Source organism: Capricornis sumatraensis, chromosome 19 (genome assembly GCF_032405125.1).
Source record: "Capricornis sumatraensis isolate serow.1 chromosome 19, serow.2, whole genome shotgun sequence".
NCBI classification, from domain to species: Eukaryota; Metazoa; Chordata; class Mammalia; order Artiodactyla; family Bovidae; genus Capricornis; species Capricornis sumatraensis.
In genome coordinates, this window is record NC_091087.1 from 63,248,398 (window position 1) to 63,536,124 (window position 287,727).

The 287,727-nt window shown below is 39.7% G+C and overlaps 3 protein-coding genes across 6 annotated transcripts; 1 reads left to right on the forward strand and 2 right to left on the reverse strand.

Annotated features, from left to right (window-relative positions):
* Window positions 1-12,531: 12,531 nt before the first annotated feature.
* On the reverse strand, window positions 12,532-46,523 carry PPP4R3A (protein phosphatase 4 regulatory subunit 3A). 3 transcript variants are annotated; one of them, XM_068991476.1, is made up of 15 exons: window positions 46,382-46,523; window positions 36,154-36,209; window positions 32,991-33,089; window positions 28,877-29,494; window positions 25,679-25,756; window positions 25,471-25,587; window positions 24,933-25,049; window positions 23,125-23,256; window positions 22,921-23,023; window positions 21,327-21,485; window positions 17,357-17,526; window positions 16,360-16,502; window positions 15,523-15,713; window positions 14,878-15,104; window positions 12,532-13,725 (listed from the first exon to the last, which is right to left on the reverse strand). In XM_068991476.1, the coding sequence occupies exons 1-15, from the start codon at window positions 46,521-46,523 to the stop codon at window positions 13,615-13,617; spliced, it is 2,463 nt and encodes an 820-aa protein (XP_068847577.1). In that variant the 3' UTR covers window positions 12,532-13,614. The 3 variants fall into 3 exon arrangements, with proteins under 3 accessions (XP_068847577.1, XP_068847576.1, XP_068847578.1); XM_068991475.1 differs by having other exon boundaries at window positions 24,894-25,049; XM_068991477.1 differs by lacking the exons at window positions 28,877-29,494; window positions 32,991-33,089 and having other exon boundaries at window positions 24,894-25,049.
* A 41,961-nt stretch (window positions 46,524-88,484) lies between these two features.
* LOC138095522 (U3 small nucleolar RNA-associated protein 14 homolog A-like) lies at window positions 88,485-90,797 on the forward strand. 2 transcript variants are annotated; one of them, XM_068991568.1, is made up of 2 exons: window positions 88,485-88,880; window positions 89,025-90,797. In XM_068991568.1, exons 1-2 carry the CDS (start codon window positions 88,485-88,487, stop codon window positions 90,795-90,797), a joined length of 2,169 nt encoding a protein of 722 aa, XP_068847669.1. The 2 variants fall into 2 exon arrangements, with proteins under 2 accessions (XP_068847669.1, XP_068847668.1); XM_068991567.1 differs by having other exon boundaries at window positions 88,485-90,797.
* A 1,582-nt stretch (window positions 90,798-92,379) lies between these two features.
* CATSPERB (cation channel sperm associated auxiliary subunit beta) lies at window positions 92,380-228,560 on the reverse strand. The gene is made up of 26 exons (XM_068990985.1): window positions 228,482-228,560; window positions 225,430-225,518; window positions 222,519-222,659; window positions 212,011-212,071; window positions 197,664-197,759; window positions 178,242-178,391; window positions 168,764-168,859; window positions 168,505-168,623; window positions 167,930-167,962; window positions 161,783-161,849; window positions 161,479-161,525; window positions 159,163-159,315; window positions 154,971-155,123; window positions 152,626-152,770; window positions 135,306-135,460; window positions 132,394-132,548; window positions 123,080-123,270; window positions 120,095-120,427; window positions 114,963-115,102; window positions 109,014-109,211; window positions 108,152-108,262; window positions 103,014-103,124; window positions 101,238-101,373; window positions 98,483-98,583; window positions 97,413-97,487; window positions 92,380-92,568 (listed from the first exon to the last, which is right to left on the reverse strand). Exons 1-26 carry the CDS (start codon window positions 228,558-228,560, stop codon window positions 92,380-92,382), a joined length of 3,324 nt encoding a protein of 1,107 aa, XP_068847086.1.
* Window positions 228,561-287,727: the final 59,167 nt, after the last annotated feature.

Below are 287,727 nucleotides of genomic sequence, written 5' to 3' on the forward strand. Positions count from 1 at the left end.
CAAGAGTCTTTTCCAAAACCACAATTTGAAAGCATCAATCCTTCAGTGCTCAGCCTTCTTTATGGTCCGACTCTCATATCCATACATGACTACTGGAAAAACTGTAACTTTGACTAGAGAGACCTTTGTCAGCAAACTTTTTAATACATTGTCTAGGTTTGTCATAGCTTTTCTTCCAAGGAGTAAGCATCTTTTAATTTCATGCTACAGTCACCATCTGCAGTGATTTTGGAGCCTAAGAAAATAGTCTGTCACTGTTTCCACTGTTTCTCCATTTATTTGCCATGGAGTGATGGGACCGGATGCCATGATCTTCGTTTTTCTTTAATGTTGAGTTTTAAGCCAGCTTTTTCACTCTCCTCTTTCACCTTCATCAAAAGGTTCCTTAGTTCCTCTTTGCTTTCTGCCATAAGAGTGGTATCATCTGCATATCTGAGATTACTGATATTTCTCCCAGCTTGTGCTTCATCCAGCCTTGCATTTCACGTGATGTATTCTGTATAAAAGTTAAGTAAGCAGAGTGACAATACACAGCCTTGATGTACTCCTTTCCCAATTTGGAACCAGTCCATTGTTTCATGTCTGGTTCTAACTGTTGCTTCTTGACCTGCATACAGATTTCTCAGGAGGCAGGTAAGGTGGTCTGGTATTCCCATCTCTTTAAGAATTTTCCACAGTTTGTTGTGATCCACACAGTCAGAGGCTTTAGTATAGTCAAGAAGTAGATGTTTTTCTGGAATTATCTTGCTTTTTATATGATCCAACAGATGTTGGTGATTTAATATCTGGTTCCTCTGGCTTTTCGAAATCCAGCTTGTACATCTGAAAGTTCTCAGTTCATGTACTGTTGAAGCCCAGCTTAGAAAATTTTGAGCATTACTTTGCTAGCATGTGAAATGAGTGCAATTATTTGGGAGTTTGAACTTTCTTTGGCGTTGCCCTTCTTTGGGGTTGGAATGAAAACTGACCTTTTCCAGTCCTGTGGCCACTGCTGAGTTTTCCAAATTTGCTGGGATATTGAGTGCGGCACTTTCACAGCATCATCTTTTAGGATTTGAAATAGCTCAGCTGGAATTCCATCACTTCCACTAGCTTTGTTCATAGTGATGCTTCCTAAGGCCCACGTGACTTCTCTGTCTAAGATGTCTGGCTCTAGGTGAGTGATCACACCATCGTGGTTTTCTGGGTCATGAAGATCTTGTTTGTATAGTTCTTCTCTGTGTTCTTGCCACCTCATTATTATTAATATCTTCTCCTGCAAGAACATCGAAATAGCAACTAGCTACTGAACAACCGTCAACAGGAGAATGTTGGATCCACCAAAAAAAGATACCTCATGTCCACAGGCTGAGGTGAAGCCCCAACAAGATGGTAGGAGGGGCGCAATTGCATTTGAAATCAAATCTCAGACCCGCCAGAGACGCTTGGAGGGCGCAAACAAAACCTTGTGAGCACCCAGGACCGAGGGAAAGGAGCAGTGACCCTGCCTTTGAGTGTCTTCTGTGGAGGCACAGGTTGGCAGTGACCTGCCGCGGGGACAGGGGCTCCAGCTGCAGCTAGACCTGGGAGGCATGGCATGTGGCCCAAGTCCTCTTGGAGGAGGTTTCCATTAGCCCCACCATAGAGCCGCCAGCAGGTGACCCACAAACTGCAGAAAAATTATACCAAAGAAGTTCTCGCACTGTTGCAAGAAGTTCTGGGGCCCACAACAGATTACCTAACCTGGGGATCTGGCAAAGGGACTGAGAACCCCAAAGGAAACAGACTCTTGGAGGGCACAACAAAAACTTGTGCGTATCAGGACCCAGGAGAAAGGAGCAGTGACCTCACAAGAGTCTCCAGCGAAGGCGTGGGTCAGCAGTGGCCTGCTGTGGGGTCAGGGACACTGACTGCAGCCGTCCTGGTGAGCCATGACGTGCTGGCATAAGTCCTTGAGGAGCTGGATCATTACCCCTGCCAGAGTTTGGCCTCAGGCCAAAGTATGAGAGAACACAGCCCCACTCATCAGCAGAAAAATTGGGTTAAAGATTTACTGAGCATGGCCTTGTCCACCAGAGCAAGACCCAGTTTTACCCACAGCCAATTCCTCCCACCAGGAAGCTTCTGCAAGCCTCTTATCCTCATCCATCAGAGGGCAGACAGAATGAAAACCATAATCACAGAAAACTAACCAAACTGATCACATGGGTCACAGGCTTGTCTAACTCAATGGAACCATGAGCCATGCCGTGTAGGGCCACCCAAGACAGAGGGGTCTTGGTGGAGAGTTCTGACCAAAGATGGTCCACTGGAGAAGGGAATGGCAAACCACTTCAGCATTCTTGCCTTGAGAACCCCATGAACAGTATGAAAAGGCAAAAACAATATGTTGGGTTAGGACTCACCCTAAAACCTCATTTTAATTTAGTTATCTTTTGAAAGAGCCAGACAGCTGCAGTCTGAGATACTTGGGCTGAAGACTGTATTTTCCAGGTCTGGGGACCTTGGCTCAGCTAATGACAGTATCCTGGTTGAAAGTCAGTTGCCCATAGAGATATGGTTTTACTCCTCGACTCTTGGATCTCTTTCATTGCTCTGTATTTCCATATATTGGAGAAGGAAATGGCAACCCACTCCAGTATTCTTGCCTGGAGAATCCCAGGGACAGAGGAGCCTAGTGGGCTGCCGCCTATGGGGTCGCAGAGTCGGACACGACTGAAGTGACTTAGCAGCAGCACTCCATATATTAATACCACACTCTCTTGATCATTGTTGCTTTCTAGTAAATTCTGAAATCTCAAAGTGTGTGTCCTCCTGTTTTATTTTTTCTTTTTGAAGATTGCTTTAGCCATTTGGAGCTTCCCTGATGGCTCAAAGGGTAAAGAATCGGCCTGCAATGCAGGAGACAGAGGTTTGATCCCTGGTTCAGAAAGATCCCCTGGTGGAGGAAATGGGAACCCACTCCAGTATTCTTGCCTGGAAAATCCAATGGACAGAGGAGGCTGGTGGGTTCTAGTTCAAAGGGTCACAGAGTCAGACACAACTAAGTGTGCACATTGGGTTGTGGTTAGCCAGTTAGGGTCCCCTGCAACTCCATATACATTTCACAAGCAGCTTTTCAGTTTCTATAAGGAAGTCAGATTGGGGATTCAGATGGGGATTGCATTGACTCTGTAGATCAGTTTGAAGAGTGTTGCAGAATTGACAATATTGCCTTTGAATTCTAAGTGTGAGAGGTTTCCCATTTATTTAGATCTTTCTTTCTATGGTGTTTTTATAGTGTTCAGGTTATGCACTCTGCCTTTCTTTTGTTAAATTTGCTCCTAATTTCACATACTGTGGTGAACGGAGTTGTTTCCTTTTGTACTGTTCATTCAAATGTAGAGAAATAACAGCTGATTTTGTCTGTTGGTTTTGTATCCTGAAACTTTGCTGAACCCATTTATTAGTTCAGTTTTATAGTGGACTCCTTAGTATTTTCTATATGTAATATTGTATCATCTGCAGATAGTTTTGCTTGCTTCTTACCAATCTGGATGCCTTTTATTTTCTCGCCTAATTGCCCTGGCTAGAACCTCAAGTACATGTTGAAGTAACAAAAACAGATATCTGGGTCTTCTTTTTGATCTTAGATGGAAAATATTCTTTCATTATTAAGTGAAAAAATAAGCTATATTTTTCTGTAGATGTCCTTTATCAGGTTAAGGAAGTTTCCTCTCCCCAGAGTGTTGAGGGTTTTTGTCATGAAAGTGGGTTGATTTTTCCCAAATGCTTTTTTTCTGCATCTGTGAAGATGATCATGTAGGTTTTGTGTTTTGTCCTTTCGATGTGGTGTATTACACTGATTTTTCAAATGGTAAACCATCATGCATTCCTTGGGTAAAGTCCCTTTAGTCATGGTGTCGAGTTCTTTTTATTTATTGCTAGATTCATCTCTTAGTATTCTGTTGAGAATTTTTATGACCATATGTGCAAGATACTGTTTTACAGTTTTCTGGTGATATCTTTGTCTGTATTTGGCCTTTATAAATACTGGCCTCATAGAATGAGTTGGGAAGTGACCCCTCCTCTTCTGTTTTTGGGAAGAATTTGTGAAAAATTGGAGAATTCAGTTTTGAAACCATTTGGGCCATATGACTTTTCTTTTATGGGTAGTCTTTTGATCACTAATCCAGTGTCTTCGTGTATTAATATATAGATCTGTTCAAACAGTCTAGTGCTTTTTTATTATTGGTATAATGACCCAGGGCATTATATGAGTTTCAGGTATACGTCAGTTAAGTTGCTCAGTCGTGCTATTGGAATTTTGGTAGGGATTACAATGAGTCTGTAGATTACTTTGGTAGTATGGACATTTTAACAATATTATTTATTCTGGTCCATGAACACGGCCTATCTTTCCATTCATTTGGGTCTTTAATTTCATATGCCAGTGGTGCCAGTTTACTTTACTTTCTGATTTGGATGGCTCTTACTTCTTTTCTTGCTTAACTGTTCTGGCTAGGACTTCCAATACTATATTGAATTAAAATGATTAGAGTGGGCATCCTTGTCTTGTTCCAGGTCTTAGAAGAAAAGCTTTCCGCTTTTACCATTGCGTATGAGGTTAACTGAGCGCTTGTCATATGTGGCCTTTATAATGATGAGGTACATTCCCTCTATATTCATTTTGTTGAGAGTTATCATAAATGGTGGGAGAAGGGGACGACAAAGGATGAGATGGTTGCATGGCATCACCGACTCAATGGACATGAGTTTGAGTAAACTCTGGGAGTTGGTGATAGACAGGGAGGCCTGGTGTGCTGCAGTCCATGGGGTCTCAGAGTTGGACACGACTGAGGGACTAAACTGAACTGATCATAAATGGGCTTCCTAGGTGGCGCTAGTGGTAAAGAACCCACCTGCCAGTGTAGGATACATAAGAGACGTGGGTTCAATCACTGGATCGGAAAGATCCCCTGGAGAAGGGCACGACAATCCACTCCAGTATTCCTGCATGGAGAATCTCATGGACAGTGGGCCCTGATGGGCTACAGTCCATAGGATCGCAAAGAGTCAGACACGACTGAAGCGACTTAGCACACAGCAGCCCAAGTTATAAATGGATGTTGAATTTTGTTAAATCCTTTTTCATCTGTTGAGATACTCTCATGATTTTTATCCTTCATTAATGTGACTTAACACATTTATTTACAGATGTTGAACCATTTGCACCTTAGGAATAAATCCCATTTGACTATGGATGTGATCCTTGTAATGCATTGTTGGATTTGGTTTGCTAATATTTTGTTGAGGGTTTTTGCATCTATGTTTATCAAGGATATGATCTATAATTTTCTTTTTCTGTGTGTGTGGTATCCATCTCCGGTTTTGATATCAGGATAATGCTAGCCTCATAAAATGAATTAGAAATGTTTCCTCTTCTTCTAAACTTTGAACCAGTTTAAGAAAGAATGGTATTAATTTTTTAAAATGTTTGGTAGAATTCATTAGTGAACCCATCTGGGTTCACAAAAGTCCTGGACTTTTGCTGGGAAGTTTTTGATTACCAATTCAACCTACTTGCTAATAATTGGTCTGTTTAAATTTTTGTCTGATCTTCCAGAGTTTATGTCTTGCTATGATTTTGTCCATTATTCAGTCAGTTCAGTCGCTCAGTCATGTCTGACGCTTTGAGACCCCATGGACTGCAGCACGCCAGGCTTCCCTGTCCATCACCAACTCCTGGAGCTTGCTCAAACTCAGGTCCATCGAGTCAGTGATGCCATCCAACCATCTCATCCTCTGTCGTCCCCTTCTCCTCCTGCCCTCAATCTTTCCCAGCGTTAGAGTCTTATCAAATGAGACAGTTCTTTGCATCAGGTGACCAAAGTATTGGAGTTTCAGCTTCAGCATCAGTCCTTCCAGTGAACATTCAGGACTGATTTCCTTTAGGATGGACTGGTTGGATCTCCTTGCAGTCCAAGGGACTCTCAAGAGTCTTCTCCAACACCACAGTTCAAAGGCATCAATTCTGCAGCATTCAGCTTTCTTCACAGTCCAACTCTTACATCCATACATGACCACTGGAAAAACCATAGCCTTGACTAGACGGACCTTTGTTGGCAAAGTAATGTCTCTGCTTTTTAGTATGCTGTCTAGGTTGGTCATAGCTTTTCTTCCAAGGAGCAAGCATCTTTTAATTTCATGGCTGCAGTCACCATATGAAGTGATTTTGGAGCCCAAGAAAATAAAATCTGTCACTGTTTCCCCATCTATTTGCCATGATGTGATGGGACCGGATGCCATGATCTTCGTTTTCTGAATGTTGAGCTTTAAGCCAACTTTTTCACTCTCCTCTTTCACTTTCATCAAGAGGCTCTTTAGTTCTTCTTCACTTTCTGCCCTAAGTGTGGTATCATCTGCATAGCTGAGGTTATTGATATTTCTCCCAGCAATCTTGTTTCCAGCTTGTTCTTTATCCACCCCAGCATTTCTCATGATGTACTCTGCATAGAAGTTAAATAAGCTGGGTGACAATATAAAGCCTCTATGTACTACTCCTTTCCTGATTTGGAACCAGGCTGTTGTTCCATGTCGTTTTAACTGTTGCTTCTTGACCTGCATACAGATTTCTCAAGAGGCAGGTCAGGTGGTCTGGTATTCCAATCTCTTTAAGAATTTTCCAGTTTGTTGTGATCCACACAGTCAAAGGCTTTGGCATAGTCAATAAAGCAGATGTTTTTGTAGAACTCTGTTGCTTTTTTGATGATCCAATGGATGTTGGTAATTATTCCTTTATAATCCTTTTCATTCCTATAACAATGTCCCGACCAAATATCTTACATTTCTGATTTTTGTAATGTGAATCCTCTATCAAGCGTGTGTGTGTTTTTTCCTCCACTGTAATCAAGTTTGCCTCTTCCAGTAGTGGAACTGCTTGGTTTCACAGCTGTTCTGCATTGGTAGAACCTCCTAGGTTGTTCAGCTGAGGGAGCAGAGAAAAGTGGGCATGGGAGCGACCCCAGGCCCAAATGTCAGACTCTCACTTTTTAATGTAAAGATTCCTGAATGAACTCTTCTCAATTTGTTATATGCCTTTGGCTAATTTCCAGAGTGCTGAAATAGTTGGTTTTGACAATTTTTAAATTGTCAGTTTTTAAATACTTTAAAATTTTTAGATATTCAGTTTTTAAATTAGTTTTCATGGGGGAGATTTGCCAAGTTCATCATGTTGCCAGTGCTGAATGTATAATTTTCCCCAATATTTTGGGTATTGACAAGCCCTGCCACTGTATAGACTGAATTGACTCATGAAAATGGATAGTTTTAAGTTTTAAAGACAAAAATCATCATAGCCATTTCCCTCCATTTTGGACTATATTAATATATTACATAGCTACCATCTAGTGAATATTGGGATAATTGCTTTATCTACACACACACACACACACACATTCTACAGTCCTCACACTTGTAATGTTACTCACATCACAGACGGGGAAACCAAGCCTTGAGGAACTTGTCTAAGGTACTCAGTAGCAGAGAAAGAATTCACGCAGGCCATTCTGACTGTGCTGTTGCCATTATACCTGTTTCTGCAGTTGTTCACCACTTCCTCCAAGGAAATGTGTTCTTGGTATCAATTTCATTCAGTCAGTTCAGTCACTCAGTTGTGTCTTGACTCCTTGCGACCGCATGGGCCAGCACGCCGGGCTTTCCTGTCCATCACCAATTCCCGGAGCTTGCTCAAACTCATGTCCATCGAGTTGGTGATGTCATCCAGCTATCTCATCCTCTGTCGTCCCCTTCTCCTCCTGCCTTCAAACGTTCCCTGCATCATGGTCTTTTCTAGTGAGTCAGTTCTTCACATCAGGTGGCCAGAGTATTGGAGCTTCAGCTTCAGCATCAGTCCTTCCAATGAGTATTCAGGACTGATTTCCTTTAGGATGGACTGGTTGGATCTCCTTGCAGTCCAAGGGACTCTCAAGAGTCTTCTCCAACACCACAGTTCAAAAGCATCAATTCTTCGGCACTCAGCTTTCTTTATAGTCCAACTCTTGCATCCATACATGACCACTGGAAAAACCATAGCCTTGACTAGATGGACCTTTGTTGGCAAAGTAATGTCTCTGCTTTTTAGTATGCTGTCTAGGTTTGTCATAGCTTTTCTTCCAAGGAGCAAGCGTCTTTTAATTTCATGTCTGCAATCACCATCTGCAGTGATTTTGGAGCCCCCCAAAATAAAGTCTGTTACTGTTTCCCCTTTTATTTGCCATGAAGTGATGGGACCGGATGCCATGATGTTCACTTTTTGAATGTTGAGTTTTAAGCCAACTTTTTCACTTTCATCAGGAGGTTCTTTAGTTCCTCTTCACTTTCTGCCCTAAGGGTGGTGTCATCTGCATATCTGAGGTTATTGATATTTCTCCTGGCGATCTTGATTCCAGCTTGTGCTGCATCCAGCCTGGCATTTCGTATGATGTACTCTGCATGTAAGTTAAAGAAACAGAGTTACAGTATACAGCGCTGATGCACTCCTTTCCTGATTTGGAACCAGTCTGTTGTTTCGTGTCTGGTTCTGTTGCTTTTTGACCTGCAGACAGATTTCTCAGGAGGCAAGTCAGGTGGTCTGGTATTCCCATTTCTTTAAGAATTTTCCACAGTTTGTTGTGATCCACACAGTCAAAGGCTTTGGCATAGTCAGTGAAGCCGATGTTTTTCTGGAATTATCTTGCTTTTTCTATAATCCAGTGGATGTTATGTCCAGCGCCAATTTGCTCTCTGGTTCTTCTGTCTTTTCTAAATCCAGCTTGTACATCTCGAAGTTCTCAGTTCGTGTACTGTTTAAACCTTGGAGAATTTTGAGCATTACTTTGCTAGCGTGTGAGATGAGTGCAATTGTGTGGTATTTTGAACATTCTAGTCAACTTGATTAATCAACATGTGTGGAGCACATATTGTTTTTTGAGTCTCATTCAACCTTGTTTGTTCTGTCCCCAGCCTCCCCCAGCGCATTCTAGTCTTCCAATGTAGGTCCATAAAGAACTTCAATTGGGAGGGCTTAGGATGAAAGGTTTTCACTAATAATTCAAATCACATTCAGACCCTTTTTGAAAGCTGCCTGAGTATTCTAAAAGCCACTTTTTCTTCTGGGCTCTTGGTTTTGATGGGGCACCTACTTCCCACAATATGAGCCGAAAAAGAACCATCTAGAAGGTTCATTATTTCCTCTTCTTCCAAAATAGTATTTTATAGAATGCTGTACTACAATTTGAATGATCATTCTTCAGGCTCATCAGAAACGTTATTCTTTCAGAAATGAAATACATCCGTTTTATCATCCTTGTAAAGGGCTCATTGAGTCGACACAGAAAATCTATTTACCCGACCAATCTACCTACATATCTGATCATATAAATCTGGTCTTCCTTCTGGGAACTCACACCCAAGAAATAGACCAAGATACAAACGTTTAAGTGCATTAGATAAATAAACAAGCAGACCAATAGATATGAAATCTACAGCCTTTGGCTAAGTCTAGCTGTAAAAGGCAGGGGTCTGTATGTACATCTAAAGAACTATGACCAACACATCAGGAAGAGAATTTGAGGTGCTCAGGATGAACAGACCTGAAGTACAATTTTAATAGTTGTTAAAATGACTCAAGATAGGCTAATTGCATGAACCTAAAATACTCCCTTTGTCACTAATCTAAGGCTTACAGGCATAAAGGACAGGATGAAGGTCTTGAGTCCTCTCCTTTATATCCTCAAAGAGAATTTTATGGTCAATAATGAGTCAAACTTGACTGTGTAGGGGTGTCTGCTAAGACTTTCCCAGTCTGTATATTGTATGTACATTACTCAGTCTTTCCTTCATTTGTCCAGTAAACTATTTGGAGATTCATCTGTAGGCTCTGTATCATGTTAGACACTAAGTTGAAAAAGATACAGTTCTTCCTTCAAGGTCAGAGTCCCTAAGTGTCAGGGGAACAGTTCAAAACGATGAATGAGTTCATCAGCAGGCAAGGCAAGAGCATTCAGAGGCACATGACACGCACACACTGCCATATTTAAAATACATAATCAGTAATCACTGAGGACCCAGTGTACAGCACATGGAACTCTTGCTAAATGTTACCTGGCAGCCTGGTTGGAAGGTGGTTTGAGGAAATACATGTATGGCTGAGCTCCTTCACTGTTCACCTCAAACTATCACAACATTGTTAATCAGCTATACCCCAATACAAAATAAAAAGTTCAAAAGGAAAAAAAAAAAAGAGGCACATGACAGGCAGTCTTTTAGGGCACAGAACAAATGGATAGGGATATAAAAGTAACGTGGCTTGATGGAAATTGGGAAGATGAGTCCCTAATGAATCGCAGCAGTGGTCAAGTAGGGAGCTGTCAAACAGCAGAAAGGTCAGTAATGTTACAGCACATGACGTTAGAGCAGCCAAGAGTAAGGTGTCAAGAAGACAATGGATAGTAGGCAATGCTGCCTAGGTGTCAAGTAATATAAACTGGATAGGGTCCACTGACTTTGTGATAGGATGTGACCTACACCACGGTGGGAACATAAAGAAATTAAGCCCATTTAGCATCATGTTGAAGGAATCACTACGCCATTAACGATCTTAACCTATGAGAGCAAAAAGGTCAAGGAAAGTTGTCTCCAACAAGAGTTATTTTAAGGACCAAGACATCTGACTCCAGCAGTTAGGACATTTGTCTATTTGAAGAGAGTCTCTAGTTTCCTTTCAAAAGAGCCAAGATAAATCATTAAGGCCAAAGGAAAAAATCAAACTAATCTAGCATTGAGTACCCCAGTATACTGATGACTGCCACATTTCCTCATGTGTCAATGTTCCATATAATGGTAGACAATACTCCATCCCATAGACGTTTTTATAATCCTCTTGCTCGAAATTTTACGGCAGTTAATAAAACCTCGTATATAAGAATTTTGAAGGTCTTAAATTTTCCCCCAGAGGAATTTTTGATATGGTAAAAACTAGAGGTTGGTAACTTAAGTTCTCCTCTTAAAAGAAATCTTCCAGTGTAAACTCCTTGCTATTCTAATCTGGCAAGCTTTGCAAAGGCCAATGCTTAAATTAAGAATTAAAAGAGAGACACATTCCTCCCTGCTCCATGCCTCCCCTTCATTCCCAAAACTGACTTGCACATTGATTGGCCTTCCAAAGAAAATGACATGCAGAATCTGAGTACAATCAGGCAGAGAAAACCCATCAGGCTTCATTCTATCAAAAAAATGCTGAGTAACATTTCTTGACAAGATGGATGTCAAGGTGTTTTCTCTAACAACTATAGGATTTTTTTTTTTTTTTTTCCAGAAATTGCTAGGTAATCACTGAGAGGTGAAATGTGTTTTTCCTTTTATAAAATGAGGAAAAGAACCAACAGGTATCATTAAAATATGTGAATACTTACATTATACTGACATTGGTTATCAAGATAGTATTTACACTCAAAAGCATGGATTTTTGAGTCAGATGTAACTGTGTCAATTCAAGTGTTTTTCTAGTAATTTATTGCTAATAGTCTTCCTCCATGAAACTTTTTTCTCCTATTATAGCAACTTGTATAAAGTTTCTGCTTTAGTAACCAACCTGTGCATCACTGAAAGGGCATCCCTCAAATGCTGAAGGTCAATAGCTAATACCTATTTTTTTTGTTGTTTTTTTAATATATTGGACCACAATTCATGAAAATAAGGGGTGGTTCTTCCCATTACCCAAGAACTCCCAGAATACCTATACAAGTGTTGCATGAGTCAGTTAGAAAGGTCAGTTTAAACTGTATGTTTACGGAACAGACATTTCATATGGACTTTCTAGGTAATAAAGGAAGACATAATATAATTAAGTTAGATCCTATTAAGTTTTTGTTCTCTTTATTTACAACATAAATTAAAATTATTAATTGCCAGAACTTGTGACCCAGAAGTATCTCTATACTGTAGTGAAATACACTTAACTCTTATAGTTAATAATGTACCCAGTTTCATTAAAAAAAAAAAATTAGTCAACAGTAAGACTCTCTCATGACTGTAGCAAGTTGCTGATTTCTGGTTTTCTATTCGCCTGTTCCATGGAGCCTTGTTTTTGGTACCGCAATGTACTGAGTGCTGGCAAAGGAGCTAAGGTAGAAGCACGCAGTGCTCGCTAGATTATCCAGTTAAAGTATGCGATACTTAAAATAGTATCCTTTTCCTAGATATGAATTTTTATTCACATTTGCAAATACATTCTTCCTAAGTTCTAAAATCTTCACTTTAAAAAAGTGAAGGTATGTGGAACTGAGATATTTATGTTTCCTTAAAATTTTAGCACACCTAAGACAATAAAAAGAACCTATTTAAAAAATACTGTTAATAAAGTGGTATCTGATGGTCCTCTGGCCAGGTATTTATTTAGGAACCATCAATTACAACTCCAACTGGTATTCCAAAGGGAGCGGTTAAAAAAAAGAGAAAGAAAAATACAACTAATACAATTTCTCTTACTCTTCACTTTTATTATTCAAAAGTCAGTATGTTATTCTTAAATCATTCATCCTCAATTTTGATTTAATGTACCATCATTTTTTCCCAAGATATGAAATTTCAGAATCTCTTTGGAATACTAATTTCACGTTTCTAGGTTTAACAAAACTGTTGAAATTTTAAATTCCATTCTGTTTCCCTGAATTCTCAAGACAATTGCTGATGTAAATTTTAATATAAAATATTTAGTCACAAAATAGTATTGCTTTTTGTATGCACATAGTTGTAAGATTACTTTGCTTTTGTCAATAAAAACTATACCATCTTTCATAAAACTCTAAACAAATTAAGAAATGTAGAACAAAAATTACACATGGTAAAACAGGTACCAGCACAACGTTAGGTTATATTACATCAAAAAAAATTTTAATGGTCCCAAATATATATACTCAACAACTAAGCATACACTCAGAGAAGAAAAAAAAAAATCAAAAACAAAATGAAACAAAAAAATTATGACACAAATGACCACATCTAGAATTCCACTCAATCTTTAATCAAGTAGGGACAAATCCCCACTTAAAAAAAAATCTGCAGTTTGAAGGGCAAAGGGAACAGATAAAAAAGAGGAAACTTTATATTCGCCCCTCCCCCAAAGAAGTTTTCCAAACCTGTTGTAACTTGACTAAAATGTTCAGAATGTATGATTTTAAAGGCAGGTCTCTTTATACAAAGAAACTGCTGGCATTCTTAACTGGTGAAGAATTACGGCAGAAAAGCCTATTCTTCTGAGTCTCAAACATGGTCCGAGAAAGCATATTCTGATTGTAGCAACTGACCAGTCAAACCAGAGTTCCACTTACAAAACCCCCTGCCCTGTTGGCTTTTTGTTTCCATTTCCTTCCCTGAGAAAAGGGCAATGTGTGGTCCAAGCTGGAGAGCTCAAAGGTGTAAGTCTTTCCCCTAAATGTGTAATATCCCCTCCTCTTGCTCCACTGAATTGGCACTTGATGAGCAGAAGTCAAGTGTGCGAGCTGATCGGTGTGTCAGTCATTCACAAGAAACCACTGCTTTGTTGGAGATGTTGTTGTGGGGAGGGGTAGAGAACCAGTTTTCTCGACAGGTGCTGATCATAGGCAGTCGCCACTATTATGACTCAAACTTTGCTTTCTTTGACAATGGCAGAGTGTCTTCCTTGTCGTCATCCTCATCATCATCTTCATCATCGTCAGGATAATCTACCAGACCCACGAGGCCTCCCTGTTCAGAAATAAGGATTATTTCAAGAAAAGACTACATTTTTTAATACTCGTGTTTTAAGTCTGAGCAAAGGACACCCTCCCACCCCAATATACAAATTGGTTATTTCTGGGAGGTGAGACTATATGGAGTTGAAATTTATTACATATTTCCCAAGTTTTCCATGATAAATTTTTAGCAGTTGACGGAACTTCCCTTGTGGCTCAGATGGTAAAGAAATCTGCCTGCAATACAGGAGACCTAGGTGGGATCCCTAGGTTGGAAAGATCCCCTGGAGAGGGGAATGGCAACCCACTCCAGTGTTCTTGCCTGGAGAATCCCATGGACAGTGGAACCTGGCAGGCTATATAGTCCATGGGTTACAAAGAGTCAGACACGACTGATAAACTTAACACTTTCACATGATCCTTGGAAATCACTTGGGAGATAAATACTAAGTACTGAATTTAAAATTCAAAATTTAAGTTTTAAGACTTAATGCATTAAAATTTTTTAACACAGTCTCAACAGTATCAAAATTAAAACCACAGAAAATAAACAGACCACTAGAAATAAGGGCAGACAGGCTCTCAGAGGCTAGGAAAGTGATTCTGCCCTGTTCCTTCCTCATTTCATCCAGGCCCTGCTCCTTCACCAGAAACCACCATGGCTCACATCAGACCTGATGTAGATCAATGAATTCCAAATGCCACTGTGTTACTTAGTCCAGGGAAACATAAGGTGGCCAAAAAAATTTTTTTTTATTCAGAGATTATGTTTGTCCCATATTTTAGTGGTAAAATTCTGATCCTTCCTAAATGAAATGTGATAGTAGACAGTTAATTCTTTTTTATAAACCTTGCGTCCAGATATTTTAATTATCTTCTCCGCATGAAGTCTTTACCTGGGTATTAATTGGGAAAATTGAAAATAAACTTTAAAATTTCTGTAAATGTTTTGATATATGCAAGTATGAGCCTAAGGTTCTAAAATGCAAACAGCCAAAATAAGAATATATTCAAACTTCTATAGGGGTCGTAAAAACTTTCAGAAATCTCTCAGCTGCTGGTGGGAGAATTATTCTCTATCACAAATGTTAAAATCAGTTCCAAAAGACAGTAACTGAAAGGAGTCCTAGTCATGACAACTAGTGTTGAGAGAGCTGGAACATACCTTGGTAGTAATAGCTGCCGTCTGAGATGTACTTTTAGGGATGGATCCAGGAGAGCCTGGAGACCCTGGGGATCCAGGTGAGCCTGGAGAACCAGGCAGATTTGTTGCAGGTGACTGGCTGGAGAGGGTAGTCTTTGTTCCACTAGAGAGGGAAAGCTTGAAACTTGGGCTCTGCCGACCAGAAAGATTCGTTTTCAGAAGCACCTCCTTTTCCTCACTTTCTTTTACTAAAAATGAGAATATTGTCAATAGTTGTCACCCGTACTCATCTTTTAAAATACCTCCAAGTGAGGTGGCACTAAAACACAGTAATTAACTAGCTTACTCCTTCGCAAGAGCAACACTGAAGTTCAGTTTATGAACAAAGCTTAGAAACAAAGCTTAGCAAAATACTAAGCATCCTTATCCAGGAAAGGAAGGAGAAACCTTCACTGTTCTACCCTTCCTGAAATATCTTATGTAAGTCAGATGAAGGAAATTTAGTCTATACCTTCACAACAGAGCTATTTAATCCACAGTCTATAAAAGCAAGAGTCTTTTAAAATCTGCTGTGACACAAAGTAGATACTAATCACTGTCAAGAAAAAAAGGATAAACCTAGAGTGAGAAAGCCTTCATTTTTCTCTGCCCATCTTTTCAACATACATTTCTTCCTCTCCATGAATTTACTTATTGGATCCATAATGTCGTCATCGTTCTTAGTTTTGTCAGATGGAGACACTACAGCTTCTCCATCCTCCATGTCATCCTCATCTGTGTTGAACCACATCTCCTCTTCATCTTCTAGAGTTCTAGCATCTCTTCGATATCGATGATTCCTCAAAATGGAACGCATACTGTGAGCAAAGAGAAGAAAACAAAATGAACAGACTCATAAATGACTTTTTTAGTCTTCAGATATTGTCCCAAATTACAGTCCTAATGGATTAATGGAATATTATAGATTCACAGACATACAGGCCGTGGGAAAAAAAAAAAAAAGAACAGATTTTACCCAGCACAGTAACAAAACACTACACTCTACCATATCTAGTGTTAATTAGTGGAATCAAAACCCCTATTATCAAAATTGTACTGTTACAGATCAGTTATTACACTAAGTCTTAATTTATGGATTTAAAAATATCTCACAAGTATGTGAATTCAGGTAGTTTGGAAAAAGATACACAACTTCATTAAAATAATTTGTAACATTAAAGAAAAACTAATAATCTGATTTCACTTTGGACACAAAAAATAGCCTTACTGTCATATCAGTGTTTTGCTTTGCTTTTTCTCTTTTGCACTAACTGGATATAAATGCCTGAGATAGGTCTATAGGTCATATTGCTATCCACCTAACATTACCAGGAAAACATTTACATTGATCATTAGAGAAAAATACAACTTCCATTTATTTCCCCCTCCCTTGCCAAGCTAAATAATAAACAAAAAAGAGCTGCCACCATAAACCTGAATAGGTTCAAATATGTGGTAATCTACCTGTCAAGTTTGGGATTATCTTGCCTTTCTCTTTGTTGTTCAAATCTCAGTTTCAATCCTTTAAATGTTTGTACATAATCTACATCTTCCAGTGCTTTCCAGTAATTTTCAACTACATGAGCAGTTAATGATTTTATATCTTCCTAAAAAAAGAATTATAATACAAAATGATAGGGAAAATGTTATTTTAGCAAAATATGAGGCTTAACTGCAGTGAACTCATAAACTCTCCCAGAATAGTAATTTCATAAAATTGTTATCCAATCTTAGGGACAAATGAAAATGGGCATAACATACTGGCTACTTCCATATCCCCCAACTTTTGGTGCACCTCAGAATTATCCATGGCTCTTTCCAAAGTAAATGCCCAGGTTCCATTCTAGATGATTCTCATTCAGTTAAGTCTGGGCTGAGCAAATATATTTTAAAATCACACTACAAAACAGTGCTAGAGATGGATGGCGGTGATGACTGCAAAACAATGTGAATGCACTTAACGCCACTGAACTGCACCCTTTCAAAATGGTTAAAAGGGCCAATTCTGTTATGTATATTTTACCATAATGTTTTAAAAAAGCATGCCACAGATAATTGAGACACACACCAGTGTCTGAGAACTGCAAACATATCATAAAAGAATCAAGTTTTTGCTCTTAAGAAACATGGAGGAACGTCGAGAAAAAGCCAGAAAACCTCAAAGTTAAAAAAATAAAAACATATCCAAATACTATGTCAACTATAATTTCACTTTCTTAAAATGACCAATATGACATTATTATATCAGTTTTCAAACTATTCTACAAAGGATTCACAGCTGCTGAGAGATTATTTCATTTTTTTCTTAGTCGGAATTGAATCTCTCATAAGCTTTTGGTAACATTGGTTTCCTTTCAGAAATTCTCTCCAAATATACTCTCAAAAAAGCCAAAATACCAATAATGCTTATTAGATTTTCTCAAACAAAATAAAAATTCTAACTAAAAAGCATAGAACCTACCACTCTAATAAATTCAAACATTTCTATTATAGCAGAGTTCATCAGATTGTAGCGGGATCCATTGTTGAGAAATGCTTTGACTACTGGTTCAAATAAAAAACTTTTCATTATGTAGCGGTTGTAAAACTCATCTTTTAATCCAATGATCTTTCTCTTAAAACGAAGAGCACCTGAAACACAGAGGTATTGTTGTTCAAATCACATACCGTATTTTAGAATTACAAAAAAACCCAAAACTATTTAATAAACATAGTTCTTCGTGCAGTAATAAGTTACTGCTTCCAGAAGTATGAACCTAAAAGATTACAAAAGGGTTATCAGAAAAATGTATTCTAAAAGTAGTGTATGTCATCATAGAACGCAAGTCTCAGCCAGAAAAATTCTGGAATTAAGTTACTAATTACACCAAGATGTATTTTATATCTGAAGAAATAAGACTGGGCTAATAAATGAATCAACCTATCATACTACTGCAGATGAGAAAATTCCAAATGTAACCTTTTGTATATACCTTCAGAACAACAGAAGAAATATTAGGGCAATCCACTCTATAATTTGATCTTATTTTTGGACACTCTTATTATTTTTTATCAGGGTTAATGGGTTTACATTGGTTTGTATTTCGATGTGTTTGCAGAAATGCCATAAACCCACAGAAATCTGCAGGACCCCAAATTTGCCTTCCCATAGATTAGGAATCAATTTAGAGGATGCTTTTAAAATGTGGTCCTCTATGCTTGCTGCAGCGAGTATGCTTTTTTTCCCTAGTTTTCCTTTTTACAATTAATTAGGCTTTAACTTACAGATTAAAAGGTATATTTACATCTTGAAGTATGGGGAGTTACTTAAGTCACCATTCATCAAGATCCAAATATACTCAGACAGCTAGACTTCAACAAAGCCCTCTTCACCTAAACGTAATTATCAGTAAGTTAATGCCCCAGTTATTGTAAACAGTTCAAAAAAGCATACTCACTTCATGCAGTCACATCGTCTTCGGTTGGCAAGATTAAATATTGTGTTTGTATTTTGGTTTCTTTGGAGATCATGGAAGTGGCTCGTTAAATTGCCAATTTGTTATTAATCAAGTCCTTCATGAGCAGGTAGCCAGGCAACCATGCTGACACGGTTTCTGGGTAGGAAGGCAGAGGAGTAAAGCAGCTCAATTTTTCTTTAGTTGGCAGAAAAGAGGTCCACAAGTGAATGCCCAATTAGGTACAGTTGAGTATAAACTGCCTTAACAGTCCAGCTTATTTAAGAGTGTCTCTTACTAAAGAGACACACTGGGCAGGGAGTTCAAAATAGTTTAAAAGTATTTTTAAACTACTGAATATTTTCAAATACAAAAGCATGGTGAAATAAAACATTTTAAACAATAAGCATCATCTTTCTTTGTGATAATAAGTCAAAGCCTAACAATGAGTTTTGAGAGCCTTTATTATTTTTTTTTCTTTAAATGTTGCCTGACAGAGGAACTTAGGCAGTTCCATTTGTCAGAATAAAAATCAGAACTCATGCTAATAGGCCAAATTTTAAGCTTTTAGTAAATAAGGCAAGTGCTATTATCTTAAAAATTGTTACTCCAACTTTGCAGGCTTTTTGGAGACTTGTGTCCTACCATCACACACACTAGCCAAACCCCGTGGTCTGCATGCATTTCCTGGGTAAGTGAAAAGAACTCCCTTTCTAGAATTCACTAAGATAGAGTATGCAGATGGCGCCACTGCCATCTCAACAGCAGTTTTGTTCAGAAACTGCTAAGGTGGATAGAATGTGATTCTAATGGGCTTTTTTGTTTTGCTCCTCATTGCCCTTATGTATTTATATTAAGAATTGTGTTATTTCCACCCATACCTCTCCCCAAAAAGAAACTTGTATGAAAAATATCCAAACACTATTCTTGTTCTTGAATAAAAACTTACTTTCAAAAATTTACCAGTGAGTTCTATGAAGTCAAGCTGCTCAAAGGAGAGTAGAGAAAGCTTTTGGGATAAGTCAAATTAGCACAACTGTAGGATTTTCAATGTAAAAGTGGCACTCTGCTTCCACTCACATCTCTAACCTTCATTAGCATGCCAGGGATCTCTTAACGCTGTTAATCATCTCTGAAATAATAAATCTTACCTTATAAGTTTGAAACTTTTTGCCTCACATGTAACTAATGATACTGACTAAATCATCTACCACGTAATTTTTCTTTACTTCATTCTGCATATAGATTTTCATATTAAGAGTAAGGTTTAATCAATGATAGCCTAACTTAGTTTGGAAAATATTAATAAAACAAAACTTAGATTTTTGCAAGCATAAACATCTGTTCGTCGGAATTATGTATTCAACCAGGAATGTCACCCTCTCTCATGATCAAGACACAACTTATTTTACTCATTTTTGCAAGATTTCCCTCATCTGCCTCATTCAGGTAGAATAAGTCATTTTAACTATACATCCAAAGACACCCTGACAGAATGCGGCTGTTGCTTTGGTTTTAACTCCTCCTAATGAACTCTGAGCCACTTGACAGCTGAGTCTAAGTCTTAATCATCTTTATCCCAATATCAGGTATGTACCATACTCCCTCAAATCTAAGATGCCATTGATTACAGAAAACCTTTTCTACTATTAAGAAAACAAAACAAAAAAACTACCAATCGTAACATGTCATTAATTTTAAGACTCAACTTGATATGAGTATCAATACATATCTTAGAATCAATAAAATGTGGTAATAGGTGTTAAATTTACTGAAACAAAACTAATCAATTTATTCATTTATTCAGTTTTTCCATTCTGTCCCATCTGCTCAAACTCCCTTTCCCACACTCAAATAAGACCTTCCAGACGTGAAAGAAAAATTTCAAGAGGCGTTTGTTACTAACTCCCTCTCAACTTGCTTTGGGACTCTCCCTCTTCCTGTCGTAGGTCTGTAAGGAAACTGGGCCTGAGTCTGAAAGCCCTTCTTTATACACACCGCGTGTGTTCTCAGTGCACACTGCAGCATGCACACCAGATAATTCAGCTCTAACAACTGTCACCCCGATAGGCTTCCTTCTAAGAAAAATTCATTAAGCTTTCTATTTTTAATACTGTTTTAAAGATAAAATGTTCACATGGTAAGTTAACATTAGGAATATCCTTATAACATGTTTTTAAATTTAAGGATATTTTCAAAATTTATAATTCAGAAACATGTTTCACTTCAGTAAACTAGGGTCTTATGAATACAGTTAAAGTCAATTTTTGAAAAACATATAACTAAAACAGCCTTGTTAGAAGAACTTGTTGCTCTGAGAGTTGACAAACCTTTCTCATAAAGGTCTACAGAATACATATTCTAGGCTTTGTGGGCACAAATGGTCTCTGTAGCTTTTTTTTTATTATTTCAACAATGCTTTAAAAACATAAAACTATTTTTCAGCTTCAAGTTGTGCAAAAACAGACCACGGACTGGATTTGGCCACAGCTGTGGTTTGTTACCCCTGCTCTAAAATACCTGAGGTAACACAATGGGGGAAAACATTTGTGGAATTAATGAATGGACCATCTGTAGACATTTGTGCTAGGCAGTCTGTAACTTAGGAAAAAAACACATTTTGGAAACTTAGTACTATTAGCTATGTTTTCCAAATTATGAATATATTCTTCATGACAGTGTGAGATTCTAGTCTCACAAGTGTCTAATTTGTGACTATCATGCCATATATACTAAGTAAAAAATAAATAAGGTAATAAAATGATTTAAGGTGTCATTTTAATAATGTAATACTTTAAAATACATCTTTATTGTATACTGAGAAAGAAGAATTAGGAAAATCACTGCTCAAAATGTGGCAAAAGTACATTGTCAGTATAGTTTAGTATTAGAACCTAGGTTTCCTGAAATCAGTGATCTTTTCTTCTCAGGCAGCAAGACTGAAAGATAACACAATAATACAGAGACAATAAGTAATCCAGCAGAAGCAACACTTACACAATGCCAAGAAAGCATGCTTCGAGGCCATAAGAACCAGCACTCTCCGGAGGATGTCCTTGTTAATAATGTAGTTCTTTATGTGGTAGGTATGGTGCTCCACACAAAATGTTAACAATTCCAATACCAATGCCAACAACTGGGCAGTCTGAAAATCATCTGAACAAAATACAATTATACTTAATGGCTTATATTCATTTTCCCTCCAAATTTCAATCAAATAAAATCCTTTCTATTAACCCAAATATGTTCAAATTAAGGAAAAGGAAACTAACATTTACTGAATGCCTACCATGTGCTAAGAACTGTGCTTCCCATTTTTCACATCTAATTTAAACAACTCTGAAGAATTAAGTGTCATAAGACCCAGGTGTGAAATGTTAAGGCAACTGAGACACAAATTTATTAGATCTGCTTTATTCCGAAGTGTGAGAATGCTCTACCATGTCTTACCATGTCCCTCAGCGGATGCAGGTATCACAGGAGGTCCTACCAGACATCACCCAGCTTTAATGAACTGCTCTCTCTGCTCCTCTGTGTGCTTGATTTGTGCCTCCTTTCACTCCATATTACTGAGTTCACACTGCATTATAATCTAATCACTGGTTTATCTTCCTCACCAGGCAGCAAGCCACCAAAAGTATTTCACACATTTTTTTAAAATTTCCTTCACATAACCCCTAAAGATTAGCACAGTGCCTTTCCCACAGAGGGCTAACAATAAATGTTTGATGAACTAAACATGTAGGTTTGGAAGGAAGCCTCAAGATTTACCTACTATATATTGTGTTCCTAAGACTTACTTCCAGAGTCATAAAAAAGGGTAAATTAACATGTTTTAAAGTGGTATTATGAATTATCAATATAACATATTTAACTTATATGACAAAATTACTTATTGTCAAAGCTTCAATAAGGAATTTCTCAATGCAGACCCTAAAACTACTGTTATTTTCTAAATCTCACACACAGACACACACAAGCTAAAGGAATAAAATGGAGAAATAAATAATCCTAACTTGGAATAATCCTCAATGCCAAAAAAAAAAGTTTAATACTGAGGACAAGCTTTGCTCTAGCTACACATGTGAAGTACAAATAACTTAAAATCAATCCTCTAATAATTACTTTCATTTGTTTCATATATGTAAATACAAACTAAACACAAATATTGCTTTAACAAAAAAATTGTTTTAAAACTGAGAGCAACAAATTATCTCTGGTATTTCCTTTCAGAGTTCTACCACCTCTGATTATAACACTTAAAAAAAAAGAAATTTAGCTTGACATTACCTCTTTTGAAAATGTATTAGTAGACCTCCTGGTGGCTCAGATGGTAAACAATCTGCCTGCAGTGCAGCAGACCTGGGTTTGTTCCCTGGGTTGGGAAGATCCCCTGGAGAGGGGAATGGCTACCCCACTCCAGTATTCTTGCCTGGAGAATTCCATGAACAGAGGAACCTGGCAGGCTATATACAGTCCATGGGGTCGCAAAGAGTTGGAAACGAATGAGCGACTAATACACATTAACACCAACTTTTTGGGTTTCAGAATTCAAAACGAAGAACTTAACTACCGACCTATATTATCTTACCTTTGCTAGGTTTGTCTTCAGTTGTATTTGCCAGTAAGGGAGCAGTAAGGACATGCATACAGTGCTTGTAGAAGAAACCCAGAAATTCAGTCTTTTCTGTTTTCTAAGGAATCAAAAACACTTTCATGAACTTTAACTGCACTGGTTCCTACCAGCAATAAAAATTATACTAGCATGAAAAAGAGAAAAATGCCCGTAGCTTACATTGGCAGTAGCCAACATGTTTTCTGGATCAACTAATGTTCGAAGCAGGCCCATAAGCTGGACTGCTCCTCCAAGTTCAGGGTCTGTATCACAAATCATATGTTCTATGATGAGGTTGATGAGCAAAATATCCTGTTGAGAAAAATGCACATAATAAGGATCACTGATTATAGGAGAGAATGGAAAGAGCACATACTATGACACATGCTACTGTATCACGCCTGGATCTTGTTAACTGCAAGCCAAACACTAGACTAGAATAGGATAGTGAGCAGGTTCCCTAAGTATGGTATAGGCACATTACACAAACAGTACCAAAATGAAAGAAAGTTCCTTTTTCTATTATCTTTTAAATCCCCTTGATTAAAAGAATGTTTAGCTAGAATTTGTAATATTGTTCTTTCACTGCTATAGATTCCTTCTATTTATGGCAAATAGTAACTATCTATTCTCCATTTATGGAAATGATGTAAAGTTTCCATTTAAAACAAATTTAAGGAAAAAATAGCTGATACCTAAATGTCTAAAACTGGAGGAAATAAGATTGTGTTATTTAGAGGGCACACAGGAGAACAAATACAGATATTCCAAATGATGTAGAAAATTGACTGTTAGTTTTCCTGATCCTCTACTATGATTGGTTTTTGTGGCTCAGAGAGTAAATAAAAACCGAGGGATTCAGTGAGGAAATCTCTGCTCATGCCTATATATGCAGTAGCAGGACAGACAAGGAGAAAATGCAGACAGTCTATGAAAATGATGATCAAGACTGGGAATCAAGAAGATTACAGCACATGAATAAAGCACATTGATGTGTGTTCAACTAGTGGCTTACAGGGCTAACAACAATAGTCCTTAAAAAAAAAAAAAAAACCTGTATGTTTATTTAGGTTTTCAAGATAGGACTATTTTATAAAAGCAAAATATAATATTCAACAGTTCAATCTGGCACTTCCTGCACCTACCCTGACATTATAATTTTCTTTTAAAATTATTAAATATACAAGTTTCTAGGCATTCCACTTCATTCTGACATCACAACACATTAAGATCTTTTTAAAAAGTAAAAAGTATTTTCTATTTTGTAAAAATACAACAGGGTATAATTCTGCATACATATTTCTTCTAAGAGGTATCTTTTTTACCTCATCCCTTAAGAAGGAATTCAGGGCAGGATATTATTTTTAAGTAACAAAGTACTTTCCAGATTTTATAGGGGAAGGAGGAAATAAAAACTCAGGATCATTGGTTTAATTATCTGAAAACGGAGCACACACACTTAGTGCTTCCAGATACGCCATGTACCACAGACTCTGGAAGCACCTTTCACATCACCAGGATACACTCTCACTGACTCTGAAACTGACGGGTGTTACAGGGGATGGAGGTGGGATGTGTGTGCATTCCTTCTCATTCTTGTTGATTTTGAGACTCTCTCCCTAACAAAGCCAATGTTTTCCTATTCATAGTTTAACAAAGAGAAGAACAATTTATTGACTAAATGATTTAGACAACACAATACAGCAGGTTTATTTCAGAATTAAGAAACTTCATCTCAAAAACTTTTAAAGAAATTTAAGTTGAGCATTATCAAATAACTGCTGTAAGACAATTTATAGACTGAGACAGGAGTCAATTTAGGTGAAGAATAAGTCATGATATTATAGCTATACTTCTCTCAAACATTAATTATTTAAATCTTTAAGATGAATAATAAATATAGTTATAGCTCCCCATGTATACTTACTGTTAGCGCAAATAATATTTACCTTGTTGGTTATTTTTTGCTCTGTTAACTTCTTACTTACATCATCATTCTGTTGTGCCTCCTGCATGACAAACTCTCGTACCATGGATGGATTATATTCAACCAAGTATGAGAATATATCAGTAGCAGCACTTCGCACCTGTGTATCATCCATGCCCTGCAGATAAAAAAACCACTTATTTCTCCTATACTAATAAAAAGATGGAACTTGCACCTATATAAATCCAAAATCTAATAATAAAAAAAAGGGAGGTCAAGGAAATTCTGCCATATGTAAAGTTCTTGTTCTGTGGGTAGTTATACTTTCTATTCCTGTTTCTTTTTCTACTTTAACATTTCAATGAATAGGCTGCAAAGTTAACAAATTATTAAAAATATGGAAAATTCCCGTGAGTGTCCTTTTAGTACTGTGTTACAGGCTATCTAATACTAGGACTTTATAGCTTTTTAACTTTATGTAATACACAACTTATATTAAATATTGGCTATAATCAAATAGTTGCATGTTACATAAAAAATACAGTATTTTGTGGATTAAAACTAGAATGGTAATTAAGTATAAGGAGAAATAAACTTACAAGGATGACTTCTAAAGCTGGTAATATACCCATGTTTGACAAAGTCTTGAAAAAAGCATCTCTGTTTTGAGGTTGTAGCGTTTGGGAGAATGCACAAAATTCTTTTAAAAAGTTAACCTGAAATTAAGGAAAAGGGTGAGCAATCATAAAGGTGTGCGGTCCAGCTTCACGCCCTCTGCAATGTCAAATCTCTTATCAAATCTCTTACCAACTCCTGTCTTTTCTCCTCATCTGTTGCTTCATCTGTTAGTTGTGCAAATAAATCTGTCAGAAATTTTTCATCTTCCTGTGAAATCAAAGGATAAATTTAATCATGCTAATAGTAAGAATATACTTTTAAGATACTATTATAGAAGATATAAATTGTAATAACTAGAAAAGGGGAGATGGTATTGACAATGCTGTTTTTTAAAAGAAAAGAAAAAACTATTAAAGGATAAATTGGGCATTTATAAGGATATCCTTTGTATTTCGGCAAGGCTCTATTTCCTAAGGGCCACGTTATATTTTTCTAAGGGCCACGTTATAAATATTTTATGCTTTGCATTCTCTACCACAGCTACTCAATTGTTACCATAGGAAGCGGCCATAGGCAATGTCAGTGAATGAGTATGTCTGTGTTTAGATAGAACTTTATTTACAAAAACAAACATGGTTTATACACGCATCGTTTTCATAGGGTTTCATAACCTTACTTAACCTTAGAAGTTACGGTTCTATAACCTCTCAAATGAAGATAAAACTTCCTTCACATTTTAAAAACAGAAATGATTCAATTACTTAAAAAGCTAAATTCAGAACTTTTAAAGAAACATTATTTAAAGATTTGCACATACACAATAATTTAACACATAATCAAATTATTCTGAAAATGAGTCAAATGATACTCTTATAGGATACTAATCTGAGCATGTAAAAGTTAAAAAGTACAGAACTTGGAAACAACATATGTTGTCTTATTTTTACCTCTTTATAATTGAGACACGATTAAGAAATTTACCCAAAGCTCAATCACAGTTAGCAGGGAGGTGGGTAGAGCCTTCCTGACTGCCTGTTCAATTTTTTATGCCACTATTTTTAGTTAAAATTTTGTTTTAATTCCATACTACCACATCAAGTAGAAGCAAATTCAATAATACACGCCCTACAGTTAGGCCTATGAGTTATCTCCCATTAGTTTATAAACCCCATATTCACTACTGTAAGTGCCCAAGAAACATTTGTGATACTAAATTAGTTATTCCCACCTTTACTTCTACAATACATACGCCGTATCTCAAATGGCATCCAATATCAAGATCCAACTCAGATATAATATATCCCAAATAAAAATCTAATGATTAAAAAACAATCTCTGCACTGCTGCAAAGTATAGAGAATTAAGCATGCTCCACAGTATTACACAGAATATAACCAGTCAATGGTAAGGCTTATGACCATGTAAAAGATGGGTAAGAACCTGCTTTAATTACTCGTTGTCAAAAAATTTGTAAAACTCTTTCTTCACAGCAGCACTTTGGATATAAATGCTCAGCAACAAGAGAACAGAAGGACCACAGCGCTGGCAGCCAGCATTTTACAGAGCATACTGTAAGGAAACAAAACTTAACTTGAAATTATTCATATTTAATGAGTAAAACTGGCATTTTACCGGTCTGAAGCCCAAGAAAAACAAGTGACAGATCCCTGTGAAACAAAACAAACGAGAACCATGTGGAGCTAAATAGAAGGACCAACAGCACTCAGGACTATCCAAGGAAACCAGGAATCGAAACTACACCAGAACAAAGGATCTGTTAGGTAGCTGGCAAGAACTAGTTCCTTAGCAAAGAACAAATGAACATTAGTACCAGAACCCTCCTCCTTCCATTATCAATCACAATACACTATGTAGAGGAATACTGTTGTAGTTACCAAATTGTATTGCCTGTATCATTTTCTTAAATGAATGAAAAATAGGTCAAATTAGTCAACATGAACTGGACTTATCACTAGCTTCAGAAAAGCAGTTTTGGTAAAATTGACCTTTTTATTTGAATTCATGGGTGTGTGTGTGTGTACGTTGTATTATATATATGTGTGTGTATATATATGTGTGTGTATATTATATATATACGTGTGTGTGTGTGTGTGTATATATATATATATATAGTGACAAAACCGGGTCACTGAAAATATAGTCTTTCTAAAAATAGACAAAAATTATATTTACAGTTTTATTCATAACATATGCTACCAAGCAGCTCTTGCTGACATTTATTTGCTTCATTTTTTAATATAACAAATCCAGGTTCCAAATAATTATTTTATTTATAGATCTGGGGTAAGGTCTTATAGCTTTCAAATCACATCACATATATGTTACTATTACAATATTCTGGGTAGGAACAAAGCACACAGCAGGTATGCAACTCACAAATCTTGGCACTATGAAGACATATTTCAGTTGGACTAGACTAATTCATGCACCATGGGATAATTTACTGAGAGATTCTCTGACTTTGGGGCTGCTACAAATGCAGATTACCAGCCAGCTCAGAGATCTGGATTGTGTGTTTTGTGCAGAATCCAGGATGCATCCTAGGTAATTCTGATGCAAGCACCCTAACACACCACACCCGAGAGACTGGGCATACTATAAAAAGAAAATCTGGAGTTTACGTTTAATAGGCGATTAACAGATATTTAAAATAATACTCAAGAGTCTTGTATCATGTTCAGTGCTTTACAAGCATGCATCTTATTTAATCTTCAGATGACCTTATAGGGTAGATACTAATATCACCAACCTTAAGATTAGGAAGCTGAAACTTTTAAGAGATTAAGAAAGTTGCCCAAGTCACACAGCTATTAAGTAACAGGCAGAGCTGAAACTCAAATACAAGTCTAACCTCCCCACACTCTCATTCATTACAAAAGCATGTCTTTTGGAAGGGAGAGACACAGCTGTAACTTGCCAACCTCTGCTATATTCTCTTGACCCTAAAGCTAGACCTTTAGTAAATAATTACCCCAGAGTTCTCCAAATTTTATAGAATTTGTATTCTATATTTAATGACATATTTTTTGGCTTCTATTTTTTCTTTCTTGTTCCAATCTATTCCGTTTTATGCCTAATTGATAGTTTAATATCCCTAAAATTCTACATTCAATTGTTTCATTCAGATCCTTTCTCTATAATTTCTTTGAGCTAGATTTTTTAAAAAACCACCTTTATCATCCCTAATCCAAACACAACCTTCTGTGTTCTGCAGTATTATATATTATAATCTCTTGCAATATCACCAAAGTAAATACCTTTAGACAAAAAATAAAATTCAACTCATGTGCCTAAAGGAACAGAAATTTTTGCTGAAGGCAATGGGCATTTTTTTAAGCAGAAAAAAAAAAAAATGATCTAACTCACCTGTAACATACCAACAATTTCTACCTTATTGAAAAAAATAAAGGAGTGAAGTGTTGACAACATATTTTCTTCGAAGACTGAAGGGGTAGGTAAAACCATATCTTGTATATACTGAACTCTGTATGTCTGATGAATTTTTTGTTTCAACTCAGGATCTGATATGGGAATCACTTCTTTAAACTTGGCTGTTTTTGTTAGAAATTCCCTATGTTTTCGTGGTTGTGATAAAGCAGGATCATATTCCAAGCATCCAATGACGTCCATGATACATTCCTCAGAGAACATAACTTCAAAAAGAGCAGTTCGATTCAAGAGGAAGATGCCTTTGATAATTTCATACAAGTGGTGCAGTCCTTCAATATTTTCCAAATCCTCACACACATGAAAAAGCTCTAAGAGCTTTTTAATATAACCCTCATTTTCCAGTGCTAGTGCAAGTTTTTCACGACGCAGGGGAGAAGGTAAGGATGACGCCACAAGTTCTGCAATTTCCTCGAGACGACTTAATTCGCAAGACGGCAATTCTAAACCTGGTGACGACATGTCATCAAAACGCTCCTCTTCAGACTCATCCACAAGGTCCTGAGTGATGTCCACTGACGGGTCCTTTCCTTGAACCTGTTAAACAATATTTGTAACAGCTGAAGAAGTATAATCAAAGCAAATCTAAATGATATTCCTAGATATAAGAAACGTATAACAAAACTATAATGATTTCCAAGATTAGAACTTTCTTCAAACTTGACACAAATGCCTGCTTTTCTAAGCACATTATTCTATAAATAATACACTTTTAATTTTAAAGAAGTTCAAAGTTCAGAAATGTAATGAGCTTCCTCATAAATACAAGGTTTATCAGCAATGGAAACATTCTAACACCTGCTGAAGTATCGGTGACTGTGACTTAAGAGTGCCCTGCAGACCCATAATAAAGAGGCCTGATGGTAAAACACCCATTCATCAACAGACCAGGGCAAACCCCAGAAACATTCCTAGCATTATGCTATGGTACATCCATTAAACTCTTCAAAGTTTAAGTAAAATTCAAACAAATGCTGTGACCATAGAAAATGTGTATCACTGTAAGCAATAAGAAAAATATTTAATATCAGTTAATTTAGAAACCAAGGGAAAAGAGCATGTACAAACTGGCTTTGGACCAAAGTGGGTCACTGATTTGGTATAAATGCTGGTTGGCAGCCCAAAAATATGATTAAGAAAAACTGAGCTGGAAACAAGTGCACTCACATAAAAATAAAACCACACAAAAAGTAACTGCAACCTATATGTAGTAGAGCTATGCCCTAAGAATACCTGCTTAAAGTTAAGTAACCAAACCATGAAATTTTTCTTTCTACACATCCAGACCTTTACCTTTCATGATCCCCTAGAAGCTCTGAAGTTTGTCATAAATCCCAACCTTATGTCAGTGTAGGGGACTCTAATTATAAAAAGTTAACTTATAAGTCTTCACAATTAAATATAATTTAAAGTAAAAGAAACTTTTTACAAAAGGTCAGCGATATATTTCGCAATGAAATGAGTTTTGCTCTCTTGGCCCTATAATCTGACACTGGCATTAAACCAGCTCAAAAGGCCGAACTGAAAGGCAAAGGGATGGAAAAAATAGGCCTCATATGAAATGACCAACAAACTTAAACTGCTTAGAATGGTTAAGAGATGTTGATGGATATCAGAAGGGAAGAAGACCTGAACTAAGTCTTGAAATACGCTGCAAGGTGACACCATCTTGACCTTAATCCACTGGGCAGAAACACTAAAAGGAGGCCAGGCACATTCACAGCTTGTACCTGGCATGGTCTCAAGTTGGCTCTGGATTTTTGAAATTACATAAGATCTCACCACAGCTTTAGACTCCTAATATTCAAGCTATGGCTTTACCTATAGAAACATGGTAGGCGTCTGATTACAAAATCAAATGAAAAGGGATGAGAGCCTGTAACTGTACTGAAAATGATATCTTCTTGAGTGAACTCGCAAATATGAAGACTGAACAGGTAATCCAAAAAGGCCTGTGTTTAGGAATCTGATCTGCTTAGGGAAACAAGGTGAAACTCTTAAATATTTGACAAGTATGTTTCAGTCTTGCTTTCAGAACAGAAGCAATTTGAGAATGAAAATTTTAAAAGGAAACGAGGCAAAGCTAGAACAAAGAGCTTTCCTGGAGAAGGTAAATCTCAGAAGTCAATCTGGATATAAAGAAAACGAGAATGTGAAGACCGTAAAAGATGTGCAGTCAAGGTCATTAGTCATTGAGAAATGACATGTTGAACATGAACCGTGTAACTATATCAGAAAAGAACAACAAAGTAGGCACGATTCCCAGGAATGTTACTATAGAGAAAAGTATACAAGTACTACTAGTGTCCCAAGAGAAAATGAAGAATTTATGGTGTTACAGACTAAGGAAAAGTACAATAAAGGTCTGAGAATTTTAAAGACGACCCAGGCCTGACAGTAACAGACTGAATCCAGGTCTGAGTTAAATACTAGCCTAATGAAAGACTGTGTGCAGGGTGGGGCTGTTCATCTCAGGAAAGTGAAGAGGAAACAAGATTTGTGTGAATAACAGATACTTTCAGCACCACCCTGAGCTCATTAACTTCATCTCTTTCTACGGGAGAACTCCAAATGACAAAATCTAGAGGAATATGCCGTAGAAACAACTGTATGGGGCAGAAAGCAAAGAAAACATGAAGGCGGCATAAATACATCTATGTTAGTTTTTCACCTGTTAAGAGAAGGAAAGGGACAACTAAACAGGTTAATTTATGAAACACAACTGAGTAGAACAGTATAGCGGAAATAAACTCTGCAAGATAAGGAAAACCTGTGTCTCAAGAACACAGGCTTCTACAGTCTATTAAGGCAGTGGCTCTCAAATGTCATGGTTCTCCAGAGTCACCTGAAGCAGGCACTGACAGACAACTGCCAAGCCTGTTAATAAAAATGTACTGGGAAGAGAACCATGTCCATTTGTCATCTATGACTACTTTCTCAGTACAACAGCAGAACTGAGGAGCTAAACAGTAGCTAAACAGCACAGTTCACAAAGCCTAAAATATTTACTACCTTGCCCTTTAAACAGAGAAAATCTGACCCAGAAGGCTTATTAAAACTGCTACCTACCTAAAACAGAATTACTGGTACCTATTCATAGAGTTTTTACTTCAGCAGATCTGGGATGGAGGTCTCATAATTTGCATTTCTATCAGATCCCAGGTCATGCTCATTCTGCTGGTTTAAGGATCACACCTTGAGAACCAATGAATTAAAGAATCTGCTGAAAGTTATTTCTTCTCCAGATAAAATAAACATGAGGATAGAGAAAGTATCCTTAGAATATAATGGTCTATGAGTCTTTAAGAAGAGAAAACAGCTTGAGCCACTAAAGTGCATTATCAATGACCATTCACAAAAGATTGTGGAGATGTTACCACTAGACTGAGGTACTAGAACCACTAAGGAATTCTGGAATCAGCCGAGAACAAAAATGATGAAACTGAAGAGATAGTCAAGAGTGCCAAGAAATTACTGAACAAAGAGTAAGATGATCAGACTTCCATTTTAAAAAAGATACTCTAGCTGTGTAGATCTGGGATGAATGCAATAAACCAAGCAAGAAATGATGGGAGCTTAGTAAACCAACAGCAGTGAAAATGAAGATAAATGAATGCACTGAAGACTTAAGAGTTTAACGACTGAATGGACAGAGAGGATGAAGGAAGGATAAACATGTTTCTGACTTCAGCAACTGAATGGCATTTACTGAGACGAGAGAGAGAGGAGAATGAACAAATCTCAGTGAGTTTATGCTCAGTTTTAGACTACTGAATTTGAGATGCTAGTAGCACTCATGGAGGACAGCTCTGAAAGGCAGGTGAATATAAAACTCTGGAGTTCAGCAAAGTCTGGACTGGGTACACTGGTGTCAATAAATTGTGCTTTTCTATACATCAAGTTTTTCATAGACAGCACTAATCTATATGCAATGTATCTCTATGCATTTTAAAGTATAAGGCATTAGCTTAAAGCACAGCAAAAAACAAAATGCTTAAAATGAAAGCATGTTGATTTTCTACTTCTAAATTACCTGACATATCTTCTCCCAAATTTCATCACATCCAGCTTTTTCTTGAAAGCTGAGGGCCAAGTCATAATTTTCTGCTTCAGACCATACAATCAAAGTGTCCTTAAGAGAAAAAAAGAAGTCTGAATGATTAACATATATTATCACAAACTACTTTAAAGTAAAAGGCAAATGAACAAAACAATAGGGAAATGAGAACAGTACTCATTTTTACTTTTTGCAACATTGATATCAGTCATTTTCAATGTTCTTTTACACTTCACTTTATCCAATCTATAAAATGAAAACAATGTTCTCCTTAAGGAAAAGTTGAACCCATATGTGAAAGGCACTACAACTGAGCACACAATCCAAATGTATCAAAAGATATAAACTAAAATCACATCAGTTTGCTTGCACATTCAGTCACATTTTATGCTCTAGTCAAAACGCCCAAAGAGAAAGTCTGAGTATTTTAATAACAAGGCTATGTTAGGAGGATGGGATTAATAAAATAAACATAGCTCCTCCTCCTAACTGTCAGTATCCAGTGTTCTTTACCTGGGGCACTTGAGGCCCGGAACATCCTTGACATGATCAGTTAAATTTGTAATATGTGAGCATTTATCTGGACAGAGGTTTTTTTTTTTTTAACTTTTACCAACATTCAAGAAGCAAGATGCTCCTGCTGCTGCTGCTAAGTCGCTTCAGTTGTGTCTGACTCTGTGCGACCCCATAGACGGCAGCCCACCAGGCTCCCCCGTCCCTGGGATTCTCCAGGCAAGAACACTGGAGTGGGCTGCCATTTCCTTCTCCAATGCATGAAAGTGAAAAGTGAAAGAGACATTGCTCAGTTGTGTCTGACCCTAGGACCCCTTTCTTTTTCATACTGACTTTATGACAGTAAGTTTAATGAACAGTTTTTACTAAAGATGTCACCTCAGCAGGACTACAATCCCAATGGCAAGCCCACTCGGCATCTGCTGCAGTACAGGATGCATTCTACAGTACGCATGGTATAATACTGATGCGGTTTAAGGTATCTTTTCAAGCTTGCGTTAGTCGCTTAGTTGTGTCTGACTCTGCAGTCCTACAGACTGTAGCCCACCAGGCTCCTGTGTCCATGGAATTTTCCAAGCATGAATGCTGGAGTGGGTTGCCATTCCCTTCTCCAGGGAATCTTCCCAACCCAGGGATCGAACCTGGGTCTCCTACATTGCAGGTGGATTCTTTACCATATGAGCCAACAGGGAAGCCCTTTCAAACTTACTGACTATATAAAGAAAAATAATTCAAAGTGATTAATAAGTAACTGAAAAAAGCCATGCCAAGGTGAGCTGGGCATCTGGTTGGAATGATTAAGATTCCCGTAGTGAAGAGGAAACCCAACTGTATTTTAAGGTATCTTAGAGGATCTATTATTTCTTATCCTTTTTACTACCTTGGCAAGGGCACTTTATTGTACACAAACAGATCCCATGTTCAAAAATCTGTCTGCTAAACTTCATATAAATTCTATTCAATCATTTAACTATCAATCATGAGACCAATAATCTCTTACTAAATTAAAGTGATGCCAGCCAGAAGTAGATAAATGAGCCTCTAACTGGGTTGTGCAGCATCACTACAGGATAAATCCACAAGTCTTACTCAGAATTTTTAAAAAAAAGAACTCAAAGAGCCCTTTTTATTCTACCTTCAAGAACTTCTAGCGATCCCAGGCAAGCAGTCTGTTCCACAGTGACTGAGTAGCTATTCAAACTCAAAATAATTTACATTAACAGTGTAAGATCAACATGGAAGAAATTACTCAGTTGGGTGGCCTCCCTGAACCTCAGTTTGTCTTTAAATAAATGAGACAATACATACTGTTTTGAAAATTGGTAATAACATAAGATTCACTGGAAGAAGTCTAAAACCACTACCACATTAGGAATGAGTTTAATACAACTAGAAGCAACTGTTCTGCTACAGTGTATATTATGAATCACCTGGAGGAGTAATCAGGGCACAGCTAGAAATATGCCCTTAATGATCCATTTAACAAATTTTTAAGTTTGAAAATTTTTAGGCTGCTCCTCTGTTTTCCTTGAAGAGCCTAATTTTCACCAAATCATCTTGCTTATCATCCAACAACCTATAGGTTAAAACATATAGATTTGTTCATTCATCCTCAAAACAGATTCAGTCTTTTCTTTTTCTAAGGATGTGCTTTTACTCTTCAGCTGACTGAAACCTCAAAATGTGAATTTAAGTATCGAACATCGAAATCAAATACTCTAGCCTCCAGCCATTCCCATAGAACTTGAAAGTTTTCTTAAGAACAACAAATACAATAGTGTTAATAGACCATTAAACCATCAAGAAAATATTTCATATTGTACCAATGCTTGCTGGACAAATAAAACACCATTAAATAAACTTAGGAATAAATATCAAATTTCCTGTGTATTATCTGTGTGACCTCAAGCAAGTCACAACCTTTAGGCATCATCTAATGTGTAAAGTAAAACTAACTTCCCTCTAATAGTATTTTAATGGTCAATGAAAAGCACTTTATATAATTCATTTATAAATATATATATAAATGTGTTGGTAATATTTTTAAAGTTATTTTATATCTGTACCTTCAGAGCAATGAGAAGACTGATAATAATTTCAGTGGCTTTGTAGAGAACTCAGTATTATCTATCTGTATATTCTGAATACATACCAATTTTGGTGATAGTGCTTGTAGGCATTGAGAGATTTACTTTCAGATATCTCTTGCATCAGAAGGGTACAAGACAGTTTACTCAAACTGAAAGTTCTTAAAAAACTGTTACATCATTATAAGGTCCTACTCAGGCTATGTAAGAAATCAGATTCATATTTATACCAAGTCGCTGTATAGAGATACGAATGTTCCTCCTGCACTACTAGCATTCACAACAGCAAAGAAAGGAGCTGATTATTCTACCAGTGGTCACTTTTTAAATTCTCTTTAGGAGAGAAAACTGAGTTATTTTAGATGTAACTTGTGAGAAATAAGGCTCAAATATCTGGAACTGTATTTTGGAATTAGATAGGCAAAACATGTAAACTGCTCCAATTTTTCATGGTAAGGAATCAGATGGTAAATTTTCATTTAATCATCAAACTGAGACGATAATATTCAAGATACAGCACAACATCTTCAAAATTTTACCTGTTGTTTCTGGTATGCAGTATTTGGATTTATTTTGGATTCTAAAAGTAGAGAACCTAGGAAAGAGGGGGGAAAAACACATTCCATTATGTAACTGCAAAGCAGCAACACTGTATTATTCCCTTACATACACACATTTCCTTTTTGAAGGTCTGATGCGCATACAACTTCATACAGGAAATATTACTTTAAAAAAAATACGACTTTAAATGTAATAGCCTATAACCCAAGAAATGCTCACTTCAACATGTTTACTTTTAACAGGACAGACACAATCAACTAAAGAATGAGTACTGGATGCTAATAGAGATCTAACAAACTCCTGAGCAGCAAAGGTAGTGAAATAGCACAATGTGAAGCCAGATGATCTGGGATTAAACCTCTGATATACACCAATAATGAGAGAAATGCAAATAAAACATGCAAATTAGCATTATAAATAAAATCTGGCTAAAATAAGAATTTACTGATAAAAGTCTGAAAACATCAGGGATGATTCATTGACCAAGTACATCCCCAAATTGTGATTCACCTTCAGAAAATCTTATATTTTTGTTTAATACAGGAATCACCAAACTTCTCCATCTTCAAACTATCAACTTACTTCTCAGAACAAGCAAATTTGCACATATCTGTTTTTCCCCTGGCAGTATCACAGTATCATAAGACTCAGGGTATTAGACCAAGTGTTCAGTTATATAAATATATACACACATACACACTTTATCAAGTTCCTTTCCATCATGATTTAATCATAGGGTGAATATAGTTCCCTCTGCTATACCGTAGGACCTTGCTGTTCACTCATTTTATATGTAATAGCATCTGCTAACCCCCGACTCCTAGCCCATCCCTCCTCTCCCTCCCCTCTCTTGGCAACCGCAAGTCTGTTCTATTAATCTGCTTCATAGAAAAGTTCATTTGTATCATATTTCAGATTCCACATATAAGTGATATCATATGCTGCTTGTCTTTCTGTTGGAGTTACCGTCATTTACTATGATAATCTCTTCAATCCGTGTTGCTGCAAACGGCATTATCTCACCTTTTTTTAAAAATGGCTGAGTAGTATTTCCATTGTATATACGACCACATCTTTATCCATTTACCCTTCTACGAACAAGTTGTTTCCATGTCTTGGCTATTGTAGATAGTGCTGCAATGAACACTAGGGTGCATATCCTTTCCAATTATAGTTTTCTCCAGTTACATGCCCAGGAGTGGGACTGCAGGATCATATGGCAACTCCATTTTTACCTTTTTTTGGGAAGAACCTCCATATTGTCTTCAGTAGCCGCTGCACCAATTTGCATTCCCACCAACCGTGGAGGGGGTTCCCTTTTCTCCACACCCTCCCCAGCATTTACTGTTTGTAGATTTTTGATGATGGCCATCCTGCTTGGTGTAAGGTGGTGTAGCTTACCGGTGTGTTTGCATCTCTCTAATTAGCAATGTGAGCATCTTTTCTTGTGACTGTTGGCCATCTGTACGTCTTCACAAAGAAAATTTAAGACTAGATTTCTACCTCTCTGCCTGGAGAGGTATAAACTGTGTTTAAGCTGGAATCAACCAAATCCAGTTTAAAGACAAGTTCTGGCCCAAAATACTTAAGAAGCATTTTCTCTGCAGCTGTCTCTCATCCAAGGCTTTCATCTTCTATTACATTTAACAATTGTTTTATCCATTCTAAATAGTGGCCAGACACTTGAGAAACAGGTGCGCTAACATTTACAAATTGAACTACCTCTGCTTTAAATTCATTTACTAATTTTGATACTGTCCTGTGTTAGTAATTTACTGACCCTTCACTGCCATGTACTCATAATGATGCTAAATGGTACTGAATATATACAGTAAAATATCAGCATTTGCCAAGTTAAGGTGACTTAATTTGCAAACACCCAATTTAAAAATGTGCAATGGTTCTGAATAGATACTTCTCCAAAGAAGATGGCAGTAACAAAAGATGCTCAACATCATTATTCCTTAGATAAATGCAAATCAAAAGCAAGAAAAGAACCATTTCACATCACTTAGGAAGCCTACAATCAAAGACAGATAATGACAAGAGCTGGCAACCGTGTGGAGAAATTGGAACCTCAAACATTTTTCTTGTGGGTATATAAAAAGGCATCTACTGAAGTTTGGCAGTTCCTCAAAATGTTAAGAGTTACCAGCAATTCCACTCCTAGGTATATACAGGAGAAATGAAAACACGCCCACACAAGTACGTGTACATACATTCATAGAAGCATTATTCATAATAGCAAAAAACCGGAAACAATCCGACGGTCCAAATACTGATGACTGGATAAAGTGAAATACTATTCAGCTATACAAAGGTATCAGGTTCTGACCCATGCTATAACAGATGAACCTTGAAAACATAAGTGAAAGAAGCCAGTCACAAAGGACCACATATTTTAGGGCTTTGTTTATATGAATTGTCCAGAATAAGCAAATTTAGTGGATCTGCAGATTAGTGGCTGCTTAGGACTGGGAGGAAGGGGGAACAAATGGGTGCTAATGGGTACATGATTTCTTTTAGAGGACAAAATGTTCTCTCACTGTGGTGATAGTTGCATAACCCTGTGACTATACCAGAACATACTGAATTATACATCTAAAATGAGTCAATTAGCTGGCATGTGAATTGTGTTACCAAAAAACCCCCTAAAGTGTAAATATTCATAGGATGGAATTCCATATAGCATTGTTAATGAACCAAATATATGTAAATGCAATAATGTATATGAATCTTACAAACATGAATGAAAGAAGCCCCAGACAAATGTATATCCCATAAGTCCATTTACATAAAGTTTAAAAAGTGCCAAATATTAATCTATGGTGTTAGAAGTTAGGTTTATTGCGGGGAGGTGGGAGAGATGGTGACTGGAGAGAGACATGAATCAGGCTTCCAGAGTGCTGGTCATGAAGTTTTTTGTTTTTTTAAGAGAAGGGGTAAAACAACACATGGCATGGGGGCTGCACTTCAAGTTGTGATTTCAAGAAACACATACCTGATTTGGCAGCTGCTAAAATACAGCACCAGCATTGGTAAAACTGTTATTTTTTAAGAACCAGTTTCCATCCCCAGCCTCTTTTCATTTGTTTCAAAACTCTCAGTAATGTTACAACATTAGGAGGACTAGAAAGGAAAAGCCAATTACAAATTATCTGCAGTTTGAAGTGTTCCCTTCCAAAGAGCTGGCTAAAGCAAGGATAAGCACATACCAGAAGCTTCAGGTGTTAGTAAGTTTTTCTTTCTTCTGGGGCATTCAAGATTCAGGGGAAGTATCTCTCCTAAAACCCATTTCAGCCATACCTCATGGTTTCAGTCTAAGATACAACTTTATGTAGTCCAGCTCTGGTCCCCAAGTACCATGTTCCCTAAGATGTCAGTAGGTTGTAGAGGCTGGACCATGGAAAGCAACCTTTTAATTGGGAGGCTAAGCAAGATAAAATGGAAAGACATCATGCTGACGTATGGCAGGAACCAACACAATATTGTAAAGCAATTATCCTTCAATTTAAAATAAATAAAAATAAATTAAAAAAGAACTCAGACATATTTCTAGTTTTATTCCTAGCCCATCTATTAGGTTCCCCACCCCCATCTCTCAGTTCCTATTGGATCAAGTTACAAGCACTTATCCAATCAACCGAAAAAGAACCAGTTGAGTGTCAACAGGTACTTACAAAAATCTTTCCCTCAACAAGTTTGCTACCAGTTGCTACAACACATGGCATGGAGGCTGCACTTCAAGTTGTGATTTCAAGAAACACATACCTGACTTGGCAGCTGCTAAAACAAAGCACCCAGCATTGGTAAAACCATTATTTTCTAAGAACCAGTTTCCATCCCCAGCCTCTTTTCATTTGTTTCAAAACTCTCAGTAATGTTACAGCGTTAGGAGGACTAGAAAGGAAAAAACAATTACAAATTATCTGCAAAAACAATTACAAATTATCTGCAGTTTGAAGTGTTCCCTCCCATAGTGCTGGCTAAAACAAGGATAAGCACATACCAGAAGCTTCAGGTGTTAGTAGTTAGTAAGTTAGTGAGAACAGTAGTTCCATCCTAATAATAAATGAGTGTGGAAGGGGATGCAGAGTTCAACTGTAGGTGAGAGGTATTTATCATGGTAGCAGAAATAATAAGGGGAGAAAGAAGAGAATAATCCTTAACAGGAGATCTTAAGCAAGATCAAGGGAGTTAAAGGAGACATGTGCTTTTGATAATGGATAGATTCAGCATATATATCTTAATAACTGAATCACATACGCAAAACAGCTCCTCACCCCAATTTGGGAAACATATTCATCCTCTCCAATGAAACAGATGCCTTCCTTTATCCTCCAAGGGAAATTTCATTCTCACCACCCCACTACGATACCATCTCCCCACACATCTGAGAAACCTTACATAGTTGAGAAAGACACTCTTACACAGACAAGAGAAAGACAAGCCTAGAGAGCAAACCCCAATATCAAGACTTGAAAAAGGCCTTCCCACTTGAATGACTCAGAAGGAAATAGGGAAATGCAAAAATAAGAGAGATGGATGAAGCTAAGGGGAATGCATCAATTAAAGCTGTCATTGTAGAATCTATCCAGCAAAATTAACTACCCTCAGGTGAACTAAAGAATACTCCTGCACAGCAAATGCTTGCCAGTCCATCCCAAAGTCCTGATGCACCCGCAAGTCAATATTTCTGCATATATATACTTCAAAAAATAAAAGAGGGTCCTTAACTCTCATTTATTATTATCAAAACTGAGTATCAGCACAACCCTTTTGGAGGGTCATTTATCTTTATCTATGAAGCTTTTAAACACATATTACTCTTTAGTCCAACAATCCTTCTAGGAAATTATCCTACACCCTGATACAAGTGCCAAGCGTATGAATAAAGATGTCATTAGCAGTGTTTGTAAAGGTTAAAGAAAACTAGAAACAATGTCTGTGCCAGCTATACTCAGAATGTGGGGCTCTCAAAAGGCCTAGAATATCAAAACTATTTTCATAATATTACTAAGAGATTAGTTGCCTTTTTCATTCTTATTCTCTCAGTGTGTCTGTACTGATACTGCAACACACTGAATGCAGAAGTAGAAAAGAACCCTTAAAAAAAATTAAGCTGGACATTAAAGGGATATGTAAAAATGTAAAAGAAAAGACTTTTGAAGTCAGCTTTAACGCGGTAAATACTGATATTTTTTGTTTAAACATAAATAAAGCTTTTAGAGGTCCTCAGTTTTAATACATTAAAGGTATCCTAAGGGAAAAAATTTGAGAAATGCTACTGTGTCAATAATGCTATACTTTGTGAATACTATGCTGATTTTAGATGAGATGAAACTGTATGAAAAAGTGAAAGTGTTAGTCAATTTGTATATCCTGACACAAACAGATGTCCCAAATATACTGATAAAAAGGAGATCTATACACTCAGGAAATAGGAAGGGGAAATGCCCACTCATAACATAACAAAGACAATCACGGGTAAAGCTGTCATGGACTGACAGCAAGAAAAAGTGACCATAAAACAGTACAACTATGAGTATAAATAATTAAGTCATTAAAAAATGTTCCCTCTCTACTCCACATCCTGGGTCTCCTACAAAATAAAATCTGAGAACTTCTCTAGTATTCTGTTGCAAACTCCCAACACAACCCTATCAAAACGAAACACACACCTTCAGGGATAGGGGAGAGCAGTTAGCACACGCGAAAGAACTGAAATGAGAGAACGCAAAACTGGTGCCTGCAGTATGGACCCAGCTTGGGACAGTTTGTTTAAGCCCCAGTTCTAGAAACATACTCACACAACATGTCCGTGCTCGGTCGCCAGGCTTCTCTGTCCATGGACTTTTCCCTACAGGAATACTGCAGCAGGTTGCAATTTCCTACTCCAGGGGACTGGCCCCACCCAGGGACTGAACCTGCATCTCCTATGTATCCTGCATTACAGACAGGATTCTTTAACCACTGGGGAATAATTCATGCAAATCTTTTAAAACAGAAAGATTTTATATTAAAAAAAAAAATCTAGGTTTTTGGCTGGGTACAGGAAAAAAAGACCCCAAAACTATTCAATCAAAGAACCAATGCACCAAGACTTAAAGTTAGAAAAATAATACCTCTCAGGGTTGCTTTTGAATATTAACTGAATATATAGTGCCTGAACCAGAACCTAACACATAACCAGCACTCAATACTCTTTTTAATAGCATGATCAGAATATCATTTCCCTGGCATCACTTTATTTCTGAATAGTAGAAAAATTAGTATTGATAACAATGATCTAGAAACACATTATGAACAAAAGACTAAGCATCACAGGCTCATTGTACTGTTTAAGAAAAACATTCTAGTATACAATATTTAGGAAGACTTTCAAATCTTCTGTTATACAGTTCAATTTAGCTGGAAAATTCACTTGTTCAAAAGGTATCAAAGGGAAGACCAAAAATCTCACCTGGATAGGAGATTAGTGTAATGCTTTAAACTTATAGTAGATCTGTGTTTCAGGTCCCTCCCACTCAATTTTGTGGACTACAAAGGCACTTAAAAACTAAAATGAAAGCTCAAGGAAAAAAAACTCAGTAGTGTTACATTAAGAGGTCTCACACCTCTGTCAGCCTTCCACACTCTCCACCCCAGTTATATATACACAACATAGCTGATGCCCTGAACTCAAAAGTTATCACATGCAACAGATGATAACTAAAGGCTTGATTATCCTAAGCCTATTAATTTTCCACAATGCAGGACTACCTACACAAGAGAAAAAGAAAGTGCATTTAAATCACGTTTTCAAAGTGAAATAGTTCTCCCACTGGATTCTTCGTGGTAGCTAAATTTTGAAATCCTTACTGTTACAAGACCATATACTACCTTACTGATTTATAAGAATAACATAGAAAATGCTGATTCTATCTCTGCTCATTTCTCACCACAGCAGCCAAAACAAAACAGACTTTCCTACCCAAAGTGTTGACCTCTTCTCCTATTTATAGGAGAAGAGGCAGGTCTATCTGTAACCAAGTTCTATCAAGGTAGAAGCATAGGATTCCAATTTTCACCATTTCAGTGCTACCCTGAACAAAACATTTCCTTATGTCTCATTTCTTCAGGCCTCAAGTAACAGTGAAAATTAAATCTTTGTAACTCTGAATAAATAAATCAGAACTTAAACTATTAATATAAATTATTAAATGATTAATTAAATATTAATAAAAGTTATCGATTTTATTAATATTAATTACAATTATTTAAATATTAATTTAAACTATTGGATGTAAAAAAACATAAAACTTAAAGTAAAAAACATAAGAACACTATTCTTGATGATTGGCAAGTAATCCAGAACAAAGAGTACTGATGTGATTTTATGTTGAAAGACATCCTGCAGTATGTGAAGAAATTCCCATTTCTTTATCAATTCTAAAATTGGTAGGAGATGGTAAAAATCATAATGGCAAAAAAGAATGATTTGAACATAAAATGAGAGAGTAAGCAACAAGCTAATAGGTACAGCATAAACTGGAAGAAAATACACTAATCTTTACTGAAGATGAAAACTTACAAGTACATGGTTATGATAAAACCTGAGAAATTAGGTAATCTATCTTTGTTTTTAAAAAAGGATACATTCCAACAACCTATTTTGCTAGTAGGAACCTATTAAATAAGGATGCAAATCAGAAAATGGGCTCAGTAGCTAGTGGGATATCTCTCCTCCAAGGGAAAGTGAGCTACAGATCGTCAAGCCAACTCAGCTTCACAAGGGAAGGGCACATTTGCCCAGAACGACATGGACTGACAGAAGACACAAGTACTTCCATTCAAAAACTGCCTTAATTTTCAGGTAAGTCTATAAGCTCCTCTAACAAGATAAATGACTCATATGGAAAACCAGAAATAACTTTCCATAAAAAGAAAATTCTGAATTATCCCGTATGGCAAATGAGGGAAGCCCACAATAATGGATAACCTAAGCTAGCAGCCAATGCAAAAATTCCCACATGTGGCTTGAAGACAAACTACAGCTTGAAATATCGTTAGGCTAAAAATTTGTCTTCATTTCCTTTGATAAAACTTGGGTCTAAGTATAAAGCAGCAAATGCAAGTAAACAATAATATGGGTGTTTCAAACACACTGTAAACAGTTAACGATGTTAATTAAATAGTTGATAATACGAGTTTCAAGTCATAGTCTAGAAATCTCATTCAATCTGATACCTCTCCCCGACCTCAGTTTGAACACTGATCTTCCTTGCTTTTCAATTAACCTAGCTATGTGATCTTTGGTTCTTTAGCTTCTCTAGGCCTCGGTTTCCCAATCTGTATACATGGCTAAAAATAGTACCTACATCAGAAAACACCAGAAGATACATGTGGCACAGAGCAGACACTCAGTAAAATTTGACTATTATTCCTATTTGGAGTTTTCCTGTTAGAAAAAAGAATGATCAAAAAGTTATTTATAAAAGATTCACAAATATCTTGGGATTTTGTAAGCCTACTCTTGGATTTAGTTTTCCTAATAACTTATAAATTGAACAAGGGCACAAAGATTCTTATATTATTGTGTTAAGAGTATGATTCCCTGATAATATGACAATAGGACTTAATGCTTTAAAGTACTTTAAACAAAGGACTCTGTATGAGTACAATTAAACACAGGATGTGAAGCCACCTCTTATTTTAAATTATTATGAGATTTCAAAGAATTCATCTCGAATCTACACATGCTTTCATCTTAAGTTAACCAAACCTATAAAGCCTATACTTTCCAACTCATCACATAAAAAGTTTTCCAAACAAGCAAAAACACAGAACTTAGAATAGTTGGTTATTATGTGATAGTCATACACCAAAGTAAACTAACACTCCACATTCAAACTTGTATTTTAAGAGGCAAGTAACATAGGCCTCAGAAATATATACCCAATGAATTCAAAACCCTTTAAACGCCTCCAAGAAAAAAGTTTTTCTCCGCTTTTAGTTTGGAGGAGCCTTATAAAGAAACCTGTGGGCAATATACTCCAAGTTACCATTTTTCTTTCAATTCAAATTGAAAAGCAATGTCCCTGCAGTCAATTATAGAATGGTGAGCCTTATCTGTTCCAGGGAACTAGAGTTCTGGCTAGGAAGTCCAATTAAAATTCCTTAAAATGAGTTTGTAGTAATTCATTTACAGAACTACAATCATAAACTAAGATAGTTAGCTACCATAAAACTATGGAATATTGTTACAAAACAGGTTTTCAAATTGAGAGGAAAAATTCTGAAAAAAGCTTTACCCCATGTGAACTTTTTCTTTAAGGGAAATTCACGGTATGACACCGGGGGAAGTGGCAATCCCTGAAAAGTTAAGTCTTTAAAAATGTGAAAAGCTTATCTTCAAACAACTTGGTCTTTGAACCTTGAGGGCTGTTTCAAAATCTGTGAAGCTTACGCACCACTGGGGCAGAATCGAAAGGTTCTAGAGAGACTTGCCAACTTCTCCCCACCTGTTAACTAAACCAAACTCAAAAAGCTCCGATAATATGACTCCACACTTGCGGAACGTTTACACAGTGAAACTACACACAAAAATCTTCATTTCTAATGAAAAAGACAACTAGCACTGGGGAACACCCATCTATCTTCTTACGCAAAGAAATATTTTCTCTGCCTAGTGCAGAGTTGCCAGATCCATGAACCAGCGCTCCCAACCTGCAACAGGATCGGAAAGATGCAGGAGTAACGTGTTTGGGCGGGGGGCGGGGGGAGTACAACACAATATTCCTGTTCCAAAGAGCGAAACTGATAAGAACTCTCTTAGCTCCGAGAAAAGTTTCATGCCTGCTCTACAGATGGATGAACTAAGGCAGGAAATCGGTTTAATCAGTACCTTTCTCAAGGTCACTCTGGTGCACAGGAACGGCCCGCTCCGGGCTCCCGCGCCCACGTCCCCGATCTCGCCACACTCCCAGGCGGCTCCGCTCAAACGCGCCCGGTCCGCTCGCGCCCGCAAGTGCGCCCGGGAGCTCAGAGACCTAAACACTCTCCAGGCAGTTCCGGGAGGGCAGTGGTGCCGGGGCCCGCTCTGCTCCGAGAAGGCGGCAGCTGCAGCCCCAGCCGCCCCCTTCGTCCTCCCAGGGAGCGGCCCAGGGGTTCCAAAGAACCGGGGAGGTGGCCCAGGGACGCCGGGGAGACGAGGGATTCACTCACCGTCACTCTCGGCCCTGACAAGCAGAGACATGCCCTTCAGGCGCTCCACGTAGCCGGACGACACATGTCCGGTGCCCCGGTCGTCCCACTGCCGGTCCTCGTTGAGGGTGTAAACCTTCACCCGACGCCGGGTGTCGGTCATCTTGCCGCCTGGGGGCCTGGCCCCGCCGGAGTCGCCCAGGAAGGGGGTCCGGAGAAGGCGGGAGCACGCCCGCGAGCCGAGGGCCCCTCGGCCTCACTGCCGCTGCTGGCCGCCCCGGAGCCGCGATGCCGCACGCATGGCCCGCCGCGGGGCCGAGTTCTGGTCCCCGCCTTTCCTAGCCTCTGGCTCCTCGGCGCTATTGTCCAGGCCCGGGGAGCCCTGCCGCCCCAATCGGGGCGCGCAGCGCTTCGCAGCTTCCCGCCCTGCCGCGCTAGGAACTCGAGGCGCCGGTCACTGCCCTGCTCCCGCCTCCGCCATGATCTCAGCCAAGCCGCTTCCCGCGCCGCCGCCGCCTCCTCAAGCCGCCGCCGCCATGTTTTCCTTCCTTATACCTGGCCCTGCCACCGCAGCCGGAGGTTGTGCTCCGCTCGTCTGCTTCAAATGTCCGAAGCTGACGGGCGCCAGGCACCGCTGCAACTGCTACCACTGCGCGGAAGACTCCAAGAGCTCCCAAGCACACGAGCGCTTCTGGCTACTGGGAGTCCCTATCCCTCCGCCGCCGCCGCCGCCTCTTCCGTCTTCCTCACCGAGCCAAAGCCGCCGCCATCTTGGTTCGCCCCTCAATAGTGGCGCGCGGGGCCACCCAGGCAGCGGCTGCAGGGGCGGCCCGTTGGCCCCACCATTTAAAGAGACAGGAACGAAGCTGTGAGTCTCGCAGCGGCGGAGGCCTCGGATGGAGGTGGGAGGCGGGCCCCGGGTTGCCGAGGTGGCGGGAGCGCAGGGAGCGGAGGAGGCGGAACGCTGGTCGCGCCGGTGACGAGCCGGGTCTCCCTCGCGCTCCCCGCACGCACCGTCGTGCGAGCGCAGGGCGGGTGTGCGTCCGTCGCGCCCTGTGTTCGTCATCAGCCGCTCGGGATTCGAAAGGGCGTGGAGGCCGCCTCTGGCCGCTGCGCGTTGCCAGGCTTTTTGCCCGCGAGGCGCTCTGGGTCTGGGGTTCTGGAGCCCGCAGCTGTCTTCACCGGTGGCTCGCGGTCCAGACGCCGATCCCGGCGGGCATCAGGCGGCTTAGGCCTGGGGTCCTCCCGCGCCCGCCCGCCTCCGCGAGTATCCTGTCCGAGCCGCCTTTGGGGCTGGACTGGGCACCCGGCGCGCAGAGGTCGGTGGCGCCGGAGCCTTCTGGCCTCGGGCCCTTTTCCTTTGGGAAGAAATAGAAAAGTTCTTAGGCCGGGAGGTCAGCCGCCGGTCCTGGGCATTGCTGTGGGGCAAACACTGCTGTGCGAATCTGGGGCCCTGGGGCAGTTTTCTACTTCTGGTTGTGGGACCAAGCTTGAAATCACAGGTCTAGACCCTCCACTTAAAATAGCTGCTACCTCTGTTCCTCTGTCCTTTGTCAGAATTGTTTTCTAACTCTTCATGTTGCGAAAAGAACTTAACGGTTTTACAGAGACAAATGGGGTACTGTATAATCATACTGAGTAATTTTCAACGTTCAGTGTTGAATCTGTTAATCTTCACGGAAGAATGACGTTCTCATTCCTATGATACAAACAATAGCCACCATTTTACAGGGCTTTTTACTGTTTGCCGGGCCGTCTAGGTCATTGCTGGCCGCTGGGGGGAAAATGTGAGTTTCATATGTAGCTTTACGGTAGCCACTTCTTTAAAAGTATGAAGCAACTGCTGAAGCATGTGTTTTTAATGTGTTAAGAAAAAAATACCTGCCATGCCAGTTCTGCAAGATTCCAAGCATTAGCCACTGCAGTGTACCCAAGACAGTGCACCCTGAGGGGAATTCAGGATGGGGAAAAACGGCAAGTATTGTGTGCTTTGGATTCACTGGCCCCAAGAGAAATAAGATATACATATCTATGGAAAATTTTCTATGACCACCAGATTCTAACATCTTCCCCAAAGTAGAAAAAAGCACTAAAATCATTAACCCAAGATGTCTGTTATTTGTGATTTACAGTAATCTTTTTATGCTTCACTAGGAATGTTTTTCCTAGCAAAAAGTTTGTATATATTCCTGGCTCCTCCCTTATTACTTTGGAGCAGTATCTTAGCGCTAAGAGCCTGTTGAAAGGGCTATATATCAGTAAGGTCTCTGAATAGAACTTAACTCACAACTTTTACACGGTGTCTTTTTCAGTTGACAGTTGAATGCAAAATATTAAGTATAAAATTAATGAGATTTTTGAATGATTATTTTCATGCTAAGTTCAAAATATGATATGTGCTATACCTTGAGTGTCGATTTCTATATGGATGCTGAATTTTCACTGGAAATATATGATGTGGGTTTCAGTACAGTTGCTCATGCACTGGAGAAGGAAATGGCAACCCGCTCCAGTATTCTTGCCTAGAGAATCCCAGGGATGGGGGAGCCTGGATGGACTGCCGTCTGTGGGTTTGCACAGAGTCGGACATGACTGAAGTGACTTAGAAGCAGCAGCAGCTCAGCTGTGTCCAACTCTTTGAGGCCTCCTCCGTGTGGGTTTAGGTTTCACTAAATTTAACAGCTGAAAAAGTAGATTCACAAACTAAAGTTACCTCAAATATACTTTTTTTCCCAAAAATAAATCAAGTATCATTTTTTTAATTTAAAAATTAAAATTCAGTTCAGTCGTGTCGGACTCTGTGACCCCCATTGACTGCAGCATGCCAGGCCTCCCTGTCCATCACCAACTCCTGCAGCTTGCTAAAACTCATGTCCATTGAGTCAGTGATGCCATCCAACCATCTCATCCTCTGTTGTCCCCTTCTCCCGCCCTCAATCTTTCCCAGCATCAGAGTCTTTTCCAGTGAATCAGTTATTCGCATCAGGTGGCCAAAGTATTGGAGTTTCAGCTTGAGCATCAGTCCTTCCAATGAATATTCAGGACTGATTTCCTTTAGGATTAACTGGTTGGATCTCCTTGCTGTCCAAGGGATACTCAAGAATCTTCTCCAATACCAAAGTTCAAATTAATTAAAATTAAGTAGGATTTAAAATTTAGTTCCTCAGTCCCATTAGCCAAGTCTGCAGGGCTTAGTTCTGAAAGCAAGCAGGACCCTGTGGGGCTTCTGGGCACAGAAGACTTTCTGTGTTCTCTGTGCCTTGTTTTCAGGGAATAGATTCCAACCTCCATCACCTTCCCTGAGTCATAAAGGGCACATTGAAACGGTTCCTCAGAGAAGGGAAGGGGTACGGAGACGGAGAGGGGAGGGGGGAAAGCCCAGAAAGCATTAGTGCAGCCCTGGGGCAGGGTTGCCTCAGGCATACACAAAATTTCTTTAAGCTCCTTCTGTAACTAAGTTCAGTTCAATCGCTCAGTCCTGTACGACTCTTTGCGACCCCATGGACTGCAGCAGGCCAGGCCTCCCTGTCCATCACCAACTTCCAGAGTTTACCCAGACTCAGGTCCATTGAGTCTGTGATGCCATCCAACCATCTCATCCTCTGTTGTCCCCTTCTCCTGCCCTCAAACTTTCCCAGCATCAGGGTCTTTTCAAATGAGTCAACTCTTCGAATCAGGCGGCCAAAGTATGGAGTTTCAGCTTCAACATCAACCATTCCAATGAACATTCAGGACTGATTTTCTTTAGGATGGACTGGTTTGATCTTGCAGTCCAAGGGACTCTCAAGCGTCTTCTCCAACACCACAGTTCAAAAGCATCAATTCTTCAGCGCTCAGCTTTATTTATAGTACAGCTCTCACACCCATACATGACTACTGGAAAAACAGCCTTGGTAGATGGACCTTTGTTGACAAAGTAATGTCTCTGCTTTTTAATATGCAGTCTAGGTTGGTCATAACTTTTCTTCTGAGGAGTAAGTGTCTTTTAATTTCATGGCTGCAATCACCATCTGCAGTGATTTTGGAGCCCCAAAAAATAAAGTCCGCCACTGTTTCTCCATCTATTTGCCATGAAGTGATGGGACTGGATGCCATGGTCTTCGTTTTCTGGATGTTGAGTTTTAAGCCAACTTTTTCACTCTCCTTCTTCACCTTCATCAAGAGGCTTTTTAGTTGTTCACTTTCTGCCATAAGGGTGGTATCATCTACATATCTGAGGTTATTGATATTTCTCCCGGCAATCTTGATTCCAGCTTGTGCTTCTTCCAGCCCAGTGTTTCTCATGATGTACCCTGCATAGAAGTTAAATAAGCAGGGTGACAATAGACAGCCTTGATGTACTCCTTTTCCTATTTGGAACCAGTCCGTTGTTCCATGTCCAGTTCTAACTGTTGCTTCTTGACCTGCATACAGATTTCTCAAGAGGCAGGTCAGGTGGTCTGGTATTCCCATCTCTTTCAAATTTTCCACCATTTATTGTGATCCACACAGTCAAAGGCTTTGGCATAGTCAGTAAAGTAGAAATAGATGTTTTTCTGGAACTCTCTTGCTTTTTCGATGATCCAGTGGATGTTGGCAATTTGATCTCTGGTTCCTCTGCTTTTTCTAAAACCAGCTTGAACATCTGTAAGTTCACAATTCACGTATTGCTAAAGCCTGGCTTGGAGAATTTTGAGCATTACTTTACTAGCATGTGAGACGAGTGCAATTGTGTGGTAGTTTGAGCATTGCCTTTCTTAGGAATTGGAATGAAAACTGACCTTTTCGAGTCCTGTGGCCACTGCTAGGTTTTCCAAATTTGCTGGCATATTGAGTGCAGCACTCTGACAGCATCATCTTTTAGGATTTGAAATAGCTCAACTGGAATGCCATCACCTCCACTAGCTTTGTTCGTAGTGATGCTTTCTAAGGCCCACTTGACTTCACATTCCAGGATGTCTGGCTCTAGGTGAGTGATCACACCATCATGGTTATCTGGGTCGTGAAGATCTTTTTTGTACAGTTCTTCTGTGTATTCTTGCCACCTCTTCTTAATATCTTCTGTTTCTGTTAGGTTCATACCATTTCTGTCTTTTACTGGGCCCATCTTTGCATGAAATGTTCCCTTGGTATCTCTAATATTCTTGAAGAGATCTCTAGTCTTTCCCATTCTGTTGTTTTCCTCTATTTCTTTGCATTGATCGCTGAGGAAGGCTTTCTTATCCCTCCTTGCTATTCTTTGGAACTCTGCATTCAGATGGGAATATTTTTCCTTTTCTTCTTTGCTTTTCACTTCTCTTCTTATCACAGCTATTTGTAAGCCCTCCTCAGACAGCCATTTTGCTTTTTTGCATTTCTTTTTCTTGAGGATGGTCTTGCTCCTTGTCTCCTGTACAGTGTCATGAACCTCTGTCCATAGTTCATCAGGCACTCTGTCTATCAGATCTAGTCCCTTAAATCTATTTCTGACTTCTACTGTATATTGTTAGGGATTTGAGTTCACTGTGTATCATTAGGGATTTGACCATACCTAAATGGTCTAGTGGTTTTCCCTACTTTCTTCAATTTAAGTCTGAATTTAGCAACAAGGAATTCATGGTCTGAGCCACAGTCAGCTCCTGGTCTTGTTTTTGCTGACTATAGAGCTTCTCCATCTTTGGCTGCAAAGAATATAATCACGCTGATTTTGGTGTTGACCATCTGGTGATGTCCATGTATAGAATCTTCTCTTGTGTTTTCGGAAGAGGATGTTTGCTATGACCACTGCATTCTCTTGGCAGAACTCTATTAGTCTTTGCCCTGCTTCATTCCGTATTCCAAGGCCAAATTTGCTTGTTACTCCAGGTGTTTCTTGACTTCCTACTTTTGCATTCCAGTCCCCTATAATGAAAAGGACATCTTTTTCGGGTATTAATTCTAGAAGGTCCTGTAGATCTTCTTCGTATAACCATTCAGCTTCTTCGGCATTACTGGTTGGGTCATAGACTTGGATTACCGTGATACTGAATGGTGACGTCCATGTTTAGAGTCTTCTCTTGTGTTGTTGGAAGAGGGTGTTTGCTATGACCAGTGCATTTTCTTGGCAAAACACTATTAGTCTTTGCCCTGCTTCATTCCTCATTCCAAGGCCAAATTTGCCTGGTACTCTAGGTGTTTCTTGACTTCCTACTTTTGCATTCCAGTCCCCTAGAATGAAAAGGATATCTTTTTTGGGTGTTAGTTCTAAAAGGTCTTGTAGGTCTTCATAAAACCGTTCAACTTCAGCTTCTTCAGCGTTACTGGTTGAGGCATAGACTTGGATAACTGTGATATTGAATGGTTTGCCTTGGAGACGAACAGAGATCATTCTGTCGTTTTTGAGATTGCATCCAAGTACTGCATTTCAGACTCTTCTGTTGACCATGATGGCTACTCCATTTCTTCTGAGGGATTCCTGCCCGCAGTAGTAGATATAATGGTCATCTGAGTTAAATTCACCCACTCCAGTCCATTTTAGTTCACTGATTCCTAGAATGTCGACGTTCACTCTTGCCATCTCCTGTGTGACCACTTCCAATTTGCCTTGATTCATGGACCTGACATTCCAGGTTCCTATGCAATATTGCTCTTTACAGCATCGGATCTTGCTTCTATCACCGGTCACATCCACAACTGGGTATTGTTTTTGCTTTGGCTCCATCCCTTCATTCTTTCTGGAGTTACTTCTCCACTGACCTCCAGTAGCATATTGGGCACCTACTGACCTGGGGAGTTCCTCTTTCAGTATCCTATCATTTTGCCTTTTCATGCTGTTCATGGGGTTCTCAAGGCAAGAATACTGAAGTGGTTTGCCATTCCCTTCTCAGGGAATGGGGTCCCAGTGGACCACATTCTGTCAATACACCCAACAAAAGGAAGATGTTGGATTCTTCACTGCAGAGACCACCTGAGGCCAGATTAAAGGAGACCCTGCACACACCCTACCCTTATCAGCAACCCCACACTTGAACCATAAAACCTGGCTTAAAACTCACCATTCAAAAGAGTGAGATCATTGCATCTGGTCCCATCACTTCACAGTGAATAGATGGGGAAAAAGTGGAAGCGGTGACAGATTTTCTTATGCTCCAAAATCACTGTGGATGGTGACTACAGCCATGACATTAAAAGATACTTGCTCCTTGGAAGAAAAGCTATGACAAACCTAGACAGTGTATTAAAAAGTAGAGACATCATTTTGCCAATGAAGGTCCATACAGTCAATGCTATGGTTTTTCTGACTCACTGGACATGACTTTGAGCAAGCTCTGGGAGATGGCGAAGGGTAAGGAAGCCTGGCGTGCTGTAGTCCATGGAGTCACAAGGAGTTGGATGCAACTGAACAACAATGGTTTTTCCAGTAACCATGTATGGATATGAGAGTTGGACCATAATGAAGCTGAGTGCTGAAGAATGAATGCTTTCTAACTGTGGTGTTGGAGAAGACTCTTGAGAGTCCCTTTGGAGTGCAAGGAGATCAAACCAGTCAGTCCTGAAGGAAATCAGTTCCTGAATATTCATTGGAAGGAGTGATGCTGAAGTGAACTCCAGTACTTTGGCCACCTGATTCGAAGAGCCAACTCATTAGAAAGACCCTGATGCTGGGGAAGATTGAGGGCAGGAAGAGAAGAGGGTGACAGAGGATGAGATGATTGGATGGCATCAATGGACATGATTTTGAGCAAGCTCCAGGAGATGATGAAGGACAGGGAAGCCTGGTGTGCTGCAGTCCATGGGGTCTCAAAGAGTCAGACACGACTGAGCGACTGAACAAAAATCTGTTAACTTTTTACCCTTTAATTTTTCTGCCAGCTCAGACCTTCCATCTGGGATCATTTTCTTTTTGCCTGAAAGATACCTTTTTGTAGTTTCCTGTAGTGAGACTGTGCACTTGGCGAAACTCTCTTAGTTTTTGTCTGAAAATTATTTTTTTCCTCATCTCTGACAGATATTTTTGGTTGCTATAGAATTCTAGGTTGGTGGTTATTTTCTTTTAAATATATTAAAGATGTTTTCAATTGTCTTCTTCCTTTTGTTGTTCTGAAGAAATCAGATTATTTCTAATTGCTACTAATATTTGCCTTTTTTGAGGATGATACATTTTATTTTCCCTGCCTGCTTTTTAATTCTTTATATTTAGGTTTTCTTTAGTTTCACTATTTATTTCACTTTTTACTTGTATTGCTTGGAATGTGTTGAGCTTCTGGAGTCAGAACTGCTGTTTTTCATCATATGCTTGACATTATCCATCATTTCTTCTAATATTGCCCTCTGCCCTCTTATCCTCTCCTTGGGGTACTCCATCTGATTGTATTTTAGATTTTTGTATTGCTTCATCTCCATCTAAGTCTACCATATCTTCTGTATTCTCCATCATTTCTCTTTCTAGTCTGACATTGCTTTCTTACTGGATTTCTTTGTTGTAACTACCTATAATCCAATTATCTAACCCTTTTTTTTTCTAGCAATATTGTCACTCTTGTTCTTCATTTACTTAAACTTAGTTTGCACAGCTGTTTCATAGCATGTATCTGATAAATCCAGTGCCTAACGACTTTGTGGGTCGGTTTTGGTTTGTTATTTCTGCTTACTTTTGCTGATAGAGTCCCTTTTTTTTTTTTTGAGGGAGGGATCCTGTTATTCTTCAGCTGCGGTTTGAACATTGTACTTGGAAAACTATTTGTAGAAATGGCCTGAGGCCAAGAATTGAGGTGCTTTACTTTTTCTGAAGAAAAGCTATGCTCCTTGGAAGGAAAGCTATGACTGACCTAGACTGCATATTAAAAAGCAGAGACATTATTTTCCCAACAAATGTCCATCTAGACAAAGCTACGGTTTTTTCAGTAGTTATGTATGGATGTGAGACTTGGACCACAAAGAAAGCTGAACGCCAAAGAATTGATGCTTTTGAACTGTGGTGTTGGAGAAGACTCTCGAGAGTCCCTTGGACTGCAAGGAGATCAAACCAGTTCATCCTAAAGGAAATCAAGCTCCAATACTTTGGCCACCTGATGTGAAGAACTGACTCATTGGCAAAGACCCTGATGCTGGGAAGGATTGAAGGCAGCAGAAGAAGGGGACAGCAGAGGATGATATAGATGGTTGGATGGCATCACTGACTCATGGACATAAGTTTGAGCAAGCTCTGGGAGTTGGTGATGGTCACGGAAGCCTGGCATGCTGCAGTCCACGGGGTTGCGAAGGGTTGGACACGACTGAGCAACTGAACTGAACTCTCTTCAGAGAAGAGTTGCATTTGCCTCTGCCAGGTTTTGGGGTTCCTGCTAATTCCGAGTCACTTTAAAGCAAGTTGAACTTTGTCAACACAGGTGATTTGAAAACTGGCCACATTTCCATGGGGGCTGTTCCACTTCTTGGTCATCCTGTCCTGTTTGTGCTTTGTGTTTAGTTGTTCAGTCGAGTGTGACTCTTTGTGACACCCCCCCGCCCCCCGCCGCCCATGAACTGTAGCCCACCAGGCTCCTCTGTCAATGGGGATTCTCCAGGCAAGAATACTGGAGTGGATTGCCGTGCCCTTCTCCAGGGGATCTTCCCAGCCCAGGAATCGAACCGGGGTCTCCTGAATTGCAGGCAGATTCTTTACCAGCTGCTTCCAGGGTTCAGTTCAGTTCAGTTCAGTCGCTCAGTCGTGTCCAACTCTTTGCGACCCCATGAATCGCAGCACGCCAGGCCTCCCTGTCCATCACCAACTCCCAGAGTTCACCTAAACTCATGGGCATCGAGTTGGTGATGCCATCCAGCCATCCCATCCTCGGTCGTCCCCTTCTCCTCCTGCCCCCAATCCCTCCCAGCATCAGGGTCTTTTCCAATGAGTCAACTCTTTGCATGAGGTGGCCAAAGTATTGGACTTTTCAGCTTTAGCATCAGTCCTTCCAGTGAACACCCAGGGCTGATCTCCCTTAGAATGGACTGGTTGGATCTCCTTGCAGTCCAAGGGACTCTCAAGAGTCTTCTCCAACACCACAGTTCCAAAGCATCAATTTTTTGGCGCTCAGCTTTCTTCACAGTCCAGCTCTCACATCCATACATGACCACTGGAAAAACCATAGCCTTGACTAGGTGGACTTTTGTTGGCAAAGTAATGTCTCTACTTTTTAATATGCTGTCTAGGTTGGTCATATATTTCCTTCCAAGGAGTAAGCCTCTTTTAATTTTATGGCTGCAGTCACCATCTGCAGTGATTTTGGAGCCCCCCAAAATAAAGTCTGACACTGTTTCCACTGTTTCTCCATCTGTTTCCCATGAAGTGATGGGACCAGATGCCATGATCTTCGTTTTCTGAATGTTGAGCTTTCAGCCAACTTTTTCACTTTTCTCAAGAGGATTTTTAGTTCCTCTTCACTTTCTGCCATAAGGGTGGTGTCATCTGCATATCTGAGGTTATTGATATTTCTCCCAACAATCTTGATTCCAGCTTGTGCTTCTTCCAGCCCAGTGTTTCTCATGATGTACTCTGCATAGAAGTTAAATCCCTGTCCTATTAGAGTCCCTGCTACTGTCCTAGGCTTTGGTTCTGTCCTTGTTTCTGGATAACTTTTTTGTTTCCTTTTGGAGCTTACAATTTCTTACTGTATTATAATTTTTAATGCTATTAAGATTTTTTAAAAATGTGTTAGCCACTACTTTTATGTCATTTTTCAGCATGTAAACTAGCCTTCAATGACAGGATAATAAATGGTATCTCCTTTTATCAGTTATATAAAGTTCTTAATAGCTACAAAGTTCTACATAGTTGAACAATGTGATCTGAAGAAAAAAATACACAATTAAAACCTCATTTGTCAGGCTTCCCTGATGGTCCAGTGGTTAAGAATCTGCCTGCCAATGCAGGGGCTGTGGGTTCAATCCCTGCATGGTCTAGAATCCATGCTCCGCAATAATAGAGTAGCCCCCGCTTGCTGAAACAAGAGAAAACCCGCATAGAGCAATGAAAGCTTAGTGCAGCCAAAACAAAACACAAACGGAAACTTCTTTTGCCAAGATCAGGAAGCGTTGTCATTTCTCATTACAGACGAAAACCTCTGTGATTCCAAAATATGATAATCCTCTCTTGGGTGCTTGTTTGAGTTTCTACTATAGAGCAAATATATATAAGCATCAATGGAAGATGAAGAAATTTAAAAACAGCTGAAGTTCTAGAAACACACCAGAAAGTAGAGTAACTAAGGTACTATATTAGTTTCCTAGAGTTCCCTAACAAATTACCATCAATTGTGTGGCTTCAGTTCAGTTCAGTTCCGTTCAGTTCAGTCGTGTCCGACTCTTTGCGACCCCATGAATCGCAGCACGCCAGGCCTCCCTGTGCATCACCATCTCCCGAGTTCACTCAGACTCGCGTCCATCGAGTCTGTGATGCCATCCAGCCATCTCATCCTCTGTCATCCCCTTCTCTTCCTGCCCCCAGTTCCTCCCAGCATCAGAGTCTTTTCCAATGAGTCAACTCTTTGCATGAGGTGGCCAAAGTACTGGAGCTTCAGCTTTAGCATCATTCCCTCCAAGGAAATCCCAGGGCTGATCTCCTTCAGAATGGACTGGTTGGATCTCCTTGCAGTCCAAGGGACTCTCAAGAGTCTTCTCCAACACCACAGTTCAAAAGCATCAATTCTTCGGCGCTCATCTTTCTTCAGAGTCCAACTCTCACATCCATACATGACCACAGGAAAAACCATAGCTCTGACTAGACGGACCTTAGTCGGCAAAGTAGTATCTCTGCTTTTGAATATACTATCTAGGTTGGTCATTACTTTTCTTCCAAGGAGTAAGCATCTTTTAATTTCATGGCTGCAGTCACCATCTGCAGTGATTTTGGAGCCCAAAAATATGAAGTCTGACACTGTTTCTACTGTTTCCCCATCTATTTCCCATGAAGTGATGGGACTGGATGCCATGGTCTTCGTTTTCTGAATGTTGAGCTTTAAGCCAACGTTTTCGCTCTCCTCTTTCACTTTTTTCAAGAGGCTTTTTAGTTCCTCTTCACTTTCTGCCATAAGGGTGGTGTCATCTGCATATCTGAGGTTATTGATATTTCTCCCGGCCATCTTGATTCCAGCTTGTGCTTCTTCCAGTCCAGCGTTTCTCATGATGTACTCTGCATAGAAGTTAAATAAGCAGGGTGACAATATACAGCCTTGACGCACTCTTTTTCCTATTTGGAACCAGTCTGTTGTTCCATGTCCAGTTCTAACTGTTGCTTCCTGACCTGCATACAGATTTCTCAAGAGGCAGGTCAGGTGATCTGGTATTCCCATCTGTTTCAGAATTTTCCACAGTTTATTGTGATCCACACAGTCAAAGGATTTGGCATAGTCAATAAAGCAGAAATAGATGTTTTTCTGGAACTCTCTCGCTTTTGCCATGATCCAGCGGATGTTGGCAATTTGATTTCTGGTTCCTCTGCCTTTTCTAAAACCAGCTTGAACATCAGGAAGTTCATGGTTCACATATTGCTGAAGCTTGGTTTGAAGAATTTTGAGCCTTACTTTACTAGCATGTGAGATGAGTGCAATTGTGCAGTAGTTTGAGCATTCTTTGGCATTGCCTTTCTTTGGAATTGGAATGAAAACTGACCTGTTTGAGTCCTGTGGCCACTGCTGAGTTTTCCCAATTTGCTGGCATATTGAGTGCAGCACTTTCACAGCATCATGTTTCAGGATTTGAAACAGCTCAACTGGAATTCCATCACCTCCACTAGCTTTGTTCGTAGTGATGCTTTCTAAGGCCTACTTGACTTCACATTCCAAGATGTCTGGCTCTAGATTAGTGATCACACCATCATGATTATCTGGGTCGTGAAGATCTTTTTTGTACAGTTCTTCCGTGTATTCTTGCCTCTTCTTAATATCTTCTGCTTCTGTTAGGTCCAGACCATTTCTGTCCTTTATTTGCATGAAATGTTCCCTTGGTATCTCTAATTTTCTTGAATAGATTTCTAGTCTTTCCCATTCTGTTCTTTTCCTCTATTTGCATTGATCGCTGAGGAAGGCTTTCTTATCTCTTGCTATTCTTTGGTACTCTGCATTCAGATGCTTATATCTTTCCTTTTCTCCTTTGCTTTTCGCCTCTCTTCTTTACACAGCTATTTGTAAGGCCTCCCCAGACAGCCATTTTGCTTTTTTGCATTTCTTTTCCATGGGGATGGTCTTGATCCCTGTCTCCTGTACAATGTCACGAACCTCATTCCGTAATTCATCAGGCATTCTGTCTATCAGATCTAGTCCCTTAAATCTATTTCTCACTTCCACTGTATAATCATAAGGGATTTGATTTAGGTCATACCTGAATGGTCTAGCGGTTTTCCCTACTTTCTTCAATTTAAGTCTGAATTTGGTAATAAGGAGTTCATGATCTGAGCCACACCCAGCTCCTGGTCTTGTTTTTGTTGACTGTATAGAGCTTCTCCATCTTTGGCTGCAAAGAATATAATCAATCTGATTTCGGTGTTGGCCATCTGGTGACGTCCATGTGTAGAGGCTTAGAACAACTGAAAGCCACCTCTTACCCTGGAGGCCAGAGTGTGGAACCAACATGTCAACAAGACGGTGCTCCCTCCAGAGGCTCTAAGAGAGAGAATCTGTCCCTCGCTTTTCTAGCTCCTGGTGGCCGCAGGTGTCCCGGCTTGTGTCCTCATGCTCATGTTCATACTCATGTGTCTTCCCTCTCTCCTGAGTCTCCTCTTCCGTGTCTCTAGCACACCTCCCCCTGCCCTTCTGTTATAAGGACACTTGGGATTGCATTTAGGGCTCAGTCACATAATGTAGGATAATCTCTCCATCCTAAAATCCTTAACTTAATCACATTTGCAAAGCAGTCCCACCCACCCCCAAATACAATGAATACAATAATTCTATAGGAGTCATATTATTAACAGCATATTATATTACATAGTGCTAAGTATATTGTTAATTTTTTAAAAAAGCCATAGTTTGTTGCTGCTTGTAAACATGATGTACAAATGTCAAATCTTTATTTTAAAAGTTAAAAGTTTGTATTATCCAACCGTATAGTTTAGCAACAGATTTACGTGTTAACAGAAGAAGGATCCAATATGACAATTTTGCTATCTACCAAGTGTTTAATGTGCAGATTTTACTCATGCTACATGAAAAGCTAGAAACCTCACACATATCCTATAAAATTGGAGGAAAATATCTTAGGATTATAAGCATGGAACAATACTTGGATATTCTTTACTTGATCTTCTGTCTTTTTAATAGCGATTGACAGCTAATGAAACATGCGGCTAAAAGACCCATGAGATAATTTGTATGATGTGATCACGGCTGCTCTAGGTCAAATCGGAGGCTCCAGGTAGGTCGTTCTTTCTACCTTCTTTCATTTTTCCACCTTCCATCAGTTTCTCTTGGTTAAATCGTGACAGTCACATCTTCCTCTCACATCCAGTCATCTAAAAAAGAGTGATTACATGTGCATACATACAAAAATAACTAAAGCTGCACGGATATTGGGCATATTAACTCTGACATGTTAGCAATGATAGCTCAAGGGAGAACTGGCTGTACACTCAGAATACATTGAGGACCCCCCCTGCATGAGATATTGCAAGCATCCATCCTCAGAACTCTTTATGTATGCAGTTAGTCAAGATGGATACCTACTGAAATTCCAATTTTCTAGTCAGTTCAGAAAGACTTCAGTCCTTGAGTGTGTGTGTGTGTGTGTGTGTGTGTGTGTGTGTGTGCATGCCCGCGCGCCCGCGGTTACTCACTCAGCCATGTGCGACATGACAGTGTCATGTGCGACACTTAGGCACAAAAGTGTTTCCCTCTACTGTTTTCTGTTGCATTTCTCTTGTGAGCCACAAGGGGGAGTAATCACTTCTCTCTATCCTGACCTGAGAGGTTCAATGCCCTCTGCTGGAATTAGGGAGTCAGTTCAGTTGAGTCGCTCAGTCGTGTCCGACTCTTTGTGACCTCATGGGCTGCATGCAGCACGCCAGGCTTCGCAGTCCATCACCAATTCCCAGAGCATACTCAAACTCATGTCCATCGAGTCGGTGATGCCATACAACCATCTCATCCTCTGTCGTCCCCTTCTCCTCTGCCTTCAGTCTTTTCCAGCATCAGGGCCTTTTCCAATGAGTCAGTTCTTTGTATCTGGTGGCCAAAGTACTGGAGTTTCAGCTTCAGCATCAGTCCTTCCAATGAATATTCAGGACTGATTTCATTTAGGATGGACTGGTTGTATCTTGTTGCTGTCCAAGGGACTCACAAGAGTCTTCTCCAACACCACAGTTCAAAATCATCAATTCTTTGGCACTCAGCCTTCTTTATGGTTGAATGCTCACATCCATACATGACTACTGGAAAAACCATAGCTTTGACTGGATGGACCTTTGTTGAGAAAGTAATGTCTCTGTATTTCAATATGCTGTCTAGGTTGGTCATAACTTCTCTTCCAAGGAGCAAGCGTCTTTTAATTTCATAGCTGCAGTCGCCATCTGCAGTGATTTTGGAACCCAAGAAAACAAAGTCTGTCAGTGTTTCCATTGTTTTCCCGTCTATTTGCCATGAAGTGATGGGACCAGATGCCATGATTGTAGTTTTCTGAATGTTGAGTTTTAAGCCAACTTTTTCACTTTCCTCTTTCACTTTCATCAAGAGGCTCTTTAGTCCTTCTTCGCTCTCTGTCCTAAGTGTGGTGTCATCTGAAAATTCATAATGGCCTTCACTTCTTGAGTTTTAAAACACTAAATAATATAACAAGCACTAAGTAAATGTTGGCTCGTTTGATAAACTGCATGTGTGAATGCTTGGCTGAGAGCTGCATTTTCAAAAGATTTTAAAAGACAAATGAACAGAGATTTCATCGTGTTGGACTGCTAGTATCACTTAACTTTCTAGTAATCAACATGCTTTTGATCTCTGCATACTTAGCCTCTTAGGTCCCGTGAAACTGAAAGTCCAGTCTGACTCTTTGCAACCCCATGGACTAATCAGTCCATGCAATTCTCCAGGCCAGAACACTGGAGTGGGTAGCCTTTACCTTCTCCAGCGGATCTTCCTGACCCAGGAATCGAACCGGGGTCTCCTGCATTGCCGGCAGATTCTTTACCAACTGAGTTATCAGGGAAGCCCCTTAGGTCCCTTAGCAGGAGGAACTTTTTGTCTTCTGATTTGAGGTTGCAAACTGCTAATCTGAGGATCAAATCCAGGTGATTGGCCTATTACCTTTGGCTGCATAGTTTAAAAGTTGGGAAATTTTACATAAAAATCTTGATTTGTGATTCCCTTGAGGGACTGGGAAATGTAACCACATTGCTTACATTCCCACAGGACAACAAAGTGTTGGTGATGCATGGTAGAAATTAGCTTTGAAGAGGACCTGCAAGCTCCAGTTGGCTACAGGTTTCTCTTTTCTTGCTTCCTTATTGATTCCTGGCTCCTGTGAGCCCATTAAGTTTCTGACTATTCTTAGGAGATCAGTAAATTCCTTGCTGCTTAGGAGACAGTTGGCTATGTTGTAGATGAGTCAGCAGAACAGTTTTTGAGAGTTTGTGTGTGTGTTTTTAGTGTAGCTGCAAACAAAGTTAAGTACCAGATATTCAACAGACTTGAAAAGAAAAACATTTCCCAGGTTATGTGATTTGTATCCCTTTTGAAGTTCCTTAACTCTTTCATGAGTTGATTTATCTCTCAATATATCTGATTTTTCTTTTGCTAAAGACATTAGAAAATTTAACTGAAACTAAGACTTAAACCAAATTAATAAAAAAACATTACCAGGGCTATTTTTTCTTTCTAAAGTGATTAATAATAGTTACTCTAAAACATTGAATGGTGAACCAAGGAAGCATGTTTCCTGATGGCATTTACTAGAAGCTATTATTTCCAATGTGTAGATGTAAGTATTATCTCAATAATTTTTTATTTCCATTTTAAGCACATTCAGATTTCCAACTAACACCTGAATAAATGTTACAAACAACACATTGGCAACTGCTGTGGAACCAAGAACTATTTACATTAACCTGGTAAGATAATGAAAAACTGTGTTTTAAAAAAGTCAAAGTTATGCTCAAAATCCTAGAGCAGAGACCATAAACTAGTAGCCCTACTCCTATATCTGTCTCACACATTGTTTTCAAAAATTTTGAATTACTGAAGTTGCCAACTTGGAAAATCACGGTGCTGTAGTGCAGCTTCCACAAGGGGGCGCTGCCAGAACACTTGACCAGGTCAAGTAACATGCCTGGCCCATAGGCATTAAGAGTTTGTGACCTGTGCTCCACAGTTATTCTTTTTCAGTTCAGATGTATTACAAGGAGACTCATTTTCACCATTTATTCCTAGTTTTAGAAAGTATTGATGGAAACACACACAGACACAAGAAGTAGCTGTTGGAAATGATAAGGCCAAAATGTGACATCACTGTGTGAGTATTAAATCCAAATAAATTAGCAAACTATCAGAATTAGAGGATTTAATAAAATGACTGTGAATAGATAAATGTAGCTGTTAATAATGCTCTAGTATTTCAGCATGGAAAATAAGATAATTTCTCCCTCACCTCATCTTTTTAAAAATATGTACTAAATACAGCAAGTCTTGTTATATGTGGTAGTTAAGTTCTATAAAGTTGCCAGACTCTGTGTTAGTGAATACTGAACTATTACTTCTAGGGGAAATACAGGGATGGTTTCCTGTGAGCTTCTGGTCCCAACTGACTAATACATGACCTTGTGTTTTGTTATGTTTCTGTTTAAAGACACTTTACTTAACATAGTGTTAGTCACTAGAATTTTTCACACTTGGAGAATCCCTCTGTTCCTCTCTAGTGATAGAGAAAATCACCACATTGCTAAGTACTTCCACCTCCACAAAAACAACCGTCCTTACCATCCTTAATCCTCAAAAATAGAATGGGCCAGAAGTACAAGTTAGTCAAATGCTGAGGAACTCAACCTGACTCGACTCCTAAGTCTTGTTGTTAGCCCTGAGGATCCTGTAATCCTCACTTTCCCCTCAACAATGATTCTCCCTTTGAGAAGTAATCACTGGCAGGCCCATGAAGATCCCTTACTCTTAGACCATAGGAGGTTCAGATCTGATCCAATTTGGTTTTCTTAAATATTGCCAAGGTCTTATCCGATACACTCATACTTATTACTGATAGTTCAAATGCATTCAGTACTTTCCCCTGAGATATCCTACCTCAGCCCTTACATGATCTTTATGTTGAAGACCTGGTCTTCTGGGGGAAAAAAAAAAATCCATCAAAAGACCAATCCTGAAGCCAAATGGAAGGAACCTTACTTGTTGTTTAGTCACTAAGTCGTGTTTGACTCTTTGCAGCCCCATGGACTGTAGCCCACCAGGCTCCTCTGTCCATGGAATTTTCCAGGCAAGAATACTGGAGTGGGTTGCTATTTCCTACTCCAGGGGATCTTCCCGACCCAGGGATCGAACCCGAGTCTCTTGTGCTGTGCTGTGCTAAGTCGTTTCAGTCACGTCCGACTCTTTGCGACAATATGGACTGTAGCCCTCCAGGCTCCTCTGTCCCATGGGATTCTCCAGGCCAGAATACTGGAGTGGGTTGCCATTTCCTTCTCCATAGGGTCTTCCTGACCCAGGGATCGAACCCTCATCTCCTGCACTGGCGAACACATTCTTTACCGCTGAGCCACCTGGGAAGCCAAGGAAACTTACACTGTCTTTCTAACCACTGGTATTGCAGCGGAACCATTAGGAATACATCTTTTATGTCTCAATACTTAAAAAACAAAAGTCTTATTTTGAAGTTGGGAAAAGTCACCCAAGCAGCAGACCCTAAGCTGAGGCTCCTTGAGACCTCCCAGAAGCAGATGATGAGGTGAGACAAACTGCTTTCTCATGAGTTTTGGAAAAAGCAGATGGCACCACAATGGGGTCAACTTCCACCCACGATATTGGAGCACAATTGCCTAGGATTCCTTTCTCCAGTGTCCTTCATGTTCCTCCTTTTATCTTCATCATTTTTTAATTTTTGTTTTTCTTTAGTTTTAGAACTTCCTGAGTCATGTCTTTCCTATTCCTTTCCATTTCTGCCCTCCTTCTCTATTCCTCATTTATCCACAGTTGTGTACTTTTTTTCACATTTGCCCCATCCCCCAACTTCTCTGACCTCTACATCATAAGCAAGAACATGTGAGATGCTAACCAAGAAATTCACTGCATTGCCTCCACAATGCAGTCACAATCCTGACCCCTTCCTCGAAGGATCTCCACATTCATTTCCTGGAATCCACTAGACTGGTTCTCACTGGCCTTGGGTCTTGGTTTTACTCCTTTTTACAGCCTCTGATAAACAATTTTCTGCTTTCTTTTGTAAGTATTCTTCTAATTAAGCACCTTTTCTCCAGAATCCTTTCTCAGCTTTAGACCACCATCAGAGCTCAACAGATGATTAAGCCCATGCTCCAAGGGGGGGAGCCAACAAGAAATTGCTGACTCCATGGACAATTTTACTGAGCCTTGACCAAAACCTGCAGGAATTAATGAGATTGTTCTAAGACTGATGATGTTTGTATTCACCAAGAGGAGGCACTGATTAAGGCCAAATACAAACCTTCCCTCTTTGTCTGAACCTGCAGATGAGGCCAGATACTGACCCTCTAACACTCCTTCTCTGTCTCACAACTGATTTGCTAAGATTACAGTTTTTTGTCCCCAGAAACTAGCTAACCACAGAAAAAGACATTTCCTGTTCACATAATTGACGTGACTTCTTGCTGGAAAAAAAACAAAACTATAAATCACCACCTCTGCAGCTTGTTTACTCCTCCCTATAAAAGTCTAAGGCAGAATCACCCAGGGGAGACATTCTGACCATTGGATGTTAGATGCTGTCGCTATTGCCTGAAGACAACCTGTCTCCTTACTTGACTGACTGACCTTTGATATTTGTTGTTCAGTCACTCAGTCTTGTCCGACTCTTTGCGACCCCAAAACTGCAGGCTTCCCTCTCCTTCATCATCTTCCAGAGCTCGTGTCCATGAGTCAGTGATGTCATTCAAACATCTTATCCTCTGTTATCCCCTTCTCTTTCTGCCTTCAATTTTTCCCAGCATCAGGATCTTTTCCAGTGAATCAGTTCTTTGCATCAGGTAGCCAAAGTTTTGGAGCTTCAGTTTCAGCGTCAGTCTTTCCAGTGAATATTCAGGGTTGATTTCCTTTAGGACTGACTACTTTGATCTCCTTGCAGTCCAAGGGACTCACTAGTACTGTATTGTCTGATCACTTTTAGTGTGATCTAAAAGTGACCAGACAGTGGAGTATTAGTGAAAAATCAAATGGACCAAGAAACAGAAATCAATCTATGTTATAAGGGAATTCCATGTAAGATAAATAAGGTACCACCATGGAAAGGCAAAAAAAATTTTCTTAATTGATGCTACTGGCCAAATTGCCTGGAATATTCCGTGGACAGAGGAACCTATTGGGCTCCAGTCCATGGGGTCACAGAGTTGAAGATGACTGAGCAACTAACACTTTGATTTTCATGGAGAAAAGTAAAGTTAAATCCTTACCTTATTCAAATAAAAAGATGGGTATCAGACTGAAATCCTAAATTCAAAAATTAAATTTATAAATCTAATTGAAGAAAATGTAGAAGAATATCTGAGTGAACTAGAAGTGGAAAGAAATTTCGTAACCAAGACTCACATAATGAAGAAATGTGAGTGCATCAAACTTAAATTTATAAGCAGTGTACCCATTTGGCAAAATTAACAGAGACATGACAGACCAGGAGATGTTTGAAAATCTATAACTGACTAGGGATTACACCAAGGACAATTGATTTTAGATAATGATTTGCAGATCATTATTGAGTGATAAATTCAATTTAGTTGCAAGCAGAACTTTAGAAAATGAAGCAAAATAGAATAAAAAGTATCAGCGTTCATAACAAGCATCACAAAAATATACTCATCAGCATTTTGTCTACATCATGCAAATAAAAATGTAAAATATAAAATGCATATATATACAATATTGTATATATACATTGTTGGGAATATATATACTAATAATTAGTCATATTTAATTGTATAGGAAAAAAACAATTATTTTACAAAATTAAAGTAATCAAGATCCAAAAGTTTTGTTACTTCATAATATATATACTATTTCTAAACTCCAAAATGAAAAAAAAAAAGAGCACTAATACCTGAAAGGTATCTTACTATATTAGAAAAAAACAGAGATTTTTAGTATGGAATAAAAATAAACTTAGAGACCACAAATAAACATATCTGTTCTAATATAAAACAGGCTCAATCAAGGAATAAAATGTCCCTACCGTCACTGACCATTATATCTACTACTGTGCGCAGAAATCCCTTAGAAGAAATGGAGTAGCCATCATGGTCAACAGAAGAGTCCGAAATGCAGTACTTGGATGCAGTCTCAAAAATGACAGAATGATCTCTGTTCGTTTCCAAGGCAAACCATTCAATATCACAGTAATCCAAGCCTATGCCCCAACCAGTAACGCTGAAGAAGCTGAATGGTTCTATGAAGATCTACAAGACCTTTTAGAACTAACACCCAAAAAAGATTTCCTTTTCATTCTAGGGGACTGGAATGCAAAAGTAGGAAGTCAAGAAACACCTGGAGTAACAGGCAAATTTGACCTTGGAATACAGAATGAAGCAGGGCAAAGGCTAATAGAGTTTTGTCAAGGGAACGCAGTGGTCATAGCAAACACCCTCTTCCAACAACACAAGAGAAGACTCTACACATGGACATCACCAGATGGTCAACACCATCAGATCAGATTGATTGAAATCAGATTGATTATATTCTTCGCAGCCAAAGATGGAGAAGCTCTATATAGTCAGAAAAAAAACAAGACTGGGAGCTGACTATGGCTCAGATCATGAACTCACTATTGCCAAATTCAGACTTAAATTGAAGAAAGTAGGGAAAACCATTAGACCATTCAGGTATGACCTAAATCAAATCCCTTATGATTATACAGTGGAAGTGAGAAATAGATTTAAGGGACTAGATCTGATAGACAGAGTGCCTGATGAACTATGGATGGAGGTTCGTGACATTGTACAGGAGACAGGGATCAAGACCATCCCCATGGAAAAGAAATACAAAACAAAATGGCTGTCTGAAGAGACCTTACAAATAGCTGTGTAAAGAAGAGAAGCAAAAAGCAAAGGAGAAAAGGAAAGATATTCCCATCTGAATGCAGAGTTCCAAAGAATAGCAAGGAGAGATAAGAAAGCCTTCCTCAGCGATCAATGCAAAGAAATAGAGGAAAACAACACAATGGGAAAGACTAGAGATCTCTTCAAGAAAATTAGAGATACCAAGGGAACATTTCATGCAAAGATGGGCTCAATAAAGGACAGAAATGGTCTGGACCTAACAGAAGCAGAAGATATTAAGAAGAGGTGGCAAGAATACACAGAAGAACTGTACAAAAAAGATTGTCACGACCCAAATAATCATGATGGTGTGATCACTCACCTAGAGCCAGACATCCTGGAATGTGAAGTCAAGTGGGCCTTAGAAAGCATCACTATGAACAAAGCTTGTGGAGGTGATGGCATTCCAGTTGAGCTATTTCAAATCCTGAAAGATGATGCTGTGAAAGTGCTATGCTCAATATGCCAGCAAATTTGGAAAACTCAGCAGTGGCCACAGGACTGAAAAAAGTTTTCATTCCAATTCCAAAGAAAGAAATGAAATATATGAGAATAAATAATCAAATTGATAGCTCAAGAAGAAAGCGGTAAGCTGTGGGATCAAGAGAAGAAATGTTGCTAGAAGGCACTATGGTAGAAAATGAAAATTAAAAAAATAGTTTACTTAGTAAAATTAAAAATCAGTCAATCCATCCAGGAAGTTATGTAAAGCAGAAAAAAGAGTGATGCCTAATGAGACCTACCATTGATATTTTATTAGTGAGCTAATACAGTCTAAGCTTCCTTGGTGGCTCAGATGATAAAAGAATCCACCTACAAGGCCAGAGACCTGAGTTCAATCCTTGGGTTGGGAAGATCTCCTGGAGAAGGGAATGGCTAACCACTCCAGTATTCTGGCCTGGAGAATTCCATGGACAGAGGAAACTGGCAGGCCGTGGAGTTGCAAAGAGTCAGACATGACTGACCAATTTCACTGTATACATTCTTAATGAAATAGATAATTCATACCTTAAATGAACACACCATAATAAAGGAAAAGCTGTCAAACTCATTTTATGATTGAACTGCTTATGTCAAAACCAGATATAGACAGTACCAGAAAAGAAAATAATAGGTTAATTTCACTTATATTTATAGCTGTGAAAATCTAGAATAAAATATTAACTAGCCAGATTCATCAGTATTAGTGATCAAGGAATCAAGAAGGGTTCAAGAAAGGTCAAATACAAGTCTACAAGGCAGAAAGACTGGTTATAACTTTTCCTCTGCCAGAAAAGAAATCTTCAGAAAAATAAACCTTTACTTCAACATACCAAGAGTCTACAGTCAGCATAATTACCTCTTGCTGCTGCTGCTGCTAAGTCGCTTCAGTCGTGCCCAACTCTGTGTGACCCCATAGATGGCAGCCCACCAGGCTCCTCTGTCCCTGGAATTCTCCAGGCAAGGATACTGGAATGGGTTGCCATTTCCTTCTCCAATTAACTCTTAGGTTGGTGCAAAAGTAATTGTGTCTTTTGCATTGTTGAAATTTGCCTTTGTTATTGGAATACATTCTTTAAATAAATGTGGTTATGTTATATATAATTTCAACACACTTTTCTCACTTTATTTTTTTTTTTACTAATGACATTTTTTTTACTTGCCATTTTTTATGTTTATATTAGATTATGGAAATGATGTTAGACAAAAAGCAAATTTGAGTGATTTTCTTGTTTGAGTTCAAGATGGGTCATAAAGCAGTGGAGACAACTTCAACATCAACGATACATTTGGCCCAGGAACTACTAATGAACATACAGTACCGCTGTGGCTCAAGAAGTTTTGCAGAGGAGAGGAAAGCCTTGAAGATGGGCCGGCCATCGGAAGTCGACAGCAACCAACTGAGCGCCATCGTCGAAGCTGATCCTCTTACAACTACATGAGAAGCTGCCAAAGAACTCAACGTAGACCATTCTATGGTGGTTCGGCATTTGAAGCAAATTGAAAAGGTGAAAACGTTCTATAATTGGGTGCCTTATGAGCTGACCGCAAGTCAAAAAAATTGTCATTTTGAAGTGTCGTCTTCTACGCAACAATGGCAAACCATTTCTTGATCCGCTTGTGATGTGCAATGAAATGTGTATTTTATATGACCGCTGGCAAAGACCCTCAGTGACTGGACTGAGAAGCAGCTCCACAGCACTTCCCAAGGCCAAACTTGCACCAAAAAAAATCATGGTCACTGTTTGGTGGTCTGCTGCTGGTCTGAACCACTTCAACTTTTTGAATCCCAGCAAAACCATTACATCTGAGAAGTATGCTCAGTGAATCGATGAGGTGCACAGAAAACTGCTGTGTCCGTAGCTGCCACTGGTCAAGAGAAGGGGCCCAATTCTCCATGACAATGCCCAACTGCATGTTGCACAACCAATGCTTCAAAAGTTGAAAATTAAAAAATTCCCCATTAAAGGTCTCCTTATATTACAGCCAAGAAAACACCTTCATAGATAAAGATAAATTATCAGAGAATTAGGCTTTTGAAAAATAATTGCCAAAGTGCTTCCCTGGTGGTTCAGACTGTAAAGAATCTGCCTGCAATGCAGGAGACCTGGGTTTGATCCCTGGGTTGGGAAGATCCCCTGGAGAAGGGCATGGCAACCCACTCCAGTATTCTTGCCTGGAGAATCCCATGGACAGAGGAGCCTGGAGGGCTACAGTCCACGGGGTCACAAAGAGTCAAGTAAAAATAGGAAACATCAAAATAAGTACTATACACGATGTAAAACTGAGAGGAAGTCCCCTTGATGTAAAACAGTGCTATAAGCTTCTGTTTTTCCTTTGGAAATGTATCTTGTCCGAAGAAATAACAATAAACTTTTCTGAAGGGTAGGAAAAGTCAAATAATTAGAGAAAAGTACATCATGAAAGTGAAAAAAGTAAAAGTGTTAGTTGCTCAGGCATGTCCCTCTCTGCAACCCCATGGACTGTAGCCCACTAGGCTCCTCTGTCCATGGAATTCTCTAGGCAAGAATGCTGGAGTTGGGACTTCCCTGGTAGTCCAGTGGCTAAGACTCCAAGCTCCCAGTGCAAAGGGCCTGGGTTCGAACCCTGGTTGGGGAATTAGATCCCATATTTTCCGACTAAGACCTGGCGAAGCCAAATAAAAATAATTAAAAAAAAAAATACTGGAGTGGGTTGCCATTCCCTTCTCCAGGGGATCTGAACCTGGATCTCCTGCATTTCAGGCAGATTCTTTACCATCTGAGCCACCAGGGACGATATCTTATATGTAACCTTAAATAAGGGAGAGATTTTAAAGTACATATAAGCAAGAGACAGTTTTTGGTATTAATATGTCTAATTCAGGTTAACAAAAAAAATCTTTATAGTTTCAGAATTACAGATTATATTACTAAAACTGCTAACAGTGAAAAGACATGGGCTTTTAGAACAAGGCAATCTTGTGTGAATTTGGGCTCTGCAATAGTCAGGGTGAGGATCCCAGGAAAAATAGTTAACTTTAGTATAGTAAAGATTAAAACTAACAGATATTCTGTTGAAAATAGCTTACATGTCTGTAACATAAGTGGTATACAGTAAATGTTAGTCTTCTTCATTCATATCTTATAATATTATGTAGTTTTCAAAGCCTTATCATGTGTATTCTAATCTTTTATCCTTATCCTGGCATTGGGAGCAGGTAATATTATTCCCAGGTTAGATAGCTAATAAGTAGGAGAGCTAGTTAAAGGAATTAGAAGCTAGGTTTTCTAATTTTAATACAGGACTCCTTTCGCTCTACCACAATGTGATTCAGAATGGAAGAATGGAAGTTGTATTAAAATGCCCTCATTTTATAGACGATGGGCTAGAGACCCAGAAAGTGATTGCTTAAAACATATACTTAGTTCTTGGCAGAGAACTAGATTAGAACCAGTGCGTTAAGGGTTAACAAAATTCTTTTCATTAGGTTAACAACTTCTGCAAGAGTGTTGGAACTCCTGTTAACGTTCTAACTCTGTTTCTTTGGTAACCTGATCAATAAGGTGTGTTGACTGTGTTACCAGGCAGTACTGCTTGTGGTAAAAATGACTCCTGACTGGGAAGCTGTGAGAACTATAAATACTTGATCTCCCTTGGGCTTCGCTGAGTGTGCTGAGTCTAGTCACCTGGAAGATATGCCTATAAAGTTGTCACAAGCGATTTTACTCCTCTAGGAAGTGGGGCTTCTAAAGTAGGGCAGCTCCCCTCCCCGTGATGTGAGTCTCATGTCCTTGAACCGAGCCCTTTACTGGGGGTGCCTGCAGGGCTGTATGGACAGCTACCAGAAGCCCTCTGAGAGCCATGCCTGACTCTGTCGCCTGGTAAGAGGGCAATCCTGTCATATCCTCTCACCAGACTAGGGGGTCTTGTGACTCTGAATGTTGAGAATCCATACTTTAGATAAACCTAAGACTGCCCCGAGGGCATCATGGAACACCCATGTCTAGATTTAGTCCAATATTCTTCCCGCGACATCATGGTTAAATAAGTCCTTAAAGCTGTAAATGGATTTTTGACAAATTCAAATTCTTCCATTGCAGAAATAGGAATAGAACACTACTACTTCCAAATTCCACTTACAAACCAGAGAGGTTGATGTGAATGATGGAAAAAGCACGTGCTTCTGAGCAGGTGTGACGTGAGTTCAAATTTCCACTCTGCCATTTACTGTGTAAGCAAGATACTCAACTATCTCATCCTCTGTTGTCTCTTTCTCCTCCTGCCTTCAGTCTTTCCCAGCTTCAGGGTCTTTTCTAATGAGCTGGCTCTTCACATCAAGCGGCCAAAGTGTTGGAGCTTCAGCATCAGTCCTTCCAGTGAATTCTCAGGATTGATTTCCTTTAGGATTGACTGGTTTGATCTCCTTGCAGTCCAAGAATACAGTAGACATTCATTAAATGTTTTATCCTCCAACTCAGGAATCAATCCAATTTTGCCAGAGCATGTGGCTTCCTCTTCAAATACCAACAGTGAAAGATTCTGGGTCAGTAAGCGAACAAGTTCTCTAGGAGGACCACAGATGCAGATCTTGGGGCTGTTGAACAACGTCCTGCCCCTCCCCAATCAGGGGCCAACTGAGTAAATAGCCCAACTCTTTAGCATACAATGACTCAGTCTAAGAAGTACTGCCATTTACAGAGCTCCCTGAGGAAGTTTTCTTTCACAAACCTTTCCTTGCTGCTGCCCCGTATCCCTGCTTACAACTCAGCCCCTGTTGACCTTTTGCCAGACTGATTTCACCTCATTCAACATTTAAATAAGGCTTCTACCGACCAGAGGCACATTTAGTTTTTTCAGTATAGGTCGGATACATTTTGACCAAGGTCACTGATGACATGATCAGCTATTTTTATGTCTTCTTAGTCACTTAGTCATGTCTGACTCTGCAACCCCATGACCTGTAGCCCACTAGGCTCCTCTGTCCATGAGATTTTCCAGGCAACAATACTGGAGTGGGTTGCCATTTCCTTCTCTAGGGGCTATTTTTTATAGGTTTATAAAAATATTTTTAAAGGAAAAAAGTTATAGTTTATTTGAATTATGTCTCCCCCAAAGTGGGCTCAGTAAATGGTACCTAGATGCTGGAGACAGACTCAGTTACTTGAATAATAAGATTTCTGTTCCTAATAATGGAAAATCTACATTTACACTATAAAATTTAACACAGGTTGATCTGATATCGGACCCCACGTCTGAGGTCAGGGGTGGCAGCTGAGAGGAGTACCCCCACGTCCAAGGAGCGGTGGCTGCGTGGGTGCAGGAGGGCCGAGAAGAGCTACTCCACATTCAATATCAGGAGGGGCGGCTGTGAGGAGATACCCCACATCCAAGGTAAGAGAAACCCAAATGAGACGGTAGGTGTAGTGAGAGGGCATCAGAGGGCAGACACACTGAAACCATAATCACAGAAAACCAGCCAGTCTCATCACACGGAACACACAGCCTTGTCTAACTCAATGAAACTAAGCCATTCCGTGTGGAGCCACCAGTAGAGAGGTCTGACAGAATGTGGTCCACTGGAGAAGGGAATGGCAAACCACTTCGGTATTCTTGCCTTGAGAAGCCCATGAACAGTATGAAAAGGGAAGATGACAGGATACTGAAAGAGGAACTCCCCAGGTCAGTAGGTGCCCAATAAGCTACTGGAGGTCAGTGGAGAAATAACTCCAGAAAGAATAAAGGGATAGAGCCAAAGCGAAAACAATACCCAGCTGTGGATGTGACTGGTGATAGAAGCAAGGTCCGATGCTGTAAGAGCAATATTGCATAGGAACCTGGAATGTTAGGTCCATGAATCAAGGCAAATTGAAAGTGGTCAAACAGGAGATGGCAAGAGTGAATGTCGACATTCTAGGAATCAGCGAACTAAGATGGACTGGAATGGGTGAATTTAACTCAGATGACCATTGTATCTACTACTGTAGGCAGAAATCCCTTAGAAGAAATGGAGTAGCCATCATAGTCAACAAAAGAGTCTGAAATGGAGTACTTGGATGCAGTCTGAAAAACAACAGAATGATCTCTGTTCGTTTCCAAGGCAAAACCATTCAATATCACGGTGATCCAAGCCTATGCCCCAACCAGTAATGCTGAAGAAGCTGAATTTGAATGGTTCTATGCAGATCTACAAGACCTTTTAGAACTAACAACCGAAAAAGATGTCCTTTTCATTCTAGGGGACTGGAATGCAAAAGTAGGAAGTCAAGAAACACCTGGAGTAAAAAAAAAACAAGACTGGGAGCTGACTGTGGCTCAGATCATGAACTCCTTATTGCCAAATTCAGACTTAAATTAAAGAAAGTAGGGAAAACCACTAGACCATTCAGGTATGACCTAAATCAAATCCCTTATGATTATACAGTGGAAGTGAGAAATAGATTTAAGGGACTAGATCTGATAGAGTGCCTGATGAACTATGGGCGGAGGTTCGTGACATTGTACAGGAGACAGGGATCAAGACCGTCCCCATGGAAAAGAAATGCAAAACAAAATGGCTGTCTGAAGAGACCTTACAAATAGCTGTGAAAAGAAGAGAAGCGAAAAGCAAAGGAGAATAGAAAGATATTTCCATTTGAATGCAGAGTTCCAAAGAATAGCAAGAAGAGATAAGAAAGCCTTCCTCAGTGATCAATGCAAAGAAATAGAGGAAAACAACACAATGGGAAACGCTAGTGATCTCTTCAAGAAAATTAGAGATACCAGGGAACATTTCATGCAAAGATGGGCTCGATAAAGGACAGAAATGGTATGACCTAACAGAAGAAGAATATATTAAGAAGAGGTGGCAAGAATACACAGAACTGTAGAAAAAAGATTGTCATGACCCAGATAATCACAATGGTGTGATCACTCACCTAGAGCCAGACATCCTGGAATGTGAAGTCAAGTGGGCCTTAGAAAGCATCACTATGAACAAAGCTAGTGGAGGTGATGGCATTCCAGTTGAGCTATTTCAAATCCTGAAAGATGATGCTGTGAAAGTGCTATACTCAATATGCCAGCAAATTTGGAAAACTCAGCAGTGGCCACAGGACTGGAAAAGGTCAGTTTTCATTCCAGTCCCAAAGGCAATGCCAATGAATGCTCAAACTACTGCACAATGCACTCATCTCACACGCTAGTAAAGTAATGCTCAAAATTCTCCAAGCCAAGCTTCAGCAATACGTGAACCGTGAACTTCCTGATGTTCAAGCTGGTTTTAGAAAAGGCAGAGGAACCAGAGATCAAATTCCCAAACTGATGGATCATGGAAAAAGCAAGAGAGTATTCTCCAAGCCAAGCTTCAGCAATACGTGAACCGTGAACTTCCTGATGTTCAAGCTGGTTTTAGAAAAGGCAGAGGAACCAGAGATCAAATTCCCAAACTGCTGGATCATGGAAAAAGCAAGAGAGTTCTAGAAAAACATCTATTTCTGCTTTATTGATTATGCCAAAGCCTTTGACTGTGTGGATCACAATAAACTGTGGAAAATTCTGAGAGAGATGGGAATACCAGACCATCTGACCTGCCTCTTGAGAAACTTGTATGCAGGTCAGGAAGCAAGAGTTAGAACTGAGCATGGAACAACAGACTGGTTCGAAATAAGAAAAGGAGTACGTCAAGGCTGTATATTGTCACCCTGCTTATTTAACTTCTAGGCAGAGGACATCATGAGAAACTCTGGGCTGGAAGAAGCACAAGCTGGAATCAAGGTTGCCGGGAGAAATATCAATAACCTCAGATATGCAGATGACACCACCCTTATGGCAGAAAGTGAAGAGGAGCTAAAAAGCCTCTTGATGAAAGTGAAAGAGGAGAGTGAAAAAGTTGGCTTAAAGCTCAACATTCAGAAAACGAAGATCATGGCATCTGGTCCCATCACTTCATGGCAAATAGATGGGGAAACAGTGGAAACAGTGTCAGACTTTATTTTTGGGGACTCCAAAATCACTGCAGATGGTGACTGCAGCCGTGAAATTAAAAGATGCTTACTCCTTGGAAGGAAAGTTATGTCCAACCTAGATAGCATATTAAAAAGCAGAGTAAATATTACTTTGCCAACAAAGGTCCATCTAGTCAAGGCTATGGTTTTTCCTGTGGTCATGTATGGATGTGAGAGTTGGACTGTGAATAAAGCTGAGCGCCAAAAAATTGATGCTTTTGAACTGTGGTGTTGGAGAAGACTCTTGAGAGTCCCTTGGACTGCAAGGAGATCCATCCAGTCCATCCTAAAGGAGACCAGTCCTGGGTGTTCATTGGAAGGCCTGATGCTGAGGCTGAAAGTCCAATACTTTGGCCACCTCATGCGAAGTGTTGACTCATTGGAAAAGACCCTGATCCTTGGAGGTTTGAGGGCAGGAGGAGAAGGGGACGACAGAGGATGAGATGGCTGAATGGCATCACCGACTCAATGCACATGAGTTTGAGTGAACTCCGGGAGTTGGTGATGCACAGGGAGGCCTGGCGTGCTGCGATTCATGGGGGTCGCAAAGAGTCAGACACGACTGAGCAACTGAACTGAACTCAACTGATCTGTTATATTTTCAGAAGGTGTTCATAAACTATTGTGAAATTAATTTATTTAGGGAAAAAGCATCCAAATCATAAAGAAGATAATACAGACTCTGGTAGAGAATAGATAAGAAAAATCCTTTAAAAAGAAAAGTTAAATCTGTACAAAATGTTTAAAGCATGGGTATGAGAAAGGTGAGTCTTTGTTTATTTTAGACACTATCCTGAAAATAGTAGACAATAAGTGAAAGGAGCACATTCTTATCGATTATAAATAATAAAAATATTGGGCTTCCCTGGTGGCTCAGCAGTCAAGCATCTGCTTGCAGTGCAGGAGCCTTAGGAGACTCAGGTTCAATCCCTGGGTTGGGAAGATCCTTGCAGGAGGGCATGGCAACCCACTCCAGTATTCTTGCTTGGAGAATCCCATGGACAGAGGACCTGGTGGGCTACAGTCCATAGGGTCAGAAAGAGTTGGACACAACTTAAGTGATTTAGCTTGCGTGCATTAAAAATATTATAATGACAATGCATAATATATCCCATGTCTGTAACTCACCATGTTACTGGAGGTAAGAAAATACTTGACTATGTTGTTCTTTTACAGTTTTAAAATCAGAGTAACAGGAACAGTGTAACTTATTCTCTCCTAAATAATATAAAACACATGTTTTTGGTTACACATTTTTAAATAACAACAAACAAATGGAAAAATTATACAACTCAAACAGAAGAATCATGATATAGTTTCATATTGCAATCCATCTTGCCCAAGATATTATTTAAATCTATTAAATCTTTGTTGTTGTTTAGTTACTAGTGGTATCTAATGGACTGTAGCCTGCCAGGCTTCTCTGTCCATGGGATTTCCCAGGCGAGAATGCTGGAGTGGGTTGCCATTTCCTTCTCCAGGGGATCTTCCCAACCCAGGGATCAAACCCGCATCTCCTGCTTTGGCAGGCGGATTGTTTACCACTTCAGTTCAGTTCAGTTCAGTCGCTCAGTCGTGTCCGACTCTTTGTGACCCCATGAATCGCAGCACGCCAGGCCTCCCTGTCCATCACCAACTCCTGGAGTTCACTCAAACTCAGGTCCATCGAGTCAGTGATGCCATCCAGCCATCTCATCCTCTGTCGTCCCCTTCTCCTCCTGCCCCCAATCCCTCCCAGCATCAGAGTCTTTTCCAATGAGTCAACTCTTCGCATGAGGTGGCCAAAGTACTGGAGTTTCAGCTTTAGCATCATTCCTTCCAAAGAAATCCTACTTAGTCCAATTAAATGTTTAAAAACTGTTAATTCATACACAAAATATAGATTTTCACTGAGCACAGCAGATCTGTAGTTCACCGGGGAACCAGCTCATCTTTCACTTCTCCCATTTTCTTATTCTCCCAGACTCAAAGTCTTGACATTACCTCAGACTTCTTTCTTCTCCTGCATTTAATCAATTTTCATGTGGATGTCATAGTTTTCGATTCATCCTTTCCTTGAGATTCTACTCTCACCACCTCAAGTTGGGGCCTCACTACTTCAGTTGTGGATTGCTACAGTAGCATCCTAACAACTATTTTTCTAGTTTGTCTTTTCTTTTTGTCTGTGCCAGGTCTTAGTTGCGGCATGTGGGATCTAATTCCCTGACCAGGGACTGAACCTGGGCCTCCTGTATTGGGAGTGCAGAGTCGTAGCCACTGCACCACCAGGGAAGTCCCTGCTCTTGCCTTTTCAAATTGTCCTCTTCTCACTAGTTAAGTTGATATCTCACATATTACTTTCATCATGCTTTAAGAACTTACCTACCTACTACTAACTTCTCAGATTCATGTATCCAAGGACCTAATTATGTCTTGTTTATCCAACATTAGACTCCTCCTCCTCTGAATCCTCCTTCCAGAAAACATGTTTGAAGTCTTATTTAACTGACACCAAAGGGCTTCCCTGGTGGCTCAGATGGTAAAGAATTTGACTGCAATGCAGGAGATACAGGTTTGATTCTTGGGTCAGGAAGATCCCCTGGAAGCGGAAATGGCAACCCACTGCAATATTCTTGCCTGGAGAATCCCATGGACATAAAGGAGGGAATACGGACAACACAACGTCCTGCACACAGTCTGCATCAGGAGTGGTGGGGTGTGGGAGGTTTCTCTCCTCTCTAATCTGCGTTCAGTCTAATGAGTGACTGGCAACAGCTGTGCTTCTAGGGAGCGTCCATTAGAGAGATGTTGGGTCCTATACAAGTAATCCAGCATGAAATCATATTTCCAGGTGCCCATGGGGAATGGTAGCCACGGAGGTATCAGCTCAGGTCTCTGCTCTGGAGAACCTGCAACTGAGGATGGGGTTGGCAGACAGCCTCCAGCTTCCCCACCTCGTTCCCCTGCAGTGTTCCCTGGGCGAAATGCCCTCCCTCAGCTGCTCTCAACCAAGGGAGGCCAGGAGGGACTTAGAACTGGCCATTTCTGCTTGACATGAAACTCTTCTAAAGACAGTCCTGTTCCTAGGTTCACCCCTGGCTGAGACTTTTTTAGGATGACATGCAGCCTGAGTCTCCTCTCCCTCAACCCTTCCTCTTCCTCTCTCCTTCCACTGGAGGCTCTCGGGCTCCTGTTCCCTCCCCTCTCTTCATTCATTCTCTCAGGCATATCAGGTGCCATCTTGGAAGCTACAGCAGAACCCTGAAACTAGCTCTTCGATTTATAAGAAAACCTATAAATTCCCACAGTTCGTTACCTGGGTCCTGGAACTTCAGGGAAGTTAGGAGGCCTTGATTCCCCCAGTTGTAGGGGGGTTGTGTGATCCAAGACCAACTTGCTGAACAGAACTTCTCCACTGACAATCATTTCTATATTACCAACCTTTGTTTTTTCTGATGTTCTTCCTAAATTACTACCACAAAATGAGTTACATCTTCTTACAGTGGTCTATGGATTAAGCATTTTCCCTTACAGGACTTTTTTTTTAAGTGCAAATGGTCCCTCTCATCTGGCCGCCCCATGCATACACATACACACACACGGAAAATGCTTACTATTACTTAAAATCTTTAACTTGGTACTTTTTATTTTGGTTTTTAATTTTTAACATGTAATTCTCTTTCCCTGATTAATTCTGCTAGAGATAAACAGATTTGAAGTATCTTTTTTTCATTTATTCAACAGATACTTAGTAATGACTACATATAAGAAACAATTTGCTGAAAGAAAAGATAACATGGAAAAGAAATATAAAAAGTTCTTGATAAAGAAATAATTATTTTAAGCTCCTGTTTCAAAAAAATACATTCCCAGGAATGAGACTGTGATAATTCTCTATTAACAAAATTAATTTTTTCCTAAGATCACTGTTAATTTGCAATAATTCATTTTAGAAAGATCAATTTGTTATCAGAGAGTTAATTTTTTCTTCTAAGTCCCAAAGGAAAACTACATGTTCTTAAAAATATGATTAAAACAGAAAAAAAAATTGACCAGAATGATTATCAATTTTATCACAACCAAAATCTCTGAGATTTATGAATGGCATGATGGCAAATCAGAAAGTGATCTCTTTTTAAAATTTGATCCTGAGAAATGTTCACAAGATACAACCAATTTATTCAGAGACAGGATCTAACATGACAGATTCTCCTGTAAACTGATCTAGGTTGGGGACCAAAGGAAAGTTAGGATGAACCACAGTCTGACCCAAAACCATTTTTCCAAGACGATTACTTTATTTTAGGTATGCTTATATATGCACACACACACACACACACACACACACACACACACACACAGATATACACACAAAAAATGCAGAAGACTAAGAAAAGATATCAAAATTTCAGGTGGTATGATTTTAATTTTTCTTCCTTGTACTTTTATTTTCTAAATTCCCCTATTACTACTATTAAGAAATCAAAGACAGATGAAAAAGAAACACATAATTATATACATAATGATCCTCAAAACCTCTTCTTCTGAGTCCTTTTCTTCATCTGCTTATTCATTTCAACAAATATTTATTGAGTGCCTACTCAGTAAATTGTGGGATGTGCCTGTTGTGCCTGTGGGATGTTCCATATTGTGCTGCTTCATCGGAACATCTCTCATAGAAAGGGGCTCTCATATCATATTTATGTTCTCCTGTTCATCCCCACATTTGATATAAAATATTTTTTATTCCTCATTCACTTATTGAACATCAACCATGTGTTAGTCACTACCCTGGACAGGCATTAAAAGGAAATGTGTTAGAAAATTAGCACCACACCTAGTGAAGAGGAGAGACAAGTATGTAAAGAGCAGAACCAGGCTAAGAGGTGTGATAATACAGAACTGTGCACAATGTTGCGCTACTCAAAGGAAAGAAAAACTCATTATCAAAGAAAGTTGGGAGAGAATTTCTCAGTAGAGGAGACATTTCAACTGGACCTTGAATGATGGGTCAAATGGTCATGGATGAGAGAGAAGGAGACTGGCAGAGAGGAGAAGGCTGGCAGAGAGGTGGAGGCTGCCTGGGAGGCTCTGTGGGGCAAGCTGGGGGCAGCAGGGAGGGCTCCCAACTCCAAAGCAGGCAGAGTTTCTAATGACACTGGCTGGCGTCTACCAGGAAAGGCATGGAGGGGGTCGATGGGCTTGGAGGTAGAAGGACTGTTTGCTGACCTTTCCAGTCTTGTCCAGTCACCTACCAATCCCCTCTCTTCCCCCTTCCCTTCCATCTGAATTGCACTGCGGTTTGCCCAGAGCCCTCAGCCATTGACACTGATACTCACCATGCTCAGTCCTCATCTCTGCTCTCCATAGGCTGCATCAAGTTTTTGTTCTTCACCAGTTAGAGGGATTGCCAAGCCAAATAATGGTTTTTTCTTTCTGGAAATGGTGCCAGTGAACAGAAGGGTGAGGTCTGCATTGCTTGACTTTGTCCCTGGCCATAGCTGGTTGATCTAGGAATAACTATCTGATCTTTCAGCCAATCAGGTTCCTGCTGAGGACTTTTAACCTGAACTAGGTGCCCCACAATGGAAGTTCTAGTTGTGTGTATGTGCAGGGAGTTTAGTTACACGATGGCAAAGTGTGAGGTTGCTCAGGAACTCCTGACTCTGTAGCCTGAGCTGCTTGTATAATCATGGACTGCCTGGCTGTGACATGAGATGGGGGTGGACAGGAAGAGGGGGTGGATATTAGTTGAACACTGAAAGAGGAATATTGTAATTTAGAATGGTTGCTTCTGATGGTGCTGAGAGACTCAAATCCCAGTATTACTGACCTAGCAAAAAAGCCTTCCTTGGAATGGTCTTGTGACCCTTCTGAATGAAGCTCTTATGGCTGTGGCCCAAAGCTGAGATGATGAAAACCCAGTTCAGAACAGATTTTGAGGATTTCTGAAGTACACTTCCAGTTGAATTCACAACCCAGGGAAATACTGCTAGTGAACATCAAAGTGGTAGATTATATTTCCAAGTGTGTACTTCAGTTGTGTCTGACTTTTTGTGACCCTATGGAGTGTAGCCTGCTGGTCTCCTCTGCATGGGATTCTCCAGGCAAGAATACTGGAGTGGATTGCCATGCCCTCATCCAGGGAGGAGATCTTCCCGACCCAGGGATTGAATCCTTGTCTCCGGGATCTCCTGCATTGGCAGGTGGGTTCTTTCCCACTAATGCCACCTGGGGAGCCCTTTATACTTCCACAAATGACTGAAATAATCCCTCCTAACCATATAGGCTCTTCTGCCATGTCACCTTGCCACTCAAAAGAGGTGGAGTCTGTTTCTCCTGCCTTTGAACCTGGGCTGGCATTGGGACCACCTTGACCAGTAGAATGAAGCAGTGATACTCTGAGATTTTGAAGTCTCAAGTGTTAAAGTCTGGCAGTGCCCACTTTAGTGTTCTGGGGGAAGCCAACTGCCATGTAAGAAGTCCAATTACTATAACACTGCAAGTCTGTAAGTAAGCCAAAGCTATTAATAGCTTCATGGAGATGCCACATGGAGAGACAGATGCCTCTTGGCCAGAACCCAGCTGTTGCAGTCATCCCAGCTGAGGAGCCAGATGTGTGAGTTAGGAAGACATCTTGGGCATTGTAGCCCTGGCACACAGAGAAGCCTAAACTTGTTCCTTTGGGGGATGGTGCTCTCTGATAAGTCTCCTGCATTTGGTGGCCTTCAGTGAACCTCATCTCTCAATATTTATGATTGTGCATAGTCCTCCTCCCTTAAATCTGGGCTAGGCTGGTGATTGGCTCTAGCCAATAGAATGTAGATGGTGTTATGCTAGTACTAGGCCCAAGCGTGGCAGTTTCCTCTTTCGCATTTTTAGGAGACCTGAGCTGCCATGTAAGAGGTCCAACTAACCTGGTAAAGAAGCCACACAGAGGGGCCAGGTAGGAAAGAAATAGGTCCAGAGACTACTACATGGAGTGAGAAAGAAGCTCAGGGGCCCAGCTGAGCCGAGTCTCCAGCCAGTCCTCCAGCTGAGGATATACAAGAGGGTCATTGGTAAGACCAGCAGAAACACCCAGCTGAGTCCAGCCCAGGCTACCATCTTGAGAAAATAAAACAGTGGTGGTTTTGTTGCTATTGTTCTGTTGCTCAGTTGTGTCTGACTCTTTGCGATCCCACGGAGGCAAAGGTCACCTAAATTCTTATTTAGATCTAAATTCTTCCTTCAGTGAAACCTATGCCAGTTTCTGCTGTGCTTTCCTTGTAGACTAAACCTAAAAATCCCTCCTTTTCCCTACTCATTGTCAAATGGTGGATTCTGACTCAAACAGGAGAGTGTTAAGCACTATCAGAAAAGAAAAGAGTTATACCATAGAATTGCAAATTATAGAGTATGCTCATTTTATTGTTAAAACTCAGAGGAAATGTTTACGGACCAGGAATTTTTGAAATGGTTGAAAAAAAATTGAAGAACCTAATTTGTGATTATTTTTAATTCATTGTCATAGTGATACTGTATTTGTTATGCTAGCTAAGGCTGCTGGCTGGGGTTCTAAGGGATTGGACTGACTCATGTAAATTGGGCCCAATACCTGCACTATGTTAGGTGATGCTGAAAGGCTGAAAGCATCTGATACAGTGGAGAGAGAAGAATTCAAAGACTGATAACACCCAGAAGTCTCTCTCCCTTTTTTCATCATTAAGAGCAGATTGATAAGGGAAGCATCTGAGTCTTTTAAAATATGCTCCCTGACACTCCCTGTACAATAGCTAACACGTCTAACAGCACTTTCTAGATGCCAGGCTCTGTTCTAAGCATTTTACATTTATTAGCTCCTTCAATTCCCAAGGAATCAAATGAGGCAAGTAATGTCATTTTTATATTGGCAATAAAACTGAGACACAGAGAAGTTAAGTCACTTTCTCAAGATGACACAGCTAGAAAGTGGCAAAGACAGCATTCCAAAGTAGATGATCCTGCTCTGGCGTCCAAGCTCTTGACTGCCATCTTGGTAGGACTGGATGAAGGCAGGTAGTGCTGCACTTAGACACGGATCCCTTATATTGATGGAAACGAGAGGTGCCGAAGATGACCACATCCGCCGTGCTCGTTATAATGACAGCCAGGTGGGCACCGTAGCCATGGTGCCTAGAGGGCCCTGGGACCTGGCATGTTGCTTCCGTGCCGAGTATGGGCCTTCCCCTTGCCATTTAGTGGCGCACTGTAACTTCTACCACTGTGACTCTGTGCCCCAATTGAGTGGGGAGCCAGGTGACCATCTTGCAATGTAATAGGACCTGAAGATCATAAAGAAACAATTTCCTAAGGTCTCTTGGTAAGATTCAGTGATGAAATAGAAAATCAAAGTTAGTAAGAATACGCTTTAGCAAAGTTTGGATGAATTCAGTATTCTGGATCCCATAGTGATGTCCCATTCCAAAGTAAAGAACAGGTTAGAGAACTGCACGTTTCCTACTGCCAAGAAAAACGATGCCTGGAAATGGGAGGCTGAATACCATTTAGAATTTCTGCTCTAATAATTTTGGTTCAAAAAATGGACAGCTTTGAGTGGGATCTAGCCCAGTTCCAGCTGCAGTACAAATTGGTTACTCTTCTCTCATGACCCAGTAGACCCGTGAACAAATTTAAGCCTTGTTTGTGTCAAGAACTGTGAAGGATCTGAGATATTATCCTACTTGCTAAGTAACAGTGTAGTTGTGGTGATGCTGGTGAGGACAGAAGACACCGGGACAAAACAAACAACTCATTACTTTCAACAACAGCAGTAGCCAGAGTATCAGTATCTTTGTACCGCACTTTGCACCTGAGCCCTCAGTTCAGTTCAGTTCAGTCGCTCAGTCGTGTCCAACTCTTTGCGACCCCATGAATTGCAGCACGCCAGGCCTCCCTGTCCATCACCAATGCCCGGAGTTTACCCAACTCATGTCCATCGAGTCGGTGATGCCATCCAACCATCTCATCCTCTGTTGTCCCCTTCTCCTCCTGCCCCCAATCCCTCCCAGCATCAGGGTCCTTTTGAATGAGTCAACTCTTCGCATGAGGTGGCCAAAGTATTGGACTTTCAGCTTTAGCATCAGTCCTTCCAATGAACACCCAGGACTGATCTCTTTTAGGATGGACTGGTTGGATCTCCTTGCAGTCCAAGGGACTCTCAAGAGTCTTCTCCAACACCACAGTTCCAAAGCATCAATTTTTTGGCGCTCAGCTTTCTTCACAGTCCAACTGTCACATTCATACATGACCACTGGAAAAACCATAGCCTCGACTAAATGGACCTTTGTTGGCAAAGTAGTAATATGCTTTATAATATGCTATCTAGGTTGGACATAACTTTCCTTCCAAGGAGTAAGCATCTTTTAATTTCATGGCTGTAGTCACCATCTGCAGTGACTTTGGAGTCCCCCAAAAGAAAGTCTGAGACTATTTCCACTGTTTCCCCATCTATTTGCCTAGGGTGACACAAAGCAGGCTAGATGACTTGTGCACACATGATGAGTTGCATTACCTGATAGGAACCCTGAACTTAGGGAACCTGAGTCTTTTATCATGGGCAGTAAGCATGCTGCCTTTTGCTCCATAAAAAAGATGAATTATCTTTATTTACAGTAGGCATATGTACCCATTTGCTCGGCATGTCTTATCTACTACCATGTGTTCCTCCATTTCTGTCACTTTATGTACCAGCACAGGGAATGAGGTAATAAAAAATGAGAATAGTAAGGCTCTGATGAATTTGGAATTTTTCCAATCAGAAAATCTGGAAAGAAGTTAATTTAATTTCCACATACATTTCAGTGTTGTATTATAATCAAACACTTAAAATTTTAATTACCCATAGAGAGACACAACAATCTTTTCAGCACACTGGAACCTTAGACATTTTAATCCCTCGCAATTTGCCTCTGGCCCTAACGTCATTCACATCACAAAAAGAAGTGAGGTAATGGGTAGATGGGGATTCGTAGCATTATTTTTTCTTAAGTCTTTTTTGAAATTTTGTTTCTGTCTTACGTTTTGGTTTTTTGGCCATGAGGCATGTGGGATCTTAGTTTCCCAACCAGGAACTGAAGCTGCACCCCCTTAACTTCTGGACCACCAGGGAAGCCCCCATTTGCATGATTGCTACTCTGCCATCCAGACACGTGGGGATGGTCTTATGACATAAGGAAGTCTACCGAAGGTTCATGCACAGTGGTCCTGGGGACAGTGTGGTTTCTCCCGCTGGATGAAATGTATGTTCCATGCTGGAGATCCCCAGTATACAGGGATGCTTGCGATAGCTGGAACACAATGAAATGGGAAATAAGGGGTGGAGAGTGAATGTGATTATTTTTAGATTTCACTTAAGCCACTGCCAACAGTTTCGCTTTTTGAACTCTGTTAATCAAGCTGCCTATCTAACCAGTATAAAAATACCAATGAACACAACAGTGATCCCACTGGTCCCACCAAGACTGCCGCATAACCGTTTTTGTGTGTTAGGAAAACAGGCATAAGACGGGATCATCAATCTTATTGAGAAAAAATAGAGATGCTCTAACACAGGGAAAAGTGAAAGTCTCTCAGTTGTGTCCGACTCTTTGCAACACCATGGACTATACAGTCCATTGAATTCTCCAGGCCAGAATACTGTAGTGTGTAGCCTTTCCCTTCTCCAGGGGATCTTCCCAACCCAGGGACTGCACCCAGATCTCCCACATTGCAGGCAGATTCTTTACCAGCTGAGCCACAAGGGAAGCCTGTAACAGTGAGGACCAATATTAATTGGGTGGCTTCTGGGCCACACACTTTTACTACCAAGGATACTCCAAGATAAAAATCCATAGAAACTGAAAAAAAAAAAAAAAAGGAAACTAACTCACAGAGTGATAGGTATCTGATTGCCAAAGCCTCAGATCCTTCATGAATGAAGACATTTCGTTGTTTTGGGCAAAGGATCCTAATAAAATGAGGTACACTTCAGAGGCAAGGCAGCACGTGGAATGTGTGGTGGAGAGATAAACCTAAGATAAACTAAGTCAGCTTTAGGGGCTTAGTTACAGGGTCATAAAAGAGTCACTTTTTTTTTTTTTTGGTATTTTGCTAAAGTGTACTAATTATCACCATTTTCTTCCTTTTTGACAAGAAATTAAGAGAAATTGATAGCACCTAGAGATTCTGGACTCCAAGAACAGTGGCTCTGTGACATTATCTCTGGAATCCCATCATTAGCTATGACTTTGGATGGACTGTTTTCAGGAAAGAGGTGAATAAATTTGTGGTCACATGAAGAATGAATTAGCTGAGCAGGGGTATCCTTGAACACACAGGAATACAGATGCATACATGGCATCCACAGCTCAAACAGCCAAAGTGTAGACCACAGGATAGAATCTTAATAACTTTCCTGAGGTCACACAGTTTGTAGGTGATGGAGCTAGATAAAAACCAGGCTATAAGATGTTAATATCACCTCTTGACTTCCACTCCTGGTCCATGTGAGAGACAGGCTGCTGAGATGAGCACGAACCAGGCTGCGGAGAGCAAACTTCTGGCTTCGAACCAACAGAAGGAACTAGAGGATTTGCCAAAAGACTACCCCTTGAGCACCAGTGAAGATGAAGGGGACAATGATGGAGAAAGAAAGCGTCAGAAGCTTCTGGAATCAATCAATTCACTTAATGGAAAGGATAGGCAGAAACTGGCTGAGAGGTCTGAGGCTAGTCTGAAGGTGTCAGAGTTCAGTGTAAGTTCTGAAGGATCAGGAGAAAAGCTAGTCCTTTCAGATCTGCTTGAGCCTGTTAAAACTTCATCCTCATCGGCTGCTGTGAAAAAGCAGCTGAATCGAGTGAAATCAAAGAAGACTGTGGAGTTACCACTTCACAGAGAAGAGATTGAGCGGATCCACAGAGAAGTGGCATTCAATAAAAGCTCCCAAATCCTCTCCAAATGGGATCCTGTCGTTCTGAAGAACCGGCAGGCAGAACAGCTGGTTTTTCCCCTGAGCAAGCCCCAATCAGCCTTTGCTCCCATTGAACATGTGGTCAGTAGCTGGAAGGCAGGAACTCCCCTGGAGCAGGAGATTTTTAATCTTCTCCGTAAGAACAAGCTGCCTGTGACAGACCCTTTACTGACTCCCGTGGAAAAGGCCTCTCTCAAAGCTATGAGCCTGGAAGAGGTAAAGATGCGCCGAGCAGAGCTTCAAAGGGCCCGGGCCCTGCAGTCCTACTATGAGGCTAGGGCTCGAAGAGAGAAGAGAATCAAAAGCAAAAAGTATCACAGAATTCTGAAGAAAGGAAAGGCCAAGCAAGCCTTAAAAGATTTTGAGAAGCTGCAGAAGGTCAATCCTGCTGCGGCATTGGAAGAACTAGAAAAACTTGACAAGGCCAGAATGATGGAGCGAATGAGCCTTAAGCACCAGAACAGTGGGAAATGGGCAAAATCAAAGGCAATTATGGCCAAATATGACCTGGAGGCTCGCCAGGCTATGCAGGAACAGCTGTCCAGGAACAAAGAGCTGACGCAGAAGGTCCGGGCGGCCTCTGAGAGTGAGGAAGAGGAGGAAGGCCAGGAGGAAGAGGAAGAAACTCTTGTTCCTGACATGGTGAATGAGGTGCAGATAAAGGCAAATGGACTGAACCCCTGGATGTCCAAGAATCACTTCATTGATGCCAAAGAGACTGAGGTCCAGAAAGACCTGGAAGACCCTGCTGAGCCTGAAGCCCAGGAGACTTCTGAAAGTGAGGAAGAAAGAGCAGTAGTGGAGGAAGAAACTCTCTTGAAAGAATTTGAGGAAAGGCGATCCCTTAGACAGAAGTCTAAGCTCAACCACATGGCGGAGCCAGTGCACAGACGTGTAACAAAGGATCCCAGCAGCCAGGAGGTGCTGTCCGAATTGAGGGCACTGTCTCAGAAACTCATCATGGAGAACCATCAGTCAGGCAAGCAAGAACTGAATTCAGTGAGGACAGCTCAGAGAGAGGAATCTGCCAGGGAGGAAGAGGAGCCCATGTTGCTGCAGAGGCCAAAGAGAGCTCGGACTCTGGACAAGCTGGAGGAGCTGGGCAGAGAAGGGTGTGCTGAAAACAAGGAGCTTCCCAGAACTGCAGTGGAAGGGCTGCAGTTGGAGAAGAATCGAAGTAATCATATTGGAGCCCCCAAGGAGAAGAAAAGGAAGGAGCAAATGATTGATCTCCAGGACCTCCTTACCACAAAATCGCCTTCCGTGAAGTCCTTGGCAGTTCCCACGACTGTACAGGAGTTGGAAGATGAAGAAGAGAGAGATCAAAGGCATATGATAAAGGAAGCTTTTGCTGGGGATGATGTCATCAGAGACTTCTTGAAAGAGAAGAGGGAAGCTGTGGAGGCAAGTAAGCCAAAGGACCTGGACCTGACTCTGCCTGGCTGGGGCGAGTGGGGTGGTATGGGCCTGAAGCCCAGTGCCAAGAAGAGACGCCGGTTTCTCATTAGAGCCCCTGAGGGTCTTCCAAGGAAAGACAAGGATTTGCCAAACGTGGTTATCAATGAGAAGCGGAACATCCATGCAGCAGCTCATCAGGTGCAGGTGTTTCCACATCCATTCACGCACCATCAACAATTTGAAAGGACCATCCAGACCCCCGTAGGATCTACATGGAACACCCAGAGGGCCTTCCAAAAGCTGACCATGCCCAAGGTTGTCACCAAGCCAGGCCATATCATTAAGCCTATCAAAGCAGAGGATGTGGGCTACCAATCTTCCTCAAGGTCGGACCTCTCTGTCGTACGGAGGAATCCAAAACAACTCTCCATATGTCACAAAAAACACGTGGAGGATGACTGTGTGGATTGAACTGCTGAAGTAGTGACACCTTGGTGCCGGGAACCAACAGCCCCGACTGTTCCTCCACTGGCCTGGTTTTACTTGGAGCTGCAAGATGATTCCAAAACAAGCTTAGCACACCATGGGTGTAGTTAAGCCACATTTTAGAAATAAAGGCATTTTTATCTATTTAACTGGAAGAAAATGTTAATATCAGGGGCAAGTGAGTGTGGGTTATACGAGAATCCTCTGTACCACTGAAATAACTTTTCAGTAAATGTTAAAGTAGTTTAAAAAATTTGTTAAAAGAAGAAACACAGGTTGTCATACTCTGTAGTTTACACTTTTAATCTCTGTGCCAGGTTTAATCTCTGGAGCCCTAGCCCAAGTGATGCTCTGAGGAGCTGACAAACTCCTGTCTCCTAAGTCCCCAGAATGAGTCTCCTTCCTCCCCACGGACAAGCACTCCTTGTCCAGATTTTGCTTTGATTTTCTGGCTTCCTGTAGTATCCTTCCAGTAAATTTCCCTTTCATTGTAATTAGACAGGATGGATTTCTATTACCTGCAACAGAACAGCAACAGCTAACACTTAAGAGTATTCACAAAGCCAGGCACTGTTCTAATTACTTTGTATGTATTAATTCATTTGGCCTTCACAACAGCCCTATGAGGTAGGTATTAATATTACCCCATTTTACAGGTGAAAACACTCAGGCACAAAGAAATTAAAGGATTTTCTCAGGTCATACATCTAGGAAGTGGCAAACCTGTAATGTCTGGCTCCTGAGTCTGAGTGCTGGGTCTACCCTGCCCACTGTCCTCTCAGAAGAACTTTCAGGATACACCGGCACGGCCCTGGTTTATGGTTCCCAGAACTGGACTCACCTGGGCTGGATGCATATCCTTGCCCCACGTTGTCGAGAGCAGACTGTGGCTCCTCCTGAGCTTTTCCAGGAGGGTGTAACTCTCTGATCTCCAAATGTACTGGCCATCTTCTGACGACCTGGGAACGGGTGCTCTGAGAGCACACACAGGTGCATCTTTTGGAGTTCTGCATGTCACATGTAGTTCTGTAAACCAGTTCCTCCTCCAGACTCAGCCCCATGATGGGGTCACATTTCCTCTTCTTTGGGTGTTACAATCTGATTTGGAAGTTGCCTCAAGAAAACCCAGATGGCTTCACCTGTAGTTCCCGTGAGGTTCTGAATGTACACATGGACAGGAGCCTCCTTTATCACCTGTCTTTCCCTGCCAGGACTGCATTCTACTCATTCTGATCTGAAAAGGACAAGGCTCAGAATGGGCTCCAGTCAACAGAAGCTATTGAATAAACACAGAAAACCCGTTCCCCAAGAGATGGTTATCATTTTTCATTTTCTTAAAAATCTCAAGGAAAATCTTCTAAGTGTTAACTAAGAAATTTTCTATGTATCCAAAATAAGAGAATGGAAATGGTAAACATGTTGACAAAGTGTAATTTGAGTTAAAATGCTAATTGTATAGTATTTTATCTAATTTTTACATTAACATTAAAATACACTTTTTCCCTAGGGATTGAGAAAATTATGATTATCTTTTTGTTCACTGTTCAGAGTTTCATCTATGAACTAGCTAATTGGCAGTGATATTTGTGGGGTTCACATTGTTTCTTCTAATCAGTTTTTTGAACATATCCCATGGGTGGATATTACGTATTTGGAACATAAATGCTATAAAAATTAATCCCCCTAGCAGTACAGCTGCTGCAACAGCAATAAGTGTGTGTCCTGGAAATGGCAGAGGGACTTCGTCAACATAAATCTGCAACAGAGAAAGCAAAGTCTTTAAGTTTTCTGAGCTCAGCAATTCAAAACATTGAACTTGACATGATTCACACAATGGTGGAAACACTACTACTCATATAGCAATATTCTGTCCAGACCAATATAGATATTCAGCCTCAACAGTCTCTTGGCAATCTGACAGGTAAAAATGTGCACATGTTACATAGGGAATAATAATTCGATTTATATCCTGTATCTTTATCTTTCATCTTTTTTCTTCTTCTTCTTAATCTTTTTTCCTATGCTTGGGCTTACTTGCTCCGCGGCATGTGGGATCTTCCCAGACCAGGGATCGAACCCATGTCTCTTGCATTGGCAGGCAGATTCTTTACTACTGAGCCACCAGGAAAGCCCTATCATTTGTCTTTAATGGCAGAGGTGGTCAGACAGAACACTTACATAGTAGGAAAACGTTCTGTGTTCAGTCACAGAGGAACAGGCAAAGTGCCATTGGAACATGGTGAAAGTGCAAGTGGCTCAGTCATGTCCGACTCTTTGCAACCCCATGGACTATACAGTCCATGGAGTTCTCCAGGCCAGAATACTGGAGTGGGTAGCCTTTCCCTTCTCCAGGGGATCTTCCAAACCCAGGGATCAAACTGGGTCTCCTGCATTACAGGCAGATTCTTTACCAGTTGAGCCACAAAGGAAGCCCAAGAATACTGGAATGGATAGCCTATCCCTTCTCCAGCTGATCTTCCTGACCCAGGAATCGAACCGGGGTCTCCTGCATTGCAAGCTGACTCTTCACCATCTGAGCTATCAGGGAACATGGAACATGGTGAGAAGTGCCTGACTGCTTAGAGTAACCAGGGAACGTGCTTCCCGATCTGAACCTTGGAGAATAAGAGGAGGAGGAGAAGGTACATTCAAGGTAGAGGAAATAAGCATGTGCTCTTCCAGACTACCATCTCTTCAGAAAATTCTCAGTATGAGTGCCAACACTGGGAAATTTCTGTATATTCAAAATGTTTCCTCTCCCTGAGAGGATAATTAATAAACACAAGTTCCTAGAGGGGAGACAGGAGCACTGACAGAAGCAAGGGTCTTCTGAGACTAGAGGTAAGGGTGGTTGCCATGTACGCTACAGGTAGAAGTGGGGGCATATGGAGAGTAAAATGGTTCAAGCTTGTGTTTTCCCTGTGAAGTAAGAAGCAAGACTATCTTTTGAGGTAGAATAAAGTAGAGATGAATAGAAACAGGATGTGGGAATGTGGGAAAATGCCAGGACAAGATAAAGGATTAAAAAGCTGCTTCAGTGTATATTGATCTTTGTAAAACATTGGTCTGTCTATAAAACAACTTTAAAAAAAAAAAACAAAAAAAAACCAGAGACTGCTTTATTTTCGACCAGAAGAATCTTGACCGTCTAGTTGAAGGTGAAAGTCGCTCAGTCATGTCTGACTCTTTGGACTCTGCTGCTACTGCTAAGTTGCTTCAGTCGTGTCTGACTCTGTGTGACCCCATAGATGGCAGCCCACCAGGCTCCCTCGTCCCTGGGATTCTCCAGGCAAGAACACTGGAGTGGGTTGCCATTTCCTTCTCCAATGCATGAAAGTGAAAAGGGAAAGTGAAGTTGCTCAGTCATGTCCAACTTAGCAACCCCATGGACTGCAGCCCACCAGGCTCCTCCATCATGGGATTTTCCAGGCAAGAGTACTGGAGTGGGGTGCCATTGCCTTCATTTTGGACTCTGTAGTCCATGAAATTCTCCAGGCCAGAATATTGGAGTGGGTAGCCTATCCCTTCTTCAGTGGATATTCCCAACTCAAGAATTGAACTGGGGTCTCCTGCATTGCAGGTGGATTCTTTACCAACTGAGCTATGAGGAAGCCTTGACTGTTTAGAAGTAGTACCAAAAATGAGGTATTGAAAGCAACAGAATTTAAAAGGTGGCTCTGGCAAGTGGTGTGGAAAGCAGTGAGAAACTGCTTCAAATGTGAGAAGATAATTTTCGTGTTAATGGACCACCTGGTTTAGTCATGTCCTGTTGTACTTGGAGGCTCAGACTATGTACCCAGTGCTTCAATATTTATTGGGGATTGAAGGAAATGGCAACCCACTCCAGCACTCTTGCTTGGAAAATCCCTTGGATGGAGGAGCCTGGCGGGCTACAGTCCATGGGGTTGCAAAAAGTCAGACACGACTGAGCGACTTCACTTCACTTTTATAGAAAAATATTACCTATTGAATGTGATATACTACTTGTGGTTTTTGGTATGGTGCTCCAAGGCAACAAAAGTCTTTCTTTTAAATGTGGCCCATCAGAGGAGGTTGGATAATTAGCTTTGTAAGATCTGAAGATCTAATCTGTTTGTGATCTGTGAGGAAGACAATTGTGTGCTGCACGTAACTGCAAAAAATGAGTCTGCTTTTCTCTAAAGAAAATGCTAAAGTTAGGAAGACTAGAGGAAATAATCCATTGTAATCATAATCTTTATTTTTCTTCTGTCTCTCTGTTCTGCTTCCTCAGTGTCAGATAACTCCCTCCAAAGTCCTAACAGTCCTACAGCTTGATAAGTAGCTCCTGAGGCTGCAAGCTTCCTTGTTCAACGTCATTAAGAAAGAGCAAGTTCACATCTTGGCACTTAGCGCGAAAGCACTGGGATTGCACAGTTGTAGATCATGTGCTCATCCCTAAACACTCCTCAGAAATGTTTAATAGCTTCACATTGCTGATAGGAATTTTCCAAAGTTCTCATTCTGACATTTGAGGTCTCCCACAATGGAACCCTAACCTACCCACTTTCATGTATATAACTTTCCATTCCAGCCAAATGGATCTACTACTGAAATGATTGCTTAATGCCTCTCTGTATCTGTGTCTTTGCTGCTGTCATTCTTTCCACCCAGAATGCCTTCCTTACCCATTTCTACCTAAAACAAAATTTTATTGACTTTACCAATTGGACAATATGAAAATTTCATTTCTTCAATTAAGCCATCTAATACATTTCTAGGGCTTCCCTTGTTTCTCAGCTGGTAAGGAATCCGCCTGCAATGCGGGAGACCTGGGTTCAACCCCTGGGTTGGGAAGATCCCTTGGAGAAGGGAAAGGCTACCCACTGCAGTATTCTGGCCTAGAGAATTCCATGGACTGTATAGTCCATGGAGTCACAAAGAATTGGACACCACTCAGTGACTTTCACTTTCACTTCTATACATTTCTGAGAGTGGAAACCCTATCGCCCCTGAAATCATGTATTTTCCAGCTAAATTTCTGTCTCTAAAGTTCTTGAAAACAGTTTTTCTTTAAATGTTTCCCTTCCAATCTTCTATGATTATCTAAATATTCCATGAGAAGTTTTTAAAAAAGGTTGAACACCAGAATCACAGAAAAGTATGTTCTAGACATGATATCTTTTTATCATCAAAATACTTCAGTTTGTGCTTCTTTAACACAAATTGAAAGGATTCACTCATATTAGAGTGCAATTATAAAAACCAAGATACTAACTCTGAGACAATGCTACTTTCTAATCTACAGATCTTACTCACATTTTGTCAGTGATTTCAATAATGTCCTTTATGATGAGAAAAAAAGCCAAGATTTTGTTTTGCATCCCATTGTTTCAGGATACTTTCAAAAGCATGATTTAAGAAACTTTATCTTTTTCGATTGTTTCTTAATGATTCTCTTTCTTTATTAACTGTGCAATCACTTCCTATTTTTCTTTCATTCATTTTTGTAATTCTTCCTTCATTCCTGAAACTTTGTATCTCTGCTGACTCCTCTTCTTAGCCTGAAGAATTTCCTTATGCATTTTTTTTTTTAGAGAAGTTCTGCCTACAGTAGATTACTTTATTCTTCCTTCACCTGAAAAAACCTTTATTTCCCTCTCATTCCTGAAGGATATTTTCACTAGATACAGAATTCTGGGTAGACAGTCCTTCCTCCCTACACTGTGACTGTCCTCAGTACATTAAGGATGTTGTACAACTTTCTTCTTGCTTCTGTGGATTCATGAATCTAATTCATTCGAGTTTTATCTCCCCGTATTATTGTGCTCTTCCATGAAACGGGGGCTGACCATGGGACAAAGAGGTGAGAAAAAAGAGAAAAATAATGAGGATTTTCTCTTAGGCTCCTCATATGACAGGTACTTCTTTTTCTGGACCCTCTTTCTAGTGGGATGGATTTTCTCTCAGGATCTTATCTACACTGCTGCTTTGGCCACCCATCTGGTGCAGACTTATTACTGAGGCAGGGCCAGGACAGAAAAAGGAAAAGGAGAGAGTTGAGAGCTTTTGTTTTTAATAATGTTGTACTGGTATTTGACAGTGAATGAGCCATTAACTAATTAAATTCACATTCCTCTACACCCCCATAGGCAGCAGATACCATTATGCAAGTAAGCAAAAATGAGTCATTGAATATCAGAGGGTGATTTGAGGAGACTGACTTTGGTTTCCAATTCTTTTGGATCTTGATGGCTTTGGGAGCATATAAGACTCTATTATCACAATGCAAATAACCAAAGGGAGGATAATGCTGGAAACTAAAATGTTATAGGCCGAGGTCTCCGTGGGGAGATAGTCGGAGGGATCAGAAAACGGCTAAATATGGAAAGTGAAGAGGGAACAAAAACAAAGACAGGCATTATTACAACTTTCTCAGCATCAACTGGTCCTGAGACCTGTCGAGGACTCTGACTTCACCCTTGCTGATGATGTCACCTCCAGTCTCCAGGACCCCCATCTCTCAGCCTTGTCCATCATATACATTCTGTCCTTTTTTTCTCTTCAGTGTGTCCTGGACGGATGCCTGTCATATTACTTCCCCAGCCATCACCCCACTGAATATCTGTGCCTTCACTGTACCTGAAATTCTTCAACTAAGTTACAGAAAGAGACCCCTGGAACAACAGACACTCTGAAGTGAAAGAGCTCAGATCCCTGTGGAAAAAATACACCAGGCATTAGCAACATCGACATGTATGTTCCTTTAAGTAAAATATACACTGGGGTTACTTTCCCTACTGATGCTGCATAGAAAAATTTCCATCTCTTTTCTAAGCTTCTTGAGCATATACTTCATATAACAAGATAAAAATGGAAGGAGAAGGACAAGAGTTTGAAGCAGAGGGACTCGATAGCTGATACTTTTTTCTTTTTCTTTCTTCTTTTTTTGAAGAAAAGATATTCATTCTATTTTATTTATTTTCTCTACAGCTCTACTGAGGTATTATTGGCAAATAAAAATATACATTCAAGGTATACATGTGCTGGGGTTTTGGGGTAGATTTTTCTAAAATTGGAGTGTAATTTCTTTTCAGTGTTGTGTTAGTCTCTGCTGTACAGTGAGTCAGCTGTATATATATATATATATCCCCTGCCTCTTGTGCTCGCCTCTCTGCCCCCCTACCCATCCCACCCATCAAGGGCATCACAGACCACCTAGCTGAGCTCTGTGTGCTACACAGCAGGTTCACAGACACATAAAGTCTAACAAGGCCTTGAGGAGTACTTTGGGCTAGTCCACATATATGGTTTTAATATGTCCCCTAACTTTTATTGGCTTTCACGACAATTACCTAGATGATGTCAACCTGCTGTGTTCTTAGAGGCAGCTGGACCCAGAAGACATGTGTCTGTGTATGTCAAGGTGAAGAACAGTGAATCCGTTTCCACTAACTTTGGGAAACACCTTATCTGTTCCACCTTGATAATCCATTAGTCTTGTATTTCAGCTCAAAAAATGGTAAGTTAATGTTAAATTCAACATTAAGGTATCTATAGAAATAATAGCATCAAGGGAAATGGAGGAAAGCCTCCACACACTTCTCAGATGCTGTTTCCACCATTCATAGATTTAACTAAACTTTAAAAACAAAGACATAAAGGTCCTATCTAAACTCAAAATAGGGAAAATACAAATGTTGTCAACTTACCTTTATACTTAAGTTGAGGCCTAAAGGATTATACACTGGAGCAGAAAGAATCGATTCTAAGTAGGCCTTCATTTTTTTAATGTTTTCTGGCACAGTATGTCCTAAAATCACACCAAGTGTATTTTAAGCACATGTATGTTATTTTCTCATTCTGCATAAAGTTTCTTAAGTGCATTAAGGTACAGTGACAGATTCCACTCTATAACATGGCTAAATTCTTTCATAGTTTTAGTTCTTCCTGACTTGGTGGAGAATATATTTACGGGAAATTAGCCCTAGCATATGACAGGGTGTCTTCTCAGGGGCATCATCAAGAAGGACAAGATCTCTGACCACCTTAATCCAGACTGACCTTCCTTTCCTGCCCTGTGCTCTTGACTAGTCCTGATCAGCCTATATTTTGGATACTTGGCAATGAAATAATTTCAGGACTACCTTAGCAGTTGGTAAATGATTTCCAGTAAGGTAGCAGAGAAGTTCCACAATAAGATCACCGAAATCTTTTCCAAAGGAAATGATCAGTTACTCCTGTTTTCTTATAATTCTTTCTAAAACTATATATGTAGTGTAGGGGTTAGAGATTGCAGTGGTGTAACGGTACATGGGATCTAAAGGGGGAAAAAACCTCTGATTGCAGCATCTGCCACTTTTCAGGATGTGAATATTCTTTTCTAAATTAAAAAAAAATTTAAGTTGAAGTATAGTTGATTTAAATGTTAGAAAAAAATATTATGTTAATTCCTAGTATATAGCAAAGTGATTCAGTATATATATATATATATATATATATATATATATATTCTTTTTCGTATTCTTTTCTATTATAGGGTATAACAGGATATTGAATATAGTTTCTTGTGTTATACAATGAGACTTGTTTAGTTATTTAGTTTATATATAGTAGTTTGTATCTGCTAATCCCAAACTCTTAATTTCTCCTTCTCCCATCCCATTTCCCCTTTGGTAACCATAAATTTGTTTACTCTGTCAATGAGTTTTCTTCTGTTTTGAAAATAAGTTCATTTGTAGCATATTTCAGATTCCACATATAAGTGATATCATATGAAATTTATCTTTTTCTTCCTTACTTTGCCTAGTGTGATAATCACTAGGTCCATCTATGTTACTGCAGATGGCATTATTTCATTCATTTTATGGCTGAGCAATAGTCCATCTATATATATGTCTCTCTCTCTATGTCTGTATATATATATATCACATCTTTATCCATTCAACTGTCCGCGGACACGTAGGTTGCTTCATGTCTTGGCTATTGCAAATAGTGCTGCTATGAACAGAGGGGTGCATTGTATCTTTTTCAATTATAGTTCTTTTGGGATAGACGCCCAGGAGTGGGATTGCTGGGTCATGTGACAGTTCTCTCTTTAGTTTTTTTAAGAAACCTCCACACTGTTCTCCATAGTAATTGTACCAATTTACATTCCTACCAACAGCATGGGAGGTTTCCCTATTTTCCATACAGGGTGTGAATATCCTCTTCATGACTAACTTTAAGCAACTAGTGTGTAACAACCAGTATGCCAAAATGCTTGAATATTTAACAATTGGCGTTCAAAGAGAACAGGTTTCAGCAAACCACAGAAAATGAGGATGTTAGTTAAAGCAAAATGTTTACTAATTCTCTTTGCTCAATTTTTCATTTCAAAAATTCATATGTGGGTCAGAGTGTGACTCACAGAATATGAAATGTCTGGATATTTGGTCACATTTAGAAATTTCGTTTAACTCCATTTATTGATCTATCAATCTATCTACCCATCAATCTCCTTAAAAGTACACATTCATGAACAAACACAAATGTGCAACAAAAAATTATGTATTTGAGGTAAAATTGAATTTTGGTAGATTTCATTTTACTTATTTAGAAATACTTCTGCATTATTTCAGTTATTTTATCTAAGCTATTTAATAAACTTTTCTTATATAATTGGAAGATAGATCCTATGACTATCTGGCAACACCTTTTATATCTTCCTCCATACAAGCAATGAAAGGAGACGCCAGACCAACATGTGGCACAAACTCAATCAATCATTTTTGCTGCTAATCTAGATAATGGCCCTGAATCCAGGCCACTGAAGTGATGGTGAAATAAGTGTGAGACACAGACACAGAAAACAAACTTATGGTTAACAAAGGGGAAAGGGGAAGAGGGGATAAACTAGGAGGTGGGGATTAACATATATATAGAACTATTTACAAAATAGATCACCATCAAGGACCTATTGTATAGCACAGGGGAATCTACTCAATATTTTGTAATAATTTATAAAGGGTAAAGAATTTGAAAAAGAATATATAAATATATGTACAACTGAATCATTGCACTGTATTAAAAAAAAAGTGTGAGATGATAGAAGTAGCATGAACAATGATATAATAACTGATTAAACTTCTTTTCCAAAGACCTCTTGATTATCTTTTGGGTAAAAAGGTTTTGTAAACCACTTCTCTAGGTAATAACAGTGTGTGTGCTGTGCTCAGTCGTATCCGACTCTTTGCAGCCCCATGGACTGTACCCCACCAGACTCTTCTGTCCATGAAATTTTCCAGGCAAGAATACTGGAGTGGGTTGCCATTTCCTATTCCAGGAATCTTCCTGACCTGGGGCTTGAACCCACATCTCTTGCATCTCCTGCATTGGCAGGTGGATTCTTTACCACTACGCAACCTGGGAAGCCCAAAAACCACAGTACTTATAGCTGCAACAATTGTAGAAGAAAGCAAATCCTACTTAGGTTCCAGTTTTCCCTGTTATTCACTTCAGTCACAGTAACCAGGTATGGAGTTTCCACTGGGAAATTCCCATCTTCACTGTAAACTTGCAAAGAAACTGGATATTGTATAACTGGAAACTTAAAACGAGGAACCTAAAATGCAAATGTCAAGAATGAGTATAAATTTGGAAAATTGATACTAATTTCATTTCCTGGAAAAGGATGAATAGAATTTGGCTATTCTAAATTAAGTGTGCTTCTGAGAGAATTTCTGCCTTCTCAGGTCATGAAAAAAAATCTGTCTTACAGCAGAATCAGTGTGAATTTCAAAAGTAATATGCAAACACTGTGGTAGCAAAACTCATATCTTTCTATTGACCTTTTTTCTTCCCATAGGAATTTGCTATGATGATTTTTTGACTAACCCATATCCCTTAAGGTACTGTATGAACTGTAAGGTACTGTATGAGGAGAGTGAAAAAGTTGGCTTAAAGCTCAACATTCAGAAAACAAAGATCATGGCATCTGGTCCCATCACTTCATGGGAAATAGATGGAGAAATAGTGGAAACAGTGGCAGAATTTATATTTTTGGGCTCCAAAATCTCTGTAGATGGTGACTGCAGCCATGAAATTAAAAGACACTTACTCCTTGGAAGAAAAGTTATGACCAACCTAGACAGCATACTAAAAAGCAGAGACATTACTTTGCCAACAAAGGTCCATCTAGTCAAGGCTATGGTATTTCCAGCAGTCATGTATGGATGTGAGAGTTGGACTATAAGGAAATCTGTAAGAACTGGGTCTTCCTAAAGCCCTCTCCCTGCCAGTCATGATCTTTCCATCATACTCATTAAACTCAGGCTCTAGAGTTGAAATCTAGCTCCATCACATATTAGTTATATGATCTTTAGCAAATTACCAGGCTTCTGTGTGCCTCTAGTGAAACGAGACAAGTCATGGAGAAGCCTTAGAGCAGTATATGGTAGAAGTAAATGCTCAAGAAATAGTGGAATTCAGTAAGCGTGGAGTTGTGGTGGTACATAATAGCAATCTTTGCAATTTATTGAATGCTGACTCTATGCCCAATATTATGGTGCATGATTTTATTTTTATATAAAAACAAAACAATGAAATCACTTAAAATAATGTCATATGTAGTCTGACAAGGACTTTGAAACAAATCTACTTAAAAGTTATACCAAGTGCATAGGTTGAGTCAGCTAATGCAGACACCAACATCAACCTGATACATGTCTGAATGCTTGGAGACTAACAGAAGGAACTATGTGACATAGAACCCACTCTCTTAACCAGCATATTATACTGTCTTCTAGTTTGTCACTACTGCCTTGAGCTTCAAGTTTGATATTCCAGAGCCTGATACATATTATATACTCAATAGTTTTTTGAATAAATCAATATTTACCACAATCTAGTACAGTTTTTGACAGGTTATAAATTGCTATCATATAGATATATGCATGTGTGTATCTTTATAAGAACCTGTGAAATGAATAGGGCAATGCAAGTTTTATTCTCTTTTACAGATGAGGTTAATTACTATGTCTCAGTTCAGTTTAATCGCTCAATTGTGTGTGACTCTTTGCGAGAGAATTACTATGTCTGGGAACATTTAAATTACAATCTTTTTAGCTTGATGTCATCTTTAATTCTATGTCACAATAAGACATTATTTCTACGTCTTAGGTTTCATGTTTAACCAAAATGCACATTTCAAAATCTTATTAATATGAAAGCACTCTGTCTTCAGGAAATTAAAGATTATCTTACCTTTTCTCGACAATCTGAGAAAGCAACAGCATATGAAAACTTCTGATCATTTGTACAATTACACTCCTTCCGAGTAGTTGCATTTGCACACTGTTTGAATTTGCCAGATCTCTGCAAATAGAATTAAAATAGGTCGATGTGCTGGTTTTGGTGGCAGAATTTCTGCAGACTGAGTGAATATGAAATAAATATTTGTTCCCTGAATGAATAAAACTTTGAGAAGGTCAAAGGGGAAAAGTCCATTAATAATAAGGTAAAAGCACAGTATTTCTGAATTTTGTCTCCTTGCTTAGTAAGGAATCCAAGTATCACTCAGCTGCTTACCTCAGGGTTACCCTAGAGTGAGTCTACAGGCAGGGGACCAGAAAGCTTGTATCATTAAAAAAATCATTTTATATTTGGTACGCTGAGTCTTCCTTGCTGTGCACAGGTTTCCTCTAGCCGTGGTGAGTGGGGGCTCCTCTTTGTTGAGGTGCCCGGGCTTCTCACTGTGGTGGTTTCTCTTGTTATGGAGCACGGGCTGCAGGGTGCAGAGGCTTCAGCAGTTGTGGCTCCTGGGCTCTAGAGCGTGGGCTCAGTAGTTGCGACGCACAGGCTTAGCTGCTCCATGGCATGTGGGATCCTCCAGACCAGGGGCCGATCCTGTGTCCCCTGCATCGGCAGGCAGATTCCTATCCACCGTACCACCAGGGAAGTCCAGCCCGTGTCATTCTGAATGCACTAACTAGGATGCTTACCTCTCTGTCCTTGGCCGCTCCCATCACTAGCATGGAAGCTGAGACCTAAAGGAGCAGACCTGGCCTGTCGTGCTGCAGACTATGGGTAGTCTTCAAACGTATTATTTTGTACTTGTCTCTCCTCATCGCAGTCACTAATGCTGTTAAAATCCCCACTGTAGCCATCCACATGTTCTTCATTTTTTCATTTGCTCACTCTTGCTAGAGGTTAGTTTATTCATTTTGGCGAAGAACTGGCTTTTGATTTTGATAATCAACTCTATTTCTAAAAAAAGTTATTCTTCCTTCTTTTTATAAGATTACCATTCTTTTCCCCATTGCTTCTTTTTTCTTCTTTCTATTGAGATAAAATTTATCATTGTCAAGTGTACAATGCAGTGGGCTTTAGTACAATGTTGTTCAATCATTACCACTATTTCATTTCAGAACTAATTTGCTGCTTAGTTGGGTTCATTAGGCTCTTTGAATCTTTTTGAACTCTTGGTTTCACAATTATATTTTCAATTTTTGACATTTTGTGTGTGTGTATGTGTGTGATGTCTGTCTCCATTTTTTTCATCATTACAATGGTTCCTTGAATTGTTCTGAAATAATTACTACGCTTATTCTAAAGTTTGCTTGTATTTATGATACTGTTTTCTGAGGCAGTTTTTTAAGTTGTTGAGATTATGCTTCTTTCTTATTGTGGAAGTTTTTTTTTTCAAATATTTGTTGTTGATCATCATTGTTCAGTCACTCAGTGATGTCCAACTCTTTGTGACCCCATGGACTGCAGCACACCAGGCTTCCCTGTCCTTCACCATCTCCTGGAGTTTGCTCAAAGTCATGTCCATTGAGTCAGTGATGGCATACAACCACCTCATCCTCTGTTGTTCCCTTCTCCTCCTGCCCTCCATCTTTCCCAGCATCAGGGTCTTTTCCAATGAGTCAGTTCTTCCCATCAGGTGGCCAAGTTCAGTTCAGTTCAGTCGCTCAGTCGTGTTCGACTCTTTGCGACCCCATGAATTGCAGCACGCCAGGCCTCCCTGTTCATCACCATCTCCCGGAGTTCACTCAGACTCATGTCCATTGAGTCAGTGATGCCATCCAGCCATCTCATCCTCGGTCGTCCCCTTCTCCTGCCCCCAATCCCTCCCAGCATCAGAGTCTTTTCCAATGAGTCAACTCTTCGCATGAGGTGGCCAAAGTACTGGAGTTTCAGCTTTAGCATCATTCCTTCCAAAGAAATCCCAGGGTTGATCTCCTTCAGAATGGACTGGTTGGATCTCCTTGCAGTCCAAGGGACTCTGAAGAGTCTTCTCCAACACCACAGTTCAAAAGCATTAATTCTTCAGCGCTCAGCTTTCTTCACAGACCAACTCTCACATCCATACATGACCACTGGAAAAACCATAGCCTTGACTAGATGGACCTTAGTCGGCAAAGTAATATCTCTGCTTTTGAATATACTATCTAGGTTGGTCATAACTTTTCTTCCAAGGAGTAAGCATCTTTTAATTTCATGGCTGCAGTCACCATCTGCAGTGATTTTGGAGCCCCCCAAAAATACAGTCTGACACTGTTTCCACTGTTTCCCCATCTATTTCCCATGAAGTGATGGGACCAGATCCCATGATCTTCGTTTTCTGAATGTTGAGGTTTCAGCCAACTTTTTCACTCTCCTCTTTCACTTTCATCAAGAGGCTTTTTAGCTCCTCTTCACTTTCTGCCATAAGGGTGGTGTCATGACAGGTGGCCAAAGTATTGGAGTTTTAGCTTCAGCATCAGTCCTTCCAATGAATATACAGGGTTGATTTCCTTTAGGATTGACTGGTTTGATCTCCTTGCTGTCCAAGGGACTCTCTAGAGTCTTCAACACCACAGTTTGAAAGCATTTGTCTGCTTATCCTTGGGGAGTCTAACTGTAAACTGTGTGTCTGGAATGATGTTACACATGATTGCCTAGTAAGGGGATGATGTCAGTGTAACGAGAAGTTACAGCATTGGTCCAGGTGCACTTTTCCCCCAGGTAATCAGAGGCAGAATTACATACATTTTTAGTCTGCCCCACTAGGTGATGCTATTTAATTTGTATAGCTTTCAAAACTTGAACGTGAAAGTATTAGTGAAAGTGTTTGCTGCTCTGTCATGTGCCATTCTTTGTGGCCCCATGGCCTGTATAGTTTTCAAAGCTTATCTCCCCCATTAAAGATCCTCAAAGGTGTCACGTGTATCTAGTTCACTGTTGTCTCTCTAGAAAATATCTGTACAGTGTCTGATGACTCTGGAAATGCTGGAGTGTGAAATTAACATTTGTTGAATGTAGAAAAGGTCCACCGAAATCTGTTATTTACTTGTATGTAAATTAGGTAATTTCCTATTCAACTCCCAAGAAAATCCAGAAGAAAAAAAGAGAAAACCCAAACTAAGGATTTCCATGTAAATATATTAAACTCATATTTCAATGGAGAAGGCTTGATTCTAGTGACATAGCAGAGTTCATCTTTGGAAGAGACTAGAATTGAAGAATTCAGTATTTGAGTTGCTCATTGCCTGGAACAGAGATTTTTACCCTGAAATCTAAGGTTAAACAAGTCAGTCTCATGTTGTGCATGTATATGTGTGTGTGTGTGTGTGTGTGTAATAGGGTGTGTATAAATGTGTATTATTAGTTTGTTGAACAATTTTTAAGCACTTCCTATGTCTGGCACTTTTCTGGGTACTAAAGATGCATGTGTGCCAAGTCGCTTCAGTTGTGTCCTGCTCTGAGATCCTATGGACTGTAGCCTGCCAGGCTCCTCTGTCCATGGGGATTCTCCAGGCAAAAATACTGGAGTGGGTTGCCATGCCCTCCTCCAGGGAATCTTCCCAGTGCAGGGATTGAACCCATGTCTCTTACATCTCCTGCATTTGCAGGCAGGTTCCTTACCACTGAGCCATCTTCACGGGACACTAAAGATAGCAGAGAGAATAAAACTGATTAAAAATCCTCAATAATAACCCTGTCTTATGTAGCTTACCTTTTAATGAAATCTAATAAATAAACGGGTAAAACACATAAAATTATAAAAGGGGCAATGAAGAAAAATAAGGCAAGGAAGAGGGGCAAGACTGGTGTCAGTGGAGGTGGATGGTACAGTTTTAAACAGAGTGGTCAAGGAAGGCCTCACAATGATGGCAACATTTAAGCAAAAACCTGAAGATGGTGATGAGATGTGCCATGTGATATCTGGCAGAAGTGCATTCCAGACAGAGGAAGTTTCTGAAGCTTAAAGACCCTGAGGTGAAAATACACGTAGTAGGTTTGAAGAATAGCAAGGAGGCCAACATGGCCAGAGCAGACTGACCTGGGGGGAATCAGGTCAGACGCAAATCCAAGGCTAAACAATGGAGGACCTTATAAACCGTTGTAAGAATAAAGCTTTTATTCTGAATGAGACAGGGAGATGAAGAGTTTTGAACAAAAGGAACAACCATTTTCTGTCTTTGTGTGTGCATGTACGTTCAAGAATGAATATGAATGTCCACGTGTCCATATATATACGCAGGTGTGTTTTTCTGGAGGGAGATTTCACAGGTATCTATGAGGTTCCCTTGGGCAGCCACCCCATGATGTACTTTGCTTTTGAACCTAGTGGCTTCTCTCTGTTCTCTCTACTTTGTTCACTCAAACTCGAGAGAGGCAGAGTGCTGCTGGGGTTTGGTTATTTTCTAGGCAGGAAATGAGTCTATGTTGGAGCAAACACTCTTCTCTCCTTTGGGACATCATTCCTTTTACAGGGCTCGAACTATGAGATGCTTTGGGGCTCTTTCATTAAACAAAACATACAAACAAAAAACAATATTCTCATCTCCCTTATGCTCTTTGAAATTCAAGTGGGAGTTTGGGAGAGGTCAAGGGGAAAGAGTCCCTTTAGACTCTTCGGTTCCAAAACCAAATCCAGGAATAGCAGTATAATATCATATAAGAAACGAATCGCCAGTCTAGGTTCGATGCAGGGTGCAGGATGCTTGGGGCTGGTTGCACTGGGATGACCCGGAGGGATGGTGTTGGCGGGGAGGTGGGAGGGGGGTTCGGGATTGGGAACACGTGTACACCTGTGGTGGATTCATGTTGATGTGTGGCAAAACCAATACAATATTGTAAAGTAAAAAAAAATAATAATAAATAAAAAAAGAGAGAAGAAAGGGCTAAAGTAGTAGCAGGAAGAACAGGGACAGCAGTAGTAATCGCGGTAGCGGCAGTAGTAAGGGAGGAGGAGAGGAGGGGGAGGGGAAGGAGAAGCACTGCTGTAGAGGTCACACTATGCTTAACGCACCTTCTCATCTAATCTCTGCAGCTAGGTCTGTTCATCTGTAATTTTACTGAATGGTTTCTTGAATTAAGATAAATACTAGTTTATCTGCAGAAAAAATATTTACCTTCGACTTGTAAAATAGATTTCTTGGTATGGGTTTGCTAGGATCTACATGATAAAAATTATCTGTAAGTGGAATAGCAATTCCCATATTAGATGGAGGCCTGTAGTTTATCTGAAAATGATCAAACAAAGATACTGTAAATTTCATTGTTATTTACCAAGTCTTTAATTTAAAAATCTTGATTTTCCAGAAAAGCATTCAAAACAGATATTTCACTTTTAGCTCCTTGTATTTAAGGAAATTTCTCTTCCCCCAGCACTCCCTCAACCATGCTAATGCAACTTGAACCTTGTAAATAAGTGAATAAAGTTTTAGAGACTAAGGTAGCTGTCATGAAGTCATGCAACAAAGTTTAAAAATCTTATTAAGAGTCTTAGTGACATATTTAATAAATAATTCAATTATTTACTAAATAATTGATGGTTTGGGTAATAATTTGGGATTTTTTGTTACAAAGAAAATTATAAGTAATCAGTTAACAAAGAGCAGTAATTAATATTTAAAAAACAGTCACGTGTTCTGATGAGACAAAAATTAAAATTGTTACTACATTGAAATGGGACCAGTAAGATGTATCAGCTCAAGACAAGTATGAGTCATCTTAAGGGCAAATAACTGTATATACTGTGAAAGCCCAAGATTATGCCACCATAATATAGTAGAAAATAATGATGAGACTATTACACTAAGAAAAACCATTAGTTCAGAACATTTTCACATTTTAGTCATCATATTCTCAAAATGACACGAGGGTTGAAAAATAACTGAAGTGTTCTGAGTAATTCAGGAAAGAAATGCTAAGACCAAATGGCCAGCTAGTAACACAAAAGTAACATATCAAGGAACTGCTTAGGTTTCTTACCGGCAAAACTTTGATCATATTAAAACCCTGACTGTTCACGTAAACTCCACTCATCCAGTCTTCCAAGGGGATAATTTCACTAGGAATGTGATGCATAGACTTGAGATAACTACAGCTGCTTTTCAACATTGGCACGAATGTTGTAACATAGCACTCAGTCGATGCTCCCCAGACAATAAACTCCAGTGAAGTTGAACCCTGGAAATATCCAAATAAATGAAGGTTAATTAAAGTAATTGTTATCTACTGAACTGTGCCTATACCGTATGTTGAGGTCCCAACCTCCAGTATCTCAGAATGGGACTATATTTGGCGTAAGGCCTTTTTGTTGTCATTGTTCATACACTCAGTTGTGTCCGACTCTTTGGAGACCCCATGGACTGCAGCACACCTGGCTTCCCTGTCCGTCACAAACTCCCAGAACTTGCTCAAACTCATGTCCATTGAGTTGGTGATGCCATCCAACCATCTCATTCTTTGTCGTCCGCTTCTCCTCCTGCCTTTAATCTTTCCCCGTATCAGGGTCTTTTCTAATGAGTCAGCTCTTCGTATCAGGTGGCCAAAGTATTGGAGCTTCAGCTTCAGCATCAGCCCTTCCAATGAATATTCAGGATTTATTTCTTTAGGATTGACTGGTTTGATCTCCTTGCAGTCCAAGAGACTCTCAGGAGTCTTCTCCAGCACCACAGTTCAAAAGCATCAGTTCTTTGGTGCTCAGCCTTCTTTATGGTCCAATGCTCACAAACATACATGACTACTGGAAAAACCTTAGCTTTGACCAGATGGACCTTTGTTGGGAAAGTAATGTCTCTGCTTCTCAATATGCTGTCTAGGTTGGTCATAGCTTTCCTTCCAAGGAGCAAGCATCTTTTAATTTCATGGCTGCAGTTGCCATCTGAAGTGATTTTGGAGCCCAAGAAAATAAAATCTGTCACTGTTTCCATTGTTTCCCCATCTATTTGCCATGAAATGATGGGATTGGATGCCACGATCTTCATTTTTTTTAAAGTTTAGTTTTAAGCCAGCTTTTTCCTCTTTCACCTTCATCAGTTCAGTTCAGTTCAGTCACTCAGCCATCTCCAACTCTGTGTAACCCCATGAACTGCAGCACACCAGGCCTCCCTGTCCATCACCAACTCCCAGAGTCCACCCAAACCCATGTCCATTGAGTTGGTGATTCCATTCAACCATCTTATCCTCTGTCGTCCCCTTCTCCTCCTGCCCTTAATCTTTCCCAGCATCAGGGTCTTTTCAAATGAGTCAGCTCTTTGCATCAGGTGGCCAAAGTACTGGAGTTTCAGCTTCAGCATCAGTCCTTCCAATGAACACCCAGGACTGATCTTTAGGATCGACTGTTTGGATCTCCTTGCAGTCCAAGGGACTTTTTTTTTTTTTTTCTATTTATATATATATATATATTTTTTTTTTTATTTTTACTTTATTTTACTTTACAATACTGTATTGGTTTTGCCATACATTGACATGAATCCACCATGGGGGTACATGCGTTCCCAAACATGAGCCCCCCTCCCACCTCCCTCCCCATAACATCTCTCTGGGTCATCCCCGTGCACCAGCCCCAAGCATGCTGTATCCTGCATCAGACATAGACTGGCAATTCGATTCTTACATGATAGTATACATGTTTCAATGCCATTCTCCCAAATCATCCCACCCTCTCCCTCTCCCTATGAGTCCAAAAGTCCGCTATACACATCTGTGTCTTTTTTGCTGTCTTGCATACAGGGTCATCATTGCCATAAGAGTCTTCTCCAACACCACAGTTCAGAAGTATCAATTCTTTGGCACTTAGCTTTCTTTATAGTCCAACTCTCACATCCATACATGACCACTGGAAAAACCATAGCCTTGACTAGTTGGACGTTTGTTGACAAATTAATGTCTCTTCATCAAGAGGCTCTTTAGTTCCTCTTCTCTTTCTGCCATAAGGGTGGTGTCATCTGCATATCTGAGGTTATTGGTATTTCTCCAAGCAAACTTGATTCCAGCTTGTGCTTTATCCAGCCTGGCATTTTGCATGATGTACTCTGTATATAAGTTAAATAAGCAGGGTGACAATATACAGCTTTGACTTACTCCTTTTCCAACTTGGAACTAGTCCATTGTTCCATGTCCAGTTCTAACTGTTGCTTCTTGACCTGCATACATTTCACAGGAGGCAGGTAAGGTGGTCTAGTATCCCCATCTCTTTAAGAATTTTCCAGTTTGTTGTGATCCACACAATCAAAGGCTTTAGTGTAGTCAATGAAGCAGAAGTAGATGTTTTTCTGGAATTCTTTTGCTTTTTCCATGATCCAGCAGATGTTGGCAATTTGATCTCTGGTTCCTCTGCCTTTCCTAAATCCAGCTTGAACATCTGGGAGTTCTCAGTTCACATACTCTTGAGGCCTAGCTTGGAGAATTTTGAGCATTACTTTGCTCAAAAAAAAGTGTGTGAAATGAGTGCAATTGTGTGTTAATTTGAACATTCTTTGTTCAAAGGCCTAAGGAGGTAATTAATTTAAGGCCTTAAAAGAGGTAATTAAATTAAGATGAGATAATTAGTGTGGGCTCTAATCCAATATGATGGCCATCACATAACAACAGGAAATTTGAACACAGACATGCACAGCACAGCGAGGAGACCAAGTGAAGACACAGGGAGGAGTCAGCCATCTCTAATCCAAGGACAAAGACTTTAGAAGAAACCAACCCTGCCAATGCCTTGCTCTTGGCTTTTAGCCTCAAGAATGGTGAGAAAATAAATTTCTGTTGCTTAAGCCACTCAGTCCATTGTATTTTGTTATGGCAGCCCTGGCAAACTAGGACAGTAATCAACTAAAGAATATAGAAAATGAAAAGAAATAAAAAAGAATGATAATATAATAGAAGACAAAAATAGAGTCATAAATTTGACCATAATGATCTGTTTTAGAATAAATCTTAAGAGAAGACATATTCTTTTCCAGGAAGAAATACATCCCAATCTAATTGGCTGTGGGTGACATTTGAAAATGAACAAGGATCAAGTGTTTATTATTAAATAAACACTATAATTGGATGTAGTTGGATATAAAACCAACTAAGAATAGCAAGGCCTTTCTCTTTCATTGATGAGCCTGTGGACATTTGCTTTGATAATATGAATAAAATAACTTCCATTGGTATACATTCTGAAAAGAAGATATTCACTTAGCAATCACTGTATTTCACAAAGATATGTTTTTAGTAGAAATTTGTGTACAGAAAACATATTTTCACCTTGTACAACATTAAACATTCAACAAAATTTGACAAATTCTGTTTGAAATTCTCAAGTATTTCTGGAAATTAAAAAATGTAGAGATACTAATAATTGTAGAGATATAGTAACTCTGGTAGTTTTGTCCCTATCCCCAAACTCTATATTCCATTAAAAATAACAATTTTTAATGAATTCTGCCAAGTTCAATAAGAAATAAGTAAGCAAACAGAAACATCCAGAATACTGGAGTCTCTGCAACATAACTGACTCAACAGCAGCAGTTCAATGACAGGGGAAGATAATGGAGCAATACCTATTTTTGATGAAAAGAGATGAATAAATAACCACAGACTATGTGACTCTTGTTTGGATCCCAATTCAAACCAACCATGAACAATTTTTTGGAGAAAATTGGGGGAATTTGCTTATGGATTGGGTTTTATAGAATATCAAAACAAATTTAGCTTAAAAAATTTCAAGGGTGAAAATGGTATTCTTGTTATGTGAGAGATTATACACATATTTTTGAAGATGTGTATGATGGCATATATGTATGAATTTGAGAAAACTCCTGGAGACAGTGGAGGACAGAGGAGCCTGGCATGCTATAGTCCATGGAGTTGCAAAGAGCTGGACATGACTTAGCAACTGAACAACAACATGGAAGCATATAGGAGTGAAGTGACATGAAGTTGCTATTCATTTAACAGAATATAATATATTGTATTATAACAGAATATAAATGAATTCTGAATATCATTGGTCAGAATATAAACCAAAAAAAAAAAAATTAGAATGATAAAACAAGTGTCAAAACCCTGACTGTTTAATTTGAGAAATAGGTATATGGAAATTCATCTTTTGTCTATATCTGAAAATTTTCATGATAGACAAATTTTAGTATATACAAAAATATTTATTGACACAAAGGATTATACCATAAAATTAAGTGGAAGTAATAGCTAACAGTGAATGGTGTCAGATTTGTGATTTCCGAAGAAAAGAATTTAGCTTCAGGACCAGAGAAGAGGCTCCAGGCAGTCAGAGCTTCATGTGGCAGAAGTTTTATTACAGTGAAAAAGAGACACAGAAAGCTTCTGAAATAGACATCAGAAGGGGGAAGAGTGTCCCACTCTTGATAGTTTTATCAAGGCCTTATATTCTTTTTCCCTGATGACTTCCCTGGTGGCTCAGATGGTAAAGCGTCTGCCTACCATTCAGGAGACCCGGGTTCAATCCCTGGGGTGGGGAAGATCCTCTGGAGAAAGAAATGGCAACCCACTCCAGTACTCTTGCCTGGAAAATCCCATGGACGGAGGAATGTGGTAGGCTACAGTGCATGGGGTCGCAAAGAGTCTGACACAACTGAGCAACTTCACTTTATATACTTTTCAATTGGTTACTAACAATAGAAAGCTTTTACCAGACCCACTCCCACAACATACATTTTAAGATAACAGGATTAGTCAGAAGGTTCTTAAGGAGAAACATGGCCTTAAGCAGGATATATTGCTGTTATATAATCATTAGTATAGACTTTAAGGAAAAACATATCCTTGAGCAAATGAGTTGCTTTGTTGTGTAATCATTAGCTCTGGGATTAAAGAAAGTTAATCTTAGAAGAAATAGATTGTTGCAATAACAATTCAGAGCTTAAGGAAAAAACATCTTATGTGAGTAAGATGAGGGAATGTAGAAAAAAAAATTTATCCCTTTCTCCTTGAGGGCCTCGGACCATTATCAACCTCTTAGAAGGAGCAAATTTTTTTAAAGTGTATATATAATGCTCTCCTAGTTTCAGGGGAAAAAGGAAAAAATGGAAAATTCATTGTTGTTCAGTTACTAAGTTGTGTCTGACTCTGAGATCCCATGAACTGCAGCACACCAGGCTTCTCTGTCTTTCACTACCTCCTGGAGTTTGCTCAAACTCATGTCCATTGAGTCAGTGGCATCCAACCGTCTCATCCTCTGTCTCCCCCTTCACCTCTTGCCTTCAATCCTTCCCAGCATCAGGGTCTTTTCCAATGAGTCAGTTCTTCGCATCAGGTGGCAAAAGTATTGGAGCTTCAGCACTCATCCTTCCAATGAATTCTCAGTGTTTATTTTCTTATTGACCATTTTCTATGTGCCAGAGAGTTATTGAAATGGCCTACATGAATTATCACATTTAACTCTCAAAACAATCCTATGAAGTATTATTATTATCACTTCCATTTTATAGATGAGGAAATTCGGTCAAAGTATGTTTCTCAAGCTCACAAAAACACTGCCTGCATGTGTGCTAAGTCGATTCAGTCGTGTCCAACTCTTTGGGACCCTATGGACTGTAGCCCACCAGGCTCCTCTGTCCATAGGATTCTCCAGGCAAGAATACTGGAGTGGGTTTCTGAGCCCTCTTCCAGGGGATCTTCCGACCCAGGGATCAAGCCCATCTCTCTTGAGTCTTCTGCATTGGCAGGTAGGTTCTTTACCACCAGTGCCATCTGGGAAGCCCACAAAAGCAGTCGCAGCAGTACCAGTCTTTTCCGGAGCTCAATTTTTTAATGTCTATCACATACAGCCTTTTTGTAATGCCCAAGATGTTAAAAGTGTTTCATCATCCTTGATAGGTAGGATTATGCATAATTTTTCCTTCTTTTTCTTGGTTTATACCCTAAATTTTCTATAATCAATAGATTTTAAAAAATAATTAAAGAAAAATTTACTTGGTGTAAAGTTTTGCTAGCTGTAGAAACTTCCATTATATAACTATCAGTTTCATCAAAATAGCCTTCAACTTTAACTTCCAACAAATTTGGGTTTCCAACAATTACTTGCAGTAGTGGTATTTTAAGCGTTGTAAGAACTATGGAAACAAAACCAAGAGTTAACATAAAATTAAGAAAAATTTAAGCAGTTTCATAATGATGGGTCAATTAGAATTCTAGAACATCTACAGAATCTATTATGAAGGCTACATGATGGCCACAAATATAGCTAGGGAACTTTAATACCTCTTTGAAAAAATTTTATTTTTTTATTTTTAAGAATTTATTTATTTTAATTGGAGGCTAATTACAACATTGTAGTGGGTTTTGCCATACACTGACATGAATCAGCCATGGGTGTACATGTGTTCCCCACACCTTCCTCCCCATCCCATCCCTCAAGGTCATCCCAGTGTACCAGCCCTGAGCACCATGTCTCATGCATTGAACCTGGACTGGCGATCTGTTTCACATGTGATAATATACATGTTTCAATGCTGTTCTCCCAGATCATCCCACCCTCGCCTTCTCCCCCAGAGTCCAAAAGACTGTTCTATACATCTGTGTCTCTTTCGCTGTCTCGCATATAGGGTTATCATTACCATCTTTCTAAATTCCATGTATATGTGTTCAGTTCTGTTCAGTCGCTCAGTTCAGTCCAGTTCTTTGTGACTCTATGAATTTCAGCACGCCAGGCCTCCCTGTCCATCACCAACACCCGGAGTTCACTCAAACTCATGTCCATTGAGTCAGTGATGCCATCCAGCCATCTCATCCTCTGTCATCCCCTTGTCCTCCTGCCGCCAATCCCTCCCAGCATCAGGGTCTTTTCCAATGAGTCAACTCTTTGCATGAGGTGGCCAAAGTATTGGAGTTTCAGCCTCAGCATCAGTCCTTCCAATGAACACCCAGAACTGATCTCCTTTAAGATGGACTGGTTGGATCTCCTTGCAGTCCAAGGGACTCTCAAGAGTCTTCTCCAACACCACAGTTCAAAAGCATCAATTCTTCGGCGCTCAGCTTTCTTCACAGTCCAACTCTCACACCCATACATGACCACTGGAAAAACCATAGCCTTGACTAGATGGAACTTTGTTGGCAAAGTAATGTCTCTGCTTTTTAATATGCTATCTAGGTTGGTCATAACTTTTCTTCCAAGGAGTAAGCATCTTTTAATTTCATGGCTGCAGTCACCATCTGCAGTGATTTTGGAGCCCCCCAAAATAAAGTCTGACACTGTTTCCACTATTTATCCATCTATTTCCCATGAAGTGATGGGACCAGATGCCATGATCTTCATTTTCTGAATGTTGAGCTTTAAACCAACTTTTTCCCTCTCCTCTTTCACTTTCATCAAGAGGCTTTTTAGCTCCTCTTCACTTTCTGCCATAAGGGTGGTGTCATCTACATATCTGAGGTTATTGATATTTCTCCTGGCAATCTTGATTCCAGCTTGTGCTTCCTCCAGTCCAGCGTTTCTCATGATGTACTCTGCATAGAAGTTAAATAAGTAGGGTGACAATATACAGCCTTGATGTACTCCTTTTCCTATTTGGAACCAGTCTGTTGTTCCATGTCCAGTTCTAACTGTTGCTTCCTGACCTGCATACACGTTACTCAAGAGGCAGGTCAGGTGGTCTGGTATTCCCATCTCTTTCAGAATTTTCCACAGTTTATTGTGATCCACACAGTCAAAGACTTTGGCATAGTCAATAAAGCAGAAATAGATGTTTTTTCTGAAACTCTCTTGCTTTTTCCATGATGCAGCAGATGTTGGCAATTTGATCTCTGGTTCCTCTGCGTTTTCACATATGGCTGAAGCCTGGCTTAGAGATTTTTTGAGCATTACTTTACTAGCATGTAAGATGAGTGTAATTGTGTGGTAGTTTGAGCATTCTTTGGCATTGCCATTCTTTGGGATTGGAATGAAAACTAACCTTTTCCAGTCCTGTGGCCACTGCTCAGTTTTCCAAATTTGCTGGCATATTGAGTGCAGCACTTTCACAGCATCATCTTTCAGGATTTGAAATAGCTCTACTGGAATTCCATCACCTCCGCTAGCTTTGTTCATAGTGATGCTTTCTAAGGCCCACTTGACTTCACATTCCAGGATGTCCGGCTCTAGGTGAGTGGGAGTGATCACACCTTCATGATTATCTTGGTCGTGAAGATCTTTTTTGTACAGTTCTTCTGTGTATTCTTGCCACCTTGCCTTAATATCTTCTGCTTCTGTTAGGTCCATACCACTTCTGTCCTTTATCGAGTCCATCTTTGCATGAAATATTCCCTTGGTATCTCTAATTTTCTTGAAGAGATCTCTAGTCTTTCCTATTCTATTGTTTTCCTCTATTATATATATATATATTATACAATTATTTTTATAATGTCTTTCTTGTTTTTCCATCAACTCAAGATTGAAATTTTGTTTTCTATGCTTGTTGACTTTTTCTTATGTTGGGTCATTTCCTTACATGGTTTTAAAATTATTTTTCTCAATACATGGTCAATGTAGATAGTATTTTTTTAATTGGAGGATAATTGCCTTACAATATCGTGTTGGCCTCTCCCATTCATCAGCATGAATTAGCCATGGGTATACATATATCCCCTCTCTTATGAACACACCTCCCATCTCCCACCCTATCACACCCGTCTAGGTTCACAGAACACTGGGTTGAGCTCCCTGTGTCACACAGAAAATTCCCACTTGCTATCTATTTTACATATGGTAATGTGTATGTTTCCATGCTATTCTTTCAATTCGTCCCACCCTCTCCTTCTCCCACTGTGTTCACAAGTCTGTTCTCTATGTTTGCGTCTTCATTGCTGCCCTGCAAATAGGTTCATTAGTACCATCATTCTAGATTCCAAACATATGCACAGAGTGAAGTAAGTCAGAAAGATTGACTTTTTTTTTGTGCAAGTCCATGTTACCTGGATTATGAAAGTATTCATACAGGTGGTTTTGTGCTTCCTTAAGCTGGGGCCTAGGGTTGTAATGATTTCTCAGTTTGATATTCTTGTTTCTGGTGTGTAGTCTCTGGGTGTTACACAGTCTAGAAGTTTGGGTTTTTTATAAGAAATTCTTTGAGAGTCCCATGGAGATCATAGTCCCCCATCTCCTTCTTTGGGTTGTTGGGTAGTGTTCTTATTGCCTCTTCACCTCTCCACTATCTAATGGTTCCAGCCTTACTTAATGTTCTCAGTTCCAACTTCATACCACAAGGTAGAAATGTCTAAAGGTCTACATCTTCAAACCAATGGCTGGGCATTAAAACACATTCCACTGTCTAAGTGATCTACATCTGAGCCTCATAACCTTGTAGGAGCTACACATTAGCTAACTCTTTTGACTTTGAATTCCTTCTTCATTTCTTATTGTTGCTCAGTTGCAAAGTGGTGTCTGACTCTTTGCGACCCCACGGACTACAGCACACCAGGCTTCCCTGTCTTTCACCAACTCTCAGAGTTTGCTCAAACTCATGTCCAGTGAGTCGGTGATGCCATCCAACCATACTGTCCTCTGTTGTCCCTTCTGAAAGAATATTCAGGATTGATTTCCTTTAGGATTAACTGGTTTGATCTCCTTGCAGTCCAAGGGACTCTCAAGGTCTTCTCCAACATCACAGTTCAAAAACATCAATTCTTTGGCACTCAGCCTTCTTTATGGTCCAATGCTCACATCCATACATGACTATTGGAAAAACCTTATCTTTGACCAGATGGACCTTTGTTGGAAAAATGATATCTCTGCTTCTTAATAAGCTACCTAGGTTTGTCATAGCTTTTCATCCAAGGAGCAAGCATCTTTTAATTTCATGGCTGCAGTTGCCATCTGAAGTGATTTGGGAGCCCAATAAAATAAAGTCTGTCACTGTTTCCATTGTTTTCCCATCTATTTGCCATGAAATGATGGGACTGGATGCCACAATCTTCATTTTTTTGAAAGTTGAGTTTTAAGCCAGCTTTTTTACTGTCCTCTTTCACTTTCATCAAGAAGCTCTTTAGTTCCTCTTCGCTTTCTGCCATAATGGTGGTGTCATCTGCATGTCTGAGGTTATTGATATTTCTCCTGGAAATCTTGATTTCAGCTTGTGCTTCATCCAGCCTGGCATTTTGCATGATGTACTCTGCATATAAGTTAAATAAGCAGGATGGCAATATATAGCCTTGACATACTTCTTTTCTAACTTGGAACCAGTCCATTGTTCCATGTTCAATTCTAACTGTTGCTTTTTTACCTGCATACAGGTTTCTCAGGATGCAAGGAAGGTGGTCTGGTATTCCCATCTCTTTAAGAATTTTCTACAATTTGTTGTGATCCACACATCAAAGGCTTTAGTGTAGTGAATGAAGCAGATGTTTTTCTGGAATTCTCTTGCTTTTCCTATGATCCAGTGGATATCTGATTCCTCTACATTTTCCAAATCCAGCTTGAATATCTGAAAGTTCTTGGTTCACATACTGTTGAAGCCTAGCCTGGAGAATTTTGAGCAATACTTTGCTAACGTCTTCATTTCTAATGACAAGATTTTCCTTTTTCTCTCTCCTCTCTTTCATCTTTCTTTCCTCACTTTCTAGCTAAGTTATTTACTAAAGTTTTTTGTTTTACTTTTTTCCAGCATGCTATTTTACCATCATCTTTAGTAAGTTTTATATTTTTAAATAAATAAATACTTGGAAAATGGAGCAAAGTATAGAATTCTATTTAAAAGTTTTTTTTTTCTTAATAAATATTTGAAATGGTTATAACCATAACAAGGTAATTAAAAGGTTTTCTTTTCAGAGGGCAGCTAAAGTTTAAAATCCTCTGTAAATTTGGGCTGATACTATAAACCTCGTTTTTCTCATTTATAAAATAAGGATTATAATTAGCCCATTAGGATAGTCATAAACCATAAATTTTAAATGTATAAAAACATTTAATACAGAGTTTTGCATAAGTGCTCAATAATTAGAAGCTTATACTATTAGTGATAGAATGCCACCTACTAATGAAACCAAAGATAAAGGAAATATCTGAGTGTATTTTACATGCAAGAAAAGCAATAATATCTCCTCTTGTTATTTCCCAATAAAAGTAAACTTACCATTTGTATTAGGTATGACCTTCATTTTTAAAGTGTGAGATTTCCCCAGATCAATGTATTTCAGGACACTGAGGGATAGTGAATCATCATGTTGTTGAAACCAGTAATTACATGGTTTTGCATATATGTTCCATGTTTGTCCATTCCTTTTTCCAAAGTTGTATAAGAACCAGGAATCTTTTTGAAAGGTCATGTTACGGGGTACTATTTCAGGCATAGTAGCAACAGCTAAAGCATTCTCATTGTCTAATATCGTTGTGATCAGGAAACTGCTATAACCGGGAATCACCACAGTCTTTTCTATATCAGAATCTTGAAATGAGGCGATAACACCTGGAGCTAAAACAAGAATGATTTGGTATAAAATAGAACAGCCAATTTTCTCCAAGCAATACTGGTGGATCCAACTGAGGAATACATTATTTGAGTTTTTAAACTATGGTCTTAACTAGAGAACATATTTGTCATATTTCTGGTCATAATTCAAATTATTTTGTTGAAAGTGTTATCACAAATATGCCAAACACAATATCTACTGTGAAACCAGTTCTATAAAATTCTCAGCAAAAGACAACCCACACAGGGTTAAGTAATTATAAGAAAGTTGATTTCTTTTCTATAGAAGTAGTAACAGCCTTAATAACCTAGAGATTGGAGAAAATACATCAGAGTGGATATGAGAGAAGTCGAAAGATGGCTCTTTGAAGGAGAAGAAAGTCATTATTTTAAAATGTTTTTGAAACACATCAACAATGATACTCACCTTGTTCTGAAAAAAATAAATAGAAGTAGTCCGAAGAGAACCTCATAATTCCTTTATGCACACATGTTCTAATTTTTCCCATTTCAATAAGCCAACAAAAAACCCTTTTTTACATTCCCTTCAACTACCATTTCATTTCTCTTTTCCCCTTCACTGTGAGATTCCCCCAAAGGATTGCCTTATTCACTGTCTTCAATTCCCTGCCTCTTGTAATTTTTTGACCCTAATCCAATGACATGTCATTTTTGTCTACATGATTCCACACAACAACAGCTTTTGTCAACTTTACCAGTGACTTTGACACAGATGCATCGGGCAGTTTTCTCTCCCGACCTCTTTTCTAAACCCACCTCTTGGCAGCATCCAGCAGAGCATCACTCCTTCCTTCTTGAAGTAACTTCTTCACTTGGTTTCTGAGACATACTCTCTTCTCCTAGTAGACCATCCAGTCTTGCCCATCTCTCTGACCACTAAATGTTGGAAAACTGGAGACTGGGTCTCAAACCTTTTCCTTTCTTTATCTACACCTGCTTTCCCAGTGATTTCATCTAATCTAGCAGCATTAACCATCATATATGCTGACCACTGGGCTTCCCAGGTGGCTCGGTAGTAAAGAATTCACCTGCCAATGCAGGAGATGCTGGTTGATCTTTGGGTTGGGAAGATCCCTTCAGGAGGGAATGGCAAACTGCTCCAGTATTCTTGCCTGGGAAATCCCATAGGCAGAGGAGCTTGGCAGGCTACAGTCCATGGGATTGCAAAGAGCTGGACACGACTGAATGACTGAGTACACGTGCATGATGCTGGTCACTCACTTCCCCTCCACCTTTTGACTTTTTGAGATACAATTGATACATAATATTAGTTTCAGGTGTAGAACATGATTCGGTATTTTGGTATTTTTTTGGTATAAAACACCAAAAAAAATTAACAAAGTGGTGATCAATGCATACCTATCCATAACTACTTAAATGTAAATGAACTAAATTCTTCAGCCAAAAGATGTAAAGTGGTTGAGTTGATTTAGAAACAAAAACAAGATATGCTATATTGTGCCTACAAGGGACTCACTTTAGATGTAAGGAGACATGCAGACTGAAAGTGAAGGGATGAAAAAAGATATTCTATGCAAGTGGAAATCAGAAGTCTGGGATACCAATACTTATATCAGAGAAAGTAGACCTTAAGACAAAGGCTGAAGAAGGTTATTATATAATAAGAGTCAAACAAAAAGATATCACATTTGTAAATATTTATGTACTTAACAAATGAGCACCTAAATAATAAAGCAAATATTCATAGACTTTGAGGAGAAATAGATAGCAACACAAAAATAGTAAAGGATTTTAATACTCTACTATCATCAATGGATAGGTCATAACAGAAAATCAACAAGGGGCATGATTGAACTTATGTTTTAGTAAGATCACTTAAGCTGCTCTGTTGAGAATAGACTGGGCATGTGACAGAGAAAGGGCAAGAAGGAAAGCAGAGAAATTAGTTTCCTTAAAAACTATTGAGTTGGCCAAAAAGTTTGTTCAGGTTCTCCTGTAAGATGTTATAGGAAAACCAAACGGACTTTTTGGCCAACTCAATAAATATGCAAGTACTATTCAGCCCAGCAGTTGCACTCCTGGGCGTTTATTCCAGAGAAGTGAAAACATATATATACACAAAAACCTGTACACAAATACTTAAGGTAGAGTCAAAATTCTGTCTATTGTATGATTCCATTTATGTAACATTCTGGAAAGGAGAGAATTGGGGGAACAGAAAACAGATCATTGGTTGCCAGGGGCCAGGGCTGGGAGAGCAAAGAATTAGGAGAGAGTTTTCTGGGACTGATCACAATGGTGGCTCCATCATTGAATGAATGGATTTATCAAAATCCATAGACATACACTGACAAGAGTGAATTTTACTGTATGTAAGTTATACCTTAATAAACCTGACCAAAAAAAAAGAAAGAGAGAGACTATTACAATAATCAAGTGAGAGAATGTATTAAATGTAAAATGCCTGTTATTCATCCCAGTGGAGAAATCAGGTTTTATTATATTAAAAATAAAGAATTCCTCTAGGAATTTAAGTATATGTAGACTTCCGTAGATTATCAATTGGTTTAAATTTTGAAATCTATTGTTCTATAAAAGAGCATGAACACTCATCCCAAAAGATAATTCTTCATTTTTCCCAGACATTGGAAATATTATTACACTTACTTTGTAACTGAAGACTAAGTTTATAGGAGTGATTTCCAGCTTCACTAATGAAAAGGGAACTAGACAAACAAGAGCTCTCATTTACTTCCTCTATTCCAAAAGGGTCTATCAGTTCTGCAATGACTGAGGACAAAAATCCTTCAGGAGTGTTATGGTGAAATACCTTTCTTATGTAAGCTGTTCCAGTTTTCCTAAAAACAAACCAGCAAATGTCAAGCAATTTGGATAAAACAGTGGTTTAAATTAGCAAGTTCATAAACATATAATTTATAAATAAAAAATACCACAAACAGTTAACAAATGAATATTTGAGTAACATTTATTCAATTTCATTAGTAATTGATGAAATGTCAGTTACAGCAATGGGATGTGATTTTTCACCTATCAAATTAAGGACGTTTTTAAAAGACAGGATGTAATAGTGGTAAGAACTGAGAGAGATTGACACTAATGAAATGGTAAAATGATACACTCCTCCTAGAAAGCAGTTTGAAACTATGCATTGAGTTCTAATTTTTTTTTTTTTTTTTGCCCTCTGATTCCATAAATCTACTGATAGGTCTCTATCCTAAGGACATAACTTGAAACACAGAGGGGAAGAAAAGCTTTCCACACTAAGATGTTCATCACAGCATTATGATAAAAGTTAGAAATAGAAATGCCAACAATAGGAAAATTAACTAAATGATAATACCTGATCTACCTAGAAAAAAATCATCCATTAAAATGATTCTTACAAAGAGTTTTTCATTACCTAAGGAAAGTGATCACATTATAATGTCTAAAATAAAGAAGTATAGTGAAAAATGTTGAAATGAATCTTGAAAAGGACTGATCAGTAATTCATCAGAGTGTTAACAGTCATGATTTTAACTGTCTTCTTTATATTTGCCTTTTAGGAAATTTCTGCAATGAGCATGTGCTTTATAAGCAGGAAAAACAACCTTCAAATGTTAAGCTAAGATGTGTGTGTGTGTGCTAAGCCGCTCAGTTAATAGAAGAAAATAGTTATGAAAAACATATCTGACAAAGGACTGTTATCCAAAATAAACTATTGGGGAAGAATAGAATCTCTTTTTCCTCTACCATTCTAGGTTCTGTGCCTGGGACCCTAGAAATTAAACTGACAAAAGCCATATTAACAATAAAATATTAACAATTTAGAACTGTAGCTTACCAGGCTTCCCTGACCATGGGATTTCCCAGGCAAGAATACTGGAGTGGGTTGCCATTTCCTTCTCCAGGGGATCTTCCTGACCCAGGAACCAAACTCATGTCTCCTGTGTCTCCTGCACTGCAGGTGGATTCTTTACCCGTTGAGCCATCAAAGAAGGCTCAACACCGAAGAACTGATGGTTTCTAATTGTGGTGCTGAAGAAGACTCTTGAGAGTCCCTTGGACAGCAAGGAGATCAAACCAGTCAATCCTAAAGGAAATAAACCCTGAATGTTCATTGGAAGGACCCTTGCTGAAGCTGAAGCTCTAATACTTTGGCCACCTGATGAGAAGAACTGACTCATTGGGAAAGACCCTGATGTTGGGAAAGATTGAAGACAAAAGGAGAAGGGGGGCAACAGAGGATGAGATGGTTGAATGGCATCGTCAACTCAATGGGTATGAATCTGAACAAACTCCAGGAGATTGTGAAGGACAGGAGAGCCTGGCTTGCTGCAGTCCACGGGGTCACAAAGAGTAGTACACAACTTAGCAACTGAACAACAACAGCAAAATAGAGACAGTATAGATGTCAGGGATGAACAGCAAGAGCAGAGAGGACTTTCAGGGCAATGAAACTATTCTGTATGATAATATAAGATGTATATGTGCCATTATAGAATTGTCAAAATCCATAGAAAGTACAACACCAAGAGTGAATCCTAATGTAAACTATGGACTTCAGGTGATTGATGATGTGTCAGTATAGGTTCATGGATTGGAACAAAAAACCACTGTAGTGTCAGACACAAAGTGAGGGAGATATGTGTGGAGATGAGGCTCATGGGAACTCTCTGGACTTTCTGATCCATGTTGCCAATTAACACTGCTATCCTGACACTGCTCTTAAAAAATAAAGCTTATTCCCATAATTAAAAAAAAAACTATTAACTTCTTTGCATCTTGAGTCACTGACCAATAGCCAGGCAGACACCTTAATTATTGACCCTGCCATCCCACTTCTCCTACCACTAGAGAAGTAAATGAGTCTCTTGTATTGAAGTGTCCAGGATGGCTCTTGGGGGGCAATCAAGCTCCACTCTTACAGGAGAGGTAAGAATTCAGAATTCAGCTTTTAAAGGAGAGAAGAGACTTTGGGCAATGAAGGATGAGCTTATAATTAGGAGTCGGGACGTTCCTGAGGTGGAGAGGAATATCCGTTGAGTGGGAAAAACACTACAAAAAGGCAATCGCTATCAAACGTAACTACCTATACCTGATAAACTCCAATTCCAGTACCCGTGCTGTTTCTCCAGCCCACTGCCCTCATCCCAAGCCAATGAAGCTGCTTTAATCAAGGTCACTACAGCCTGGAAGGTTGCCACAGCCTGGAAGGTTGCCATATCCAAAGGTCTTCTTGGTTCTTAGGTTACTCAGTCTCTCAGTCACATGGGTCACAGTGGTTTACTCCATACTTTCCAAAACATCCGCCTCCCTTGGCTTACATGTCCCCACTTTACCCCGTTTTTTTTTCTATTTTATTGACTATTCCTTCTTCGTTTTCTTGGCTGGGGCCTCCTCTTCTGCCTAATCTCTCTTCCAGGAGTGCCCCAGGCCTTTTCTTCTCTACATACATCCATTTATATTGGAACAACTACCAAATGCAGAGCTCCTGCTATTTTTGTGGTATGCATTCATATATCCAGGCAACTGTCAACTTCACATCTTTACCTAGGTACCTAATAGGTATTTCACACTTAATATTTCCAATGTGCAAATCTCACTCACCCTGCCTAACCCTGCACTCCAAATCTCAGAAAATGACAGCATCCTCTACCTAGCTATAAACTAAAACCCTAGCAAATTCTTGATGGCTCTCTTGCTCATTCCCACAACAGGCAATCCACCATCAGATCCTGTCTTTTCACAAGTACACTGCTTTGACCATCTTCTTTTCTCACCTGTATTATTTCAGTAGCTTTCCAAGGAGCCTAGAGACTTTGACTCTCACCCTGTCCTATACTTTTCACAGCAAATGATCTTTTAAAAAATATAAATTACTTCACTATCCTATATAAAACTTTCCAATGGCTTCCTCTGGCACAAAGAATAAAATATAAACCCCTATGCAGCCTACAGTTCCCTAGATGATCTGGTACTTCCCTACCTTCTCACTGACCTTCCAACACACCATCTCACTCTGCACTACCCATACAAGCAATCCAAGTATAATTGGACTATGCTCTCCAATTTAAAAAAAAACAGTTCTAAAAAAAAGAAAGAAATAGTTCTGGAGATGGACAGTGGTAATGGTTGCACAACCATGTGAATATACTTAATGCCACAGAACTGCACTCTTAAAAATGGCTAAAATGGTAAATTTTATGTTATGGATATTTTGCTATACCTGCTAGGCTGTAACGCAAAAAAGCATTATAAATATAAACATAGTCATTAAATACCAATAAAATGTTCAACTCATCAAGAAGATGTAACAATTCTTTTTTGTAACACTGCAAGTAGCTGTCTTATTTTAAACTACTTTATTGAGTTATGATTGACACATAAAAGGCCTTACATATTTAATATAAACAACTTGATGAGTTTAAGGGTAAGTATATACCCATGAAATCAACATCATAAGCAAGTCCAAGAAGATGTAATGATTTTAAACTTATACATATCTAACAACAGCCTCACACATATATAAGGCAAAATTGACGGAACTACAATGAAGAACTGACAAATTCAATATCGCATCAGAAAATTTTAACATAATTCAATAATTGATAGATCACAAAAGAAAAAAATCAGTTAAGGATAAAGAAAATTGGAAAATCACAATTAACACGATTAATCTAACAAGTGAATACTAACACTGCACACAACAATGTATGAAATGTATAAACATAGATAATACACAATGACCAAGATAGGTTTAATCCATGACTTTCAGTCTGATTCAACATTAAGTCCATAATATAATTCACAGCATTAAGTAAAAGTTCAAAGGAAAAAATTATATAGATAAGTTCAATAGATACAGGAGAAACATTTAAGTTAAAAACCAAAAGAAAACACCTCTTAAACTGAAAAAAAAAAGGTAACTGTAAATGAAAAAAGTTTTTAAAATGTATAGAAAGGATAGTATGTGGTGAAATGTTTAAAATATTTTTTTTTAAGTCAGGAACAAGGAAGCCCACTGCTAATGGTCTGAATATTTGTATCCCTCCAAAATTCCTGTGTTGAAAACATAATGCCCAAAGTGATGATATTTGGAGATGAAGCTTTTGGGAAGTGATTCAGGCCATGCAGGTGAAGCATCTGTGAATCAGTTTAGTACCCTGCCCCTTTCAATCATGACAGTACACGGCGAGAAGTTGGCAATCTGTACCCAGGAGAGAGCCTGCACCAGAAACTTACCATGCTGGTACCTTAATCTTAGACTTCTGGTCTTCATAACTGTGATAAATACATTTGTTTATAAGCCATCTGTCTGGAGAATCCCCATGGGCAGAGGAGCCTGGTGGGCTACAGCCTATGGGGTCGCAAAGAGTTGGACACGACTAAAGTGGCTTAACACATAGCCATCCAGTTTTTTTATGTTTGATTAGAGCAGCCTGAACAGAATGATACCCATTAACTTCATTTATATTTAATAAGCTCCTAGATACTGTAACAGAAAGACATATATAATATGCTAAAAGGTGTTAAAATAAATTATCTGCAGGTGATGTGACTATCTGCTTAGAAAAAATATTCACCCCTACTCAGAAAATCCAAAAGAATATATAGAAAAAGTACTAGAATAAGCAAATGAGTTTAGCAAATTTGAAACACTTGAGATTGCTACACAAAAGTCAATTATACATTGACATGAATCAGCCACATGTCAATGTATGGCAAAACCAATACAGTATTATAAAGCAAAATAAAGTAAAAATAAAAATTAAAACAACAACAACAACAACAAAAGTCAATTATAAGGCATTCTGCTTTGGCTTTTGATGTAGAAAGAAGCAGCCCAACAAGCAATGAAACAAAATGGATAAATCATAAAGTTGTCACTTTGCTTAAGCCATCCAAGAACTAACCAGAAATCCAAGCCATTCCAAGGAGAGTCTCAACACGGCAACCGTCTCACTTGTGGAAGAGCATAGAAGGGAGAAACATGGTGCTGGCCACAAAAGAAATAACTAGGAAATGTCTAAAAATAGAAAAAACAGAAACAAAAAACTGCCAAAGGCCAAGATGTGCTGGTACGTGAGTTTGGAAATGCTGGGGCACCTTTCAAAAGGGAGCTGCACTCACTTGCAAGCTCCTTCCCATGGGCCTCAGGAGAAAGACTGGGGCAGAGAGTGGACCAGGGAGAGTCCCTGCTGGTGGTGCAGGCAGCAAGGGAGTGTGGGGCAAGGTCATTATAGGGAGGCTGGAGAGGGTGGGAGGAAACAGGGAGGAAGTCTCATTCACTTCCCTGAACCTTCTTTCATAAGAAGCAAAAGCCTTGGGCTGGGCATTAAACAGTTAAACATAGGCCTCAAAAGAGGTGATCCTGGTTGGGGAGGAGGGCCTGGAGGGTGGTGGCACTGAAGCCCCGACTCCCTCCCCTTCACTCCCACCTCCCTCTCTCCTCCCACCCTCGTCTCCCCCACACAGCAGAAGCTTTAAACTACTGAGAGGAAGCAAAGCCACCTGTCACTGGGGCACAGGCAAAGACACATTATGAGTAAGGGAAGACTTAAATAATAACCCTCTATCCTTATGGAGAGTCAGGAAGTTGTCCTGGGCCTAAAATTCTAGGAGTGCAAATGGAGTATCCTACTGCAAGAAGAGTCAGGAATCTCCACCCAGGATCTAACTGCAGCTATAAAGCAGAATTTGGTTGCAAGAAGTAATTTTTATTAACAGGTTGTTATGCTTTTTTTTTTCCCCTTAATGGAGCTTGACTAGCTGAATCTAACATTTAAGTGCAAGAACAAAGGCCAAGAAGATCCAAGACAGGGTGCTATTCACACAAGTTACCTGGTTAGAGAAAATTTGTCAGCATGACCTAGGGAAGGTCAAATAAAGTAATGAAACAGAAGAGAGACCGAGAGACTGATGCACGCGGGGAACTAGGATATGTTACAGTGGTGACACTGTAGGTCAGAAGGGCCGTGTTGGCACAATTGGTAGTCTAAACATAAAAAACTAAGGAAATCTGATTTCTATTATACTTCATACTACACTCAGCATCTATTCTAGATTAAAAATGTAAAAGGACACAGCAAAAGTTAAACAACTACAAGACATAATAGGAGAACAGCCAAATAGATTGTGATATATTCATACGAGTGAATATAGACACATACATCAATACCAAATAATTTTTTGTGTGAAAAAGGCAAATCATAGGAAAGGGTATACATTGCTAAGTAATACATTTGGCAAAATGAAACAATATAGTTTGATACGCATGTATGTTAAACCTTTAAAAAAACATTTCTTAAAATGTTCACACAAAATTTAAGATAATGGTTATTTCTGGGGAGGCATAGTTTTGGGGAGGAGAGGCAGGAAAGAAAAGGAAAGTTGCCCAGAAGCAATAGTGGAAGAGTTCAGGGCCCTCAACAGAGGGGAAGACTTTCAGACACCTAGAAGTGAGGGGGCGGTGGTGTTCAGGTAGAAGTGTCACCCCCATCAGCAGACCTCTTGCCCCTTTGTTTCACCTCACTCTCAGTCAAACTCCAGAAGGGGCTGGAAACCATCAGCTAAGAGGGAGGGAGGACATGAGTCTAAAAATAATAAGAATGAGAAACTCTTCACCCCCTAAACTCTAGGCTCCTCAGACTGAGTCAGGCTCAAATGGGAGTTAGAAAACAGACTTAAATCCAACAAGGGTTTGAAGTTTCTTAAAACACTGGACAGGAATGGAGTCATGTGGTAATTGACTGACTTAGATATTTTTAAGCTAAGGAAACAATTATTTACTCTCTAATGGAAAAGCTATAGGCCTTGCAGATACTTCATCCAGAGGCAGAAAGCAAATAGGTCCACAGAGGTGTTTTGAAAAGACAGGATGGAAAGTACAGTTGATACCTAGCTGATTGAGTAAACAAACTACACATAATCAATCTGGTCATTCATTTAATTAGAATTCTTCAAGCTTTCTGCTCCCTTAGAATAACATCCACATTCCCTACTGAGACTAAAAGGGGCCCATCTGGTCTCGAATAACTTTTCTCCTTGGTTCACAACACTTAGGTCACTCTGGTTTTTCTTGAGTTTCTCAAGCACACATCATACTTCTTTGGGCCTGGGGGCCTTTTCCACACTGTGGTCTTGGCTGGAGCCTTTCCCCCACCCCCTTCCTTCACCCTCATTCCTCTGATCTCACCTTAAGCATTACCACCTCTGCGAAACCTCCCCAAATCCTCCCAACAAGGACTCACCCCTGAGAACTCACTCTCTCAACGCTCCATGCTCCTCTGTTGCAGGTTCACGTTACCTGTAATTTCACAACTGTCTACGCCCAGGGCTGGAACACAAGTTCCAGGAGTACATGGGCTTGAATGTCTTCCTCACTCTATCACAGCACCTCCCTAAGTGCCTTGCAGGTAGTAAGTATTAAAAAACTATTTGTGGGAAGAGGAAAACACAGGGCTCATCCTGCTTCACTCCAGACCATCTAGGCATCTTCCTTTGGCCTATGGCTGGCCTCATGACTCCGGCTCCCAAATCCTTGTCCTTTCTGGTTAAAGTCCCACCTGCGTCCAGTTCCCAGATCTGGCTCTTTGCTACCATGTCCTTCCTCAGAAATGCCCATTCTCTAGTTTTTGTGCAAGTAGAGCAAAGTTACTGACTGAACATAGAACATGCTATGCTGCTTTTTAAACATTCTGATCTTTTAGAGAATTATCATATGCTCTCAAAATAATTAGGATAAAAATTGATACTAATATTGAGATGATACTAATCATATGTTAATTTTAAAGAGTGCTTCTCTATGTTTTCTACAAAGACGTACCTATATAAACAGGCATTAATGGATCTGTAATATCATACATACGAAAGCCATCAAAAACAAATAGTTCTCGATGATCACGGATACTTTTCTTTGAGACAGAAGTTCTACAATCATTGTGGAATAAAACCTAATGCCAACATCTGCTATATTATGTTTGCTTCCTGTCTGCATGTCTACCTCTGAGGGAGGTATTGGGTGGAGCATGGAGCTGTTGGCTGCTCCTGCTGCTGCTGCTAAGTTGCTTCAGTCGTGTCCAACACTGTGTGACCTCATAGATGGCAGCCCACCAGGCTCCCCCATCCCTGGGATTCTCCAGGCAAGAACACTGGAGTGGGTTGCCATTTCCTTCTCCAATGCATGAAAGTGAAAAGTGAAAAGTGAAGTCACTCAGTCATGTCTGACTCTTAGAGATCCCATGGACTGCAGCCCACCAGGCTCCTCCGTCCATGGGAGTTTCCAGGCAAGAGTATTGGAGTGGGTTGCCATTTCCTTCTCCAGGAGCTATTGGCTATGGGACATTATCTAGTTGATAGCTCAATGGATATATAATAGAGACATTTCAACCTGGTGGAACAGGGCTCACCAGTTTGGGAACAGGTGAGTTTCTGGTAATCTGAGACTATTCCTTTTCTGGTTGTTAGATGTGTGTGTGGGGGGGAGGGAGTACTTCTAGAATTCATATTGTTTTTCAAAGATTTTAAGCCTTAAAGGCAGTGTTCAGGGTCATTGGCTCTTGCTAATATCTTGGAAGAAAGCATTCCTGAGAACTCTGCATACCCTGTCAGGCAGTATTTCATGCAGGATGGTCTCCTCTGTGTTAGATTTGCTTGTTGTAGGGCATATGACAACTGCCGTGGGAGTGAGCTCTGAGGATAAGCAGTACCCAGTGTAGCCCAGACATTTTTGATACTCGGGACAACAAGCACACATTTCTTTAGCTTGGCTTAATAGTGCTGATATACCTGGCCCCACGTTCCTAAAACTGGGGCACTGTGCAAAGCACCTAGAAGTCTACAAATGTATTTGACCTCGCAAGGTGTTAAAAAAGACACTCTCCTTGACTAAGAAAATTACTCCAAAAAGTAGGCTCAAAATTTAGAATTTAGATACCAGTGTGCAATCTAAGTAAAATGTGAAGCTAATCAGTACCTACCTGGAGTGTATCAATTTTCCAAAGTGAATGTCATAGAATTGCTTGGTGTATATTCTATCCTTCGGTTCATTCTTGGGCACATATGCATAAAATATCATTTCATTTAAGGTGAGATACTGTGGAGCAAGGGCAGTGTCAAAGCCCATGTCAAAAGCCTGGAACATGAAAAAAGAAAATATTGAATTTATTTGGACTGCAAGGAGAACAAACTGTCAATCCTAAAGGAAATTAACTCTGAATATTGATTGGAAAGACTGATACTGAAGCTGAAGCTCCAATATTTTGGCCACCAGATGCGAAGAGCTGATTCTTTGGAAAAGACTCTGATGCTGGGAAAGACTGAGGGCAGGAGGAGAAGGGGGCTACAGAAGATGACATGGGTGGATGGCATCACCAACTCAGTGGACATGAGCTGGAGCAAAGTCCAGGAGATAGTGAAGGGACAGGGAAGACTGGCATGCTACAGTCCATGGGGCTGCAAAGAGTTAGACATGATTTAGCGACTGAACAACAGCATAATTCCATTATGACAAAATGCAAATAATGGATTTGCTTCCATTTCACATCAAAACAATATTGCTTTCCTCATCTGCTGAATATCCATGCAGATGGGAGGGAAAACACACTGTTCTATTGAGGAGGAGAGGAAATTCTGAAGAGTGAAGTTCAGTTTAACATTCCTGTATAGAAGGCTGCAATGGCAGACAGGAGTGTCTTGTCTCATATGTGGGGGAGGAGTTTAGAAGTGCAGGTTCTAGAACTTGGTTCCAGTTTGGAGTATTCTGTAAGCAAGGGGCTGAGAAGCACCTCCTGACACTTAACAGCTACTCCCACCATGTCATGCTGGTAACTCTGTACTGCTGCTGCTGAGTCCTCGAGGCTGGTGGTTCACAAGGCTTTTCCTCTCTCTCAACACAGACAACTTTGGACCAGATTTCTGATCTGCAAGTCATCTTTCCAACATACACTTCTCTGATGCTGACCTTGTCCAGCTTTGAGAAATTGTAGGAGTGAGAAGACAGGTGGGGACCAGTCCTAAGAGGATGCTGGAGTCGCCCTGGTTGCTGGGACATGAGGACGGAGGGGAAGATGCTGCAGTCAGATGGAGCAGTCCCCATCAAGCACTGCCGTTCAGACCCATGTTCTGTCATGCCTTTTCCTCTGGTCTCTGAAATATGGGAACTCACTGAGAAAGGGAGAGAATGGGAAACAGATGCCAGGAGAATACACATGGGCCTGAACATGTATTGAACAGATGGCTTAAGGACTCTTGAAAGCTGACAAGGCTTTAAGAGTTCTGTGTGACATTCGAGACTGGGAGTGGCAAGAACATCCCATGAAAGAATGTGCAAATCCCGGCAAAGACAGCATAGTGACTAAAAACACAGGTCCTGAACCTGTTGCCCCAAACTGATTTGATGCCTGATTCCAGGAACTAACCAGTGGTGTGTGTAATTTGGGGTGAATTATTTACCCTCCCTGTGCCTCACTTTTCTTGTGGGTAAAATGAGGATAAGTAATTGTTATAAAGATTAAGTGTTCACGACAGTACTTGGCACTTGATGCTGCTGCTGCTAAGTTGCTTCAGTCGTGTCCGACTCTGTGCGACCCCATAGACGGCAGCCCACCAGGCTCCCCCGCCCCTGGGATTCTCCAGGCAAGAGGACTGGAGGGGGTTGCCGTTTCCTTCTCCTTTGGCACCTACTCAGAGCCAAACAAGGTTTACGGATCATGTGTATTCAGAGAGGACACAGATATAGTTTGTTTTGGGAGAGGGAGGTGATAATATTGAGTGCAAATTCCTTGAATGCACTCACCTTGAGTATAAAAACCCATTTTGGCTTTTGATTTTAATAATTTAAACTTTCACTTAAGAGAACATTTTCTACAAATTGTGAAGTTAGTGAAAATTGAGGTAACTGCTTTTTTGGTTAGGGCTACCCTGCTGATCACAGGATTTGATTTGTTTCTATGTAGCGCCACACAACAGACTGGTGAATAAATTAAACAGGGAGTCACATGATGGCATCTTACTGTCACTAGGAAGTTCCACTTTTTTCTCTGTCAGTATCTCAGAAGACAGGGAAGTTAAAGCACCGTGTTCTGAACCGCAGTCTTGGCCTGGCGATTTTGAGTGATTTAAAACTAGAGTCACCCTTTATTCTATATAAAGTGCAGATTTTATTAGATCCCAGTTTAAAAATCTGTTTATTTGCTGATACATTGATGAGAGTTCATTATCATGATTATGTGTTCTGTGATGAGTTTGTAGGTTCAAATATCTTTATAAGTTGGAGAAAGAAATGGCAACCCACTCCACTATTCTTGCCTGGAGAATCCCATGGACAGAGAAGCCTGGAGGGCTACAGTCCATGGGGTCGCAAAGAGTTGGACACGACTGAGTGACTTCACTTACTTACTTATCTTTATAAGTAGCCCATTATACATTAAAATTATTAGAAAAATCTGCATGAAGTATCATCTGTGATGCAGATGATTATTCCTTTCTCTGTTAGCATTAGAAAAGGAAGAAACAAGTGGGGAGGGTTAGTAAGAAAGAAAAAAGTCAACAGTGGGAAAAAACAGAACTCATGTTTCTTTAAGGTCAACCTTCAGAGAGTCAAACTCACCATAAACCTGGGTTGGATCTAGTTTAGAACATCTGGTGGTTTGCTGTGAAAACATTTATGTGAAAATATTCCAGGTGTGTGTGTAAATCTATAAAGCTCTGTATGGGACTTGAAAGATTTTGGAGATGTTCCCTGATATATGAAAGTTTTTCCTTTAGTTAAAAATAGCAAAGAGTATTAAGAGTGTTTGTCCCAAGGAAAACGCTTTCCCTATTTCTCTGTATATAGAATGTGACCTCTATTAAAACAAGGCAAACAGTTTCAACACATTAGATCACTGACCTGTCCAAAAATACCTTTAGAATTTCCAAAGGCAGCAAGTGATCCACCAGCTTCAAAGTGGTCTGGAGTCAGTTTATGTATGAATCCCATGTGGTCATAGTATAAAGTGAAAATTTTATCAGAAATAGATCCAATTTTACTATATTTTCCTAACCCTGTTAGGAAAGAAATGGATATTGCTTGATATTGATATGATACACTTCAGTTCAGTTCAGTCACTCAGTTGTGTCTGACTTTTTGCGACCCCTTGGACTGCAGCATGCCAGGCTTCCCTGTCCAACACCAACTCCTGGAGCCTGCTCAAATTCACGTCCATTGAGTCAGTGATGCCATCAAACTATCTCATCCTCTGTCGTCCCCTTCTCCTCCTGCCTTCAATCTTTCCCAGCATTAGGGTCTTTTCCAGTGAGTCAGTTCTTCATATCAGGTGGCCAATGTATTGGATGATACAACTAGAGAACTTTTAAAACTCTACCTTATAAAAACTCTATTTAAACTAAGAGGTGAGAGAAGTGCTCTGAGACTCAATAATTAGAAAATTCATGTTAGTTTTTGTTAAGTCCACAGAAAGTTTTTTTTCAAGCTCCATTTCATTACTGAACCTGTTTGCTGAAGCGAGTGGACAGAGTGAGCAGATGTCTGGACGAAAGGAGGCTAGCTCCTCCTGGCGGTGAGTTCTCTTCATAACACTGAAATCAGACTCCCCAGTAGGTGGACGTGAAGAAGGAAAGGGCAACTCACTCCACCAGTACATTTGCCTGGAAAATCCCATGGACGAAGCAGCCTGGTAGGCTACAGTCCATGAGGTCGCGAAAAGTCGGACACGGCTGAGCGACTTCACTTTCACTTTTCACTCTCATGCATTGGAGAAGGAAATGGCAACCCACTCCAGTATTCTTGCCTGGAGAATCCCAGGGACAGAGGAGCCTGGTGGGCTGCTGTCTATGGGGTTGCACAGGGTCGGACACGACTGAAGCGGGTTAGCATCAGCAGTAGGTGGAAGGCAGTGAGAAAATAACCCTCGGGGAGGCAAGGGGAATTATCAGTAGAGACCACTGGGTCATTAGCTATACTAGGATTAATATGTTGAACCAGACTTAGTTATCTCACGCTTCTCCTGTGTCCTGGCAGTAATCTGGTGGTGCAGCAACATTCACTGGACCAGACATTGATCCACTGAGAGTGCGCCCTCTGCTGGATGGACGATGAACGCTCAGGTCTCGGTATGAGAAAAGCTGATTTCCAAGCCCCAGCCACCAAGCCCTCTCATCCTCCCAGTTTAGCCAGGGTCTCCTGGCCCACTCTCCTGTCCTAACCCCTAATACTGGAGTGACCCGGGACTCAGTTCTTAGATCTGTTCTCTCACTCTCTCAAGATATCTGGTCCAGTTTCAGGTTTTTAAATACATCTTTATGTGGATGATTCCCAAATTGAAACCTCCCATCTCACTCTTTCCTGAACTCTAGACTTATCTATAACTGTCTAATGACATCTCCATATGCATGTCAGGCAAGTATCTCCCACGGAACTGATCCCATACTGCACTTCTAACCCTCACACAAACTTCCTCCATGTTTAGCCTTGTTGCTCACTCAGTCATGTCTGTTTGTGAAGTGGTCAAACAAGAGATGGCAAGAGTGAACGTCGACATTCTAGGAACTAAAATGGACTGGAATGGGTGAATTTAACTCAGATGACCATTATATCTACTACTGCGGGCAGGAATCCCTCAGAAGAAATGGAGTAGCCATCATGGTCAACAAAAGAGTCCGAAATGCAGTACTTGGATGCAATCTCAAAAACGACAGAATGATCTCTGTTCATCTCCAAGGCAAACCATTCAATATCACAGTAATCCAAGTCTATGCCTCAACCAGTAATGCTGAAGAAGCTGAAGTTGGACGATTTTATGAAGACCTACAAGACCTTTTAGAACTAACACCCAAAAAAGATGTCCTTTTCATTTAGGGAACTGGAATGCAAAAGTAGGAAGTTAAGAAACACCTAGAGTAACAGGCAAATTTGGCCTTGGAATGTGGAATGAAGCAGGGCAAAGACTAATAGAGTTTTGCCAAGAAAATGCACTGGTCATAGCAAACACCCTCTTCCAACAACACAAGAGAAGACTCTACACATGGACATCACCAGATGGTCAACACCGAAATCAGATTGATTATATTCTTTGCAGCCAAAGATGGAGAAGCTCTATACAGTCAACAAAAACAAGACTGGGAGCTGACTGTGGCTCAGATCATGAACTCCTTATTACCAAATTCAGACTTAAATTGAAGAAAGTAGGGAAAATCACTAGACCATTCAGGTATGACCTAAATCAAATCCCTTATGACTATACAGTAGAAGTGAGAAATATATTTAAGGGCCTAGATCTGATAGATAGAGTGCCTGATGAACTATGGAATGAGGTTCATGACATTGTACAGGAGACACGGATCAAGACCATCCCCATGGAAAAGAAATGCAAAAAAGCGAAAAGCAAAGGAGAAAAGGAAAGATATAAGCATCTGAATGCAGAGTTCCAAAGAATAGCAAAAAGAGATAAGAAAGCCTTCTTCAGCGATCAATGCAAAGAAATAGAGGAAAAGAACAGAATGGTAAAGACTAGAGATCTCTTCAAGAAAATTAGAGATACCAAGGGAACATTTCATGCAAAGATGGGCTCGATAAAGGACAGAAATGGTATGGATCTAACAGAAGCAGAAGATATTAAGAAAAGGTGGCAAGACTACACAGAAGACCTGTACAAAAAGATCTTCATGACCCGGATAATCACAATGGTGTGATCACTCATCTAGAGCCAGACATCCTGGAATTTGAAGTCAAGTGGTCCTTAGAAAGCATCACTACGAACAAAGCTAGTGGAGGTGATGGCATTCCAGTAGAGCTATTTCAAATCCTGAAAGATGATGCTGTGAAAGTGCTATACTCAATATGCCAGCAAATTTGGAAAACTCAGCAGTGGCCACAGGACTCGAAAAGGTCAGTTTTCATTCCAATCCCTAAGAAAGGCAATGCCAAAGAATGCTCAAACTACCGCACAATTGCAGTCATCTCACATGCTAGTAAAATAATGCTCGAAATTCTCCAAGCCAGGCTTCAGCAATACGTGAACCGTGAACTTCCTGATGTTCAAGCTGGTTTTAGAAAAGGCAGAGGAACCAGAGATCAAATTGCCAACATCCACTGGATCATGGAAAAAGCAAGAGAGTTCCAGAAAAGCATCTATTTCTGCTTTATTGACTATGCAAAGCCTTTGACTCTGTGGATCACAGTAAACTGTGGAAAATTCTGAAAGAGATGGGAATACTAGACCACCTGACCTGCCCTTTGAGAAGTCTGTATGCAGGTCAGGAAGAAAGAGTTAGAACTGGACATGGAACAACAGACTCGTTCCAAATAGGAAAAGGAGTGCGTCAAAGCTGTATATTGTCACCCTGCTTATTTAACTTCTATGCAGAACACTTCATGAGAAACGCTGGACTGGAAGAAACACAAGCTGGAATCAAGATTGCCGAGAGAAATATCAATAACCTCAGATATGCAGATGACACCACGCTTATGGCAGAAAGTGAAGAGGAACTAAAAAGCCTCTTGATGAAAGTGAAAGAGGAGAGTGAAAAAGTTGGCTTAAAGCTCAACATTCAGAAAACGAAGATCATGGCATCTGGTCCCATCACTTCATGGGAAATAGATGGGGAAACAGTGGAAACAGTGTCAGATTTTATTTTGGGGGGCTCCAAAATCACTGCAGATGGTGATGAAATTAAAAGATGCTTACTCTTGGAAGAAAAGTTATAATCAACCTAGACAGCATATTCAAAAGCAGAGCCATTACTTTGCCGACTAAGGTCCATCTAGTCAAGGCTATGGTTTTTCCAGTAGTCATGTATGGATGTGAGAGTTGGACTGTGAAGAAAGCTGAGCGCCAAAGAATTGATGCCTTTGAACTGTGGTGTTGGAGAAGACTCTTGAGAGTCCCTTGGACTGCAAGGAGATCCAACCAGTCTATTCTGAAGGAGATCAGCCCTGGGATTTCTTTGGAAGGAATGATGGTAAAGCTGTAACTCCAGTACTTTGGCCACCTCATGCGAAGAGTTGACTCTTTGGAAAAGACTCTGATGCTGGGAGGGATTGAGGGCAGGAGGAGAAGGGGACAACAGAGGATGAGATGGCTGGATGGCATCACGGACTCGATGGACGTGAGTCTGAGTGAACTCCAGGAGTTGGTGATGGACAGGGAGGCCTGGCGTGCTGCGATTCATGGGGTCGCAAAGAGTCGGACACGACTGAGCAACTGAACTGAACTGAACTGGACTATAGCTCACCAGGCTCCTCTGTCCATGGAATTCTCCAGCAAGAATACTGGAGTAGGTAGCCATTCCCTTATCTGCAGATCTTCTCAACCCAGAGATAAAACAATGGACTCTCACACTGCAGGAAGATTCTTTACCATCTGAGCCACTAGGGAAGTCCTCCTCATCTCCATTAAGGGAACTGCATTATTCCTGCTGCTCAGTCCAGAAACCATGGTGCCATTCTTAACACCTCTCTTTCTGTCACACTCTGTATCCAATCCATCAGGAAATCCTACTGACTTTAGCCTCAAGGGGTATGTGTATAAAACCCAGTCTCTCTCACCAGAATCACCCTGGACAAGCCAATAAATACATTTAGTTATTAAGAAATTTATGAGGAATTACCTCATGCAATTATGGAGACTGAGAAGTGCTATGATCTGCTGTCTGCAAGGTAGAGAAGAAGTGTGAGCACCTGGAGAGTTGGTGGTGTGACTCCTAGTTGGAGCCCAAAGGCCTGAGAACTGGGTTGTTGGGTGGGAGAGCAGAAAACAGATGTCCCAACTTGAGCAGGTGCAACAAGAAGCAGAAGGGGTGAATTCCTCTCTCCTCCACCTTTTTGTTCTATTTTGGTCTTCAACAGACTGGGTGATACCCACCCATACTGGGAAGGGCAGTCTATAGAATTCAAATGTTAATCTGGTCCAGAAACAGCCACACAGACACGCACAGAAATATGTTTAATTTGGGCACCCCTTGGAATCATGATGGTGTGATCACTCATCTAGAGCCAGACACCCTGGAATGTGAAGTCAAGTGGGCCTTAGGAAACATCACTACGCACAAAGCTAGTGGAGGTGACGGAATTCCAGTAGAGCTATTTCAAATCCTGAAAGATGATGCTGTGAAAGTGCTGCACTCAATATGCCAGCAAATTTGGAAAACTCAGCAGTGGCCACAGGTCAGTTTTCATTCCAATCCCAAAGAAAGGCAATGCCAAAGAATGTTCAAACTACTGCACAATTGTACTCATCTCACACACTAGTGAAGTGATGCTTAAAATTCTCCAAGCCAGGCTTCAGCAATACGTGAACCGTGAACTTCCTGATGTTTAAGCTGGTTTTAGAAAAGGCAGAGGAACCAGAGATCAAATTGCCAACATCTGCTGAATCATGGAAAAAGCAAGAAAGTTCCAGAAAAGCATCTATTTCTGCTTTATTGCCTATGCCAAAGCCTTTGACTCTGTGGATCACAATAAACTGTGGAAAATTCTGAAAGAGATGGGAATACCAGATCACCTGACCTGCCTCTTGAGAAATCTGTATGCAGGTCAGGAAGAAAGAGTTAGAACTGAACATGGAACAACAGACTGGTTCCAAATAGGAAAAGGAGTACATCAAGGCTGTATATTGTCACCCTGCTAATTTAACTTATATGCAGAGTGCATCATGAGAAAAACTGGACTGGATGAAGCACAAGCTGGAATCAAGATTGCCAGGAGAAATATCAATAACCTCAGATATGCAGATGACACCACGCTTATGGCAGAAAGTGAAGAGGAACTAAAAAGCCTCTTGATGAAAGTGAAAGAGGAGAGTGAAAAAGTTGGCTTAAAGCTCAACATTCAGAAAACGAAGATCATGGCATCCGGTCCCATCACTTCATGGCAAATAGATGGGGAAACAGTGTCAGATTTTATTTTTGGGGGCTCCAAAATCACTGCAGATGGTAATTGCAGCCATGAAATTAAAAGACGCTTACTCTTGGAAGGAAAGTTATGACCAACCTAGATAGCATATTTAAAACCAGAGACATTACTTTGTCAACAAAGGTCCATCTAGTCAAGGCTATGGTTTTTCCAGTAGTCATGTATGGATGTGAGAGTTGGACTGGAAGAAAGCTGCTGCTACTGCTGCTGCTAAATCGCTTCCTTCAGTTGTGTCCAACTCTGTGCGACCCCTCAGACGACAGCCCACCAGGCTCCTCTGTCCCTGGGATTCTCCAGGCAAGAATACTGGAGTGGGTTGCCATTTCCTTCTCCAACGTATGAAAGTGAAAAATCAAAGTGAAGTCGCTCAGTCGTGTCCGACTCTTCACGACCCCGTGGACTGCAGCCTACCAGGCTCCTACATCTATGGGATTTTCCAGGCAAGAGTACCGGAGTGGGGTGCCATTGCCTTCTGAGTGCCGAAGAATTGATGCTTTTGAAGTGTGGCGTTGGAGAAGACTCTTGAGGGCCCTTTGGACTGCAAGAAGATCCAACCAGTGCATCCTAAAGGAGATGAGTCCTGGGTGTTCATTGGAAGGACTGATGTTGAAGCTGAAACTCCAGTACTTTGGCCACCTGATGGGAAGAGCTGACTCATTTGAAAAGACCCCAATGCTGGGAAAGATTGAGGGCAGGAGGAGAAAGGGAAGACAGAGGATGAAATGGATGGATGGTATCACCAACTCAATGGACATGGGTTTGGGTGGACTCCAGGAGTTGGTGATGGACAGGGAGTTCTGGCATGCTGCGGTTCCTGGGGTCGCAAAAGTTGGACACGACTGAGTGACTGAACTGAACTGAACTGGTAGCTCAGATGGTAAAGACTCCGGCTGCAATGTGGGAGACCTGGGTTCGATCCCTGGGTTGGGCAGATCCCCTGGAGGAGGGCATGGCAACCCACTCCAGTATTCTTGCCTGGAGAATTCCATGGACAGAGGAGCCTGGTGGGCTACAGTCCATAGGGTCAGAAAGAGTGGGACACGACTGAGCAACTTTCACTGGCTCAGTCAAGTTGACACATGAAATTAACCATTGCAATTACTGACGTTCAATATGCCGTATTTCATCTATAAACATAAGATAGACTTTTTTTTCATATTTTAACATCTTGGAAATGGATGTTTTTATAATTGATGTCTTATAATCATCGTCCACTAGGTGGCACTCACGCCATAGTAGTCAATTAGCTATGGGGGCTATATCAATGTTGTCTCGGTTCTTTATATTGTCATTACTTCCCTGGATCATTGGTATAATACATGTTGAGCTATAATGCTGCTTAAAATGATTTAAAATATTACATTATAATTTGGTATTGAAACAAAATAACTGTGGGTTCAGCAAGAGAGGAAAACAAAGCAAGGCCTATATTCATCAAAAAAAGCAAATGGCACTAAAGAATTACCACACTACCACATTTTCTTGTAGAACATTCACCAACTATTTTATATGACCTAAGAGGAAAGAAGCCTATAAGTAGATGAGATTACATGTTTTACTGTGAAGATACACATGAAATTGTTGCCTTATCACACACCAAGCTGGGGAAATAATGTCAGCATAATCCATGCATCACCCATGATCATTATTAAAACACGGCGTTAAAGTTTAACTGGAAGAGTTCTTCGTTTCTTTGTGTGAATAGAACCAAGTGTATCTTACACTCAATAAAGCTCCTATTTGATGACATATGTTTATAACATTCTTCTGTTGGTTTTGCCTATGAACAACTAGTTGTGTGTGAACAGTTGCTCAGTCGTGTTGGACTCTTGGTGACCCCATGGGCTGTAGTCCACCAGGCTCCTCTGTCTAAGGGATTTTCCAGGCAAGAATACTGGAGTGGGTTGCCGTTTCCTCCACCAGGAGATCTTCCTGACCCAGGGATCAAACCTGCGTCTCCTGCATTTTCCTGCTTTGGCAGGGTGAGTTTTTACCACTGAGCCACCTGGGTTGAACTGGCTCCAGATTCTCAGGTAACCTTTTTCTCCAAAGGTTCTTTAAAACAATATGTGATATTATTTGTTGCATTAGAGAAAAAACCAAGGTTGGCTTGATTCTTTTGTGCCTTTAACATTGATTTACATTTTCTACTTCAAATAATCCAGACGTGTTTTTGCTTTTATTATTGGTTTCGCTTTCAGTTAAAAATTTAGTGTCTTATCAGTTTTGGTTTCCTATTCTTACTATTTTCAGTATTGATTCATTCATTTATAGTAGAGAGCTACAACGTGCCAGGAAGAGAAATACAGAACCACCACCTTTGTTCATCACAGAAAATCCCCACCACTTATAAGTTCTCAATCTTTAGCATCAACGTTTGCCATCTGAGATTCTACTTATTTATTCATTCTATATGTAGACATGTTTCTGTAGTTTATATCTATGATTTTTAATAGTTTATATTGTCAAGTTAGTTTAGTTTTCTTAAGTGTTGATTATTTTTACCATTTCCAAAGTAATCTTGCTTAGTCTATTTTGACTTTTGTTTCTAATATGTGTTTATTCTCTTTTTGACTGTTCCCCTGGATCCATTCTCTGACTCTTCCTTGTTTGGTGCACTGAAAGGCTCATCCCTTTGAATTTCAATCTGTTGCTGTTCAGTTGCTAAGTTGCGTCTGACTCTTAGTGACCCCATGAACATCTAGGCTCCCCTGTCCTTCATTATTTCTCGGAATTTGCTCAACCTCATTTCCACTGAGTCAGTGATGCTACCTGGCCATCGCACCTTCTGTTGCCTTCTCTTATTTCCCTCAATCTTTCCTAGCATCAAGATCTTTCCCAAAGAGTCAGCTCTTCACATCAGGCCAAAGTACTGGAGCTACTTCCGCTGCTTCTAGCAGGCTTCTGACTGCCAAACCAAGTACATGGAGAGCCATATATCATTTACCCAACTCTACCTCTTACAAGCTGTGTGGCTTTAATCATATCAACTTAATCTGTAAAAATAACTAACATTACCCACTTCACCTTGGTTGTTGTGAATATTAAATGAGATGATACTTGTAACACTCTGAATACAACTGCACTAGCTCAGTGTGTGGGAGCTATTAATATTATTTGTCTTTGGGTAGAGTGACGTTATAAATGAGAATAAAGCGTAATGTTTCAGAGTTCCCCTGCTTTAGGGTTGTTCATAGGATCTTACTTTTGTAGATCCTAAAAGTCTACCACCACCACCTCATCCCTGCCAGAGGATTCTGGGAAGACGGTAGAGTAGGCTGCACTAGGAATCTCTCTCCCCACACAGACAACGATTGCTCTGGAAGAATCTACCTGATGTAACTCTTTGTAAACTCTGGAGTCTATTGAAGGCTTGCAACTTTCAGAGGAAGACTTGGAGAGTAAATTGTGGTTAATTTCAGCTCTTAACACAGTAGAAGCTACCCATCCTTCATTTTCAGTCTCATGGCAAACAGTTTTGCATATGTTTCTGGGGCAGTTGCAGACAGCTTGCAGGAAGCAGGGTGGGCCAAAAGAACTTTGTCCTCCAAATATTGCGGGTCTGTGTTCTGTTGGCTGATTGCGGCTCATCACACAAGTGCAGACGAAAAGCAGGGGCCATTCTTCTTGCACAGCTCTCAGTGTTGCAAGTCCCACTCTCCCCTGGTTGAAATGACTTCCAGGGAATTTAAAGGGCCTGGGCGTTTTGAACCCTTATTTACTCCTTAATTTCTCCCTTTTTTCCCCTTTTTTAGAACCCAACATTAAAGACTAGACATCTCAGTTATTATCAAAAAGACTAAAGATATCAAGTGTTAGTTAAAATTTAGAGAAAAGAAAACACTTGTACACTGTTGGTGGGAATGTAAATTGGTGCTGTCACTGTGAAAAACAGTGTGAAGACACCTTAAAAAATTAAGACTGAAAATACCATATAATTCAGCAATTCCACTTTTGGGTATATATCCATAGGAAATGAAATCACTATCTTGAATAGATATTTGCATCCCCATTTTCATTAAAGCATTGTTCAGAATAACTGAAATATGGAAGCAACCTTAATGTTCACCAACAGATGAATCAATAAAGAAAATGTGGTACATATACACAAAAGAATATTATTTGGCCACGAAAAAGAAGGAAACCCTGCCATATGCAACAATGGAGGAAACTTGAGGGCATTATGCTAAATGCAATAACTCAGAGAAAGTACTATAGGACCTCATTTATATGTTGAACCTATAAAAAAGTCAGTATCACATAAAGTATCTCCTCTGACCACAAGGAGATGATGTTAAAAATCATTAACAAAGAAACTGTAAAATTCCAAAATTGCGGAACTAAATAAAGCACATTAAAACTAGCAACTACCAAAGAGTAAATCACAAGGGAAACTGTAAAATACTTTGAGGCAAATGAAAATGAAACTACAATATGCCAAAACTTACAGGATGAAGTGAAAGTGGTACTATTGGAGAAATTTGTTACTATAAATATTTACATTAAAAATAAGGAAGAAACAAGAGCCTATTATATGGAGTGAAGTAAGTCACAAAGAGAAAAACAAATATTAACGTATATATATGGAATCTAGAAAGATGGTACTGATGAACCTACTTGCAGGGCAGCAATGGAGACGCAGACAGAGAGAACAGACTTGTGGTCACAGTGGTTGGGGGAGGAAGGAGAGAGTGGCATGAATGGAGAGAGTAACACTGAACCAAATACACTACCATCTGTAAAACAGATAGTCAAAGGGAATTTGCTGTATGACTCAGGGAACTCAAACTGGGGCTCTAGGTAACAACCCTGGAGAGGTGGGATGGGACAGGAGGTGGTAGGGGGGTTCAAGAGTCAGGGGACAGATGTATACCTATGGCTGATTCGCGTTGATGTATGATGGAAACCAACACAATATAGTAATTATCTTTCAATGAAAAATGTATTTTTTAAAAATTAAAAAAAGGAGTGACTGAGTGAAGGGAAGCAAAGACTACAAAATTTCAATTATAAAATGAATAAGTCATGGAGATGAATAGGAATATCTTGGAGATGCTGCAACTTTGTTTCTAATAAAGCAAATATTGCAATAAAGTGAATCACATGAACTTTTTTGATTTCCCAGAGTGTATAATGCAACCGATCAATGCGATTGATCAGTGATCAATGCAAAGAAATAGAGGAAAACAACAGAATGGGAAAGACTAGAGATCTCTTCAAGAAAATTAGAGATACCAAGGGAACATTTCATGCAAAGATGGGCACAATAAAGGACATAAATGGTACGAACCTAACAGAAGCAGAAGATATTAAAAAGAGGTGGCAAGAACATGACCCAGATAACCACAATGGCTTGATCACTCACCTAGAGCCAGACATCCTGGAATGTGAAGTCAAGTGGGCCTTAGGAAGCATCACTATGAACAAAGCTAGTGGAGGTGACAGAATTCCAGTTGAGCTATTTCAAATCCTAAAAGATGATGCTGTGAAAGTGCTACAGTCAATATGCCAGCAAATTTGGAAAACTGAGCAGTGGCCACAGGACTGGGAAAGGTCAGTTTTCATTCCAATCCCAAAGAAAGGCAATGCCAAAGAATGTTCAAACTACTGCACAATTGCACTCATCTCATACACTAGCAAAGTAATGCTCAAAATTCTCTAAGCCAGGCTTCAACAGTACGTGAACTGCGAACTTCCAGATGTTCAAGGTGGATTTTAAAAAGGCAGAGGGACCAGAGATCAAATCACCAACATCTGATGGATCATCAAAACAGCAAGAGAGTTCCAGAAAAACATCTACTTCTACTCTATTGACTACGCCAAAGCCTTTGACTGTGTGGATCACAACAGTGGAAAATTCTTTAAGAGATCAGAATACCAGACCACCTTACCTGCCTCCTGAGAAATCTGTATGCAGGTCAAGAAGCAAGTTAGAACTGGACATGAAACCACAGACTGGTTCCAAATTGGGAAAGGAGTATGTCAAGGCTGTATATTGTCACCCTGCCTATTCAACTTATATGCAGAGTACATCATGCAAAATGCTGGGCTGGATGAAGCACAAGCTGGAATCAAGATTGCCGGGAGAAATATTAATAACCTCAGATATGCAGATGACACCACCCTTATGGGAGAAGAACTAAAGAGCCTCTTGATGAAGGTGAAAGAGGACAGTGAAAAAGCTGGCTTAAAACTCAACTTTCAAAAAACGAAGATCGTGGCATCCAGTCCCATTACTTCATGGCAAATAGATGGGGAAACAGTGGAAACGGTGACAGAGTTTATTTTCTTGGGCTCCAAAATCACTGCAGATAGTGACTGCAGCCATGAAATTAAAAGACGCATGCTCCTTGGAAGAAAAGTTATGACCAACCTAGACAGCATATTAAAAAGCAGAGACATTACTTTCCCAACAAAGGTCCATCTAGTCAAAGCTATGGTTTTTCCAGTAATCATGTATGGATGTGAGAGTTGGACTATAAAGAAAGCTGAGTGCGGAAGAATTGATGCTGTTGAACAGTGGTGTTGAAGAAGATTCCTGAGAGTCCCTTGGACTGCAAAGAGATCCAACCAGTCCATCTTAAAGGAAATCAGTCCTGAATATTCATTGTAAGGACTGATGCTGAAGCTGAAACTCCAATACTTTGGCCACCTGATGCGAAGAACTGACTCACTGGAAAAGACCCTGATGCTGGGAAAGATTGAAGGCAGGAGGAGAAGGGATGAGAGGATGAGATGGTTGTATGGCATCACCAACTCAATGAATATGAGTTTGAGTAAAGTCCAGGAGATTGTGAAAGACAGGGAAGCCTAGCATGCTGCAGTCCATGGGGTTACAAACAGCTGGACACCACTGAGCGACTGAAAAACAACAGCAACAGCGTTGTACAGGAGGCAGTGACCAACGTAATCCCAAAGGAAAAGAAATGCAAGAAGGTAAGTGGTTGTCTGAGGAGGCTTTACAAAGAGCCAAGAAGAGAAGAGAAAGGCAAGGGAGAAAAGGAAAGATAAAACCAAATAAATGCAGAGTTCCAGAGAATAGCAAGGAGAGATAAGAGGCCTTCTTATATGAGAAATGCAAATAATAGAGGAACGCAATACAATGGGAATGACTACAAATCTCTTCAAGAAAATTAGAGATATTGAGGGATCATTTCGTGCAAGGATGGGCACAATAAAGGGTAGAAATGGTATGGACCTAGCAGAAGCAGAAGATATTAAGAAGAGATGGCAAGAATACACAGAAGAACTATACAAAAATGGTCTTAAAGACCCGGATAATTGTGATGGTGTGGTCACTCACCTAGAGCCAGACATCCTGGAGTGCAAAGGCAAGTGGGTCTTAGAAAGTATTACTACAGCAAAGCTAGTGGGCATAATGGAATTCCAGTAGAAATATTTAAAATACTAAATGATAATGCAGTTAAAGTGCTGCACTCAATATGTCAGCAAATTTGGAAAACTCAGCAGTGGCCACAGGACTGGAAAAGGTCAGTTTTCATTCCAATCCCAAAGAAAGGCAATGCCAAAGAATGTTCAAACTACCGTACAGTTGCTCTCCTTTCACATGCTAGTAAGGTTATGGTCAAATCCTTCAAGCTAGGCTTCAACAGTATGTGAACTGAGAACTCCCAGATGTATAGCTGGATTTAGAAAAGGCAGAGGAACCAGAGATCAAACTGCCAACATTTATAGAAAAAGCAAGAGAGTTCCAGAAAAACATCGATTTCAGCTTTATTGACTCCACTAAAGACTTTGACTGTATGGATCACAAAAAACTGGAAAATTCTGAAAAAGATGGGAATGCCAGATACATTATCTGTCTCCTGAGAGATCTGTATGTCTGTCAAGAAGCAATTGCTAGAACCGGACATGGAACAACTGACTGGTTCAAAAAATTGGGAAAGGAGTACAACAAAGCTATATATTGTTACCCTGCTTATTTAACGTATATGCAGAGTACATCATGAGAAACGCTAGGCTGGATGAAGCACAAGCTGGAATCAAGATTCTGGGAAAAATATTAATAACTTCAGTTATGCAGATGATACCACCCTTATGGCAGAAAGTGAAAAGAAACTTTAGTTCCTTTAGCCTCTTGATGAAAGTGAAAGACGAGTGTGGAAGAGCTGGCTTAAAACTCAACACTCAGAAAACAAAGATCATAGTATTCAATCCCATCACTTTATGGCAAATAGATGGGGAAACAATGGAAACAGTAACAGACTTTATTTTTGGGGTGCTCCAAAATCACTGCATATGGTACTGCAGCCATGAAATTAAAAGACGCTTGCTCCTTGGAAGAAAAGCTATGACCAACTTAGACAGCATATTAAAAAGCAGAGACATTGCTTTGCCGATAAAGGTCCGTCTAGTCAAAGCTATGGTTTTTCCAGCAGTCATGTACAGATGTGAGTGTTGGACCATAAAGAAAGTTGAGTGCCAAAGAACTGATGCTTTTGAACTGTGGTGTTGGAGAAGACTCTTGAGAGTCCCTTGGACAGCAAGGAAATTAAACCACTCAATCCTAAAGGAAATCAGTCCTGAATATTCATTGGAAGGACTGATGCTAAAGCTGAAACTCCCACACTCTGGCCACCTGATGCCAAGAACCAACTCATTGGAAAAGACGCTGAGGCTGGGAAAGATTGAAGGCAGGAGGAGAAGGTGACAACAGAGGATGAGATGGTTGGATGGCATCACTGACTCAGTGGACATGAGTTTCAGCAAGGTCCAGGAGTTGGTGATGGACTGGGAAGCCTAGTGTGCTACAGTCCATGTGGTCACAAATAGTTGACCTGACTAGTGACTGATCAACAATAACAACAACTTCTTCACACCCAGAAGGATGATTGCTATCAAAAGACCAGAAAATAACAAGTGTTGGCAATGTTATGGAGAAACTGGAAGCATTTTACAATGGAAATCAGAAGGTAAAATAGTACAGTGCTGTGTAAAATAGTATTGCAGATCCTCAAAAAATTAAAAGTAAAATTATCATATGATTCAGAAATGCCACTTCTGAGTATATACCTGAAAGAATTAAAAAGCAGGTCTTAAAGATGCTTTATTGACTATGCCAAAGCCTTTGACTGTGTGGATCACAATAAACTGTGGAAAATTCTGAAAGAGATGGGAATACCAGACCACCTGACCTGCCTCTTGAGAAATCTGTATACAGGTCAGGAAGCAGCAGTTAGAACTGGACATGGAACAACAGACTGGTTCCAAATAGGAAAAGGAGTACATCAAGGCTGTATATTGTCACCCTGCTTATTTAACTTCTATGCAGAGTACATCATGAGAAACACTGGGCTGGAAGAAACACAAGCCGGAATCAAGATTGCTGGGAGAAATATCAATAAGCTCAGAAATGCAGATGACACCATGCTTATGGCAGAAAGTGAAGAGAAACTAAAAAGCCTCTTGATGAAAGTGAAAGTGGAGAATGAAAAAGTTGGCCTAAAGCTCAACATTCAGAAAATGAAGATCATGGCATCCGGTCCCATCACTTCATGGGAAATAGATGGGGAAACAGTGGAAACAGTGTCAGACTTTATTTTTTTGGGCTCCAAAATCTCTGCAGATGGTGACTGCAGCCATGAAATTAAAAGACACTCCTTGGAAGAAAAGTTATGACCAATCTAGATAGTATATTCAAAACCAGAGGCATTACTTTGCCGACTAAGGTCCGTCTAGTCAAGGCTATGGTTTTTCCTGTGGTCATGTATGGATATGAGAGTTGGACTGTGAAGAAAGCTGAGCACCAAAGAATTGATGCTTTTGAACTGTGGTGTTGGAGAAGACTCTTGAGAGTCCCTTGGACTGCAAGGAGATCCAACCAGTCCATTCTGAAGGAGATCAGCCCTGGGATTTCCTTGGAAGGAATGATGCTAAAGCTGAAACTCCAGTACTTTGGCCACTTCATGTGAAGAGTTGACTCATTGGAAAAGACTTTGATGCTGGGAGGGATTGGGGGCAGGAGGAGAAGGGGACAACAGAGGATGAGATGGCTGGATGGCATCACTGACTCAATGGACGTGAGTCTGAGTGAACTCCGGGAGTTGGTGATGGACAGGGAGGCCTGGCGTGCTGCAATTCATGGGGTCCAAAGAGTCAGACACGTGAGTGACTGAACTGAACTGAACTGAACTGAACTAAAAGATGTATCTGTATACCTGTGTTTCTAGCAACACTATTCACAATAGATAAACATGGAAGCAACCCAAGTGTCCACTGATAGATGAATGGACAAACTAAATGTCATCTATATGGTACAATTATTATTCAGTCTTAATCATGAAGAAAACCCTCATACAAGCTATTATATGTATGAACCTTAAGGCCATTATGCTAAGTGAAATAATCTAGTCACAAAAGGACAAATACTGTATGATTCTACTTATATGAGGCACCAGAGAAATCAAAATCATAGAAACAGAAAATAGGATGGTAGTTGTGAGAAGCCGTGGGGAAGAGGGGTGTGGGGATTTATTTTTAAAAGGTATAGAGTTTTAAGATGAAGAAAGTTAAGGAGATGGATGTTGGTGATGGTTGCAGAATATTTGCATGTATTTAATACCACTGATGGAGAAGGCAATGGCACCCCACTCCAGTACTCTTGCCTGGAAAATCCCATGGACAGAGGAGCCTGCAGTCCATGGGGTCGCGAAGTCGGACACGACTGAGCGACTTCACTTTGACTTTTCACTTTCATGCATTGGAGAAGGAAATGGCAACCCACTCCAGTGTTCTTGCCTGGAGAATCCCAGGGACTGGGGAACCTGGTAGGCTGCCGTTTAAGGGGTCACACAGAGTCGGACACGACTGAAGTGACTTAGCAGCAGCAGCAGCAGCAATACCACTGAGGGCTTCTCAGGTGGTGCTGGTGGTAAAGAACCCACCTGCCAATGCAAGAGATGAAAGAGATGCAGGTTCGATCCCTGGGTTGGGAAGATCCCCTAAAAGAGGGCATCACAACCCACTCCAGTATTCTTGCCTGGAGAATCCCATGGACAGAGGAGCCTGGCGGGGTAAGTCCATAGGGTTGCACAGAATTGGACACAAGTGAAGTGACTGAGCACGTATCCAATACCACTGAACTATATACTTAGAATGGTTAAGATGTTAAATTTTGTTATGTTTATTTTTATTACTGTAAAACATTTAAAAAATCCATCTAAAACCCCTAATATGTCTGAGACCTAGGATCAGTTCATTAATATGGCAGATTTAAAAATACATCTTCTAACCCTTGGCTCACAGGTAGTGCTTATACCAGTAAAAGTGCATTCCTCACCTGCCTTTGTCAAGTAAACCTTTCCACTTTGGGAAACAAGAGTAATATCTGAAGTATAAAAACTATGGTAAGTATTCTTTATGATATCATCATGAAAGTCAGCTATTAAATCAAAGGTGTTGCCGCCATCAATTGAAAGCCATACCTAAGGGAATAGAAAGACAATATCTCACTAAAGAGATGCCATGTAACAGTCAGCAATTACCTAATCTTCCTACATAAGAAAGTCATGCAGCATAACTATACTCCCACATCCATCATGCATTCATCCCCCCTCACACACACACGTGAGTGTAAAGACTCCTGACGTACTTGATCAACCCTCTATTCCCTTCCTAGAGTTTGTGCAATGGTGTATGTGGCAATCTTCAGTTTTATAAAAGATGCATAAAAGAACAAAGTTATTTCATCATCTCTCAACTGGGTCCTCCTTGTTCATAAAAGGATGAAGTGGTGCATGAATTGCTATATGGAGGAGAGTGCTTACCCATATTAAAATGGGTTAAGTGCTTATCCATATTAAAATGACTTTTGTGATGAATTCCTCTGTTCTAACAAGTTTTTTTGTTTGTTTGTTTTTTGTAGTATCTTCGGAGTTTTCTACATATAAGATCATATCACCTATGAACACAGATAATTTTGCTTCTTCCTTTTATATGCAGATTCTATAAAATTTCTTTTTCTTGTCTAATAACTCTGGTCAGAACTTCCAGTACTATATTGAACAGAAGTAGTGAGAGTGTGCTTCCTTGCCTTATTCCTTACCTCAGAGGAAAAGCTGTCTTTCACTGTTGAGTATAATGTTCATTGTGTGTTTCTTGTATATGGTTTTTATCATGTTTAGGTAGTTTTCTTCTATTTCTAGTCTACTACATGTTTTTATCATGAAAGTATGTTGAATTTTATCAAATGCTTTTTTGTATCAACCGAGATGATGTTGTGATTATTTTCCCCCTTCATTCTGTTAATGTGGTATATTACATTGTTCAATTTTCATATGTTGAACCATCTCTGTGTTACAGAAACAAATCCCACTTGGTCATAGTATGTATAATCTTTTTAATTGCATTGCTGAATTCAGTTTCGTAGTATTTTGTTGAGAATTTTTGTATCAGTATTGTCTAGGGATTTGATTTATAGTTTTCTTGTAGTATTCTTATCTGACTTTGATATCAGGTTAATGGTGGTCTTAAAGAATGACCTTGGAAATCTTCATTCCTCTTCATTTTTTTCTTCCCTTTGGCAAGAGTTTGAAGAGGTTTAGTGTTAATTCTTCTTTAAACATTTGGACCAATTCACCAATGAAGCCATATGCCCTTGGACTTCTCTTTATTAGGAGGTTTGATTACTGATTTGATTTCCTAACTAGTTATTGGTCTGCTCAGATTTATTTCTTCATGATTTAAGAATTAGTAGGTTGTGTGTTTCTGGGAATTTACCCATTTGTTCTAGGTTATCCAGGTTGTTAGCACACAACTATTCATAATATTCTCATATCCTCCTTGTTTCTGTGGCATCAGTTGTAACATCCCCTCTTTTAATTTTTAGATGAATCTTCATTTTCTTAGTTTATCTAGTTAAGTTTTGTCAACAAACCAGGTCTTAATTTAACTGCTTTTTTCTATTCCCTATTACATTTATCTTTCCTCTATCTTTTATTATATCCTTCCATTTGTTAGCTTTCAGTTTGTGGCTCTCCTTTTTTCAGTTCCTTAAGGTGTAAAATTAGGTTGCCCATCCTCCTAGGCAACTATTTAAGTTTGTTGTCTCTTTCCTCAAATCCCCTCCCCTCTACATTTCTCCTCCATCATCACTCATAAATAATTTTGATTTTTTTTGTGAGAAAATAGAAGATACATTCACACATCCTCCATTACCTTAGCTCCCCACCTAACTGCTTTTGAACCCCAAAACCCTTCCTCCCTCCACTTACTATTGTCTGCTAAGATCAATCTCTTCACTAGTTCATATAGATTATCTCCTCTCACCTCTTCAGAAATGTCTCTCCAGTAGTTTGTTCTCTTTTCTGCATCATTAATTTTTCCCTCTCTACCAAGTAATTCCCAGAAGCACACATCATAATTCTTTTTATCTTAAAAAAACCTCTTCTTTTGACCTTTCCTTTTTCAAATACTGTCACATTTCCCTGTTCTACTTTTCAGCAAAACTTGGCAAAAGGTTTGTTTGTATTCACTGTCACTAATTCCTTTCTTCTCATTCTCTCTTCATTAGGCTTTCCACCTCTCTGACCATCAGAGCAACTCCACTATTAATGTATAACCATTCAGCGGAGTAAGTGAAGAATTTACATCTATACTAGAGTGTAAAGTTTAATCTATACATACCTGATTACCGTAAGCATACAGAAAATGGCTTCGTGGGTGGAATATCATTCCAACAGGAGAAGAGAATGATGAAGGAAAAGAGAAAGGTGGAAATTTTTGTATTAAGTCTGGTTTGCTGTGTTTTAGGATCCTCACAGAGACAATGGCATTTTTCTAGAAATAGATAAAGAAGGAGCAAATGGTAAGATTTCTTTCCACCAACAGTACTACGTCTATGTTACAATTTTAAGAGTTTCTTGTTACTTGGATTTTGATTAAGATAGGGATACAACCTTTAACAGCATAGAATTGAAAGGATTAGCAGCTATTGGTATCTCTTTACTCTGCCTCCCCCTACTGTATAGGTTCATCTTGTAGATACTGAACGTGAAGTAAAGAGGATTAAATAATTTGTCCAAGGTTCTATAATAAATGTCAAGGGGGGACTTATTGTAGAATCATTACTGAACTTGACAGGCTCCAATGCCCATTCACCAGAACTATAATGTCAAGTTACTTTTTAAAATGTAAACACCTAGGCCACACTACAGTTCTGTCAGATCATGATTCTGATGGGGATCAGAATATGTACCCCAAGGCATGACACTTTGGTATAAAGTTTATTTTATGCTGATATTTTAGATTCAAAAGATGCAAAAAATTTCTTCCCTCATCTGACTAAAAGCAGCAATATCTGGGATATAAGGCTGCCATTAATTCCTCTTCAGAGCATATCTACTCCCAGAAGGCAGCATGCAAACAAAACCTACCCCAGATCCCTTCTTCAGGTGAGCTTTAAGGCCCACAAGGACAGAAAAATCACTCAAACTTATTCAAACAAATATTATCATGGACTTTCTTAACTCCTGTTTGTCCTCCTGTAAACCCATTATCTTTTCACTTGTTTTCTTTTAAGTATCCTTCTCACTCAATTTCTTAAACTGTTAAGATGGTATGTAGCCTCCAAAATTTAACTACCTTTTGAGTTATTCATCATTGACTCATACCCACATGTGTGTGTGCATTCAGTTCATAGTCAGTTGTGTCCAACTCTTTGCAACCCCATGGACTGCAGCATGCCAAGCTTCCCTGTCCATCACCAAATCCTGGAGCTTGCTCAAACTCATGTCCATCAAGTTGGTGATGCCATCCAACCATTTCATCCTCTATTGTCCCTTTCTCCTCTTGTCTCCAATCTTTCTCAGCATCAGGGTTTTTTCCAAGGAGTCAGTTCTTTGCATCAGGTGGCCAAAGTATTAGAGTTTCAGCTTCAGCATCAGTCCTTCCAGTCTTGATTTCCTTTAGGATTAACTGGTTGGATCTCCTTGCAGTCCAAGGGACTCTCAAGAGTCTTCTCCAACACCACAGTTCAAAAACATTGATTCTTCGGCACTCAGATTTCTTTATAGTCCAACTCTCACATCCAATACACGATTACTGGGAAAACCATAGCTTTGATTAGATGAACCTCTGTCAGCAAAGAAATGTCTCTGCTTTTTAATATGCTAAGTTGGTCATAGCTTTTCTTCCAAGGAGCAAGTGTCTTTTAATTTCATGGCTGCAGTCACCATCTGCAGTGATTTTGGAGCCCCCCAAAATAAAGTCTGTCACTATTTCCATTGTTTCCCCATCTATTTGCCATAAAGTGATGGGACTGGATGCCACGATCTTCATTTTTTGAAAGTTGAGTTTTTTAATATAAATTTATTGAATTGGAGGTTAATTATTTTATAACATTGTAGTGGTTTTGCCATACATTGACATGAATCCGCCATGGGTGTACATGTGTTCCCTATCCTGAACCCCCCTCCCACCTCCCTCCCCATCTCATCCCTCTGGGTCATCCCAGTGCACCAGCCCTGAGCACCCTGTCTCAAACCTGCATCAAACCTGGACTGGCGATTCGTTTCACATATGATAATATACATGTTTCAATGCCATTCTCCCAAATCATCCCACCCTTGCCTTCTCCCACAGAGTCCAAAAGACAATTCTTTACATCTGTGTCTCTTTTGCTGTCTCACATATAGAATTATCATTACCATCTTTCTGAATTCCATATATATGTGTTAGTATACTGTACTGCCTCATTTTCTTTCTGGCTTACTTCACTCTAAATAGCCTCCAGTTTCATCCACCTCATTAGAACTGAAAGCTGAGTTTTAAGCCAACTTTTTCACTGTCCTCTTTCACTTTCATCAAGAGACTCTTTAGTTCTTCTTTGTTTTCTGCCATAAGGGTGGTGCCATCTCCGTATCTGAGGTTATTGATATTTCTCCCAGCAATCCTGATCCCAACTTGTGCTTCAGCCAGCCCAGCATTTCACATGATGTACTCTGCATATAAGTTAAATAAGCAGAGTGACAAGATACAGCCTTGACGTACTCTTTCCCAATTTGGAACCAGTCTGTTTTTCCATGTCCAGTTCCAATGTTGCTTCTTGACCTGCATACAGATTTCTCAGGAGGCAGGTAAGGTGATCTGGTAGACCCACCTGTTGAAGAATTTTCTACAGATGGTTGTGATCCACACAGTCAAAGGCTTTGGCGTAGTCAATAAAGTAGAAGTAGATGTTTTTCTGGAACTCTCTTGCTTTTTTGATGACCCAACGGATGTTGCTGATTTGATCTCTGGTTCCTCTGCCTTTTCTAAATCCACCTTGAACATCTGGAATTTCACAGTTCACATACTGTTGAAGCCTGGCTTGGAGAATTTTGAGGATTATTTTGCTAGTGTGAGAGATGAGTGCAACTGTGTGGTAGTTTGAGCATTCTTTGGCATTGCCTTTCTTTGGGATTGGAATAAAAACCGACCTTTTCCAGCCCTGTGGCCACTGCTGAGTTTTCCAAATTTGCTGGCATATTGGGTGCAGCACTTTCACAGCATCATCTTTTAGGATTTGAAATAGCTCAACAGGAACTCCATCACCTCCACTAGCTTTGTTCATAGAGATGCTTCCTAAGGCCCACTTGACCTTGCATTCCAGGATGGCTGCCTCTAGGTGAGTGGTCACACCATCGTGGTTATCTGAGTCAGAAGATTTTTTTTGTATAGTTCTTCAGCATTGGACTTTAATTCCATCACCAGTTTCATGTACAACTGGGCATTGTTTTCACTTTGGCTTTGTCTCTTCATTCTACCTGGAGTTATTTCTCTACTCTTTTCCAGTAGCATATTGGGCACCTACTGACCTGGGAAGTTCATCTTTCAGTGTCATACCCTTTTGCCTTTTCATACTGTTCATGGGGTTCTCAAGGAAAGAATGCTGAAGTGGTTTGTCATTCCCTTCTCCAGTGGACCACATTTTGTCAGAACTGTCCACCATGACTCATCCGTCTTGGATGGCCCTACACGGCATGGCTCATAGTTTCACTGAGTTAGACAAGGTTGTGGTCCATGTGATCAGTTTGATTAATTTTCTGTGATTGTGTGTGCATTGTATGCATAAATAATTATTTTCTTTTCTCTTGTTAATCTGTCTTTTATCAGTTTAATTTGCAGGGCCCTTATTAGAGGGTAGAGGAAAAATTTTTATCCCCTAAAATCATGCAGGTAGGGCTTGTTCCACTTTTTGTTCATTTAAACTAACCATTTTATGGAAACTTAAATATATACAGAGCAAATACAGCTTATACTATCCTGAAGAATAAGCAAAGCAAAATAATTATACAAACAGCATTGAATTTTGTGTCTTCATCAAACTGAATGATAATCAGAGACGAGACATCTATAAGGTATCAAGTGAAAGTGAAAGTCACTCTGTTGTGTCCAACACTTTGCGACCCCATGGACGTCCATGGAATTCTCTAGGCCAGAATACTAGAGTAGGTAACCTTTCCCTTCTCCAGGGGATTTTTCCAACCCAAGGGTTGAACCCAGGTCTCCTGCATTCCAGGTGGATTCTTTACCAGCTGAGCCACAAGGGAAGTCTAAGAATATTGGAGTAGGTAGCCTATCCCTTCTCCAGCGGATCTTCCCAACCCAGGAATCAAACCAGGGTCTCCCGCATTGCAGGTGGATTCTTTACCAACCTAGCTATGAGGGATGCCCATAAGGTATCAAACTATATTAATTATCATAAATAATTTCACTGCAGCCAATTTTTAATCAACTTATACTGCCAAAGAAAACAAGAACTTGGAATAAGCTTTGGTCAGGTACATTTACGTTATTGTGGTGTCAAGAGCAATCCCCTCTGGGCTTTAAGGCCTACCTGGTTATGGAAGAGGTAGACGGCAGAACTTTGCTCTTGGTCAACAAGAAATGTTATCACAGTTGAAGGAATAGTTTTGGTTCCTTTTGAAACAGGGGGTAAGCAAGGCAACCATTCAAGAAATGGTTCTTTACTGTAAAAACAAGAGTTTGCCTACAAAAAGAGAAAGGAAAAGTTAATGCCATTGTTGAACTCTTAAAGTCCTCATTATTTTTGTGTGCGGTGTTAGAAAGTGATCTAGTTTCATTCTTTTACAAGTGGTTGACCAGTTTTCCCAGCACCACTTGTTAAAGAGATTGTCTTTACTCCATTGTATATTCTTGCCTCCTTTGTCAAAGATAAGGTGTCCATATGTGTGTGGATTTATCTCTGGGCTTTCTACTTTGTTCCATTGATCTATATTTCTGTCTTTGCCAACCACTTGTAAAAGAATGAAACTAGATCACTTTCTAACACCACACACAAAAATAAACTCAAAATGGATTAAAGATCTAAATGTAAGACCAGAAACTATAAAACTCCTAGAGGAGAACATAGGCAAAACACTCTCCGACATAAATCACAGCAGGATCCTCTATGATCCACCTCCCAGAATTCTGGAAATAAAAGCAAAAATGAACACATGGGATCTAATTAAAATTAAAAGCTTCTGCACAACAAAGGAAAATATAAGCAAGGTGAAAAGACAGCCTTCTGAATGGGAGAAAATAATAGCAAATGAAGCAACGGACAAACAACTAATCTCAAAAATATAAAAGCAACTTATGCAGCTCAATTCCAGAAAAATAAACGACCCAATCAAAAAATGGGCCAAAGAACTAAATAGACATTTCTCCAAAGAAGACATACAGATGGCTAACAAACACATGAAAAGATGCTCAACATCACTCATTATTAGAGAAATGCAAATCAAAACCATAATGAGGTACCACTTCACACCAGTCAGAATGGCTGTGATCCAAAAATCTGCAAGCAATAAATGCTGGAGAGGGTGTGGAGAAAAGGGAACCCTCCTACACTGTTGGTGGGAATGCAAACTAGTACAGTCACTATGGAGAACAGTGTGGAGATTCCTTAAAAAATTGCAAATAGAACTGCCTTATGACCCAGCAATCCCACCGCTGGGCATACACACCGAGGAAATCAGAATTGAAAGAGACACGTGTACCCCAATGTTCATCGCAGCACTGTTTATAATAGCCAGGACATGGAAGCAACCTAGATGTCCATCAGCAGATGAATGGATAAGAAAGCTGTAGTACATATACACAATGGAGTATTACTCAGCCATGAAAAAGAATACATTTGAATCAGTTCTGATGAGATGGATGAAACTGGAGCCGATTATACAGAGTGAAGTAAGCCAGAAAGAAAAACACCAATACAGTATACTAACACATATATATGGAATTTAGAAAGATGGCAATGATGACCCTGTATGCAAGACAGCAAAAAAGACACAGATGTGTATAATGGACTTTTGGACTCAGAGGGAGAGGGAGAGGGTGGGATGATTTGGGAGAATGGCATGGAAACATGTATACTATCATGTAAGAATCGAATCACTAGTCTATGTCTGACGCAGGATACAGCATGCTTGGGGCTGGTGCACGGGGATGACCCAGAGAGATGTTATGGGGAGGGAGGTGGGAGGGGGGTTCATGTTTGGGAACGCATGTACACCCATGGTGGATTCAAGTCAATGTATGGCAAAACCAATACAGTATTGTAAAGTAAAATAAAGTAAAAAAAAAAAAAAAGCCCTCATTAGCTCCTATAGGCAAATAAACCAATGAACCATTGTGTTGTTATCTTCTTGGGGATGCGAGTCCAGAAAACATGGCCAAACATCCCTTTCTGGCATAAATTGTTAGATAATTGCTGCTGCTGCTAAGTTGCTTCAGTCGTGTCTGACCCTGTGCAACCCCATAGACGGCAGCGCACCAGGCTCCTCTGTCCCTGGGATTCTCCAGCCAAGAATACTGGAGTGGGTTGCCATTTCCTTCTCCAATGCAGAAAAGTGAAAAGTGAAAGTGAAGTCTCAGTCGTGTGTGACTCTTAGTGACCCCATGGACTGTAGCCTACCAGGCTCCTCCGTCCATGGGATTCTCCAGGCAAGAATACTGGAGTGGGGTGGGTTGCCATTTTCTTCTCCAGTTAGATAACTACCATTAAACCCAAGTAGAGCCACCACTGGGAGCAAAGAGTGATTGTTAAGCTTTTCAGTCTGTAGAATTGCCATTCTTTACATTAATAACAACCTATGAAATGATGCACAGCAAAATTTCTTACTTTTTAAAATATTGAATATCATACCTCACTTAGGGTCCTGTTTCTGTCAAAGGTGATAGTAACATAATCAACTATAAAATATAAAGGTACAGAAATTATAAGTAGCATCTATATTTTTAAATGTATCATTAAGTATACTCAAATACAATTTTCTTGCATTTATAACAGGGCATGCCTATTTTGCCTTATATTTAAATTAATTTTTCCCCCAGTTTTAGGCTCTTAACTTATACAAAACAAATCTATCTTTATGTTTAATTCTATTCTTATTGCATTTTATCTAATTTATATGTGCTATCTACGTTGAGAAAAGTTTATTAAAATTTACCTTCAAAGTGTTCTCTGTTAGCAAAACACCTTTCATTATACCACAGTTTTCCTTTGATGTAGTCAACCTACATAAATAAACAAAAGTATCATTTAGGCAATACATAGACTTAAGATGTAAGATAGAAAAACATCAGAAAATTTAAAAGTTAGATAGTTCAGGAATGTGAGGCAAATAAAAAGAGAAAAACTGTATGCCAACAAATAAAAGGTCATAGAGGGCAGTAAACAAGAATATGCTTTTTGAACAGCACACGAAATAGGAATAAAAAATTTTGCTTGATTAGCATATGTTAATGAAGATGCTGTTGCTGCTGCTGTTAAGTTGCTTCAGTCGTGTCCGACTCTGTGCGACCCCATAGATGGCAGCCCACCAGGCTCCACCGTCCCTGGGATTCTCCAGGCAAGAACACTGGAGTGGGTTGCCATTTCCTTCTCCAATGAATGAGAGTGAAAAGTGAAAGTGAAGTCGCTCAGTCATGTCCGATTCTTCTCGATACCATGGTCTGCAGCCTACCAGGCCCCTCCATCCATGGGATTTTCCAGGCAAGAGTACTGGAGTGGGGTGCCATTGCCTTCTCTCTATGAATTGTCTATCTGAGGCTCCCAGGAGCTGTTGATCTTTCATTACAGTTAAAACAGGCCATATGCTTATCTTTTATTCTCCTTCAGCTGCAGATAGATTTAAGGAGTCTTCCCAGAAGCCTGACAGCCACACAAAGCAATAAGAAAAAAATACAGGTTTTGAAAAACTGGTCATAAGAAAGAAACTTCCAAGAAGGTAAGATTATACATGTTGGATATGAGTTATATGCAAGAATTTGAGATGGTTCTGTTATAGGTATCTATAAAAATATGTTGCCTGCCTGCAATAAACAAAGGATTTGCAGCCATCAAGCCGCTACAACCACTATAACCATGACTGTGAGCCCCGAGGGAACTCAGGATGGAGACAGATGGGCTGTCTGCCTGCTGCCTTGCCCTCAGTCACTGCAGCCAGCCCCCAAAGATGCACCCTGAGGAGATTCAGGATGAGAAAGCACAGGGTACTGGTCCCAAAGAGCTGAGGTGCACATCAGAGGAATGATTTCAGGGAGCCCAGACTCTTGCATAGAAAAGCACTAAATTCCTTGAGATATATGGTTTTCTTTAAAGAAAACTTTTGATGTTCCAACTACCTGGTCTTTGCTACAAAAACTCCTTATATATCCTGGTTCCCCTTTCCCTCTTGGGAGCAGTCTCTCAGAGCTATCTGAGAGGCTGTGTCTTGGGCTTATGTCCTCAGTTTTGTCCACAGAATAAAATATAACTCTTAACTTTTAGATTATGTAATTTTTTCAGTTAACATAGGAAGACTCTGACTCTTAAATTATTGTTGAGACAAAAGGAAAACTTTCTTACATTTTTAAAGATCAATAATAAAATCTGCATAATCTCTACAATAAAAGCCTTTAAAATAGAATAGACTGTGGTGATGGTTGCACAACTGTGAATATACTAAAGGCCACTGAATTGTACACTAAAGTGGGTAAATATTATGCTATGTGAATTATATCTTAATAAAACTTCTAAACAAACAAAGAAGCCTTTTAAAATGGACTAGACAATAATTTATTTGAATTTCAATCTAAGGCATTATATCAAATGAGCCTGTTCGCATATAAATCTTTAGTGTTTAGAATATTGTGATTATCATGACTATATATGGGCAATTAATAAAGAATCTCTACTGGGTCCTGAGATTCCTTTTTTTTTTCCCCTAACCTGGAATAAAACTGATAATACTTCAGTGAATATCCCTGGGGATAATTTAATCTGAACAGGCTAACTTTATTCCAAGGATGAGCTCATGCCTCAGGCCTGATTTAGAGGCACAAAGACGGGTCAGGAATGAACACACGATCCAAGTCAGGGTAATGAGTCGGCCCTGAGACTTGGAAGTACCAGAAAAGAGATACTTTATTCCTGTGGGGATTGCTAAATTGCTTGCACGTAAACTTGGTGGCCATTCTTACTGACAATTGAAACAAATCCACTGAGAGTGAAGTTAATGTAGAGGAAAGTAGACTCAAATGCTGAGAAGACAGAGTTTGATGGACACTTGTTAGGCACAAAATCCAGTCATGTCTGAAAGCCAGATTCTTCATTCCTTGAATTCCCTGCTCACATGAGCCAACAACTGCATCTCCTTTGCTAAAATCAGATTTAGTTGGTTTCTGTCATTTGCTTTCAAAAGGTTCTGACTATCTGTTTGGAGAGAAAATATAGTTTCTTGTTTGTTTGTTTAAGTTTCTACTTTGATTCATGAACCAGGCCAAATTTTTATATAATGTTATTTAATCACTTCAACTGTAAGAGGTAGATAGTGTTATGAACATTTTAAAATGAAGAAATTGAGGCCAGAGAGGTATATGACTGTTCAAAGTTCCATGGTGCATGGTTACTAACTTCCTACAAGACTGGATTCTTGTCTGTCTTCATTTATTCACTCATGGATTCTGCACATATTTATTTGAGATGACCTATGTGCAAGGCAAGGTGGTAACTTATTAGCATATACCAGTAAATAAGGTAGTTCTTGACATGAAACCTAAAATCTGGTGAAACAAGTCAGAGGGCTCAACAGACAAAACAGGGTGACAAACGACAGCCATTAGTGGTGACAGCATTGAGACTGTACAGGAAAGGCACCCTTGGTAGTCACAGAGGGGAATGAAGAAGCAGTAGGAACTCTCTGAGTCATGGGTCCCTAACCTCCAGGATCTAATGCTTAATGATGTGTGGTGGAGTTGATGTAATAATAGTAGAAATAAATTGCACAATAAATGTAATATGCTTGAATCCTTCCACAACCATCCTCCCTCACTACAGTCTGTGGAAAAATTGTCTTCCATGAAACTGGTCCCTGGTGCCCAAAACGTTGGGGATCCTTGCTCTAAGTGAAATGAAAGGGAGGGGGAGGGAATGCACCCTAAGGAGATGAAACATCTTGTCCAACTGATTCAAAGTGTAAGAAATGATGGCTCATTTCAAGGTGTGTTTGCTGTGCCTGGAAAGGGCTTCTTGGGGTGAGGAGCAGGCACCACAAGGCTGAGGAAGGCACGAGAGGCTCTGACCATGAAGGACTTTCTATGTCTCTCAAGAGCTTGGATTTTATCCTTAAAGAAGTGACTCCAGATGCCTGCTATTTCCACTAACCAGATTTTGGCAGAGAGATTTTGCCTCATGTCAAGTTCCCAATTGAGGGCCTTTGCACCACTGTCTGGACATATTTTGGCAAAATCATTTCTTCAAATCATTTGAATTTCTGCTTCAATTTCACCCCCTTGGAGAGGTCTGCTATAATCACCTGGCTTAAAATACAATGTTATCTTCTCTTCCCTGTTTCTTTTTCCTGCTTTAATTTGAATAAGCCCTTTTTACTCTTCACAGTCTGCTTATGTTTGTGTACTTTTTCATGGTCTAGCTGCTTCAGGAGAATGGAAAGCTACAGGAGAGTCTGGACTTTATCTTGTATGTCTTTGTCTAAACAAGCCTGGCTCAACAAACTTCTGTTGAATGGATGAATAAGTTCAGTTCAGTTCAGTTGCTCAGTTGTGTCCGACTCTTTGCGATCCCATGAATCGCAGCACGCCAGGCCTCCCAGTCCATCACCAACTCTCGGAGTTCACTCAAACTCATGTCCATTGAGTCGGTGATGCCATCCAGCCATCTCATCCTCTGTCATCCCCTTGTCCTCCTGCCCCCAATCCCTCCCAGCATCAGTCTTTTCCAATGAGTCAACTCTTCACATGAGGTGGCCAAAGTACTGGAGTTTCAGCTTTAGCATCAGTCCTTCCAAAGAACACCCAGGGCTGATGTCCTTTAGAACGGACTGGTTGGATCTCCTTGCAGTCCAAGGGACTCTCAAGAGTCTTCTCCAACACCACAGTTCAAAAGCATCAATTCCTTGGCACTCAGCTTTCTTCACAGTCCAACTCTCACATCCATACATGACCACAGGAAAAACCATAGCCTTGAATAGATGGACCTTTGTTGGCAAAGTAATGTCTTTGCTTTTGAATATGCTATCTAAGTTGGTCATAACTTTCCTTCCAAGGAGTAAGCATCTTTTAATTTCAGGGCTGCAATCACCATCTGCAGTGATTTTGGAGCCCCCCAAAATACAGTCTGACACTGTTTCCACTGTTTCCCCATCTATTTCCCATGAAGTGATGGGACCAGATGCCATGATCTTCATTTTCTGAATGTTGAGCTTTAAGCCAACTGTTTCACTCTCCTCTTTCACTTTCATCAAGAGGCTTTTTAGTTTCTTTTCACATTCTGCCATAAGGGTGGTGTCATCTGCATATCTGAGGTTATTGATATTAATAAATCACCAAGTATTAACTCCTTCAAATTCCTGGCTGGATAGCCACACACATCCCATTCTTACTGTCCTTTCTTCAATCATTATAGAAGAAGCCTTTCCTAAAGGTAAATCCCTATACCTTTGAGAATAATTCACTTTCCCCTGCATTTTGCCCTGCCACATGACCTCACTATCTTTGGAATGCTTGTAATTCTTCTCTCTCTCATCATTACCAGAAGTCCCTGAGTTTTTGCTGAAATATTTCAGCTTAAGAGGATTTATTTTAGTATCCTTGTAAATAGTAAAAATGTCTATGAAGGGCAACTTGTGATTGTCTTTTAATATTGTACAAGCATTTACTCCTTTATGTGTCCATCCAAGTTCCAAGAATGTATTGTACCAATATAGCCAGATATGTACAAACTTGCTGGATACAAATTATTAATGGAAGCATTGTTTGTAATATAAAAGCAAAAGATTAGAAAAACTACTCAAGTATCTACTCATAGGAGACTGGTTAAGTAAACTCTGGTTAAGTTCACAGGATGGAATATATGCAGCTATAAAAACACAGAAGGGTGGGCTCAGGCCTGGTGAAAAGCATAGATAAGTTTCCTGCCTCCCTTAGAGTTCACATTTCTAGTTCCATCATTATTTCTGGCATCCCACTTCTTCACGGGAATCTCTGGATGATAAACTCTCCTGATGGCTCATCTGTGAAAATTTCTTTTCTTCACCCTCACTCTTGAGTGATAGAGTTTTTCTCAGTTTGGAATTCTGTCCTTGACAGTTGTCCTCCTTGCTGTTTGTAATGGAAGTCAGTTTTGCCTGCCAGACCTTCCCAGTTCTCAGCTTGACGTTTCTTGGAATCAGTGAAGCAAGAAGTCAGTTCCTTTTACTTCCTGAGAAGTAAGTGCCTCTTTGCTTTAGTCAGTGTGAGTGAGTGTGCATGTGTGTGCCCGTGTGCATCTGTGCCCACAGGCCTATATGGGAGGGGACATGGCAAAAGGCTATAAATACTCATAATTTTGTTGTGCTCATATGTTGATGGCAATGAGGCAATGACTTAGTTGAATTTCAAAACCTGACCTCATAACAGAGGGGAGATAATTGATGGAACAAAATCACACCCCCAAAAGCCAGAATCAGAGCTTATATGGTTGCTTGTATCATATTAGAAAGAGTGCCCCTTTCTCTCTGTAGACACAGACTCACGTGAGGGTCAGGAGCAGGCAGACTGAGGAGTCAAGTGTTAAGCCAGATTTCATCTCTATCTTTTCTTTACTTTTTTGTTTTTTTAAGTTTTTTTTGATGTGGACCATTTTTTAAAAAGTCTTTATTAAATCTGCCACAATATTGCTTCTGTTCTACATTTTGTTTTTTTTGGCCCTGAGGCATGTCGGATCTTAGCTCCCCAACCGTGGGTTGAACCCATGTCCACTGAATTGAAAGGTGAAGTCTTAACCACGGCACTGCCGAACCACTGGACTGCCCATCTTTTCAACTGGGTGCTCTTGTGCAGAACACATTGAACAGCCACAGCAATCCTGGACAGAACATATAAAGAAGGGGTAAGGGCTGCCTATAAAACAAAGAGTGGCATTTCCTCCTTTGAAACAGAACAAGAGATCATTGTTTAATGGTTAGTGGAAACACATCTTTAAGTTCAAACTGTAAATAATATTGTAGTGTCAGGTATCATCTATATCATGAATTCTTGTCTTGCACCTCATCTCCTTAGGTCACCAAGGAAATGAATATCTTCTAACAAACCCTTGGAAATTGAAAGCATCTTACCCTTTCGAAACCACAAAAGTCTACCCTTGAAAGCTAGAAGAAAGAAAAGAAGGAATTTAAATTTTTGCTTGCAATCAGAAGGCATGATAAAACATAGCAGTTTAAATTACACATGTGTTTTCTACATGTATGTATTTGAAACTTCCCATAAATTTGTATAGCAACAAAACTAGCCATTTCTAAATGATATATTCAACACTATAAGGCAAAGGAAAAAGTCATGATATTATGCTTTTACATTTCAATTTTAAGATATATCACATGTAACTCAAGTATCCAATATTTCTACTTTATATCACATAAGATATTTAAGGTTAACTTCTAGTTACAGAGCAATTCAGTTCAGTTCAGTCTCTTAGTCATGTCAGACTTTTGCGACCCCATGAATTGCAGCACGCCAGGCCTCCCTGTCCATCACCAACTCCCGGAGTTCACTCAAACTCACGTCCATCGAGTCCGTGATGCCATCTAGCCATCTCATCCTCTGTCGTCCCCTTTTCCTCCTGCCCCCAACCCCTCCCAGCATCAGAGTCTTTTCCAATGAGTCAACTCTTCGCATGAGGCAATTCACTTACCATTAAGACAGAGGATGATGGATAACGAAGATCTCTACTTATAAAAAGACCCAAAGAGGTGAGGATAACTAAAAAATGATTTGTTAAAACCATATCCACCACTGAGAGCTGTTTGTGTTCTAAAGGAAGAAATCATATAATGGGTTAAAAGATAAGGGAAAAGTGATGTTTTCAGCAAAGCAAAGACATTTCATAAATATTCATCAAATGTTGATGCAAAGGAAAATGTCAAAGATGAAGTCACTGTTAGAGGAATTACCTTCTCCAACTTGGGAATAGACCATATCTGTCAGGTTATACCATTGGGTATCATCATAATCCCAAAATCCAGAAAAGCTGAGGCCTATGTAAACACCTATCATGAGAGAAAAGGGATATTAAGGCAAGATAACTGCAAAGTGAGTAACTAACTCCTAAGGTGCTAAGGTTTTAGGACGGAGAGCCGGCACCTGCCCCACCTTCCAGCCTATGCTCTACCCTTGCCCCAAACCCCCAAAGTGAAGTTTGAGTGTCACTTCCCCAAGCATTGGAAAGATAAAGTAACTTGAGTTGTACCACAGGAGTTTAGCCAGCCATCAAATTATTAAGGATTTTGTTTTATATTGAAGGAGATCAGAATATGTCATCCCTAAAATATGCCACTTTGGCAACAGAGTTTTGAGCTGGAGGCAGCTGAGAATCAAGAAATGCAGGAAGAGTTCTCTGCCTCCCTTTTCCTGCTAAAAAGCAGGGCATTTTCTAACCACTTCACCTGTATCAGGAAGTGAAAGTGAAAGTCGCTCAGTTGTTTCTGACTCTTGACACCATGGAATATACAGTCCATGGAATTCTCCAAGCCAGAATACTGGAGTGGGTAGTATTCTTCTCCAGGGGATCTTCCCAACACAGGCATTGAACCCAGGTCTCCCACACTGCAGGTGGATTCTTTACCAGCTGAGCCAAAAGGGAAGCAAGCCCAAGAATACTGGAGTGGGTAGCCTATCCCTTCTCCAATGGATCTTCCCAACCCAGGGATCAAACCAGGATCTCCTGCATTGCAGGCAGATTCTTTACCAACTGAGCTATGAGGGAAGTCCCTAAAACCAGGAAGAGAAGAGAGCAATCTTCTCACCAGAGACAGGGAGATGATTCCAAAATGAGTCTGAATAAACAGACTTCTATAAAATAAGTCTTATCTTCCATGAGTCCACCCACAAATTTCCTCATCACGTCACAATTTCTTGTCCCTTGAGGTCTAGACTCCTTTCCTTTGTTAAGATGGTATATAAGCCTCCAAGTTTAACTAGTTCTCTGAGTTTCATTTCTCTTCTGGGAATTCCCATGATTATAAATATTAATAAAAAGTACATGCCTTTTCTCCTGCTAATGTCTTCGTTAGTTGGGAGGCCCCCAGTCATAACATATGAGGATACAGAAAGAAATTTTCCTTCCTGATAATATCCTTCCAAGCAAAAATATGTCCCTATTTCAAGAATACAATTATAGTGAACAATACAAAAATTCCAGAAAAAAACATTAAAATGCAAAACCCAAGAGGGAAGAAGTTGTGTTTGATTTACTTTATTTTTTGAAAGTGATTTGCTTTATTGTGATTTTTAAAATAGAATAAATTGTTAATAAGGGAATCTATTTGTGGCTCAGATGGTAAAGAATCTGCCTGTAATGCAGGAAACCCTGGTTCAATCACTGGGTTGGGAAGATCCCCTGGAGAAGGGAATGGCTACCTACTCTAGTATTCTTTCCCTTAGAGAAAAGGGAAAGGCTACCCACTCCAGTATTCTGGCCTGGAGAATTCCATCTACTGTACAGCCCATGGGATCGCAAAGAGTCAGACACGATTGAGTGACTTTCACTTTCACTAGTATTCTCGCCTGGAGAATTCCATGGACAGAGGAGCATGGTGGGCTGCAGGGCACAGGGTCGCAAAGAGTCAGACATGACTGAGCAACTAACACTTTACTTCATTCAAACTTTGAGAACTTATTAAAAAGAGACTGAACATGTTGCAAATACCGAAACCACTTTGTTCCTTGATCTTACCTTTCCTTGGCCATAGAAGGAATGTTAAGCATCTTTTGTGTTTTAAATGTGGAACATTAATATGAAATCTAGTCAACACGCATATAACTATGCAGGTGGTAGAAGGAGCCTGAAGAGAGTTGATAATCTAATGCATATGCTTTGTTTCTAAAAGATGAATGCAGCATCACTCAGATTCTGACGTGTGTGTTTTAACTCCTAGATATTTTCTGTGTAGGGAAAGATATGGAAGAAAATGCTATCATCATCCACTTTTTCCAGAAAGAGGAAAGCTAAAGGCAAGCTTTGCTTTCCTAAGGCAAAAGCTAAGCATATCACATGAGCAGACTCCGGCAAAGTCTAGAAATGTTTAATAGAGAGGTAAGTAGTAAAATAAAAGCTTATTCTGGTTGATATTTTATGCTGAAATTAAGTTGCAGGCTATTCTCTGTGACAAACTGGCCATAATTGTATCTCAGGGTTACAGAAGCTGATGTAGACCATTGCAATGATTTTGGATTTTATTCTAATGGGCAACGGGAAGCCACTGGAATGTTTGAAGCCAGAAAGTAGTGTGATTTGTTTTACACTTGAGATCATTGTGGTGACTGTTTGGATCGTGGGTTGTACTAGGGTTAGAAACAGGGAGACCACTTGAGAGGCTGTGAATTAGTCTCATGGAAAACCATTGTTATCTTGGCCTAAGATTTTACCAGAGGAGAGAAGTGGTCATGCTGAGGATAGACACTGGATGTGGCCTCATCCTGGAATGTCATCAGAGTAAGAACAGTCAAAAGTCAATGCTAAATTTTATATTTGAGTAATTGGATATACATTAGGATGAAAAGTACTAGATAGGAACAGATTTTAAAGGGAGATGAATCAAGAATTTTGGCTTAGCTTTGTTATATCAGAGATGCTCATTAGATACCAATAGGAAGTATAAAACAGACAATTAAGTGTGGGAGTTTGGTCTCAAGGAAGTGGTCAGCACCAGAAATACAAATTCAGGGATCATCAGCCTGAAGGTGGCATTATTACCAAAGGACTAGATTACATTTCTCGGAGAGGATCTGGTAGAGTTGAGGACAAAGCCTTATTTCATTGACATGTTAGGGGTCACAACAAATGAGCCGGTTTAGAAAACTAAGGATTGACCAATGAGGTAAGATAAATGTAACTATAGGTGGTGTAAGGAAGCCAAAAGAATAAAGTGTTCTGTTGAGAAGTAAATTAGTTAACTGTGTCAAATTCTGCTGGGAGGGAGAGTAGAATGAGGATAAAGAATTGACTGTTGGAATTGACAACACGGAGATCATGGGTGACCTTAGAATGAATTGTTTCAGAACAATGGTAGGAACAATCTGATTTGCAGGGTAATGAAGATAAAACCTCAGATATGCAGATAACACCACCATTATGGAAGAAACTGAAGAGGAACTAAAAAGCCTCTTGATGAAAGTGAAAGAGGAGAGTGAAAAAGTTGGCTCAAAGCTCAACATTCAGAAAACGAAGATCATGGCATCTGGTCCCATCACTTCATGGCAAATAGATGGGGAAACAGTGGAAACAGTGACTGACTTTATTTTTTGGGGCTCCAAAATCACTGCAGATGGTGACTGCAGCCATGAAATTAAAAGACACTTACTCCTTGGAAGGAAAGTTATGACTAACCTAGATAGCATATTGAAAAGCAGAGATATTACTTTGCCAACAAAGATCTGTCTAGTCAAGACTATGGTTTTTCCAGTGGTCATGTATGGATGTGAGAGTTGGACTGTGAAGTAAGCTGAGCACTGAAGAATTGATGCTTTTGAACTGTGGTGTTGGAGAAGACTCTTGAGAGTCCCTTAGACTGCAAGGAGATCCAACCAGTCCAACCTAAAGGAAATCAGTCCTGAACATTCATTGGAAGGACTGATGCTGAAACTGAAACTCCAATACTTTGGCCACCTCATGTGAAGAGTTGACTCATTGGAAAAGACCCTGACAATGGGAGGGATTGGGGGTAGGAGGAGAAGGGGACAACAGAGGATGAGATGGCTGAATGGCATCACTGACTCGATGGACATGAGTTTGAGTGAACTCCAGGAGTTGGTGATGGACAGGGAGGCCTGGCATGCTGTGATTCATGGGGTCGCAAAGAGTCGGGCACGACTGAGCGACTGAACTGAACTGAAGATAAAATAGGAAGGTGGAAAATGTAATGCCATCTACAATAAATTCTCCCAATCATTTTGTTTGAAGGGGAACAGAGGAATGAGGGATGGCGGTAAAGTGAGATAAATGAAGATTTTGGCTAAGATGGAGGATATTAGGGTATGTTTGTATACTAATGCATCTAATCCACTGAGGAGGGACAGAGTGATGATATAGGAGAGAAAGGTGAGAACTGCAGGACAGACGCAGGAGTAAGGTTCTCCAGGTGATTGGAGAGAATAGGATGCAGGACACAAGGAGTGATGGGCAGCCTTAGGCACAGCAGAGAGATTTCTCACAATGCAACAGGCAAGAAGGCAAAGCATGCAAGTACTAAGGCAGGTAAGGTGACAGGTGAGTGAAGAAGCGGTGATGGAATGCCTTGTGATCAGTCTTGATCTTCTACATCAAGTATTTTTTAAAAATAAATTTATTTATTTTAATTGGAGATTAATTACTTTACAATATTGTATTGGTTTTGCCACACATCAACATGAATCCACCACAGGTATACACGTGTTCCCGATCCTGAACCCCCCTCCCTCCTCCCTCCCCATACCATCCCTCTAGGTCGTCTCAGTGCACCAGTCCCAAGCACCCAGTATCATGCATCGAACCTGGACTGGCTATTCGTTTCATATCTGATATTATACATGTTTCAATGCCATTCTCCCAAATCATCCCACCCTCGCCCTCTCCCACAGAGTCCAAAAGACTGTTCTATACATCTGTGTCTCTTTTGTTGTCTGGCATACAGGGTTATCATTACCATCTTTCTAAATTCCATGTATATGCATTAGTATACTGTACTGGTGTTTTTCTTTCTGGCTTACTTCACTCTGTATAATCGGCTCCAGTTTCATCCACCTCATTAGAATGGGTTCAAATATATTCCTTTTAATGGCTGAGTGATACTCCATTGTGTATATGTACCACAGCTTTCTTATCCATTCATCTGCTGATGGACATGTAGGTTGCTTCCATGTCCTGACTATTATAAACAGTGCTGCAATGAACATTGGGGTACACGTGTCTCTTTCAGTTCTGGTTTCCTCAGTGTGTATGCCCAGCAGTGGGATTGCTGGGTCATAAGGCAGTTCTATTTCCAGTTTTTTAAGGACTCTCCGCACTGTTCTCCATAGTGACTGTACTAGTTTGCATTCCCACCAACAGTGTAAGAGGGCTCCCTTTTCTCCACACCCTCTCCAGCATTTATTGCTTGCAGACTTTTGGATCGTAGCCATTCTGACGGGTGTGAAATGGTACCTCATTGTGGTTTTGATTTGCATTTCTCTGATAATGAGTGTACATCAAGTATTAAAGGCACAGCTGAGAGCAGAGAGGGAAAGGAGGTGAGGCACAGCACTTGAGGAGTGGGAAGAGGTGTGACCAGGTCACTCTGCAGAATGGGAAAATAAACATCCCAAGGAAGAGAGGTGGGATTTCTGGGTCATTCTGAGTACCCACTTGAGACTTGAAATCATGAATTTATGCTGAGACCAGCTGGTGGAATTTTAAAGAGACTGGTGTGCAACTTTTGTCTACTAATATTCTGCTCTGCCAATGGAGTAGAGATGGTTTTAATGACAGGTCGGATTATGCAGGCAAGAAAGAAAGAGAAGGGCAAAGAAGTTACAGAAGTATTTATAAAGAGAGACAAAATTATGGTGAAAAAGTAAGTATGTTGTGTAGTGAAAAAAAAGTGGCGGAGAAAACGTATTGATGTCTCCAAGAAATCCAAATGTCAGACTGTGAATACTAGGGTAAGACAAAAGTATAGAAGGTAGTGCACAGAGCATGAGATGATTGTAGTGGAGATTTTGGAGGCAGTAACAATATTAGAGACAACAAGGTCAAGAAAATGACCACAGAAGTAAGACGGGGGAAAGATCACTGGGGAAGAACAGGCCTTGAAAGCATTGGTCCATATGGGTGGTGAAATCACCAAAAATAGTAACAAAAATAAGGTGGGGAGAAAGGTAGGGGTCCAGATGCTAAACTCATCAATGAAAGTGAGTGATGGGAAGGTTGTCATACACTGGCAGCCAAGAAGAGTTAGAGGGAGTAAAGTCTGACTACAAAGGGACTGAACATTTTCAAGGAGAAGACAGGAGTTAATTATTAAGAAGTAGCCCTTAAGGAATGAGGACAATGACTCCTTGAGACTCAAACATGTGAGACGGCTGCAGAGAAAAGAATGATAACTGGGATTGGCCAGATTACTCTTTACAGCAATTGAGGGGACCATTCAGAGAAAAGATTAGTAGTATGGGGGAATTTACTGATAACAGACCACATATTCCAATGAATGGATTTGGGAGAATGGAGATGGACCTACGTTTCAGTTCAGTTCAGTTGCTCAGTTGTGTCCAACTCTTTGCAATTCCATGGACTGCAGCAAACCAGGTCTCCCTGTCCATCGCCAGCTTCTGGAGTTTACTCAAACTCATGTTCATTGAGTCAGTGATGCCATCCAACTATCTCATCCTCTGTTGTCCCCTTCTCCTGCCTTCAATCTTTCCCAGCATCAGGGACTTTTCTAATGAGTCAGTTCTTTGCATCAGGTGGCCAAAGTATTGAAGCTTCAGCTTTAGCATCAGTCCTTCCAATGAATCTTCAGGACTGATTTCCTTTAGGATTGACTGGTGGATCTCCTTGCAATCCAAGGGACTCTCAAGAGTCTTCTCCAACACCACAGTTCAAAAGCATCAATTCTTCAGCGCTCAGCTATCTTTATAGTCCAACTCTTATATCCATACATGACTACTAGAAAAACCATAACTTTCACTAGACAGACCTTTGTTGGCAAAGTAATGTCTCTGCTCTTTAATATGCTGTCTTTGTTGATCATAACGTCTTTTTAATTTCACAGCTGCAGTCACCATCTGCAGTGATTTGGAGCCCCCCAGAATAAAGTCTGTCACTGTTTCTTTGTTTCCCCATCTATTCGCCATCAAGTGATGGGACCAGATACCACAGTATTAGTTTTCTGAATGTTGTCTGGGTGAAATTAAAGGAAATTCAGAATAGTATGTGGTATAAAGTAACCGAAAGTGACCTGGAGGCTTGGGTTTCTGTAGTGACATAAAATTGGGGTGAGAGGCATGATGGATGTATTAGGAGTGTCATAGAGGAGGAAGATGGGTAATAATTCCAGACTGGAACATATGGACCATATGAGGCTCCTGGATTCCTGTTCTCACCATTGACTCCATTTGGGATGAAGCTTCATTGGTGTGGGGAGGGCAGATGAACCAAAGCCTCACAAAGGAATGGTCAGTGGCAGCCTGATACTGTGGGAATTTATTTTCTGCTTCAGCACACCAATGGCCAGCTGAGGGAAAAAGTGGGTTCATCTAAAAACAGGTTTCCAAAAGTTCCTTCTCTTGAGATGTTGAAGTGATCGAGTGAGTGAGACCCTGAGGAACTGAGACTTGCCTTCTCTCCTATGATTCTTGGGGGTGTGGCAGGATGCAGAGACTGGCTCCTCTCCTGTGTCTCACAAAAGTATGGCAGGTTTGGACAGAGAAAAGAGGAAGGGGCCCTGGCCTTGCATCCATGGAACAAAGCTAGAAAAGGAGCTGAGTTTCCATCTGGATGAGAGAGAGGAAAATGAGACACAGTTTCTCACTGAACTAATTCTGCACAAGCAGGCTGGAGCTAGGATAATTAAAAGACTGCAAGTCATTGGAATTCAAAGAAACTTGGGGCAAGGCTATCTATATATCCCTATACCAGTGTGTATTACTTGAATCTATTACTCTATCATGGTAGGGCAACCTATTATGCTGTTTTATTCCTTAAAGTCATGTTTGTTAGTCGTGTTGCTTTAGACTCCCACATGAATTTTGGTATTGGCTTATCAATTTCCATATACACAAAAGTACAGCTGTAATTTTTCTTGGATTTGTATTGAATTGATTGATAAATTTTGAGAGAACTAACATTTTTACATAAAATCATTTTTAGTCTCTCTTTATAGCCTTCATTAAAATTTTATAATTTCTACACAAGCCTTGCAAGTCTTTTTTGGTTTATTTATAGGTCCCTATTACTTTCTGAATAGGGTTTTTAAATTTATAATCTTTTAATCAGTCTTTAGTGGAGTGGTTTTTATATACTGATACGTTTGTCAATTCCATAGCATTCCCATACTTGTTCTGATAGTTTGTCTGTTGATTCTTTTGGATTTTTATATAGATACACATATAATCTAGGGGTAATAAAATTTGTTTCCTATCTTTTAGTTCTTTTATTTATTTTTTTTCCTTTAGAAATATCAGATTTGGGGTCACTGAAGTCATCAATGACCTATGAAAAACAATCTAGAATAAGACGATTAGTAATTGAAAAGTGTAGGATGCTATTAATTATAATAATAATAGAAAAACACTTAACAAAATAATGTGATACCTCAGAACAACTTTACATATTTACGTGTGGCAGGAATAGAAGATGGATTAGAACTGCAATGAATTATCTCTGGGAAGAAAGAACATATTAATGGAGGACAGAGTATCAAGTGGGGCTTCCCTGGTGGCTCAGACAGTAAAGCATTGAGAGAGTCATTTCCTAGGCAGGTTGATAAGAAGTCTAGGGGTCCCCAAGGAGAGAGCGGTCTGGAACTCTCAAGGAAGAAGAAAGGATAAACTTTTTTCCCCCTCACATTCCTTAGGATTATATAACAATAATGTATCCTGTCTGAGGACAGTCTCTAGATTAAACCTTCTGGCTAATCCTGTTATCTTAAAATGTAAATTATGGGTGTAGGTCTGGTGAGGTCTTTACAACCTTTAGACATACTTTTGATTCATTGGAGAGTATATAACTCCACTGCTAACACTAGCAAGAGGGTACTCTTTCTGCCCTCTTCTGATGCCTATGTCAGAAGCTTTCTGTATTTCCTTTATACTTTAATAAAACTTTTATTACACAAAAACTCTGAGCAATCAAGCCTCATTCATCTCTGGCCCCAGACTGAATTATTCTCCAGAGGCCAAGAATCCCGGCATATTTTTGTGGTTCAGCAACTACCTTTCAGCAACCGCCTGCAATGAGGGAGACTTGGGTTCGATCCCTGGGTTGGGAAGATATCCTGGAGAAGGAAATGGCAGACCACTCCAGTACTCTTGCCTGGAAAATTCCATGGATGGAGGATCCTCATAGTCTACAGTCCATGGTGTCGCAAAGAGTCAGACACGACTGAGTGACTTCACTTTCTGATAAACCTTTTTATCCTCTGCTGTACAGAAGCAGTAGGTATTTCCAAACATAAATCACCAGAGTATCAAGGAAATTTGGAGAGACATTAAAGTTAGTAGTAACATGGCAAAATGTCACAGAGAAAAAAGTTTATCACACTAGCAAGCAGACAAGGGAAAATGACAAAGTTCTTAGGTATTTTTAGGAAACATTTTCACTCCATTATGCCTGCATGTTTAACTTGTACTGCCAACTAAACATAACTGTCATATAATACAAAATGCCATCCCCAATTCTGAATAAAGTCACAAACTTACCATTAAGTGTTGTGTTCATAACGAAGCCAAGTAATGCCACATCATTGGCACAGGGACACTTTGTCGTTTTGAGATCTACCACATGTGGATATAATTGCTGGATTGTTCTTTTGTTCATCACAGTGCCAAGTTTCCAGTGAAGGATAGGTTCTGTGGAAATCAAGTTTTGGTGTTTAAATTACAGCAGCACTCTTGAAAATAGAACATTACTGCTTTCTTTTTTTCTGTCTTTTTAAAAAGTTAAAAAAAAATTTAAATTGAAGTATAGCTGATTTACAACGTTGTGTTAATTACTGTTGTACTACAAAATGATTCTGCTATACATACATACCAACATATATATATATGTGCATATACATATTCTCTTTTACATATTCTTTTCCATTATGGTTTATCACAAGATACTGAGTGTAGTTCCCTGTACTATACAATAGGACCTTGTTGTTTATCCAGTCTATATGGATACCCATTCTATATGAATCAGAAGTTTGCATTTGTTAATCCCAAACTCCCAATCCATCCTTCTACCCACCCCCGCCTTGGCAACCACCAGTCTATTCTCTATGTCCATGATTCTGTTTCTGTTTCATAGATAGGTTCATTTCTGTCATACTTTAGATTCCACATATAAGTGATATCATATGGTATTTATCTTTATCTTTCTGACTTACTTCACTTAGTGTGATAATTTCTACATGCATGTTTCTGCATCCATGTTCCTGCAAAGGGCATTATTTCCTTTTTTTATGGCTGAGTAATATTCCATTGTGCACAGGAGCAGTGGCTGCACCAACACAGGAGCAGCCGAGAGGAACTACCCCATGTCCAAGGTCAGGGGTGGTGGCTGAGAGGAGCTACCCCATGTACAAGGTCAGGGGTGGTGGCTGAGAGGAGATATTCAACGTGAAACATAAGGAGCAGTGGCTGCACTTTGCTGGAGCAGCTGTGAAGAGATCACCCATGTCCAAAGTAAGAGAAACCCAAGTAAGATGGTAGGCGCTGACAGAGAGCTTCAGAGGGCACACAGACTGAAACCACAATCACAGACAACTAGCCAATCTGATCACATGGACCACAGCCTTGTCTAACTCAATGAAACTAAGCCATGCCGTGTGGGGCCATCCCAGATGGATGGGTCATGGTGGAGAGGTCTGACAGAATGTGGTCCACTGGAGACGGGAATGGCAAACCACTTCAGTATTCTTGCCCTGAGAGTCCCATGAAAAGTATGAAAAGATAGGACACTGAAAGATGAACTCCCCAGGTCAGTAGGTGCCCAATATGCTACTGGAGATCAGTAGAGAAATAACTCCAGAAAGAATGAAGGAATGGAGCCAAAGCAAAAACAACACCCAGTTGTGGATGGGACTGGTGATAGAAGCAAGGTTCAATGCTGTAAGAGCAATATTGCATAGGAACCTGGAATGTTAGGTCCATGAATCAAGGCAAATTGGAAGTGGTCAAACAGGAGATGGCAAGAGTGAACATCGACATTCTAGGAATCAGTGAACTAAGATGGACTGGAATGGGTGAATTTAACTCAGATAACCTTTGTATCTACTACCATGGGCAGGAAATCCCTTAGAAGAAATGGAGTAGCCACCAAAATGGCTTTCAACAAAAAAGTCCAAAATGTAGTACTTGGATGCAATCTCAAAAACAACAGAATGATCTCTGTTCGTTTCCAAGGCAAACCATTCAATATCATGGTAATCCAAATCTATGCTCCGACAGGTTATGCTGAAGAAGCTGAAGTTGAATGGTTCTATGAAGACCTACAAGACCTTCTAGAACTAACACCCCCCAAAAGATGTCCTTTTCATTCCAGGGGACTGGAATGCAAAAGTAGGAAGTCAAGAAACACTTGGAGTAACAGGCAAATCTGGCCTTGGAGTACAGAATGAAGCAGGGCAAAGGCTAATAGAGTTCTGCCAAGAGAACGCACTAGTCATAGCAAACACCCTCTTCCAACAACACAAGAAAAGACTCTACACATGGGCATCACCAGACGGTCAACACTGAAATCAGATTGATTATATTCTATTGGATTTTACTGCTGCTGGAGCTGCTAATGACTTTTTCCATACCTTCTCTAACTTTATTTCTGGAAAAAAATTCTGCTGTTGGTGCTCTAATTTTACTTCTTATAATCATTCTTCCTTGTATTGTCAGGATTCTTCAGCAGAACATTCAGAAGCTTGTGACTGAGCTGCATCTGACTGCTTTAAGAAATAAAAAAGGGGGAGATGCCAGGAGCCAGTGTGAGGAACTCCGCCCATGGCAAAGGTCATGAGGAAGGAGGATTGGCATACGCAAAGGTGGGATCGAGCCTCAGGAGACCCCCTGTTCCCGAGCATCTACCCCCAAAACCAGAGTCTGCCTACTTTACTGTTTTATGCTCTCACCCATACCTATGAATTTACAGGGGGCTGTCCCCCACCACCTCTCTAGGAGAAGGAGTTAACTTGCAGCTTCAGTCAATAAAAATTCCTGGGTGTGACAGAGTGTTCAACTTACAAACTCCTGTGAAGTTTCTCTAGCCTGCCTGAGCAGGTTCGTCCAGCCACATGTGATTGTATACAGCCTTCCAACCGTGAGAGGCACGAGATGCTTTAAACTTTCTAAATACAGATTCTTTTGAGAAGTTAGAAATTATTAGTAGAGTGGGTTGGTTAGAAATTATACTGGTGAAGGGTTTTCATTTGTTGGGCCAATATTTGCTGCTAAGTCTCCACATTCTTTGCCCTTATACACATTAATGAATATAACTAGCATATAAGAGAAATAAGTATTAACCTTTGCTATTAATCATGTTAAATCTTAGGCTAAGTAAATTCCTTTCTTGATTATAACCCCCTGCACCCTCACCCTATAGGAATGCAACTTTATCTGGTACCTTCAGAGGGTGGTGCCTGGTTTAAGAAAAAATCACCCCTGGAAAAAATAAGTTTTCTGGTTGACTGACCATTATCAGAAAGGGCCATAAAATGTCAGCAGGACTCATGGCCAGAAGATGATGTAAAACCCCTAAGACCTTTGTATACATTTATATGAAGCACCTGATTTTGACAAGGGTCAGGTCTGCTGACCCCACGTGACTCTGTATTCTATTTCTATGTGTAACAAAAAGTATATAAGCAAACATGAAAATAAAGAAAAAGGATCAGTTTCTGGAAAGACTGATTCCCCCATGTCATTCTTTCTTGTTCTCCATTTTTCTGGCTGAATTCCCATCTGGAGCATGGAGGCTCACCATGTCTATTTACTTGCCCTGGCTTCTAAGACCTACGCAAGAGGGAGCCCAAGGCAGGGCACCCTCCGCTATTCAAGCAGGCAACTGTGGCCTACATAGATGGTGCAAATTCCTTGTCTTGGAGTTTTATTGGTTTTCCACGTAAACCAAGTTATTCAGCCTTTTTCTCCACTAATATTTCCTACTATACTATCCTTTTCTAATCTCTCTTTATATTTCTAATTAAATAGCTTTTTCCTAGGATGCCGACTCCATCTCCCCTTCGAATTACCCTGGATCCACCAGGGCTGGACCCTGGCAAAGAAGCTCTATACAGTCAGCAAAAACAAGACTGGGAGCTGACTGTGGCTCAGATCATGAACTCCTTATTGCCAAATTCAGACTTATATTGAAGAAAGGGAAAACCACTAGGCCATTCAGGTATGACCTAAATCAAATCCCTTGTGATTATACAGTAGAAGTGAGAAATAGATTTAAGGGACTAGATCTGATAGACAGAGTGCCTGATGAAATATGGATGGAGGTTTGTGACATTGCACAGGAGATAGGAATCAAGACCATTCACAAGAAAAAGAAATGTAAAAAAGCAAAATGGCTGTCTGAGGAGGCCTTACAAATAGCTCTGAAAAGAAGAGAAGTGAAAAACAAAGGAGAAAAGGAAAGATATTCCCATTTGAATGCAAAGTTCCAAAGAATAGCAAGGAGAGATAAGAAAGCCTTCCTCAGCAATCAGTGCAAAGAAATAGAGGAAAACAATAGAATGGGAAAGACTAGAGATCTCTTCAAGACAATTAGAGATATCAAGGGAACATTTCGTGCAAAGATGGGCTCGATAAAGGACAGAAATGGTATGGCCCTAACAGAAGCAGAAGATATTAAGAAGAGGTGGCAGGAATACACAGAAGAGCTATACAAAAAAGACCTTCACAACCCAGATAATCATGATGGTGGACTCACTCACACTCACCTAAAGCCAGACATCCTGGACTGTGAAGTCAAATGGGCCTTAGAAAGCATCACTACAAACAAAGCTAGTGGAGGTGATGGAATTCCTGTTGAGCTGTTTCAAATCCTAAAAGATGATGCTGTGAAAGTGCTGCACTCAATATGCCAGCAAATTGGGAAAACTGAGCAGTGGCCACAGGACTGGAAAAGGTCGCTTTTCATTCCAATCCCAAAGAAAGGCAATGTCAAAGAATGTTCAAACTACTGCACAATTGCACTCATCTCACATGCTAGTAAAATAATGCTCAAAATTCTCCAAGCCAGGCTTCAGCAATTCGTGAACCGTGAACTTCCTGATGTTCAAGCTGGTTTTAGAAAAGGCAGAGGAACCAGAGATCAAATCACCAACATGAGTTGGATCATCGAAAAAGCAAGATAGTTTCAGAAAAACATCTATTTCTGCTTTATTGACTATGCCAAAGCCTTTAAACTGTGGAAAATTCTGAAGGAGATGGGAATACCAGACCACCTGACCTGCCTCTTGAGAAACCTGTATGCAGGTCAGGAAGCAACAGTTAGAACTGGACATGGAACAACAGATGGGTTCCAAATAGGAAAAGGAGTACATCAAGGCTGTATATTGTTACCCTGCTTATTTAACTTATGCGCAGAATACATCATGAGAAATGCTGGGCTGGAGGAAACACAAGCTAGAATCAAGATTGCTGGGAGAAATATCAATAAGCTCATATATGCAGATCACTTGATGAAAGTGAAAGAGGAGAGTGAAAAAGTTGGCTTAAAGCTCAACATTCAGAAAACTAAGATCATAGCATCCAGTTCCATCACTTTATGGGAAATAGATGGGGAGACAGTGAAAATAGTGGCTGACTTTATTTTTGGGGGCTCCAAAATCACTGCAGATGGTGACTGCAGCCATGAGATTAAAAGATGCTTACTTCTTGGAAGGAAAGTTATGACCAACCTGCTGCTGCTGCTGCTGCTGCTAAGTCGCCCCAGTCGTGTCCGACTCTACGCGACCCCATAGATGGATTCTCCAAGCAAGAACACTGGAGTGGGTTGCCATTTCCTTCTCCAACGCATGAAAGTGAACAGTGAATGTGAAGTTGCTTAGTCATGTCCGACTCTTAGCGACCCCATGGACTGCAGCCCACCAGCCTCCTCTGTCCATGGGATTTTTCAGGCAAGAGTACTGGAGTGGGATGCCACTAGACAGCATATTAAAAAGCAGAGACATTACTTTGTCAACAAAGGTCTATCTAGTCAAGGCTATGGTTTTTCCAGTAGTCATGTATGGATGTGAGAGTTGGACCATAAAGAAAGCTGAGCACCGAAGAATTGATGCTTTTGAACTGTGGTGTTGGAGAAGACTCTTGAGAGTCCCTTGGATTGCCAGGAGATCCAACCAGTCCATCCTAAAGGAAATCAGTCCTGGGTGTTCATTGGAAGGACTGATGTTGAAGCTGAAGCTCCAATGTTTGGCCACCTGATGTGAAGAGCTGACTCATTTGAAATGACTCTGATGCTGGGAAAGATTGAGGGCAAGAGGAGAAGGGAATGACAGAGGATGAAATGGTTGGATGGCATCACTGACTCAATGGTCATGAGTTTGGGTAAACTCTGGGAGTTGGTGATGGACAGGGAGGCCTGGCATACTGCCGTTTATGGGGTCGCAAAGAATCAGACTCGATTGAGTGACTGAACTGACCTGAACTGAATATTCCATTGTATATTAGTACTGTGTCTTCTTTATCCTTTTATCTGTTGATGGACATTTAAGTTGTTTCCATGTCTTGGCTATTGTTAATAGTGCTGCTATGAACATAGGAGTGCATATATCTTTTTGAATTGTAGTTTTGTCTGGATTCATGCCCAGGAGTGGGATTGCTAATAATTGGCAATTCTATTGTTAGTTTTCTGAGGAACCTCTATACTGTTTTCCACCAACTGTGTAGGAAGTTTCCACCCACAGCATAGGAAGGTTCCCCTTTCTCCACACCCTCTCCAGCATTTATTATATGTAGACTTAAAGAAATATATTTATTTGGTTGTGCTAGGTCTTAATCTTTGATTTTTGTTGTGGCATGAGGAATCTAGTTTCCTGACCAGGGACTGAACCTGGGCCCCCTGCATTGGGGGCATGGAGTCTTAGCCACTGGACCACCAGGGAAGTCCCTGTAGCCTTTTTAATGATGGCCATTCTGACCAAGGGGGCTTCCCTGGTGGCTCGGATGGTGAAGAATCTGCCTACAATTTGGGAGACCTGAGTTCAATCCCTGGGTCAGGAAGACCCCCTGGAGAAGGGAATGGCTACCAACTCCAGTATTCTTGCCTGGAGAATTCCATGGACAGAAGAGCCTGGCAGGCTACAGTCCATGTGGTCACAAAGAGTTGGACATGACTGAGTGATCTGAATTCTCTCTACATCATTCTGACTAATGAGAAGGTACTTTACTGCAGTTTTGATTTGCATTTCTTAAATAATTAATTATTTCTTTCTTCTAAGGATTTTTTAAAAATTATGTAAAGGAACTATTTCATTGTTTAAAAAAATAGGTGTATCACCTCATTTTTCATCAGTTAAAAATAGGTTGATTCTTATTTTCCAAAGTATGAGGAATGAAGGTTAATTTCCTTGAAGGGGGCCTGACAAAGTCATACAGCAGAAGAACATGTCATGTGGGAGATACTGTTTTGAACATCTTTAGGAAATACAATTGGCCACAGGATCTATCCCTAGAAATGGCATTGCTGGATCACAGGGTTTGCACATTTATAACTTAGAGAATAACTTCTGCTTTGAGAGGCCCCATATTTCCTTTCTGTTCACTTTCCCAATCCCATAGAGATGGCAGGAGATATAGATAAATAAGAATAAATCTGGAACAGCAACAGAGAATGGGGAAAGTTGTCATCAGTGGCCAAGACACTTGGAGGGATTTCTGGAAGATACCAAGGAGTCAGGGAGAGACTAACAGGAAAAACCAGTCAGAGGCAAGACATTTCCAACCCCTCAACCCAGCAATCTATTCTTAGATATACAAAGGGCTGGACCTGGACAAAGTCAAAATTTATGCACGAGAAATGAGAGAATTAATTTTTCTGAAAAAAAATGAGAAAAGAGAATATAAAAAGTAAGCCAGGACAGTTTGACAGAGTACTGCTGTCTGAATTTCAAAAATAGTCAAAGGACTTTTAAGAACAGAGATACAGTCACTCCATAGCTGTTTACATTTCTGCAACATGAATCTCCTCATCAAATTTTCAATAAAGTCTGCTATAAAACCAAAAACTTAGTATTTACTTACTATATTCTACAGTTTGGGCAAAGTAAGAAAAGGAACTAAATTTCCATCTAGGCTGACATAGTGTAGCACAGGTATGGCCAAGTAGGAAAAGAGACACAATTTATAACCAAATTAATTCATTCTGAAATTCAAAGAAATCTGAGGCAAGGCGGCTGACTTTCCAGGTTGTAGCATGTGTGTACAGACGATTAATGACCATATCTCAGAGGGCAGGGAGATTTGAACTTGCATCTGGAACATGACTGCACTGACTTGAAAATGCCTCTTTAGATTCAAGAGCTGCTCCCAGCTTCTGTTAAAGTTGTCTGCTCAGGAAGACAGGAACTCTAACTGAAATACAGAGGGCGGAGCCCCAACCGCCAACCCTGCGTGGACAGAGGTGCCACTCAGGGCAGTCTCTAGCATCAGTTACAGGAACTTTGAGGTGTTTTGTCCTCTTCCTGTCTGGAGAGTTATAGTTCCTCTTAGTTGTGCAATCTGCCCTCCATCGTGGGGCTGGACTAGTGTGAAGGTTTCCTGATGGGGGGACTTGTGCTTGTGTTCTGTTGGATGAAGCTGGATCATGTCTCTCTGAAGCACAGTTCAGTGTGAACCTCTATGAGCGTCCCTCAATGCGGAGAAACTTTTCGTCTTTAACCTAGATGTTTTATCATCGGTGCTGTATAGATGGAGAAGTTTAGAGGCTACTGTAAAAATAAAACTGAAGACCAGAAGCAGGAGGCTTAAATCCAAAGCCTGAAAACATTAGAGAACTCTTGAATTCACGGAACATTAAGCAATAGGAGCTCATCAAATGCCTTCATACCTACACTGAAACCAAGCTCCACCCAAGGGCCAACAAGTTCCAAAACAAGACATACCGCTCAAATTCTCCAGCAACACAGGAACACTCCCCTGAGCTTCAATATATAGGCAGCTCAAAATTATTCCACAACCTTTGATGTCTCATAACCCATTACTGGTCACTCCACTGCACTCCAGAGAGAAGAAACCCAGCTGCACCCACCAGAACTCCAACACAAGCCTCCCTAACCAGGAAACCTTGACAAGCCACTGATAGAACCCCACCCACAGTGCGGAAGCTCCATAATAAAGGGAACTCCACAAATTACCAGAATATAAAAAGGCCACCCCAAATGCAGCAATATAACCAAGATGAAGAGACAGAGGAATACTCAGCAGGTAAAGGAACAGGAGAGTTGCCCACCAAACCAAACCAAAGAGGAAGAAGTAGGGAATCTACCTGAGAAGGAATTCCGAATATTGATAGTGAAAATGATCCAAAATCTTGAAATCAAAATGGAATCACAGATAAATAGCCTAGAGACAAGGATTGAGAAGATGCAAGAAAGGTTTAACAAGGACCTAGAAGAAATAAAAAAGAGTCAAAATATAATGAATAACGCAATAAATGAGATCAGAAACACTCTGGAGGCAACAAATAGTAGAATAACGGAGGCAGAAGATAGGATTAGTGAAATAGAAGATAGAATGGTAGAAATAAATGATTCAGAGAGGAAACAAGAAAAACGAATTAAAAGAAATGAGGACAATCTCAGAGACCTCCAGGACAATATGAAACGCTCCAACATTCGAATTATAGGAGTCCCAGAAGAAGAAGACAGAAAGAAAGATCATGAGAAAATCCTTGAGGAGATAATAGTTGAAAACTTCCCTAAAATGGGGAAGGAAATAATCTCCCAAGTCCAAGAAACACAGAGAGTTCCAAACAGGATAAACCCAAGGCGAAACACCCCAAGACACATATTAATCAAATTAACAAAGATCAAACACAAAGAACAAATATTAAAAGCAGCAAGGGAAAAACAACATATAACACACAAGGGGATTCCCATAAGGATAACAGCTGATCTTTCAATAGAAACTCTTCAGGCCAGGAGGGAATGGCAAGACATACTTAAAGTGATGAAAGACAATAACCTACAGCCCAGATTACTGTACCCAGCAAGGATCTCATTCAAATATGAAGGAGAAATCAAAAGCTTTACAGACAAGCAAAAGCTGAGAGAATTCAGCAACACCAAACCAGCTCTCCAACAAATTCTAAAGGATATTCTCTAGACAGGAAACACGAAAAGGGTGTATAAACCCGAACCCAAAACAATAAAGTAAATGGTAACTGGATCATACTTATCAATAATTACCTTAAACGTAAATGGGTTGAACGCCCCAACCAAAAGGCAAAGACTGGCCGAATGGATACAAAAACAAGACCCCTCTATATGCTGCTTACAAGAGACCCACCTCAAAACAAGGGACACATACAGACTGAAAGTGAAGGGCTGGAAAAAGATATACCACGCAAATAGAGACCAAAAGAAAGCAGGAGTGGCAATACTCATATCCGATAAAATAGACTTTAAAACAAAGGCTGTGAAAAGAGACAAAGAAGGCCACTACATAATGATCAAAGGATCAATCCAAGAAGAAGATATAACAATTATAAATATATATGCACCCAATATAGGAGCACCGCAATATGTAAGACAAATGCTAACAAGTATGAAAGGGGAAATCAACAATAACACAATAATAGTGGGAGACTTTAATACCCCACTCACACCTATGGACAGATCAACTAAACAGAAAATTAACAAAGAAACGCAAACTTTAAATGATACATTAGATCAGTTAGACCTAATTGATATCTATAGGACATTTCACCCCAAAACAACGAATTTCACCTTTTTTTCAAGTGCTCATGGAACCTTCTCCAGGATAGATCACATCCTGGGCCACAAATCTAAACTTGATAAATTCAAAAAAATCGAAATCATTCCAAGCATCTTTTCTGACCATAATGCATTAAGATTAGATCTCAATTACAGGAGAAAAACTACTAAAAATTCCAACATATGGAGGTTGAACAACACACTTCTGAATAACCAACAAATCACAGAAGAAATCAAAAAAGAAATCAAAATATGCATAGAAACTAATGAAAATGAAAACACAACAACCCAAAACCTGTGGGACACTATAAAAGCAGTGCTAAGAGGAAAGTTCATAGCAATACAGGCATACCTCAAGAAACAAGAAAAAAGTCAAATAAATAACCTAACTCTACAACTAAAGCAACTAGAAAAGGAAGAATTGGAGAACCCCAGAGTTAGTAGAAGGAAAGAAATCTTAAAAATTAGGGCAGAAATAAATGCTAAAGAAACAAAAGAGACCATAGCAAAAATCAACAAAGCCAAAAGCTGGTTCTTTGAAAGGATAAATAAAATTGACAAACCACTAGCCAGACTCATCAAGAGGCAAAGAGAGAAAAATCAAATCAATAAAATTAGAAATGAAAATGGAGAGATCACAACAGACAACACAGAAATCCAAAGGATCATAAGAGACTACTATCAGCAGTTGTATGCCAATAAAATGGACAACGTGGAAGAAATGGACAAATTCTTAGAAAAGTACAATTTTCCAAAACTGAACCAGGAAGAAATAGAAAATCTTAACAGACCCATCACAAGCACGGAAATTGAAACTGTAATCAGAAATCTTCCAGCAAACAAAAGCCCAGGTCCAGACGGCTTCACAGCTGAATTCTACCAAAAATTTCGAGAAGAGCTAACACCTATCCTACTCAAACTCTTCCAGAAAATTGCAGAGGAAGGTAAACTTCCAAACTCATTCTATGAGGCCACCATCACCCTAATACCAAAACCTGACAAAGATGTCACAAAAAAAGAAAACTACAGGCCAATATCACTGATGAACATAGATGCAAAAATCCTCAACAAAATTCTAGCAATCAGAATCCAACAACACATTAAAAAGATCATACACCATGACCAAGTGGGCTTTATCCCAGGGATGCAAGGATTCTTCAATATCCGCAAATCAATCAATGTAATTCACCACATTAACAAATTGAAAAATAAAAACCATATGATTATCTCAATAGATGCAGAGAAGGCCTTTGACAAAATTCAACATCCATTTATGATAAAAACTCTCCAGAAAGCAGGAATAGAAGGAACATACCTCAACATAATAAAAGCTATATATGACAAACCCACAGCAAACATTATCCTCAATGGTGAAAAATTGAAAGCATTTCCCCTAAAGTCAGGAACAAGACAAGGGTGTCCACTTTCACCGCTACTATTCAACATAGTTCTGGAAGTTTTGGCCACAGCAATCAGAGCAGAAAAAGAAATCAAAGGAATCCAAATTGGAAAAGAAGAAGTAAAACTCTCACTGTTTGCAGACGACATGATCCTCTACATGGAAAACCCTAAAGACTCCACCAGAAAATTACTAGAGCTCATCAATGAATATAGTAAAGTTGCAGGATATAAAATCAACACACAGAAATCCCTTGCATTCCTATACACTAATAATGAGAAAGTAGAAAAAGAAATTAAGGAAACAATTCCATTCACCATTGCAATGAAAAGAATAAAATACTTAGGAATATATCTACCCAAAGAAACTAAAGACCTATATATAGAAAACTATAAAACACTGATGAAAGAAATCAAAGAGGACACTAATAGATGGAGAAATATACCATGCTCATGGATTGGAAGAATCAATATAGTGAAAATGAGTATACTACCCAAAGCAATTTACAAATTCAATGCAATCCCTATCAAGCTACCAGCCATATTTTTCACAGAACTAGAACAAATAATTTCAAGATTTGTATGGAAATACAAAAAACCTCGAATTGCCAAAGCAATCTTGAGAAAGAAGAATGGAACTGGAGGAATCAACTTGCCTGACTTCAGGCTATACTACAAAGCCACAGTCATCAAAACAGTATGGTACTGGCATAAAGACAGACACATAGATCAATGGAACAAAATAGAAAGCCCAGAGATAAATCCACACACATATGGACACCTTATCTTTGACAAAGGAGGCAAGAATATACAATGGAGTAAAGACAATCTCTTTAACAAGTGGTGCTGGGAAAACTGGTCAACCACTTGTAAAAGAATGAAACTAGATCACTTTCTAACACCGCACACAAAAATAAACTCAAAATGGATTAAAGATCTAAATGTAAGACCAGAAACTATAAAACTCCTAGAGGAGAACATAGGCAAAACACTCTCAGACATACATCACAGCAGGATCCTCTATGATCCACCTCCCAGAATTCTGGAAATAAAAGCAAAAATAAACAAATGGGATCTAATTAAACTTAAAAGCTTCTGCACAACAAAGGAAACTATAAGCAAGGTGAAAAGACAGCCTTCTGAATGGGAGAAAATAATAGCAAATGAAGCAACTGACAAACAACTAATCTCAAAAATATACAAGCAACTTATGCAGCTCAATTCCAGAAAAATAAACGACCCAATCAAAAAATGGGCCAAAGAACTAAATAGACATTTCTCCAAAGAAGACATACAGATGGCTAACAAACACATGAAAAGATGCTCAACATCACTCATTATCAGAGAAATGCAAATCAAAACCACAATGAGGTACCACTTCACACCAGTCAGAATGGCTGCGATCCAAAAATCTGCAAGCAATAAATGCTGGAGAGGGTGTGGAGAAAAGGGAACCCTCCTACACTGTTGGTGGGAATGCAAACTAGTACAGCCACTATGGAGAACAGTGTGGAGATTCCTTAAAAAATTGCAAATAGAACTACCTTATGACCCAGCAATCCCACTGCTGGGCATACACACCGAGGAAACCAGAATTGAAAGAGACACATGTACCCCAATGTTCATCGCAGCACTGTTTATAATAGCCAGGACATGGAAACAACCTAGATGTCCATCAGCAGATGAATGGATAAGCAAGCTGTGGTACATATACACAATGGAGTATTACTCAGCCATTAAAAAGAATACATTTGAATCAGTTCTGTTGAGATGGATGAAACTGGAGCCGATTATACAGAGTGAAGTAAGCCAGAAAGAAAAACACCAATACAGTATACTAACACATATATATGGAATTTAGAAAGATGGCAATGACGACCCTGTATGCAAGACAGGAAAAAAGACACAGCTGTGTATAACGGACTTTTGGACTCAGAGGGAGAGGGAGAGGGTGGGATGATTTTGGAGAATGGCATTCTATCATGTAAGAATTGAATTGCCAGTCTATGTCTGACGCAGGATACAGCATGCTTGGGGTTGGTGCATGGGGATGACTCACTGAGATGTTATGGGGAGGGAGGTGGGAGGGGGGTTCATGTTTGGGAACACATGCAAAAATTAAAGATTTTAAAATTAAAAAAAAAAAAAAAGAAAATGCCTCTTTACTGATGTGCTGTATTTTAAGTGTTTTAGGAATGAAGGAGTGATTAAAAGTCTTGACTGGTGAGAAGCTATAAAGGAGAAAAGTGACTGATGTGAAGGTGACTGGTGATTGTGATTAACAGGAATTTCAGTGAAGTGGTCTGGGCTGTGAATCAAAGATTAGGAAGTAGAGATAATATTTTTCAACAACTCTTTTGAATTTAGTAATGAGTAAAGATTCCCAGTTGTAACTCTAACCTTAATACTTACTGCTACTTCCCAGTGTTTTCTACCCATGTCTTCAGCATCTCAGTAAATGATACTGTAATCTACTTGATTGTTCAAGTAAGAAATCTAAGATTCATCCTTAATATCTGTTTCCTTCATCCCCATTCCACCTGGAGGTCATATCAGCTCTACTTTCAAACTGTATCCTGAACACTGTGACTTCTCACTGTCTCCACTGCTCATCCCAAGTACTCCAGAGCATCTCCTGTGTGGAAAGTGGCAACAGCTGCTCACCAATTTCCTTCATTCTCCAGGCAAGAATACTGGAGTGGGTTGCCATTTCCCTCTCCAGGGGAATTTTCCCGACCCAGGGATCGAACCCAGGTCTCCCGCATTGCAGGCAGACGCTTTAACCTCTGAGCCACCAGGGAAGCTCCCCCATTCTTGTCATTTGCCCTCAAGAGTCAGTTCTCTACATGGCAGCCAAAGTGATATTTTTAAAAAGAATAAATCAGTATCATTCTCCTGTTTAACACACTTCCGTGGATTTCATTATGATTAGAATAAAATCCACACGTTGCTGTGACCTCTGCCCATCTGTCTAAACTCATTACACACCACTCTGTCATTCACCGTGCTCCCACAACACTGACTTCCTCTCAGTTCCTCAAACAGATGAATCTCCTTTCTGTAGCTGGAAACTTTAAGAACTTCTAATTTTCCACAGTGGCTGCATCAATCTACATTCCCACCAACAGTGCACAAGGGTACTTTTCTCTGCATCCTCACCAACACTTGTTATTTGTTGACTTTTTGATAACAGGCATTCTGACAGGTGAGGTAGTGGCTCATTGTGCTTTTGATTTGCATTTCCCTGATGATTAGTGATGCAGAGCATCTTTTCAAGTGCCTGTCAGCCATCTGCATGTCTTCAGTGGAAAAATGTCTATTTAGTTCTTCTGCCCATTTAAAAAATAAGGTTGTTTTTATATGGGTTCTTTGTATATTTTGCATGTTAGCCTCTTATCTGATATATTGTTTGCATATATCCTTTCCCACTCAGTAGGTGGCCTTTTTGTTTTGTTGATAATTTCCTTAACTCTGCAAAAGCCTTTGAGTTTGATGAAGTCTCATCTGTTGTTTGTTTCCTTTGTGTGAAGAGAAAGATCAAAATAAATATTGCTGTAAGCTGATACCCAAGAGTGTACTGCCTCCATTTCCCTCTAGGAGTTTTATAGTTTCAGATCTCACATTTAAGTCATTAGTCCATTTTTGAATTACTTTTGTGTTTTTTTTTAATTTAAACTTATTTATTTTAATTGGAGGCTAATTACTTTACAATATTGTATTTTGCCATACATCAACATGAATCTGCCACGGGTGAATTACTTTTGAATATGGTGTGAGAAAGTAGTCCAGTTTGATTCTTCTGCCTGTAGCTTTCCAGTTTTCCCAAAACTAAGTACTGAAGAAGTTTTCTTTCCCTGCACTGTACTTCTTGCCTCCTTTGTCATAGATTCATTAATCATATAAGTGTGGGTTCATTTTTGGGCTCTCTTCCATTTCACTGATCTATGTGTCTGATTTTTGTGCCAATACCACAGTTTTAGTTACTATACCTTTGTAGTACAATTTAAAATCAAAGAGCATTATACCTTTAGCTTTGCTCTTCTTTCTCAAGATTGTTTTGGCTATTTAGGGTCTTCTGTGTTTCCCTACAAATTTCTAGATGATTTGTTCTAGTTCTGTGAAGAATGCCATTGGTATTTTGACAGTGATTGCACTGAATCTGTAAATTGCTTTGGGTGGTATGGTCATTTTAGCAATGTTAATTCTTGTGTGTGTTTTTTTTTCTTTTAATCCATTCAGCCACTGTCTTTTGATTGGAGTATTTAGTCCATTTACAGTAAAATTATTGATAGGTATGTATTTATTACCTCTTTGCTCATACATGATTATTTAAAGTTGACAATCTGTTAAGTTTGATATCTTAAGTAGGTCTGACTGAGGTTCTTTTCCAATTACTGCCTCTGCACTGGGGCTAGGAGCGTGTGAGATTTGGTGTATGTTCTTTAAGAGCAGAGTCTCTGTTTCCTACAGTTCTCCGGCTCTCCCACACACAAGCTGCACTGGGCTTCAAAGCCAGATGTTCTGGGAGCTTGTCTTCCCTGTACATCAGTCTAGGGAGCCCTGTGTGGGGTTTGGACCCCTTGCTCCTTAAGGAAGACCTCTGCAGTTGTGATTATCCTCCCATTTGTGGGTTACCTACATCGTGGTATTGGTTTTGGCTCTACAGTGACTCTACCCCCGCTCCTACTCATCTTCTTGTGGTTCTTTCTTTAAATGTTTACTTGCGGGAAATCTTTTCTGCTAGTCTTCTGATCACTCCATAGATAGTTATTCTGTAAATAGTTGTAATTTTGGTGTGCCTATGGGAGGAGGTGAGCTCAGGGTCTTCCTGCTTTATCTTGACCCTGAATTGTCATTACTTTTCTTAAAGCTACCCAGGTGACTCTTTCCATAAGATGAAATATTTATTTATTTTTACTCTGGGCTTCCCTGGTGGCTCAGAGGGTAAAGAATCTGCCTATAATGCAGGAGACCTGGGTTCATTTCCTGGGTCAAGAAGATCCCCTGGAGTAGGAAATAGCAACCCACTCCAGTATTCTTGCCTGGAGAATTCCATGGACAGAGGAGCCTAGTGGGCTACAAAGAGTCCACAGGGTCACAGAGAGTCAGACACAATTAATCAACTAACACTTTTACCCTCACTCTGCATTCTACATAGCACTGTATCAAAGTGGGAGCAAAAGAACAAACATGAAAAGGGAAGGTGAGGAAAATGAGGATAAATACAAAATCCAGGACTGAGGTTTTTTCCTATATACAATAGAGTCACAAAGAGTCAGACACAACTTAGTGACTGAACAACAACAGCACTATCAGTTTAGTTCAGTCGCTCAGTTGTGTCTGACTCTTTGCGACCCCATGGACTGCAGCACACCAGGCCTCTGTGTCCATCACCAACTCCTGGAACCTACTCAAACTCTTGTCCACTGTGTTGGTGATGCCATCCAACCATCTCATCCTCTGTCATCCCCTTCTCCTCCTGACTTCAATCTTTCCCAGCATCAGGGTCTTTTCCAATGAGTCGGTTCTTTGCATCAGATGGCCAAAGTATTGGAGTTTCAGCTTCAGTCCTTCCAATGAATATTCAGGACTGATTTCCTTTAGGATTGACTGGTTGGATCTCCTTGCAGTCCAAGGGACTCTCAAGAGTCTTCTCCAATACCACAATTCAAAAGCATCAATTCTTCAGTGCTCAACTTTCTTTACAGTCCAACTTTCACATCCATACATGACTAAAATGCACTATAGGTGATCCAAAAGATTGGGCAATCAATCAGACAAGTGAAAAAGAAAAGCCTAATCAGTTATATTCCTCAGCGTTCATAAACTTAAAACAACCAATTTGTTAATGAAAAAATACAAGTGTTCTTACTAACACTGAACAAAACCTTTTGCTTGATGGTTCTCATATAGTGTGATCCAATAAATACTACCTTCTATAATATCTCTACAGAAGATGCAAAAACTAACTTTATAAAACCATTTTTTATGATACCCCCAATATAGCTATAAAAAAATATAATTCCATATTTCTATACCACTCTTTTGTTGTTGTTCAGTTGCTCAATTGTGTCCAATTCTTTGTGACCCCATGGACTGCAGTGCACTTCTTCTGTAGTGATTAGGTGATGGCTTCTCTGTCCATCACCTACTCCCAGAGCTTGCTCAAACTCATGTCCATTGAGTCAGTGATGCCATCCAACCATCTCATCCTCTGTTGTCCCCTTCTCCTCCTGCCTTCAATCTTCCCCAAGATTAGGGTCTTCTCCAAGGAGTCAGCCCTTCACATTAGGTGGCCAAAGTATTGGAGCTTCAGCATCAGTCCTTCCAATGAATACCCAGGGTTGATTTCCTTTAGGGTTTACTGATTTGATCTCCTTCCTGTCCAAGGGACTCTCAAGAGTCTTCTCCAGCACCACAGTTCAAAGGCATCAATGCTTCAGTGCTCAGCCTTTCTTATTGTCCAGATCTCACATCCATAAGTGACTACTGGAAAAACCATAGCTTTGACTAGATGGACCTTTGTTGGCAAAGTAATGTCTCTGCTTTTTAATGACACTGTCTAGGTTTGTCATTGCTTTTCTTCCAAGCAGCAAGCGTCTTTTAATTTCATGGCTGCAGTAACCATCTGCAGTGATTTTGGAGCACCAAAAAATAAGGTCAGCCAGTGTTTCCACTCTTTCCCCATCTATTTGCCATGAAGTGGTGGGACCGGATGCCATGATCTTCATTTTTTTTCAACATTGAATTTTAAGCCAGCTTTTTCACTCTCCTCTTCCACCTTCATCAAGCAGCTGTTTAATTCCTCTTTGCTTTCTGCCCTAAGGGTGGTGTCATCTGTGTATCTGAGGTTATTGATATTTCTCCTGGAAATCTTGATTCTAGTTTGTGATTCATCCAGCCTGGCATTTCTCATGATGCACTCTGCATGTAAGTTAAATAAGCAGGGTGACAATATACAGCCTTGACACACTCTTTTCCCAATTTGGACCCAGTCTGTTGTTCCGTGTCTGGTTCTAACTGTTGCTTCTTGATCTGCATACAGATTTTTCAGGAGGCAGGTAAGGTGGTCTGGTATTCTCATCTCTTAAAGAATTTTCCACAGTTTGTCACAATCTACACAGTCAAAGGCTTTAGCAGAATCAATGAAGCAGAAGTGGATGTTTTTCTGGAATTCTCTAGCTTTTTCTATGATCCAATAAATGTTGGCAATTTGATCTCTGGTTTCTCTGCCTTTTCTAAATCCAGCTTGTACACCTGGAACTTCTCAGTTCACATACTGTTGAAGTCTAGCTTGAAGGATTTTGAGCATTACTTTGCTAGCATGTGAAATGAATACAATTGTGTGGTAGTTTGAACATTCTTTGGCATTGCCCTTCTTTGGGATTGGCTTCCCTGGTAGCTCAGATGGTAAAGAATCTGCCTGCAATGCATGAGACCCCAGTTTGATTCCTGGATCGGGAAGATACCCTGGAGAGGAGATAAACTACCGATTCCAGTATTCTTGGGCTTCCCTGTTGGCTTAGATGGTAAAGAATCTGCCTGCAATGTGGGAGATGTGGGTTCAATGCCTGGGTTGGGAAGATCCCCTGGAGAAGGGCATGGCAACCACATTTTGCAGACCTTTATTAAAAATTACCCATGTATATTTAAATCTTTGCCTCATCAGATTGTGAGCCCTTGAAGAGTCATGATTATTTCTTAACTATCTCTAGCACTTAGCAGAGTACAGCATACTATAGTTTACAAAATTTGTTGAAAGAATAATACAACTTTTGCTTTACTTTTACCTCCTGGCATTTACCTCGAACAGTATCCAGTAGTGTTCCTTCAGTGGTATAAATATTTAATCCATATTGTAAAGTGATTCTTACTAACCATTCTTCTACAGCTGCAGTATCTGAAAACAAAAGGCAAGCAATTAGTTAGTTTTTTTTGTACGTCATGTTGGTGAAATTTAAGACTATTTGAACCTGGATCTCCTGCATGATGGGCAGATTCTTTACCATCTGAGCCACCAGGGAAGACCCATATGAACATTACTAACAACAATTACCTTTCATTTCCCTATCATTTTGATTGCACTTATATATGTTTTACTATAAACATTTTGATGATAAAATAAGCACAGAAGAATTATGAAGTGTTCTTATCAACAGAGTAATGAACCCAGAGAAAAATATTTTAGATTATAATTTTTCTTGAGAGCTGTTGTAACTTGCTAAGAAGCAAATTGTGATACTTCAAGTGAAGTTGTGTAATACTTTTTGAAAGCAGACCATGGGTAATTAAAATATTTAGCATATCAGGAGTTCCCTGGTTGTCCAGTGGATAGGACTGTTTCGCTGCTGAGGGAGCCAGTTGAGTTCAATCTCTGGTTGGGCAAAAAAACCTAATAAAATTGAAAGGAGAAATAAACCCACACAAATGTAGCTGATTCCTTCAGCACTCCTCTTTCAGTAACTGACAAAATCAGTGAGGATATAGAAAAGCTGAATAACACTATCAACCAACTGATCCAATCAACTTTAATAGAACATTCTATTAAAAAAGAACTTTTTAATAGTAGTTTTTTTTTCAAGTGCACAGAGAAGATTCACCGAATGATCAAACAAAATATATTCTCAGAACATATTAGAGTCAATCGAGAAGAATCAGTAACAGAAAGATATTTGGAACATTCCCAGATATATGGACATTGTACAACAGATTTCTAAATAACACATGTCAAGGAGAAAGTGACATGGAGAATTAAAAAATATTTTGAATTAAAAGAAAATGAAAACACAACATACAAAAATTTATGAGATGCAGAAAAAGCAATGCTGAAGAGAAATATATAGTAGTAAAATATTTATATTAAAAAAGAAAGATCTCAAATCAGTTATCTGAAGCAGTAGTAACAGCCTTATAAAGTGTCAAAGAGTAAATATTTAGGTCTTTGTGGGCCATATGGTCTCTGTCTCAACACTTCAACTCTGCCATGGTAGCACACAAGCAGCTATAGAAAACATAAATAAATGAGCATGGCTGTGTTCCAGTAAAGCTAATTTACAAAGCAGGCAGCAGACCAGATTTGGCCTGGAAACTGTAGTTTGTCAACCCCTGATCTAAAGGTTCCCAATGTAAGAAATTATGGAAAAAAGCAGCAAATAAAACGTAAAGGAAGTAGAAGGATGATATAAAGAGTAAAATCAATGACATGAAGAATAGAAAAACAATAGCCAATATCAATGAAATCTAAAGATGCTTCTTTGAAAGGATCAATAAAATTGATGAATTTCTACCAGACTAATCAAGAAGGCTCAAACTACCGCACAATTGCACTCATCTCACACGCTAGTAATGCCCAAAATTCTCCAAGACAGGCTTCAGCAATACGTGAACCATGAACTCCCTGATGCTCAAGCTGGTTTTAGAAAAGGTAGAGGAAACAGAGATCAAATTGCCAACATACGGTGGATCATGGAAAAAGCAAGAGAGTTCCAGAAAAACATCTATTTCTGCTTTATTGACTATGCCAAAGCCTTTGTGTGGGTCACAATAAACTGTGGAAAATTCTGAGGGATATGGGAATACCAGACCACCTGACCTGCCTCTTGAGAAATCTGTATGCAGGTCAGGAAGCAACAGTTAGAACTGGACATGGAACAACAGACTGGTTCCAAATAGGAAAAGGAGTACGTCAAGGCTGTGTATTGTCACCCTGCTTATTTAACTTACATGCAGAGTACATCATGAGAAACGCTGGACTGGAAGAAACACAAGCTGGAATCAAGATCACTGGGAGAAATATCAATCACCTCAGATATGCAGATGACACCACCCTTATGGCAGAAAGTGAAGAGGAGCTAAAAAGCCTCTTGATGAAAGTGAAAGAGGAGAGTGAAAAAGTTGGCTTAAAGCTCAACATTCAGAAAACGAAGATCATGGCATCTGGTCCCATCACTTCATGGGAAATAGATGGGGAAACAGTGGAAACAGTGTCAGATTTTATTTTCTTGGGCTCCAAAATCACTGCAGATGGTGACTGCAGCCATGAAATTAAAAGACGCTTACTCCTTGGAAGAAAAGTTATGACCAACGTAGATAGCATATTCAAAAGCAGAGACATCATTTTGCTGACTAAGGTCCGTCTAGTCAAGGCTATGGTTTTTCCTGTGGTCATGTATGGATGTGAGAGTTGGACTGTGAAGAAGGCTGAGCACTGAAGAATTGCTGCTTTTGAACTGTGGTGTTGGAGAAGACTCTTGAGAGTCCCTTGGACTGCAAGGAGATCCAACCAGTCCATTCTGAAGGAGATCAGCCCTGGGATTTCTTTGGAAGGACTGATGCTAAAGCTGAAACTCCAGTACTTTGGCCACCTCATGCGAAGAGTTGACTCATTGGAAAAGACTCTCATGCTGGGGGTATTGGGGGCAGGAGAAGAGGACAACAGAGGATGAGATGGCTGGATGGCATCACTGACTCGATGGACGTGAGTCTGAGTGAACTCCGGGAGTTGGTGATGGACAGGGAGGCCTGGTGTGCTGTGATTCATGGGGTCGCAAAGAGTCGGACATGACTGAGCGACTGAACTGAACTGAATCAAGAAGGAAATAAAGATGTAAATTACTCATATTAGAGATGAAATATGGCACATCACTACAGATTCTTTATGGTTAATGAAAGAACATCACAAAAACTTTTATGTTATAAATTCAACAACCTAGATGAAATGAACAAGTTTCTTAAAAGATACAAACTGCTGAAACTCACTTCAGAATAAATAGAAACTTTGAGTACTTCCATGTCTATTAAGGAAATTGAATGTGTAGTTAAAATCTTCACACAAAGAAAACTTCACACCCAGAAATCTCCACTGGTGGTGAATCCCAAACATTTAAGGGGCTTCCCTAGTAGCTCAGATGGTAAAGAATCTGCCAGCAACGGGAGAGACCTCGGTTTGATCTCTGGACTGGAAAGATCCCCTGGAGAAGGGAACAGCAACCAGCTCCAGTATTCTTGCCTGGAGAATTCCGTAGACAGAGGAGCCTGGCAGGCTAGTCTATGGGGTTGCAAAGAGTCAGACACAACTGAGCAACTTTCACTTTCATATAAAAATTCTTACATAATATAGGGGGGAACTCTGGTCAACTCATATTTATTTATATATCTCCCTTTTTAGAAAGCCTGTAAATTTACTTTTTGACCAGATACTTACCAGTCAGGATTTCAAAAATCACAACAAGCAAATCAAACACCTGTGAGATTCTGGTAGTGCCCTCCTGTGTTTCATTTTGGCGATTAAACCAGAACTCCCTTTCAAGGAAGCTTCTGTGCTGTATTTCCTAGAATGAAGCTCATTGTTTTTCCACTTGAACTCACCCACTTGAAAAGCAGACCCCCAAAACCAAGAACTCAGTCCCAATATCACCACATAAATCATTTTCATTCTAGCAATTGTACAGTTAAAGACCCCCAAAACTCCTTTATTTAACAGAATGTTTCAATGCAAGGTAAAATTTCTAACACCCTTGTCAGCATTTGCCAAATGTCTTCCATGGGAATCAGCAATATTTCACCCTTAAAGTTCTAGAGATGACCCCACCTGGCAAGCAGAGCCAAATCCTACCAGGGAGGAATATGGACAAAGAGCTCCTTGCTGGTCCCAGAACTGCTGTCAGACCCAGAAACAATAAAATTAGTCCTTACTCATAAACACTGTCCAACAAAGAGGCTACCATAAAACTCAGAAGCCCATCTTTCTGCACAGGTTTCTGGATAAAAATGTTTCTTTTTTTTTTTTTGTAACTCTGTGATTCAGACCAAAAGATGATTATTAAAAAGAAAATCAAGAAATGGAAACAAGGTTCTAGTAAAAGCTTCCTAGAAGACGGATTCCAGTGTGATAAAAATGATCTAGATAAGTTCTTTTGTCTAGAGGAATGCAATATTATCAGACCCTTACACAAGCCCTCCTGAAACTCCTTAGTAGACAACATTTCAACTCAGAAATCCAAGTGAAAATACCTTCGAAACGAAAGAAGTGATGTGGCTGGGAAACCATGTTCACCTTGGCGAACATTTTCCTACCCACCAAGAGCTTGGGTTTTCTGGTAATGTCACCAGCTTTCTGGTCAAAAACATTATTGAAGTCATCGGGAACAGAGGACTGGAGATTTGGTGTCTGAGCCCATGTGTTCTGGGTTCCATATCTGGGGCTCAAGAGCCAACAGGATCCTGTGGGACTCATGCAAGGTTCCCCAAGGCAATGAAATTCTAAAGTTCCTGAAGCTCAGTGAGAACTCAAGACTGGTATCACCTGTGCTGGGCTTCCTTGACTCCTCCTAAAGTTCTGTGCACCCTTGGTTTTCAACTTAAAGCTGAGCACCTCCCCCAATGTTCATCAGCCCCACGATCCTAAACAGCTGAGCAACTCATGTGAAAAAGCATTACCAGATACCAAAACAAAATAAAAATATTACAAGAAAATAAGACTCCAGATTGATAATTCCAAGAACCCACTAGCCAAATGATTCCAGCAATACACAAAAAGGATAATGCATCACAACTAAGAGTTGTTTATCTTAGTAATGCAAGGCTGGTTCAGAATTCAACATAAATCAATGGAATCCTCCATATCAAGAGATGAAAGGAAAAAATCCTTATAATCATCTCAATAGATTCAAAAAGAGAATTTAACAAAATTCAACACCAATTCATGAACTCAGCAACTTAGGAATAGAAGGGAACTTCCTTAGCCTAATAAAGGACATCTACAAAATACCTACATATAACAACACCTTAACCTAATGAGGAAAGGTTGAATAATCTCCCAAAGTTGTAAACAAGGCAACGATATCCTCTCTCACCATTCCTACTTAACATTGTACTGGAGTTCCCACCAATACAATAAGGCAAAAATAAAGAAGTAAGTAAGTACATAAGAAAATAAATATGTAAATAAATAAAATGAATACATATTAGAATGGAAGAAAGGAAGTTATCTCTATTTCTAGATGGATGATTATCCATGTAGAAAATCCCAAAGAGTATAAAAGGCTGTGCATGTGTGCTAAGTCACTTCACTTGTGTCTGATTTTTGCAACACTATGGATCATCAGGATCCTCTGTCCATCGGATTCTCCAGGCAAGAATGCTAGAGTGGGTTCCCATGCCCTCCTCCAGAGGATCTTCCTGATTCAGGGATTGAACCAGTGTCTCTCGTCTCCTGCATTGGCAGGTGGGCTCTTTACCACTAGCACTGCCTGGGAAGCCCCATACAAAAGGCTACTTGAATTAATAAGTAAATTTAACAAAGTTCCAAAATATAAGGTCATGTTACATTTGTATATTTATATATTATCAATCAGTTCAGTTGCTCAGTCGTGTCCAACTCTTTGTGACCCCATGGACTGCAGCATGACAGGCTTCCCTGTCCATCACCAACTCCCAGAGTTTACTCAAACTCATGTGCATTGAATTGGTGATGCCACCCAACCATCTCATCCTCTGTCGTCCCCTTCTCCTCCTGCCCTCAATCTTTCCCAGTAGCAGGGTCTTTTCAAATGAGTCAGTTCTTCAAATCAGGTGACCAAAGTACTGGATTTTCAGCTTCAGCATCAGTCCTTCCAATGAATATTCAGGACTGATTTCCTTTAAGATGGACTGGTTGGATCTCCTTGCAGTCCAAGTGACTCTCAAGGTCTTCTCCAGTACCACAGTTCAAAAGCATCAATTCTTCAGCGCTCAGCTTTCTTCACAGTCCAACTCTCACATCCATACATGACTACTGGAATAACCATAGCTGTGACTAGATGGACCATTGTTGGCAAAGTAATGCCTCTGCTTTTTAATATGATGTCTAGGTTGGTTATAACTTTTCTTCCAAGGAACAAGCATCTTTTAATTTCATGGCTGCAGTTACCATCTGCAGTGATTTTGGAGCCCCCCAGAATAAAGTCAGTCACTGTTTCCATTGTTTCCTCATCTATTTGCCATGAAGTGATGGGACCGGATGCCATGATCTTCGTTTTCTGAATGTTGAGCTTTAAGCCAACTTTTTCACTCTCCTCTTTCACTTTCATCAAGAGGCTCTTTAGTTCCTCACTCTCTGCCATAAGGGTGGTGTCATCTGCATATCTGAGGTTATTGATATTTCTCCCAGCAATTTTGATTCCAGCTTGTGCCTCAGCCAGCCCAGTGTTTCTCATGATGTATTCTGCATATAAGTTAAATAAGCAGGGTAACAATGTATAGCCTTGATGTACTCCTTTCCCGATTTGGAACCAGTCTGTTGTTTCATGTCCAGTTCTAACTGTTGCTTCATGACCTGCGTACAGATTTCTCAAGAGACAGTTCAGGTGGTCTGGTATTCCCATATCTCTCAGAATTTTCCACAGTTTGTTGTGATCCGCATAGTCAAAGGCTTTGGCATAGTCAATAAAGCAGAAATAGATGTTTTTCTGGAACTTTCTTGCTTTTTCCATGAACCAGCAGATGTTGGCAATTTGATCTCTGGTTCCTCTGCCTTTTAGGAAGCACAAGCTGGAATCAAGATTTCTGGGAGAAACACCAATAACACCACTCTTATGGCAGAAAGTGAAGAGGAACTAAAAAGCCTCTTGATGAAAGTGAAAGAGGAGAGTGAAAAAGTTGGCTTAAAACTCAACATTCAGAAAACGAAGATCATGGCATCTGGTCCCATCACTTCATGAGAAATAGATGGGGAAACAGTGGAAACAGTGCCAGACTTTATTTTTTTGGGCTCCAAAATCACTACAGATGGTGATTGCAGCCATGAAATTAAAAGACGCTTACTCCTTGGAAGAAAAGTTATGACCAACCTAGATAGCATATTCAAAAGCAGAAACATTACTTTGTCAACAAAGGTCCATCTAGTCAAGGCTATGTTTTTTCCAGTAGTCAGGTATGGATGTGAGAGTTGGACTGTGAAGAAAGGTGAGCACTGAAGAATTGATGCTTTTGAACTGTGGTGTTGGAGAAGACTCTTCAGAGTCCCTTGGACTGCAAGGAGATCCAACCAGTCCATTCTGAAGGAGATCAGCCCTGGGATTTCTTTGGAAGGACTGATGCTAAAGCTGAAACTCCAGTACTTTGGCCACCTCATGCAAAGAATTGACTCATTGGAAAAGACTCTCATGCTGGGAGGGATTGGGGGCAGGAGAAGGGCACGACAGAGGATGAGATGGCTGGATGGCATCACTGACTCGATGGACGTGAGTCTGAGTGAACTCCGGGAGTTGGTGATGGACAGGGAGGCCTGGCGAGCTGAGATTCATGGGGTCGCAAAGAGTCAGACATGACTGAGTGACTGAACTGAACTGAACTGAACTGATACACCTATGTCCGCAAAGAGTTGGACACAACTGAGCGACTGAACTGAACTGATACACCTATTAGAATGGCTAAAGCAAAATACATATGTATTGATACATATTAAAATGTATATAAATATATATACATACTATATAAATATACACATATGTATGGGTTTCCCTGGTGACTCAGTGGTAAAGAATCTGCCGACAATGCAGGAGATGCAGGAGACTCGAGTTAAATCCCTGGGTGGGGAAGATCCCCTAGAGGAGAGCATGGCAACACACTCAGTATTCTTGCTAGGAAAATCCCATGGACAGAGGAGCCTGGTAGGCTACAATCTACAGTGTTGCAGAGAGTCAGACACAACTGAAGTGACTGAGCATGCATGCACACATATGTATGCTGCTGCTGCTGCTGCTAAGTCACTTCAGTTGTGTCCGACTCTGTGCGACCCCTTAGATGGCAGGCCACCAGGCTCCCCCATCCCTGGGATTCTCTAGGCAAGAATACTGGAGTGGGTTGCCATTTCCTTCTCCAATGCATCAAAGTGAAAAGTCAAAGTGAAGTCACTCAGTCGTGTCTGACTGAGCGATCCCATGGACTGCAGCCTACCAGGCTCCTCTGTCCGCAGGATTTTCCAGGCAAGAGTACTGGAGTGGGGTGCCATTGCCTTCTCCAACACATATGTATACATGTGTTCAAATACACTTACATATACTAAGTGCTGGCATGGCTCCAGGTAACCGGGTGATGAAAGTAAAAAATAATATAATTACTTTGCAAATAGTTTGATAATTTCTTATAAAGTGAAACTTATACTTATCATATAACACACTAATCCTACTATCTGGTAATAGTCAAATGCAACAAAAATTTGTATTCACACAAGAATCTATATGAGAATGCCTATAGTAGCTTTATTAATAATTGCCAAAAACTAAAAAACTCCAAATGCCCTGCAAAAAAATAAAGTAAGGTACATCTATACAGTGGAATAATAGCCAGTAAGAAAATGAAAGAAACTATAACAGATAAATCTCAAATGAATTATGCTAAGTGAAAGTAGCCAGGCTCAAAAGGCTACCTATTTGATGATTCCATTTATATGCTCTGGAATAAACAAAACAATAGGAACAGAGAACAGATCTGTGGTTTCCAGGGACCAGGAGACAAGAGTTGACTACTGGTGGGATAATCTTATTGGATGATGCAACAGTCCTAAATCTTGATTTGTGATTACCCAATTGTGACAACTTATAGAGCTACGCACTTAAAAGGGTGTATTTTACTGAATGTAAAGTATACCTTATTTCAAGGTGAAAAAAGGAACAAATTGTGAAGTATAAATGGAGTGACTCTTTTTACTTTTTGCTGTCTTCCCCATGGGTGAATTTAACTCAGATGACCATTATATCTACTACTGCGGGCAGGAATCCCTCAGAAGAAAGGGAGTAGCCATCATGGTCAACAAAAGAGTCCGAAATGCAGTGCTTGGATGCAATCTCAAAAATGACAGAATGATCTCTGTTCAGCTCCAAGGCAAACCATTCAATATCACAGTAATCCAAGTCTATGCCCCAACCAGTAATGCTGAAGAAGCTGAAGTAGAACGGTTTTATGAAGACCTACAAGACCTTTTAGAACTAACACCCAAAAGAGATGTCCTTTTCATTATAGGGGACTGGAATGCAAAAGTAGGAAGTCAAGAAACACCTGGAGTAACAGGCAAATTTGGCCTTGGAATGTGGAATGAAGCAGGGCAAAGACTAATAGAGTTTTGCCAAGAAAATGCACTGGTCATAGCAAACACCCTCTTCCAACAACACAAGAGAAGACTCTACACATGGACATCACCAGATGGTCAACACTGAAATCAGATTGATTATATTCTTTGCAGCCAAAGATGGAGAAGCTGTATACAGTCAACAAAGACAAGACCAGGAGCTGACTGTGGCTCATATCAGGAACTCCTTATTACCAAATTCAGACTTAAATTGAAGAAAGTAGGGAAAACCACTAGACTATTCAGGTATGACCTAAATCAAATCCCTTATGATTATACAATGGAAGTGAGAAGTAGATTTAAGGGCCTAGATCTGATAGATAGAGTGCCTGATGAACTATGGAATGAGGTTCGTGACACTGTGTAGCAGACAGGGATCAAGACCATCCCCATGGAAAAGAAATGCAAAAAAGCAAAATGGCTGTCTGGGGAGGCCTTACAAATAGCTGTGAAAAGAAGAGAGGCGAAAAGGAAAGGAGAAAAGGAAAGATATAGGCATCTAAATGCAGAGTTCCAAAGAATAGCAAGAAGGGATAAGAAAGCCTTCTTCAGTGATCAATGCAAAGAAATAGAGGAAAACAACAGATTGGGACAGACTAGAGATCTCTTCAAGAAAATTAGAGATACCAAGGGAACATTTCATGCAAAGATGGGCTCCATAAAGGACAGAAATGGTATGGACCTAACAGAAGCAGAAGATATTAAGAAGAGGTGGCAATAATAAATGGAAGAACTGTACAAAAAAGATCTTCATGACCCAGATAGTCATGATGATGTGATCACTAATCTAGAACCAGACATCTTGGAATGTGAAGTCAAGTGGGCTTTAGAAAGCATCACTACGAACAAAGTTAGTGGCTGCTGCTGCTGCTGCTGCTGCTGCTGTGTCACTTCAGCCGTGTCCAACTCCATGCGACCCCATAGACGGCAGCCCACCTGGCTCCCCCATCCCTGGGATTCTCCAGGCAAGAACACTGGAGTGGGTTGCCATTTCCTTCTCCAATGCATGAAAGTGAAAAGTGAAAGTGAAGTCACTGAGTCATGTCCAACTCTCAGTGACCCCATGGACTGCAGCCTACCAGGCTCCTCCGTCCATGGGATTTTCCAGGCAAGAGTACTGGAGTGGGGTGCCATTACCTTCTCCTAAAGCTAGTGGAGGTGATGGAATTCCAATTGAGCTGTTTCAAATCCTGAAAGATGATGCTGTGAAAGTGCTGCACTCAATATGCCAGCAAATTGGGAAAACTCAGCAGTGGCCACAGGACTCAAACAGGTCAGTTTTCATTCCAATCCCAAAGAAAGGCAATGCCAAAGAATGCTCAAACTACCATACAATTGCAGTCATCTCACATGCTAGTAAAGTAATGCTCGAAATTCTCCAAGCCAGGCTTCAGCAATACGTGAACCGTGAACTCCCTGACGTTCAAGCTGGTTTTAGAAAAGGCAGACGAACCAGAGATCAAATTGCCAACATCCGCTGGATCATGGAAAAAGCAAGAGAGTTCCAGAAAAACATCTATTTCTGCTTTATTGACTATGCCAAAGCCTTTGACTGTGTGGATCACAATAAACTGTGGAAAATTCTGAAAGAGATGGAAATACCAGACCACCTAACCTGCCTCTTAAGAAATCTGTATGCAGGTCATGAAGCAACAGTTAGAACTGGACATGGAACAACAGACTGGTTCCAAAGAGGAAAAGGAGTACGTCAAGGCTGTATATTGTCACCCTGTTTATTTAACTTATATGCAGAGTACATCATGAGAAACGCTGGACTGGAAGAAGCACAAGCTGGAATCAAGATCGCCAGGAGAAATATCAATCACCTCAGATATGCAGATGACACCACCCTTATGGCAGAAAGTGAAGAGGAGCTAAAAAGCCTCTTGATGAAAGTGAAAGAGGAGAGGGAAAAAGTTGGCTTAAAGCTCAACATTCAGAAAACTAAGATCATGGCATCCGGTCCCATCACTCCATGGGAAATAGATAGGGAAACAGCGGAAACAGTGTCAGACTGTATTTTTTGGGGCTCCAAAATCACTGCAGATGGTGATTGCAGCCATGAAATTAAAAGACACTTACTCCTTGGAAGAAAAGTTATGACCAACCTAGATAGCATATTGAAAAGCAGAGCCATTACTTTGCCGACTAAGGTCCATCTAGTCAAGGATATGGTTTTTCCAGTGGTCATGTATGGATGTGAGAGTTGGACTGTGAAGCAGGCTGAGCACCAAAGAATTGCTGCTTTCGAACTGTGGTGTTGGCGAAGACCTTTGAGAGTCCCTTGGACTGCAAAGAGATCCAACCAGTCCATTCTGAAGGAGATCAACCCTGGGATTTCTTTGGAAGGAATAATGCTAAAGCTGAAACTCCAGTACTTTGGCCACCTCATGAAAAGCGTTGACTCATTGGAAAAAGCTCTCATGCTGGGAGGGATTGTGGGCAGGAGGAGAAGGGGACGACAGAGGATGAGATGGCTGGATGGCATCACGGACTTGATGGATATGAGTCTGAGTGAACTCCGGGAGATGGTGATGGACAGGGAGGCCTGGCATGCTGGGATTCATGGGGTCACCAAGAGTCGGACACGACTGAGCGACTGAACTGAACTGAACTGAACTGAACACATGCCTGCCTTCTAAGTCACTTCAGTTATGTCCAACTCTTTGCAACTCAATGGACTGTTGCCTGCCAGGCTCCTCTCTGTCCATAGGATTCTCCAGGCAAGAATGCTGAAGTAGACTGCCATTTCCTCCTCCAAGGGATCTTCCTTACCCCAGGGATCAATCCTATGTAGCTGGCAGGTTCTTTACCACTAGTGCCATCTGGGAAGCCTACATAACACCAAATGAGTAATAAATGAATTAAGATAGATAAAGTGTTTAAAGTCAAACTGTAAATATAAGAATTTAGTAAATGCTGTCTGCTGGTTCTACTACTACCAAGAAGATTATTTTTCTATCTTTGTTATTGATGCTACATAAACTACCCTTTCCAAGATTTTACATGTACACCTTGTGGCTCAGCTGGTAAAGAATCTGCCTGCAATGAGGAAGACCTGGGTTTGATCCCTGGGTTGGGACGATCCCCTGGGGATGGGAAAGGCTACCCACTCCAGTATTCTGGCCTGGAGAATTCCATGGACTATACAGTTCATGAGATTGCAGAGTTGGGCACAACTGAACAACTTTCACTGTCACTGCTCAAATTCATGGCATGGCAGCAAATGAGAAATGACTGAGGAAAAAGTAAATGAGCAAATATGGTCTCCTTCCCCATGAATATTTTCTTTCCTGATTTCTAGTGTATTACTAATATTAGATCATCCTCTTCTATTACATTATGAAATGAAGTAAAAGTCGCTCAGTCGTGTCCCACTGTTTGAGACGCCATGGACTGTACAGTCCATGGAATTCTCCAGGCCAGAATACTGAAGTGCGTAGCCTTTCCCTTCTCCAGGGGATCTTCTCAACCTAGGGATACCCAGGTCTCCCGCGTTGCAGGAGGATTCTTTACCACCTGGGCCACAAGGGAAGCCCATTACATTATGAGCTCAAATATATCTTTATTTACTCAATCCAGAAGTTGCATCAAGATAGGCAGATATTATTTGGTCTCTTAATCTAAAATACTTAAATTTTCAGATCACCTTTGTTCCTCCCAAGATGACCTTAGAAATCAATGTATTTCTGAAATTAAAATTTGGAAATAGGAGAAGTGAAAATAACAAGTGATCTTCATTTCAATTGTCAAACTAATGTCAATATTAGGCCAAGCAACCAGAGCAATCCATCATTAGACTGTACCCACTTGCTCCTTTTTTAATAGAGTAGAATTTCCAGGATGAATTCTTTGAAACAAAAATCACAAAAAATTTCAATAGATTAATTTGAAAAAACTGAGATGATTGAAGGATAAAAATAGTGATATAATCTAAGTTAGCTGTTATAACATGGAGGCTTCTTTTTCAATCTTTTATTTTTGATGTTTCCTTATATGGAGTCTTTTCCATTCTTTCTGCCTACTGTTACTTCTCTCCTGCCTTTTACTCTGTAGGACACATAATTTGGTTCATCCTCTAACTTCTTCCATAGAAGGGTTGACCTGTATGATTCCCCCAATTCCTCATCACCTGCTACATTTGATTGGCACACAAGAGGGTGCCCAATCAATTCTAGGGCAGTTGAAGACACTTTTCTGGAAATTTTGAATTGGGCTGGCCCCTAGGAAATATAAATAAAAATTTGACAGCAGTGAATCAGCTTTAGAAAACTAATCTGCAAAATGGAAAAATAAATATAGAGGTATAGAAAACATAGATAAGAGAAACAGGGTGAAAATATTCCCTGGGTTCTTGATGGCTCTCCATTTCTTACTTCTAATTCCTTCCTATAGTTTGGCTTCATTTTTGTCTTTGGGTTTCACAACAAAAAGAAATTTAGTATTTTTCCTTTAGTGAGGTCAAGATGGTTTCTGTTTCTTGCACCTACCAAATTAGAATAATATACCCTTTATCATTTTTAAACTATGGGTCTGTATCTCGTACCTGAAGATCTACTAGCCCAGTCCACTAGCTCAATACTCACACCTTCTGGAATTTCATTTTCTTTCTTTCCTTTAGGTATTTACAGTAGCATATGAACTAGGCTATCATATTATACTTAATAATAGAGCCAACAGTAAAATAATATATTAAATTTTTCAATTAATGTTTCCATTTCATTAAAATTAATTGGCACCTGAATTTATCAATACTATAAATTTTAAGTTCTAGAAAATGAGTCTACTTTAAATAAAGAATAATATAAGCTATGTATATCAGAACCATTCATCTATAATAAATTGCCAGATAAAACACAGGAAGCTCAGTTAAATTTGTGTTTCAGATGAATCACTAAATAACTTTCAGTAAAATGTATGTCCCAAATACTCCAGGAGACATTAACATGAGATAGCATAATTTTTAACATGATAAATGTTTTTTATTTGATAAATTTGGCAATCTATACCCATGAGTAAAATAATTAATTTAGATCACTCTTACCTGTATTTTTTGTGATGTTTTCTCTGGGAATATCAACCAACCAGTAAACCCGATCACTGTACTTGAATAAAGATGATGTGAGAAAACAGTGTCTTACAATGCTGATAGCAACACTTATTTTGGCATAGTCTACCCCATATTTAAAAACTAAAATTAAACAAAAACATCCAATGCAAATATCCTTTACCCAGAAATTTCACTCCTGGGAATTTAGCTTACATTATATTCACATATGTGTGAAATGTGTTCAAGGATATTTTCATCATTACTTCTGATAGTACTAGAGGATTGAAAATAACTAAAAAATAACTAAAGTATTCATTACATAAAGTTATATGTAAGAATATAGTCACAAAAAGGAACATGATACAGCCAAACTCAGGTAGCATAAAGCTGAAGCATTACTGGCTTATGTGTCAGAGGACAGAGTCTGTTGCTGACAGAAAATTTAGGAATTTGAGAGGAAAATACCAGGAGCAAGGAAACTGCAAAATATTGATCTAAGAGTTAAATATGAATGTGAGAGTTTGACCATAAAGAAGGCTAAGCACAGAAGCATTGATGCTTTCAAACTGTGATGCTGCAGAAGACTCTTGAGAGTCCCTTGGACAGCAAGGAGATCAAAACAGTCAATCCAAAAGAAAATCAACCCTGAATATTCATTCAAAGGACTGGTGCTGAAGCTGAAGCTCCAATATTTTGGCCACCTGATGGGAAACCCGACTCATTGGAAAATACACAGATGCTGGGAAAGACTGAGGGCAAGAGGAGAAGGCAGCGACAGAGAATGAAATGGTTGGATGGCATCACTGACTCAATGGACATGAGTTTGCGCAAACTCTGGGAGATGGTGAAGGACAGGGAAGCCTGGCATGCTGCAGTGCATGGGGTTGCAAAGAGTAGGACATGACTAAGCAACTGAACAACAACAGGAGTTAAATATAAATTCTTTCCAAATTCTTGGGCAACACAAGTGCAGGGGAGATCAGCTGAAGGCCATGTTAAAAAAAAAATCAGCAGTGGAAAATAAAAGAACTAAGTAGACATATTAGCTGCTGAAACCATAGGTAAGACCATTTGCAATTTGTGCCAGGGTGTCAGGGGACGTTCAACTTTAAGGAATCCAATATGTTGCACTTTTCTTCCTTTGTGTGCCATTTCTTAAGGATTCTTTGTTCCTTATCAGTTCCTATTCTGGGAACGAGTAGAGCTGCATGCAGTTCTCAGGACTGAGATCATGGGAAATGTACCTGCCCGGATTCTTCTCAGTGGCTCTCAATGACTCTTTTCAGCATCAGCGACCTTGTATGTATTAGACTATTCATTTTGTTGCAATTGATGGGATTTCAGCCTTTGTAATGGCTGAGTAATCACTTTACTAAAGATATATAAGCCTGCATTTCTGCTACTAAAATACACTTGTTTCACTAGAGACTTGGGTCCCCGTGTCTTTCTTTCTCTTTCTCTCTCTCTGGCTAATTCTCTGTAGCATAGAAACCTGTAGAGCTCACTTTCCTGCCCGTGATTTCATGACCTCTTCAAGAGGATGCCCTGTGCCTCCATGAGCGGTACAAGCCCTGTCCTAGGGCTTAAATACAAATTGGTTCTTTATTGGTTTCTGCATAACCCAGGGAATGCTACCCTCTTTCTCTCTTTTGCTTTCTTATCATTGACTCTGGACCACCAGGTTCTGGTCTATTAAAGGACCGCAACACCAGGGCAATTAATAGCATTTTAGATCACCACCAACAAAAACAACAGCAAATTCTTATAAGAACATAGCAGAATCCAGAGTTGCTACAGCTTACTATTGTCAATGTCACTTTTCTATCAAAAATAACAGGATATGAAAAGAAACAGAAACATGTAACTAATATTTAGGTTAAAAAAAGATAAACCATAAACTGACACAGAATGAGTTCAGATATAGACGAAGACTTCAAAGAAGCTATTACAAATATGCGAAGAGATTTAAGGAAAATTTGTTAAGGAGGAAAAGGATAGGAAATCCAGTACCAAAATGAAAAATAAAATCATAAAACCAAGTGGAAATAATGAGGTTGAAAACTGTAACAGATAAAATATTAACTGCGTGTGTGTTAGTCACTCAGACATGAATGACACTTTGTGACCCTATGGACTGTAGACCACCAGGCTCCTCTGTCCAATGGATTTTTCAGCAAAGAGTATTGGAGTGGGTAGCCATTCCCTTCTCCAGGGGATCTTGCCAACCCGGGGATCAAACATGGTCTCCTGCATTGCAGGCAGATTCTTTACCATCTGAGCCACCAGGGAAGTCCTGTCAATTTTCAGATACTATAAAAATTCAGTTGTTGAGGAAACTGAGGTACGCTGACCTCCCCCCACCTCATGCCTCTGTTTGGCAGTCCACAGTCTAGCCTACACCCTTCTACTCTCAGTGGAATGAGTCACGTGCAAGAAACCTTTTGCTATCGGGGAGGGTCTCAGGAGCCCTCCTGGTGTTGTAAGCTGTAGCACCTCTGGCCTCTGTTGGGGGAGGCTGGGCAGGGTCAAGGGGTGTGGATGAGGGAGCAGGAGGAAGGGTGTGGTTGGAAATGGCAAAAGAAAGAATAAGTGTACATAAATATATAACAACTGAGATTATTCAGTCTGAAATAGGGATAAAATGATTAAAGGAAAATAGATGGAGCTATAGAGATCTGTTCAGTTCAGTTCAGTTCAGTTCAGTCGCTCAGTCGTGTCCGACTCTTTGCGACCCCATGAATCGCAGCACGCCAGGCCTCCCTGTCCATCACCAACTCCTGGAGTTCACTCAGACTCACGTCCATCGAGTCAGTGATGCCATCCAGCCATCTCATCCTCTGTTGTCCCCTTCTCCTCCTGCCCTCAATCCCTCCCAGCATCAGAGTCTTTCCCAATGAGTCAACTCTTCGCATGATGTGGCCAAAGTACTAGAGCTTCAGCTTTAGCATCATTCCTTCCAAAGAAATCCCAGGGCTGATCTCCTTCAGAATAGACTGGTTGGATCTCCTTGCAGTCCAAGGGACCCTCAAGAATCTTCTCCAACACCACAGTTCAAAAGCAACAATTCTTCGGTGCTCAGCCTTCTTCACAGTCCAACTCTCACATCCATACATGACCACAGGAGAAACCATAGCCTTGACTAGATGGACCTTAGTCGGCAAAGTAATGGCTCTGCTTTTCAATATGCTATCTAGGTTGGTCATAACTTTTCTTCCAAGGAGTAAGCGTCTTTTAATTTCATGGCTGCAGTCACCATCTGCAGTGATTTTGGAGCCCAAGAAAATAAAGTCTGACACTGTTTCCACTGTTTCCCCATCTATTTCCCATGAAGTGATGGGACCGGATGCCATGATCTTCGTTTTCTGCATGTTGAGCTTTAAACCAACTTTTTCCCTCTCCTCTTTCACTTTCATCAAGAGGCTTTTTAGTTCCTCTTCACTTTCTGCCATAAGGGTGGTGCCATCTGCTTATCTGAGGTGATTGATATTTCTCCTGGCAATCTTGATTCCAGCTTGTGTTTCTTCCAGTCCAGCATTTCTCATGATGTACTCTGCATATAAGTTAAATAAACAGGGTGACAATATACAGCCTTGACGTACTCCTTTTCCTCTTTGGAACCAGTCTGTTGTTCCATGTCCAGTTCTAACTGTTGCTTCCTGACCTGCATACAGATTTCTCAAGAGGCAGGTCAGGTGGTCTGGTATTCCCATCTCTTTCAGAATTTTCCACATAGAGATCTGTAGGTTGATAAAATATTTTCCAAAATGTGCCCAATTGAGCTTTTGGTTCAAGATGGTGGAGTAGGAGAACATGTCCTCATCTCCTCCTGTGAGAGCACCAAAATTGCAACTAACTATTGAATAACCACCAACAGGAGGACACTGGAACCCACCAAAAAACATACCCCATGTCCAAAGAAAAAGAAGAAGCTGCAGCAAGATGGTAGGAGGTGTGCAATCACGATAAAATCAAATCCCATACAGGCCAGGTGGGTGATCCACAGACTGAAGAACAATAATACCAAAGAAGTTCTTGCACTATTGTGAAGGTTCTGAACCCCACTATTGTGAAGGCTGGGAAGCCTGGCAATCTGACAGAGGGACTGGGAATCCTCAGGAATCTGGCCTTGAGGGCCAGTGGGTTTTGATTGCAGGCCTTCCAGAGGACTGGGGGAAACAGAGATTCCAGTCTTTGAGGGCACAAACAAAATTTTGGTGCAGCAACACCCAGAGGAGAGGAGCAGTGACCCCACACGAGACTAAACCAAAACTACTTACTAGTGTTGGAGGGCCTCCTGTAGGGGCCTGGGTCAACAGAGGGTTACCACAGGGACGGGGGCACTGAAAGGTCTCCCTTGGCATAAACCCTCTTGGAGTTCACCATTAACCCTACCATAGAGCCTATAGACCCCAGAGCTGGGTCACCTCAGGCCAAACAACTACCAGGGAGGGAGTGCAACCCCACCTATTAGCAGATAATTGGATTAAAACTACCGAGCAAGGCCCTGCCCACCAGAGCAAGACCCAGTTTTCCCCAGTCCCTCCCATCAAGAAGCTTACACAAGCCTCTTAGCCTCATCCATTAGAGGGCTGACAGAAGAAGCAAAAGAAGCAGAGTTTCACAGCAGCTGAAACAAAAACCATATCACAGAAAGTTAATCACTATGAAAAAAGCAGAAAGTTTTGTCACAGATGAAGGGGTAAGCTAAAATCCCAGAAAAACAACTAAATGAAATAGAGACAGGCAACCTTCCAGAAAAAGAATTCAGAATAATGATAGTGAAGATGATCCAGGATCTTGGGAGAAGCATGGAGGCGAAGTTCGAGAAGATGCAAGCAATGTTTACCAAAGACCTAAAAGAACTAAAGAACAGACAAACAGAGATGAATAATACGTTAGAAAGAATCCATAGCAGAATAACTGAGGCAGAAGAACGGATAAATGACCTGAAGGACAAAATGGTGGAAATCACTGCCATGGAACAGAATATAGAAAAAAGAATGAAAACAGCCTAAGAGACCTCTGATAACACTAAATGCACCAACATTCGCATTATAGGCTCCCAGATGGAGAAGAGAGAGAGAAAGAACCTGAGAAAATATCTGAAGAGATAATATCTGAAAACTTTCCTAACATAGGAAAGGAAATAGTCAACCAAACCCAGGAAGCACAGAGAGTCCCAGGAAAGATAAACCCAAGGAGAAACAAACTGAAACACATAGTAAAAAAACTGACAAAAATTAAATGCAGAGATAAAATATTAAAAGGAACAAGGGAAAAATGACAAATAATATACAAGGGAACTCCCAACAGGTTAACAGCTGATTTCTCAACAGAAACTCTACAAGCCAGAAGGGAATGACATGATATATTTAAAGTGATGAAAGGGAAGAACCTACAACCACAGATTCTCTACCCAGCAAGACTCTCCTTCAGATTTGATCGAGAAATCAAAAGTTTTCCAGACAAGCAGAAGTTAAGAGAATTCAGCACCACCAAACCAGCTTTACAACAAATGCTAAAGAAGCTTCTCCAGGCAGGAAATACAGGAGAAGGAAAAGATCTACAGAAAATAAACCCCAAACAATTAAGAAAACAGTAATAGGATCATACATATTGACAATTACCTTAAATGTAAATGGATTAAATGCACCAATCAAAAGATATAGACTGGCTGGGTGGATGAAAACATGTGGATGTATGCACTTCCACTTACCACATCACTCTGCTTGACAACCTCCAGATTGTATGTAATCATTTTATATTGTTAAGTTAATCATGTTCCCATTATGGCTTGCAATTGTAATAATCTTTTATTTTTGTCTGGCTATTGATTGTGAAAACTGATAAACATCTTTTACTATTGTGAAAAAAAAAAAAAGCCCAGTTAGAGTCCTAGGCAGGAAAAGAGAGAAAGGGGCAGAACATTTCTTTGGAGAAGTAGTGGCTGAAAACTTTCGAAATTTTGTAAACTTACAATCCAAATAGCCTAGAGAATCTCAATTAGAGTGAATACAAAGAGAACATCTTAAAAGCACTAACAGGAAAATGCCACATTACATACAGGGGGCAATAACAAAATTAACAGTTGACTTCTCATTCAGGAAAAGTGATGTCAGGTGACATATTCAAAATGCAGAATGACATTTAAAATGCTTAAAGCAAATGAAATCACTCAGAAATTCTACGTCTTACAAAATAATCTTTCAAAAATTAGAGTGACCACTAAAAACCTACTAGAATTTATAAGTGAGTTCAGTATGTTTTCAGGATATCAGATACAACAATTAATTGTATTTTTTATATATTTGCAAAGAACAATCTGGAAATGAGAATAAGAAAGCAATTCTCTTTACAACAGCATCAAAAAGAAGGAAACATCAGAAATAAATTTAACAAAAGAAGTGCAAAACTTATACTCTGAAAACAACAAAACATTGTTGAAAGAAATTCGAGAAAACCTAAATAAATGGAAAGAATCCAGCTTGTTCATCTGGAAGTTCTTGGTTCATATACTGTTGAAGCCTAGCTTGAAGGATTTTGAACATTACCTTACTAGGATGTGAAATGAATGCAACTGTGCGGTAGTTTGAACATTCTTTGGCATTGCTCTTCTTTGGGACTGGAATGAAAACTGACATTTTCCAGTCCTGTGGCCACTGCTGAGTTTTCCAAGTTTGCTGATATATTGAGTGAAGCACTTTAACAGCATCATCTTTTAGGATTTGAAATAGCTCAGCTGGAATTCCATCACCTCCACTGCTTTTGTTTGCTTCCTAGGGTTCACTTGACTTCACACTCCAAGATGTCTGGCTCTAAGTGAGTGACCACATCATCAGGGTTATCTGGGTCATTAAGACCTTTTTTTGTCTAGTTCTTTTGTATATTCTTGCCATCTCTTCTTAATCTCTTCTGCTTCAGTTAGGTCCTTGCCATTTATGTCCTTTATCATGCCCATCCTTACATGAAATATCCCCTTGATATCTCCAATTTTCATTTTATTTCTTAAAATGTTCATTTCTTAATTTTTTAATTTTTGCTTGAGCTCTGTCTTTGTTGCTGCACACAGGCTTTCTCTAGTTCTGACAAGCAGGGCCCACTCTCCAGATGTGGTGCCTTGGGTTCTCATTGTGCGGCTTCACTTCTTATGGAGCATGGGCTCTAGGGCCCATGGGCTTCAGCAGGTGTGACTCTAGGGGTCTAGCTGCTGCTGCTGCTGCTAAGTCACTTCAGTAGTATCCGACTCATAGCGACCCCATGGACTGCAGCCCACCAAACTCCCCCGTCCCTGGGATTCTCCAGGCAAGAACACTGGAGTGGGTTGCCATTGCCTTCTCCGAGGCGCCTAGAGCTCAGGCTAAATAGTTATGGGCTTAGTTGCTCTGCAGCATGTGGGATCTTTTTGGACCAAGGATTAAACCAGGGTCCCCTGCATTGGCAGGCAGATTGTTAACCACTAGGCCACTGGTGGCTCAGACGGTAAAACGTCTGCCTACAATGCGGAAGACCTGGGTTCAATCCCTGGGTTGGAAAGATCCTCTGGAGAAGGAAATGGCAACCCACTCCAGCACTCTTGCCTGGAAAATCTCATGGACAGAGGAGCGTGGTAGGCTGCTACAGTCCATGGGACCGCAAAGAGTCAGACACGACTGAGTGACTTCACTCACTCACTCAGGCCACAAAAGAAGTCCTTCCGATTTTCTTGAAGCAGTCTCTAGTCTTTCCCATTCTACTGGTTTCCTCTATTTCTTTGCATTGTTCGTTTAAGAAGGCCTTCTTATCTCTCCTTGCTAGTCTCTGGGATGCTGCATTTAGTTGTGTATGGTGGTGGTGGTGGTTTAGTTGCTAAGTCATGCCTGACGCTTGCAACCCCACGGACTGCAACCTGCCAGGCGCCTCTGTCCATGGGATTTCCTAAGCAAGAATAGTGGAGTGGGTTGCCATTTCTTTCTCCAGGGGATATTCCCTGACCCAGGGATCAGACCTGGGACTCCTGCATTGCAGGCAGTCTCTTTACCAACTGAACCACTAGGGATGCCCCAGTTGGGTGTATCTTTCCCTTTCTCCATTGTCTTTCACTTCTCTTCTTTTCTCATATATTTGTAAAGCCTCCTCAGACAACCAGTTTGCCTTCTTAGATTTCTTTTTTGGGGATGACTCTGGTTACTGCCTCCATTAGAATGTTACAAACCTTCATCCATAGTTCTTCAGGTACTCTGTCTATCAGATCTAATCCCTTGAATCCATTCAGCACCTCCACTATATAATCAAGGGATTTTATTCAGGTCATACCTGAATAGCTTACTGGTCTTCCCTACTTTCTTCAATTTAAGTCTGAATTTGTCAATAAGAAGCTTATGATCTAAGCCACAGTTAGCTCCAGGTCTTGTTTTTGCTGACTGTCTACAGCTTCTCCATCTTTGGGTGCAAAGAATATAATCAATCTGATTTCAGTATTGACCATCTGGTGATATCCATGTGTAGAGTCATCCCTTGGGTTATTGGAAAAGGGTGTTTGCTATGACGAGTGTATATTCTTGACTAAACTCTTTTAGCCTTTGCCCTGCTTCATTTTATACTCCAAAGCCAATCTTGCCTGCTGTTCCATGTATCTCTTGACTTTCTACTTTTGCATTCCAATCCTCTATGATGAACATTTTTTTTTTTTTTTTGGTGTTAGTTCTAGATGTTGTTTTGGGTCTTTATATGACCAGTCAACTTCAGCCTCTTTGACATCAGTGGTTGGGCCTGGACTTGAATTACTGTGATGTTGAGTGGTTTGCCTTGGAAATGAAGTGAGATCATTCTCTCATTTTTGATATTGCACCCAACTACTGCATTTCAGACTCTTTTGTTGACTATGAGGGTTACTCCACTTCTTCTAAGGGATTTTTGCCCACAGTAGTAAATATAATGGTCATCTGAATTAAATTTGCCCGTTCCCGTCCATTTTAGTTCATGGATTCCTAAGAGGTTCACTCTTGCCATCTCATCTTGCCAGTGAACTCAGTGTTCCCTGCTTGACCACATCCAGTTTACCTTGATTAATGAACCTAACTTTCAGGTTCCTATGCAATATTGTTCTTTAGAGCATCAGACTTTACTTACCCAACCAGACAAACCCACAACTGACTGTCATTTCCACTTTGGCCCACCCACTTCATTCTTTCCGGAGCAATTCATAATTGCCCTCTACTCTTCCCCAGTAGCATATTGGACACCTTCCAACCTAGGGGGCTTATCTTCTGGTGTCATATCTTTTTGCCTTTTCTTACTGTTCATGGAGTTCTTGTGGCAAGACTGTGGAGTGGTTTGGCATTTTCTGCTCCAGTGGACCACATTTTGTCAGAACTCTTCACTATAACCTGTCTTGGGTGGCCCTGCAGAGCATGGCTCATAGCTTCATTGAGTTATGTAAGCCTCTTTGCCATGACAAGGCTGTGATCCATGAAGGAGATCATAATATAATTTGTCACTGAAAAGGATTATGTACTGATATATGCTATCACATGATGAACCTTGAAAATATTATGATAACTGAAGGAAGCCATTCACAAAATATTGCATATTATACAGTTTCATTTACATGAAATGTTCAAATAAGCAAATCCAGAGAGACAGAAAGTATATTAGTGGTTGCTTAATACTGGGGAGCAGAAAGTGTAATGGGGAGTGACTGTCAATGGGTATGGGCTGTCTTTTTGGAAATGGTGAAAGTGTTCTAATATTAGATAGTAGTGATGGCTGCACTCTGTGAATTACTAAGAACCATTTAATTGTACACTTTAGGCAAATTGTATGGCATGTAAATTATATCTTATTAAAGTTGCTACCCTCCCTCCCTCCCCCCAAAAATGAAATAAAGACATTTTCAAAGGAAAAAAACATCCAGAGAATTAATTGCTAGTACACCTGCTCTGTCGGAGAAGGCAATGGCACCCCACTCCAGCACTCTTGCTTGGAAAATCCCATGGATGGAGGAGCCTGGTGGGCCACAGTCCATGGGGTTGCTAAAAGTCGGACACGACTGAGCGACTTCACTTTCACTTTTCACTTTCATGCATTGGAGAAGGAAATGGCAACCCACTCCAGTGTTCTTGCCTGGAGAATCCCAGGGACAGGGGAGCCTCATGGGCTGCCATCTGTGGGGTCACACAGAGTCGGACACGACTGAAGCGACTTAGCAGCAGTAGCAGCAACACACCTGCTCTGTAAGAAATGCTAAAAGTTCTTTGTTGTTGAAGGAATATGACACCAGATGGCAACTTATACTTACAGAAAAGAATGAAGGGCAGTGGAAATAATGAATATGTGAATAAAAAATATGAATCTTTTTCTTTTCTTAATTTCTTAAAAGAATATGACTGTTTAAAGTAAAAAGTATAGCAATGTATTATTGGACTTAAACCATATTGCCAGATTAGCTGTTTTTAAAAACACATGCTAAAAGGAACAGTATTCTTGTTAATAATATATCACAGAATAAAATAAAATGTAATTACCAAAGTTAAGTTAAAGCGGAAGATCCCCGTGTATGTACTATTTATGATTTCCAGGCTGGGAGCAAGTCCTGCTGATGTGAATATGCTGAGAAACTCCTTTGTAGTAAACTCAAGTTCAGATTGGAAAAAACACTGGATTTCCTTTGGGAAAAACAAAAACAAGTAGTGACAATTTAATGAAGGGAAGCATGTTTTATATTAATTTAAAAGTGAGGAGAAATCTGTGAAAAGTAAATGCTGCTAAAGATTACTATCTCTAGTAATTCTAGTATTTAACTTCAAAAAATCTATTTTGAAAAGTATATTTTTCAAAAGTCAGTAAGCTATTATGCTAGTGTCATAACAGATTTCAATCCATCCTATAATAATATTTTCTGTCATAGAAATGGTCATAAAGTTATTATATTTAATAAACATAGAATCAAAGCCTAATGCTATCACATGTAGAAATTTCTATTTTATTAACATCATTATTTTGTGTCTAAATAAAGAAGAAGCAAGTATATGAAGCAAAATCATTTCACTGCATTTTCATTGAATATTTCCCAGTTGTGAGAAGGTAAATGAAAAGGTAGTGATCATAAATGGATTTTCTTGAAAATCAATATAGATAAGACGAGCTTCATCTCATTTGGTTCTCCTAATAGAGGTCACTTTGGGCGAGTTACCTATCTGAATTTCAGTTTTCCTATCTATAAAATGAGGAAACATTCATTCCAAGGATATTTACCAAGCCCTTACCATGAAGCAGGCAGTGTCATTGGTGCTGGGGAAACAGAAGTGAACAAAACAGGCAAGAATCCTTGACCTAATGGAATTTGTATACTAAGGGGGTTAACCGGAAGATAAACCCAAACACAAAGGTGCTATCACTTCTCCACAATTTATTGCTGTTAAGACGGTATATAAGCTCCAAATTCTAAGCACCACTTTGAGTTACTCATCACTGAGTTCTCCTATGTGTATGTGCATTGCATGTGTAAATAAACTTTTCTCTATTTTTGGCTGTGCCCTGCAGCTTGCAGGATCTTAGTTCCCCAACCAGGGATTGAGCCCAGGCCATGGCAGTAAAAGTGCCGAGTCCTAACCACTGGGCTGCCAGGGAATTCCCAAAGTTCATATTTATCTCCTGCTTAATCTGTCTTTTGTCAGTTTATTTTACAGGCCCCAGCCACAGAACCTAAGAGGGGAGGTTCAGTACTTCCCTATAGTGATTAAATATTATAATGAACATGAAAATGCTTAGAAAAATGCCTGACACACATTAATACTTTATAAATGTTAACTATTATTTCTACTAATTCCTCTTCTAGAACTGTGCTGTGATGTGCTTAATCTCTCAGTCATATCTGACTCTTTTTGACCCCGTGGACTGTAGCCCACCAGGCTCCTCTGTCCATGGAATTCTCCAGGCAAGAATACTGGAGTGGGTTGCCATGCTCTCCTCCAGAGGATCTTTGCAACCCAGGGATTCGATTCAGGTCTCGCGCATTGAGGTGGATTCTTTACTGGCTGATCCATGAGGGAAGCCCCTTCTAGAACTAGCACATTACAACTATCTAAAAACTAGGTTATAATTCGCCTTCACAAAGGACAAAACTGAAGATTAGAGAGGTTAGGTAACCTGCCCTAGGCCACACAGCCCATGTATGGTAGAATCAAAATTTGACCCCAGTTCTGTAAGTCTCTCTTTCTCTAGAGCCCATTTCTTTTCTAAAATATGTGCTCACAGATGTGTATAACGGACTTTTGGACTCAGAGGGAGAGGGAGAAGGTGGGATGATTTGGGAGAATGGCATTGTAACAGGTATACTATCATGTAAGAATCGAATCGCCAGTCTATGTCCGACGCAGGATACAGCATGCTTGGGGCTGGTGCATGGTGATAACCCAGAGAGATGTTATGGGGAGGGAGGTGGGAGGGGGGTTCATGTTTGGGAACGCATATACACGTGTGGTGGATTCATGTCAATGTATGGCAAAACCAATACAGTATTGTAAACTAAAATAAAGTAAAAAAAAAAAATATGTGCTCAGAGACTCAGTCATGTCTGACTCTTTGCAACCCCATGAACTGTAGCCCTCCAGGCTCTTCTGTCCATGGGCTTTCCCAGGCAAGAATACTGGAGTAAGTTGTCATTTCTTTCTTCATTTCCCATATTTAATCACAAACATGAAAGACATGTGTGACTCAAAGGGCATGAACTTCATAAGAGTTGTAAATAATAAATTAAATATATGTTTGGCATATCAAGAAGGAATGGGGAACTAAGTCAAAGTAGACTTTAGGATAAATGTATTTGTCCTTATGGAGCATTTTTCTTTGTGTTCTTTTGTTTTTATCATGGATTTTTAGACAATCTGTGCAATTTTCATTAACATATTTTTGTTAGCATTTACTTCATGACTATCTTAACAACAATTTATTTTGCTGTGCTTTTTAAACTTTGCCATTATTTGAATCAAAGGAATCAAATAACCCTTACCCAAAATGACAACTGCAATGTGGTACTTGTTATGAAAGGGAAAGATTCTTTCCCAAGTTCATGTGAGGTAATGTTCTTTCTCTAACAGGCTACATCTGTCAAACTTCAAATGAACAAATCAGATTCATAAAAAATGAAGATTGTTACAGCCAATCTTTTTTTAAAAAGAGGAAGGAGTCATTAAAAAAAAAAGAAAGAAAGTAAACTACCGAGGGTGTTCAATGGCTAAATGAAATATTTCACTTGATCCAAGGGAAATGAAATAGAAAGGATAGAAAGGATAATTATTTATATCTAATTTCACCTCCTGAAGCCTGAAAATAGTAGAAGATATTTGAAAAGAGTACAGTGCTACTGGTTTCACATTTGGACTTAAAAGGAGTACAAGGGATTGTAAAACACCTGCTATTAGTAATGGACCTTACCAAGTCATCAGAGGAAAGATACAATTTGATCATTTCATCCTTTGGGGGAATCCCTTCACTATCACAAGCAAAGCGTCCCTCTGTATCACCTAAATAGTACAAACACATATATGTATATTTTAGGTCATTAATGAAGAATTTCCATTAAAAACATATTTTTAAACAGGAAATATTTTTAAAAGAATAAAAATTATAATTGTATATTTTAAATTCACATCACTCTAGATAAAGTTAATGTCCCATTTTTTCATTTTAAAGATACAATTGCTGTTGTTCTTCAGGTGCTAAGTCATGTTCAATTCTTTGTGACCCCTTGGACTGCAGCATGCCACGCTTCCCTGTCCCTCACTATCTCCCTGAGTTTGCTCAGACTCATGTCTATTGAGTCCGTGATGCCATCCAACCATCTCATCCTCTGTCACCCTCTTCTCTTCCTTCCCTCAATCTTTCCTGCATCAGGGTCTTTCCCAATGAGTCGGCTCTGTGCCTCAGGTGGCCAAAGTATTGGAGTTTCAGCTTCAGCTTCAGCATCAGTCCTTCCAATGAATATTCAGGGTTGATTTCCTTTAGGATTGACTAGTTTGATCCCCTTGCAGTCCAAGGGACTCCCCAAGGGTTTTCTCCATTTGCCAACAAAGGTCCGTCTAGTCAAGGCTATGGTTTTTCCAGTGGTCATGTATGGATGTGAGAGTTGGACTATGAAGAAAGCTGAGAGAGAAGAATTTGATGCTTTTGAACTGTGGTGTTGGAGAAGACTCTTGAGGGTCCCTTGGACTGCAAGGAGATCCAACCAGTCTATTCTGAAGGAGATCAGCCCTGGGATTTCTTTGGAAGGAATGATGCTAAAGCTGAAACTCCAGCACTTTGGCCACCTCATGTGAAGAGTTGACTCATTGGAAAAGACTCTGATGCTGGGAGGGATTGGGGGCAGGAGGAGAAAGGGATGACAGAGGATGAGATGGCTGGATGGCATCACTGACTTGATGGACGTGAGTCTGAGTGAACTCCGGGAGTTGGTGAAGGACAGGGAGGCCTGGCGTGCTGAGATTCATGAGGTCACAAGGAGTCGGACATGACTGAGTGACTGAACTGAACTGAACTGAACTAAAAATGTTAAAGCTAGTTTTGAAAACTAATTTCAAAAGCATCAATTCTTAGGTGCTCAGCCTCCTATTTATGGACCAACTTTGTTATCCATGCATGATACTGGAAAAATCAGAACCTTGTCAGCAAAGAGATGTTTCTGCTTTTTAATATGCTGTCTAGCTTTGTCATGGCTTTCCTTCCAAGGAGCAAGCATTTTTTAATTTCATGGCCGCAGTCACCATCAGCAGTGATTTTGGAGTCCAGAAAAATAAAGTCTGTCACTGTTTCCACATTTTCCCCTTCTATTTGCCATGAAGTGATGGGACCAGATGCCATAATCTTAGTTCTTTTAATGTTGAGTTTTAAGCCACTTGTTTATGCTGTGTTTGGAACTGAGGCTAGTTCTATACTGAGATATTTTTTCCTCAATTGCAACAGTCCCTGAATAAACTGTGGTATTACAGCTTTAAATACTGTCTGGCTCTGGCTTTCTTTGGCAGAATGAAGTTAAAGCCAGATGCAGCAAAGTACTGAAGCCCATCATAGATAAGGCTAGATGAAGAGTGACTACAGACATCTTTTATAATAAGCATGGGTTTTGGTGGTATACAATGGCAAAATACTTTTTAAAAAACTGTTTAATTTAAAGATGAGTTAGGGATTTTTTAATATCATATTTGAAAGTGTTTTTAAATTTTCTGATCTTTTTGAAATGAAAAATGGCTGTCAGGAATATGCTGACAGTTTCAAAAAAGTAAATCAGGACTCAATATTTCCTTTCAAACTGTAGGTTCATTTGAACAAGGAACATGAAATCAAATACCTTTAAAAGTGCATGTTGTGGAAAGAGCATTTTGAATATGGGTAGTGGGAAATGTTTATATTAATATGCGATTTTGTTGTAGGAAATCTCATAAATATATCACCTATAATTAATGCCATATCTGTACTACTCTAGAAATTTCAAATGGAATTTTTACTTAGTTTAAATATCTCAAATGAAATTTCAATAAAGTTTGAAACTATTTAAATGCAAAAAATCTGATATACAGAAAGATGGAAGCTTGCTAAAATTTTTTCAGTTAAAACCTTTACAAAGTTGAAAGATGGGATTGAAAAATCGCTTATCCTTAGATCACTTTTCCTTGTGCTGTTTTTGTGGGATACTCTTCCACATGCCTGCATAGACATTTGGGGGACCCATATATATTGCTATCTTTCCTGCAGTGTTTTCTCTGACTCCATCCTGTGCCCAGTTGGAAGTATATACTCTTTCTTCTCCAAAGTTTCATAAGTTTGCCAGTGACTCTGTAATCTTAGCTTATATCCATATTTGTGTAATATCTAGTAGATATAGGAAATAGAACTGATTCACTCCACAACTCATCCAATTCTGCAACACATCCATTTGTAGAAGAGAGCCTGAAGTGTCTCCATACACTCAGTCAACAATTTTTTTGAGCATCTACTATATTCCAATTTCAGATACTACAGAAGCTATACAAGCTGCACAAATAGAGGTGGATTTGTCTTATTCCTTTTATAAAGTTTAACACCATCAAAATCCTATTCATCAATTTGATCCATGCATTAATTTCAGAAAATTCTCAGATTGTTAGCCTATAACTCATTTACAATTCATCTTACATGTAACCATTCATGGGGGAAAAATCAAAAAGATCTATCCAAATAATTCAAACTTTGTAAATATAAAATGCTCCTTAAAATTTAAATATTGTATGACTTGCAAGTAATGAAATGCTATAGCTAAAGGAAAGTCCCAATGTGCACAGTGATATTATTAGAAACCTCTACTACAATAGATAGTACCCAGGAAAAACTGGAAGATAAGGTAAAGAGGAAGTGCTGAAACAAAAAAACTGTTAGTGTTAGTGAGGAAAGGCTACAAAGGGGGAACTCCTGAGGACCTTTTCTCTGTTTTAGAGAGTAAGAGTCTGAAACCTACCTTTATTATATGTTATTCCTGATGAAAAGTCAAACGTGTTCAAAAGTAAAATCAGAACATGTAAATATGGCAATTCCATCTGTTAGAAGAAACAAGAATTGTTTTCATTCATTTACTCTGAACGTAATTTTAGTCCCTTTTGCTATAAACAACAGCATAGTAAAGAAAACATCTCTCTTTTGAATTAAAAATATTTCTCATTATGTGATAAAAGCAGGAAACAATGGACTAAATTCTACACTTACTCCTTCGGTGGTGAGAAAGATATTTATAAATAAAATTATTGTAAACTAAAGAGCTGTGACTCAGCTTATTCTGCAATCCATGTAACTGTTAGAGAGGCGTGATTAATTCTACAGCTGTATAAAACACAACCTGACTTGATAAAGACTCTGGGGATGATATAGTTGTCCTTGATCTAAGATTCTGACTGCAATGCTCTTGAAAGAGACAACCCACATGACTCCTAAGCATCCCTGCACATCCTTACTGGGTACCAAGAATGCAAGGCCCTTTTCTCAGGGTTGTGTTTGCAGCAAACAACCTTGAAGGATGAGGTAACATCTTCCCTGGACAAGCACAGGCTTGTTTCCATGAAGAATCTCCCAGCCTCGGTCTGTAATGCACACCACTGTGTGTTAGCAAGTATCTGTTACGGGCCAAACTGTTTCCCACCCACCAAATTCATATGCTGAAGTCCCAAGCCCCACATATATCAGAATGTGGTCATATTTGGAGATGGGTATCTTTACAGAAGTAATTAAGCTAAAATGAAATCATTAGGGTAGGCACTAATCCAACATGACCTGTGTCTTTATAAGAAGGGAAAATCTTGGACACACACTCATACAGAGGGAAGATGATGTGAAGACACAGGGAGAAGGCAGCCATCTACAAGCCAAGGTGAGAGGCCTGGAACGGTTCCTTCCTTGTGGCTCTCAAAGGGAACCAACTCTGCTAACACTTTGATCTTGAAACTAAACAGGACTCTTTGGGACCTTCTTGCTTTGTTTGGGACCCTACATGCCCCCCATTTTTTGAAGTAAAAGAGGTTTCTCCAGAAGTTTGCAGGTTTCTCCTGAGTCTCTAAAGGCTGACTCAAGAGTTAAATATCAGAAAAGTATGATCATGAAAAAAAAAAAAGAATAACTGTTGGGTGAGGAAACTGGTAATGATTTAAACAAAAGATTAATCAGATAGCAGAGTCAGAGGACCTTTAGTTCCTCCACTAAGATGTTTGGCCACTGGAAAGTGACATAACTTCTTCAGGCTCAGGTTCATTTTCTATTCAGTCAAATAGGGCCTACTTCAGAGGGTTGTTGTGAAAAGAACTGAATAATATACTAACACATCCAACAGCTACTTTACACAGAATAAGCACTTGATAAATATTAGCTCTGAATCCATATTTTTATACATTGAAGCAACCTCTTTGTCCTTATCATATCATACTCTCCTACTCATCCTTAACAGTCAAATTACCTCCGCTTATTCCCATTTAACGCTTACAAGTTTCATGTAATGGTCAGATATAGGGCACATATCTGGGCATTTCTATTCTCTGGCACCAAATAAATATTGGAAATTGTCCCAGAGAAGGAACCTACCTCCCTCACCATTTGGTATTTATATTATCATGGAAGAGTGATTACACTGTAAATTCATTCTATAGTGGGGCCTTTATTTCTTACTGTAATTTCCTCACTGGGATGCCCAACCAGTTGCACTTTTCTTTTTTAATATTTCCCCAAGCTTTCTTTCATATAAGTTTACAAAGAAGAACCCAAGTTGGGAGCCGAGTATTCACAGCTTACTGGTTTAGTAGTTCACTTAACTGTGGAAATAGCCAATCAGCTGCTACCAAGTACAGAAGCATGCTTAGAAAAACCTAAAGGACAGGCAGTTAGAATTTCCAATTAACTGTCTGTTTCAAAGAGTACCAAAAGTCATTTTCTTTAAAAATCTTCAAGACATGGAGTTTATTCAAACCTATCATCTTTTATACAACCTCCATCTAGGAAGGTTCAGAAACCTACAAGTGACTACAAAATACTTCAGTCATCGTGGGACTGAGTGCCTGAGGACAAACAAAAATGATAAAAGGTCATACCAACCACCTACAATGAGGTTTAAGGGAAGACAGTCTGCCAAAGAGAGCTTCATAACTGTGTCCAGAAAGAAGAATGGGACTTAATAGGGAGTCGATTAGGGTTGATTGATTAGGGTAGCTAAGTAGGAAGTTAGACACGAGCCACAAGGGGAGGCCTGGTTGAAAGGGATGCAAGCTGATCTCTAAACTTCATCCCAGACACACACAGCAGGGCTCACAGATACGCTACAAAATAACTACAGAGACTTTTCAACTCTTGCACGTGTGTCCTAGGCACACAGTGGATACAAAAGACCACAGGGGCTTCTCCAAGAAACCTTAGGCAGTTAGGCAGTTAGGAGCCCATTAAGGGCTCATGAATATTCCACATCTAATTATAACAGATGGAATTATGGGAAGATATAAACAACTCAGCATGCTGTTATACAACTTATAATTGTCAATCAGCCTTGAGCATATGCCCATTTGTATTCCCTTTCATTGACTGGTGGTGGGTACAAGCCCTACTTTGAATCAGACATAACCAAAAGGAGAAGACTGGAAGTATAAAATAGGGAAGCCAAGAGCATTTGCTAGGAAGGATGAGGAGGACTCCTTTTATTAGTTGGACTAATAAAAGATCTGTATGCTTGACCTGAATGAGTTGTAATTTGTCTGTTGTTCTACACCTTTTGGTCCATTGCTTTAAGGTTTTGCTGTCACAAGATAAGAACCAATGAAGAGAGATAAACCAACCCAACATGGTAAACAGAAAAGTGAATATACAAAGCAGAAAGACAGCAATGAATTACTTGTGTTTGAGAATCAGTAAGATAAATTGCCAACATCTGCTGGATCATCAAAAAAACAAGAGAGTTCCAGAAAAACATCTATTTCTGATTTATTGACTATACCAAAGCCTTTGACTATGTGGATCACAATAAAATGTGGGAAATTCTGAAGGAGATGGAAATATCAGACCACCTGATCTACCTCTTGAAAAACCTGTATGCAGGTCAGGAAGCAACAGTTAAAAATGGACATGGAACAACAGATGGGTTCCAAATAGGAAAAGGAGTACGTCAAGGCTGTACATTGTCACTCTGCTTATTTAACTTCTATGCAGAGTACATCATGAGAAATGCTGGGCTGGAAGAAGCACAAACTGGAATCAAGATTGCCGGGAGAAATATCAATAACCTCAGATATGCAGATAACCCCACCCTTATGGCAGAAAGTGAAAAAGAACTAACAGCCTCTTGATGAAAGTGAAAGAGGAGAGTGAAAAAGTTGGCTTAAAGCTCCACGTTCAGAAAACTAAGATCATGGCATCTGATCCCATCACTTCATGGCAAATAGATGGGGAAACAGTGGCAGACTTTATTTTTTGGGGCTCTAAAATCATTGCAGATGGTGATTGCAGCCATGAAATTAAGAGATGCTTACTCCTTGGAAGGAAAGTTCTGACCAACCTAGACAGCATATTAAAAAACAGAGACATTACTTTATCAACAAGGTCCCTCTAGTCAAGGCTATGGTTTTTCCAGTGGTCACATATGGAGTTGGACTATAAAGAAAGCTGAGCACCAAAGAACTGATGCTTTTGAACTGTAGTATTGGAGAAGACTCTTGAGAGTCCCTTGGACTGCCAGGAGATCCAACCAGCCCATCCTAAAGGAGATCAGTCCTGGGTGTTCATTGGAAGGACTGATGTTGAAGCTGAAACTCCAATACTTTGGCCACCTGATACGAAGAGCTGACTCATTTGAAAAGAATCTGATGCTGGGGAAGATTGAGGGCAGGAGGAGAAGGGGACTACAGAGGATGAGATGGTTGGATGGCATCACCGACTCAATGGACATGGGTTTGGGTAGACTCTGGCAGTTGGTGATGGACAGGGAGGCCTGGTGTGCTGCGGTTCATGGGGTCACAAAGAGTCAGACACGACTGAGTGACTGAATTGGACTGAACTGAACTATACTGAACTGAAGATAAATGATAGATGTATCTGTTCTTCAGATTCTTTCTTATGTGAATGTTCTTGGTAGGGTTGATACTGATTTAGTCTGCCTTTGACTAGTGAGCTGATACTGAACTTTCTTGAATTGGTACCCTGACTGGTCATCAAGGTTACAGAGGTTATAAAAAGTATGTTTTTAAATGGTGATAACAAGTCCTGTTTTACATTCATGTTTTCCTTCAGCTTCCCTGGTGGCTCAGACGGTAAAGCGTCTGCCTGCAATGTGGGAGACCCGGGTTCAATTCCTGGGTCAGGAAGATCCCCTGGAGAAGGAAATGGCAATCCACTCCAGCACTCTTGCCTGGAAAATCCCATGGATGGAGGAGCCTGATAGACTACAGTCCATGGGGTCGCAAAGAGTCGGACACGACTGAGCGACTTCACTTTCACTTTCACTTTTCCTTCAGAATTCCTTTCACATGGCCATGTAGAATCTGTTTACACCCACATCATGAAAGACAGCTGGTACCTGGGTTATCTGTTCCTAAAGAGAACATGTCATAACCACATCCACCCCTGCCCTACTCTTTTCTGATGATTTTAACTTGAAGAAAGTTACTCATCAACCTGAAAGAACAGTGCAGAACTCAATAAAATATCTCTCCCAGTAAACACTCAGTCCCTCCTCCTCCATTAAGAGTATGGATTTTCTTTCAATCAGTTAATGTTGAATTACACTTTGATATGAATGAAAGTTCCCATAGCAGAGCTTTTATCTGTAAGTGGAATGCAAATATTCTTCTGGGAAACAAGACAGGCACTAGGCATTTTGTTAGGAAATTAGAGGACAAAGAAAAGGGCTGACTGGCAAAAGATGTCTTGGATTTTTGTTGTAATTTTTTCTCTGACTACAAAGTTTTCATTATGTAAAACTTGAAAAATACAAACAAGTATAGAGAAATTAATTACCCATAAGCTAACAATCAAATATAACCACTGTTAACAATTTGACCTATTTCTACAACCTGTTCCCTACACATTTCTGTTTTAGGTAGGATCCTTCTGTATGTAGCTTCAGTATATAGCTTTCAGTCATTGTTACTATAACCATTTTCTCATGTAATTGAACTTTTTTTCCAAAAACTCTCACAATTACATATCTAAAATAATTTGTTGTTTAGTCACTAGGTCATGTCTTTTGGGACCCCACAGACTGTAGCATACCAGACTTCTCTGTCATCCACCATCTCCCAGAGTTTGTTTAAATGCATGTCCATTGAGTTGGTGACACAGTCTAAACATTTCATTCTCTGCTGCACCCTTTTCCTTTTGCCTTTAACCTTTCTCAGCATCAGGGTCTTTTCCAATGAGTCAGCTCTTCACATCAGGTGGCCAAAGTATTGGAGCTTCAGCTTTAGCATCAGTCCTTCCAATGAATATTCAGGGTTTTTTTCCTTTAGGATTGACCAGCTTGATCTCCTTGCAGTCGAAAGGACTCTAAGAGTCTTCTCCAGCACCACAATTTGAAACCATTCAATTCTTTGGCACTCAACTTTTTTTTTATGGTCCAACTCTCATATCCATAAATGACTACTGGAAAAACCATAGCTTTGACTATGTGAAAGCTGCCTCTTGAGAAACCTGTATGAAGGTCAGGAAGCAACAGTTAGAACTGGACATGGAACAACAGATGGATTCCAAATAGGAAAAGGAGTATGTCAAGGCTGTATACTGTCACTCTGCTTATTTAACTTATATGCAGAGTTCATCATGAGAAACACTGGGCTGGAAGAAGCACAAGCTGACATCAAGATTGCTGGGAGAAATATCAGTAAACCCTATACAGTCAGCAAAAACAAGATCAGGAGCTGACTGTGGCTCAGATCATGGGCTCCTTATTGAAAAGTTCAGGTCTGCAATAGAAAGTAGGGGAAACCACTAGACCATGTATGACCTAAATCAAATTCCTTATGATTATACAGTAGAGGTGACAAATAGATTCAAGGGATTCAATCTGGTGGACAGAGTGCCTGAAGAACTATGGATGGAGGTTCATAACATTGTACAGGAAGCAGTGATCAAAACCATCCCAAATAAAAAGAAATACAAGAAGGTAAAGTGGTTCTCTGAGGAGGCTTTATAAATAGCTGAGAAGAGAAGCAAAAGGCAAGGAAGAAAGAGAAGGATATACCCAACTGAATGCAGAGTTCCAGAGAATAGCAAGGAGAGATAAGAAAGCCTTCTTAAATGAACGGTGAAGAGAAATAGTGGAAAACAATAGAATGGGAAAGACTAGAGATTTCTTCAGGAAAATTGGAGGTATGAAGGGAATATTTCATGCAAGGATGGGCATGATAAACGACAAAAACAATAAGGACCTAACAGAAGCAGAAGAGATTAAGAAGAGGTGGCAAGAATTGGTACAAAAAAATGGTATTAATGACCTGGATAATCACAATGGTGTGGTCACTCACCTAGAGTCAGGCATCCTGGAGTGTGAAGTCATGTGGGCCTTAGAAACATTACTATAAACAAAGCTGGTGGAGGTGATGGAATTCCAGCTGAGCTATTTAAAATCCTCAAAGATGATGCTGTTAAAGTGTTGCAGTCAATATGTCAGCTAATTTGGAAAACACAGCAGTGGCCACAGGTCTTGGAAAGGTCAGTTTTCATTCCAGTCCCAAAGAAGGTCAATGCCAAAGGATGCTCTGTACAACTGTGCTTATTTCACATGCTAGTAAGTTTATGCTTAAAATCATTCAAGCTAGCCTTCAGCAGTATGTGAACTGAGAACTTCCAGATGAATAAGCTGGGTTTTGAAGAGGTAGAGGAACCAGGGATCAAATTGCCAATGTCCTCTACTGGATCATAGAAAAAGCAAAGGAATTCCAGAAAAACATCTACTTCTTCTTCACTGATATACTAAAGCCTTGACTATGTGGATCACAGTAAACTGTAGAAAATTCTTAAACAGATGGGAATACCAGATAACCTTACCTGCTTTCTGAGAAACCTGTATGCTGGTCAAGAAGCAATAGTTAGAACCATAGATGGAACAATTGACTGGTTCAAAATTGGGAAATGAGTAAGGCAAGACAAATTATTATCATCCTGCTTATTTAACTTCTATACAGAAGTTAACTTCTATACAGAGTACATCATGCAAAATGCTGAGCTAGATGAATCACAGGCTAGAATCAAGATTGCCGAAATATCAATAACCTCAGATAAGCAGATGATACCATTCTAATGGCAGAAAGTGAAGAGGAACTAAAGAGCTTCTTAATGAGGGTGAAAGGAGAATGAAACAGCTGGTTTGAAACTCAAAATTCAAACAACTAAAATCATGGCATTTGGTCCCATCACTTCATGGCAAATAGAAGGGGAAAAGGGGGAAGCAGTGACCGATTTTCTTTTCTTGGGCTCCAAAATCACTGTAGATGGTGACTGCAGCCATGAAATTAAAAAATGCTTGCTCCTTGGAAGGAAAGCTATGACAAAACTAGACAGCATATTAAAAAGCAGACATCACTTTGCCAACAAAGGTTTGTATAGTTAAAGCTATGGCTTTTCTGGTAGTCAAGTACAGATTTGAGAGTTGGACCATAAAGAAGGCTGAGAGCCAAAGGACTGATTTTTTTTTCAATTTAATTGTTATTTTTACTTTTTTTTACTTTACAATACTGTATTGGTTTTGCCATACATTGACATGAATCCACCATGGGTGTACATGTGTTCCCAAACATGAACCCCCCTCCCACCTCCCTCACCATAACATCTCTCTGGGTCATTCCCGTGCACCAGCCCCAAGCATGCTGTATCCTGCGTCAAACATAGACTGGTGATTCGTTTCTTACATGATAGTATACATGTTTCAATGCCATTCTCCCAAATCATCCCACTCTCTCCCTCTCCCTCTGAGTCCAAAAGTCTGCTATACACATCTGTGTCTCTTTTGCTGTCTTGCATACAGGGTCATCATTGCCATCTTTCTAAATTCCATATATATGTGTTAGTATATTGTATTGGTGTTTTTCTTTCTGGCTTACTTCACTCTGTATAATTGGCTCCAGTTTCATCCATCTCATCAGAACTGATTCAAATGTATTCTTTTTAATGGCTGAGTAATACTCCATTTTGTATATGTACCACAGCTTTCTTATCCACTCATCTGCTGATGAACATTGGGGTACATGTGTCTCTTTCAATTCTGGTTTCCTTGGTGTGTATGCCCAGCAGTGGGATTGCTGGGTCATAAGGCAATTCTATTTGCAATTTTTAAAGGAATCTCCACACTGTTCTCCATAGTGGCTGTACTAGTTTGCATTCCCACCAACAGTGTAGGAGGGTTCCCTTTTCTCCACACCCTCTCCAGCATTTATTGCTTGCAGATTTTCTGGAAATAAAAGCAAAAATAAACAAATGGGATCTAATTAAAATTAAAAGCTTCTGCACAACAAAGGAAAATATAAGCAAGGTGAAAAGACAGCCTTCTGAATGGGAGAAAATAATAGCAAATGAAGCAACTGACAACTAATCTCAAAAATATACAAGCAACTTATGCAGCTCAATTCCAGAAAAATAAACGACCCAATCAAAAAATGGGCCAAAGAACTAAATAGATATTTCTCCAAAGAAGACATACAGATGGCTAACAAACACATGAAAAGATGCTCAACATCACTCATTATTAGAGAAATGCAAATCAAAAACCACAATGAGATACCACTTCACACCAATCAGAATGTCTGCGATCCAAAAATCTGCAAGAACTGATGTTTTTGAATTGTGGTGCTGGAGAAGATTCTTGAGAGTTCCTCGGACTGTAAGGAGATCAAACCAATACATCCTAAAGGAAATCAACCCTGAATATTCATTGGAAGGACTGATGCTAAAGCTGAAGCTCCAATACTTTGGCTACCTGTTCCAAAGAGTCGACTTTTTGGTAAAAATTCTGGGGCTGGGAAAGATTGAAGGCAAAAGGAGAATGGGGTGGCAGAGGGTGAGATGGTTAGATGGCATCACTGACTCAATTCACATGAATCTGAGCAAACTCTGGGAGATAGGACAGGGAAGCATGGTGTGCTGCAGTCCATGGAAATAGCAAAGATTCAGACATGATTTAGTGACTGAACAACAAGAACAATGACAACAACAAGCCAATAATTTCATTTCTGGATATTTATATGAAGAAAATTTAGACAACTAATTAAAAAAGATATTTTTACTCCTATGTTCCTTGAAGCCCAATTTACAATAGCTAAGATATGGAAACAACTTAAGTGTCCATCAACTGATGACCGGATAAAGAAGATGTGCCATATACACACAATGGAATACTACTCAGTCATGAAAAGAGGGAAATCTTTCTATGTGCAACAACACAAATGGACCTAGAGGACGTTATGATAAGTGACGTAAGTCAGACAGAGAAAGGTGAGGACTATGTGTCACTTATACATGAAATATCAAAAACAAAACAAATGAACACACGTAACAAAACAAAATAAAGTTATAGATAAAGAGAACAAATTGGCGGTTGCTTGAGGGAGAGGAGTGGTGGAATAAGTAAATTAGGTAAGATAGATTAAGAGGCACAAACTTCCAGTTACAAAAAATTGAGTCACAGGGATGAAAGGCACAGTACAGGAAATATAGTCAATTGTACTGTAATATCTTTGTGTGGTGACAGATGGTAACTGGACATATCACGATGGATCATTTGTAACATATAGAAATATTGAATTGCTGTGTTGTGCACCTGGAACTACTACAATATTGTGAGTCAATCATACTTCAATTAAAAAATATGTGTACACTGAAATAGTGCTAAATAAATTTTTTTAAAAGAAAGAATTGAGAAATTAAATTTCATTAAAAGTAAATTTTCCTGCTGTGTGAAATGCACTGTCAAGAGAATAAAAAAATATAGATGGGAGAAAATATTTGCAAAAGGCATAGGTGATAAAGGACTGTTATCTAAAACACACAAGGAACTCTTAAAATTCAAAAAAAAAAAAATCCAGTTAAAAAATAGGCCAAAGATCTTAACAGAAATCTCATGAAAGAAGATATACAGATGGCAGATAAGTATATGAAAACATGCTCCATATCATATGTCATCAGGGAAATGCAACTCAAAACAATACCATTGCACATGATACCATTACACATCTATTAGAATGGCCAACATTTGGAGCGCTGACAACATCAGTGCTGGAGAATATGTGGAGCAAAAGCGGCTCTCATTCATTGCTGGTTGGAATGCAAAATGTTACAGCTACTGGGAACACAGTTTGGTGAGTTTTTAAAAATAAAACTAACCATATTCTTTTACCACATAATCCAGCAATTGCACTCCTTGGTATTTAGCCTAAAGCATTGAAAACTTAAATTCACATAAACACTTGTAAACAGATGCTTATACTAGCAGTTTTATTCATAACTGCCAAAACTTGGAGGCAACCAAGATATCTTTCAGTTGGTGAATGAATAAACAAACCGAGGTACATCTAGACAATAGAATGTTATTCAACACTAAAAAGAAATGAGCTTTTTACAAGGAGGAAACTTAAATGCATATTGCTTGGTGAAAAAAGTTAATCTGAAAAGGCTAGTTATTCTACAGTTCCAACTATTAATATATGGCATTCTGGAAAAGGAAAAACTACAGAGACAATAAAAATATCAGTAGTTGACAGGAGTTTATAGTGGGGACGAAGTGGTAAACAGGCAGAGCATGGAGGATTTTGGCGATAGTGGAAATACTCTGTATGTTGTAATAATCATGAATACATGTCATTTTTCATTTATCCAAACCTACAGAATGCACAATACCAAGAATGAACCCTAAGGTAAACTATGGACTTTGGATGATTATACATCAATGTAGGAAATTTATCAGTTGTAACACATATATGACCTTGGTGGAGGATTTTGATAACAGGGGACGCTATGCATGAGTCAGGGCAGGAAGTATATGGGAAACTTCCATACTTTCCTCTGAATTTTTCTGTAAACCTAAAACTTCTCTAAATTTTTTTCTAAAAATTAAAAAAAATAAAATTAAGAATTACATTGTCCAAAAAAGAGAGACACATAGATACTCAAATCTTGCCCTCTACCTGCAGTCTTGTCCAAAAAACATATGACATTTCAAAATGAAATATAGCAGGAAACATCCATGCAAAGCTACTGGAAGATAGAAGTGTAAATGGAAATATTTCAGCAGATAAGAATATTCTCCCTGGGATTTCCCTGGTGGTCCAGTGGTTAAGACTTCAGTGGAGGTGATGGAATTCCAGTTGAGCTGTTTCAAATCCTGAAAGATGATGCTGTGAAAGTGCTGCACTCAATATGCCAGCAAGTTCTGAAAACTCAGCAGTGGCCACAGGACTTGAAAAGGTCAGTTTTCATTCCAATCCCAAAGAAAGGCAATGCCAAAGAATGCTCAAACTACCACACAATTGCACTCATCTCACATGCTAGTAAATTAATGCTCAAAATTCTCCAAGCCAGGCTTCAGCAATACGTGAACCGTGAACTTCCTGATGTTCAAGCTGGTTTTAGAAAAGGCAGAGGAACCAGAGATCAAATTGCCAACATCTGCTGGATCATGGAAAAAGCAAGAGAGTTCCAGAAAAACATCTATTTCTGCTTCATTGACTATGCCAAAGCCTTTGACTGTGTGGATCACAATAACCTGTGGAAAATTCTGAAAGAGATGGGAATACCAGACCACCTAACCTGCCTCTTAAGAAATCTGTATGCAGGTCAGGAAGCAGCAGTTAAAACTGGACATGGAACAACAAACTGGTTACAAATAGGAAAAGGCTGTATATTGCCACCCTGCTTATTTAACTTATATGCAGAGTACATCATGAGAAACGCTGGACTGCAAGAAACACAAGCTGGAATCAAGATTGCCGGGAGAAATATCAATCACCTCAGATATGCAGATGACACCACCCTTATGGCAGAAAGTGAAGAGGAACTAAAAAGCCTCTTGATGAAAGTGAAAGAGGAGAGTGAAAAAGTTGGCTTAAAGCTCAACATTCAGAAAACGAAGATCATTGCATCTGGTCCCATCACTTCATGGCAAATAGATGGGGAAACAGTGGAAACAGTGTCAGACTGTATTTTTTTGGGCTCCAAAATCACTGCAGATGGTGACTGCAGCCATGAAATTAAAAGACGCTTACTCCTTGGAAGAAAAGTTATGACCAACTTAGATAGTATATTCAAAAGCAGAGACATTACTTTGCCAACAAAGGTCCGTCTAGTCAGAGCGATGGTTTTTCCTGTGGTCATGTATGGATGTGAGAGTTGGACTGTGAAGAAGGCTGAGCGCCGAAGAATTGATGCTTTTGAACTGTGGTGTTGGAGAAGACTCTTGAGAGTCCCTTGGACTGCAAGGAGATCCAACCAGTCCATTCTGAAGGAGATCAACCCTGGGATTTCTTTGGAAGGAATGATGCTAAAGCTGAAACCCCAGTACTTTGGCCACGTCATGCAAAGAGTTGACTCATTAGAAAAGACTCTGATGCTGGGAGGGATTGGGGACAGGAGGAGAAGGGGACGACCGAGGATGAGATGGCTGGATGGCATCACGGACTCAATGGACGTGAGTCTGAGTGAACTCCGGGCATTGGTGATGGACAGGGAGGCCTGGCGTGCTGCGATTCATGGGGATGCGACTGAGCAATGGAACTGACCTGAAGACTTCTAGTGCAGGAGAAGCAAGTTTGATCTCTGATCAGGGAACTAAAATCCCACATGCCTCACAGTCAAAAAGGAAAAATTTTTTTAAAAAGAGAGAGAGAAAGAGAGAGAGACTATTCTCCCTGCCCAACACAGAAAATAAACAGAAAAAAAAAAAAAAACACAAAACCTGTAACATAACACTCTAACCTGAATTAAAATGTTAAAACAAGGATTTGTACATGAAAACAAAAATTACCTTAATAATAAGTTCAAAATAAATCAAACTAGAAACAGAGGAAAAATAAGATGTGAAATGAGAGTTAACCAAATGCAGGAAATGGAAGAAAAAGACAAAATAATCTCAGAAATTAAAGATTAAATTTCAAGAGGCCCAAGGGAAAATAGCTTTGACCAGAATATAGTAAGGGTCATAGAGAAGAGAAATGAAAACTATCAGGAGCACAAAATTAAATAAAGGAAATGGTAAAAGTATTGGAGGAAAAGTAATAAATATAGGCAATGGGCAAAGGAAAGCTAACATCTCCTCAGAGCAAAAGAAAGACATAAATATATAGACTGAAAAAAATCACAGAATGCCAACACAATAGATGAAAACGGGCTCATATCTGGACATAGCTTATGAAATATCCAGACTTAGAAACTCCCACTAAAGAGATAAGAATCAGATTAGCATAAGTCCTAAGAGCAATACTGGATAATGGAAGAAAATGAAGCTACGCCTTCAAGGTTGTACAGCACTCGTGAAATAATGAATGGATAAAGGAGGCATGGTATAAAATAAAAAATCTGTTTAAAAAAGGAGGCATGGTATATACATATATATACCCACACACATACACAATACAATATTATTCAGCTATGAGAAATAAGGATATCCTGCCATTTGCAACAACATGGATGGACCTTGAGGACATTATCACCTTGAGAACATTATGCTAAGTGAAATCAGTGAGACAGAAAAAGACAAATACTGTATATCACATATATGTGGAATCTAAAAAAGCCAAAAACTCATAAAAACAGTAAAATGGTGATTACCAGCAAATGGAGAGGGGAAGGATAGGAAAGATGTTCAGGTACAAACTTGCTATGAAAGTAAATGAGCCCTAGAGATCTAATGCACAGAATAGTAAATATAGACAATATTTTGTTTTTTGGCTTTTGGCCTCAGTGCACAGCATGCAGGATCTCAATTCTCCGACCAGGAAGTAAAAGCATACCTCCTGCAGTGGAAGTGCAGAGTCTTAACCACTGGACCACCTGGGACCACTGGACCACCTAAGCTATCCTTAGACAATATTGTACTATAATCAACAAATTTGCTAAGAGACTAGATCTTAATTATTTCAGTCACTGAAAAGAAATGACAATAATGTTACTTGATGGTGATGCTAACTACACAACAATGGCCATCACATCACTACACGTAAATGTATCCAACCAACATGTTATACACCTTCAGTTTATACAATGTTATATATCAAATATTATTTCAACCAAAAAAAATTTAAAATGTCTATTGATAATAACTGTTCATTACTTTGAGGAACTTAGCCTCTCTCTGTAGTTTGGTGGGAGTGCTAATCAAGAATCCTTGCCTTGATATAGAAAACAAATTCACAGTTACCAAAGGGAAAAGATGGACGAAGGATAAATTAAGAATGTGGGAATTAACATATACATACTACTAAATATAAAATAGACAACCAACAAGGCTATTGTATAGCCCACGGAATTATACATAATATTTTGTAATAACCTATAAGGGAAAAGAAACTGAAAAAGAGTATATATATAAAACTGAATCACTTTGCCGTATACCTGAAATTAGCACGACATTGGAAAGCGATTATATGCCAATTTTTTTTAAAGTAAAAATTAAAAAAAAACCTTGTCTTTCAATAGCTATCTAGAATAATTAAATTAAACCCCTTAGCAAGCACATGCACATACCTCAAGGCAGGACAAGCAGATTCTCCTTTCCTGAACCAGGAGTCATGAACAGAACAACAAAAAAACAGCTGATGGTGGGAGTCCATTCTTGAGGCAGGTTCCAAACTACACTGGTAAGTGCTTTCTGTATAATCCTCTCTGGAGCTGTCTAATCTTTATCTTTTCTTTCCCTAGTTTATCAGCCTTTGAGTAAGTGAGCACCCCATTATCCTTCAAATAAACTTCTTGATTAAGTCATGTCTATTTATACTGTAAGATCTGATACAACTAGGACTCAGAAAGAAAACTTGAAGATATTCAAAGTACATTATTCTCTTGTTAACAAAAACAACAGCAAAATGAAAGAGGATAAGGAACTCTAGGAAAACAAAATGCTTATGTTAAAGCACCGTTTCAAATCATGATAGAAGATGACACTTCTTAAAGTCAGGGTGCTTTACTTTTCTGTTTTATTTTTTAAACCAAAGTTATACATTCACATAGTTTAAACAGTCAAATAGTTCTACAAGTCTGGTTGCAAAAACATAGCAGTTCCTTGTATCTTCCACCCATCCAGAGACAATCACTTTCAATCTCCTGTAGTTTTGTGTTAGTTTTAGGCAGTATTGATTGCCTTTTCACATCTGTCTCTCTTCCATTCTCCCAACACATGTGAATCTTTCGATTCCTCTATTATCCAACAATCTTTTGATCTGTTCATACAACTTTCTTTCCACTCCTATTTTCTATCACTTTGTCTTTTTGCTTAATTTTCTAAGAATTTTCTCAATTTTGTCTTCCAAAGACTTTTCCTTTCCATAGATTCTATTCTTATTTGATGCTCTCTCTTCCAAGAAAATATATTAACAGTAGGGTGTTTTTATTTAACCTCTTTACATAGATCCCTCAAAATCTTTTTTTCTTTTAATTTTTTCTGGTTTCAGTCTTTCAGTTTTGAGACTTTCCCAGCATCCTTCATGATCCTTGGTTGTTTTCTTATATTTAAAAGCAGGTACTATGAAGTTTGGACTTTTCCTGGTGGTTCAGATGGTAAAGAATCCACCTGCAATGTGGGAGACCTGGGTTCAATCCCTGGGTTTGGAAGATCCCCTGGAGGAGGGAATGGCAACCTGTTCCAGCATTCTTGTCTGGAGAATCCCCATGGACAGAGGAGCCTGGTGGGCTACAGTCCATGGGGTTGCAAAGAGTCAGACATGACTGAGCAACTAAGGACACAACTATGAAGTTTATTTGAAGTTCATCGTTGGATAAACCATCCAAGAGAATGGTCTATCAGCTATGAAAAGTGATAGGAAAGAGTAGTACGTTCTGGAGAATTTATTTCCTTTGGGAACAGTCTCAGTGTTTTTAACTGTTTTCTCTTTGGCATCTCAAACTTCACCTGGTCTTTCCATCTCCTTTCCAAAGAGAAGACAGGCTGCTAGCACTCTGGGGCATCAGTATTTAGTATTTAAGCATTCATCTCCACCTGTTTTCAGTATAGTGCCTCCTTTTTCACATATGCTTGACTTTGATCAGTCCAGCAACTCTCTGCTTTACCCTCTCCCAAGAATAAACCTTCAGCCACCCTCTGGGTGGGGAAGGGCAGCTGCCAGATTGCATAATATTGAGGATCTAAAAACTTCTTCCATGGGTATTCAAACAATCCTACTTTCAGTCCCACGTTGATCTCCACTTCAGGACATAGTCGTTGCTTGAGTCCAGAACCCTTAGGGGGTTCTGCATTACAAACTCCATTGCTTCCACTCTTGCTCAATGCCAGTTTAGGATTTAGCTTTCCTAGGTCTGCTAATTCAGTTATCATTTATCCATCTGCTTTCCTGTTTGCTAAATTTTGTTCCCATTGTCACACCTCTAGCTCTCTCTGTCCCTATGGATTTATGCCACTTTAGAGATCCTTTTAGTGTTTAGTTTGTAGGTGTTAGAGTAAATATGTTTATTCAAATCAATAAACAAATCCTAAATGTACCACAAATTTAAAGAATTGATGTCCTTGTTGTTGTTCAGTTGCTCAGTCAAGTGCAACTCTTTGTGACTCCATGGACTGCAGCATGCCAGGCTTCCCTGTCCTTCACTCTCTACTGGAGCTTTCCCAAACTCATGTCCATTGAGTCAGTGATGCCATCCAACCATCTGGTCCTCTCTTGTCCCCTTCTCCTGCCTTCAATCTTTCGCAGAATCAGGGTCTTTTCTAATGAAATGGCTCTTCACATCAGGTGGCCAAAGTATTGGAGCTTCAGCTCCTTCTAATGAATATTAAGCACTGATTTCCTTTAGGATTGACTGCCTTGATCCCCTTGCAGTCTGAGGGACTCTCAAGAGTCTTCTCCAACACCACAGTTTGAAAACATCAGTTCTTTGACACTTAGCCATCTTTAGGGTCCAACTGTCACATCCATACATGACTACTGGAAAAACCATAGCTTTGAGTATACGGACTTTGTCAGCATGTAGTGTCTCTGCTTTTCAATATGTTGTCTAGGTTTGTTATAGCTTTTCTTCCAAGGAACAAGCACGTTTTAATTTCATGGCTGCAGTCACCATCTGCAGTGATTTTGGAGCCCAAGAAAACAAAGTCTGTCACTGTTTCTATTGTTCCCCCATCTATTTGCCCTAAAGTGATGTGATCAGATACCATGATGTTCGATCTCTGAATGTTGAGTTTTAAGCCAGCTTTTTCACTCTCCTCTTTCACCTCCATCAAGAGGCTCTTTAGCTCCCCTTTCTTCATTTTCTGCCATAAGGGTGGTGTCATCTGCATATCTGAGGTTATTGATATTTCTCCCTCTTGATTCTAGCTTGTGCTTCATCCAGCCCAGCATTTCACGTGATGTACTCTGCATATAAGTCAAATCAGCAGGGTGACAGTATACAGTCTTGACGTACTCCTTTCCCAATTCAGAACCAGTCCATTGTTCCATGTCTTGTTCTAGCTATTGCTTCTTGACCTGCATACAAGTTTTGCAGGAGACAGGTAAAGTGATCTGGTATTCCTATTTCTTTAAGAATTTTCCACAGTTTGTTGTGATCCACACAGTCAAAGGCTTTAGTGTAGTCAAAGAAGCAGAAGCAGATGTTTTTCTGGAATTCTCTTTTTCTATGATCCAGCTGGAATTCCATCACCTCCACTAGCTTTGTTTATAGTGACACTATCTAAGGCCCACTTGACTTTGCACTCGAAGATGTCTGACTCTAGGTGAGTGATCACACCATGGTAGTTATCTAGGTCATTAAGATCTTTTTTGTATAGTTCTTCTGTGTATTCGTCCCACCTCTTCTTAATATCTTCTGCTTCTATTAGGTCCATACCATTTCTGCCCTTGACTGTGCCCATCTTGGCATGATCTGTTCCCTTGGTATCTCTAATTTTCTTGAAGAGATCTCTAGTTTTTCCCATTCTATTGTTTTCCTCTATTTCTTTGCATTGCTCACTTAGGAAGACTTTCTTATCTCTCTTTACTATTCTTTGGAATTCTGCATTCAGATGTGTATATCTTTCCTTTTCTTTTGCCTTTTGCTTCTCTTCTTTTCTGAGCTATTTGTAAGGCTTCCTCAGATGACCATTTTGTCTTTTCTGCATTTCTTTTTCATGGGATGATCACCACCACCTGTACAATGTTACAATCCTCCATCCATAGTTCTTGAGGCACTCCATCCAGCAGATTTAATCCCTTGAATCTATTTGTCACTTCCACTGTATAGTCATAAGGGATTTGATTTAGGTCATACCTGAATGGTCTAGTGGTTTTCCCCACTTTCTTCAATTTAAGTCTGAATTTTGCAATAAGGAGTTCATGATCTGAGTCATAGCCAGCTCCCAGTCTTGTTTTTGCTTACTGTATAGAGCTTCTCCATCTTCAGCTGCAAAGAATATAATCAATCTGATTTCGGTATTGACCGTCTGATGGTGCCCATGTGTAGCATCATTCCTTGTGTTGTTGGAAGAGGGTGTTTTCTATGACCAGTGTGTTTTCTTGTCAAAACTCTGTTAGCCTTTGCCCTGCTTCATTTTGTACTCCAGGCCAAACTGGCCTGTTACCCCAGGTTATCTCTTGACTTCCCACTTTTGCATTCCAGTCCACTATGACGAAAAGGACATCTTTTTTTGATGTTAATTCTAGAAGGTCTTGTAGGTCTTCATAGAATGGTTCAGCTTCAGCTACTTCAGCACTAGTGGTTAGGGCAAAGACTTGGATTACTTTGATATTGAATGGTTTTCCATGGATATAAAGAGATCATTCTGTCGTTTTTGAGATTGCATCCAACTCCTGAATTTTGGACTATTTTCTTGACTATGAGGGATACTCCATTTCTTCTAAGGGATTCTTGCCCACAGTAGTAGATATAATGGTCATCTGAATTAAATTCACACATTCCAGTCCATTTTAGTTCACTGACTCCTAAAATGTCAGTGTTCACTCTTGCCATCTCCTGTTTGACTACTTCCAGTATACCTTGATCCATGGACCTAACTTTCCAGGTTTCTACGCAATATTGTCCTTTACAGCATCAGACTTTACTTTCACTACCAATTACATCCACAGCTGGGAGTTGTTTCCATTTTGGCTCAGCCTCTTTATTCCTTCTGGAGCTATTTCTTTGCTCTTCTCCAGTAGCATATTGGGCACCTACTGGGTGGGGGAGTTATCTTTCAATGTTTTTTTTTTTTTTTTTTTTTTTTGCCTTTTCATACTGTTCATGGGATTCTCAAGGCAAGAACACTGAAGTGTTTGCCATTCCCTTCTTCAGTGGACCACATTTTGTCAGAACTCTCCACCACGACCTGTCCATCTTGTGTGGCCCTACATGGCATGGCTCATAGTTTCACTGAGTTAGACAGAGCTGTGATCCATGTGATTAGTTTGGTTAGTTTTCTGTGATTGTGGTTTTCATTCTGTCAATTGATGGAAGGTAGTAAAAAAAACTTGCTTTTGATACTAGGTACATTCTTTATTAAAATTTAGATATAATTGACATATAACATTATATTAGTTTTGGGTGCACAAGACAATACTTTGATATTTGTGTATAATGTGTGGGGGAATGACCACCACAATAAGTTTAGTTAACATCCATCCATTGTTTTTGATGGTCTAGAGATTATGACATTAGACCCACTGGACCCAGGCCCCTGGAAATAAACAGTATTTACACAACCACTGTGGCTGACATAACCTAAGGTAACCCACAAAGATTCATGTTTTTGTATAATCCCCTCTCCCTGAGTGTAGGTAGGATCTGTGACTTGTTTCTAACCCACAGGATATGGCAAAGGTGATTAGATGTCACTCCTCTGATTAGGTTATATCATATGGCACAGGTAATGGTAGGTCACTCCTGTGATGATGGTTCATTACATTACACATAAGAAGACTGATTTTGCTGAAGGTATCCTCCTTCTGGCTTTAAAGGAGTAAATGGTCACGTTGGGAGCTGCTTATGGAGTTGGGCCATGCAGCAGGGAACTGCAGGCATTCCCTAGGAGCTAAGGGTGGTCCCAGGTAGTCAGAAGCAAGGGCCCTGAATTATACAGCCATAAGGAGAGACATTCTGCCAACAGTCTGAGCTAAGACATGAATTCTTCCCCAGCAGAGTCTCCAGATGAAACATCAGCCCAGCCAACACCTTGACTGAAGCCCTGAGATTCTAAACAGAAAACCGGTTAACTTGTGTTTGGGCTCCTCACCCGCTGGAAACTGTGAGGTAAAAAATGTGTTTTGTTTTAGGCCACTAAGACTGTGGTCCTTTGCTACACAGCAGTGGGGAGTTTGTACAGGTCAAAACAAGGATTTCATTGACCTGCAAATAGAGACTGTTACCCAGCCACTCCAGGCTATTCTGCCTCTGAATCAACAGATTAAGAAGGAAGTTATTCTACTGCTCAGAGTGATTGATCTTGACTACCAAGCAGAAAGCAGTTTGGTTCTACACAAGGTGAGTAAGCAGGAGTATGTATGGCTTACAGGAGACTCTTCCAGGGCATCTTTTAACACTATCATGTCTGTAATTAGAGTCAATGGAAAACTACAACAACCCAATTCAGGCAGGACAGCTAATGGGGCCAGATCCTTGAGGAATGAAGATGGGGCTCACCTCAAAAGGCAAAAAACCATAATCATCTGAGATGCTTCTAAGGGCAAAGGAAATAAGGAACAAGGAATGAATAGAAGAAGCCAGTTACAAATATCAACAACAACCATATGACTAGTTAAATAAATAAAAACAATAATAGTCATGAGTATTTCCTCCTAATTCTACTATAAACATGTGTATATACATACATATGGGTTTCCCTGGTGGCTCAGCTGTAAAGAATCAGCTTGCAGTGTGGGAGACCTGGGTTCAATCTCTGGGTTGGGAAGATCCCCTGGAGAAGAAACAGCTACCCACTCCAGCATTCTGGGCTGGAGAATTCCATGGACTACAGTCCATGGAGTCACAAAGAGTCAGATGTGACTAAGCAACTTTCACTTTCATGCACACTATTTGGATATATCCAAATATTTTTGTGGCTTTCCCTCTCTCATCCCCTTATCATTTAGCACGTGATTAATTATTGTTAAATGTACATCTCATTATTTAAATTACAGGATAGCAAAGAGAAGAGTACTATCACTGAAGGACTCTGTCATCTTCTGGGAAAAAGGTTAGCTTATTTCAATTGTGCAGGGCAGAACTGTAGCGTGTAAAGCAGAAATGTGACTGTTTCACTGTCTTTATTTGGGCTTTAAGTATGATTTAAGCAGATATGTATGACAGCCAAGTTGACAAGGACTGTGGTGCTTTTGTGGTGTGTCAGCTTGGCTACATTCCCCAGAATTCTCTTTCTAGCATGTTTCTAGTTAGGTTGGGCTACAAGGGCTATTTTCTCATGAGCTGGAGGACAAATGGAAAGCAGCAGCCATTTTGTAAAATCCATGTATCTTCTTCCAGTTATCCAATCAACCACTAATCTAGGTACTGCTGTAAAGGGATTTTGCAGGGGCAAAGACCCTAACTTGTTGACTAACAAAACAGGAGAATATCCTGGATTGACAAAGCAATTCAGAGGCTTCAAATTTCAGCTGTTGCTCCTGGGTTCCAGGCTGCTTGTGATCTTCTCTTTGTGATTGCCTGCCCTACAGACTCCAGGCTTGCTTGGCCAAGCCCCGACATTGCATAAATCACTTCCTCATAATAAACTAGTGTGTGTGTGCACATATTCAGATATATGTCTCTCTATATATATACATAGATAGATACAAAGACAGATAGATAATCTTCTGGTTTTGCTTCTTTGGCTGAACTCTGATACAATAATAACAAATGTCACGGACTGGTTTCTGACATTTAAACTGAATTATTGAAAAAGCATAGGTTTACAAATCAAAAAATAGAGGAATAATCATATTTTATAAAGTTATGGGGGCAATCACTGAAAGAACACAGAAACCATTAGGAAAGATGTCTCTAGAGAAGGAGAGTAAGGTAAAAACTAAATGGAACCTGAAACTATAGCTTTTCATCATTATTTCTTTTTCACTACTTTGTTACTACATATTTGCATATCTTCAAATAAAAGAAGGCAATGTATAATGTATTAAAAGAAATACACACACACATATATAATTCTATGTATGTAATTTTCCTCCCCAGTGGAGACAATATAGATTGGAGCAAGGACTCTGCAGTTAGATTTCCTGGACTCTTAATCCTATAGACTTTGTTAACTGTGCTATTTTGAAAAGGTTACTTATCCTGCTAGCCCTCAGTTTCCATCTCTGAAAAATGGGGGTAATAATACTATTTATCTTGCACATTATATGAGTGTGTGTTCATATACACTTTTGCTTTTCCTTTTAAAGTAGCTTACTTTACTTGCTGTTATGTTCTATACTTTTGAATCTAACAATGCATCTTGAAGCTCTTTCCTTATAGCTGCCCCATTCCTTGTTAGTGGTTGCCTCTTATCCCATTGTGTGGATGTACCATAATTTATACAACCAGCCATAATTTATATACAATTATGTACTATAATTTATGTAACCATAGTTTATATAACCTAGGACAGACAATGCTGTTGTTTCTAATCTTTTTCTGTTATAAAGAATATTCTCATCAACATATCATTTCACACATTTGTAAATATAAGATGAATTTCTGGGAATGAAATTATTGGCTTAAAGAAAAGTGCTTTTAAAATTTTACTATTATCAAATCTCCCATCGCTGTTGATGTGGAAATTAAGGCACCAACAGGATGTGAGGGCCAGTGACTCCACATCCTCACCTACAGAAGCTATTGTGTCATGGAAAATATATTGTCACAGTATTTGCATTGCTTACAGTATTTGCATTGCTTATAGTATATACTCTCTTTTTTTTAGAGGTTTTGCCCATTTATCTTGATTGTTGATCTTTCTTACTGATGTGAAGCATTCTTCTATGTTAAGGAAATTAGCTCTTTGTCTATGAGGTAAATTATAAAGAATTTCCTCCATCTGTCCTTTGTCTTTTGACTTTTTTATGGTGACATGATTTTTAAAATAAAAGGATTTTCTCTATTATTCTGTGGTAATTTATGGTTTCATTTTTTAACATGACTTCTTTGATTCATCTGGAAATTATTTTGGTACAATCTGTGAAGTAGAGATCCAGTTTTTTTTAGATGGCTACTCAGTTGTCCCAACACTATCTACTGAATAATCCTTTTTTTTCTCCACTGTTTTGAAATAAGACCTTCATTTAACTGCTATGTATATTTTGGGTCCATTTCTGGGTTTCCTTTGGATTGTTAATTCACAAAAGTACCAGTATCTCATTGTTTTCATTACTGCAGATAAGTTTTTATATTTAGTATAGTTAATACCTTTTCATTAATCTTCTCTTTTCAGAACTTTCCTGGTAATTGTTACTTCTTCATTTTTCTTTCCACATTATTTTTAGAATAAACTTGTCCAGTTCCAAACAAAAAACAACAAAAACACGCTGCTTGGATGAGTCACATTAACTTAAGGAGAATCAACATGATGATGATACTGAATTTTCCTATCTAAGTGTGGCAATACTCTTACATTTCTTTAGGTCTTCTTTTTTCACGGCACTTTGCCATTTTCTTCACATGAATTCACGTTTCATGTTAAGTATATTCCTTTATTTTAATCTTTTTCTAAATTATCCAAAGAGGTCATTTCTTCATAACTTCTTCTAACTAGCTGTTAATTGAATATATGAAATTCTGTTTCTGTGCTTTTTGTCTCAGTGACCTCACTGAAGTATTCTACCACTTAGTCTTTCAATTGATTTCCTGGATCTGCAAATGTTGTTTTAATCTCCTTCTTTTAAAAAATCTGTACTGTTTCTACTTCTGTCTAATTGCAATGGCCAATACCTTTAGAACAAAGATAATTATGATGACTTCATCCTTATCACATTTCTGATTTTAATGGGGGTGCTTATAGTATTTCTTTATTAAGTGTGATACAATTGTTAGTTTTCAGCAGCTTATGGCTGTTTGATTCTACAGTTGCTAATCTGTTAAAAATCATTCCATTCAAATGGGCTCAATTCATCTCTCAGTTCATTATACCCTAGCATACTGATTTTAATCTAGACTCTCAGAGAGGGAAAGGGCTTGTTGTAGAGTGAGCAGCTATGTGGGATGGTGGTGGTGATATAAGATTTCTGACAGTAATCACAAATGCAGATGACTGTAAACTCTGAGAACCAGAAAACAAAAAAGGTATCAGGGTAAAGAAGTGGCAGAGAGAATTATAGTGGAAGAAAAACTGAACTAGTTTTACAGATGGAACAAGATTCCTTGCAGCCTGGGGTTGATATTCAGACCAAAACAAGTTGGCTATTGGGAAATTACTGGGCAATATATTTCTAGTAATTTCTAGAGCTCTTCAGTTTGATCATCACACTTAGAAAGAAGAACTGAAAGCAGCTAGGGAAAAAAAGGAGAGAATACCTGCAAAGAAATAATTAGAAACACAACTGACCTTTCTTTAGTGATAATTAGGACAATGGAAAAATACCCTCAAAATGTTCAGCAAAATAACCATCAACCTATACTGTGTGCCCATCAAAACTCTCTCTCAGGAATGAGGTTAAAAATAGAGCATTTACTATCAAGAATTCCACACTAAGGTAACTTCTACAGTAGTACTGCAAGAAAGAAAATGACATGACCTCAGAAAAATGATTGGAAGTACAAGAAGGAATGATGAAATAAAGGGAAATATAAAAAGAAAAAAGGTACCCAGCAATCCCACTTCTGGGCACACACACCAAGGAAACCAGAATTGAAAGAGACACATGTACCCCAATATTCATCACAGCACTGTTTATAATAGCCAGGACGTGGAAGCAACCTAGATGTCCATCAGCAGATGAATGGATAAGAAAGTTGTGGTACATAAACACAATGGAATATTACTCAGCTATTAAAAAAATGCATTTGAATCAGTTCTAATGAGGTAGATGAAACTGGAGCCTATCATACAGAGTGAAGTAAGCCAGAAAGAAAAACACCAGTACAGTGTATCAACGTATATATATATGGAACTTAGAAAGGTGGTAACGATGACCCTATATGCAAGACAGCAAAATAGACACAGATATAAAGAACAAACTTTTAAACTCTGTGGGAGAAGGCAAGGGTGGAATGATTTGAGAGAATAGCATTGGAACATATATATTACCATATGTGAAATAGGTCGCCAGTCCAGGCTCGATGCATGAGACAGGGAGCTCAGGGCTGATGCACTGGGATGACCCTGAGGGATGGGATGGGGGGGAAGGTAGGAAGGGGGTTCAGGATTGGGGACACATGTACACCCATGGCTGATTCATGTAAATCTATGGCAAAATCCACTACAATATTGTAAAGTAATTGGCCTCCAATTAAAATAAATAAATTAATTTACAAAAATAAAATGTAGTGTTCTTCAGTTCAGTTCAGTTCAGTCGCTCAGTCGTGTCCGACTTTTTGCGATCCCATGAATCACAGCACACCAGGCCTCCCTGTCCATCACCAACTCCCGGAGTTCACTCAAACTCACGTCCATCGAGTCAGTGATGCCATCCAGCCATCTCATCCTCTGTCATCCCCCTCTCCTCCTGCCCCCAATCCCTCCCAGCATCAGAAAAGTGTTCTTAGATGCAACTAATTTTGATTTTGAATTTAGGAGTCATCTGAAAGGATACTGTGTGACCCACACAATTGCTGGGAAAGCTCACAGGAGCCAAGACCACAACCAAAGTATCATTCCATAGTACAGTCCATGAGCACATTTTGCTGCTGCAACCAAAACACTGAAAGCCTGCAGCTAGCTACATGACCTCCAATGACCAAATGCCAGATACCACCTCTGCAGACAGGATGTTCCTGGAATTATCTACTGCTCCTGCTTCTTTTTGTCATAAATTCTGGATCAAAGTTGATGTGGGCACCCCTGACTGATCAAACCTAGGTCATATGCCTGGGATGTGTGGCTCAGTGGTAAAGAATCCACCTGCCAATGCTGAAGAAACAGGTTTGATCCTTGGATCAGAAAGATCTTCCAGAGAAGGAAATGGCAACCCACTCCAGTATTCATGCCTGGAAAATCCCATGGACAGAGAAACCTGGTGAGCTACAGTCCATGGGGTCCAAAAAGAGTCAGACATGAGTTGGAAACTAAAACCAAAACAAAACAAACAAAATAAGAGTTCCCAAAGAGGATCTCAGTCTCACTCCCAGTAAAACCAAGGTCTTTCTTGGTGGCTCAGTGGTAAAGAATCCACCTGCCGATGCAGGAGATGCAGGTTTGATCCCTGTGTCAGGAACATCCCCTGGAGAAGGAAATGGCAACACAGTTTAGTATCCTTGCCTAGAAAATACCATGGACAGAGGAGGGTGGGTTGTAAAAGACTTGAACACAATTAAGAAACTAAACAACAATAAAATTGCACGGAAGGCTGTGATACCAACTATGTAGCTTTTTGGGTTACATTTCACAAAAAGACGTCTATGTAATAATGTCCTGAACACTGGAATATGGGGTGCTGAGCAACCCAAAACATCTGACAATGTCCACTACAGGCAGAAAATTTTAAATTCAGATCAGACCATTGTCATAAAAAATAAAACCAACAGGACAAAACCATAACTAAGGCAGAATGTTTTAGCTAAGATTTTTAAAATAACTAAGACTGTTGTGACCAGAGTGAGAGACACAATTTAAATGAAATATTTTATTGGAAAAATCACAGCTGAAAAACCCTTGAAAGTGGAAAACCCCTTGAAAGTGGAAAACCCCAAGCAGATATCCAGAAAGTGGAGAAGTTCCAGGGAAAATCCCTTTGTTTGTGCCAAAGTATTATGCCTCCCTACATGGAACAACTGATTGGTTCAAGATTGAGAAATGAGTACAACAGGTATGTCAGCTGTCACCCTGTTTGTTTAACCTATATGCTGAGCACATCACGAGAAATGCCAGGCTGGATGAGTTACAAGCTGGAATCAAGATAGGTGGGAGAAACATCAACAACCTCAGATATGTGGATGATATCACTCTAATGGCAAAAAGCAAAGAGGGACTAAAGAGTCTCTTGAGGAGGTGAAGGAGGAGAGTGACAGAGCTGGCTTAAAACTAAATATTAAATAAACTAAGATCATGGCATCTGGCCCCATTACTTCATGGCAAATAGAAGGGGAAAATGTGAAAGCAGTGACAGATTTCCTCTTCTTGGGCTCTAAAATCACTGTGGATGGTGACTGCAGCCATGAAATCAGAAGACGATTGCTTCTTGGCAGGAAAGCTATGACAAACCTAGATAGTGTGTTGAAAAGCAGAGACATTACTCTGCCAACAAAGGTCCATATAATCAAGGCTATGGTCTTTCCAGTGGTCCCATATGGCTGTGAGAGTTGGACTGTAAAGAAGGCAGAATGCCAAAGAATTGTTCCCTTTGAACTGTGGTGCTGGAAAAGACTCCTGAAAGTCCCTTGGGTAGACCAAGATTGCTTTAAAAGGTGAGGGGGGAGCACAGAACTATAGGTTGTCAAAAGCAGGTATGGCAATGCACTGAAGAGTAGGCAGGTGCAGTATAACACCAAAGAAATAAACAGAAATTGAGAAAAGTTGGATGTGGGGCAAGCACTGGCAATAACAAACACTGAAAAGTAATCATGAAATCATATATGGTAAGACACTGACATTTTTATACAGAGAGACAAAAAAGAACTTTTTGTACTAATTTTAAAAAAATTTTAATAATTACTTGATTTACTCATTCATTAAAAAATATTTAAAGATCTAAACATAAGACCAGAAACTATAAAACTCCTAGAGGAGAACATAGGCAAAACACTCTCTGACATAAATCACAGCAGGATCCTCTATGACCCACCTCCCAGAATATTGGAAATAAAAGCAAAAATAAACAAATGGGACCTAATTAAACTTAAAGCTTCTGTACAACAAAGGAAACTATAAGCAAGGTGAAAAGACAGCCTTCAGAATGGGAGAAAATAATAGCAAATGAAGCAACTGACAAACAACTGATCTCAAAAATATACAAGCAACTCCTGCAGCTCAATTCCAGAAAAATAAACGACCCAATCAAAAAATGGGCCAAAGAACTAAATAGACATTTCTCCAAAGAAGACATACAAATGGCTAACAGACACATGAAAAGATGCTCAACATCACTCATTATCAGAGAAATGCAAATCAAAACCAAAATGAGGTACCATTTCACACCAGTCAGAATGGCTGCTATCCAAAAGTCTACAAGCAATAAATGCTGGAGAGGGTGTGGAGAAAAGGGAACCCTCTTACACTGTTGGTGGGAATGCAAACTAGTACAGCCACTATGGAGAACAGTGTGGAGAGTCCTTAAAAAATTGCAAATAGAACTGCCTTATGATCCAGCAATCCCGCTGCTGGGCATACACACCAAGGAAACCAGAATTGAAAGAGACACATGTACCCCAATGTTCATTGCAGCACTGTTTATAATAGCCAGGACATGGAAGCAACCTAGATGTCCATCAGCAGATGAATGGATAAGAAAGCTGTAGTACATATACACAATGGAGTATTACTCAGCCATTAAAAAGAATACATTTGAATCAGTTCTAATGAGGTGGATGAAACTGGAGCCTATTATACAGAGTGAAGTAAGCCAGAAAGAAAAACACCAATACAGTATACTAATGCATATATAGGGAGTTTAGAAAGATGGTAACGATAACCCTGTATGTGAGACAGCAAAAGAGACAGATGTATCAAACAGTCTTTTGGACTCTCTGGGAGAGGGAGAGGGTGGGATGATTTGGGAGAATGGCATTGAAACATGTATAATATCATATATGAAACGAATCGCCAGTCCAGGTTCAATGCATGATACTGGATGCTTGGGGCTGGTGCACTGAAACGACCCAGAGGGATGGTATGGGGAGGGAGGAGGGAGGGGGGTTCAGGATGGGGAACACGTGTATACCTGTGGTGGATTCATGTTGATGTATGGCAAAACCAATACAATTGTAAAGTAATTAACCTCCAATTAAAATAAATAAATTTATATTAAAAAAAATAAAAATTAAAAAAAAAGTAGAAACTTGTCCTAAGTGTAGTCCAGGGAAAGGGGAATGTTAAGGTCTTCCTGGTCACCATTATTCTTCCCTCAGGATATCTCAGTTCCTTCTCCAATTTGAAAATTTCTGTTTCAAAAAGCCTTAAAAGTTTGTTAAAAGGTGGGGGTAGGAGAAAAGAGAAAAAAGAGGAAAAAGATAAGGGGAAAGGAGAGGAAACTGTGAAAAAAAAATTAAATATGTGTAGATTGGAATGAAATACTGACATGTCCTTGCATTTATAATCCAGTGAGGTATAAAGCCAAAAATGAGTAAATGATTGAAAAGATTAGTAACAGATCATGAGTAGTATGGTGCTATGATAGAGAATATGGGGGTAAGGGGTATGTACTATTGAAGGAATGCCTCTTTGAGATGATACCTAAACTAAAAGTTGGATGAAGGCCTTCTGTGAAGAGCTGTTGAGTATAAAGTGGGTAGTATAAAGGGCAGAGGGGGCAGCATGTGAACTCTAATGATTCTTCCCATCACATGATTCAGTATCAATGCAGTTACAATAAGGATGTGTATAACAGTACATAGAAATGCGAAACTATCTTCTTGGCATCATGAAGGCTTCTGGGAATTCTTAGATTTTTGTGTTTTCTTTTCTGCAATAATCTTGAAAAACTAAAGGAATCATTTTCTGTATCATTTGGGTGACTCCACATAACTGAGCACTGCCATTCAGCTCTACTGCTCAAGTATGTGTTCGTGATCTTTGTGTTTGAAATTTCCTTACAGTATCAAGCCTGAATAGAAACAAAAATTCACACTATTCCTTTCCCTTCCCAAACCCCAGCTTTGACTTTTATTAACCAAAAACACTGGACTTTGTTCATTATCTGAGTATGTTTTCCTAGTTCCTCTTCACCTCTCTAAACTCTTTGTGTTGGAGAACTTCAGAGCTCAGTCCCTGGTACTCTGTCTAGACCCATTCCTTGGCAAGCCTATTCAGGCTCTTAGCTTTATACATGTATGCCAATGACTCCAAAAATTTACATTTCCAGCCCAGACCCTGTCTCTGAACTAACTAGTAACAAGCTGCTGTCTTGAATCTCTGTTTGGATGGCCCACATTTCAAATTTAACATGATCAAATGGAAATCTTCATCCTGTCTCCTCACCCCAACAAACTTTCTCCCAACCATCCCTAAATCATTACCTGTGTCTCTGTGTGTGTGTGCATGTACACACACGTGTGTGTGTGTTAGTAGCTCAGTCGTGTCCAACTCTTTGCGACCCCATGGACTGTGTAGTCTGCCAGGCTCCTCTGTCCATGGAATTCTCTGGGCAAGAATACTAGAGTGGGTTGCCATTCCCTTCTCCAGGGGATCTTCCCTACCAAGGAATCAAATCCTGGTCTCCCTCATTGCAGGCAGATTCTTTATCATCTGGCCACCAGGGAAGCCCTAAAGCATCACCCACCCAGTCATAAAGTAAAAAACCTGGGAGTCATCCTTGCTTTTCTCTATCACTCCTCCATTTGGCTGGCTGCCTTGACCAGCAGATGTGCCTCCAAAATTGACCTCAACTCCCTCCACTCCTTTCCACTTATGATGCCGTCACCCTACCCCATAGCTCTCACTATCTCTCAAACAGACTGCTACCTTGGTTTCCTGACTCCACTGCTCCTATTCTAAACCATTCTTCTTATGGGAACAACAGCTGTCTTTTAAAAACCTAAATCAGTAGCTTCCCATAAAATGTGGATTCCTAACTACAGCCAAAGAGGCCATTTATTGTTACCTGGCCCTACTGTGTTTTGTGTTTCTCCAAATTCCTTTCACAATACACTCACTCTCCCTTACCTCAATCATCACGCTCCAAATATCCAAATTAACCTTTCAGTTCCTCAAACACATGGAGCTCTTCATCTCTGGCACTTTCCTTATTCTGCTTCCACCTAGAGGCTCCTCCCCTAGGTCCTCATAGGATTACTTTCTCAGTGTCCAACTCTCAGCTTAAATGTCACTTTCTAAAATAGCCCTCTCAATCACTCTAACAATCCAACGTATACAGCATCTCTCTTAAATCTACTGTTTTAATTTATAACACTTTAATATTTGTCAGTTCTAAAATAAATTCTACATTATACAGCATGGGTTGAAGATGGGCTTTATTGGGGAAAGAGAAAACTTAGAGGTAAAAGGCAAGACTAATGAGAGAAGAAAATATATGAGAATCCCACTCTCCCCCTACAGAAACCATTGTACTCCTGGGCTTCGACTCTAGTTAGAAAGACAACTTTGTTGTTGTTTGGTTGCTAAGTCCTAAGTCCTGTCTGACTCTCTGTGACTACATTGACTGTAGCCCACCAGACTCCTTTTGTCCATGGGGTTTCCTGGGCAAGAATACTGGAGTGGGTTACCTTTTTTTTTTTCCAGGCGATCTTCCCAACCCAAGGATAGAACCTGTGTCTCCTGCTTGGCAGGAGGATGCTTTACCACTGAGCCACATGGGAAGCCCAGAAAGACAATGGGCCCCCTGCTATTGTCCCTGTCTATGGAGCCTTAACTTCAGAGAAATGCACAAACCACATGGTGCCAGGCAGCCTGACTTTGGTAGCTGGCAGGCTGTTTCCTGGAGTTGTCTAAGAATTCCAGCTTCCCTGTGAAGTTGCAATCACCTCTACTAAGAAGACAAAGCTACCAGTCCATAAGAACTAGGCACAGCTCTTCTTACAGAGGGGAAAAAGGAGCCCCTAGGTCTCTCATTGTTCAGGAAACCCAGGGTAAGAACTCTGGCCATTTTCAGACAATTGTGTTCCTTGAACCACACCTTATTTCTTATCTTTCTCCCCTGCAAGACTGAAAACTCCACGAATGAAGGGACCAAATCTCTTTTGTCTCCTTTCATACTCCTGCTGCTGCTGCTGCTGCTGCTAAGTTACTTCAGTCGTGTCCGACTCTGTGTGACCCCTTAGACGGCAGTCCACCAGGCTCCCCCATCCCTGGGATTCTCCTAGCACCTACCAAAATGCTAGGACAAATACTAGGCACTCAATAAACACTTGTTGAGTAAATGAAAGGATGGATAGGAGGGCAGACCGAAAAAAAAAAAAAAAAAAGTTCAAGATTAGAAAAACACAGTAATTTTTTAAGGTACTGCAAAACAAAAATCAGAAACTCTAGCTTTGTAGGAATGGTTCCAAGGTATTAAACACTTTCTCAAATCAGGTTTCTGATCAAACCAATTCTATACAGAGATTAAGAGGAGCCCTGCTGGAGAAGTAGGTCTGGTGTATGGCGGCAATGGTAGGGTGATTTGATTACTGCTGTATGGGTGCTGATTATAACATGTCATACTTGGTTGACTCAACCCAGCACAAGAAAAACTCAGCCTTTATATTGCTTCCTACTGCTCACACAGCCAAAGAGTAGACATTTAATAAGTTCATATACATGTAGTGGGTGATGTCAGCACTGTACCCCTACCCACTGGGATTCATTAACCTTTTCTGCACACTGGCTCTTAGGGGGCTTTCACTTTCCAGAACCAATGTCTCTGAGTGCTGTTCTCGGGCTGCCAAAGACCACTTTGCCTGATAGCCTGAAGTTTTTGGGAGTTCACAGCTCCTCAGGGGAGAAGGCAATGGTACCCCACTCCAGTACTCTTGCCTGGAAAATCCCATGGACAGAGGAGCCTGGTAGGCTGCCATTCATGGGGTCACACAGAGTCGGACACGACTGAGGTGACTTAGCAGCAGCAGCAGCAGCTCCTCAGGGGCAACCTTTAAACCAGTGGTCCTCAGCTGGGGGCAATGCTGACCTCCAGGGGTTCAAACTGTCTAGAGGCGGTTTTTGGTGTCATCACTGGGAAGGGAAGGGGGTTGGAATGCTATTAGTCCCTAGCAAGTAGAAGCTAGGGATGCTGCTGGACACCCTACGCTGCACAGGACAGATCACTGCAACGTGAAACAAAGAACTACCCCCCAAATGTCAATAGTGCCCAGGTTAAATGCCTTAAACAATGATTGATTGGCCAGGAAGTACAAATACTTCAGCTCTCTTGGACCTGATTTGGATACTTCTGAAATATGACCTATGTTATCTCCAGAACTCTCTGTGAGATTGAACAAACTACTTCCGTGGGCTTATAAAAAACAAACTTATGGCTACCAAAGGGGAAATATGGCAGGAGGAACAAATCAGGAGCTTGGGATGAATACACGCACACTACTAAACATACGATAGACAGTCAACAAGGACCTATTGTATAGCACAAGGAACTCTACCCAATATTCTGCGCTAACCTATATGTGAGAAAAATCTTAAAAAAGAATGAATATATGAGTAACTGAATCACTTTGCTGAACATTTGAAACTAATACAACATTGTAAATCGACTATACTCCAAAAAAATATTTTCTTAAAAATTACCTCCTTGGTAGTTTGCCTGCTATTTTATCCTTGTTTGGCTTCCTTCTCTTCCCTGTCCATGTCCCCACTGCCCTACAGACTTTCCCAGGGAACATTTCCTGGTAAATCATTTATACAAATCTTCACCTCAGGGTTACTTTGGGAAAACAACCCAAAACAATATGTATAAGTGAATACTTAAGGATCACTACAGATTTTATGTACACAGTATGAAGTAAGTTACTAAATGGCTGGCTCTGTCCTAACCGAACCCATATATAGTTGGACAAGCCCAGAAGTAGAGAATCAGAGTGTGTTAAAGCCAAACTAGGAAAGCATGGTATGGTAGCAAAAGAAACTGAGAAGTTAGGAAACCTGAGTCATCTCTGTGACTAAGGAGTCATGAGATCTTCAGTAAATCACAGCTACTTGGAAAAGGAGGAAATACAAAGCTGGATAATTGCTAAAGTCTTTTCTGTAACAATTCTATTTTGGCTTAGAGCAATGGTACTCAACCAGGGGCAGTTTTGCCTTGGGGGACATTTGGCATTATCTGGAGACATTTTTGGCTGTCACATGCGGTGGCAGGGGAGCTATTGGCATCTAGTGAATAGAGGCCAGGGATATTGCTAAACCATCTACAATGTACAGGCAAGTCCACTGATTTCAATCCACCCCCCTCCCCCCCACCACACACACACCCTGCCAACAAAGAATTGTCAAGCTCAAAATGTCAACAGTACCCAGGCTGAGACATCTGATCTTATAGAGATAGATTATAAATTAACTTAAGACTTTCCTGATCTTTATATGAGGAAACATTACTGAAGGAAACTACAGCATAGTAACTAAATATATCCTTAAAAACATTGACTGTAGATGCTTTTCTGTGTAAGATTTGGATGGACTTATTCAAAACAGATCTTGAAATGTTCTGTGGCAGAACTAAACACCTATCCAAGAAGCTAGACAGAGGAGATCTGGGGCCTGAATATCAGCAAGCTGGACATTATTCTGAAGAATCAACTCAGTCATGCATTGGGATTTAAATATTCTGTGATTACACACCCCTCTCTGCTGTAATGACCAAAGAATCCTCCCTCAAATGTCTACTACCCTGTGGATACAACTGTGGGGGCTGAGCTTTCTCCTCTAAACATTTTCCTACAGTGAAAAAGAAAGTTTCCCCAAATCATATGAAAGTAAGAGAGAAAACTAATTATTTTATAGCTGGCTTATCTGAGTTGATAAAAATTTAAGAGTACAACATATTTGCTTTTGAATCCGGGTCTATTCATGTGACAGGTAGTACAATGACGCCATACTTAACTTAGACTTCACATTCCTGTTAGCTCAAACCTCTCACACCCTCTTTAAACAAAGAGCTGGCAGTAAAATCCAACATACTGCGTAAGTAACTAATGTTACAAATTGCTCATAAACCTCTACACTCCCAACAGGAAATTCCAGAAATGAAAGGGGTTTCTCAGTTTCATTATCAGATAGGTGCCCTGTTCCAGTCACCACAATAGGTAGACTACAATGAAAACATTCATTCCTGGTTTCTTTCCTTGAAAGTGATTTAAGGAGCAAACTTACAATTTTTAAAAATATGTATTTTCTTTAATTGATTGATGATGGCTTTACACTATTGGTTTGATTTTTGTCATACATCAACATGAATTAACTATAGGTGTACATATATCCCTCCCTCTTGAATCTCCCTCACACCTCCTGCCATTCCCACCCCTCTAGGCTATTAGCAGGTATGACATAATGAATTCTTTTTAACCTTTGAAATAATATGTTGAAATATGCATTAGAAAATCTTCTAAGGTGCTTAAATTTTTGAAAGATTGTGTGTGTGTGTGTGTGTATGCTCAATGTCTGATTCTTTGCAACCTCCTGGACTGTAGCCCACCAGACTCCTCTATTCATGGAATTTTGCAGGCAAGAATACTGGAGTGGGTTGCCATTTCCTACTCCAGGGGATCCTTCCAACCCAGGGATTGAACCCAGGTCTCTTGTGTGTGTCTCCTGCATTGGCAGGCAGATTCTTTACCACTGCACCACCGGGAAGCCCAGGTTTTTGAAGACACAGCTAGTCTTTAGCTGCTGTCAATTGCAAGGCTGAGTTGAGATGGAGCCCAAAGTTTTCATTTGGTTCTGAAGGTGGACGGCTGGCACTCTGCACTTCATATAAGTCTTGTTGATCAGGAGTTGGGCAAAGAGAGGCAAAGAGATACTGATCAACCCCTTCCCTCCCACTGCCCCTCCCCCCACCCCGGCTGAGAAGAAGGGTCTAAATTCCATCTACCATAACAATTCCACAAGGAATTTGATTATCTGCTGTCAATGGCTGAACCAAAACATGTTTAACAGAAAGGCACAGTTTTGACTTTTCAGATCCAAGGTCTCAAAGGTGAGTGTTTACTTTCAATAATACAACTGCCCAGGTATTAGTCAGCAGCAAAGCAAACACTTTAAGCTGTGATTCACACTGCTTACAGTTATTAAATGAAAATTAAAAGAAACTAAATAACACTGGCTTTCTTTTTACCAAAATTACCATAACTTTCTGGAGAAGGAAATGGCAACCCACTCCAGTATTCCTGCCTGGAGAATTCCATGGACAGAGGAGCTCGGTGGGCTACAATCCATGGGGTCACAAAGAGTCGGACATGACTGAGCTATTACATATTCTAGAATAATTTTAGCCAAAATATGGCATCTAACATACTACCTGGAGATGTAACAAGTACTTGTTGTCTGTTGAGCCAAAGATCATTAGACTAGACATCAGGAAACATGAATGTCTGACCTAGTTCTGACACAAATTAGCTGATCTGATAAATCTCTGCAACATTTACTTTAGATTCCAGGCTCCAGTTGTGAAATGTTTCTTTTTCCTCTCAGGCTTATGATTCTAAGCTCAATCAGATGGGCTAAATAGCTATTAACATATTAAACCAGAAATTATAATCTGAAAATACACACTTTATGTTAAAAGCTATCAATTACTATAAAATAGGATCAGAAGAGGAGGAAGGAAATTGGCCTAAGATTTAGTGGTTTTATAACAAATCCAAAGAGTGATAAAATAGGGTGGTTGTTGTTCAGTTGCTCAGTCATGTCCGATTCTTTGTGACCCCATGAACTGCAGCATGTCAGGATTCCTTGTCCTTCACTATTTCCCGGAGTTTGCTCAAACTCATGTCCATTGAGTCAGTGATGCCGCCCAACCATCTAATCCTCTGTTGCCCTCTTCTCTTGTCCTGTGTCTTTTCTAGCATCAGGGTCTTATCCAATGCGTCAGCTGTTCACATCAGGTGGCCAAAGTACTGGAGCTTCAGCTTCAGCATCAGTCCTTCCAATGAATATTCAGGGTTGATTTCTTTTAGGATTGACTGATTTGATTTCTTTGCTATCCAAGGGATGTTCAAGAGTCTTCTCTAGCACCCCAGGTGGAAAACATCAATTCTTTGGCACTCAGCCTTCTTTGTGGTCCTGCTCTCAGATCTGTACATGACTACTGGAAAAATCATAGCTTTGACCATACAGACCTTGGTTGGCAAAGTGATGTCTCTGCTTTTTAATATGCTGTCTAGGTTTGTCATAGCTTTTCTTCCAAGGATCAAGTGTCTTTTAACTTCATGGCTGCAGTCATTGTTCAGAGTGATTTTGGAGCCCAAGAAAATAAAATCTGTCACTGCTTCCACTTTTTCCCCTTCCATTTGCCATGAAGTGATGGGACTGAATGCCATGATCTTAGTTTTTTAAATGTTGAGTTTTAAAACAGCTTTTTCACTTTCCTCTTTCATCTTCATCAAGAGGCTCTTTAGTTCGTCTTTGCATTGTGCCACTAGAGTGATATTACCTGCATATCTGAGGTTATTGATATTTCTCCCAGCAATCCTGATTCCAGATTGTGAGTCATCCAGCCCAGCATTTCACATGATGGATTCTTCATATAAGTTAATAAGCAGGGTAACAATATACAGCCTTGATGTACTCCTTTCCCAATTTTGAACCAGTCTGTTGTTTCATGTCTGGTTCTGTTGCTTCTAGTCCTGCATACAGGTTTCTCAGGAGTCAGGTAAGGTGGTCTGGTAATCCCATCTCTTTAAGAATTTTCCATAGTTTGTTGTGATCCACACAGTCAAAGGCTTTAGTGTAGTCAATGAAGCAGATTATCTTTGGAATTCCCTTGCTTTGCCTATGATCCAGTGGATGTTGGCAGTTTGATCTCTGGATCGTCTTCATTTTCTAAATCCAGCTTTTACATCTGGTAGTTCTCAGTTCATGGACTGAAGTCTAGCTTTGAGAATTTTGAGCATAATCTTGCTAGCATGTGAAATGAGGGCAACTGTATGATAATTTGACCATGCTTTGGCATTGCCCTTCTTTGGGACTGGAATGAAAATTGACCTTTTCCAGTCCTGTGGCTGCTGCTGAGTTTTCCAAATTTGCTGACATATTGAGTGCAGCACTTTAACAGCATCATATTTTAGGATTTTAAAGAGCTCAGCTGGAATTCACTAGCTTTGTTTGTAGTAATGCTTCCTAAGGCCTATTTGACTTCACACTCCAGGTTGTCTGACTATAGGTGACTCTAGATGGTGATCCCACCATCATGGTTATCTGGGTCATTAAGATCTTTTTTGTACAGTTCTTCTGTGTATTCTTGCCACCTCTTCTTAATATCTTCTGCTTCTGTTAGGTCCTTGTCCTTACTGGTCTTTAGTGTGCCCAACTTTGCATGAAATGTTCCCTTGGTATCTTCAATTTTCTTAAAGGTATCTCTAGTCTTTCCCATCTATTGTTTCCCTCTATTTCTTTGCATTGTTCACTTAAAGTTTTCTTATCTCTTCTTGCTATTCTCTGAAACTCTGCATTCAGTTGAGTATGTATTTCCCCTTCTCCTTGGCCTTCTGTTTCTCTTCTTTTCTCAGCTATTTGTGGGGCCTTCTTAGACAACCACTTTGCATTCTTGCATTTCTTTTTCTTGGGGATGGTTTTGATCACTGCCTCCTGTACAATGTTATGAATCTTCATCCATAGTTCTTCAGGGACTTTACTAGAGCTAATCCCTTGAATGTGCTTGTCACTTCCAGTGCATAATATTAAAGGATTCAATTTAGATCCTAACTGAATGGCCTAGTAGTTTTCCCTACTTTCTTTAATTTAAGCCTGAATTTTGCAATAAGGAGCTCATGATCTGAGCTACAGTCAGCTCCAGGTTTTTGTTTTTGTTTTTGTTTTTGCTGACTGTATAGAGCTTCTCCATCTTTGTTTGCAAAGAATATAATATCTGATTTCAGTATTAACCATCTGGTGATGTTCATGTGTAGAGTTGCCTTGTGTTGTTGGTAGAGGATGTTTGCTATGACTAGTGCGTTCTCTTGGCAAAACTCTGTTAGCCTTTGTCCTGCTTCATTTTGTACTCCAAGGCCAAACTTGCCTGTTACTACAGGTTATCTCTTGACTCTCTACTTTTGCATTCCAGTCCCCTGTGATGAAAAGGACATCTTTTTTTTTGGTGTTAGTTCTAAAAGGTCTTGTAGGTCTTTATAGAACCATTCACCTTCAGCTTTTTTGGCATTAGTGGTTGGGGCATGGACTTGGATTACTGTGATGCTGAATGGTTTGCTCTGGAAATGAACTAAGACCATTCTGTCTTTTATGAGATTGTGTCCAATTACTGCATTTTGAACTCTTTTGTTAACTATGAGGGCTACTCCATTTCTTCTAAGGGATTCTATATTTTTTTAATAAGGTAAAATAAATAAAATCCTGGGTCACAAAAACAGAAGTATAGCAGCTAGACCAAAGAAGAGAATAATCTTTTTGCAAGTGCTGGTCAGATCATATTTGAATGTTTAATATAACTGTAAACCAGAAACGGTTCAATTTCTTAATTTTATAAAATAAATTATTTCTGAGCTTTCTCCAAAAAAAAGTTACACAGCACTGACAATATTAATTCAGGCGTCCAGGGCTCTAAATCCAAACTTGGGTTAGGGTTAAAAGAGGCAAGGTATGATGGCGAACTTTATGTGTCAACTTGGAAGGTATTTGTGGATAAGAGTAACATTTAAATTGGTCAACTTTGGGTAAAGCAGATTGCCCTCCTTAATGTGGGTGTGCTTCACCAATATATTGAAGGCCTGAATAGAACGAAAAGACCAAGCTCTCTGGGCAAGAGGGAATTCTCCAGCAGTGTGACTTTAGACCTCATCTGGCCCTTGCCTGCTGGCCTTTGGAGTAGAACTGCATGCCCACTCTCTTGGGGCTTGAGCCTGTCTGCCCACACTGCAGATTATGGGTTTCCCAGCCTCCAAAATCATGAGAGTCAATTCCTTACAATTTATATGTGTGTGCATATGTATGTATGCATGTATGAATACACATTATTAAATGTATATTTATATATTATATAAATTATATTAAATTATGATAAATTATTATGAATATGTATTTTATATATCCATTATCTTATTGGTTCTTTTTCTCTAGAGAACTCTAAAACAGAAGATTTCCTGAGAAAATGAGTCTAAGCTGAGATGCTTACAATACACAGAAATTAGATAGGTGAGGTGGGAAAGAGGAAGGCACTGACTAAAGTGTTTCAGGCAAAGGAAAACAATATCAGCATAGCTCCAAAGGGTAAGGAAGTATATGATACCCACATACAAACCCCAAGACCTATGCTAATGATACTGGGTACTGAGATTTTATCAGAGTCTTTCTCTTATTCTGTATCCTGAGAAAAGGAGAAATAACTATTCCCAAGGAGCATGGATTTACATATCATCAAATTACTTCCCTTTTTCTCAGGACAGACTATTTCAAGAGACTTCTGGCATGTAATTAATCTGTTAGTTAATGTTAACTCTTGTTATTTAACTTGAATCAATCTGGAAGATAACCAATCATTAATGGTCATTCTGTTACACAAAAGTCAGTAGAGCATTTCTTCCTACCACTTTCTCATAGACACGCATGTGAGGCAGTATATAAATATATGTTGAAAAAATTAAGAGTTAAAAATTTTAATGACTGGCACACAGATTTAATTATAAAAAAAGAAAAAATAGAAAGAGTTTTCTCTGGAACCCATATATAATTGATATCCTGTGCATATAACTGATTTGAAAGCTACATTAACCTGGATTCCTTTTAAGTCATTTATATACATAAGATAAAACATTTCTCATGTGTTTATAATTTTCTTTAGGTATGAATATGAACTTCTTCAAATGGGAATGATTATACTTATGACCAATTGGCTTGGTGATGGTTAAGTGATGTTTTATTCCTAGTTTTTTTCCCATTTTTGGAAACAAGATCTTTGTATGTACTTTTTTCCTCATTATCACTCCACCTCTATGACAAAATTATTTGGAATTTTAGCAGATAAAGCCTTTTCCATAAATGTAATAAGCTTTCAGATGTTTTTTATAAGTATACTATCACAACTCTCCTCCTTCCAAGAATTTTTATTGATAGTTTCTGTAATTATGACCACATCCCAAAGACAGTAAGCAGAAAAGTTAATCTCAGATTAAGTAAATCCTCTGCTATATATGCTAAACTGGTGATGACCACCCTGCCACGTTGGTTAATAATGTGGATGATAAAACACTTTCAGTTAACTTTCATCCCACAAAAGGGGTAAAGTCAGCACTGAGTAAAGGAATTGCTCTTTAAAATTTAGATGACATTATGGGCATTTCTCTGGTGGTCCAGTGGTTAAGACCCTGTGATTCCAGGGCAGGAGGCATAGGTTCAATCCCTGGTCAGGGAACTAAGATCCCACATGCTATGTGAGAAAGCCAAAAAAAAAAAAAAGACAAAAAACAAAAACTTAGCTAATGCTATGAATTAACGTTTTCAAGAAACTCTACTTCTGAAACTTGTAGAAAACAGGGAGTCTCAGTAAATCTTTAAAACATAATACCAATGCAAGACTACATTTCTTTAGCTCTACACCATACTTGGCATGAAAAAGCTGTTTCTCATCATTTTCTTCCTAAGGGAGAAAAATGATAGAACACTTTCAGATAAGTAAACTAAGATGCCAGAAAGTATCAAAATATACTTTTCACACTTTCAAACGACCCTGCAATAAAAACAGAAATCTTGCTAGAGAGAGTGAGACACATAAAGACAGAGACAGCTGTTTTACAACATTTTCCCTGTATCTCTGGAAAACATATCATTATTTGGAAACTCTGGGTTCCAGTCATCTAAATCCCAAACTGACATATCATTGGGATGCAGATTCACATGAGATTCACAAGATGACGTGAGATATTCTTTGACTAGCTGAAGAGGAATTCTGCACTGGTATATTCCTCTTACCTTCCTTGTGCTATGAAGCCTCCCAACAAAGTTCAACATAAACCCTGTCTAGTTTCCTTGCATTCTAAATGATAGTGCCATATTTTCCTCCATATTTCATTTAGTGCTTAAAGATACTCCAGCTAAGGCAAAAAAAAAGTTTCTTAAAAATGAAGAAAAGTGTTTTAGAAAGGAGGAGGCAATTAACTATATCAAATGCTGCTGATGCTGCTGCTAAGTCGCTTCAGTCGTGTCGGACTCTGTGCGACCCCATAGATGGCAGGCCACCAGGCTCCCCCATCCCTGGGATTCTCCAGGCAAGAACACTGGAGTGGGTTGCCATTTCCTTCTCCAATGCATAAAAGTGAAAAGTGAAAGCAAAGTTGCTCAGTCGTGTACGACTTCTAGCGACCCCATGGACTGCAGCCCACCAGGCTCCTCCATCCATGGGATTTTCCAGGCAAGAGTACTGGAGTGGGATGCCATCACCTTCTCCACTATTGATAGAATAAAAATTGCAAACCTAGAGACTTCATTTATATATTACCAAACACATATTTACATATTATCGAAGAGTGTGGGGAATTTCTAAAACTGCATATTGGATAATCTGGGAGACATCATAAAATGTGATTATAACTTAGCAAGCTGAAACCTCATCAATTAAGTAACTTATGTGACCAAAGACTATAAAATAGGTGGAGGTGATTAGAATGAATTACAGAAAAAGGAAAAATCAAACAGGCAGAAAAAAAACCGTGTGAGTCCTATACTCTACAGGAAAAAGACAGTATGGGCATCAGACAGTAATGATCTTCAGCAGTCTCCAGCTTGGGGCAGGATGTTAAACTGGCCACACCAAAGCCTGCAATATACCTCTCTCTACAATCTGCTTCCCTTTGCTTTGATTTCATGCTCTCCAAACAATTATCTGGCTCCTAAAATTCAATTCTCTAGGTGCCCTGACACAAAACAGAGGCTGACTGTGAAAGCAGACATAAATATTTCTGTCATTGGAAGGACTATCCTCACTTAATTAATAAATGTACTACAGTTGTACATCAGACACTAGAAAGTTTTGTCAACCAAGCCAACTCCTCTAATTTATTAGTGTTCTGAGAAAATGAAAATTTGAGCCTCACAAAACTGTGAGCCCAAATGCCACATGCAGAAACTTCACTCAGATGAAGCTGTCCTGAGCAGTCTTTGTCCTCCAAGTAATTTGCATCTCCCTTCTCAAACAGCCATGAAGAAGTTTACCTACTATCTTAGAGCAGGCAACAGCAATCACACCAGGTCCTGAATGGTTATTTCCACTTTTCAAAGAAGTACTTTGAAACATTTAAATAAATGTTTTCCAAATGTGGCCCAAAGATCAAAAGATTAATACCTTCCAAGATTATGCTAAAGCCTTTGACTATGTAGATCACAACACACTGTGGAAAATTTTTAAAGAGATGGGAATAACCAGACTACTACCTGCCTCCTGAGAAACCTGTATGCATGCAGGTCTCAAAGCAAGTCAGACCTGGACATGGAACGGACTGGTTCCAAATTGGGAAAGGTTGTACGTCAAGGCTGTATATTGTCACCCTGTTTATTTAACTTAGATGCAGAGTACATCATGTGAAATGCCAGGCTGCATGAAACACAAGCCAGAATCAAGACTGCCAGGAGAAATATCAATAATCTCAGATATGCAGATGACACCATCCTTATGGCAGAAAGTGAAGAGGAATTAAAGAGCCTCTTGATGAAAGTGAAAGAGGAGAGTGAAAATGCTGACTTAAGACTCAAAATTCAAAAATTGAAGATCATGGCATCTAGTCCCATCACTTCATGGCAAGTATATGGGGAAACAACGGAAACAGTGATAGACTCTATTTTCTTGGGTTCCAAAATCATGTGGATAGTGACTGCAGCCATGAAATTTTTAAAAGATGCTTGCTTCTTGGAAGAAAATCTATGGCAAACCTAGAAGCATATTAAAAAGCAGAGCCATTATTTTGCCTACAAAGGTGCATATAGTCAAACCTATGGTTTTCCCAGTAGTCATGTGCCAGGAGCCAGCATGAGGAGTCCCACCCATGGCAAAGGTCATGAAGTTAAGGGGCCCGACAGGCAAAGGCGAGTCTGGCCTTAAGGGAGACTCGCTGGATCTGCTCGTGCATCTGCCCCCAAAACCAGAGTCTGCCTGCCTTACTGTATTATGCCTTTCACCTATACTTCTGACATTACAGGGGGCTATCCCCCACCACCTCTCTGTAAAGGAGTTAACTTAGGACTCCAGTTAATAAATCTCCTGGGTGTGTTTCAGTCCAAAAACCCCTCTGATGGGTCTCTAGCCTGCCTGATAGGATTATCCAGCCACATGTGATTGTTTACAGCCTCCCAAATGTGAGAGGCACAAGATGCTTTAAACTTTCTAAAAACAGATTCTTTTGAGAAGTTAGAAAATTATTAGTATAGTATTAGCAAGTTAGTTAGAAATTATGTTGGTGAGGGGTTTCATTGCTGAGTTAATGATTGCCTCCAGGCCTCCATATCCTTAGGCACCTGGGAGTATGTTAATCAATGTAATTGGAATGTAGAAAAAGAAATATAGTAGTTTTGATGTTAGCAATACTAGACTTTTTGTGTTAATGAATTTTCTCTTTTGTTATAGATCACTGTACTCCTCTTTGTTATAAATCATTGTGTCCTTGCTATGTAAAAATGTAACTTTATCACTATCTTAAGACTAAATAGATCTTAAGGGGAAACAAGTTTTCTGGTCGATTAACCTTTATCAATAGAAAGAAAGGTGGGGCCATAAAATGTTAATCGGTCTCCAGACCAGAAGATATTGTGAACAAATATAAGACCCTTGTAAGAACAAAGATATGCTGATAAGGGTTGGAGTAGCTGACCCTGCCTGACTGTTTCTTACATTTATCTCTATGTACAACTAAAAGTATAAAAGTGGACCTGGAAAATAAAGAAATGGACCAGTTCCTGGAAAGACTGGTTTCCCCCATGTGGTCTTTTCTCGTTCTCTTCTTTTCTGGCTGAATTCCCATCTGGAGCGTGGAGGCTCGCCATGTATACTTTCTTGCCCTGACTTCTAAGACCCATGAGAGAGGGAGCCCAAGGCAGGGCACCCTCCACTATTCAAGCAGGTGCCGGTGGCCTACGTAGGTGGTGCAAACTCCTTGTCTTGGAGTTTTATTGGTTTTCCACGTAAACCAAGTTATTCAGCCTCTTTTTCTCCACTAATTTTCCTACTACATATTCTTTTCTAATCTCTCTTTATATCTGTAATTAAATAAGTTCTTTCCTAGGACGCCGACTCCGTCCCCGCTTTGGATTACCCTGGATCCACCGGGGCTGGACCTCGGCAGTCATGTACGGATGTGAGAACTGGACACTAAGAAAGGCTGAGTGCCGAAGAATTGATGTCTTTGAACTGTTGAGCTAGAGAAGACTCTGGAGAGTCCCTTGGACAGGAAGATCAAACCAGTCAATCCTAAAGGGAATCAATCATGAATATTCATTGGAAGGGCTGATGCTGAAGCTCCAACACTTTGGCCACCTAATGGTAAGAGCCAACTCATTAGAAAAGACCCTGATGCTGGGAAAAATTGAAGGCAGGAAGAGAAGGGATGACAGAGGATGAGATGGTTGGATGGCATCACTGACTCAATGGACATGAGTTTGAGTTACTATCTCTCTCTGGGAGATAGTAAAGGACAGAGAATCGTGGCATGCTGCAGTGCATGGGGTTGCCAAGAATCGGACACATTGAATAACAAACATTTTTCTAAAAATATATTTTAAAACATATTTAAAATAAAATATATGTACTCTATTTGCCTCATCCCTAGGCATGAAAAATACTTACACAATAATTTAGGGTTGACCAAAAATTTCGGTCTTCCCGTAAGATGGCTTGAGTAGCGCCTAGTTGTCTTTAACTTCATTCAAAACAATTTTGTTAGATTGTATTATGACAGCTGTTACATCAGTGTGCATTTTTAAATAACTTATCAAAATTGTTGAGTTTTTGTGTAGCCATTTTAATATTGAAGACAGAAGGAAAAAAGCAACATTTTCAGCATATTATGCTTTATCATTTCAAAAAAGGCAAAAACACAACTGAAACACACACAAAAAATTTGTGCAGTGTATGGAGAAGGTGCTGTGACTGATCAAAACATGTCAAAAGCAAAGTTTTATGCTGGAGATTTCTTGCTGAGATGCTCCACAGTCAGGTAGACCAGTTGAAGTTGATAGCAATCGAATCAAGACATTAACTGAGAACAATTAACATTTACCACATGTGAGACAGTCAACATACTCAAAATATCCAAATGAAAATCATTTGCACCAGCTTGGTTAGGTTTATCGCTTTGATGTTTGGATTCCACATAAGTTAAGTGAACCTTGTTGACTGTTTCCGTATGCGATTCTCTACTTAAATGTAAAGAAAATGTTCCATTAAAAAAAAATTGTGACAGGTGATGAAAAGTGGATACCATAAAATTATGTGGAATGGAAGAGACCGTGGGGCAGGCAAAATGAACCACCTCAGCCACATCAAAGGCTGGTCTTCATTCAGTGAAGGTGATGTTGTGCATATGGTGAGACTGGAAAGGAGTACTCTATTATGAGCTCTTTCCTGACAACCAACTGATTAATTTCAACAAGTACTGCTCCCAGTTAGACCAACTGAAATCAGCACTTGATGAAAAGCACCAGAATTGGTCAACAGAAAATGCATAATCTTCCACCAGGTTGATGCATGACTACTTGTTTCTTTGTGTGTGTACGTGGTCAGTCATGTCTGACTCCTTGCAACCCCACGGACTGTAGCCTGCCAGCCTCCTCTGTCCATGGAATTTTCAAGGCAAGAATACTGGAGTGGGTTGCCATTTCCTATTCCAGGGGATCTTCCCAGCCCAGGGATCGAACCCATGTCTATTACTTGGGTATCCTACAATGGCAGGTGGATTCTTTACCATTGCACCACCTGGGAAGCCCCACATATTGCTTTGATGACCAGGCAAAAGCTGTTACAGCTTAGCTGGGAAGTTCTGATTAATCTGCTGTATTCACCAGACAGTGCACCACTGGATTTCCATTTATTTCAGACTTTACAAAATTCTCTTAATGGAAAAAATTGCAATTCCCTGGAAGAATATAAAAGGCACCTGGAATAGTTCTTTGCTCAAAAAGATAAAAAGTTTAGGGAAGTCAGAATTATGACATTGCCTGAAAATGGCAGAAGGTAGTGGAAAAAAACAGTGACTATGTTGTTCAATAAAACTCTTGGTAAAAATAAAAAATGTCTTTTATTTTTACTTAAAATCAAAGGAACTTTCTGGCCAACCCAATGTTAACAAGGAACAAACACGTGAGAAATTCGAAAGGATAAATTACATTTTAATGTGTGACTTGCTTTAAGATGAAACTACATAGCCTAGGATTTGGCATTGTTTCTTGGGTATGACAACAAAGGCACAGGCAACAAAAGTAAAATTAGGCAAAATGGACCTCATAAAAATTACTTAATTTTGTGCATCACAAGACAATATCAACAGGATGAAAAGACGGCCCACAGAGTGGGAGGATATATTTACAAATCACATATATGATCCTGGTATTGATATCCGGAATATATGCAGAACTCCTAAAATTCAATAAAAACAAGAAAAAACAACTCAAACAAGGACAAAGGACATGAATAGACAAGTCTCCAAAAGTATACGAATAGCCAATAAGGACATGAAAAGGTGCTCAACATTACTAATCATTACTAATCAATGGAACCTGAGTTTCCTGCATTGCAGACAGACTCTTTACCATCTGAGCTACCAGGGAAGTTCTACTAATCATTCAGTTCAGTTCAGTCACTCAGTCGTTTCCGACCCTTTGCGACCCCATGAATTGCAGCACACCAGGCCTCCCTGTCCATCACCAACTCCCAGAGTTCACACAAACTCATGTCCATTGAGTCAGTGATGCCATCCAGCATCTCATCCTCTGTCGTCCCCTTCTCCTCTTGCCCCCAATCCCTCCCAGCATCAGGGTCTCTTCCAATGAGTCAACTCTCCGGTCTTGCCCCCAATCCCTCCCAGCATCAGGGTCTCTTCCAATGAGTCAACTCTCCGCGTGAGGCGGCCAAAGTACTGGAGTTTCAGCTTCAGCATCATTCCTTCTAAAGAACACACAGGACTGATCTCCTTTAGAATGGACTGGTTGGAACTCCTCGCAGTCCAAGGGACTCTCAAGAGTCTTCTCCAACACCACAGTTCAAAAGCATCAATTCTTTGGTGCTCAACTTTCTTCACAGTCCAACTCTCACATCCATACATGACCACTGGAAAAACCATAGCCTTGACTAGACAGACCTTTGTTGGCAAAGTAATGTCTCTGCTTTTGAATATGCCATCTACGTTAGTCATAACTTTCCTTCCAAGGAGTAAGCATCTTTTAATTTCATGGCTGCAATCACCATCTGGAGTGATTTTGAAGCCCCCCAAAATAAAGTCTGACACTGTTTCCACTGTTCCCCCATCTATTTCCCACGAAGTGATGGGAAATCATTAGGGAAATGCAAATCAACAATAGAATGAGACACTACCTCGCACTGATTAGGATGGCTATCATCAAAACAAACAAACAAACAAACAAACAAAAAACAAATACATATACACACAAAACAAAACAAAACAGAAAACCAATAAAACAGAAAATAACAAGTGAGGATGTAGAGAAATTGGAACACTTGGTGTTTCACCCTGTTGATGGGATGTAAAGTGGTATAGCAGCTACCGGAAAACAATATGGTAGTTACTCAAAAAATTTAAAACAGAATTACCATATGACACAGTGATTCCAATTCTGAGTATATACATAAAAGAAAGCTGAGTTTCAAAGAGAATTTGCACACTTACGCTTGTAGCAACACTATTCAAAATAGCTAAAATATAGAAGAACCCAAGTGTCCATTTTTGGATGAAAAAACAAACAAAATATCACATATACATTCAATGAACTATTATTCAGCCTTAATAAGGAAAGAAATTCTGACATATTCTACCACATGGATGAACCTTGAGTGCTAGAAGAAATGGTGTGTACGTTCTCAGTCGTGTCCAACTCTTTACGACCCCAAAGACTGTAGCCTGCCAGGCTCCTCTGTCCATGGGATTTTCCAGGCAAGAATACTGGAGTGTATTGCCATTTTGTCCTCCATAAGTGAAATAAGTCAGTCACAAAAAGACAAATGTTCTATGATTCCACTTACAGGAGAGACCTGAAGCAGTCCAAAATCATAGGAACATAAAGTACAGTGGCGGTTTCCAGAGGCTGGGGGAGGAAGGAATGGGGAGTTATGATTTTAATCCATCTTAGATTTTCCAAGATGGAGTTATGGAGATGGATGGTGGTGATGGCTGCGGAACATTATGAATGTACTCCTGAAGTATACACTTAAAAATGGTTAAGATGGTAAGTTTTATATCTATTTTACCACAATTATAAAAAATGAAAAAAATCCACAAACTACATAGCCTAGGTATGTGTATGAATTTTACTATGATCCACCTACTTCACTAATTCTATAACAGGTATAACAAAGTCATCTAGAGTTCCCCAAACACACCTCAAGATTCACAACCTGGATGCAAATTATTGCTGCTATGACTCACTGTTAGTCATGAAGTGTGTCACACAACTCAGGTATTCTGGGGAAGAAAAAAAGTGAAAAACTATTATTTTGTTTCATATACCCAGGTAATACCATTAGGAAAAAAATTTTTAACTCTCTCAGCATTCAGAAAGGAACCAGGAATACAAACCCCTAGAGCATTTATTATTATCATCCACTGCAGAGATAGAATGCTAGACCCAGGGAACTGTATACTCTAAGCCAAAAAAACAATGATGTTATTCCAAACATTTTCCTGTTTTGTTGTTTCTGCAACTTACTTTCTTTTGGACTAGGAAAGAGGAAGACTTTTCCCCTTTATTATTTCTTAAGCTTAGTGTTTTTCTGGATTGGGAAAAGAAATAAACTTGATTGTGATCAAATCTGTCATAATGTTTCCACCATTCTTCCAACTCTGTTGGAATCATTTATTCCCCTTTCAAGAAAACAGATGTCATTTTTCTAATTCTGCAAGATAAAGGACATGTGTGTTGCATGCATGGACACATGCACACGCGCATACACACGCACACACACACTTTAAGACAAATCCTACCATTTATTGTGACTTTCTTGACACTTGATACCACCATTTTCCTGAAAAACCCCACTCTTCCTTTTGCCTTGCCCATATGCTTCAAAAGAGTGAAAAGGAATAAGAACGAAGAAAATGTTTTTAGCAAAGAGTCGGACACAACTGAGCGACTGAACTGAACTGAAGTTTCTCTCTAAACTACTAATAGAGTTATCTTTATAATAGTCCAACCACGTCTCCCTACCCACCACACCACCCTGCTTAGAATGAACTGATGTTACCTACACAATAAACTTTCAATTTTGCCAAAAGAAAAATAAATAAATAAAATAAAATAAAAAATTTTCTCCTATGAATAAAAAAGAAAAGACTCAACTACTTTTTCAATGTTCCAAAGAAACTGTACTTAGTTAATAAATAATCTAGTTTTAACATTTTAACCTGGTAGGCTGCAGTCCATGGGGTCGCTAGGAGTTGTACACGACTGAGCAACTTCACTTTCACTTTTCACTTTCATGCATTGGAGAAGGAAATGGCAGCCCACTCCAGTGTTCTTGCCTGGAGAATCCCAGGGACGGGGGAGCCTGGTGGGCTGCCATCTATGGGGTCGCACAGAGTCGGACACGACTGAAGCGACTTAGCAGCAGCAGCAACAACATTTTAAGAAAATATTTCTGATGCTTTTTTCCTTTCCTTTGTTTTCCATTCTTAAAAGACAGAAAATAATTAACCTATGTGACTACATCAGGGAGAATATAAATACATTCACATACACACTCAGAAAGAGAAAGTAAATGCATAAAACTGAAATACTTTCTCTTTGGCCTTCCTAGACACTGTAATTTCTTACAGTACAAAGATGTCCGTTGTACTTTTTGGCTAAAGTCATACTTTCAAAATGTACCTTTTTTGAAAAAAACTCTTAGAATATCAATATATTATGAACATGAGTATTTGAAGGAACCTAAAACAGAAGGAAATTAAATAAGGACAATTTGTATTTGAAAGAGTCATAAGGAAGGAAGATCAGGAACAGATTTTCTGATCTTGTATTTGCTCATTCATTCACTGAAATTCATCAAATTTTACTCAGAAATATTCTGTGTGTTCTGATATATTCACTATAAACTTTATGAGGGCAGTTTTTATTTATTAGGTATATTCCCAGCATACAAAAATGAATGGCACAAGGTAGTTACCCAACAGTGGTAATTTACTCTAGAAGACACTTCAGGTCTTGTCTAGACACAACAGTCAACTATTTTATTATCACTGACCAAATCAGTTTTCATATTTTCTATGAAGAAAGCAAAAACTGAGCATGAGTTTTGGTAAACAGTAGAGATGCAGAAGAGAAGGAAGGAGGAAGGAAAGATGAAGGAAAGGAGAAGAGGGAGGGATAGTATAAGAATTTTACACACATTTTTCTGAAGGAAGTCTAAATTATGACAAGGTGTTTTATGTAAAAAGTGTACAGTATTAGGAAGAATACAGTATTAGGCACTTTGCTAAGAGATCACTGTACAACTACATCATAGTAAGAAAATCTTATTCACCTTTCTTATCCTCAGAATGAATATCTGTGAGGATGAGTCCTTTGTTTTGAGATGTATATAGGGTTAGGTTTACTTCTCTTACAGCCTCTTCTCTGAATTCCTTTCTTAAATTCTATCAGAAAAGGTCCCCAAACTTCTCGTTCTGTCCTTCCAGTATTAGAACTGTTACCCAAACAATCCTCTACTCATCTTTTCTACTAAAGTTTTATGAATCCTGTTTAAGCTGGCAAATAAATAGGCTATTTACATCTAACAGGAAAATTTCAAAGCTGGACACAATCTAAATATCCTTCCTATTTTATTCAGGAACCAAACTTAACCACTTCCCTGCGGGAAAAAAAAAAAAAAGAAAAGGTTTTAAATAAACTAGTACAATATTTGTGCTTCATGATGATACATAGTAAGCTGTTAACATGCAACAATAAAGTAAAATCTGATGACTACTCAGCAACCCATGAAATTTAGCATCAATTATGGCATGCTGCAGTCCATGGGGTTGCAAAGAATCAGACATGACTTAGCAATGGAACAACGATGTTATAAATACTGTTCAGAATTTCAGAAAAATTTTTTCCAGACCTATTTTTCCTAAGCTGTAACTCAGTGTGAAGGTATGTTTCTTTTTTCTATAATTAAGAAATACATCAACAAAATTTAAAAGTAAATGTACTAATAATGTATAATCCAACATTATTTCCTTCAGGAAAAAGATAATGGCCTTCAGCTATCATTTATAAGCAATATAGTATGACTCAGTGTGTTCATTCATCTTTTTCTGTTTATTCACTGCTATATCCCTGGAACCCAAAATGCTGCCTATCAGCTAAATGAATGAATAAACAGTATTTACTATATATCCATTATGTGCCAGATACTGCACTAGCCTCAGGAGTGAAACAATAAACAAGACCTTGCTTTCATGGAAACTGCAGTGTAGAAGAGATCTTAAACAAAAATTTCACAATTTTTAACTATGATAAAAGCAAAAGGAAAATTATATAAGAAAATAGGATCTAACATTGCCTAAGATATAATAAAAGACTTTTCTGAGGAATAGACACTTAAGCTGGGACCTGGAAAACAACAGAATTTGGCAAAGGGAAGAGTAAAGAGTAAAACTATGCCACAGGGATGAGACAACATGTGCAAATATACTGAAGAAGCTAGGCATGTATTGTCTTCCAGGAACAGAAACGGATCCACGCAAATAGTTTAAGATCAGGCTGGAATACAATGCAGAGCTTGGACTATGCATGACCTTGTAGGATTTGGGGCTTCACATCAAGAGCAATAGGAACTAAGGAGTGACAACCATATTTACACATTAAAAAATAACACTCTGCCTTCTGGTGTCTCTTAGGGCTTCCCTGGTGGCTCAGTGGTAAAGAATCTGCCTGCCAGTGCAAGAGACAAGGGTTCCATTCCTGGTCCGGGAAGAGTCCATATGCCCCAGAGCAACTACTCCCATGTGCCACAAATATTGAACATGAGCTCTAGAGCCTGGGAGCCACAACTACTGAGCCCACGTGCCACAACGACTGAAGCCCGCATGCCCTAGAGCCTGTGCTCCTCAGCAACAGAAGCCACCACAATGAGAAGCACGCACACCTCAACTAGAGAGTAGTTCCTGCTCACCGCAGCTAGAAAAAGGCCAAGCAGCAATGAAGACCCAGCACAGCCAAAAACAAATACATAAAATTATATATATAGTATTAAATGTATAATATATAAATAATTTCTTTAAAGAGGGAAATAGGCCACTTCAGAGAGGCCTGAAGTGTAGGTGATCTAACATACTATGTTGAGAAACTAATACTTGTACTCATTAACTACACTTAAGTTCTTAACAATTGCTCGGGAATTTGTTGGGATTGTTTTCTACCAGTTACAACACTTTAACAAGCAGAAATGAAGGTTATGGTTGGAAATAAATAGCCACGTGAGAGAAGGAAAGTGAAGAAAAATAAAAATTCCTGTGATAATGAAAACTGAGCTTCCAGGAATCTTTATGGGCCCCAAGTAGACTCATTCACAGTAGTATGCCCTGAGGCGAACAAAGGGGACCTGGGAAAACAGATCGACACCAGGAGTATGTTGCACTGCCCTTGCTTTATATAATGTCTCCATAGGTTCCTTCATCAGAACAGAAACTTGACTTCCATTGTCAAGCATGCACCAAGGAGCCTTGAATGATGATAGGAGTTATCCACTAGAGAGGCTCAAGGAATAGAAGAGAATAGGCATAGTAAAAGAAATGAGATCCCTGAAAAGCAGAAGGTTGGATTCAGAATTCATAAGAAAGAATTGACTTCCTAACATAATGGAGAATAGATATGATTAAAAATAAGTTTGGATGTGACAATGGGATAGTGAAGGAAAGCCTGACACTTTTGTGAAGTATGAAACAAGATCTTCTACCAAGAGTAAAGAAAGGAGTAGGTGAGTTGAAGATTAGAAGAGGGTGGAAGCAAGTATAGACTGTTTTCCAAAGTGAGTCAGCTGATCAAAAAAATGAACCAAGATTGCTAGTGTGGCAGAGTCAGTGATCATGAATTCACATTGCTGCCAATCTGCCTGGTTTTGTGTGTTTCAGATCAAAGATTTACCAAGCCTTTCCTAATTTCTTCAGCTGTATTTAATTAATTCTTTTTTTAAACTTAAAAAAAATTTTTTGAGGAAAATTGCTTTACAATGTTGTGTTGTTCTGCTGTACAACACTACCAATCAGTCATAACTACATGTATATCCCCTCCCTGTGGAGCCTCCCTCCCACCCCTACTCCATCCCAGTCATTACAGAGTGCCAGGAGGGGCTCCCTGTTATATAGCAGCTTCCCACTAGGTATCCATTTTACACATGGTGCTGTATATATGTCAATGCTACTTTCTCAATTCTTTATTTAAGCCTCTAAACATTTTGTCCATATTTAAATCCTGCTTCTTATTACAATTCTGCTTTATACTGTTTTATTTCCAGAGTAAAGAGTGATGGACTATTCATTTTTAAATCCCTGAAAGGACTTAGAACAGTTCTTTGCATGAAGTGCCATACAGATATTTTTGTACTGAATTATGAAATATACAAAATGGCTCATTTTAAAATTGAGTTTTTAATTTTAGTCCATGCATTATATAATCAAGAAAGATTAACAATCTAGAAATTAAACTAAAAGACAACTTAAAACCACAGTCAACCAAATTTATCTGTTAAAATCAATCTAGTTCTATGATTAAGGACAAGTCTATTTTATTCTCCTACCTCAGAAACTAAAGAATGTTGACACAGAAAAAAAATTCCACAGCATGAGAAAATGAAAATCATCATATTCTAAAAGACATATCTCAGTCATAGATTTATCCCAGCATGGAATCAGATATCTTTTTTAACTGTTTGAGAGGACATACAGACCTTTCTTTCTAGACATCTACTGCTATTACTGCTTCCCTGATGGCTCAGACAGTAAAGTGTCTGCCTGCAATGTGGGAGACCTGGGTTCAATCCCTGGGTTGGGAAGATCCCCTGAAGAAGGAAATGGAAACCCACTAAAGTACTCTTGTCTGGAAAATTCCATGGACTGAGGAGCCTGGTAGGCTACAGTCCATGGGGTCGCAGAGAGTTGGACACGACTGAGCGACTTCACTTTTACTTTCTTTCACTGCTATTATCAGAGTCCTATGTTTTAATATAGTTATATAATTGAAGTTAGTTATCAGTTTTAATAAAATGTCATTATTTTAGATATCAGACTTTTATATATGAAAGTTAAGAAATCCATAAACCTTAAATTAAAAGGGCAGATTTTAATCTGCCCTTGGGGCAGATTGTAGTATTTCTCAGTTTCCATAAACATAGGTGAATTCCTCATAATTAAAAGAAAATTTGTATCTCCCTCCCCTCTTATCTATCTCCTACTGATTCCATTTCTCTGGAACCCTTATTCAGCTGACTCTTGAACAACACAGGTTTGAACTGCACAAGTCCACTTATATGTGGATTTTTTCCAGTAAGTACATGAGGCAGACAAGTTCTGCCCCAGACTAGTGGGCAGGCTCAGAGCTTACCAGGTCCACTGAGGCTGGGCTTGAGTAATCTGAGCATGGACCTCTCTGAGATGCACAACCTCTCATCATAGTATTTTGTACCTTTCCTGGACAGAAGTGCCAAGGCAGGCAGAGATGTGGCCAGGTTCCAAATGAAGACAGCATCTCTTAACTCCCTGTATCCACTGTCCATATCCAAAATGATAATCCATCAAATTTTTAAAAAGATAAACATTGTTCAGTTTCTTTAGACTAAATCTGAGATGAATTCTCTCCCCCTGGAGTTGACACTGCTGGGGTTTTCCTGAACCTAAGTCCCAGTTTTGATATTTACTAACTAGATAACTGGGCTTCCGAGGTGGTGCTAGTGGTAAAGAACCTACCTGCTAATGCAGGAGATAAAAGAGACCAGGCTCGATCCCTGGGTCAGGAAGATCCCCTGGAGGAGGGCATGGCAACCCACTGCAGTATTCTTGCCTGGAGAATCCCAAGGACACAGAAGCCTGGTGGACTACAGTCCTTAGGGTCACAAAGAGTCGGACACAACTGAAACGACTCAACACACATGCACAGTATAACATAATGTAAGGTTAGTTGAACCTGTGAATTCAGAACCGCAGAAGGACAAATGTAAAGTTATACTCAGATTTTCAACTGCATTGGGATACCTTTAATCCCTGTGTTGTTCAAGGGTCAAATGTAAACATTCTCACAACTAATGTAAATACAGACTTTTATCTGGAACTTCCCTCAATACAACGTACCAAATACCAAAAGTAAATATATATTTTTGAAATATCCATCACTGCCATAATATAAAAAGTTGATATTTATTGTAAATTTCTGAAATCCTTCATAAACAAACCATTATTTGATTAAACAAACAGTAGAAATTTTTGTTGGGAAATATAGTTTTTGTACATTAGTATCAGAGAAATTCACATAACTGTATTCAAACAAAAGATCAATTTAGGTTATTTTCAGACCAGGACTACATAACTTACGTTTAAAATCCCACTGGTTCCCTCTGAATTGATATACTTCAGTGGTAAGCTCTCTAGTTCTGCTAAAAAATAATCATAGAAAACCAAACAAAAGCCAAACAATGAAGTTATATTTTGATACGGACTACAGCTATTTAATTGTATTAATCTGAAAACTTAATAAATAAATACACTGTTAGAGATTAGCACTGTACAAGCTGTTAGCTATCAATGTGAACCCTCCCTGCTTTTCTCTGGTTGCCCAGCATCATTTTCGTTTTCTCTCATTTATAAGTGGGTAAAGGTAAAAAAATGCCAAGTACAAAGAGACGTGATTTTTTGCATAGTATTTTTTTATTACCAGTTTCTAATGTTTTTTCTCATGAGTAGCTATTAATACAACAGTGTGTTTCTTTTTCTATTTCCAGGTAAAGCTTCAAGGAAACAGTAAGAACATCTCCTATTCAGTACTACTTTATTTGAAAAAGGCTTAAGTAAACACTAATTAAAATATTTGGGATCTTAGTTGCGTCAAACACTTCTCTAACTGAAGTCCTTAAAATAAAAAGATTTTCTTTTAATTTTTTTATTTACCTAGGATTCTAAGACACACAAGAAACCAAGAAGTTATATCTTTCCTTCAAATTATACACTACACACATATTTAAAATATTGAAAATTAAATAAAATAATTAGAAGTTTCATTAAATACATGACTACTTGTAATAGATTTAGGAATTGAAAGCATTACTAGAACACAAAAAAATTGCTAAAATAAAATTCTAGATTTTTTAAAAACAATAAAGTCTGTTACTTATCTAAAAGACAATGATATATTTACTTCTTTCTTAACTATTCAAATGGTTGTATTTGCAGAGAATTTTTAGGGCAGTGACACTATTTGGTGTGAAATTAGAGTGGTGGATACATGTCATTTGTGCATTTGTCAAACTCATAGAATGTACAACATAAAGAGTGAACCCTAATATAAACTATGGACTTTGGGTGATGATATGTCAATGAAGGTTCAGTTATTTTAACAAATATACCACTACAGTGCAAGGTGTTGAACGCAAGGAAAACTATGTAAATGTGGGGGTAGAGGGTATATGAGAACTCTCTGTACCTTCCTCTCAATTTTGCTGTGAACTTAAAACTGCTCTAAAAAATAAAGTCTATTTTTTTAAATTGTTTTAAATGACTGCCATCTGTCTCAAAGACTCAAAACACCTCCACTCAAGGTGGTTTCTCTTGAAAGTCCATGAGTACTCACCAATATGCCATTTTTCACAAATCTAAAAAAAAAAATTTCAAAATGCAGAGTGTCAGAGAGTACCTGTCAACACCTCCAGTATACCATAACTCTAGAAGTAGAAGCAAAGGGTGTGTCAACTATGCATGTTTGGTAGCTTGAGGAGGTGGTACTCAGGAAAAGGGGAATTAGTGTTTATTGGGGAAATCTTAATTGATGCTGGGAAAGATTGAAGGCAGAAGGAGAAGGGGACGACAGAGGATGAGATGGTTGCATGGCATCACTGACTCAATGGACATGAGTTTGGGTAAACTCCAGAAGTTGGTGATGGACAGGGAGGCCTGGCGTGCTGCAGTCCAAGGGGTCACAAAGAGTTGAACACGACTGAGCGACTGATCTGAACTGAACTGAACTGAATGAGATACACAGAACAAGAATCAGAAAAAAAAAAAGGGCATGCTTAAGTTACAGCAAAGTATACCTCTGACTTAAAATATCACTATTTATCTGTTGGCATGTGTGGGACAAGGTAAGAGAGAAAAAAATGGAAGATGAATCACTTAGACAAAATTAATCTAAATTAATTAATCAAATTAATCTAATTAATCAAAATTAATCTAATTAATCACTTAGATTAGCAAAAATAAAGTCATATTTTCCAAGATCAGGAATGGTGTTACTGATTTCTCCAAATGACTGTGTTTTTCTGATCACAGCTTGTCTGACCAACTAAACTGAAATTATCCCTACATATTGAGTTGTAGTGAGTACCGGAGAAAAACTATAACAGAAAATATGTATTTGCTACATAATGTTATCATGTATGGTCAGTTTTAAATCATAGGAAAATATTCTACTGTTGTGGATTATAGAACAAGTAATTTATATTTAAAAAACTAAAAACAAGTGATTATCTTAAAATATTGAATTTGTTATTTAAGGTCAATTAATTCTGCTAATTAGGATGGGCTATATATGATAACCTTACAGAAAAATGTGTATACACTGAATTTCCAATTAAACTTCAACCTTCTGGTGTTTTCATTTATTCTATTCTTGCCAAAATGTAGTTTTCTATGTCTGAGATTTCTTAGAGATAAATAGCTTATAAAGTGGCAATGTGACAACTTATGGGTAAATAATAATAAACACAGGCCACA

Excerpts from the sequence above, each read along its gene's own strand:
- CATSPERB (XM_068990985.1), bottom strand. The coding sequence starts at position 228,560 with ATGGAATTGCCATATTTACATGTTCTGATTTTACTTTTGAACACGTTT. Across the intron at positions 161,526-161,782 it reads TAACAGAGAACACTTTGAAG|TTGATTATGTTACTATCACC; the intron begins GTAAATTTTAAT and ends TATATTTTATAG. Across the intron at positions 152,771-154,970 it reads TGTATGCTTACGGTAATCAG|GTATGGCTTTCAATTGATGG; the intron begins GTATGTATAGAT and ends CTATTCCCTTAG.
- PPP4R3A (XM_068991475.1), bottom strand. The coding sequence starts at position 46,523 with ATGACCGACACCCGGCGTCGGGTGAAGGTTTACACCCTCAACGAGGAC. Across the intron at positions 17,527-21,326 it reads GCATGCTTTCTTGGCATTGT|GTGCTCTTCGTTTTAAGAGA; the intron begins GTAAGTGTTGCT and ends TCTGTGTTTCAG. Across the intron at positions 15,714-16,359 it reads GATAATCCCAAACTTGACAG|TATGCGTTCCATTTTGAGGA; the intron begins GTAGATTACCAC and ends CTTTGCTCACAG.
- LOC138095522 (XM_068991567.1), top strand. The coding sequence starts at position 88,485 with ATGAGCACGAACCAGGCTGCGGAGAGCAAACTTCTGGCTTCGAACCAA.